Raw genomic sequence first — 275,616 nt, 5'->3', positions numbered from 1 at the left:
ACGACAGTAAACATAATAAACGGTGCACATTTGACCAACTCTAAAACTGCATGGCTAAATTATTACATCATAGTTGTTGAGCCAAAATTTTACTTAAATTATATCACTTTAAAAGAAAAAAGGTAATAGCATGGTTTTTCATTAACAGATTATCATTTACATAAATGTTTCATCGATTGGGGGCATTTTTGCACAAATAAGGAATTATGTTGCCATCCAGAAAAATCATCCTCACTCTATAAACTGTACATAAATATGAACAGTATAATTTTTTAAAACTATTTTATCGATATGATTTTAGGTCTATATATGTACATACACTGTGAAAGTACTGACCAAACCATACAGCCAAGTCCATAGTGCTAAAAATCTACTAAATGAATCACAAGTTTGTAAAAATGGTGAAACAATTCTTTTCTAGCTTTTTCTTAAAAAGCCAGAATGCAGATAGGCAGATTTTGAGCTTTGCTTAATTTTTCCTGATAAAGTTGTTCTTGAGGCAAATGCTACTTTAAAGCTGGCCATACTCTACAATCTTTCACCCAATTTTTCACTGGAATTTCAATTTTATAACTGATCAGAAAGGCGGCATGGTGATGTAGTGGTTATCATTGTCGCCTCACAGCAAGAAGGTTCTGGGTTTGAGCCCAGTGGCCAATGGCAGCCTTTCTGTGTGGAGTTTTCATGTTTTACCCGTGTCTGCATGGTTTTTTTCCAGGTGCTCCAGTTTCCCCCACAGTCCAAAGATATGCAGGTTAGGCTAATTGGTGGCTCTAAATTGACTGTAGGTGTGAATGTGAGTGTGAATGGTTGTTATCTCTATGTGTCAGCCCACTGATGACCTGGCGACTTGTCCAGGGTGTACTCTGCCTCTTACCCATAGTCAGTTGGGATAGGCTCCAGCTTGCCTGCGACCCTGCACAGGATAAGCAGTTACGGATAATGGATGGATAACTGATCAAGGGTGGTGTTGGGTTCACCCAGAAAGAGACCCTGGATTCCTTCGTGAATGCCTTCCCTTCGGGCCCGAAGGAGACAAGGAGACAAGGAGACGAATCGCTCAGAAACGGACAGGAGAACACGTGTGGGTTGTTCACATGCCAGTTTATTCGCTCGCTTCGTCTGAATGAAAACATTTGTGGGAATGTCTTATAGTGTTGCTGTGTTTATGTTTTGTCTTCGTGTGTGTGTGTGTGTCTATGTGTGTGTGTCTATGTAGAAGTGTGTAATGATCTTGAATCAATCATAATAATATAATAACATTTTTGCTGACAATAAGGTACAGATAGATGTTATGTCTGATTCTTCGTGGAATAGTTTGGAATGTATAAACATAGATAATGTTTAATGTTTGCCTACGAAGAAGGTCAAAAAACACTAGTTTGCACAGAAAGGATCGTACTAATTCTTAATAATTAACATGAATAATTCTTAACACATGAATGTGTGGTCAGTCAGTAAATTACATCTTGATTATCTTGATTCCATCAACATAAGTAATTAACAAATAACAATCAGCTCTTAATAATGAATGTTATAAGAGAATAAACATAAAAAAAAAGAACAACTTAACCACAAGTACAATGAGAATATGTCTGAAAGAGAGAGAACAATTAAACCACTAACAGGATTAAACTTATAACTAAATTAGGTTAATGCTCTTAAACTAAAAATCCTTAGAATCATGAGATCTTAATTATAATTATAATGTCATTATGAAACTAATCTAGAACTATGAAACTAACATTAATCACGGAATGTATTCATTAATTACGGGATCTATAAAACTAATATTAATCATTACCATAGTATATTTCAATATATTTCAGTGTATTTCATAGCCTTTATGAAGCCATGACCTAAGATTCAACTGAATGAATAAGCATAATCATGAACTTTAATTCTACTATTTCTGAGTGTGGTATGAGTCGATCTGACACTAAAACAGACCTTCAGACACGTCTCTGTTCAAAAAATACACATTCATAAACAAAATGTTCCCAAACAATGTCCAGCCGGACCTAAGGTCATTTCAAACTAAATCTTAACACAGAATAAGCTAAGAATCACTATTTCACTAAACTTACATATACACCTACATATATCCTGATTTAACCTACTGATTCTGATTCATATTCTGATCATAATCTACATATAATAAATTTTGACCCAACAATCCCCCCCTTTAATACTAATCACAGTATTAACTTTAGATTTTAAGTAAATATGTAAGTAAGTAAGATTATGATTAAGATTAGTGTTACACCCTAGCAGGACGATAATATACATTATTCTCTCTATGCAGAGGTTTGCGGGTAAGACTATAAATCATCTTATGCATTCTGTCCATCAAGCATCTCAGAATGCAAGGTCCCAGAAAAATAAACAAAAGAACAATCACCACTACAGGAATACACATAGAAAAAATAGCAGACCAACTAGACAAATTACCAAACAGTCCAGAAAACCACACCCACCCTGCCGTATCCCCATGTTCATCATGTTCTAATTGTTGAGCAATCTGTCTCATTTGATGTACGGCTGCACCTATTTCACCATCCGGGTTATCATTAGTGGGAATAAAAGTGCAACAGCTGTCTCCAATCATAGCACAAACACCCCCCTTTTCTGCTAACAAAATATCAAGGGCCATACGATTTTGAGTAGTCATTAGACGCAGGGAGGTTAATTCAGTCCTAATACCATCGACAGCTTTAATGGTTTCATTAACAAAGCTGGCCAAGCGATAATGTGTTAATTCTACATTCTTCCATAGATCAGCTACACCAAAATGAGGAAACATTGATGTCCAAAACCTGTGCCACCGAGTAGTAAGATGATGTTCCAGGGGTGGAAAATTATGAATAACATCTCGTTTTGGGCGATGAGCAGAGAGAGGATGGATAGCAGTGATAGCGTTTTTGAGTTGTATGGGAGCGCAAATGCCTGACCACTTGGTGGGAAACGAAACAAGGAGATTACTATTACCGCAGTACCAATACCAGTTTAATGCCAATTTAACACCAGGATAATTATTAGGGTGTGGTGGAACGCAATTAGGATGAGCTCTACATGTATTTTTGATATATCCGATACTGTTGAGTGTACAATCAGTTAGCGGAGGTTTACATCGGCATGAATTTGGGATCCAGCGAGGACATGGAGAGGTGACGGAATTCTGATCATATATCTGCTTACATTGAGACTTAGGAATGTGTCCTAAATAAATATTACTTTTTTGAGAGTAATTCATTCTAAAACAATGAGGGAAAGTGAAATTAGAAGGCATATCTACTTTCAGAGTAGTGAGAATAGAATCTTGTAATATAATGTCGGGGGTATTTGTGCCATGTACTGAAGAAGTCTGGTTTAACTTTGCTACCACAGAAGGGTGAGGAGAGTAATTACAGAAAGGGCCCCAAAATTTAGAAGGTTGGCCTTTTGGCCCCCAAGCATAATATAAAGCTTCAGAGCATAATGGCAAAGGTGGGCGTGTAATAATAGTGGAGGATGGCATCAAATGACATACATAACAACTTTCATTTGTGTGAGCCCGTGCAGTCCAGTTAGCAAATTGCCAGAAGATGTTGTCCCGAGGTCCAGCTCCAGCGGGTAACCCTGCTCCGAGCAATAGGAAAATGGTCACGAAGGCTCGGGCGGGTAACCCTGCCCCGAGCAGAGATGCAGCAGCCACGAAGGCTCGGGCGGGTAACCCTGCCCCGAGCAGAGATGAAGTGATCCTGAAGGCTCGGGCGGGTAGCCCTGCCCCGAGCAGTGATGTCATGAGACCCGCGATGTGGACCATCATGGATTGTAGTGAGGTGGTTCGGTTCCACGGTTCCAAATCTGGACTGGGCGCAAGATCTCTTCCCCCCCTTTGTTCACAACGTCTCACGGGCAGTAACGGATTCTCAGTCAGCCGGGCTGCACAACTCAGTCAGCGTTTGCACACAGGTCAATTCTATAGCACAGAGAAAGGGAGAGAGAAAGAGAGAGAGAGAGAGAGAAAGAGACTAGATAGGGACACAAAAAGCGTTAATAGCAACTGATTGTAACACAACTTTATTATGGAGCCTTCTTCAGTCGGGTGGCGTGAATCCACTGTGGAAAAAGGTCAGTTAAAACAGCAGTACGAGTAATGGCGACTATTTCTGCAGGCTCACTATATCGAGGTTTTCCCAATTGTCCAAATCGTTTAAAAAATTGCACCAGCACCTTATCTCCCACTTGGAAGGGGTGTGTGTTTGCCGATGGTGGAAGTGATATTGTACTATTGACCTTATTACAAATTTCATGCAATTTATCGATAAGGGCTGCAGAATACTCATCCATATGTGTCTTCAAATCAGAGGTACCCAGAGCCGGAGTCCCTTTTCTCCAGGGGACAGGGAACGGTCGCCCAAAAATGATCTCGTAGGGGGAATAGCCGCCGAGACTAGGCTTCGATGTCATGCGAATTTCGGCCAGTGTGGCTGGCAATAGGTCTACCCAATTTCTGGAACCCGTGGTCTGCATAGCCTTAGTTAGTTTGTCTTTCAATGTTCGATTAGTACGCTCTACAATACCAGAAGATTGAGGATGGTATGGAATGTGAAAGCGCCAGTTTAGTGAAAGATACTTACACAGATCTTGTGTGACCTTTGAGGCGAAAGGGGTACCTTTGTCTGAGTCTATGGCATCTGGAACCCCATAACGAGGTATTATTTCTTTTGCCAACGTACGAGTCACTACCTTTGCATTCTCTCTAGAACATGGAAAGGCTTCTACCCATTTAGAAAATTTGTCCACAATCACCAAGAGATATTTAAACGGCCCACAGGGAGGCATGTGTGTGAAGTCAATTTGCCATTCTGAGAATGGAGATGTCGGTATGGGTAAACACTCGTGTTTCGCGACTGCTTTGGAGTGATTGTTCTGTGCGCAGATGAGGCATCTCTCGAGAATTGAATCCACCAAACTGTTTAGATTAGCTATACAGAAAAGTTTGTTCATGTCCCCCTTTACTCCCCTTCGTGCACGGTGTGTTACGCCATGAAATTCACGCACAAGGAAAGGAAGGCAATGTGATGGAAGGCAAAGACGGCCATCTTGGCTGTACCATAGGCCATCAGAGGCGACATAAGCATCTTGTAGCTGCCAAAAGGCAGAATCATTTGGAGAAGCTGAAGCCTGTAAAGAGATAAGGTCTAAATCTGGGATCAAACTACTAGCAAGACAAGATGTATTACATGATGAAGAGTCTAGACCAGGAGACATGACACCAGAAGCAGCAGCAAATTTCGCCATACGATCAGCAAGAGAGTTACCCATGCGTTCAGGGGTGTTTCCCGAGGCATGCGCTTTAGTCTTGACTATAGCGAGTGACCTAGGGAGATGACAAGAATCAATAAGATTTTGTACTAAGGTTGAGTGTGAAATGGGCTTTCCATCTGCTGCGTGGAAGCCCCGTGACTGCCAAATCTTCCCAAAATCATGAGCCACCCCAAAGGCATAACGAGAGTCTGTGTAGATAGTGACGTCCTTGCCCTGAAACAAAATACAGGCACGCATTAGTGCATACAATTCGGCTGCCTGAGCGGAAGAGAACGGGAGAGCATAGGCCTCGTGTACAATGTCAGGCAGGGAACACACAGAATAGCCACAGAGGAAAACATTATCTGAAGGTTTAGAACAAGAGCCATCAACAAAGATTACTTCCCCAGTCTCCAGAGGGCTGGAGGAAAGATCAGGCCTGATACTGGTAGTATGCAAGATTTCAGATAGACAGTCATGATCAGTGTCCTCTAAGGTGTCGTCCTGAGAGTTAAGAAGGCGTGCGAGAGCGTGACCTACAGTATTAGAGGATGCGGTTCGAATTTCGAGATTATCAGTAGAAAGGAGAATGGTTTCATATCCGGAGCGTCGCTGTGCAGTCATATGTTGAGTCTGCAAATTTTGCAATACCTGTTTAACTTGATGTGACGAGTGCAAGATCAGTGGGTGAGACAAAACCAATTTCTCTGCATCTGAAACCATCATAGCACAGGCGGCGACAGCTCTTAGACACGCAGGCAAGCCTTGAGCAACAGTGTCTAATGTTTTAGATAAGAACGCACACGGACGAATCCCCCCTCCATGCTCCTGAGCCAAAACACCAGACGCCGTACCTTGTTGTTCACAGGAGTAGAGATGAAAGGGCTTGGAGTAGTCAGGTAAACCCAGAGCTGGGGCGGAGCAGAGAGCGCTTTTGAGGGAGTGATAAGCGTTAATCATAGTGTCAGTCCAGGTCAAAGGATGTCGCTGTGGGTCTTGAGGAGAGATTGCAGCACGGAGAATCTTGTCATAGGAGGAGCAGTCAGGGATCCATTGTCTGCAGTAATTGATAAGACCCAGAAAAGACATGAGGGCATGCTTAGTGGCAGGGCGTTTCGTGTCTAGAATCGCCTGCACCCAATCAGCTGACAGCTTACGACAACCTTGTGAAAGTTCAAAGCCCAGATACTTAACAGTGTCTTTGCAGAACTGGAGCTTGGTTCTGGAAACCTTGAAACCCTTTTTCGCCAGATGTTGGAGCAGGTGCAATGATGCGGCTTGGCAGATTTCTGGGGACTCAGCGGATATCAGAAGATCATTGGCGTAGGTCAGGATCACAGAGCCCTGGGGGAGGGAGAGGTCACAAAGTGCGTTACGAATTACAGCTGAAAACACAGCTGGAGAATCAATAAAACCTTGTGGTAGGCGTGTCCAAGTATACTGCTTCCGTCTGTGCGTGAACGCAAACAAAGGCTGTGTGTTTTCTCCAACCGGAACGCTGAAAAAAGCAGAGCAGAGATCAATGACGGAGAAACAGCAATGATCAGCAGGAACTTGTGATATTACAGAGGAAACGTCAGGTACAATAGGTGCTACAGGAACAATTAGTTCATTAATCTTACGCAAGTCCTGCGTAAAACGCCAGGTACCGTCTGGCTTGGGCACGGGGTTGACAGGTGTATTATACGGGCTGATACACTCTCTCACCACGCCTTGTTCAAGGAGAGACCGGAGGATGACATCGATCCCTTTGACTTTATCCTCAGAGAGAGGATACTGGTTAACATAAACAGGGAGCAGATGTTTCAGCTTAGCTTCATAAGGAACACAATTAACCAGGCCTACCTCATCCTTCTGTTCAGCCCAAAGAGAGGAGGGAATTTCAGCCAAAGCCGTAGAAGGGTCAGCAGAGGGAATAACAGAGTTTACAGAAGTCATGCAAACAGCAGAGATATTTGGCACAGTCACATGTGAAGAAAGATAAGATAAAGCAGGAGGCAGCGAGTCAGGAGTGCAAATTGTCATCTTGGATCCCTGAAACGAAATGGATAAATGTAACAGGCTCATTAGATCCCGTCCCATTAAGTTAAAAGGACACTGTGACATCAACACAAAAGAGTGATGTTTACGAAGTGCTGGGTCAGCGGGACAGGTTACCAGTAACGGAGGAGTGCAAGGGGAAGGAAAAGGGACCCCATCAATTCCCACAGAGCGAACGGTTTTGTTAGACATCGGACCCTCATATGACTTTCCCACCGAGGACATTGTAGCACCAGTGTCAATTAAGAAAGGGAGCACCTTTCCATCCACAACCAATTCTACAACAGGCAAATCACTAGCTAGATAAGAGTCGAAAGAACAATGTAACATCATGGGGTCACAGCTCTGTAGGCAGCTCTATGCTCGATATGGGCCTACGCTTGCAGTAGGCAAAGCAGGAGAAGGAGGGGGAGGAGAAGGAAAAGACACACCATGCTGAAGATTAGAAGAAGAAGCAGAAGCAGCTCTTTGACGTGCCCTATCCTCATCTATCCGTTTCTTTCTACACTCGCGCTTCCAATGTCCTTCTTTACCACAATAATAGCACAATCTATCACTGGGGAATCCCTTATTCCCCGCCCGTCCTTGTGGATCACCCCAATTCTGTTGTGAGTAACCACTAGCAACGGAAAGACAAGCCACCTGCTTAGTATCCAAAAGATCATCTCCCTCCAAAATTCTAATCTTTTCCCCTAGAGCTCTCACTATCATATTACTCCGGTCACTCAAATGATGTTTCAACACCTTCTGCACATCAGGACGACAATTATTCAGAAATGTCGAAATAAAGAGAGGATTGCTTTGCTGCTGGTTCAGTGGCATATTTCCCAAACAAGTCCATGTCTCGCTAAAGCGTGTCAAAAACTTGGAAGTGAGTTCAGCCTTCTCCTGTTTACAATTAGTAACCTGTGAAAGATCACGGCTAGCCTGTCTTCGTGAGAGCAGATAACGCGTCAATTGTTCCCTTAATTCTCTCATAGCTCTATCAATATCTTTCCAGTAAAACCTCATTACCTGTTTGGTCGTAGTCTGACCGTTTTCTTCCTCTTTAACCTCCGTAACAGCATAATCGTCATTTTCCGGTTTTAGACAAGGGACGGCGGCTAGCAATGCATCTTCATCATATTTATCACCGAGAACAGCATGCATGAGAAGGCGATAATCTGCACCAACCATTTGTTTGTGCCTGCACATTCTTACGAGCATGTCTACGAAATTGACTGGGTTGTTTATCGAAGGCAATAGCTTGATAATGTCTTTTAATTCTGATGCTGAAGGCGGATAGATCTTAAATCCCTTTCCTCTTCGCGCCCACACACAAGCTGTGTTTATTTCATCGTCAGAATCCGTATGAGATTCGTTTGTCTCGTTTCTTCTGCTCATTACAGTTTTCCTTCTAGCGCCTGTGTTATGAGATACGCTAGGAACGTTATCAGCGGGACATGAAGCGTTCGCCGGTGTATCTACAGGAATGTTTGGAATGTTTCTTGTTTCCTCGATCAGCAGAGGAGCAGAGGCTAGGGATCGAAATAAAGCAGGTTGCACCTCTGCATTGCACTTGGGATGTGGTATTGAATTCTTTTGTTCTTTCGTCTCTTTAATTTTCTGAAAATGATCCCAAATTGGCTTCATTCTAATCCACTCTAAATAACCTTTGGTCATGTAATCATAATCCCATTCTGGGTTGCCAAATCCTTCATATATCTGTTTGTGTGCCGAAATTAGATACTCTGGTCTAAAAGTCCCTGCACGAGGATAAATTAACCGAGACTGAAATTGTTTCGTAGACCAATCGGCTAGAAGGTCCAGCCAAGGAGCAGTATAGAATCCCAAATCACATCGATTCATCCAATCCCGTGGAGTGTCTTCAGAATCGGGTCTGAGTACCTCTTTACTACCACAACTACCCCCCATGGCCGCACGAAGGAATCAAAGATTAAAAGCGCGCTCTTCTCGTGACAGTTCTCCCCCTTGAAGTGTCTTCACGAGGCTTACCGTCCCGTAAACAAATTACGAGGTTTACCAGCCCAATCCCGTGGCTCTACTAGCCCCGTCTCGTCCCGTAAACAAGAGTCTAAAATAAATAAAGGTCTAATCTAATCTTCAGTCTACGAGGGTCCTTACGTCCCGTGCCTCCACACGAGGATTACCAACCTGAATTTACGGGTCTCTATTTTTGAAATTACTACCAACCAGGCGGTCAACCAATCAATAACCAATCAAATTATAAATTAAAATTAAATTTACTCACCTGGTTGGCAGTATCCCACTTCTGACACCAAATTGTTGGGTTCACCCAGAAAGAGACCCTGGATTCCTTCGTGAATGCCTTCCCTTCGGGCCCGAAGGAGACAAGGAGACAAGGAGACGAATCGCTCAGAAACGGACAGGAGAACACGTGTGGGTTGTTCACATGCCAGTTTATTCGCTCGCTTCGTCTGAATGAAAACATTTGTGGGAATGTCTTATAGTGTTGCTGTGTTTATGTTTTGTCTTCGTGTGTGTGTGTGTGTCTATGTGTGTGTGTCTATGTAGAAGTGTGTAATGATCTTGAATCAATCATAATAATATAATAACATTTTTGCTGACAATAAGGTACAGATAGATGTTATGTCTGATTCTTCGTGGAATAGTTTGGAATGTATAAACATAGATAATGTTTAATGTTTGCCTACGAAGAAGGTCAAAAAACACTAGTTTGCACAGAAAGGATCGTACTAATTCTTAATAATTAACATGAATAATTCTTAACACATGAATGTGTGGTCAGTCAGTAAATTACATCTTGATTATCTTGATTCCATCAACATAAGTAATTAACAAATAACAATCAGCTCTTAATAATGAATGTTATAAGAGAATAAACATAAAAAAAAGAACAACTTAACCACAAGTACAATGAGAATATGTCTGAAAGAGAGAGAACAATTAAACCACTAACAGGATTAAACTTATAACTAAATTAGGTTAATGCTCTTAAACTAAAAATCCTTAGAATCATGAGATCTTAATTATAATTATAATGTCATTATGAAACTAATCTAGAACTATGAAACTAACATTAATCACGGAATGTATTCATTAATTACGGGATCTATAAAACTAATATTAATCATTACCATAGTATATTTCAATATATTTCAGTGTATTTCATAGCCTTTATGAAGCCATGACCTAAGATTCAACTGAATGAATAAGCATAATCATGAACTTTAATTCTACTATTTCTGAGTGTGGTATGAGTCGATCTGACACTAAAACAGACCTTCAGACACGTCTCTGTTCAAAAAATACACATTCATAAACAAAATGTTCCCAAACAATGTCCAGCCGGACCTAAGGTCATTTCAAACTAAATCTTAACACAGAATAAGCTAAGAATCACTATTTCACTAAACTTACATATACACCTACATATATCCTGATTTAACCTACTGATTCTGATTCATATTCTGATCATAATCTACATATAATAAATTTTGACCCAACAGGTGGGTTTCCCAAAAGCTTCTTAACGCCAAGAGCATCTTAACTAGGAGAGACAGTGTTCATTATGATGCTCGCTCTACCATTTAATGATGATCTTTTTGCTACGATGCTTCTGCGAAACCCACTCCAGAACTACAGAGCTAGGAGGGAAACAACAGAGAAGACACATACAGTGGTGCTTGAAAGTTTGTGAACCCTTTAGAATTTTCTATATTTCTGCATAAATATGACCTAAAACATCATCAGATTTTCACACAAGTCCTAAAAGTAGATAAAGAGAACCCAGTTAAGCAAATGAGACAAAAATATTATACTTAGTCATTTATTTATTGAGGAAAATGATCCAATATTACATATCTGTGAGTGGCAAAAGTAAGTGAACCTTTGCTTTCAGTATCTGGTGTGACCCCCTTGTACAGCAATAACTGCAACTAAACATTTGCGGTAACTGTTGATCAGTCCTGCACACTGGCTTGGAGGAATTTTAGCCCATTCCTCCGTGCAGAACAGCTTCAACTCTGGGATGTTGGTGGGTTTCCTCACATGAACTGCTCGCTTCAGGTCCTTCCACAACATTTCCATTGGATTAAGGTCAGGACTTTGACTTGGCCATTCCAAAACATTAACTTTATTCTTCTTTAACCATTCTTTGGTAGAATGACTTGTGTGCTTAGGGTCGTTGTCTTGCTGCATGACCCACTTTCTCTTGAGATTCAGTTCATGGACAGATGTCCTGACATTTTCCTTTAGAATTCGCTGGTATAATTCAGAATTCATTGTTCCATCAATGATGGCAAGCCATCCTGGCCCTGATGCAGCAAAACAGGCCCAAACCATGATACTACCACCACCATGTTTCACAGTTGGGATAAGGTTCTTATGCTGGAATGCAGTGTTTTCCTTTCTCCAAACATAACGCTTCTCATTTAAACCAAAAAGTTCTATTTTGGTCTCATCCGTCCACAAAACATTTTTCCAATAGCCTTCTGGCTTGTCCACGTGATCTTTAGCAAACTGCAGACGAGCAGCAATGTTCTTTTTGGAGAGCAGGGGCTTTCTCCTTGCAACCCTGCCATGCACACCATTGTTGTTCAGTGTTTTCCTGATGGTGGACTCATGAACATTAACATTAGCCAATGTGAGAGAGGCCTTCAGTTGCTTAGAAGTTACCCTGGGGTCCTTTGTGACCTCTTCGACTATTACACGCCTTGCTCTTGGAGTGATCTTTGTTGGTCGACCACTCCTGGGGAAGGTAACAATGGTCTTGAATTGCCTCCATTTGTACACAATCTGTCTGACTGTGGATTGGTGGAGTCCAAACTCTTTAGAGATGGTTTTGTAACCTTTTCCAGCCTGATGAGCATCAACAACACTTTTTCTGAGCTCCTCAGAAATCTCCTTTGTTTGTGCCATGATACACTTCCACAAACATGTATTGTGAGGATCAGACATTGATAGATCCCTGTTCTTTAAATAAAACAGGGTGCCCACTCACACCTGATTGTCATCCCATTGATTGAAAACACCTGACTCTAATTTCACCTTCAAATGAACTGCTAATCCTAGAGGTTCACATACTTTTGCCACTCACAGATATGTAATATTGGATCATTTTCCTCAATAAATAAATGGCCAAGTATAATATTTTTGTCCCATTTGTTTAACTGGGTTCTCTTTATCTACTTTTAGGACTTTTGTGAAAATCTGATGATGTTTTAGGTCATATTTATGCAAAAATACAGAAAATTTTAAAGGGTTCACAAACTTTCAAGCACCACTGTAAGTGTCCAGTGAAGTTCAGAAATGAGAATGAGAACACTCATTACCCCTTTTCCAACACCTTTTACCACATCTTTGCATGTTATGTTTGTCATATATCCCATTCCCACTCACAGTCAAAACTGTAAATTTTATGTTATTATGCTGTAAAGGTGTCCTGTGGGAATGTGAGTAAAGTATCAATGATGACCATGATGACTGTTTTGTCTTGCGAAGGGGGAGATTGATGATAAATTTGATCACCATATGTGGCCAGGATTTTTGCAGTATTTGCAGAGAAAAGAGTCTACCAGCTGGAAGGGTGCAAGGTATATTGGCATGTGCACAGGTTGACCAGGAGGACTAAATGGATCTCTTGAAGCATGTATGGCCACCAGTATTTTCTTTGTAGAAGTTGGTGGGTGGCGGCACGGTGGTGTAGTGGTTAGCGCTGTCGCCTCACAGCAAGAAGGTCCTGGGTTTGAGCCCTAGGGCCGGCGAGGGCCTTTCTGTGTGGAGTTTGCATGTTCTCCCCATGTCCGCATGGGTTTCCTCCGGGTGCTCTGGTTTCCCCCACAGTCCAAAGACATGCAAGTTAGGTTAACTGGTGACTCTAAATTGACCGTAGGTGTGAATGTGAGTGTGAATGGTTGTCTGTGTCTATGTGTCAGCCCTGTGATGACCTGGCGACTTGTCCAAGGTGTACCCCACCTTTCGCCCGTAGTCAGCTGGGATAGGCTCCAGCTTGCCTGCGACCCTGTAGAAGGATAAAGCGGCTAGAGATAATGAGATGAGATGAGATGAAGTTGGTGGGTTTTGTGAGTGCCAGGGTGATCTGTGGCTGGGGAGGTGTGAACCCATTGTGATTAGGGATGGGAGAAGGCATAAACATTTCCCCACTGGGCACTGTGAAGAGATTCTTGCCTCTGAAATGTCAATCTGCCATTGTCCCAAGTGAGAGTGCCTATGAAGGGGGACTTGGGTAGAATGCACCCTTTCAAGGATTCGTGAAGTGAGGTTGGATACAGAAGGAAAAGGGAGTCACTGTGGCAGCACAATGGTGTAAGTGGTTAGCATGGTTGCCTCATAGCAAGAAGGTTCTGGGTTTGAGCCCAGTGGCTGGCGGGGACCTTTCAGATGGGTTAAATGCAAAGAGGAATTTCACAAGTGTGTGATGAATAAAGTTGTGCTTTCTTTCTTTTGGTGTTCTTGAATCCTGAGCAATATGAGAGGGTGAAATGAAACCTTGTGAAGAACAGTGCCCAGCGTACCTGACAGGAGTTGATTCTCTTCACAAATTTGAGGTACTCAAGTTTTTTGTGGTCAGTATAAATCATAAATAGATGAAGAGCACCATCAACCAGTGATGCCATTGTTCCAGAGCCCGTTAAACTGCTTGGAGCTCCCAGATGCCAATGTAATGGTTTCTTTCAGTCCAGGACAACTTTTTAGAATAAAAAGCCACTGGATGGAGCTTTTCTCGGCTGAGAGAAAATGGCTCCAATACTGGTTTCTGAGGCCTCTACCTCCATAATGAATGACTTGGAGGGGTCAGGGTGCCTTAATATGGGTGCTATGGTAAAGGCTTCTTTGAGTTATGAGAATGCTTAGTCACCTGGGGGACTCCATTATAGCCATTTGGTTCCTTTCTTGAGGAGTGCAGTTTGTGAAGATGCTAAGCTGCCGAAACCCTGGACAAAACATTGATAGGAGTTTGCGAAACCCAAGAAACACTTAAGTTCCTTTTCTGTGGTGAGAACAGGCCAGTTTGTGACTACAGTGACCTCATTCTGATCCTTAAGCACCCTCTTTGGTCCTGATATATCCCAGGAAAGCTACCTTGTGCACATGGAACTTGTATTTTTCTCCTTTTACATAGTGCTGATTTTTGAACAGTCTATACAGTACCTTCTTGACATGCTAGACATGAGTTGTTTTTTTCAGGGGAACAGATCAAGATGTAAGCTATGGTAAACTTCCCCAACATATCCCATAAGACGTCATTAATAAGGTAATGGAAGACTGTTGGCACTGAAGATAGCCCATATGGCATCACCTAATACTCAGTGGCCAGATGGCCAATAATAGGTGGTCAGAGATGGTGCTAAAGACTGCCTTCCACTCATCTTCCTTCTGCATGTGCACAAGATTACAGGCGAGAAATGGGTGAGAAAAAAATGGGCTGGACTCACCATGGTGGAGTGAGACATGGAGAAAGCTCACTCAGGAGTGGACTGTGGAGCCCTGGCAGAGAGATGTGAGGAGTAGTGGGCTACCTGGTGTTCAGGGCTGCTGCAGTAGAATCAAAGCTTCTCCCTTCGATGGCTTTGGTGTTCCACAACAATGAACTTGATCTAGCCAAGCTGCATAGTTTCAATGGCTTGGATTTCCATAACTGGAATGATGGATGCTTGGGTGACTTTTCTGATATTCATCAGGTTGTCGGACATATCAATTTGGGAGTTGAGGGTATGCATTTCGGTAATTTCTCAGGACAAGAAACCATGAAACCAAAAGAATAATCAAAACCAAAATGACAATGTGCCAATATAACTAGACAGTGAGAATTGAGTGTTCTTTTATACCATGAGTGTGACTGTGAAGTGATTACTGCACATACACATGGAAACAATCTGGTGAACGTGTATGTGAGAGAGTATGTGGTGCTTGGGTGTTGTAGCCCTTGTTGGTCATGGTTGTAGGCCACATTGTGTTCTGGTAATTGTAGCTGAATGCCAGTTTTGGCTTTGACATGACCGTGGTCTATGTACCTTTGTGTTCATTCAATTTTCTTTTTATAAATCACGGGAAAGGGTATCTTCTTATTCACAAGAATGAATACATCAACTATTAAAGGCTTTGCTTTTAGAAACTGCACTTAGCAAAGTAAAAATGGATGCTCTCATCCCTGATGTACATCATGTATGCCTAATCATGCATTTCGACATCGTGAGAGAAATAAGTCGTAATCTCAAGAAAACAAATTTTGTTATCTTGAGATCACAAGAAAAATACATGTTGTGATCACAAGAAAAAAAATCTGTGCTGTTATGTTGAGATCACAATTTATATTTCCTCTGATTTCAAGATAACAGTCCAGAAAAAAAGAAATAACTCATGGCCTTTCTACATATTAGAATGAACGCAGCTGCGCTATTGCCAGAGCTGCTGTAAAAGAAAATTAATACACATCTTGATTTGTGAATTTAACTGATATGTGCTTATATGATTGCAATCAACATATCTTTTTTAAAAGAAAAACGTATGAGAATATCATTTTGGTGTGACATCATTGCAAGGGCCACATATACTGTACGTTACTTACAATCAGTCCGTAATCATAATCCATGATTGTTACGGTCACTGCTCTAAAACTAATTTGGCAACAAGCAAAAAGAAACAAACAAACAAAAAAAAACATGTGATCCACATGATAACAAAATGCATGTGTTGAGAATGTGTAAATGTTCCTGTTTGTTTGTGTGTGCAGGGTTATGTGTGAATGTGTATGTTTTGAGGCCGATATCTATCTCTCTCCATGGAATCAAGTTTCAGCCATCAAAGTTTCCTCCTCATTAGGTGATGCCACCGTCATCCACAAGTGCTTCTATGGCTGTGCATATACGTCCATGTATGGCAGTGGTCACATACTAATACACATTTGATATGGAATCATTGTGTTTCTACATTGGCTATGTTTTGTCACTATTGACATTTACTGGGTGGCACGGTGGTGTAGTGATTAGCACTGTCGCCTCACAGCAAGAAGGTCCTAGGTTCAAGCCCAGCAGCCGACAAGGGCCTTTCTGTGTGGAGTTTGCATGCTCTCCCCATGTCTGCGTGGGTTTCCTCTGGATGCTGCGGTTTCCCACACAGTCTAAAGACATGCAGGTTAGGTTAATTGGTGGCTCTAAATTGACTGTAGGTGTGAATGGTTGTTTGTCTCTATGCGTCAGCCCTGCAATGACCTGGTGACTTGTCCAGGGTGTACCCCACCTCTTGCCCGTAGTCAGCTGGGATAGGCTCCAGCTTGCCCGCGACCCTGTACAGGATAAGCGGCTACAGATAATGGATGACCTTTACTGCAATCTACTGGATTTTAAGATGTATGGCATTGTTGAGCTTCTAGCAAGCCAGAAAGCTGGTATCTCACAATGTTAACAAAAGGGAAATTAATTTCACAGATCCACCCCATGACTTGGATTCACTCCAAAATTTAATGGGTTCTTCCTTGGCCCATACTACACCCTTCCACCAAGTTTAATTGAAATTGGGTTGGTAGGTTTTGTGCAATCATGCTTAGAGTCAGACTAACAGACAAACAAACTGAAAACATAATAGAGATAATATTGAATTCATATTTTCAGATCTTTTGAAAAAGGAGCAATTATTCATTACATGTTTATTACCACAGTTTTAAAAATCATAAAACCATTCATTTTGGTTTTCATTTTAGTTGAAAAATTGAATAATGAATGAACACAAAAGTAAATGAACCACTTTTAGATATAATTTAGATAATTACATTTCAGTTAATGATGTTTTCACATCTATTTTAAAATAGCAGTAATAATAGATGTTCTCCCCCTACAATACCAGTGGGCCATGGCCCACAGGTTGAAAACCACTGGTGTAGTGCATCATGGGCAACGATTTCAGCTATTAATGGGACATAGACCATTAGTCATAGTTGAGCTAAAGAAGAAAAAAAAGATGGTCTGTCAGTAATTAGCAGTGATTCTTATAACACATCTGTTTCTCACATCTCATCATTCTATGAATTTTAATAACATACATGCCAGCACTGTTCAAACAGCAAAATTCACACCATTAATGTCCGCATTGATGCATGCAGAATTTCCTAAGCTCCCACAGCCAATTATGTTAGGTTCAATTACCCCAAATAGCTTTGGACACATCTTTTAGTTCATGTATTTTTCTGAAAGCTATCCTTTCATCAACAGCTATTCATCTGTTTGCTGGGGCATCCAGGCATCACCTCTCTTTCTGTTGTCCCTTTCATATCCTTGAAAACAAAATTAGTCCACCATTTGCTACCAAGGTAACTGATGTCCATTCAGGGAGCATGGTCCATCAATGAAAGTACTTTCAGTAAGCTCACTTATATTTTTCCAAACCAGTGTAAAACATTGAATACAGCATGACACTGATTACTTGTATGCATTATATCACAGTGTAGCAGAAAAGCACAATATGAAAGCCATTAATAGTCATTTAAAATGTCAAAAACTGTAAGAGACAACACACCACAATGCTTTTTGACATGAGATGATCCATGTTCTTTTTCATAAAAATGAAGTGTTCTTTTTTTCCCCACAGCTTACACCGATCAGCCAGAACATTAAAACCACTGACAGGTGAAGTGAATAACATTGATTATCTCATTACAGTGGCACCTGTCAAGGGGTGGGATATCTTAGGCAGCAAGAGAACAGTGAGTTATTGAAGCTGATGTGTTAGAAGCAGGAAAAGTGGGCAAGCGTAATGATCTAAGCGACTTTGACAAGGGCCAAATTGTTATGGCTAGATGACTGGGGCTGAGCATCTCCAAAATGGTACATCCTGTGGGGTGTTCCCGGTTTGCAGTGGTTAGTACCTATCAAAAGTGGTCCAAGGAAGGGCAAACGGTGAACCAGAGACAGGGTCATGGGTGTCGAAGGCTCATTGATTTGCATGGGGCACAAAGGCTAGCCCATATGCTCCAATCCCACAGAAGTGTTACTGTAGCACAAAGTGCTGTAAAATGTATACATCCATCCATTATCTGTAATCGCTTATCCTGTTTAGCGTCGCAGGCAAGCTGGAGCCTATCCCAGCTGACTATGGGCGAGAGGCGAGGTACACCCTGGACAAGTCACCAAGTCATTGCAGGGCTGACACATAGACAAACAACCATCACACTCACATTCACACCTACAGTCAATTTAGAGCCACCAATTAGCCTAACCTGCATGTTTTTGGACTGTGGGGGAAATCGGAGCACCCGGAGGAAACCCACACAGACACGGGGAGAACATGCAAACTCCACACAGAAAGGTCCTCATCAGCCACTGGGCTCAAACCCAGGACCTTCTTGCTGTGAGGCAACAGTGCTACAGTACATCACCGTGCCGCCCCCTGTAAAATGTAATGCTTCCTAAAACAGAAAGATGTCAGCATTAATCTTTTCAGCAGTTTGTAGTACTTTTGGTCAGTACTAACCACTGCATACAAATGCACCACAAGATGTGCCATTTTGGAGATGCTCAGACCCAGTCAAAGTTATTCAGATCCTTAAGCCCAGTGCACAAGGAGGATTTTCCATCGCTTGGTCGTGCAACTTTTTGACGCAAGCGAAAAATCACTTTGTGTGCAGATATTTGCAACAGTGATTTTTTTTGTTGCTTGCGACAGATCGCAGGTATCAAACATGCTTGATATTTTGTGACAAAAAATTGCCAATCGATGACTTGTTGCAGAAATATCGCCGCATGTGCTTGTCCTTGCGATAACGAAGCGATCACCTCCAAAGGCTAAGACAATCCCCGCCCATGAAGTAGTCATTTGAGTTCCACGTGACTTGCATCCCCTTTCCCAAATCGCCCACTGGTCGCAGATAACGCACACAGAAGAGGGGAAACTTGCATCCAAAAATCGCAATATGCTTGCGACAGAAAATTGCCCATGTGCGCCAGGCGTTATGCTTGCCCATTTTTCCTGCTTCCAACACATCAACTGACTGTTCTCTTATGTAACAAGTATTGCCAAGCAAAACAAACCTCACCCAGCAGCACTTATTTTATACCTATATCACGGGCGATTGCTCTAAGACAACGAGGGAGGCTCAGCCTCCTCTAAAAATGACGAACATCATGTAGGATGAATTGCGCTAGGCTTATGTTATAGCCGACCTTATAACATTGCTATTTCAGATCCAGAATCATAGAAATATATGTGCTCAACCCAACTACAGTGCAAAATCATTCCGTTATAACTTTCCCCAGTTCGCCTAATGTGTGCGTGAGTTTTTCCCCCTCGTGACAGCGCGATGCAGCCCAGCCTCAGTGGACTTCAATGGCATTTGGGAGCTATGCGCTTGTCAATCTCAAAATGCAAGACGGTTGTTGGACAAATACTGCGAAAATGCCCGCCCACGGAGTCTCACGGACTCCCAGCCTCAGTGGACTTCAATGGCATTTGGGAGCTATGCGCTTGTCAATCTCAAAATGCAAGACGATTATTGGACAAATACTGCAAAAATGCCCGCCCACGGACTCCGAGCCTCACAATGGGAGGGACATGGCAGTTTCTGCGAGGAGACTGGTGATTGGTGAAAGCGGCCGAATATTTTCTTTGATTGACAGCTCGTTTCAACTATAGACAGGCAGCGGTGAATTTCAGTTCAGTCCCATGCGGATTCGCAAGTGCTGTGGTGTATTGTAAGAGATCAGCTTACATTTTGATTTCATTCATTACATACGGTTTCTACCAGCTTTTTTAGTTTGTATATATTTTCATTGTAAATAAAGTGTAAATATAGTGTTGTCAAGTTTGCTATCTTAGTTCCAGAAATTTTTTTATTTGAGTGACTGAACTTGAACTTCAGGGGGCTAGTCAGCTAGCAAGAAAGCTGCGCACGGATGCCAAGCATTGCTGATTTAATTTTGGCGAAGCCATTTGCCAGTCTTCCTTTCGAGGAAAAAATTAAAATTAAAGAGCAGGGTAGACCAACGCCTCAAATTGACTTGATGAAAAAGGTAGGGAATAATACTCGTTCCTTTCAGCTCTCCTGGTACGAGAAAGTGAATTGGCTAACAGCAAGTGACCCACATCAACAACAGTAAATAGGCTACTTTAGTAATATGTCATGGATGGACCAAAAATATAGAATCTATTTAAAATGTTTATGCTGAGTATATTATATTGGAATATATATTTCTCTGGATATGAATTAAACACAGCTACAATTTGGAAAACATTTTTAAACAAAAACACAGCCGAGAACATTTCACACTACAGACCTGGATTAAAAGTGAAGGGTTATCAAAATTGTCAATAAAACATTTCTTAGTCAAAATAAGTAAAATATAGGGAAAGTGTAATTGAATGAAATGTGTGGCACCCAGCTCTATGTTTGGCTCCCCAAGGTCAGTGCTTGTGCCTATTCCAGAACACTCTGCTGTTACTGCTGAGGTTCCTGACAAAGAGCTGCTTTCAATAATGATCAATTTTTAAACAACATGCCACAATTTTAAAATATAAAATGTTAAAATATACCCCCCCAACACCACCATCATGTATATTGGACAGTAGGCTAATGGGCCAAAAGAACCTGTTATTTCACAGTTTGTGACCCTGCCAACAATCAGCCAGATCAGAGGCAAGAGTATGGGCAAAATTGATGTGTTTTTTCTTTTAAAATCTGGAAATATCGTAACTGACCAGCCTCCCCTGTTTGAAAGACTACCAGCCGCCACTGACCTATATGATGATAATGGTAATATTTCTCAGTCATCAGCTGTCAGGTTATAGTCCTATGAAAATCCATGACCTTGAGTTTGACATTTCAAAGTCATTCAAGGTCAAATATCATGGTGCCAAACGAAAGCCCATATGGCACTTCCTATAAGTTGATAACGGTAAATATCTGTCTACCATCAACCGTTTTCAAGTTACAGCCCTCTGAAAACCCGTGGGCTTGAGTTTGACCTTTCAAGGTGCCAAATGAAAGGCGATATGGGCGTTCCTACATGTTCATAATCGTAAACATTTGTCTATCTGTAACCGTTTTTGAGTTATAATAGAAAATGTTATTTTGACCGAAAGGTTGACCTTTCCGGTGACCTTCATCTTGACCCAGTTACCCCCAAAATTTAATCAGGTAATCTACAGACCATTGCCCACCTACCCTGAAAATTTGAAGTTAATTGGTGCAACCGTCCAGATACTAGATTGTTAACAGACACACACAAACAAACAAACAAACCGCATTGATTACAATACCTCGCCCTCCTTACTCTGTCACAGGCGAGGTAATAAGCTGCCTAATATATCCCAACCCCTGGCAGGTGCCATTGTAATGAAATAATCAATGTTACTCAGTTCACCTGTCAGTGGTTTTAATGTTCTGGCTGATCAGTGTATAAGTCTGGGCAATATGACAATATATTAATATCGTGATAAATTCAGTCATAATACATTGTTTGTGAGATACCATAGTACATTGCCAGTATTTTTTATAACGATTACAAACTCTGATTTGGAGCAGCTGATTAGATATTAAAATTAGATATTAAATAATTCTATCAATGAACATAATTTTTTTTTTAGTTTTTAAAAAAGCAAATTAAATATTTTGCTGCTAGTTTGTTAGCACATCTAGCTACATTTCATGTATCATAGAAATGTTGTGATATAATTATTATATCATATTACACAGCTTTAATTGACCGTATAGGGCACTGATGTTCTTGCTACAAATGGTTGTGCAGAAATATGACAAAGTTACAGGAATTTCTTTTTCATTGCAGCAATACCAATCTCAAACCCATGACATTAACAACAATACTTTCTCATTTCCTTTTCTTACAGGTTTTTAAAATGCTAATTGAATGTTAAGTAAAAGAATGACACCTCCGTTCACTGGATAAGAAAATGTCCATGTTGAGGGCAGTAAAAAGTTCACACACTGCGTTACATAAAGGAAGTGTCAAGCTCCTGCTCCCATCCTGTGCTGAGGATAACAGAAGGTTGGGGCCCTTTTGGATAGCTGCTGTGGCCATGAGAGTTGGTTCTGATAGCTGTGTTGCTTTTATGGGAAGAAATCCTCTTGCTGTTGGGTGGAGAATTGCTCCGTGAGGTGTTGACTTCTGGGTGTCGACACATCAGCTCGAGAAATTGCTGTCGAAAGTGGCTGGAGAGAAGGTTGTAGATGATAGGATTGATGGCGGAGCTGAGGTAAAACAACACTCCGGAGAGGATATGCACGTACTCAAAGATGTTGTGCATGTGGTCGGTCCAATTAGTAATGAAACTCCACAAGAGTCTGTCGATATGGAATGGAGCCCAGCAGATAGCAAAAGCCAACACCACAACAGCTGCAGCAAATACCAGAGAAGAACATTAAAATACAAACAACAGGTTAAGATAGGAGAGGAGGTTTGGAAGCAGAAGAGTGTGGATGAAACATATAAATGAGATCTGAATCAAAACTGTGTAACAAAAAAAAAAAAGAATCACAATCATGAGTTGGTGTGGCTAAATAAGGGTTGAACCTAAACTCTACAATTATGTAGCTCTCCAACTGGTTTCTGCGTGACTACAGCTATAGAAGGACAAAAGAATATGCTCTGCTGTCATTTCAAAACCTTTTTTTTTTGCACACCAGGTGTCCATAACAACTCTTCTTGTAGCCCAGGAGGGTGAAATAAGAGTTGGAGAAGTTGTATTTCCGTCTTGACAAAGAAATTGTTCTGAATATGTCAGTTCAGCTAAAGTCTAAACTGTATGAGAATGGTCCATAACCAAAACTAACAAGGACCTACAAAAACAAGGCTTGGCAAATTTCTACTGATCTTCTTCTTCTTCTTCTTTTGGCAGTTCCCGTTAGGGGTCACCACAGCGGATAATGTCCCTCCTTCTCCTCCTGTCCTCCATATCTTTTTCTATAGCACCAGCTGTCCTCCTTCACCGCATCCATAAATCTCATTTTTAGTCTTCCTCTTTTCCATCTCCAGCATTCTTTTCCCAATATACCCTGGATCTCTCCTCTGTACGTGTCCAAACCATCTCACTCTCACCTCTTTCACTTTGTCTCCAAGCCATCCTACATGTCCTGTCCCTCTAATATTCTTGTTTCTAATCCTGTCCAACTTCATCACTCCCAATGAAAATCTCCGTATCTTCAGCTCCGCTACCTCCAGTTCAGCCTCCTGTCTTTTTGTCAGTGCTGCTGTCTCCAAACCGTACAACATCGCTGCTCTTACCCCTGTCTTGTACACTTTCCCTCCCTTTCACTCTTGCTGGTACCTTTCTATCACAAATCACTCCTGACATCCTCCTCTCCTCCATCCATTCCAACCTGCTTGCAGTCTCTTCTTTACTTTTCTTTCTCACTCGCCATTACTTTGTACAGTTGACCGGACCATGGGTGTGCGCTAAGTAAGCACTGAGCTGAAAAGCTATCGTGAAAATAAAAAAAGACTGAATTTTCCATCACTACCCACCTGTCTGTGCTTCAGTGTTCCACCCACTCTCAGGGACATTTTACACTGGTGTCGAAAGTGAACGGCCAGCCGACCTCCTCCAGAGTCAGTGTGCGGAAACACTGTCAATGTTGTCCTGAGTTTCGGCACCAGTGTAAAATGTTCCTGAGAGTGGGTGGAAAACTGAAGCGCAGACAGGCGGGTGGTGATGATAAAGCCTCGCCCAGCCCCGCCCTCCATTCATGAACTAACGCTTGACCACACCCCTGCTGCCACATATCGCTTTTCTGGTTTTGATGGTGTTTGTGTTTTTGGACTGTGAGTAATGTATTACCTCTGATCTCCTGTCTGTGCCTCCCAGCCTGTTTTTTTTTTTTTTTTTTACTCTGCCCTTAGTCTTTGTTTTGGATCTGTTTGCTAGTGTGTTTTCAATAAATTGCTTCCTGAACTTACATCTGTCTACTGCCCTTTTATGTGAAACTATCATGAATATTTTTCTGTAAAAATGTTTTCGCAATTAATCCCACATTATTTAAAAAATTAAAGTAAGTGCTGGATACAAACCCATCTATCTTATGTAAATTACATTACAGCATTTAGTAGACATTCTTATCCAGAGTGACATACAACATACCTAGAGCAGCCTGGGGAACATTTGGGGGCTAGGTGCCTTGCTCAAAGGCACTTTAGCCATTCCTGCTGATCCAAGGAATCAAACCAGCTACCTTTTGGTCTGAAAGCTGTTTCTCTAACCATTAGGCCATGATGATAGACTAGTTGTAAAGATAAAAATGTCATTGTTCAGTGGTCAAGTGCTTGAAATATGTTGCCTTGCACTTACAATTGTTCCCTGTGATGGTACATATACGTACAGACGTGTTACTGTCAAACCATCAAAAATCAGGTCCGTGCATTTCTGTTAAGTATGGGGTTCCGCTCCGCATGCACAAGGCGCGCGCAAGGAGCTCCACTGTGACGGATAAAATTAGTTCAGATGCTTAAAGTCTTTATTTTTCTGTAAAGCTGCTTTGCGAAAAGGTCTGTTGTTAAAAGTTTTATACAAATAAACTGACTTGACTTGAATGTGTGCACGTGTTTGGTCATATTTACAAACAAGCAGGATCTAAGATGGTAGAAATTAGTACATTACATGATGTGTGTAATTGTGATGTTTGTATTTCACCACAGACATTGCTGTTTTGCCTACTTGGATATTTCGTTTAGTAGGATGCTTTGCTTATTAGCAGTTTTGCCGATTAGCAGGTTTAGCCAGTTAGCAGGTTAGGTTTATTAGTATGCTTGCTGTTTAGCACATTACCGGCTACCAGGTAGCTAATACTTCTTTCTTGTTTTATGATGTGTTGTGTTTTTTCTTATTCGGATGGACAATAGACCTAACCCAGAACTACATCGTCGCTTGTTTACTGCAATGCATTATGGGCGATACCTGGGGTCAGCTCTGCCGTATTGTTTACTTTTACCTTTGTTAAACACTGCACTGTTCTGTCTAACCGGTTTTAACCGTGTCTAAAGTGAATTACTGTGTCTCCACAACAAAGAGAACACCTAATTTGAGCTTTTATCAGCTGCCAGTCGAGAAGAAGAGAAGAAAGAAATGGATGAGTTTAATCTGCAATGAAAACCTTCGAACTGAATCAAAATGGACAAGTGTTTGTAGCTTACATTTCTCTGGTGGGAAAAAGACGGATTTAAACTGTGACCCAGTAATATTTCCATGGTCTGTGGCATGGCCTTCAGTTATAGAAGATTATAACAAGCAACACTGTTCATCATCTGAAACTAGCGATATTCCAAAGCCTGTAAAACAAAGAAGCATTCTTCGGCCTTTGCTGAAGCACTCGGCAGCTGAACGAACCTGTGGACGGATAAAACTCCCAAACCACAAAGGGTTCTCTTTCAGGTATGTATAATGTTCAGTGTACCTCACTAGCGGCATTTACTGAAGAAAATGCATTTATAATGAACATGACATGACAGATCAGCGGGTTTCCAAAGGTTTTTTTTTTTGTAATGTTTCCTGATATCAAGTTTTATTTAACTAATCACTCATTTATAAATGTTTTGATGCTGTTCATCTGGGCCCAGGATCACGACGCAATCTTAGACTCAAGTCAACAGTTGATTTTTCATAATAGTATCCCTTACTGCATCTGTAACTTTCATTGTGCTGGATCAAGATTAAGTACAAGGCTAAGATTTCATTAGAACAAAGCTTCTTAGAAAATGGTAAGGAATAACTGAAGATTAAAAGAAACAAATTTAGACTTAAGTCTAAGATTGCTTCGTGATCCAATATACATCCTCAGAAATAAGACATTCTGAGATTTGATGTAGTTGTACAGTGTGTTAGACTTGGTCTAGACTCTTACCTTCTCACCAAGCTGGATTTGGATTCCGATTTTCCTGCTGTAAACCCTTGACATGTTATCCACCTCTTTAAATCACTTTGTCTGATCTGATCTGATCTAATTTCATTGTCTTCCATGACAGAGCACAGCAAAATCGCTCCTCTCACATCCCTCTCGCGTTAAATTAATCTGACATCCGTCATATCACCCAACTACCGACCCCAGCTATCCCCCACAATGCATTGCAGTAAACAAGTGATGTAGTTATGCTTGGGGGCTATTGGTGTAGAGGTATAACAGCTGTACTATTGTTTTGTGTGTAAATTTGTTGGTCCACAGTTAGCTACAGGCGATTGGAGAGTGGCTTTATTTAAATTCTACTCTGCTTCTTTCCCCTTGAAGTTAGTTAGAACATGTGGTTTACACCCCACAGGCTAGTTACCAACCCAGGGTTCTCTCTCCTCTCATTCACTTTCCTGCACCTCAGCTGTAGTGGTAAAGGAGCTGTAGTGTGGTTGCACGTTTATACATGAGTAAACTGAGCTATCCTTTCCTTCCAATGAAAGGTAATCTTCCAGCGTTGGTTATTTCTTCCCTTGTCAGTTATTATCCCCCACCCAAATGAAGTTTGGCGGGGGATATAGAAACGGGTTCCGTCTGTCTGGCTGTCCGTCTGGTCACGTTTTCGTTTCCGGGCCATATCTTTAAAACTACTGAAGATATCTTCATGTATACATATCAAGCAACATGTGAACTGGTGCCTTTTGCTATTTTGGATTTTTGAAAAACAGTATTTTTCAAATTTTTACATAAAAAAATAGATTTTGACTTAGTTTCTAAGAGCAGTGTTCGTTTCCGGAGCATATATCCAAAACTATTCATGATATGGATTTGAAACTTGGTATACATGTTAACAAGGTGATGTAGATGTGCCTTTTCATACTAAGAAATTTGAGAAATTTTAATTTTTCATGTTTCCATGGAAACAATTTCAGACTTAGTTTCTCAGGTTAGTCTTAGGGGTAGGTTTTGTTTCCGGAGCAGAACTTGAAAACTATGAGTGGTATGGTCTTGAAAGTTGGTACATGTGTTGATTAAGTAATATATATGTGCCTTTTGATACTAAGAAATGTGAGAAATTTTCATTTTTAGCTCACCTGGACCAAAGGTCCGGTGGGTTTATGCCATGGGCTGCTGAGGTCAGTGTAAAGTGGTAGGTTTGGTTTCCTCCAGCAGAACTTGAAAAACATGACAAATAATATCTTGAAACTTGGTATATAGTTGGTATATAGGGCAGGGGATATAGATGACTCTGTCTTCTTCTTTTAATCTGATTTGGCTTTCTGATCTCTGAGTGTGTTTGACTGATTGTAATATATTTTGCAGGATGTTTTTATTTATTTATTTATTTATTTATTTGTGTATTAATAAACAGATAAAATCTTTTATTCTTTTAAAATAAATTGGATTCAGTTTTGATGTCCCTGAATATGTGCTTTGAAGCTGAGCATTAAAGTTGCTCATCCAACTCAAAAACACATCTCTAATATGCTCATTTACAACCTACCTGCAACATGAATTGTCCTTATGTTTTTTAGTATAAATACTTAGATGATTATAGAAAATCAGACATGCTGACGAGTCAAGAGATTCTGACTATTTCTCAATAATCACCTTGAGTGACTCAGCAAAATGGCGGCCAATCACTTCATCACCATAAGTGAGGAAGAATTACAAATTATGAAAGAAAATGCTGTTCTTAAAAGCACTAAAGATGCTACGAAGTTTGGTCTAAAACTATTCAAAGGGAAGGTGGAATTGATTTATTTTATCTATTTCAAAATAAAGCATTTTATGTGAGTCGCATAGATAAGTGACACAAGCCTGTGCACATTACATTTGCATGCCGCTTTTGAAGATTGAAATAAATTATATTTTTAAAGACAATTTATTTTATTTTTTTAAATAATCACGTGTATATTTATACTAAAACAATTATCTGCCTCAGGCTCAGTGAATATCAGTGAATAATAACCTCAGCTTTGTCTCGGTGATATAGTTAAATAATATTGGCTGGCGTTGAGTGGTATATCAGATATATTCCATTCAGCTAGCATGATATTGAACTCATCTTTGACTTGTTTAATATCATTCTAGTTGAATAGAATATATCTGATATACCATGAAAAAAGCCAGCCATTATTATTATTATTATTATTATCGCCCGTAGTCAGCTGGGATAGGCTCCAGCTTGCCTGCGACCCTGTAGAACAGGATAAAGCGGCTAGAGATAATGAAATGAATGAAATTAAATGAATTATTATTATTATTATTATTATTATTATTATTATTATTATTATACAGACACATTTAACGCATCTTTCTCTTTCAAAATTCTCTCAAAATCTTCCGTATTTAAAGAAGCAAACCTGGCGGCTATGTTTGTTTACAAATTTTCACAGTCGCTCGCTAGCGTGGAAGTTTTACATGTAATATGTATCACATCAGCGCCGAAGTGTGATGTCTTGTTGTCTTAACAACCATGCAATATCACAAACCATACTTAACACTTATTCTCCATTGGATAGAGTGATGTAATGCATGCAGGATAAGCGATATGCTAACGATATTGCATGCTATCAAACCAAATGAATGAAACCTGCTAGAAGGGAATCGAATACATTTTTATTCCATTGAAAAAGTGTCCTGTATGTATAATAATCACAGATATTCACCTTGCCTTCAGCGAATAATTGTTAAATATTCCTACTGTTTCCTGGAGTGAAATAGTAGTCAGTAGTGGTGTAGTCAGAAATTGTAGGTGATTGTAGTCAGTACTTATTGGGTATTGCTTGGATAGTTTGACCATCGTTCATCCACCCACCCCTCTATCTCAACATTTATTGGACAGTGCATGCTTTGTTTGTCCCACCTGGATACACAGCTTCTCTTTATGATGATTGGTAGATCTCCCATAGTGGGTGGCACCTTGTAATCACTCAGTAAATCAACAGTAAATCTCAAGTGACATCTAAAATTTAAACATATCGGCACAAGTCGGATTTGTTTGTAGCCTGCAGTGGGTGTAATTTGTAAATAGCATAAATAAGCTGGAAGTATAAAATTCTGTTTGATTATTTACATTCATTTCTGAAACGTATTGTTTATAAGTCTCGCTAACTAGATGTCACACATACTTTTTCATCTAGGAGTTTTGCTGATTTTTGAGTTTTTGATAATGTTGACTTGTCCAAAGTAGAAACTGACCAAGGAAACAAAAATAGGTATGCAACTAAAAGCAAAATGTTGACCAGAAACTGTGAAACTATATATCCAAGCAGATGTATACAATACATAATTCCTCATATAAAAAAGTGCGGATGTTTAAAAACATGCAACTGTGACTCACCTAGCATTTTGGTGATTTGTCTTCTGCGTCCACTCTCAACTTGGATCTTCCAGCTTGTGTCTGCACTGCAATTCTTCCCCAGTTTTCTACCTTTCTGCCTCTGCTCCCTGCCCAGCCTTATCCCTATCACTAAGTAGAGCACACTGATCACTGCCATAGGCACAAAGTAGAATAGAATGGTGGTCACCTGGATCACCAAGTTGTAGATCCACTGGGGCTTGAGAAGGTTGCAGGTGGCTGACTCTAGGACCTTCTCAGGTAGATAATAATAACGCAGGCCATGGAGGGAGGTATTGGGGATGGCACAGACCAGAGACACAGCCCAAACCCCTCCAATAACCCTCTGGGCATGTTTGTTGGTGATGGCATATCGAGTCTTGAGTGGGTGGACCACAGCCACATAGCGTTCAATGCTCAGAACCATGACATTGAGCACAGATGCAAAGCAAACTGTCTCAAACAAAAATATTTTGAAACAGCAAATGCTCTCACTAAATGGGAAAGGGTAGTTCTGCCACAGGTCATATATCTCCAGAGGCATTCCAAACAGCAGCACCAGCAAATCAGAGATGGCCAAGCTGAAGAGGTACAGGTTGGTAGGTGTTCTCATCTTTCTGTGCTTACTGATCACAGTGCAGGTGAGAAGGTTCCCCAACACACCAGTGACAAAGATAGGTATGTAAGTCAGTGTCACTGGGAGGAAGAATGGAGACCTCCTTGGCCCAAGGAGTCTGAGCAGGATATCTTCCAGTGTTTGGGGCTGACAAGCTTCACTTCCATTGCCAGTGTGGTTGAAGGATGTGTTGTTGCATGGAGTGAAATCAAATTCAGTTCCATTCAGAAAAGGATCACAAAAGCATTTTATGGACATTCTGAAGTAAGGCATCTAAAGGCAACAATCTGGGAAACAGATCCTTAGTGGTTGCTATAGAATTTGCATTCTGTAGGTTTCGACCTCATGCTCAGTGTGATGGAGACCTATAAAACAGATGATACTTGTCACCATGGTCTGCATATAGTGCATGTATTTAGAAATGTATCTGAAACATTGGCATGAAAAGCAGAGTAAAAGATTACAGCATGAAAGAAAATCTCTGATGTTAGCTCAAATTATTTCGTGAGACACTCTGCAGACACTTTGCAAAAAGGTTTCTATTTTTTTCCATCATGACTTCCAGTTAACATCTCATTATCTCTAGTGCGTTATCCTGTTCTACAGGGTCACAGGCAAGCTGGAGCCTATCCCAGCTGACTACGGGAGAAAGGCAGGGTACACCTTGGACAAATCGCCAGGTCATCACAGGGCTGACACATAGACACAGACAACCATTCACACTCACATTCACACCTACGGTCAATTTAGAGTCACCAGTTAACCTAACCTGCATGTCTTTGGACTGTGGGGGAAACCGGAGCACCCGGAGGAAACCCACGCGGACACGGGCAGAACATGCAAACTCCACACAGAAAGGCCCTCGCCAGCCACGGGGCTCAAACCCGGACCTTCTTGTTGTGAGGTGACCGCGCTAACCACTACACCACCGTGCCGCCCCCAGTTAACATGTCATCATGAATATAAAAATCATACTGATTTTCATATGCGTTATATTGGTCACTATTATACTTCTCAATGTATTTACAAAGTGATAAATAACAACACTGACAATACAATACAATAATCCATCCATCCATTATCTGTAGCCACTTATCTTGGTCTACAGGGTCGCAGGCAAGCTAGAGCCTATCCCAGCTGACTATGGGTGAGAGGCGGGGTACACCCTGGACAAGTCTCCAGGTCATTGCAGGGCTGACACAGAGACAAACAACCATTCACACTCACATTCACACCTGCGGTCAATAGTTTATTTATATCTTGCACAGAAATCAAGTTACACACATAAAAAATAATACATACGAAGGATACAATACTGCCTAGAAATAACTGATAAGCTAATCTAGCTAGGCAGTAAAAATAGATTACTGTTATCAAGAATAAAGCGAGTCACACAGAGGCACAGGTATAAAATACAATATTTGAACAAATCTGAAAAAAACAATAATCAATCAACAATTGACAATTGAATTATACTAGTGCATCTCAAAAAATTAGAATATCATGGAAAACTTTTTTTTTCAGAATTTAATTCAAAAAGGTAAATTTTCATATATTCTATATTCATTACATATAAAGTGAAATATTTCAAGGCTTTTTTTTTTGTTTTAATTTTGATGATTAGGGCTTATTGCTCATGAAAATCAGAAATCCAGTATCTCAAATTATTAGAATATTTCCTATGATCAATAAAAAGAAAAAAGATTTACAATACAGAAATGTCCAGCTTCTGAAAAGTATGTTCATTTATACACTCAGTATTTGGTAGGGGCTCCTTTACCACGAATTACTGCATCAATGTGGCGTGGCATGGAGGCGATCAGCCTGTGGCACTGCTGAAGTGTTATTGAATCCCAGGTTGCTTTGATAGCAGCTTTCAGCTCGTCTGTATTTTTGGGTCAGGTGTTTCTCATCTTCCTCTTGACAATACCCCATAGATTCTCTGTGGGGTTCAGGCCAGGCGAGTTGGCTGGCCAATCAAGCACAGTAATATCATGGTCAGCAAACCATTTGTTAGTAATTTTTGCACTGTGGGAAAGTGCTAAGTCCTGCTGGAAAAGGAAATTGGCATCTCAATAAAGATTGTCAGCAGATGGAAGCATGAAGTACTCTAAAATCTCCTGGTAGATGGCTGCATTGACTTTGGACTTGATAAAACACAGTGGACCAACACCATCAGATAACATGGTACCCTAAATCATCACAGATTGTGGTGACTTCACACTGGACTTCAAACACCTTGGATTCTGTGCCTCTCCACTCTTCCTTCAGACTCTAGGACATTGATTTCTAAATGAAATGCAAAATTTACTTTCATCTGAAAAGAGGACTTTGGACCACTGAGCAACAGTCCAGTTATTTCTCTCCTTAGCCCAGGTAAGATGCTTCTGATGTCTCTGGTTCAGGAGTAGCTTGATATGAGGAACGTGACAGTTGTAGCCCCTTTCCTGAAGACATCTGTGTGTGGTGGCTCTTGATGCACTGACACCAGCCTCAGTCCACTCCTTGTGAAGCTCTCCCAAGTTCTTGAATTGACTTTTCTTGACAGTCCTTTCAAGGCTGTGATCATCCCTGTTGCTTGTGCACCTTTTCCAGCCAGCCTTTTCAGCAATGACCTCCTGTGGCTTACCCTCCATGTGGAGGGTGTCAATAATCGTCTTCTGGAGAACTGTCAAGTCAACAGTCTTCCCCATGATTGTGGTTGTGTGTACTGAACTTCCAAGGGTTCCCCATTTTGCACTTGTGTTAACCCTAACTGTGTCTCAGAATCCTCTTTTCAGATTTGCTATGCTGGAGCAGATTCAGTCACCAGCTACATCACAAGAGATAGCACGCTGGAGGGAAAAAAAGGCCGGTTGTGTCAAACGTAATGGGGTGTGGTATGGTCCTGATACTAGGCCAGGTCATGAGGGAATGCCCTGCCCCTCTAGTTGTTATTTCCCCATGTTTGCTAAGTTGATACATGGGCAGGACCACGTATCAAAAGGGGGAATGATGAGTTATATTGCTAAGTAATGGTTTACAAAGGGGTTTTCAGTTTTTTCCCAAAAATTTTATGAAAAGTGTCCCATCTGTGCTATATACAATAAAAGGAAAGATCAGAGTATGCCTACAGGTGCGCACCGAACACCAGATATGCCATTTGATCATTTGTAGGTGGATTTCATTGAGCTCTTGCCCACTGAGAGGAAAAAGTACTGTCTAGTAATTGTCGATATGTTCTCTAAGTGGGTAGAGGCTTTTTCAACCTCCAAACAAGATGCAGGTGCAGTAACAAAGGCCCTGCTGACTGAAATTATTCCATGTTGGGGCATCCCAAAGAAAATTAGCAGTGATAATGGTACCTCATTTGTTAATTAGGCTTTGAAACAAGTAAGTGAGGTGATAGACTTTGACTTAAGACACCACTGTGCCTATCACCTGGCAAGTGCCAGTGCAATAGATAGAGAAAATGGCACATTGAAGAATAAGCTGGCCGAATACTGTGAAGATACGGGCCTGAATTGGGTGAAGGCCCTCCTTTCATGTTGTTTCATATGAGAATGCGTGTGAGGGGGGAAAAGAAAACAATCTCAGCCCCTTTGAAGTTCTGTTTGGCAGGCCACTCAATACTGGCATGAGCTCAGGGCCTAAAACCACAAACCCAAACTGTATTGTGTGAAGATGAAGTGTGTTATTGTATGGATCTCTTTTTTTTTTTCTCTCGCTAGCACTCACAAGTAGGTGAAGGACGTACGTCCGGTTCACTTCATGAGTTGAAGCCCGGTGATTAGATTGTGGCAAAGGACCTAAGGAGGAAGGGCTGGAGACGACCGTGGTGGTTGGGACCATATCAGGTGCTGCTGACGACGCAAACAGCTGTTAAGGTTGGGGGAAAGAGCCACTTGGATTCAAACGTCACATTGCAAGCGCATACCATTGCCAGGAGGAACAGAGGAGGACAAAGAGGAACCATCGGAGATGAAGGAGAAAGAGAACAGTGAGTAGGTGAGGCTAGTGGAATGTCATAGAGTTTCAGTGAAGTGGGAAGAGTGCAAAAGGGTGTGCCTGCACTCAGAGCACCAAAATACATCAAGAATAGCGAAGTGTCACCCCCGAACAGCACCTATCAGTGTTTCCCTATCTGATGCTGCGATATTGATCGCCCGTCACCTGGTTTTGTAAGTTGCTGGGGCACGTGCCTAATTGTAGTAGGTGTTTTCCTGAGGGCAAAGCACAACCATTAGTAGCTAATATAACTGACATGACACAGGCAAAGACCCAGAAAATCAAGAATGAATTCAGTGGCGATTACAAATCTATTCCTAAGTTTAATCCTATTCCCCATGGTAATAAATGGGGTGACGGCAGTAACTGAATCACTGACTATGTGTCACGGAAACACACCATGCACCTTGGCTGTAGATACTGCAAAGAATTTATCAATTAGTGACTCATGCTGGATATGCCACTCATTGCATTAAAACTGGGCCAAGGTGCCGCTAGATAATGAGACGGCTGGGGAGCTCAACAAGGACAGAACAAAGTGCTGGGTGGGTGAAAGTATGCAATTAGTCCTTTTTATAGGACAACTACTTCGTAATACAAACATGCCTAAGGGTATACATCAAACAGCGGATGGCCTAATGATTGCTCAAGATAACCCATTTCAGAAGAAAATTCACCATATGATGAGAAGATCAACACCCACTAGATATAATGGGCATGTCCTTGCTGACCCCTGAACATCACCTGTAGTGAATGTGGGGTGGTTGCTGTTCCTGGGAGGAGGAACAACAGCAGCATTAAACAAGATCAACGGGCTGGCATGGCAGCTGCTAAGACAACTATTAGAACATCTCCATCATTGCTCATATGCAAGAAGTGGTGATAGCCCCACCGCCCACCGACGATTCCTGGTATTTATTTATACTGTTTTACTCAAGCTCGAAATGAAATATTCTCATATTTTGAGGATCTTTTTGTGTTGTAAGCCATAATTATCAAAATTAAAATAGGAAAATGCCTGAAACATTTGATTTTACAAGTAATGAGTCTAGAATATATTAAATTTTCACTTTCTTAAATAACTGATGGAAATTTTTGAACTTTTTCAAGATATTATAATTGTTTGTGATGCACTGCCTGTCCCAGTGCTTCGGTGTCTCAAGTTACCATAGAAAGCGTACCAAAACGTTGGGACAGTAAAGCATTTAGCCGTTTGTAATGTCGCTATTACTTTTCACAACACTTAATAGATGTATAAGGACTGAAGACAATCAAAGGATGAAAAATTTCAGGTATTATATTGTCTCATTCTTCTTGCAAACAGGTCTTAAGGTGTGCAACAGTACAGAATGAATGAGCTTATTAGGAAAGCCAGCTCTGTCATATGAGTTGGAATTGAGTGAGGCTTACTGGGGGTGATGGCGGAGAGAAGGATGCTAATACAGTGGGGCAAAAAAGTATTTAGTCAGCCACCAATTGTGCAAGTTCTCCTACTTTAAAAGATGAGAGAGGCCTGTAATTTTCATCATAGGTACACTTCAACTATGAGAGACAGAATGGGGGGAAAGAATCCAGGAAATCACATTGTAGGATTTTTAATTAATTAATTGGTAAATTCCTCAGTAAAATAAGTATTTGGTCACCTACAAACAAGCAATATTTCTGGCTCTCACAGACCTGTAACAACTTCTTTAAGAGGTTCCTCTGTCCTCCACTCGTTACCTGTATTAATGGCACCTGTTTGAACTCGTTATCAGTATAAAAGACACCTGTCCACAACCTCAAACAGTCACACTCCAAACTCCACTATGGCCAAGACCAAAGAGCTGTCAAAGGACACCAGAAACAAAATTGTAGACCTGCACCAGGCTGGGAAGACAGAATCTGCAATAGGTAAGCAGCTTGGTGTGAAGAAATCAACTGTGGGAGCAATTATTAGAAAATGGAAGACATACAAGACCGCTGATAATCTCCCTCGATCTGGGGCTCCACGCAAGATCTCACCCCGTGAGGTCAAAATGATCACAAGAACGGTGAGCAAAAATCCCAGAACCACACGGGGGGGACCTAGTGAATGACCTGCAGAGAGCTGGGACCAAAGTAACAAAGGCTACCATCAGTAACACACTACGCCTCCAGGGACTCAAATCCTGCAGTGCCAGACGTGTCCCCCTGCTTAAGCCAGTACATGTCCAGGCCTGTCTGAAGTTTGCTAGAGAGCATTTGGATGATCCAGAAGAGGATTGGGAGAATGTCATTTGGTTAGATGAAACCAAAATAGAACTTTTTGGTAAAAACTCAACTTGCCATGTTTGGAGGAGAAAGAATGCTGAGTTGCATCCAAAGAACACCATACCTACTGTGAAGCATGGGGGTGGAAACATCATGCTTTGGGGCTGTTTTTCTGCAAAGGGACCAGGACGACTGATCCGTGTAAAGGAAAGAATGAATGGGACCATGTATCGTGAGATTTTCAGTGAAAACCTCCTTCCATCAGCAAGGGCATTGAAGATGAAATGTGGCTGGGTCTTTCAGCATGACGATGATCCCAAACACACTGCCCGGGCAACGAAGGAGTGGCTTTGTAAGAAGCATTTCAAGGTCCTGGAGTGGCCTAGCCAGTCTCCAGATCTCAACCCCATAGAAAATCTTTGGAGGGAGTTGAAAGTCCGTGTTGCCCAGCGACAGCCCCAAAACATCACTGCTCTAGAGGAGATCTGCATGGAGGAATGGGCCAAAATACCAGCAGCAGTGTGTGAAAACTTTGTGAAGACTTACAGAATACGTTTGACCTCTGTCATTGCCAACAAAGGGTATATAACAAAGTATTGAGATTAACTTTTGTTATTGACCAAATACTTATTTTCCACCATAATTTGCAAATAAATTCTTTAAAAATCAGACAATGTGACTTTCTGGATTTTTTTTTCCTCATTTTGTTGAGGTATACCTATGATGAAAATTACAGGCCTCTCTCATCTTTTTAAGTGGGAGAACTTGCACAATTGGTGACTGACTAAATACTTTTTTGCTCCACTGTATGCTGGTGAGTATTCTAAACAACAACTCTCATCCTCTTCATGAGGGGATTGTTAAGCTGAAGAGCACCTGCAGTGGCAGACTGAACTCCCCCAACCCCCTAAAATGCTCCAAAATGTCTGCACCATGAATAAGCAATAAATGGGAAGAAAAAGTGCTAAAAACAATGAAAGTTAATACAAAACCAGAAATATGTATGAGGTTTATTGTAAGATAAATAATGAGTATACAAATCAGTGTGTGATTACATGTGGATGGTGAAGTCTCTGTCACAAATGATCTGGGTTCCCCCCCGCGTATTTCATTTGCTCAGGCTTTCGCTGTACATAAATCCAAAATTCAAATCAGCACTCTGTATTTTATGGGCCAATATTAAATACATTTATCAGCGTTTCACTGAATGGTATTGCTGCTCATATGACAATGTTGATAAGTTCCTAGCCCAGAATGTTCACTGTCACCCTTCAGTCTTTGTCTCTATAGCTATTATAATGTTATGTTATAATCTATCATGATTTGTCCCACTCCTGTGGTAAACAGCATAAGGATAAAACAGAATTTTATTTTTTACCGCTTACAATACAGACTATGCAGGGATGGGAATAAGGGCTGCACGGGGCAGGAGGATAACAGCTGTACAGGTGTTTGTGCTGGTGGTAAAAACAAAAGCATTTCCTCAGGGAGTTTTCTGTTCATTCATTTGAAATACCTGCACAAATTAAAACACAAAAAGAAAAATGAAAATGTGTGACAGTTTTACTGACATACATGCCAGTTCACTAATAAAGAGCTGGTCAAATTGAATTTATCATTGCCAGTGAACTCTATGATGCTTTGGCGAATTATCTGTCGTGACAAATTGCGAGCCACATCACTGCCCTGCATACGGTATAAGGATGTACATAGTTCACGTATCATTCGAAGACACTGTGTGACAAGCTGTAAAATAGAAGCTGACAGGGGAAATGAGAGAAACAAACCCATAGTCACTGACTTAATTTAGCAAGTATTTCTGGAAACACGTATTTTTTAGAGTGTGTACCAAGAGGTTACGTTGAAGCAGACATTCATGATGTAACCAATGACCTCTATTGAAAAATGAGTAAGATAACAAAAGAAATGGAATTGGCCTTGAACAGGCATCTGTAAAGGGTCTTGAACTGTACATGCATCCCAGCTTGGGGGCAAGGCAACAGAATTATCATTTTTAGCTCAGAAACATGCATAAGTTCAACCAAATTCCATCCATCCATCCATTATCTGTAGCCGCTTATCCTGTTCTACAGGGTCGCAGGCAAGCTGCAGCCTATCCCAGCTGACTGTGGGCGAGAGGCAGGGTACACCCTGGACAAGTCGCCAGGTCATCGCAGGGCTGACACATAGAGACAAACAACCATTCATACTCACGGTCAATTTAGAGCCACCAATTAGCCTAACCTGCATGTCTTTGGACTGTAGGGGAAGCCAGAGTACCTTGGGGAAACCCACACAGACATGGGGAGAACATGCAAACTCCACACAGAAAGGCCTCCGTCGGCCACTGGGCTCAAACCCAGAACCTTCTTGCTGTGAGGCGATAGTGTTAACCACTACACCACCGTGCCACCCTGAGTTTAAACGTAACTCAGTAAATTGCATAGGAAAATGAATACTTAAGTCTGAGTGAAAAATACTGGGGTGAGTGTGTGTAACCTACTGTAACCTGTCAGTTACTCTAATAATAACTAAAAGTCTCTGTGTGGCTAATAAATGATGCAGAGGAGGTGATTTGATCTGTCAGCATTTATTCTGGAAAACAATGAATGACAGGGCTATCAGCACAGACACTGGGGAAAGCATTCTGGCATCCCTACAACATAATGCAACATAATGCACCAGTGAGCACCCAGCCAAATGGCTACTCAGATAAACACTCGAATTTCATATGGAATTTTACAGTTATTTTTTACATATTTGATCCAATATAAACAGCAGATATGTGTCAAAACATTCTTACATCAAAAAATAAACATTATTGGGATAAACTTTATTGGGAAAAATAAAAAATATACTGTATTAATGAATATTGTCCATGCAGGATTCACGAAGCCAGCTTACCCCTTTCCAGACATCCCAAGAACGATAATATCCACAATTGTGTTACACTAATTAATGCCCCATCAGAAACAATAGTGGAACCATTAATGGAACCCAACAAATTAATATATTTTACAATAGACAAATTTGGGGAAGTTCACAAAAAAAACTTTATTCATATGAAATTATGACACTGCATGGAAGAAGAGTCTGGAGACAGAAATCTTAGTTTCTCGGTCATTAGCCTGTGCTACTTGCTCTCGATAGCACTGGCTTGACTGCTTTACTAGCATTTGCTAACACCACTGATGAACGCTACACTGCCTGGAAGGTTACGTCACTGCTGCGCTGATGGCGCCAACTTGCGTTGGCCTTCGAGGCAATAAATTTTTGTTGCTTCCCACTATAAATCAAAATCTGATTGGTTAATTCATCTGTCACTTCCTACATAAACATACACTGTCATGGCCTTCTGTCCCGGCAATGAAGTCCTAACCAATGAGTGAGCTGGCTCTAAACACTTCTCAGCCTAGAGATAACGAACAAAAAAAATCTCATTGGATAACTCTATTTTAATGTTTTCAGGACAGTAACCCTTTCATTTCTGAAGCAAATTTGATAGAAAATGAAGCCAAATTAGAAGATAATAATTATAATGAAATTAACTATAACATTTGAAATGCTGATATGTTTGGGCCTTCTCTGAAGGTCCTGACAGTTCCCCTCTGGTATGTTCCTGACTTGCATGCCTGTGTGTGCAACAGTATTTACATTACAGCATTTAGCAGATGCTCTTATCCAGAGTAGCATACCCAGAGCAGCCTGGGGAGCAGTTGGGGGTTAAGTGTCTTGCTCAAGGGCACTTCAGCCATTCCTGCTGATCCAAGGAATTGAACTGGCAACCTTTTAGTCCCAAAGCTGCTTCTCTAACCATTAGGCCATAGATTCCTCAGCTAAAAGTTTTTATTAATTTGTTGTTGTTGTTGTTGTAGTAGAACAGGGTTTCCCAAAGTGTGGTGCGCGCACCCCCGGGGGTGCGCAAGATAAAAAATGTAATGGCGATTTTTAACTCTTCTTCTACACCGTAACGGTTCTGCAGTAGTTTGTGGCTTCATTAATTCATTCATTCATTCGCGATGCTCAACTGGTTGAAATCGGCAAAACTAAATGCCGATCGGCAACTAAACATCGGCAAAGACTGGGAGATGTTCAGAAAGATTTGAGGCTGAGACTGTCTTCAATTACCCCAAACATCTGAGAGCTCTGTGCCAAGATGCAGGCCCATCCGTCGCATTAATATTGGTATGTATTTGGCCAAATGGCATTGATCTTGCTAAAAATATATACTGCTACTGAAAATAGGACCTATATAGCCTACTGACCCACCCACCGTCTGTCTGTCTGTCTGTCTGTCTCTCTCTCTCACTGCAGACTGAGCCGCCAGCGCTGCACCTCACAATCAGATGGATCCTCTTCTTTATCTGTTCCTGATATGCTCCTTAATTGTTGTATCTCTTTAAAATGCATATGTTCATAATTATCATTGCTATTTTTACTGTTATTATATGTTAACTTTTTTGCAAATTAAATTCATTCTCAATTCATTTTCATAACCTTGTAATGACAGGGATGTGTTGCTAGTGTTTTAAACACGGATGAAAATCATATATTTTCCCCATATCTGGCTGGTAGACTACATGCCTCGATGTGATCTCCCTTTGTAATGAATTTGCGCATTTACCATGTTACAACGTTTTAAAACTGTTACATTTCAATCAAATTCTATCTAATTCAAATACGAGAGCGCATAATATGTTAATGTGATTCGATGTTCTCATTCAAGCACGACGTGCTGCCTTTGTAAGAAAGCTTTGGTGGTTTTTTTTCACTTTTGTGGTTTCCTGCAGATGTGGTAAACGATGTTTGTTATCATTTAGCATGATTAAAGATGCTGCCTTTATAAGAAAGCGTGTGTTTTTTTGAAACTGGGAAACTGGGGGTGCGTCAACCTGGTTGGAGTATAGAAGGGGGTGCGCGGCCAAAAAAGTTTGGGAACCGCTGTTGTAGAATATAGTAACTTCCATATAATCAAGAAGTTTGTAACTATGTTTGTAATTTTACAATATCAACCCAAAAGGCAATTACTAAGAATTACAATGCAAAATAAACAAAACAGGAAAATTTGCTTCTCTTTCACATATGCCGCTTTTCCACTACAAACGCGGCTGAGTCGGGCTGAGCCGTGCCGTGCTGAGTTGGGCTGAGCCGTGCCGTGCTGAGCGGGGCTGTTGGAGTTGCATTTCGACTACAACCGCGCTGAACCGTGCTGGCTGGAAGTGGGTGGACACATTGGGTGGAGTTAGCGAAAGTGGGTGGACGTCACGTGATGTCGTTAAGCAGCGCAAACAGTGACATCAGTGAGCTTTTAAGCGGTAGTCTCATGACCCGGATAGTAAACAATAAACATGGAGGACATGGAGTCGTTAGTGTTGCTGGTCTTGGTGCTGTGGCTTGTTGTCACCGACAACGCCAACAGATACTGGCAAGAGCGTATAGATGAGGCGATGCGCATAAGGCTTCAGAAATTCTCGTAATTCGTAATTATTCTTCTTCCGGGTTTACGGTGTTTACAGATCCCAGCGTGCTCGCGGGGCGTGTGTGGGAGTGTGAGGACACTCCTCCTCACCAATCAGTGCACAGGGGAGTGTCTGCTCACGCCCCCAGCCTCACTCGGCTCGCTTTGGCTCGCTTCAGCCCCACTCCAAAACGGTGCGAGTTTTAGGGGCTAAGCAGGGCTGAAGCGAGCCGAGTCGTGCTGTTCTTTGGTAGTCGAAACGTGAGCCGTGTCGGGCTGAAGCGAGCTGAAGTGAGCTGAAAAAGGGTAGTGGAAAAGGGCCAATAGATATTATTTCTATTTCTCATTCTCACAGGTATTATTCAGAAGTGTTCTGTTCATGAATGCACTGCGGCTATTTGTGCATCACTGTGCACTTTCTCAGCTTAACATCATCCCTTCCAATGGAATGAGTAACTATTCCTGAATACCTTTCTGGTTATCCCTAACCAAAAAAAAAAAAGAATCTAAATATTTCACCACTACTGTATATAGTGTAAAAAAAAAAACATGGCCTACAGTCAGCTCCAGAATTATTTGGCACCCATGCACAAAGACGGGCAAAAAACTTTATGCATATTTTTGTGTTCAGTTAGATTAATATCATAATGAGAATGAGAGAAATATAACTTTTAATTGAAATTCATTCTAATAAAATATCCCATTGGCACCCCTCCATTTAGTATTTTGTGCCTCCCTCAGTCAAAATAACAGCACTGAGTCTTTTTCTACAGTGCTTGATGAGATTGGAAACACTCCAACCAACTTTGAGTGTTTACTGCCCAGAACCTCATTTTTTAAATCTTTTTTTAAAAAGCACGTTTAAATTTTTTAATTCATTTGACCATAGAGTCTGATTGCACTAAAGGTTCCAGTATCATCTAGCAAATGCTAGGCACTTCATTTGTGATTCGATCCTTAGCAAATCTTTTGCTTCTCTAATGCTAAGGTTGATCCATGAAAACTGTGCCTGGGGCTGCCGTGGCCATTCTGGAAGATTTTGGAAGTGATCCATCGCATAAATTTGGGTGGAGTAAATATGCAAATTAAGCTGCAGTAGCCACAATGGTAGTGACGGAAGATGCCGGTAAACCAATGGCATCAGCGACATATAGTGACGTATGGCCTTATGGCAATGATGGCAGTGTGTACGGTTTTCATGGCTGCAGGACAGCATAGCCACAGCAAGATGAAATAAGCCATGCCCCCTTGGCAAACTTTTTACTTTCTGCAGAATGATGTTCTGTGAACATTTTGAGCTCGATGGTTGCAACGGAATGCTACGGTAACCCCCGGTAGTTAACATATGCCTCACGTTTGCTTCAAGGATATTCAAGGATACTCACGTATGCCTTCACAGTTGCAACAGATGAATTCATCCAGCGCTTGACCCATGGCAATTTTCAACACAAAACTTTCTGAAGCCACACCCTCTTGGTTGTCAAGGTAGCTCACTGGCTCTCACGTATTCTGATGGAAGGGCCCGGAACGCGTGCCGGTTGACTCCCAGAAGGCTCAAAATCGTCTATCATGAAGTGATTCTGGCTGTGTGAGAGCTTAGCTTAACCCTATTCCTCACTGTGCATGAAGGCAAACATGCATCATCTTCCCAGTAGTTTCATTACATATTCAGTTGTTTTAAATGTCTGAAATAACAGTGGATGTGGACATTTTCAAGTATTATGTCCACTGCATGATTATTGAAGCTCAACACACTTTTGTGTCATTTAATTCATGCATTCTCTAGACCTCTTCATGTTGTGTAATAAAGGCTTTGCGAGCATTATCATCTGTCAGAAAAAAAACTTTGTGAATCTCTTCACCATAGACATGGTAATGAGGAGGTATCGCTAGAACAACTAAAAGTCTTTTCTTTCATATGTTAAAGTATGGCGGCACAGTGGTGTAGTATTGCCTTACAGCAAGAAGGTCCTGGGTTTGACAAGGGCCTTTCTGTGTGGAGTTTGCATGCTCTCCCCATGTCTGTGTGGGTTTCCTCCAGGTGCTCCAGTTTCCCCCCACAGTCCAAAGACATGCAAGTTAGGCTAATTGGTGGCTCTAAATTGACCGTAGGTGTGAGTGTGAATTGCTGTTTGTCTCTATGTATCAGCCCTGCGATGACCTGGCGACTTGTCCAAGGTGTACCCTGCCTCTCGCCCATAGTCAGCTGGGATAGGCTCCAACTTGCCTGAGATCTTGCACAGGATAAGCGGCTACAGATAATGGATGGATGTTAAAGTATGCTTTGTGTCATTTACAGGTAGATACAGTCAAGCCGGAAAGTCTGCATACCCCTTTTACCTTCTCCAAGTTTTATTACGTTACAGACTTATTCTACACTAGATTGAGTTCATTTTTTTTTGTCTCAAACAACTACACACAATCACCAACAATTACGAAGTGAAAACAGGTTTTTAGAAAATATGCAATTTTATTTTACTGACAAAAATAGGTTATTTAGGGGTTACATATCTGTACACAGCCTTAGCCTAATATTTGGTTGATGCACCTTTGGCAAAGAAAGAAGCTATGAGCTTGGCACACTTGTTTCTGGACATTTTTGCCCATTCCTCTTGGCATATCCTTGCAAGCTCCATCAGGTTGGATGGGGAGCATCGCTACCCAGGCATTTTCAGCTCCTTCCACAGATGTTCAGTTGGATTAGGTCTGGGCTCTGGCTGGCTGGGCCACTCAAGGACATTCACAGACTTTCTCCAAAGCCACTCCTTTGTTCTCTTGGCTGTGTGCTTCGGGTTGTTGTCATGTTGGAAGGTAAACCTTCAGCCCAGTCTGAAGTCCAGAGCACTCTGGAGCAAGTTTTCTTCAAGGATCTTGGTGTACTTAGCTGCATTCATCTTTCCCTCAGAACTAGTCGCCCCATTCCCACTGCTGAAAAACATCCCCATATCATGATGCTGCCACCGCCATGCTTCACTGTAGGGATGCCATTAGCCAGGTGATGAGAGATGCCTGGTTTCCTCCAGATGTGACACTTGGTATTCAGGCCAAAAAGTTCAATTTTGGTTTCATCAGACCAGAGAATCTTGTTTTTCATGGTTTGAGAGTCCTCTAGGTGCCTTTTGGCAAACTCCAAGCGGGCTGTCATGTGCCTTTTACTTAGGAGTGGCTTCCATCTGGCCACTTTACCATAAAGGCCTGATTTGTGGAGTGCTGCCTGGATGGTTGATCTTCTGAAAGGTTTTCCCATCTCCACAAGGATACGCTACAGCTCTGTCAGAGTGACCCTCGGGTTCCTGCTCACCTCCCTGGCCAAGGCCCATCTTCCCTGATCACTCAGTATGGCCAGGCAGCCAGGTCTAAGAAGATTCTTGGTGGTTCCAAACTTCTTCCATTTACGAATGATGGTGGTCACTGTACTCTTTGGGACCTGTAAAGCTGCAGCAATTTTTCTGTACCCTTCTCCAGATCTATGTATTGACACAATCCTGTTTGAGATGTACAGATAATTCCTTTGACCCCATGGCTTGGAGTTTGCTCTGACATGCACTGTCAACTGTGGGACCTTATATAGGTAGGTGTTGGCAATCCCCAATCATGCCCAATCTATTGAATTTACCACAGGTGGACTCCAATTAAGTTGTAGAAACATCTCAAGCAGTATCAGTGGAAACAAAATGCACCTCAGCTCACTTTTCGGTGTCATATCAAAGGGTGTGCACACTTGTGTACATCTGATTATTTTACATTTTGATTTTTAATAAATTAGCACACATATCTAAAAACCTGCTTTCACTTTGTCATTATGGGCTATTTTGTGTAGAATTTTGCGACAAAAAATGGACTCAATCTATTGTAGAATAAGTCTGTTATGTAATAAAATGGGGGTGGCACCTCACAGCAAGAAGGTCCGGGTTTGAGCCCCATAGCCGGCGAGGGTGTTTCTGTGCGGAGTTTGCATGTTCTCCCCGTGTCCGCATGGGTTTCCTTGGGGTGCTCCGGTTTCCCCTAAAGACATGCAGGTTAGGTTAGCTGGTGACTCTAAAGTGAGTGTGAATGGTTGTCTATGTGTCAGCCCTGTGATGACCTGGTGACTTGTCCAGGGTGTACCCTGCTTTTCGCCTGTAGTCAGCTGGGATAGGCTCCAGCTTGCCTGCGACCCTGTAGAACAGGATAAAGCAGCTAGAGATAATGAGATGTATTTTGCTGTTTTACCGTTTTAATAACTGTACTTGGAGTTTGAGAATGAGGTTAGAGTTTCAGAAAATGGTCCTAAATAAGTGTGTGTTTGGGGTGGGCATGGGGAGGCGTGTTAAAACAAACACATTTCAAGATTTGATGTGCTTTTCTAGGACCAATGTGGTCTTAGGATTAAGTTGTTATGAGAACCCTAAACTGTGTAGATTACAGTGTGCAGTACAAGTTAGGGCAGGATGTGTGAATGGGTTCTGATTGGTGTCACGTCTCAGACAAGAGCAGCTAGCATTTTACACAGTAAAAAAATGATTGGTCATGTAGATTTTAAATAATCCATCCATTATCTGTAGCCGCTTATCCTGCACAGGGTTGCAGGCAAGTTGGAGCCTATCCCAGCTGACTATGGGCAAGAGGCAGAGTACACCCTGGACAAGTCTCCAAATCATCACAGGGCTGACACACAGAGACAAACAACCATTCACACCTATGGTCAATTTAGAGCCACCAATTAGCCTAACCTGCATGTCTTTTGTGACATCCCGAGAGGCTGCGTCTTGGAGGGGCGCTATATTCCACGCAGATGGCTCCAACAACAAGCAGCTATAACTCCATCTGGTGGTGGAGTTGGGAACTTCACCCCTCAGCACACAACACGGCAACACACCTGGGGCCAATGAGGGCCTAATGAGCAAGAGGACTTTGGGAGAGCTCAAAACTCTCAGTGTGAATGTAGAGGAGAGAGGTTCATGGACTCTCTTTGCTGAGTGGATCCTGCTGGGTGAAGTATTCATGGAAATGCTTATCTGAAATACTTACCTGTGTTCTGAATGCCTGCCTCTGGGCTGCCACCGGGCTGAAGACTACGGGGATTGTTGACTGGACTCAAAGTAAGGCAGAAGATTTTGTTTGTTCTGTGAAAAGGACATTGGACTGAAGGAAACCTGCCTATAATTTTGTTATTCTAAAGCCAGAGACCTTGTTTGAGTTTGACTTTTGGGAATCCATCCTCGTTTGAACATTGGAATTTGAGATACCTTTTCTGTTTAATCTCCTGGCGTAACATTAAAAATCTTGATTTATTCTAACCTTTGTGTCCTTGCACTAATTGAAGGGTCCCGCTGAGAGCCAGTCAAGCTCTCGTGATATCACATATGGTGGAGAATGCGGGCACTTCAATCATCAATAATAGTGCATGTACGAGGAGGACACTGAACATTTGATTACTCAATTCTCCCAGTTAGCCATCGTCCCTCCCCATAACAAGATGGAGGAAATTTTGAAGGCCCTTGTTGCAGGCCAGCAAGCCCAAATTCAGGTGAGTGCGGCCCTCCTGGAGGAACAAAGGAAAGCCAACCAACTGAAGGCAGAGGAGTTGCAGCTACAGAAGACGATGGCTGTTCGGAGTTTTGGCCCAATAAAGGCAAGTAACTTTATCTCCAAAATGGGGGCTACAGATGATGTTGAGGCATACTTGCACACCTTTGAAGCCACGGCCACTAGGGAAGGATGGCCCAAGGCACAGTGGGTTGGACTGTTAGCCCCATTTTTAACGGGAGAATCGTTGAACGCTGTCCGAGACCTACCCCCTGACAAGACTACGAACTATAATGCTCTGAAGACTGAGATCGTCAGCAGACATGGGCTCACCAAGTTCGGTATGGCTCAACGCTTCCACAGCTGGATCTTTCAAGCAGACCAGGCTCTCCATGCGCAGATGCACGAACCTTCCAGAATTGCGAGGAGGTGGCTGGAACCTGAGAAAACCACAGCAGCTGCAGTAGTGGAGGCCATTGTCGTGGATCACTACATTCAAGCCCTGCCATCTGAGGTGAAGCGCTTCATCAGCCAATAAGCCCTAACCACAGCTGAACTGACTGTTGAAGCTGTTGAAAAGTACCAGGCCACAACAGAAATGCTCCGTGCTTCCAGGAAGGACCCAAGGACTGTGCCCCCGCTGCCAACAGGGGGAGGCCGCCCCAAAAACCCCAAGGGGTCCAGCCCAGCCACAGCAGGACCTGGCTATGCTCCAGGGGGAGCCAGAAGCCAGCTGGGTCCGGTTAGAATTCCCCGTGATAGTGACACCCGACAATGCTTCTGGTGTGGGGATATGGGACACATGTCTTGGCAGTGTGGGAAACCGGTGGACGAGCCTATTCCCACTGCAGGGTCCTCCATCGCACCATCTGCCCAGCTGTTTGCATCACTCGTCGGGGCTACAGATGGGCCCCCAGATCAACCCCCCCACCTGCCCAGTGACGGTGAATTGCCATGATGTCGAAGCATTGTTAGATTCGGGCAGTCTGACCACTGACAAAGTTCTCCCAGTTTCCTGCGTCCATGGAGACACCAAAGAGTACCCCACCACTGAACTAAAAATGACCACCACCAGGGGGACTATACACACGAGGGTGGGAGTGGTTGATTCCCTCCCTGTTCCTGTTCTGATTGGGCGAGATTGCCCAGCCTTCCACCTGCTGTGGAGAGAGACCCAGCAGAGGCCAGCCTGGGTACCCCGCAGTCAGAGGGGTAAGATCCGTCCTGCAAACACACAGGTGCAACCCGCACAACCACTCATCCCTGTGTTTGCCCTCGCAGGGATGACAGGCACCCAGGCCGACACAGAGATTGGCCCGGACACTGGAGAAGAGAATGTGGCCCCGGAAAGCTCTCCGAGCTCCAGCGAGGAAGACGCCCCAGGCATCGAGGAGCTTCCCCCTCTCACAGGCCAGTATGGTACTGCCCAGTTGCAGGATCCCACGCTTGCAAATGCCTTAAGAAATGTGTAGGTGCTAGAGGGTGTACTGTTAGGGGGTAGAGCAAGCCCTACATACCCCCATTTCGCAGTTATACGTGGCCTACTGTATCAGGTGGTGAAGAAATATGACAAAGTGCATGAACAGCTCCTTGTACCACAGCCCCACCAGGTGACTGTGCTCAATCTGGCACACACACACATCCACTGGGGGCCCACCTAGGTGTTGAGAACACAAAAGAAAGGATCTTACAGCATTTCTTCTGGCCTGGAGTGCACAAGGAAACAGAGAATTACTGTCGTAGTTGCCCAGAATGCTAGAAGGTGGCGCCTAAGCCCCCATATCGTAACCCGCTCATCCCCTTACCAATTATTGAAACTCCTTTTGAGAGGATTGGACTGGATATAGTTGGTCCTTTGCCAAAAAGCTCCAGGGGGCATCAGTACATTCTGGTCATCTTGGACTATGCGACCAGGTACCCTGAGGCCATCCCCCTGAGGAAGGCTACCTCCAGACAAATAGCTAAGGAGCTGTTCCTCCTCTCCACCAGTCTGGGAATTCCAAAGGAAATATTGACAGACCAAGGCAGTCCGTTTATGTCCAGGGTGATGAAAGAACTGTGTGCCCTGTTGAAGATCAAACAATTGCGAACATCTGTCTACCACCCCCAGACAGATGGATTGGTCGAGCATTTTAACAAAACTCTGAAGTCCATGCTGAGGAAGGCAATTGAAGAGGATGGGCGGAACTGGGACCAGCTGCTGCCATACCTGCTGTTTGCAGTGAGAGAGGTACCCCAATCTTCTACTGGCTTTTTGCCTTTTGAACTTTTGCTTTCTTACAGACCCAGAGGGCTGCTGGACATTGCCAAGGAGGCTTGGGAGGAGCAACCCTGCAGACAGCAGACCCTGATCGAGCATGTCGAGGCCATGAAGGAGAGAATGAGGGCCATCTACCCGATAGTGCGTGAACACATGGAGACTGCTCAATGGCAACAGCAGGCCTCCTACAACTGACCTGCCCAGCCAAGAGAGTTTAAGCCGGGGGACAGGGTGCTGGTCCTGGTGCCGATTGTGGAATGTAAGTTCCTGGCAACCTGGCAAGGACTGTATGAGGTCATCAAGCAGGTAGGAGAGGTGAATTATAAGGTGAGACAGCCCGACAAAAGAAAACCTGAGCAGATATATCATGTCAACCTCTTGAAAAAATGGCATGCCAGGGAGGCGTTGTTCAGCTGTTTGCCCCCGACAGAGTCCAAAGAACCCGCCAGAGAGGAGGTTCAGGTGGGGCCAGGCCTATCCCCACATCAGCGGCAGATGACCCTAGAGTTGGTGGACCGTAACCGAGACATCTTCTCTTCACTCCCCGGGCACACAGAGGTGGTCCAACACGAGATCCGCACCGTCCCTGGCCAAACGGTGACCCAGCGTCCATATCATGTGCCAGAGGCTCACAAGGTGGCTATCCAGGAGGAGGTGAGAAAGATGCTAGAGCTAGGAGTCATCGAAGAGTCCAAAAGTGCCTGGGCAAGCCCCATCGTCCTGGTTCCCAAACCAGACGAGTCGGTGAGATTCTGCAGTGATTATCGCAAATTGAATGAGGTGTCAGAGTTTGATTCATACCCTATGCCCCATGTTGATGACTTATAATAATAATAATAATAAGTTAAATGTATATAGCGCCTTTCAAGAAACCCAAGGACGCTTTACAATTATAGACAAAGAAAAAAAATAACAATAAAAAAAATAAATAAATGAATAAATAATAAAAAATAAAAGTAAAAAGTCCACCAAGTAGGGGTCAAGATGTAATTCCAGTGGTGTAGCAGCCATAGTCACACCAAAAGGCGCATGAAAACGAGTCCCACATCTCCAGCACAGCCGCCGTGATGCCGTCAGCCACATCGCTCGAACACCACGCCGTGGATCCACAAAGCGAGCACAGAAGCTCCGCCACGCAGAGCGCTGGTGTGTCCCAAACCGCCTGCACAGCCGCCGCGACGCCACCGAGCAACATCGCTCGGAACATCACGCCAAGCATTAAAGCGCAGAGCGCTGGACAACCATGATGTAAAATGAGCAGTGAGCTCACTGCAGTCCACAGCTGGGAGCGCAGGCATCGCCCACGGCGAACCAAAGCCTGGAGGGAACCAACGCCCAAAACTGGGTCTGGAGCTACACCACAACCCGCGGACAGAACACTCAAACAAACATCAAACTACACAAACACACAAAAAAATAAATAAAATGAAAATTGAAAAAGAAAGAAAATAAAAATAAAAAAAAAAGCTCTGGTGAGAAGCGGCAGCCAGAATACGCATGACATACTCTCATCCGGAAACGGAAATGAAAAAAAAAATCTGTGAGTGGCAAAAGTATGTAGACTTAGTAGACTCCTTAGGACACGCCTGGTTCCTCACCACTCTGGACCTTACAAAAGGCTACTGGCAGGTGCCCCTGACCCCAGCGTCAAAGGAGAAGACAGCCTTTGCCACACCAGAAGGTCTCTACCAATAAACACGGCTCCCATTTGGTCTGCATGGAGCACCGGCCACGTTCCAGCGCTTAATGGATTGGGTCCTTGGTCCCCACAAGAGGTATGCAGCTGCATTTTTAGATGATGTTGTCATTCAAAGTCCAGATTGGGAAAGTCATTTACCCCGTGTACAAGCTGTGCTTGATTCCCTCAGAGATGCAGGACTCACAGCAAACCCGAAAAAATGCAGGCTGGCCTTCAGTGAAACCAATTACCTGGGGTACACCGTTGGCCGGGGACTGGTCAAGCCAAAGGAAGCAAAGCTGCGGGCCATACAGGACTGGCCGCAATCCCTCACAAAGAAACAGGTGAGGTCATTTTTGGGCCTAGCCGGCTACTACCAGCGTTTTATTGCCAATTTTGCCTCCATTGCTGCACCCCTGACAGATCTGACAATGAAACGGCACTCAAGAATGATGAAGTGGAATCCCGCAGCGGAGGCAGCCTTCATCAAGCTGAAGCAGGCCCTCTGTTCCAGTTCGGTTCTGGTGGCACCAGACTTCAAGAGGGAGTTCGTGGTTCAGACAGACGCTTCAGAGGTGGGGCTGGGGGCTGTACTCACTCAAGTGCATGAAGGTGAGGAACATCCCATCCTATACCTAAGCAGAAAACTACTCCCAAGAGAGAAGAACTATTCAACGGTTGAAAAGGAGTGTCTCGCCATTACCTGGGCCCTGGAACCCCTACGATATTACCTCCTGGGCTGGCATTTCATGGTGATCTCTGACCACGCCCCTCTGCAGTGGATGGCCAAGAACAAGGAGACAAACAGTAGGGTTACCAGATGGTTTTTAAGCTTGCAAGCGTTTAACTTTTCTGTTGTCCACAGGGCTGGCAGATGCCATGACAATGCGGATGCCCTGTCCCGGTGAGATGCCCTCTTCGTGACCTTCAGCCCGACAAGGATGTCGGTCCCGGGGGGGGTGACATCCCGAGAGGCTGTGTCTTGGAGGGGCGCTATATTCCATGCAGATGGCTCCAAAAACAAGCAGCTATAACTCCATCTGGTGGTGGAGTCGAGAACTTCACCCCTCAGCACACAACACAGCAACACACCTGGGGCCAATGAGGGCCTAATGAGCAAGAGGACTTTGGGAGAGCTCAAAACTCTCAGTGTGAATGTGGAGGGGAGAGGAGAGAGGTTCATGGACTCTCTTTGCTGAGTGGATCCTGCTGGGCGGAGTATTCATGGAAATGCTTATCTGAAATACTTACCTGTGTTCTGAATGCCTGCCTCTGGGCCGCCACCGGGCTGAAGACTACGGGGATTGTTGACTGGACTCAAAGTAAGGCAGAAGATTTTGTTTGTTCTGTGAAAAGGACATTGGACTGAAGGAAACCTGCCTATAATTTTGTTATTCTAAAGCCAGAGACCTTGTTTGAGTTTGACTTTTGGGAATCCATCCTCGTTTGAACATTGGAATTTGAGATACCTTTTCTGTTTAATCTCCTGGCGTAACATTAAAAATCTTGATTTATTCTAACCTTTGTGTCCTTGCACTAATTGAAGGGTCCCGCTGAGAGCCAGTCAACCTCTTGTGATATCACACTTTGGACTGGGGGGGAGGGAACTGGAGCACCCAGAAAAAACCCACACAGACACAGGGAGAACATGCAAACTCCACACAGAAAGGCCCCCGTCAGCCACTGGGCTTGAATCCAGAACCTTATTGCTATGAGGCAACCATGCTAACCACTACACCACCGTGCCACCCCAATTTAAGCAAGTGTTGCCAGGCGAAACAAACCTCACCTGGTAGCACTTATGATGAATATGAAGGAAGATATTGTGGAAAAAATAGGTACCCTATGGGTACATGTGGCTACTGTCCATCCATCCATTATCTGTAGCTGCTTATCCTGTTCTTCATGGTTGCAAGCAAGCTGGAGCTTATCCCAGCTGACTATGGGCAATAGGCGGGGTACACCCTGGACAAGTCGCCAGGTTGTCGCAAGGCTCATGTGGCTACTACTTATAAATAAAATAGTTTTCTGATCCCATGTCCATACAGTAAATATAACATATATATATATATATTTACTCTATGAGGCAGTAACCACAAAAATGAAGCATAATCCAATAATGAACAATTTAAAAATCACAGAAGTAAAATATTCCAAGTGTCTGTACTTTATATTATTCTACTCTTACCTCTTACAGTTTTCAAAACTGAAACCTCCGAACCAAGGCTGACATACACATGCTGTCGCCATGATCCAAACTCTTATTTCCCGGAAATGGCCCGGCACTAGAGCTCAGTGAAACGCACTTTCCCTCTGTCATAAGCATAAACATGTCTGAAAGCAATTTCTTTAGTCTATCCATTTATTTCGAATGGTGAACTGAATTGTATACACTCACCGGCCATTTTAGTCAGAACACGTGTATGCGCATGTACAGTGTGCGACTGTTAGACTCTTACATTCTTACAATACGATGACGTAGTGGCTAGTGCCTCTATATGAGGCAGTAGCCACAACAAAAATTATTTTGACCTTTTTGGTGACCTTGACTGGATGACTCCCAAAAAGTCAGAGGTTCTATTTGAGACAAATGCCCATCTATCCTGAAAGTTTCATGAAGATTGATCCAGCTGTTTTCCCGTAATATCGTTAGCAAAGAAATAAAGAAACCCGACTGAAAACAATACCTCACCCCCTGGTGGACTCTGTCCTGGGTGAGGTAATAATGTATTACATAAAATATATTCAATATAATTGTGTCCTTGATTTTGTGGCATTTATTTAAGTAAATAGCAAATAAAAATGTTTTGAATAAAATCCACTTATTCGAGTTAAATAAAACATAAGCACTTTGTTTATGTAAGTTTATGTGAGTGAATCCAACCCAACATAATTAGGCAGTTTTTGACTGAAAAGCACTCCCTAAGTGCGCTTTTATCGATGCAGCAGGCTCTCATCTGGCCACAAGACATTTGAAGAGAGTGCAGAAAGTGAGTGCCCCTCTTCTTCTAGATTACTCATCTCATAAATACTTATGTTAGCTGGTTGACTAAGGTAAGGAAACCTATTTTGGTTTCACATAGAAGCGTTTCCTTAAATTATACCATTTTAATGGTTTGTTGAAAATGTATTGTTTTAAGCCCATTGGCTATGGTGTTTTTGCACACACTGCTTAACTTCACTTATATAGTATATAAAGATATGGTTGTAGTAGACCTGAGCTCATGTGGTACAGAATTCCAAAGAGTAGGACCATAATGACTGAAGGAACCATTCCTTACTTTCACATACCCATAATGCCTTGCACCTTGGGGGGGTAACCAAGCTGTGTATTTGTTTACTAAGTTAGATAACCTCAATAATTTCTTTGAATTCACATGAGCAAAAATGACTTTTCCTGATTTAAAGTTTTATCAAATACCTAGAGCGGCATGGTGGTGAAGTGGTTAGCACTGTCGCCTCACAGCAAGAAGGTCCTGGGTTCGAGGCCGGTGAGGGCCTTTCTGTGTGGAGTTTGCATGCTTTCCCCATATCTGCGTGGGTTTCCTCCAAGTGCTCCAGTTTCCCCCAAAGGCATCCAGGTTAGGCTAATTGGTGGCTCTAAATTGACCGTAGGTGTGAGCATGAATGGTTGTCTGTGTCTATGTGTTAGCCCTGTGATGATCTGGCAACTTGTCCAGGGTGTACCCCACCTCTCACCCATAGTCAGCTGGGATAGGCTTCAGCTTGCCTGTGATCCTGTAGGACAGGATAAGCGGCTACAGATGATGGATGGATAGAATACCTAAAAAAGCGTCAAAAAGCGTGGTTAGACAGGATTTGCCGTCAAAACTTTACACCGACAGACAACACACGACTGTGTTCTGCACGCTTCAGTGGTGGAGTAAAGCCTGATGATCCAAGTCACGAAGCCTACAACCCCTCTGTCTTTGTGTTCAGTCATAAAAAGTGCGAAAAACAAGGACAAGTCAAAGAACTGAAAAGGACAACCTTATTGAAGGATCAAATAAACGATGCAATGTAAGTAAGCTTGCATGTGCTTCACATTTTAGTCTTTATGTAAATAGATCAAATGTTTTGACCCTGTAGTCCAAACAGCTTCCTCTAACAGCCCAAATATTGTCATTATCTGGTAGCCTATGAGCTCAAGGAAAATCAGAGTGAAGAAAATCAAAATCAACTTCAATTTTAAAAATAAATTTGACTATTCTGCTGTGTTTACAGTACTTCCTTGACTGAGCGAATTCCTTGCTTGTGTTCTCATGCACGAAGCATTTTGTATTTTCTTACTGCTTTCTCGTCATAACCAGCACCCAGCAAAAACGATTTCATTGTGGATTCTTCTATGAGCAGTGTTGCTCTTTCTCAGCTCTTCAGCCAATCTTTTAACTTCTGCAGGTAAGTAATTGTTGGAACACCCGTGTTGGCAGACAAAGAAGGCTGCTGACGGTCACCGGAAGCAGAGATGTTCAAAGCGTTCAATATGATATTTACAAGCACTTTTTTACCAATTGATTTCTCAAAGTCCACAGAAAAGGCTTTACAGATTTCTTTAAGCTTTGGTTGAGTTAGTTTTGACACTTCTTTGAAGGTTTTAGGGAGATTTAAATTTGAAAGATTACGGTCAGTGTGCGATGCCATGTTGTTTTAGTTTGTGTATATTTTGGTGACACCCCCTCCCCCCCCCCAAGGCGCAAAGCATTATGGGTCATGTGAAAGTAGTCAATAAGCTGATTTAGAATTTATTCTGGATATAGTGAGAAGACATTTGCTGATGATCTAAGAGATCTATCCGGTGTGTAGTCATTGAGCATGTCAGCAACACGAGGAGGAGCTAAGCCATTCATGGATTTCTAAATAATAAAGTATTTTAAAATCAGTTCACTGTGAGCCAGTGAAGAGAAGCCAAAACAAGAGCGATATACTCAAAGCTTTTCGGTTTTAGTTTCGTTAGTTTTGATTAATACTCTGGTTGCAGCCACATAGACCCTTTGTTAAAAAAGTATCGTCGGCGTTAGAAATAAATGGCGTTACTAACGGCGTTACTTTTTTTAGTAACGAGTAATCTAACTAATTACTTTTTAAATCGTTATAACGCCGTTCCCATTACTTACAATAAAATACTATGCGTTACTTTATTAAAGCTGTTTTCATCTGGCACGCTGCTCGTTCAGCCTTTCTTTACTCTGCTTTCGTGTGGGGCGGGGAGACACGAGACAACGGCACAGTAAGCCAATCAGAGTAGATTTGGACAACATACGTAGGTAGGCCACGCCTACTGCACTACTGCACGCTCTTTCAATCGGAAGACACAGCGATGGCGAGCGGTCAGCCCAACACTGCGCTTTCACATTGGAAATACAGCCATTGCTTTTCATTACTTGAAATAAAAGGCAAACATGTCTATGTGCAATGCACATTATGTCGAGGAACAAAGCGTTTGTCCTCGTCAGTGGCCAGTAATTAGTAACATAATTTTAATAACTACAAAAATATATTAAATTTGATAGATGTCTTATCTCGCATTGTCCCACAAAAATATTAATATAGTGTAGATAACGTTACTAATTGGTTCTGTTAACCTTCATCCTACCAAGTGGGGTCCATCTGGACCCCGCACCTATATGTTTGTTTGCCATTTTAAAAATATGTGACATACTGCCTCACCGTTTTATGAATTTGTCAGAATTTATGTCTTAATTAAAACACTAAAGCACCGGAAGATCAGCTTTTTGCATTGTGAAGGTATAATTAATTTGTTACTGGGGTCCAACCGGACCCCAGAGTAAAGTTTATCTGTCTTTCATTTTATAATTGAATAGCACACTGAAAGTTAACTTCTTTCATTTCTTTTATGTTCCATAATGAAACTACCAAGGCATTCCTTCTTGGGGTCCGTGTGGACCCCACTGCTGCAATAAGCACAGGCTGCAAAACAAAAGCCCTAAATTATTTTACAATTACTTTTTTGTTTTAAATTCTGTAAGAAAAGACCTAAGTTGTAATCCAGAATGTTTTACAGCTGCATGAGCTGCAAAAATCATGTATATAATGCCAATTTTTTTTGTGGCGCTATAATTTGCTACATGTATGCTAGTTATTGCAATATTATTGCAATGTTATTGCATTTATAATACATCATTGATATTCAGCCATAGTGGATTTTGTTCTTCAATAAAGTTATGTCTGTTTGCTGCATTGAATTGGTTCTTACTGCATTGATTTCAAGGTATTCCCTCCTGGGGTCCATACGGACCCCGCCTGGTAGTTTGTGTATGTAAAATTGGCTGGTAGGATGAAGGTTAAGTGTGTTCTTTATGCCTTGGGCCCTTTAGTGTATTGCTGTTATTAATACAAGATGTTCTGAACAAAACTTATCTGGTGATTTTGTCTTTATAAGCTTTAATTTTAAAGAAAAGTATTGGGGTTCAAACGGACCCCACATGGTAAGATTAAGGTGTAAAATAGCATGGTAGGATGAGGGTTAAGTGTCCATTTCAGTCATTAAACACATTTAACATTCACTTTTATTATGATTACTACACTAATTGAATTTGATTTTTTTTGAGGGGGAACAAAATGTAATGGAATAATTACTTTCCCTGGTAATTAGTTACTTTTATGACAAAGTAACTCCGTTACTAACTCAGTTACTTTTTGGGAAGTAAAAGTAACTATAACTAATTACTTTTTGAAAGTAACGTGCCCAACACTGGTGATGTGATATACCTACAATATGTTTTTTTCACAATTTATTCTATGACATTGATTACAATTTCATGTCGCAGGGCACTGAGAACTTGGAGGAACTTGAACAGTTCATAGTGGCAATTACTGTGATCACAAAGACCGGAGCATTGACAAGTGACAGCCCAAAGGGCATTGGAATTATTATTGAGGGCGTGGAAGTCATCACAGGGCTTGAAAGTATTGCCAGGGCTTGCTCTATCCTCCTTGGCTTGACCTATGCACTGAATCTCAGTTATCCTAGGCAGCCAAAGGAAGCTACACCTTGAAGGTATTCCAAAAACGTTTCTTGGAATCGGATGCTTCAAAGCTGTCAAATGAGGTCCAGACCCTCAAAACTTCAAGAGCAAACTTCTAGCTTGAAATGAGACTGTGATTGCAGTGCACACTTTTAAGTAGGTCTACATTGTCAGTGCTACACAATGTTCGGTGTTCCCCTGCAGACCTGGAAAATCGCAAATTGTGCCAAAAAAAGTGCCAAGTTTGTAAGTTAGGACTGATTTTGACTCTATCCTATAAATGTCAGTGAAAGGTGTTTCATGGTCTGTTCAAAGATTGAGTATGAAGGCTTTTTTATGTTTATTTCTTTTAATTAAGCAGCTGAAATAGTGAACTAAGATTGATGATATCTTAAGGCTTTTAATAGGCTACATGCACCTCAACTTTGGTTTCCTTAAATGTTCATGGTTTGACAAATTTGTTATCCCAGATAGCTCAAGTTTAAGTGTTGAACTGTGAGGTACAGTTCCTAAAGAGCAAATGACCTGTTTGACATGACAGTGGTAATAATACACAGTTCCAGTTGTATTGAATCACTTTAAAAACTTTAGGTTTTCTTTTTGCTTGATTATTGTTTCCATGCACAAGTTTACACAGGAAGTAGGGGAAGCCATGGCTTAAAGCAGTTTTAGGACCAAAAGGTTGCCAGTTCTATTCCCTGGATCAGCAGGAATGGCTGTAGTGCCCTTAAAACACTCTCAGGTCACCGACCCCCCCCCCCCAGGGGACTTTTAGGACTGTTAGTAAACACACATCTAAAGCTCCGCGAGTTTTTGTGCTAGAAACATTCAAGAAACACCACTAGAAACCTTGAATCTTCTAGTTTTTAAATATATATAAACAAATCTTATGAATTTCAGTACTTCAGCCAGCAGCAGCCTTTTAACGACATACCCATCAGCTATTCACATGTTAATAACTGTCCTGCCGGAATGTTCGCAGCTGGCTACACGATAGACGCGTGGGAGAAGTGGCGGGTCGTGTGCCTGGCGATTCTTTCTGTGGAGGACATTGAAGACATCTACCTATTCGGAACCATGATTACAGGTCTTTTGCTGATTGGATTAGGCATTGCCCTGGTTTATCAAGGAAATCAGAAAACGGTGACAGCTGTCCAAAGCCCCATAAAGCTGCCCAACATGATTGAAGCGGTGGGCAGAGCTGTCGGCACTCAGACTGTGGCTATTCAGAACTTGAACCGCAACATGGATAACATCATGGAGAAGCTTTTGGCTTTGCAAAGGAAATGGATTGATTTGGAGATCAGAATGGACAAACAGAATAGTCGTGTAAAGGAATGCATCTACTCGCCCCAAGTCCAAACAATCCCAATCTTATCTGCTTTCGGCTCCCTCAGACAGCACTGGCCTCAGCCAAGGTCGTTGCTGGAACAACAACTTCCCCTGAAGATCACTGCAGTGGGATGCTCTCGCATTCCTTTCCCCACTTCCTGCGGTCGCCGTTTTTACCCCCAGTGTGACAAGCGGGTGCGCGACCAGCGCCGTCATGGCTGCAGGAACGGACGGCTGCTTGCTTGTGCTGGGTTACCTTTATCTCCCCCCTCCCCCCTTACCCCCACCCCTGATCGCCCCCTCCCCCCCTAAAATCCCGAGTTTTCATGTTGTAAAGTGTACTTGTGTTATTTTGTGCTTATGTGCTGAGGTGTTTTTTTTTTTATGTTCCCACACTGTACTCCTCACAGGAGCATAGTGTGGGGGTTGCTTTTTTCTCCTCCCCTCTCCTCATGTTACTCTGTATTTTTTTTCTTTTCATCCCTGTCTTCCTGTCCTGTCTACTCCCCCTCTGTCAATTGTATGTATGTGTATATGTAAGGATGGGTTGATGGTCAATTTCGCTGGCACTTGTGACTAGTGACAATAAAGGGTTCATTCATTAAGTGCATGGAACATCAGTGTCGTCATTCACTCATTGTGTAGCAAGGGGAGGTGAGAACACGCCCCATTTCACCGGTATAAACAAGTGCACATGTTCACTTGTTTCCATGCCAACTGAGAAACTTTGAGGAATGGCCAATGCAAGGAAGATGTTGCCTGCTGAAGCTTCACTGCTGATCCAGGATCAACTCGCTCTGGAGAGTGAGTCAGATGATGCAATGTCAGATGTATCCAGTGAGGACAGCGATGATGAACGAATGCATTTTGAACTTCGTCTTGATCCCGCTGAGGATATTTTTGATTAGTAAGTAAGCTAATATCTGTCTCACTAGTGGTTGTTGTCATGCTTTTTTGGGTTAGCGTATACGGAGAACTACATTACATTACATGACATTACATTTAGCAGACGCTTTTATCCAAAGCGACTTACAATTGAGAAAAACAATCAAGCTACAGCAAAATACAGAAAATCATAGAGTAAGAAGAAGAGAGTGAAGGTTAGATGGTTAGTGGGTTGTTAGGATAAGAGGTGCTCTTTGAAGAGAAAGAACTAGTTGATTGAAACGTGCTGTTATTTTCGTCAAGTTTTGAAAACATTTTTCTGTTGCCAAACTATATTTCACTGATTTACTGATTACTGATTACTGATTTACAGTAAATAGTTATCTAAGTCAACATGCCCTGCATAGTCGTAGTTTACCTTCATTGCTAACTTTAGATTTATTATAGTCCGTGCGTACGTCTGTGCATAAGATTGTGAAATGTAGCTTTGGCTTTTAGGGCTTCTTTTCTTTGCAGTAACTTTCCAAGCAGAGAGGTGTGGGGGCAGGGAGGTACAGGGGCCAGGGCCAGGGTTTTTGTCTTTGACAAATGGACTGTTGACAGTGACAGGGGGGATTACAGGTGAATTACGCCTCATCTCATCTCATTATCTCTAGCCGCTTTATCCTTCTACAGGGTCGCAGGCAAGCTGGAGCCTATCCCAGCTGACTACGGGCGAAAGGCGGGGTACACCCTGGACAAGTCACCAGGTCATCACAGGGCTGACACATAGACACAGACAACCATTCACACTCACACCTACGTTCAAATTTAGAGTCACCAGTTAACCTAACCTGCATGTCTTTGGACTGTGGGGGAAACCGGAGCACCCGGAGGAAACCCATGCGGACACGGGGAGAACATGCAAACTCCGCACAGAAAGGCCCTCGCCGGCCACGGGGCTCGAACCCGGACCTTCTTGCTGTGAGGCGACAGCGCTAACCACTACACCACCGTGCTGCCCCTGAATTACGCCTACCTCATCAATATTCATTTGAAAGGGTAACTGACTTTGGAGAAAACAAAGGTAGTCTGAAGTTTCTACAATTAGTATTGAAACTACATAACATTTCTGAATGCTGTTCTTACTTTTATGTAGTCAACACCTATGCTTACAAGGTTCAGACTTCAAAAGTCTTGTGCAGATATATTTATAGTGTTTGTTTTTTTCACAAGGTTTGAAGACTCTGAAAATAGTTTTTTGTAAGGTTGTGTTTGCACTTAATTTAAATAAAAACAAATTTCATTACATTCACTTTACTCTCATATTATTATTGCTGAGGGTGTCCAGAATATAACCATGTGTGTCACTTTTGCATGGATGTTTTTAGTTAGATGAAATACTTAAAAATGTCAAGGTTTATCAGACTGCCACAGAGTGTCTGACAGGCCCAGGACCTCAAAGTGTTAAAGTGCATATTCTGGACCAATTTCATTTTTTTTTATATGAAAGTATGTCCCTTTACACACTCATCCAGAAGGGTAATTTTGCACAAGGCCATCTGTCTACAGCAGAAAAAAAATAAAACAACAAAACGCGTCTGGAAAAATCCCAAGGGAGTCTGGAGCCAGAATCATGACGTTACCTGCAGAAGCGCCAGCAGGTTGCATGAGCTTGCGCAGTTTCAGTGCACAGCCTGCGTAGACCAAGCGCTCACATTTCTCTCTCATTGTCCGGTCTTTTGGAAAACGATGAGTACTAATCCCATCATGATTGGTTTTGCTACACCCTCCTATGATACATCTGTTAACCATTTTAATAATTATGTGATAACGTTGAAGAAATTTGCAGAAAACCACTAGGTCATTTTCTCATAAACAAACCAGTGCTGACGTAGGATTCAGAGGGAGGCGTCCCGCAGATGATGTCATGAAAATCAATGTTTGCCAGGAAATTCAAATGCCAAGTTTTTTCAGAGGCGGACCAATTCACCTCAAATGGCTTGATTTCAACTGAATTTTTCTGGTATTGCGCAAGGTAAAAAAATTGCAGAGAATGTAGAATGTTACAGATATTTGACCAAAGTTTAATATAAAATAGGAGAATTACATTGATCTTGCTCCTGAATTTACCCGTGATATGCACTTTAAGAAAGGCACCTAACCCCCAACTGCTCCCCAGGCTACCCTGGGTATGCTGTACTGTATGTCGCTCTGGATAAGAGCGTCTGCAAAATGCCTGTAATGCAATGAAGTGTGTAATTGTACCTGTCTGTGATTTTTAATCTTTTATTTGAGCCCATGTTTTGGCTTTAATGGAATGATTTTATGTATTAATGTCTTTCTTTGCTTGATGTTATTATATAATTTTAATTATTTTATTTCTACATTCAAACAGTCAGGATTTTGAGCATTCTGACAAATAATTAAGGTGATTTTTTTTTTTGTCACTTATGGTGTTTACAGACTTCAAATGGCTATTTTGCAGAATTTTGGCCCCGTTTCTTAAAACTGGACTTTTAGCTGTACTGTTTTAGCTGTACATGACTTTTTAGATCATGTTGGCAGCATTCAAAATAAAGTGAAGAGTTATTCATTAATGCTTGAGCTTGTTATTCCTAAGAAAGAAAGATATAGAGATTTTAGACTGCATTGAATAAATTCTGATAAATGCACTGATTAATGCAGATTATTATTATACAACTATAGGCTATATCATTGATATGGAGATATCAATTAATTTTTATGAGTACTATTTACAAATTTAGAGGTTTCTGTTTTTCATGTGGGCGGCACGGTGGTGTAGTGGTTAGCGCTGTTGCCTCACAGCAAGAAGGTTCTGGGTTCGAGCCCAGTGGCTGACGAGGGCCTTTCTGTGTGGAGTTTGCATGTTCTCCCCATATCTACATGGGTTTCCTCCAGGTGCTCCGGTTTCTCCTACAGTCCAAAGACATGCAGGTTAGGCTAACTGGTGGCTCTAAATTGACCGTAGGTGTGAATGTGAGTGTGAATGGTTGTCTGTGTCTATGTGTCGGCCCTGTGATGACCTGGCGACTTGTCCAGGGTGTACCCCGCCTTTTGCCCGTAGTCAGCTGGGATAGGCTCCAGCTTGCCCGCGACCCTGTAGAAGGATAAAGCGGCTAGAGATAATGAGATGAGATGAGACTTATGGTGTTTACAGACTTCAAATGGCTATTTTGCAGAATTTTGGCCCCGTTTCTTAAAACTGGACTTTTAGCTGTACTGTTTTAGCTGTACATGACTTTTTAGATCATGTTGGCAGCATTCAAAATAAAGTGAAGAGTTATTCATTAATGCTTGAGCTTGTTATTCCTAAGAAAGAAAGATATAGAGATTTTAGACTGCATTGAATAAATTCTGATAAATGCACTGATTAATGCAGATTATTATTATACAACTAGGCTATATCATTGATATGGAGATATCAATTAATTTTTATGAGTACTATTTACAAATTTAGAGGTTTCTGTTTTTCATGTGGGCGGCACGGTGGTGTAGTGGTTAGCACTGTTGCTTCACAGCAAGAAGGTTCTGGGTTCGAGCCCAGTGGCTGACGAGGGCCTTTCTGTGTGGAGTTTGCATGTTCTCCCCGTATCTACGTGGGTTTCCTCCAGGTGCTCCGGTTTCTCCTACAGTCCAAAGACATGCAGGTTAGGCTAACTGGTGGCTCTAAATTGACCATAGGTGTGAATGGTTGTTTGTCTATGTGTCAGCCCTGTGATGACCTGGCGACTTGTCCAGGGTGTACCCCGCCTTTCGCCCATAGTCAGCTGGGATAGGCTCCAGCTTGCCTGCGACCCTGTAGGACAGGATGAGCGGCTACAGATAATGGATAGATGGATGAATTTATATTAACTCAAAACCAAACATAGTTAGACTTGATTAACAATATTGCTTGTAATCTGTTGCCTTAATTTTACTGAGTAGATATAGTGTATATTTTCCTACAGTGTATAAAAACACACTATCTGCCAAACATAGAACAGTGTACCTTTTGGTCATTTGAGATTTTCTGCAGTTGAAAACTAGAGATGTTAGTGATGTTCTTTCTTTTCTGTTTTCAAGAATAAGCAGGAATAAAAGTGTAAATTCATTCTGTTAAAAAAGAGGAAAGAAAGATTTCACTACCATAGAGAAGACAACTCTCAAATGTCAGATACAGAAACAAACCTGACTATTTATAATGAAAAACAAAAAAGCACATCACTAAAGACACAGGAACCAAATCACTACATAGGACATAGTGGACATAGTGTTCTTGATTTCAGAAATGTGCAGTATGTAGATTTATACTGATAGAGTGATACAAGGAACTACCATTATCACAAACATGTCAATAACTTGTCATAAGACTATTTACCTTTACTGTCACATATTATTCTGGTCCAGATGATAGAAAACCACACACCTTTTTCATACAGACCAAAGACACATACCTGATCGGAAATGTTGGTTCAGAAGGGGGGGGGGAAAGGTAAACGTCCTTCTGTAAAAATCCTCCTTCTAGAAAAAAAAATAAAGACGATTAACTTCTTCTGATGATGAACTTTATCTGTAAAGCAGCACAGAACACGATCCCATTATCACACATGAAGTGCAGCGCAAACACAGCTCATGATGATGATGATGATTCTGGACTTGAGCTCTCCTGTCACACGCACAGCTTTCCCTGAGATCCAGACTCACATGCAGCTCAGTTGCTACTTGCGCTCACGCTTCATTCTCAGGTTGCTTTAGTGCTGCTGTTTGGTTTAAAAGCCACTGAGGGCTTAATGAGACAATCTCAAACATTTGTTCATCCCTCCGCTTTGGTGTGGATGATGATAGAATTGTGTTGCATGACGTCTCACTCTTACAGCATCAATTTGTAGATTCTCAAACGTCCACTTTATTCATGAACTACAGACATTTTTTGTTAGCGTGAATAACTAGAGCGGCGGCTACAATTATCGACACCTTAACAATCTTTTGGCCATTGCAAAAGTAGAAAAGACTTTCAATACGTAAATTGTGCATGCATAATTACTCAAACTTCCACTGGAAAAAAAAAAGCATTGATTCCTGATTACTTAGCGTATCAGACCATGTGACACCATTCCACAATTATCAACATCTTTGTCCACAGTTATCGACACCATTCACAATTATCGACATCCATATGATTATTTATTTAAAAAATAATAATCGATATGTGGTATTAAGTTAACAAAACAGTTGTTTTAATTTAAAATTTGTTTTACATAGACTTATCTTTAGTACAAAATATCTTTTATATAAATATATCGATGTCGGTTCTTACGTAAATGAGGAAGTAATTCTAATGTTTGTAAAGAAATGAACTGATAATGTTTAATCTGTGTCAGAAAATCTTTTTGTTCCACTTTCTACCCACTTTCTAAGTATTTTCATAGATCACATTTTGTTAATCATTCGTTGTTGTTGTTGTTGTTGTTGTTGTTTGTATTAATTTCTAGTTTTGTAGTTTACCAATAAATGTCATTTACATCCTCAATCTGGAAAAGAATGAGAAACTGTGTTGCACTGATCACATATAAATTCTACATTTTCAGCCTCGTCTTGAGTTAAGCCAGAAAAGGCGGCTGGATTGGACGCATAAGAAATGTGGTACCAGGCATCTACTTCAACAATGTTACACAAAGATCGATCGATAACAGTTGTAAATGTCACTTAATTCCACAGGGTGTCGATAATGATGGACACCGGTGAAAGTGATCACTATTATCGATGCCTCACGTGACTTCTGAAATGGATGTTTAGATACAAAATGGCAACTGTCAAATGAAAGAGTAAGAAACAAAGTAGCTTTTGACAAAGAGATCATGGAATATCGGTGAAGTTGATAAGTAAAAACATGTCCATGATCTTTCCACCATGTTTACCTGCGATGATAACGTACGGGTTTCGTTCAAATTTCTGATCGTGCTAAAAAAAAAAAAATGTCATCTCAGGTAACGAGCTGTGTCATCAGACGACAAGATCAAAGGATGGGGGGGTCTTCTGGTTGATTAATTAACCAATAATAACTGTTGTAACTGAAACTCACCTTTGCAAAATTGTTCTTTAGTGGTAAATCTGAAAAGGTGTCGATAATTGTAGCTGCCACTCTACAACCCCGATTCCAAAAAAGTTGGGACAAAGTACAAATTGTAAATAAAAACGGAATGCAATAATTTACAAATCTCAAAAACTGACATTGTATTCACAATAGAACATAGACAACATATCAAATGTCGAAAGTGAGACATTTTGAAATTTCATGCCAAATATTGGCTCATTTGAAATTTCATGACAGCAACACATCTCAAAAAAGTTGGGACAGGGGCAATAAGAGGCTGGAAAAGTTAAAGGTACAAAAAAGGAACAGCTGGAGGACCAAATTGCAACTCATTAGGTCAACTGGCAATAGGTCATTAACATGACTGGGTATAAAAAGTGCATCTTGGAGTGGCAGCGGCTCTCAGAAGTAAAGATGGGAAGAGGATCACCAATCCCCCTAATTCTGCGCTGACAAATAGTGGAGCAATATCAGAAAGGAGTTCGACAGTGTAAAATTGCAAAGAGTTTGAACATATCATCATCTACAGTGCATAATATCATCAAAAGATTCAGAGAATCTGGAAGAATCTCTGTGCGTAAGGGTCAAGGCCGGAAAACCATACTGGGTGCCCGTGATCTTCGGGCCCTTAGACGGCACTGCATCACATACAGGCATGCTTCTGTATTGGAAATCACAAAATGGGCTCAGGAATATTTCCAGAGAACATTATCTGTGAACACAATTCACCGTGCCATCCGCCGTTGCCAGCTAAAACTCTATAGTTCAAAGAAAAAGCCATATCTAAACATGATCCAGAAGCGCAGACGTCTTCTCTGGGCCAAGGCTCATTTAAAATGGACTGTGGCAAAGTGGAAAACTGTTCTGTGGTCAGACGAATCAAAATTTGAAGTTCTTTATGGAAATCACGGACGCCGTGTCATTCGGACTAAAGAGGAGAAGGACGACCCAAGTTGTTATCAGTGCTCAGTTCAGAAGCCTGCATCTCTGATGGTATGGGGTTGCATTAGTGCGTGTGGCATGGGCAGGTTACACATCTGGAAAGACACCATCAATGCTGAAAGGTATATCCAGGTTCTAGAGCAACATATGCTCCCATCCAGACGACGTCTCTTTCAGAGAAGACCTTGCATTTTCCAACATGACAATGCCAAACCACATACTGCATCAATTACAGCATCATGGCTGAGTAGAAGAAGGGTCCGGGTACTGAACTGGCCAGCCTGCAGTCCAGATCTTTCACCCATAGAAAACATTTGGTGCATCATAAAACGGAAGATACGACAAAAAAGACCTAAGACAGTTGAGCAACTAGAATCCTACATTAGACAAGAATGGGTTAACATTCCTATCCCTAAACTTGAGCAACTTGTCTCCTCAGGCCCCAGATGTTTACAGACTGTTGTAAAGAGAAAAGGGGATGTCTCACAGTGGTAAACATGGCTTGTCCCAACTTTTTTGAGATGCGGTGTTGTCATGAAATTTAAAATCACCTAATTTTTCTCTTTAAATGATACATTTTCTCAGTTTAAACATTTTATATGTCATCTATGTTCTATTCTGAATAAAATATGGAATTTTGAAACTTCCACATCATTGCATTCTGTTTTTATTTACAATTTGTACTTTGTCCCAACTTTTTTGGAATCAGGGTTGTATAATACATTGTATTATTTTAAAACGTGGCAGATTGAATGAAATCTTTTTGTCTTTACTACCGATTTGTTTAACACACGTGCAACCACTACACGGAATGAACACCTGCATTAGCAATATAAGGTACACCTATATCATATAGGTGCATTTGTGTGTACTCATTGCTCACTTGTGTGTGTGAATGTGGGTTCACTGCTTCAGATGGGTTAAATGCAGAGGACGAATTTCACTGTGCATTTGACAAATAAAGGCTTCTTCTTCTATTTTGTACATTTGTATCATATAGGTGCATATAGTGTTCTGCCTGATGACAGGTCCGGCTCTGACATCCATCAGAGTTTCTAGACCCACGGGGGCGTCGTGGCTCAGGTGGGGGGGCGCCATATCATGAATCCGGGGACCCGGGTTTGATTCCGGCCCGAGGTCATTTCCCGATCCCTCCCCGTCTCTCTCTCCCGCTCATTTCCTGTCCTGTCCTGTCTCTGCACTGTCCTATCCAGTAGGGGTGAAAAAAGCCCAAAAAAAATCTTAAAAAAAAAAAGAGTTTCTAGAGCCACCAATTAGCCTAACCTGCATGTCTTTGGACTGTAGGGGAAACCGGAGCACCCGGAGGAAACCCACACAGACACGGGGAGAACATGCAAACTCCAAACAGAAAGGCCCACATCGGCCACTGGGCTTGAACCCAGAACCTTCTTGCTGTGAGGTGGCAGTGCTAACCACTACACCACCGTGCCGCATTTACAATATATACTAATTATAAAAGATTATAATAACAGGCTACTAGTTGTACTAGTTGTGTAAAACTGCTATTGATTCAGTTACCGACCACTACTGCAGCTCTGAGTGCTGTGCATCAGACTTGCAGTGATATGCTTAGTTTTGAGATGTCAGTCATGTTCATCATTATTGTTTCGGTTACTGGTTGTAGCTTATGAGGATCCGCCCCTTTGAGAGACCTCCCAGTAATTTTTATGGAGAAGCCATGCATCCAATATCCATCTGCCCACACACCCAGTGACTCGCAGAGATGCCAAATACAGCACTGTGCACATGCAATGAAATGCTGTAGAGCAAAGATGCCTTCAAAAGTAATTAAATTAAATGTTTCTACATTTAAAAAATACCATAACAATCAGTAAGCAGTAATGGATGTAAAAAGTTAATGTTTGGTGTGAGATTGCGGCACGGTGGTGTAGTGGTTAGCACTGTCGCTTCACAGCAAGAAGGTCCTGGGTTTGAGCCCCGTGGCCGACGAGGGCCTTTCTGTACGGAGCTTGCATGTTCTCCCCGTGTCCGCGTGGGTTTCCTCCAGGTGCTCCGGTTTCCCCCACAGTCCAAAGACATGCAGGTTAGGCTAACTGGTGGCTCTGAATTGACCGTAGGTGTGAATGTGAGTGTGAATGGTTGTCTGTGTCTATGTGTCAGCCCTGCAATGACCTGGCGACTTGTCCAGGGTGTACCCTGCCTCTTGCCCATAGTCAGCTGGGATAGGCTCCAGCTTGCCTGCGACCCTGTAGAACAGGATAAGCGGCTACAGATAATGGATGGATGGTGTGAGATGACCCTTTGCTTAAAAAAGAAGCAGTCTCAGATACAGTTGGTGCAGTTTTATAAGGAATGAAGCTGTAAGTTTTACTGAGCATCTTACAGAATCAGCCGCATTTCTTCTGGACACTTTGACTGTCACACTTCCTTCTTATTTTTGCAGCAAAACCCAGTAGCCTTCATTATGTTTTTGTCTGAAAAGCAGTCTGTTATGTAATATGCTCCTTTCTTTACTTACATACAAACATCTTTAGCATTTAATTTTTGTGCTGGAAAACTAATGTTTTAAATTGTTTTTGTACTGGTTCCATAATGTAGAATTCATAAAATAAAAGTCTATAACAACGTTTGTACTGAAAAAAAAAAACAATGCCTAAGACTTTTGCACAGTACTATACATCTGGAAGGGACCTGAAATTATGCATTAAAAAGCCTGCTGTGCAATAAGCATTAAAGCTAGACTGACCTTCAGATTTTTCAAGTGTAGGTCATAAAAAGAATTTTCCCTGACACCCAATTATTTTTGTTTAGTGGACCGAAAGCTACTGAATTCAAATCACAGACTTCCAATTTTATTATTATTATTATTTTTAAATCGAACAATTAATGAATTTAGAGCCACATGGCCCTAAATTCTCTGCTATTTTTTTCTGCTTCACGATGACTCAATTCAAGATACTACATCATGCATCATGTGGTGGGCGTTCCCCATTCACGCAATGCATTGTGGGATACAAATCTGAAACAGGAGAGAAAAATGGAGGACGTGAGCGTGTGAATAAAATGTGAAAGACTGACTACAGTAACGGAAAGCGAGAAGAAAAGACGTTATGTTGCAAAGGAAAGGAAATGTAGGACCAAACTAATAAATATCGGTAGTCAGTGAGCACCTCGGTGTGATCAGCTGTTCGTTTAGCAACAGAATGATGGAACGGTCGGTGCACAGTCAAGGTAAACCTGTAGATTGCAGTAATGCAGCACAGTGGATGCCAGCTGCCATAAAAACAAAAAGAAGAAGAAGGTAAACCTGCGCATGCGCACACGGACTTTCTCTGTCTGCTTGACTGCACAAAGCAAGTGATTTCATGCACACTATTTGCTCAGGAATCCCCTCAAATTAAATAACTTCCCAGCCACACAATGGGCTGTTTTTTGTGATGTATTACAGAAATGAACATATATCACAATGACCAAATTTCAGAGGGAACTAAATTTCACCGATTTTATAAAGCTGAAAGTCCGTCTAGCTTTAATAATTTGTCCTAATAAAACACACTGTAGTTAAATCGGCCATAGGATACCAGTGAAGCTGTGTGTCAACAGTTGTATCAAAAAAAGATCTGAAAATAAATTAATCCTGAAAACACATGCATCAACTCCACACAGAGCCGGATTGGGTAATCGGGAGATTCGGGAGGATTCCCGATGGGCCAGGTCATGTCAATCTCAAATTTGGGTCGGTTGGATGGAAAAAATAATTTTGACACTTATCTAATCTTCTTCTTGCATTCATTCTCCATTCATCTGACAGCTCGCAGTAGATTAGATGGGTTCTACCATCTGATGAATTCTCCCCTCCCAAATGTTGAAGTTGGTTGGGCCCATGAGTAGTCATTTTTGGAGCGGTAAAATTAAATATACCAACAGAATAGCGCGAAGTGTCAGTCAGTGGTGATGGAGGGCGGGAAGAGGCCAGGTGGAGCCGAGAAGGCCAGGACAAAAAGAAGAAAGGCACTGGAAGAAGATGCTGCCAGATGTGCGAAATTAACAGACCTGTTTTCCAGAGGACAGACCTCAGTTGCAGCCGGTAAAGAGAGATATGGAAATAATTTTGTAGCCTACTGTCAGTGTAAGGCTATTGCGCAACGTTTGCAATGTCAATTTAACATAGTTTATTTTGTAGAGCCCAATATACACATTAATCACAAATATCCAGTTTCAAGCTCATTCATTCTCATCTCATTATCTCTAGCTGCTTTATCCTGTTCTATAGGGTCGCAGGCAAGCTGGAGCCATCCCAGCTGACTCTGGGCAAGAGGCGGGGTACACCCTGGACAAGTCGCCAGGTCATCACAGGGCTGACACATAGACACAGACAACCATTCACACTCACATTCACACCTACGGTCAATTTAGAGTCACCAGTTAGCCTAACCTGCATGTCTTTGGACTGTGGGGGAAACCAGAGCATCCGGAGGAAACCCACACGGACACGGGGAGAACATGCAAACCCCACACAGAAAGGCCCTCGCCAGCCATGGGGCTCGAACCCAGGACCTTCTTGCTGTGAGGCGACAGCGCTAACCACTACACCACCGTGCCGCCCCCAGTTTCAAGCTGACAATAATAAACATAATTTAAAGGTATAATTTAGTGTGTACTTCACCTCACTGTGTGTTCACTGTGTGCATTTCACTAATTCACGATTGGAATAAATGCAGAGACCAAATTTCCCATTAAATAGCATCTCATTAATGGAATGTTTTTGTAGCGTCAGAGCAGCAAACCCCTTCTGACGCTACTGATGATCCCGAGGAGGCCATGACTACTGAAGGGACAGGTAGAGGATGGTCTAACAGTTATTTATTTAAACTTAGATAGTTATTTGTAATGTAAAAGATAACATAGAGATATGATAAATATATGTTAAATTGTTCAGACATTCAGAAAGATGTCAGCACGATAGCCTAATTTATTTTAACAAATGGAGACAAATAGCCTAAATCACTATCAATTTTACACAATCACAATATAGGCTAAATTGTGGGGGGAAAAAATTCAAGCATGTTACGTTATTCAGCAAAATAGGCTAACCCTTAATGAAATGTTTTTGTAGCCTCAGAGCAGCAGATAAGCCAGTCTGATACTGCTGGCAAACCAAGTAGGCATGGAGAAGCCAGGACTACAGAGGCAACAGGTAGAGAGAATAAAAATCAACTAAAAAAACCTATTTTATGTAAGAAAATGCACACAGAACAGATGTGATAGACAGATTCTAAATAATACCCAGTACCCAGATATTCAGAATGCTGAAAATGCTTTAAAATCAGCCCAATTGAAATAGCTAAACATCTCATCTCATCTCATTATCTCTAGCCGCTTTATCCTGTTCTACAGGGTCGCAGGCAAGCTGGAGCCTATCCCAGCTGACTACGGGCGAAAGGCGGGGTACACCCTGGACAAGTCGCCAGGTCATCACAGGGCTGACACATAGACACAGACAACCATCCACACTCACATTCACACCTACGGTCAATTTAGAGTCACCAGTTAACCTAACCTGCATGTCTTTGGACTGTGGGGGAAACCGGAGCACCCGGAGGAAACCCACGCGGACACGGGGAGAGCATGCAAACTCCGCACAGAAAGGCCCTCGTCGGCCACGGGGCTCAAACCCAGACCTTCTTGCTGTGAGGTGACAACGCTAACCACTACACCACCGTGCCGCCCATAGCTAAACATTGTTTAATCAATAATTATCTCTGTCCATGATCACAGTGTATATGCCCTATATGCTATATAATACAGGTGAGTCAGATGCTGAGAGGGAAGAGTCCAGTGAGACAGCAGCAGTGCAGCAGGAGGTCCCACAGATTCAGGCAGCTGCTAGTGTAGATGAGCCTCTTGGAGGCCTTCATGTACACAGAGAAGGAAATACTCATGTCTATAGATAATGACACCATTATTAATAAAGTTGCAGAAACCAGTGCACTGCTTAGGAGGCTTTTGATGCTGTAGGTAGCCTAATATACATGTAGTCAAGCTACTTAAGAGTTTAGTGTAAATCTAAACAATAACAATAGAGCATTGGGAAGAAAAATGCAATTTTAATTTCAAATTATTTTAATTAGGGCGGCACGGTGGTGTAGTGGTTAGCGCTGTCGCCTCACAGCAAGAATGTTCGGGTTCGAGCCCCGTGGCCGGCGAGGGTTTCCTCCGAGTGCTCCGTTTTCCCCCCACAGTCAAAAGACATGCAGGTTAGGTTAACTGGTGGCTCTAAATTGACCGTAGGTGTGAGTGTGAATGGTTGTCTGTGTGACCTGGTGACTTGTCCAGGATGTACCCCGCCTTTCACCCATAGTCAGCTGGGATAGGCTCCAGCTTGCCTGCGACCCTGTAGAACAGGATAAAGCGGCTAGAGATAATGAGATGAGATGAGATATTGTTTAAGTGAAGTGCTTTCTGTTGACTTACTAACGTATGCCTGAACTATAATCAGTAAAAAGGCATTGTAAGAGCTAGCTGCTGTTTCATTTATTCAAAGTCCTCCTCCATGAAAAAAGTGGGCCAGGTTTGGGCATGAAACTCCCGGGCTGAAAAAGGGGTCCACTCCGGCCCTGACTCCACATGTGAAAAATGCACAAATCGCAATATGCGCATTTCCAAAACTTGTAAAAGTTTGTATGACCTTTCAGGGTGTACAGTTTTTTCTATGCACAGTGTGTTACTCACCCCTAACCCTCCATTAGTCATTTTCTCACCACAGAGCTACTGTTGCCTGGATATTGATGTGTTTAAAAGAGCACTCTGAAACACTGCTACACCTTACACACTCAAGGCAAAAGGGAAAATATATAATTCAAATTTTACATTATGAGATTAAGATTAAAACAAACAAGAATATTCAGCCGATTTATATATTTTTTAAGAATTTCAATTTTACAGTACTAGTTATAATAATTTAAAGGATGTGAGTTTAATCCTCATGTTTAAATGATTACATCAAGACTTTAAGGTCTTGCACAGGCTATGATTGTTTTTCAGTCAGAAAAGGAGAAAGGACTGTGCTGAGCATTAACCTTTAAATTGTAATATATCTGCTCCCCCAGCCTCTGATAGATACGTAGATAGATAGATAGATAGATAGATAGATAGATAGATAGATAGATAGATAGATAGATAGATAGATAGATAAAAAAAATTCCCCACTCATCCCTTCCTTCAGGCGGTCTTTTTTCCCTCAAGCTCAGGTCCTCTACCAGAGGCCTGGGAGTTTGAGGGTCCTGCACAGTATCTTAGCTGTTCCTAAGACTACGCTTTTCTGGACAGAGACCTTGGATGTTGTTCCTGGGATCTGTTGGAGCCACTCTCCCAGTTTGGGGGTCACTGCACCGAGGGCTCCTGTCACAACCGGGACCACTGTTGTCTTCATCTTCCATATCTTTTCTAATTCTTCTTTCAGCCCTTGATACTTCTTGAGCTTCTCAAGTTCCTTTTTCCTGATGTTATTGTCACTTGGTATTGCCACATCTATCACCACAGCCTTGTTCTCCCTTTTGTCCACCACTACCATATCTGGTTGGTTAACCATTACCAGTTTGTCCATCTGTATCTGGAAATCCCATAGGATCTTAGCTTCATCATTTTCAACCACCTTCTGGTAGCTGCTGCTGGATAGCTCAGTTGATAACATCACTGATTTTGTGCATGCTGGTGCAGGAGGTCATGGGTTTGTACTCTGGTTGAGGCAATTTCTGTAGGCAGGCCCCTTAATGCTACCTGCCTACCTCATCAATAACAGACAGACAGCTTGGACATCGCCTGGTCTAACAAGGTCTGTGTCAGGTGTTGAGGAACTGGGGCAACCTCATGAGAAATGGGCTACTGGAGTGAGACACACATGAACAAGTGCTGAGAACACTGGACTGTTGGAATGCTACTATGCAAGTAACCCTAGTCCCAGTGAGGTTACATGTGAAATAAGATATATGTATATAAGCTTTCATTTCCTGATATTTACATCTAGATGCATTCAACAGATCAGAACATGGCACCTTTTGTTTGAACCCACCCATTTTTCAAGTGATCATAAATATTGGAACATGTGCTTGACAGGAGCTTCTTATTGCCCAGTTGTGCCCTGCTAGAATAATTGTTTAAGCATTTCATACAGTGGGGAAAATAAGTATCTGATACACTGCCAATTTTGCAAGTTTTCCCACTTCCAAAGAATGGAGAGGTCTGTAATTTTTATCATAGGTACACTTCAACTGTGAGAGACAGAACCTAAAAAAAATCCAGAAAATCACATTGTATGATTTTTAAATAATTAATTTGCATTTTATTGCATGAAATAACTATTTGATCACCTACCAACCAGCAAGAATTCTGGCTCTCACAGACCTCTTAGGCTACGTTCACACTGCAGGCTGAAGTGACTCAAATCCGATCTTTTCGCCCATATGTGACCTGTATCCGATCTTTTATTGACAATATGAACGACACAGATCCGATTTTTTCAAATCCGACCCAGGCCGTTTGGATATGTGGTCCTAATTCCGATTCCTATCCGCTCTTTTCATATGCGACTTCAGTCTGAACCGCCAGGTCGCATTCATCCGACTTACACGTCATCAACAAGCCACAAACGTCACTATTCTGCACTGAAGTAGGCGGCGGGTCTCTCAAAAAAAGTTACAACAACATGGCGCATAATCACGGGCGCAGATAGAGGGTGGGACGGGTGGGATTCGTCCCACCCAGATTTAAATTCACTTCGTTCGGTCCCCCCCACTTTGCATAAGGCAAACCTCACGGAAAAATCAAAAGACTAATTACCATTCGGTTTATTGAGGTGCTCGGCAGTGTATACATAGTTGCAACAACTCACATAAAACAAAACAAAGACTGATATTCGGTTGGTTGAGCTGCGCAGACTGCACAGGTTGCGAGCTCGAGCTTGGTTGCTATAGTAACCCATAACAAATTTGACAGGCATATCGGGGTTTGGGGTTGGTTTGCTGGCAGCTTTGTCCCCCCCCAGTTTTTTGTCCCCCCCAGTTCAAAAAACGTATCTGCGCCCCTGCGCATGACATCAATGCGAGGGACGCTTCGGGCTGTGAAGGTTCTGAATCTTCTCAATGGAAGGATGCAGAGGTTAGGGAGCTGATTTCCATTTGGGGGGATGCAGCTATTCAAGCTAGATTGGATGGGTCATACCGCAACCGGGCGGTTTTACTTCCGTAAACACTGGCCATGCTCACTGCGTGTGACGTCGTCGTATCCTGCAATGCGCATGCGGAACACTTTTAGGTCGCTTTTCGTTCATGCTGAGGATCACATACAAGTCGCATATATTTGTTAATGTGAACGACCTCACAAAAAAATCGAATTTCACAAAAAAATCGGAATTGAGCATTAAGCCTTGCAGTGTGAACATAGCGTTAGTTTTTCTTTAAGAAGCCCTCCTATTCTCCACTCGTTCCTGTATTAATTGTACCTGTTTGAACTCGTTACCTGTATAAAAGACACCTGTCCACACATTCAATCAATCAGACTCCAACCTCTCCACCATGGGCAAGGCCAAAGAGCTGTCTAAGGACACCAGGGACAAAATTGTACAGCCCTGATTCCAAAGAAGTTGGGACAAAGTACAAATTGTAAATAAAAACAGAATGCAATGATGTGGAAGTTTCAAAATTCCATATTTTATTCAGAATAGAACATAGATGACATATCAACTGTTTAAACTGAGAAAATGTATCATTTAAAGAGAAAAATTAGGTGATTTTCAATTTCATGACAACAACACATCTCAAAAAAGTTGGGACAAGGCCATGTTTACCACTGTGAGACATCCCCTTTTCTCTTTACAGCAGTCTGTAAATGTCTGGGGACTGAGGAGACAAGTTGCTCAAGTTTAGGGATAGGAATGTTAACCCATTCTTGTCTAATGTAGGATTCTAGTTGCTCAACTGTCTTAGGTCTTTTTTGTCATATCTTCCGTTTTATGATGCGCCAAATGTTTTCTATGGGTGAAAGATCTGGACTGCAGGCTGGCCAGTTCAGTACCCGGACCCTTCTTCTACACAGCCATGATGCTGTAATTGATGCAGTATGTGGTTTGGCCTTGTCATGTTGGAAAATGCAAGGTCTTCCCTGAAAGAGACGTCGTCTGGATGGGAGCATATGTTGCTCTAGAACCTGGATATACCTTTCAGCATTGATGGTGTCTTTCCAGATGTGTAAGCTGCCCATGCCACACACACTAATGCAACCCCATACCATCAGAGTTGCAGGCTTCTGAACTGAGCGCTGATAACAACTTGGGTCGTCCTTCTCCTCTTTAGTCCGAATGACACGGCATCCCTGATTTCCATAAAGAACTTCAAATTTTGATTCGTCTGACCACAGAACAGTTTTCCACTTTGCCACAATCCATTTTAAATGAGCCTTGGCCCAGAGAAGACGTCTGCGCTTCTGGATCATGTTTAGATACGTAAATTATTGCATTCCGTTTTTATTTACAATTTGTACTTTGTCCCAACTTTTTTGGAATCGGGGTTGTAGACCTGCATAAGGCTGGGATGGGCTACAGGACAATAGGCAAGCAGCTTGGTGAGAAGGCAACAACTGTTGGTGCAATTATTAGAAAATGGAAGAAACTCCAAGATGACTTTCAATCTCCCTCGGTCTAGGGCTCCATGCAAGATCTCGCCTCGTGGGGTATCAATGATCATGAGAAAGGTGAGGGATCAGCCCAGAACTACATGGGAGGACCTGGTCAATGACCTGAAGAGAGCTGGGACTACAGCCTCAGTCTCATTTAAAATGGACTGTGGCAAAGTGGAAAACTGTTCTGTGGTCAGACGAATCAAAATTTGAAGTTCTTTATGGAAATCAGGGATGCCGTGTCATTCGGACTAAAGAGGAGAAGGACGACCCAAGTTGTTATCAGCGCTCAGTTCAGAAGCCTGCAACTCTGATGGTATGGGGTTGCATTAGTGCGTGTGGCATGGGCAGCTTACACATCTGGAAAGACACCATCAATGCTGAAAGGTATATCCAGGTTCTAGAGCAACATATGCTCCCATCCAGACAACGTCTCTTTCAGGGAAGACCTTGCATTTTCCAACATGACAAGGCCAAACCACATACTGCATCAATTACAGCATCATGGCTGTGTAGAAGAAGGGTCCGGGTACTGAACTGGCCAGCCTGCAGTCCAGATCTTTCACCCATAGAAAACATTTGGCGCATCATAAAACGGAAGATATGACAAAAAAGACCTAAGACAGTTGAGCAACTAGAATCCTACATTAGACAAGAATGGGTTAACATTCCTATCCCTAAACTTGAGCAACTTGTCTCCTCAGTCCCCAGACATTTACAGACTGCTGTAAAGAGAAAAGGGGATGTCTCACAGTGGTAAACATGGCCTTGTCTCAACTTTTTTGAGATGTGTTGTTGTCATGAAATTGAAAATCACCTAATTTTTCTCTTTAAATGATACATTTTCTCAGTTTAAACATTTGATATGTCATCTATGTTCTATTCTGAATAAAATATGGAATTTTGAAACTTCCACATCATTGCATTCTGTTTTTATTTACAATTTGTACTTTGTCCCAACTTTTTTGGAATCAGGGCTGTACAATTTTGTCCCTGGTGTCCTTAGACAGCTCTTTGGCCTTGCCCATGGTGGAGAGGTTGGAGTCTGATTGATTGAATGTGTGGACAGGTGTCTTTTATACAGGTGTCTTTTTATAAATCACTTTAATCATAAAAATTATGATATTAGATTTATTATTAGCGCTTAAAACTATTCCTGTGCCGTTCTTGAGGTCTCAAGGCATTTATAAACGAAAGTGAGGCCATGGCTCTGTGTATATGCTTTAAGTACACTGTAAAATTTGTATAAATTCTAACAAAATAGAGCAATTTTAAAGGGTGTTCATTCAAATTAGTTTGTAAGAAAGGTTACTACTTCTAAACATTTATTACATTCTTACATAATTACATTAAAACGTGATTCTTAAACAGTCAAAGTTGTAATCACCTGGGCAAAGCTATTACATTGGCAATATTTTACTTTTCAGTTGATGTACTTCAGTTCACCAGAAGAGGGCAATGTTTACAGTTGTGTTGAGAGATTGGGCGTTACTGTTAGATGGGAGCACAAAGAAAAATAAGTAGGCAAATACAATGAGTCAATCAAGATTTTTTTTCCTTTAGTAGAAGCAGGAAATCTATAAATATATATATATTTTTTTTTTACTTTGAAACATATTATAATCGGGGCGGCACGGTGGTATAGTGATTAGCACTGTTGCCTCACAGCAAGAAGGTCCTGGGTTCAAGCCCAGTGGCCGATGAGGGCCTTTCTGTGCGGAGTTTGCATGTTCTCCCCGTGTCCGCATGGGTTTCCTCCGGGTGCTCTGGTTTCCCCCACAGTCCAAAGACATGCAGGTTAGGTTAACTGGTGACTCTAAATTGACCGTAGGTGTGAATGTGAGTGTGAATGGTTGTTTGTCTCTGTGTCAGCCCTGCGATGATCTGGTGACTTGTCCAGGGTGTACCCCACCTCTCGCCCATAGTCAGTTGGGGATAGGCTCCAGCTTGCCCGCGACCCTCCACAGGATAAGCGGCTACAGATAATGGATGGATGGATATTATAATCAAATTTGATGAATATATGTTCCAAGACAGGGCCGTTTCTAGCTATTGAAAAGACCAGGGGCTAAGTCAATTTTTCCTGGGGCTTGTATTTTTTTTTTCACAGATTTTATTGCACAGATAGGTTAGAAAGGTTATATTGAACTTTACAAGAAATATTCTCACCTACACACATTCAAAGGTCTTGACATCTTTATTAGTGATTTTACACTGCTCTTTTTAAATATATGTAGTTCATTTCAGTTTCTGTCTCATTATTATTATCATCAACACCCATAATGTTGCAGGAAACTGAAGCATGTGTCAACTGACTTAAATATTACGAGTAAAATAAATCATCAGTTTAATAAAAATATCATTTCTCACTCACATATCTCTCCTTTAGGACCACAAAGACACAAATTCTCAGCTACAGGATTATACTATTCACTGAAATTCACTGATCTGGTTAAACACAAGACTGCACAAATTATGTATAAAGCAAGACATAACCTTCTTCCGGGTGAGGTACAAAATATGTTTATGGAAAGGCAGGGTGGGTATAACCTGAGAGGGGAAATGAATTTTAAGAGAGTAAATGTTAGAACAACTATGAAAAGTATGTGCATAACAGTCTGTGGGGTGCAATTGTGGAATGGTCTGGATAATGAACTCAAAATAGCACCAACATAAAACTGTTTAAAAAATTATATAAAAACGTTACTAAAAATATATGAGAATGAGGACAGGCAGACTATATACTGTAGGTGATGATGAAATTGAGAGTAAGTCTGTGACTGGTCTTCTTGTATTTTGTATATATTTATAGGTAGGTGTATATGGATGTATGGATGGATATGTACTGTATGGATGTATTGTATGTGTGTATATATGCATAACATAAGTATCTGTATATATGATTTGATTTGGTCGATATTATACCATGTTGGTATGTCTTGGTATGTTGGTATGTTTTCTTTTTGTTTGTTGCTTTTGTTTTCTTTTGTATATATAGTTTATTATGGTGGAAAGTGACGTTTGATTAGCGGTGGTATAGAGGGTTAGGATTGGATAAGTTATTACTTCTTCCTAATCCTTTCTGAACATTATTATGTTACTGCCTTGTGGCTACGCTATTCTGTTTGTTTATGACGATGTTTTGATTATTGCATTTTTTATTTAATTTTTTTTATTTTTATATCTTTCTTCTTTATTGTTCAGAATAAAGTAATCAATCAATCAATCAATAGTATAACATTAAAAATCCCAGATGATGTCCCATCTCACAAGACTATGATCATATAAATATGTCTTCCAAGTTTCTCTCACACACATGGCACACACACAGAAATACCATTTTCTCCAATGCATCCAGGCTCAGTTGATTGCAGCAGCTCATTTGTGGTGTCTGGACAACACAAATTTATGTTGGCATTAATATTGCATGGCAAAAAAAAAAAATGTATTCCTATATGTGGCTAATATGCCAAAGGCTGGCTATGGGATGGTCAGCTGGCTGGTTAGGCTACATGTAGCATTAAAACATATGATTAAATTATGTCAGGGCAACTAGAGCAGTGGCTACAATTATCGACACCTTAACGATCTTTTGGTTATTGCAAAAGTAGAGAAGACTTTCAATATGTAAATTGTGCATGAATAATTACTCAGACTTCCACTGGGAAAAAAATGACTTGATTCTCGATTATTTAGCGTATCAGATCACGTGACACCATTCCACAATTATCGACACCTTTGTCCACAGTTATCAACACCGTTCCACAATTATCGACATCCAGATGATTATTTATTGAAAAAATTATCGGTATGTGGTATTAAGGTAACAAAATATAAAATTTGTTTTACGTAGACTTATATTTCGTACAAAATATCTTTTATATAAATATATAAATGTCTGTGCTTACGTAAATGAGGAAGTAATTCTAATGTCTGTAAACAAATGAACTGATAATGTTTAACCTGTGCCAGAAAATCTTTTTGTTTCACTTTCTAAGTATTTTCATAGATCACATTTTGTTAATCATTCGTTGTTGTTTGTATTAAATTCTAGTTTTGTATTTTACCAATAAATGTCAACAGGCAATTGATATTGTAACCACATGAAAATCCAGGTCAAAGGTCGTTTTGATTGTTTTTTTTTTAATTGAGATTTTAAATTTACATCTAGAAATATAAAATGTCTATTGATCTTGTAATATTTGGTAGATATTTACACCAAACTGCAAAAAAAAAATCTGAATGGAATAGAAAAACCTAAATATTTCAAGCATGTAATTTTTTTATATATTAGGAATTTAATTCTGGTCTAATTCTATTTATTGCAATAGGATTCCAAATACTCGATAAACATTCCATTCTGTTATGAATCAGAAGAAAAATATTATAAATCACAGCACTTTTACTTTTTAAAGTACTTCATCTACTTCAACAATGTTACACAAAGATCAATCCATAACAGTTGTAAATGTCACTTAATTCCACAGGGTGTTGATAATGGTGAACACCGATGAAAGTGATCACGTGACTTCTCAAACGCGCGTTTAGATACAAAATGGTGACTGTCAGATGAAAGAGTAAGAAACAAAATAGGTTTCGACAAGGAGATCATGAAATATCGGTGAAGTTGATAAGTAAAAACATGCCCATGATCTTTCCACCATGCTTACCTGCCAACATAATGTTTTCCTCAAATTGCTGATCGTGCTAAAAAAAATTCCATCTCAGGTAACGAGCTGTGTCATCAGACAACAAGATCAAAGGGTGAGGGGGGGGTCTTCTGGTTGATTAATTAACCAATAACTTTTGTAACTGAAACTCACCTTTGTAAAAAAATTTTTCCATTGGTAAATCTGAAAAGGTGTCGATAATTATGGACTGTCGATAATTATAGCCATCGCTCTATTGGTGTCTATGTGAACACAAATTGTTGTTGATTTGTTAAATAAACTTAGTTGGGGCAAATAGACCCCCACTGTAGATATTCATTAAACCACTTGAACTTTAGAGCTCACCTGGCACACGAATCATACAGGCCCTACGCTGTAAATTCAACATAACCAGGCTACACAGAGCGGGTTTTGCGCATCAACATAATTCGACAGGTTACATTGTTGATACATTCTATATATACACCCACGGTCGATGACTTACCATCTGTTTTCATCTTGAAAAATCCAACAATAGTGAATTGTTTCTTTGAAGTCATCTTCCAACCAGTTCTGAATGTTCTTCTTCTTTTGGCAGTTTTGAATGTGCACTGTGCAGCGCTCAGTTATGTCCCCCCTCCCCACTCCATCTTCAGATGCTGCAATTCAAGTTCTGATCTGTTTCAGTCAGTTGTTTTCTATTAATCTCTTATTTTTTTTTAGGACAAAAATACCCGGAGCTAGGCTCAGAATACCCAAGGTGACAGTGGTGCTTGAAAGTTTGTGAACCCTTTATTTTCTATATTTCTGCATAAATGTGACCTAAAACTTCATCAGATTTTCACACAAGTCCTAAAAGTAGATAAAGAGAACACAGTTAAACTAATGAGACAAAAATATTATACTTGGTCATTTATTTATTGAGGAAAATGATCCAATATTACACATCTGTGAGTGGCAAAAGTATGTGAACCTCTAGGATTAGCAGTTAATTTGAGGTAGAAGTTAGAGTCAGGTGTTTTCAATCAATGGGATGACAATCAGGTGTGAGTGGGCACCCTGTTTTATTTAAAGAACAGGGATCTATCAAAGTCTGATCTTCACAACACATGTTTGTAGAAGTGTATCATGGCACGAACAAAGGAGATTTCTGAGGACCTCAGAAAAAGCGTTGTTGATGCTCATCAGGCTGGAAAAGGTTACAAAACTATCTCTAAAGAGTTTGGACTCCACCAATTCACAGTCAGGCAGATTGTGTACAAATGGAGGAAATTCAAGACCATTGTTACCCTCCCCAGGAGTGGTCGACCAACAAAGATCACTCCAAGAGTAAGGCTTGTAATAGTCAGCGAGGTCACAAAGGACCTCAGGGTAACTTCTAAGCAACTGAAGGCCTCTCTCACATTGGCTAATGTTAATGTTCATGAGTCCACCATATCAGGAGACCACTGAACAACAATGGTGTGCATGGTAGGGTTGCAAGGAGAAAGCCACTGCTCTCTAAAAAGAACATTGCTGCTCATCTGCAGTTTGCTAAAGATCACATGGACAAACCAGAAGGCTATTGGAAAAATGTTTTGTGGACAGATGAGAACAAAATAGAACTTTTTGGTTTAAATGAGAAGTGTTATGTTTGGAGAAAGGACAACACTGCATTCCAGCATAAGAACCTTATCCCATCTGTGAAACATGGTGGTGGTAATATCATGGTTTGGGCCTGTTTTGCTGCATCTGAGCCAGGACAGCTTGCCATCATTGATGGAACAATGAATTCTGAATTATACCAGTGAATTCTTAAGGAAAATGTCAGGACATCCGTCCATGAACTGAATCTCAAGAGAAGGTGGCTCATGCAGCAAGACAACAACCCTAAGCACACAAGTCGTTCTACTAAAGAATGGTTAAAGAAGAATAAAGTTAATGTTTTGGAATGGCCAAGTCAAAGTCTGCTTTTAGGACTTGTGTGACAGTCTGATGATGTTTTAAGTCATATTTATGCAGAAATATAAAAAAATTCTAAAGGGTTCACAAACTTTCAAGCACCACTGTATAGCCCCGAGTCATAGGGCCTAACGACACCACTGCTCCAAGATAGTTTATTATGGACAGGATATGCAGCATGGACCATGTTGAGCTCTAATTTTTTCAATAAGTTATATCTGTTATTTTAGAGTTTATTATCTAGGATAATATCTGTGAAGTCCATCCACCCAACCATATAGTCAACAAATTTACTCATTGTTAATTGATGTGACTGCTGAACCTCTGGTGGTATCCATTGCAATTTAATGCAAGGTTAAGTTGTTTTTTAAATGCCTACAGGTTTTTTTTCATACAAATTACTTTACCTACCATACCCATGTGATTATTAATTTAAGGACTGAGTCAATCTGCCATCTCCTGGGATCAGCCACTCACATGAACTTGGAAACAAGAGCAAAAAGTATGCTATTGTCTGGAATGACATTACAGGGGCAATAACTTTTAATAAACTTCAGGCTTAGCATGATGCAGCTGATTGTAAAGCTTACTGACCAATCAGCAGGAAGCAAAACATTCTCAGAAAGAGGCAAAATATTCCCAGTAACAAATATAGCCCTGTCAAACATTAACCAGAGGATGTTCTCAATTCTCTTGACATTTAGAAATTGTATATTCATTTATCTTTAAATCTTGCTTGTGTCATCAATAGGCTGAGATACTTCAGGCTGTTGTGCACATGCAAATGATTTATAATTATTTTTGGCATTTAACAGACACTCTTATCCAGAGCAACATACAACGTACCCAGATCAGCCTGGGGAGCAGTTGGGGGTTAGGTGCCTTACTCAAGGGCACTTCAGCCATTCCTGCTGGTCCAGGGAATCAAACCAGCAACCTTTCAGGCCCAAAGCTGCTTCTCGAACCATTAGGCCATGGCTTCCCCAAAGAAAGATGTTCCTCAAAAAAAGATAAGAAGGGATTTGGAACAATAACATCATATAATGTGTATTTAAAACCCTAAGTGTGGCCTCTGTGTTTTTGTCCCTTTCCCCCAGCTTCCTAAATTGAAGCATCCTGATCAGTAGTTAAGAATAATTGATCAAATGACTGTAGGAATCAACTCTCTATTAAAGTGCTCAGTGCTGTTTTAGATTAGCTTAATAAACCTTTACATTTATTCATTTAATATACTTTATCATCTAAAACAACAAAATTAGATATGCACCGACTGACCAGAAGCAGGTTCAGAATAGTTGTGGGTAAAACAGAGGAGGAAATGAACACAAGCAAATGGCCCCCATCTGGAAATTAAACTTGGAAATAGAATACTATTTCAACAACATAATACAGTGGTGCTTGAAAGTTTGTGGACCCTTTAGAATGTTCTATATTTCTGCATAAATATGACCTAAAACATAATCAGATTTTCACACAAGTCCTAAAAGTAGATAAAGAGAACCCAGTTAAACAAATGAGACAAAAATATTATACTTAGTCATTTATTTATTGAGGAAAATGATCCAATATTACCAGGGGCAGACTTACCATTAGGCAAACCAAGGCGGTTGCCTCGGGCCCCCAAAATTTGGGGGCCCCTAACAGTCAGCCCCGTCACGGTAAACACCAAACAATATATATGTAATCTTAATTTGTCTCTGATATTAAGTAGCCAACGATATAAATGGAAAAACACACCAAAATAGCATCAGAATATCGAATTCATGTGTACTATTTGTCCCAGCACACACACACACCCTGGTTGTTTTACATTGGACTAGTCCATGATCTGACGACGTAGACAGGTGCGCGATAGAAATTCAAACCAAAGCAGAGGGAACTGTAAACAAGATGAAGCGCAGTTATGAGAGTGGTTGCACTAAACGAAAAAAAGGGCACAAAGCAAAAAGAATGCAGCTGCACTTCTGAAACTAACTACATTTTTCAAATCGCCCGAGTCTGCTACAGCCTCAACCTCCGCTGTTGACTGTTGAGGAATGTGTTCATGTGGAGGAGGTAGAAGAGGTGGAAGCTGGGACAGAGGAGACTGTGGTGGATACTGATGACACTGACGAAGAAGACGATGACGATTTGGTGGTCACAACAGTCATTTACCAGCAGCAATCAAGGTGGAGACAATGTCATATTAAGCGATGATCCGGCACTGTGGCCAGCAACGTTGTCAGACTCAGAGAGGTGTTCAATTGTCCAAAAAGGTCCAGTACAAATACGAGGAGTAGATTTTCCCAAAAACAAAGATGAGAGACGATTTACAGTCACGAACTACTACATAAACATGAAGAATGGACAAAAAATACAGAGGACCTGGATGGTGTGTAGTCAGACAAACGACCATGTCGTATGCTTTTGTTGCCGGCTGTTTGGAGTGTTTAACAAGCAGTTCAATGCGGAGGGAACAAATGATTGGAAGAATTTAGCAGCCCAGCTAAAAGACCATAGCCTTGTTTTATTAAAATATGGAGATTGACTCTTAAAATTGGCTATCTCTCTCTACTGTCTCTTCTTCTGTTGTCTGCCTTGTCGCTCTCTCTCTTTCTGGTTTGATCTGAGCAATAAACACTGTCAGAATTTTGGCAAATGCTGGAGTAATCTCAAACCTGTTTCACTGTGGAGCTTATTTGGGGCACATTGTTAGTGGCAGTTTGCTATCTTTTTTTCTGAATTTACAGCAAGGAGATATGGCATGTACCAAGTAGGGATGACCATTATTCTGTGTGTTTCAAGACTGACTTAGGAGGGCCCCATGTCTGTATTTCGCCTAGGGCCCCAAAATGGCTAGAACCGCCCCTGAATATTACATATCTGTGAGTGACAAAAGTATGTGAACCTTTGCTTTCAGTATCTGGTGTGACCCCCTTGTGCAGCAATAACTGCAACTAAACGTTTCCGGTAACTGTTGATCAGTCCTGAACACCGGCTTGGAGGAATTTTAGCCCATTCCTCCATACAGAACAGCTTCAACTCTGGGATGTTGGTGGGTTTCCTCACATGAACTGCTTGCTTCAGGTCCTTCCACAACATTTCGATTGGAGTAAGGTCAGGACTTTGACTTGGCCATTCCAAAACATTAAATTTATTCTTCTTTAACCATTCTTTGGTAGAACAAATTGTGTGCTTAGGGTTGTTGTCTTGCTGCATGACTCACCTTCTCTTGAGATTCAGTTCATGGACAGATGTCCTGACCTTTTCCTTTAGAATTCGCTGGTATAATTCAGAATTCATTGTTCCATCAATGATGGCAAGCCATCCTGGCCCAGATGCAGCAAAACAGGCCCAAACCATGATACTACCACCACCATGTTTCACAGGTGGGATAAGGTTCTTATGCTGGAATGGAATGCAGTGTTTTCTTTTCTCCAAACATAATGCTTCTCATTTAAACCAAAAAGTTCTATTTTAGTCTCATCCGTCCACAAAACATTTTTCCAATAGCTTTCTGGCTTGTCCATGTGATCTTTAGCAAACTGCAGATGAGCAGCAATGTTCTTTTTGGAGAGCAGTGGCTTTCTCCTTGCAACCCTTTCATGCACGCCATTGTTCGATGTTCTCCTGATTGTGGACTCAAGAACATTAACATTAGCCAATGTGAGAGAGGCCTTCAGTTGCTTAGAAGTTACCCTGGGGTCCTTTGTGACCTCTCCAACTATTACACACCTTGCTCTTGGAGTGATCTTTGTTGGTCGACCACTCCTGGGGAGGGTAACAATGGTCTTGAATTTCCTCTATTTGTACACAATCTGTCTGACTGTGAATTGGTGGAGTCCAAACTCTTTAGAGATGGTTTTGTAACCTTTTCCAGCCTGATGAGCATCAACAATGCTTTTTCTGAGTTCCTCAGAAATCTCCTTTGTTCGTGCCATGATACACTTCCACAAACATGTGTTGTGAAGATCAGACTTTGATAGATCCCTGTTCTTTAAATAAAACAGGGTGCCCACTCACACCTGATTGTCATCCCATTGATTGAAAACACCTGACTCTAATTTCACCTTCAAATTAACTGCTAGTCCTAGAGGCTCACATACTTTTGCCACTCACAGGTATGTAATATTGGATCATTTTCCTCAATAAATAAATGACCAAGTATAATATTTTTGTCTCATTTGTTTAACTGGGTTCTTTTTATCTACTTTTAGGACTTGTGTGAAAATCTGATGATGCTTAAGGTCATATTTATGCAGAAATATAGAAAATTCTAAAGGGCTCACAAACTTTCAAGCACCACTGTATGAAAACTCAATCAAAACAGACATGATTAAAAGAATACAAAATTAATGTTTTTTAGACAGACTGATTAATTAATTGATTGAATATATTCTGAACAGATTTGTTCATAAATATCTCATCTCATCTCATTATCTCTAGCCGCTTTATCCTTCTACAGGGTCGCAGGCAAGCTGGAGCCTATCCCAGCTGACTACGGGCGAAAGGCGGGGTACACCCTGGACAAGTTGCCAGGTCATCACAGGGCTGACACATAGACACAGACAACCATTCACACTCATATTCACACCTACGGTCAATTTAGAGTCACCAGTTAACCTAACCTGCATGTCTTTGGACTGTGGGGGAAACCGGAGCACCCGGAGGAAACCCACGCGGACACGGGGAGAACATGCAAACTCCGCACAGAAAGGCCCTCGCCGGCCCCGGGGCTCAAACCCAGGACCTTCTTGCTGTGAGGCGACAGCGCTAACCACTACACCACCGTGCCGCCGAAATCCTTGGTATCATATTTTATATTGCACAGGGAAAGGGTGTGCAATCGATCCTTTTATCTAGTAACCAGACAGCTATTTGACATACACACCTCAATCAAGTGCAGAGAGATGGATTTATGATTTTCTTCCTTCCTGTATGGTTTGCTCACCCTGTCTGTAGTTATCATTTCTCATGTACTCTATATACACAATAAGGTAGAACTCATGATGTCCGGGACTAACTGTATGTGTGCACGCAACATGTCTTTTTATCTCTTTTAAAACCTTTTAAATATATGACTGACATTATTCATAATGCCACACAGCATGACTTCAAAATTAGTGTGTTATTATAGTGTGGTGACAGATTGTAAACGATATCTATGTCAGGATTCTGAGACACAAAAAGGGGAACTAAAAGAATTGGGGATAAACGTCATGAGTTCTACAATGACGTCTGTACTGCTCTGTACTGGGTACAACTTGACTATGAAACTGAGTTGATTGGATGTAACACTCACAAATAAAGATGACAGTATATTCCATGCTGTCACATCTCTACGATGACTTAAGCACACGCTTGTCTAACATTTCAATACGCTGGGTGTAAATGTCAGTGTGGTATGAAATATTAGTCTGCTGAACACTGAGGCTGTTGTGTCATTAAAATATACAGTGTACTTCAGTACAGCTACTCAATGTGGTGACAGTTATGTGTAAACAAAGTTTCCACAGATATCTGAAGTCCTTGATCAGCTGCGCAAGCCACACACTTTTGTGGACAAATGACTACTGCTCAACATGTCCTGTCCTGTCTTACATCCACTACATTTATCATGTTCTGCTAAGCAATAACATCCACCAAAAAGACGTGATCACTCCAGAGTGAATACTGATCACTATAATAATGATCACTGGAATAATGCATGAGTTATTCTGGCAATCAAAGATGTACTCTTAAGTAAGTTTTCATCCAGAGCGAAAGCTCACTAATCAGATCAAGAAAGTTTCATAAACTTAAGACAGCCTGAATCAAGACAATAGTGAATAATAGGAATTTGATCCATTACATTACAGGCATTTAGCAGACACTCTTATCCAGACTGATGTACAACATACCCAGAGCATCCTGGGGAGCAGTTGGGGGTTAGGTGCCTTACCTCAAAGGCAATTCAACCATTCCTGCTGGTCCAGGGAATCAAACTGGCAACCTTTTGGTCCCAAAGCTGCTTTGCTAACTATTAGGTCATGACTTCCCCTATCAACGAAAATGAACACTTTTATTTTCATGTGGTTAAAATCTCACATAACTCACTTTCTGCTACTCAGACTTAGTAATGATTTCTGACCTTTTTGTTATATTATCAATACTTTACGGGCGGCACGGTGGTGTAGTGGTTAGCGCTGTCGCCTCACAGCAAGAAGGTCCTGGGTTCGAGCCCCGGGGCTGGCGAGGGCCTTTCTGTGCGGAGTTTGCATGTTCTCCCCGTGTCCGTGTGGGTTTCCTCCGGGTGCTCCGGTTTCCCCCACAGTCCAAAGACATGCAGGTTAGGTTAACTGGTGACTCTAAATTGACCATAGGTGTGAATGTGAGTGTGAATGGTTGTCTGTGTCTATGTGTCAGCCCTGTGATGACCTGGCGACTTGTCCAGGGTGTACCCCGCCTTTCGCCCGTAGTCAGCTGGGATAGGCTCCAGCTTGCCTGCGACCCTGTAGAAGGATAAAGCGGCTAGAGATAATGAGATGAGATCAATACTTTACATTTGTATGCATTTTCATTCACTGTGAGCCTTTTACTTTTGCTTTTGCTTTTTAGATCATTTTCACTGAATCAGATCTAAATGAACTCCATTTTCTCATTGTCCCAAATGTCTTTTTCTACCTTACCAAAGACCTTTTTTTATTCATGGATGAACATTTGTGTAATGCCATTGACCAGAAATGTAGTCACGACACAAGAGCAGATGGAATGGGGGAAAGCAAAGACAGTACTGGATTTTTTTTTCCAGCCAAATGAGTTAAATCAATGGCATGCGTACTGCTTTTTCATTTTCTTATAAGGCAAGGTTAATGGAGTGGAAGCAGTGCATAAATGTTCCACAGGCTCCGAGTTGATTCAGACTGTTCCTCATTACATGCTGTTGCTGGAGCTTAAATATGCCAGGTATGAGTATTTGGTCACACATGTACAGTATATGCATGTTTACATAAATATGATTGCGACTCAAAGTGGCATGGTGATGCAGTAATTAGCACTGTTGCCTCACAGCAAGAAGGTTCTGGGTTCAAGCCCAGTGGCTGACAGGGGTCTTTCTGTGTGGAGATTGCATTGTTCTCCCCGTGTCTATGTGGATTTCCTCTGGGTGCTCCGATTTACCCCAAAAACATGCAAGTTAGGCTAACTGGATGCTCTAAATTGACTGTAGGTGTGAATGGTTGTTTGTCTCTATGTGTCATCCCTGTGATGACCTGGCAACTTGTCCAGGGTGTACCTTGCCTCTTGCCCATAGTCAGCTGGGATAGACTCCAGTTTGCCTGTGACCTTGTGCAGGATAAGTGGTTATGGACAATGAATGATTGTGATTCATTCAGATTTCCATGGTTAATAATATAGCCACCAAGGCAAAGTCATACTACAACTCTGTATAATTATACTGTCAATAAATATTAAGAAAAAAAAAACTTTGACTACATGAGTTTTTGCTAATTATTTTTTGAATGTGTATTATGTGTACAGTAAAATGCTTGCATATGTTTGTGTAAAAGCCTAACCTTTTACATGAACAGAACAGCAGTAAATAAGCTGAAAATATGCAGAAATATGCAAAAAAAATAATTCCCTCTTTTTGGGAACATGAAAGATTATCTTTTGAATGCAACTAAAATATTGAATTATTAAGGCCTCATTGAATTGAATGGCTCTGTAAACACATTCTCCACAATACCAAAATAAACCTACCCACTATCTACAACTCCAGTTCCAGAAAGTTGGGACATTGTGTAAAATATAAATAAAAACAGAATGTGAAGATTTGCAAATCATGTAAACCTTATATTTAATTGAAAATAGTAGAAAGAAAACATATGAAATGTTGATACTGAGAATTTTTATTGTTTTTTGAAAAATATATGTGCATTTTGAATTTGATATCAGCAACACATTTAAAAAAAAGTTGGAACAAGGGTATGTTTATCACTGTGTTGCATCACCTACTTTTTACAAGACTCCGTAAACATTTGGGAACTGATGAGACCAATTGCTGTAGTTTTGAAAGAGAAATGTTGTCCCATTCTTGCCTGATATACAATTTCAGTTGCTCAACAGTTCGGGGTCTCCTTTGTCGTATTTTGCACTTCATAATGCAACAAATGTTTTAAATGGGAGACAGGTCTGGATTGCAGGCAGGCCAGTTTAGCACCCGGACTCTTTTACTACAGGGCAATGCAGTTTTAATATGTGCAAAAAACAGTTTGGCATTGTCTTGCTGAAAGAAGGAAGGCCTTCCCTGAAAAAGATTTTGTCTGGAGACTGCTCTGAAACCTGTATATATCATTCATCATTAATGATGCCTTCCCAGATGTGCAAGCTACCCATATCATGTGCACTAATGCACCCTCATACCATCACAGATGCTGACTTTTGAGCTTTGCACTGATAACAAGCCGGATGGTCCCTCTCCTCTTTAGCCTGGAGGATGTGGTGTCCATGATTTCTAAAAATAATTTCTACTTTTGATTCATCAGACCTTAGGACAATTTTCCACTTCGCTGCAGTCCACTGTAAAAGAGCTTGGGCCCAGAGAAGGTGGCGGTGTTTCTGGATATTGTTTATATCTGGTTTTAACTTGCATTTTCAGATGCAGTAATGAACTGTTTTCACAGACGATGGTTTTCTGAAGTGTGCTGGAACCCATACAGTGATTTCCACTACAGACACATGTCTACTTTTAATGCAGTACCACCTGAGGGCCTGAAGATCACAGGCATCCAATGGTATTTTTCAGCCTTATCTCTTGCATACAGAGATTTCTCCAGATTCTCTGAATCTTTTAATGATATTATGTACCATAGATGATGTGATCCCCAAATTCTTTGGAATTGTACATTAAGGAACATTATTCTTAAATTGTTGCACTGTTTGCTCATGCAGTCTTTCACAGAGCGGTGAACCCCATCCCATCTTTACTTCTGAGAGACTCCGCCTCTCTGGGATGCTCTTTTTATACCCAGTCATGTTACTGACCTGTTGCCAGTTAACCAAATTAGTTTTTTTAGCATTGCACAACTTTTTCAGTCTTTTGTTGCCCCTGTCCCAGCTTTTCTGAAATGTGTTCCTGACATCAAATTCAAAATGAGCATATATTTTTCAAAAAACAATAAAATTTCTCAGTTTCAACATTTGATATGTTGTCTTTGTACAATTTTCACTGAAATATAGGGTTTCCATGATTTGCAAATCTTCATATTCTGTTTTTGTTTATGTTTTGCACAGTGTCCCAACTTTTTGGAATTGGGGTTGTACTTTCTGTGTTTATGGAAATATCTCTATTTCTTCACTGAAGGAGTCCTGAGATCCTGGCAATCAAACCTCAATTAGACTTTTACAGCTCCCACACATCTTGTTTGAGAGATTAGGTTTTTTTATGATTAGCAATTAAAAAAACACAGATATGGATATGTATTATCACCATGCTTTAGTCATCATCTCTGCACTTGTGTACGTGTCAAGTAGTTACCGTGCACACAATCACATTAAAAAGATCAGGGAGGGACTTGGTTGAAAGTGTGTGATGAATTACAAAGCAGCATTGCATCATTAGATTATAACACAAGGTGTGGTAAAATCAATTCAAACAGTGAGCTGTCTTTCTATTTATGATAGGGCATAAATTATGAGGTGAAAGTTGGGGCCTTGATTATCCTTTTTATTCTTGGTGTGTTATTATAAACTGGGAATCTTTAAAGCATGTGATGAAAATTTTTATTCTACAGCCATACTTTGTACAGGGGACATTATCTCAAATCTGGGTCCATTAAGTTCCCCAGCCAGTTTTGATATAATTTAATAAAAAATAAAAATGTTATAATAAAAAATGTTTGAAAACTCTCAATTTAATATTCTTTAGACATTATAATATGTTCTCTAATTAAAACTCATTCATATATATATATATATATATATATATATATATATATATATATATATATATATATATATACACACACAACCCCGATTCTAAAAAAGTTGGGACAAAGTACAAATAAAAACGGAATGCAATAATTTACAAATCTCAAAAACTGATATTGTATTCACAATAGAACATAGACAACATATCAAATGTCGAAAATGAGACATTTTGAAATTTCATGCCAAATATTGGCTCATTTGAAATTTCATGACAGCAACACATCTCAAAAACATTGGGACAGGGGCAATAAGAGGCTGGAAAAGTTAAAGGTACAAAAAAGGAACAGCTGGAGGACCAAATTGCAACTCATTAGGTCAATTGGCAATAGGTCATTAACATGACTGGGTATAAAAAGAGCATCTTGGAGTGGCAGCAGCTCTCAGAAGTAAAGATGGGAAGAGGATCACCAATCCCCCTAATTCTGCGCCGACAAATAGTGGAGCAATATCAGAAAGGAGTTCGACAGTGTAAAATTGCAAAGAGTTTGAACATATCATCATCTACAGTGCATAATATCATCAAAAGATTCAGAGAATCTGGAAGAATCTCTGTGCGTAAGGGTCAAGGCCGGAAAACCATACTGGGTGCCCGTGATCTTCGGGCCCTTAGACGGCACTGCATCACATACAGGCATGCTTCTGTATTGGAAATCACAAAATGGGCTCAGGAATATTTCCAGAGAACATTATCTGTGAACACAATTCACCGTGCCATCCGCCGTTGCCAGCTAAAACTCTATAGTTCAAAGAAGAAGCCGTATCTAAACATGATCCAGAAGCGCAGACGTCTTCTCTGGGCCAAGGCTCATTTAAAATGGACTGTGGCAAAGTGGAAAACTGTTCTGTGGTCAGACGAATCAAAATTTGAAGTTCTTTATGGAAATCAGGGACACCGTGTCATTCGGACTAAAGAGGAGAAGGACGACCCAAGTTGTTATCAGCGCTCAGTTCAGAAGCCTGCATCTCTGATGGTATGGGGCTGCATTAGTGCGTGTGGCATGGGCAGCTTACACATCTGGAAAGACACCATCAATGCTGAAAGGTATATCCAGGTTCTAGAGCAACATATGCTCCCGTCCAGACAACATCTTTTTCAGGGAACACCTTGCATTTTCCAACATGACAATGCCAAACCACATACTGCATCAATTACAGCATCATGGCTATGTAGAATAAGGGTCCGGGTACTGAACTGGCCAGCCTGCAGGCCAGATCTTTCACCCATAGAAAACATTTGGCGTATCATTAAACGGAAGATACGACAAAAAAGACCTAAGACAGTTGAGCAACTAGAATCCTACATTAGACAAGAATGGGTTAACATTCCTATCCCTAAACTTGAGCAACTTGTCTCCTCAGTCCCCAGACGTTTACAGACTGTTGTAAAGAGAAAAGGGGATGTCTCACAGTGGTAAACATGGCCTTGTCCCAACTTTTTTGAGATATGTTGTTGTCATGAAATTTAAAATCACCTAATTTTTCTCTTTAAATGATACATTTTCTCAGTTTAAACATTTGATATGTCATCTATGTTCTATTCTGAATAAAATATGGAATTTTGAAACTTCCACATCATTGCATTCTGTTTTTATTTACAATTTGTACTTTGTCCCAACTTTTTTGGAATCAGGGTTATATATATATATACACACACGCACACACTATTACATTAATGAGATTTAGCAGACAGTCTTATCCAAAACAACATAACCAGAACAGCCTGGGGAGCAGTAAGGGGTTAGGTGCCAACAGCCTGGAGAGCAGTAAGGGGTTAGGTGCCTTGCTCAAGGGCCATTCCTGCTGGTCCAGGGAGTTGAACCAGCAACATTTTGGTCCCAAAGCTGCTTCTCTAATCATTAGGCTATATATCCATCCATCCATTATCTGTAGCCGCTTATCCTGTTCTACAGGGTCACAGGCAAGCTGGAGCCTATCCCAGCTGACTATGGGTGAGAGGCGGGGTACACCCTAGGCAAGTCACCAGGTCATTGCAGGGCTGACACAGAGATAAACAACCATTCACACTTACGGTCAATTTCGAGCCACCAATTAGCCTAACCTGCATGTCTTTGGACTGTGGGGGGGAAACCAGAGCACCCGGAGGAAATCCACACAGACACAGGGAGAACATGCAAACTCCGCACAGAAAGGCACTTGCCGGCCGCTGGGCTCGAACCCAGGACCTTCTTGCTGTGAGGCGACAGTGCTAACCACTACACTGCCCCTAGGGGGGATATATATATATATATATATATATATATTGTGTGTGTGTGTGTGTATATATATATATATATATATATATATATATATATATATATATATATATATGTGTGTGTGTGTGTGTGTGTGTGTGTATATATATATATATATATATATATATATATATATATATATATATATGCACACACACACACACATATATATATATATATATATATATATATATATATATATATATATATATATATACAGTATATGTGTGCGTGTGTGTGTGTGTCAAAGTCCTTCCCACACCATGCATGGCGCATTTGGCGGCACCAATCTCCATTTTATAGCCCTCGGCCTCTCACCTGTATTACATAGCTAGGGTTACAGTGGGGGCTATTCCTCTGGTAACCACAAGAGTTTGACTCCCCACTTGCATCTTTATTGCAGCTTGCCTTGCCAGATGGTAGTAGGCACCATTTTTATGATGGTCTTTGGTATGACCCGACCGTGAATAGGACTTGCGATCTCGCGATTGAAAGGCGGACACGCTAACCACTAGGCCACTCACATATATATATATATATATATATATATATATATATATAAAAGAATTTTTATTCTTATAAGAATAAAATATTTATTTATATTCTTTTTTATATATATATATATATATATATATGAACCTCTTTTTCATCACATGCACACATCAAGCACAGTGAAATTCATCCTCTGCATTTAACCCATCTGAAGCAGTGAACACACACACACACACACACACACTCTGAGCAGTGGGCAGCCACTCCAGAGCACCCAGGGAGCAGTCAGGGGTCAGATGCCTTGCTCAAGGCCACCCCATGTCTACCTAACTGCATGTCTTTGGATTGTGGGGGAAACCAGAGCACCTGGAGGAAACCCACGCAGATACTGGGAGAACATGTAAACTCCACACAGAAAGGCCCTCGCCGGCCGCTGGGTTCGAACCCAGAACCTTCTTGCTGTGAGGCGACCGTGCTAACCACTACACCACCGTGCCACCATTTTATATATATATATACATATATACCAATCACCAAACCTGTGAACACTTCTATACTTTATGTTGTGTGTATGTTATTGTCTGTGATGTTTGCACTCGCTGCACTCTTGCACTTTATGTTTATTGCATATGTTTGTAATAAATCATAAAAACAAAAAAAATTCTACTTAGTCGGCTAGAAGATATATAAAATGGATAATGTGATAATGAGCCATGTAGTTTTTTGGTTCTCTTTCTCAAGTGTTTTTTGTTGCCCAATTGATTTCAGATGTGATCTCTGTGTGGGTAAGACCAAGGTAAATAAATGAGAGAACATCAGGAAAACATGGAAAACTGTTAAATCATTCAGGGTGACATTTCATCAACAAGCAGCAATACAGCTGTTCTGTGCAAACAATATTTTAAACTGAAAAAGCATACAACTTAAATTGCTAAAAGAGGTTCGGGTCGTCAAAAATCCTGTAAACGCTTCTGATCTTTATATCGTCTAATAGAGTCCAAATGAATGAATGAATAAATGAATGAATGAATGAATGAATGAATAAATGGTAATTAATTGGTGATATCTAGAAGATACACAATTACACATGAAAAACGAACTTATATATGACCATATGTATTTTGAGATATCTCTGATTTGGATGACTGTTTATTTCAAACAGACTCCAGTATTACTATATTACTGTGACGCATATGCAAAGCCTATTTGTTTTATTTTATGCTATAACCCTATCAGAAATGTCTGACACACCTTTTTGATAGGGTTTATGACTGGGACAATACTATCCTTGTCAGTCATTATGCTGTCAGTCATATACTGGGACAATACTATGCTTGTCAGTCATTTTGCTCCTATATTGTTCAGTGAAATGGAAAGTCTATGAGCCTTGTATTTGGTGGGCCTGGATGCATTGATTTATATTCTGATTGCGTACTATGTCTGTTGTGATCTACAGCTTTATTTTTTTTAGTTGTTTCCATGGTGTAGTGACATCAGTGACCTGAATTATGGCAATCTCAAAATTGCCCTGTTTAACAAGCCAACAAATTAGGATTATCAACAAACCACACACACACACACACACATACGATATGTTCAAAAGTATGTGGACACTTGTTTGTGACACCCATATATGCTTTCTAAACATACCATTACAGATTTAGTCCCCCTTTGCTCTTATAATAACTTCTATTCTTCAGGGAAGGCTTTCCACTAGATTTTGGAGAGTGGCTGTGGGGATTGTGGGTGGCATGGTGGTGTAGTGGTTTGCACTGTTGCCTCACAGCAAGAAGGTCCTGGGTTCAAGGCCGGTGAGGGCCTTTCTGTGTGGAGTTTGCATGCTCTCCCCATATCTGCATGGGTTTCCTCCAGGTGCTCTGGTTTCCCCTACAGTCCAAAGACATGCAGGTTAGGCTAATTGGTGGCTCTAAATTGTCCATAGGTGTGAGTGTGAATGGTTGAGAGGAGAAAATCTCTATAATAATCCAGTAGAAGGCAACAGGAAACCACTACTGTAATGTTCCCAAGAGACTTTGATGGCAGAAGCTGTCAGAGTGGCCATGTCACTGTAGTGATGTGCCAAAATGAATGGATGGATATGCACTCTTGAAAGGACCACTGTTCTTAACCATTACATGACAATAAGCGTACCTAACAATCTGTATTTCTCTCGCCATCTCTCTGTCGAGTTACACTTGCAACTCCTGGCATACCATTGACCCCTTCTGCTCTGGACCTACCTGATCCATCCTTTTGCCCTACTTCTGGTTGAAGTTCTCATCATCTCACTCTTGCTGAGGAGGGCCCCATATGGACAGTGTAAAGTTGCACTTCGGAACCATGAAGATGGCATTGGACCGCAATTGATAGTTTTGCTATGATGGCTTAGGACTACAATTTCCCTGATAACTTTAGGACTGCAATTGCTGTGAACAGTCTTGCACTCAAGGCTCCATCAGTGAACAGTTGATAAACTTCATCAAAATAGACTTAATGCTAAAACTATAATGAATTTCTTGGTTACATGATTGCAATTTTGACTATATAGCACACAGTTATCGAAGCAAGTTATTTATAATCACACTATCCAATGTCACCCAGATGAGGATGGGTTCCCTTTTGAGTCTGAGTCTGGTTCCTCTAAAGTTTCTTCCACATGTTGTCTCAGGGAGTTTTTCCTTGGTGTCTGACTTGCTCATTAGGGATAAATGTTTTATATATATATATATATATATATATATATATATATATATATATATATATATATATATATATATATATATCCAGAATTGATATATTTCTGTAAAGCTGCTTTATGACAATGTTCATTGTTAAAAGTGCTATACAAATACAATTTAATTGAATTGAATTTCTTAGAGGCACAATGCATAAAATCATGCAGATATAGATCAAGAACGTCAGGTAATCTTCACAGTAAACATCAGAATGGGGAAAAATGTGTTCTCAGTGACTTTGACCATGGCATGGTTGTTGGTCTCAGATGGGCTAGTTTGAATATTTCAGAAATTGTTGATCTCCTAGTTTTTTCATATACAGTACAACAGTTCTCAAGTACAGAATGGTGTGAGAAAGAAAAAACATCCAATGAGTGGCCAGACCAATTCAGACTGAGAGGAAGGCTATGGTAACTCAAACGAGACCGTCAATGATGGCGTAGCTCACTCCGGCCCTGTCTAGTCCAGAAGGAACAACTTAAAGTGAGCCACCTTGAGCAATAAATGTTGCAAACTACATACACTAATATACAAGGTATATACAAACTATATACACCCTAGAAATACCTACCTATTTGCCAGAAAGAATCCAAAATGGCAAAGAATTAACTGATTAGAAGCGATTTTTGTTGAACTGCTCATTAAGGCTTAATTAGTCCATAACTTCATTAATAATTGTAATTAAGCAAATCTGGGTAGAAGTTATATGCACCCTAGGTACCCCTACTCTCATGCCATAAAGAAGCTGATGAATTAACTGATTAGAAGCAATTTGTGTGGAAACTGCTCATTAGGGCTTAATTACTCCATATCTTCATTATTAATTGCAATTATGCAAATTTGGGTAGAAGCCATATGCACCCCAGGCAGATCTATCTTCCTGCCAAAAAGAATAAAAATCAGTGAAGAATTGAGAGAGAAGAAGCGATTTTTTGTGAAATATGGAGGATGCTGGATGGGTGGCGGACAACATGGCATAAGCTCATCACCTGTTGGCTGGATGAGCTAATAACCACACTTTACAACCATGGTGAGCAGACAAGTATCTGAGAAATGGACAGGGCAGTTGAAGATTGAGAAAACACGTCTTATATCTCGTCCTTTTCCAAACTTTAACTGTCCAATCTTTAACTGTTAGTTTGTTGACTCTGTGCTCATGGTTGTCTCAGATTCCAGGTCCAGACTGCTGTAGACAATCTGCCTCAGGGTTTTGTGCCACAATTGCAAAGTGTGGTTATTTGAATTTCCATTGCTTTTCAGTCAGCTCAAATCAGCATGGCCATTCTCTTCTGACCTCTCTCATAAAGAAGACATTTCTGTGCACAGAACTCACACTCACTGGATTTTTTTTTTCTTTTGCACCATTCCTTGTAAACTGTTTATAGTGAAAACGCCAGGAGATCACCAAACTATTAAGAGGACACTAGAAGGTTGTAAGTTTTGGTAAAAATCAAATGGGGCAAAATGAAAATGGGATTCTGTTTAATCATTTCTTTTTTTACCTTATGTGAAATAGGGTTTGCTGCAGGTGGCATTACTTTTTTCGAGAATTTTTCTTGCGATGTTTTTTTTATGCAGTTACACGTCTGGTTGCTTCTGGCTGAAGGATCTGTTTTATCTTATCTCTTATATTTTATCTTATCTTGTAGTACCATTTATCTTTATTTAATTGTATGTGTTTTACTTGTTATGGTAATGATAGGGTTTTGTTTTTTGTTTTGTTTTTTAATACCTGATAATCTTTCAGGAGCAGTTGAAGCAGGTTTGAAGATTGGTTTTCATACCTACTACCTTCACACAATTCACACATGCTATTACGGTACATACAGCATGCTATTACATGAATTAAACTTTGTATAGAGGTTTTCGATCCACGTGACCGTTGCCATGTCAACAAGTAGATGGCGCCATTTTGGCAGTCACAACAATGGTGACTCCCGCTAGCCCAACATGTCAGAGATTTGTCAAAAAAATATGTATTTTCCCTTTTCACAGCATGCATTGTTTGAATGGTTGCCATGACAACATATGCAAAGATTTCCAACAACATTTTGTGGCAAAAAAAATTCCATAACAGTCTACTTCAACGTGATACCAAATAAAAGTAAATTCATTGCAGTTAGAAAAATAGTGTCCAGGTTGAGAGAGAGTTACATTAATCATATAGAAAAATGCATAATTAATATGTCTAGTATCGAATTCTAGTTTTGTCCATTGCATATTCACATCTAAAAAGTACAACCCACCCAACAACATGGCTCTGCCTCACCTGAGGGCACCGTGTATGTTAAACTTAGACTACACGTAAGCCGCCCAAACACTAGTAAGAAGCCCGGTGCCAGGTAGCCCCATTGATGAGGCCGAGCGGTCCCCGTCTCACGTATATAAAACCACGGATGTATAAAGATAAAACCATCATAGCCTGACTAGTGGGGCTAGGTGCCAGGTAGCCTGAACACCGCCTAACAGGGCTTACGTGTAGGCTAGGTGCTAGGTTACATGTATAATTTGTCATTTATCTCGTATACGATATCTTTAAACTTTTGGAAAAGTTACCTGAGACAAAATGTTCGCCACACAAACGCGTGTGTTCGGTGGGCTGCCAATTCTCTCGCCTGATCGCCGCGATCCACTTTTCGTGACGCTGTCGATCAGCCGGGAACCTATGGAACGTTAATCCAGGTTTATCCCCTCTTCTGTTGTGGCAGCTAACTGCACAACACGTATCAGGCATTCTACGATAAAAGTAAGTGATGAAGAAGATGGATATTACAAGCGTTGTTTGCTGATAAGCGTGGCTTTGTTTGACCTCCAAAATGCCGGCGTAAACAGTATCACGTGACCCTATGACGTCAGGTCGAAAACCTCTATAGTTGACATTTTGTTATTTGTGGATGATCACAGAAAACTGACACTGTGACTGTTTAAGGCAGGGGTGTCCAAACTGATCCATAAAGGGCCGTGTGGCTGCAGGTTTTCATTCCAGCCATGCAGCAGCACACCTGACTTGGCTCATTCAATCAACTGAACTGTCTTCACACAGTCAAATACTTGCAGCCACACCCACCCAAGATTAAAGGGTGGGTGTGTCAGTTGATTGAATAAGCCAAATCAGGTGTGCTGCTGCATGGCTGGAATGAAAACCTGCAGCCACACGGCCCTTTATGGATCAGTTTGGACACCCCTGGTTTAAGGTCTCATGTGTGTATTCATCTGGTATTTTAATGGGCCAAAGTATGTTTTAAATCCTTTCCTGCTCACCGTTGCTGAAGAAGTCATTCTCATTATGATTACATTAACATATTTTGAATAACTTCCTTTCATTTCGTAATGTGTTTCATTTATCTGAGTGTAACAAGTAATGTTACCGCTTATCTATTTTTAGTACACTGTATGATGCTTTTTTTCTTTTTTGCATGGTTGAAGTTATGTTTGTCATTTGATTATGTTTCCAGTACATAATTAATATAGGGCAGCACAGTGGTGTAGTGGTTAGCGCTGTCGCCTCACAGCAAGAAGGTCTGGGTTCGAGCCCCGTGGCCGGCGAGGGCCTTTCTGTATGGAGTTTGCATGTTCTCCCCGTGTCCGCGTGGGTTTCCTCCGAGTGCTCCGGTTTCCCCCACAGTCCAAAGACATGCAGGTTAGGTTAACTGGTGACTCTAAATTGACCGTAGGTGTGAGTGTGAATGGTTGTCTGTGTCTATGTGTCAGCCCTGTGATGACCTGGCGACTTGTCCAGGGTGTACCCCGCCTTTCGCCCGTAGTCAGCTGGGATAGGCTCCAGCTTGCCTGCGACCCTGTAGAACAGGATAAAGCGGCTAGAGATAATGAGATGAGAATGAGATAATTAATATATTCAGGCAGCACTGGGGTATAAAAGGCCCAGGTAGAAGCTAGGCGAGGTTCTGCTTCTTGGAGGTGCCCCTCCCCCCTTTCATGTGTGCTTTCATGGTTGGGGGTATGTGCCAATTCACTGTGCGCTGCATGTTGGATTAAACATCTGTTGATTCAGTTGTTAAAATGGGCTCTTGTGGTTTGTGTTAAGAGGAAGGAAAACAAGAGTAGTTTTTCTGTTTAATTTTTTTCTTTTCGTATGCATTGATGTTAGATCATAGATAAAACTGTAGCCAGAATTTGATAGGAGACTACCTGCAATTTGTTGATGGTGCTTCTATTTTTGTTTCTCCTCTTTGTCTTACTGTAATTTGTGACAAACAGTTGTGTCCAGTTACTATGGAGAAGGAACTGCAGTAGCTGAGGGAGTTGATCACACAACTGACAATAAACACCTTCAGCAAGAGCTGGCAGAGGTGCTTCTGGCCTGGAATGATTGCTGATTAGTGCCTGGAGTATGGACACTGCCAGGTAGCTAAGGGGGCTCAGCCCATGGCCCATAATTTTATGTGTTAGCTATAGAGCTCACAGTTTTGGAGTCTACCCACACAGGGCTAGAAAATGTCCTGGTCTCTGTCTATTTGGCACATCACTGCAGTGACATGGCTGCTCTGACAGCTCCAGCCATCAAAGTTTCTTGGGAAGAATTATAGTAGTGGTTTCCTGTTGCCTTCTACTGGATTATTATAGAGGCTTTTTTCCTCTCAACCATTCACACACACATTCACACCAACTTAGAGTAGCCAGTTAACCTAACCGCATGCCTTTGGATGGTGGGGAAAACAGGAGCAAACCCACACAGATACGGGGAGAACATGCAAGCTCCATACAGAAAGCCCCACATTGGCTACTGGGCTCAAACCCAGAACCTTCTTACTGTGAGGTGACAGGGCTAACCACTACACCACCATACCACCCAAATGTCCTGGTAATGATGGATATTTTCAGTAAATATACCCTGGCTGTCCCCACTCGGGACCAGCGTGCCTCTGCAGTGGCCCAGGTTCTGGTGGTCAAATGGTTTTGTAAATGTGGGGTTCCCAGTCATCTTCATTCGGACCAGGGCTGAAGCTTTGACAGTGCCCTCATCCGGCAACTTTGTGATTTGTATGGGATTGCAAAGTCTCAAACAACTCTTTATCATTCTGCTGGTAATGAACAATGTGAGTGGTTCAATCAGACTATGCTGAAGGGCAAGGTAGGTGCAGAATCCTCCAGTAAAACCCCTAATGAGGGTCCCTCTGAGGAGCACACACAACCCCAAGAACCAGAGGTCTGTAGAGAATGTTTGTGGCTTCCTTTGCTAGAAGGCAAGGCAAGTTTATTTATATAGCACATTTCATACACAGTGGCAGTTCAATGTGTTTTACAGAAGTAAAAGCAAAACAGTAAACAATAGAAAATAAAATTACATCAAATAAATGGGGAAGAAAAATAATAAGAATTAAACAATAGTAGAAAAAAATAATAAAATGAAGTAAAAATTCAGTTAAAAAAACAGCAGAATAAAATAGAATAAAAGTTAAGTAAAGTTTAAAACATGCAGAGACTGTAAAAGTTAAGAAAGTTTAAAACATGTAAAGATGACAATATTAATCAGTTAGCAGAAAGCATCTGAAAACAGCTTGGTCTTTAGTCTAGATTTGAAGCTGCCAACAGCAGGAGCATTTTTGATGTCCTCTGGCAGTTGGTTCCATAGCTGTACTGCATAGTAGCTAAAAGCTGTTTCACCACACTTTGTTTGAACAACAGGTTTTGCCAGTAAATTTTGCTGCTGCGATCTGGTAGATCTGATTGGGTTAGGCCGCTGCAACATATCAGAGAGGTAATTGGGCCCTGTACCATTTAGAGATTTGTACACCAGCAGCAATACTTTAAAGTCAATTCTATAGCTTACTGGAAGCCAGTGAAGAGACCTCAGAATTGGAGTAATGTGCTCTGTTCTTTTTGTTCATGTGAGAACCCTAGCCGCTGCATTTTGAATCACCTGAAGTCGTTTGATGGTCTTTTTTGGCAGGCCTGTGAAAAGGCCATTGCAGTAATCAACCCTACTAGAGATGAAGGCATGTATAAGTTTTTCCAGATCATTTTTTGACACAAGTCCTCTTAGTTTGGAAATGTTTTTTAGGTGATAAAATGCCGTTTTAGTGATTGCTTTCATGTGACTGTCAAAATTTAGCTCGCTGTCAATGAAAACACCAAGATTTTTAACCATATCTTTTGTTTTAATCCCCTAAGTGTCAAGAATAGTGGTAATCCTGAGTCTTTCATCTTTTTTCCCAAATAGAATTACTTCTGTTTTATCTGTGTTCAGCTGAAGAAAATTTTGTGACATCCAGTTGTTGATTTGGTCGATACACTGGTAGAGACATAGAAGTTTCCCAAGCCCCTTGTAGGTCTCAACCAACAGGTTCAGGTGACTTGGCTTCATTTCAGTGACTGCCTTCCAATGAGGTCCGGCAGCAATCACCCAGGCTCCAGTAAACCAAAATGTAATTCTATAATTACATTACATGTAAATATTGCTGTTTACTGTATGCTCTCCTAGGGTCTCTTAACTTCAAGCATTGATTTTATTTTTAAGGTTTACCGCTGGGACCCACTGCAATCATTTCTTCCTGTTTTCTTTTAGTGTGTATGATCCCCTTGTTCATGTTGGATCTAAGGGTTGTAGTTATAGGTATGAATTTTGCATTTCTGTTCTGTGTGCTTCTTGTATGTTTTTCTGTCTTTTTTACTCAGAGTGCAATTGGTACTTGTGGCGATCATTACTGGTTGCTGTATGTGTGCATGCACAGGTGTATGTGGTTTGGGGTTTAAACACTTCTCCCTAATAGCCTGGATCCAAAGCCCTTGTGCTGCTGTTGAACATCCCCCCCCCCCCTTTTGTTCTGTTCCTTCATAAAGGTGGTATCCATGATCCTCTCTAGAGTGAGCATGCTTAATCTTTCATTTTGTTATAGTGATTCCTTGGTAAATATAGTATTGTTTTATTGAAGAAATACATCAGGTTTTTTGTTGTGCGGATGATATGTAAAATAAAAATGGGATACTTTATATAGGAAATCATGTCTCTCTGACTATTAAATATTAACAAGCCTGTGTCCTTTTACTTGTAGGAATTCACAATTCTCTTGGTGAGATACCCAGGGTGGCATGGCTACAATTCATATAATTTTCACACTTCCTTTACTCTTTACCTGATTAGGAATTATCAGTCTTGAGTGCTGCTCAGCGGTGGTGTAGTGGTTAGCACTGTCGCCTCACAGCAAGAAGGTCCTGGGTTTGAGCCCAGCGGCTGGCGAGGGCCTTTCTGTGTGGAGTTTGCATGCTGTCCGTGTGGGTTTCCTCCGGGTGCTCGTTTCCCCCACAGTCCAAAGGCATGCAGGTTAGGCTAATTGGTGGCTCCAAATTGACCATAGATGTGAGTGTGAATGGTTGTCTGTGTCTATGTGTCAGCCCTGCGATGACCTGGCAGCTTGTCCAGGGTGTACCCTGCCTCTTGCCCATAGTCAGCTGGGATAGGCTCCAGCTTGCCTGCAACCCTGTAGGACAGGATAAGCGGCTACAGATAATGGTTGGATGGAGTGCCGCTCAGCTACATGAGCATTTATATTTACATCTTAGCAGTTACATGTATCATTGACATGACAACAGTTACTGACAACCTTGATTATTCTGTTTTTTTTTTTAAATAGGAATAAAATACAGGTGTGGAATTATGTGACGTATATCACTGCTTTGGTGTGTTTTAACTCACATTACTAAATAACTCCACTTCTCTACCAGGGTTATTCATTTAGCTGGCCTAAAAAACTGAGATAAACCCTACCACATATCCATACAAAGGAGGGAGGGAAAAGCATCAGATGAGGTTACTCATTCAAGATTTATGAAATCCCAAAGCAGATTATTTTTATTCATTAACTACTTGGGGGGAAATCCGGGGTGTGAGTGGCTGTAATGTGGTATGATTCAAGGAATGAATCCTTTATAAAGAGGAAGAGAAACAGAGGCAGGACATAACACTGAGGTGAGAACACCTGCAGAACAACTGGGAAAGATCAACAGCTTCTTTCAAATCATTGACATGAAGACCATCATCTCAATCGCTCTTCTCTTGACCGCTCTGTTCCTGGGCTCTGAGGCTGTCCAAGTCCAGGCAAGTGCTACAGTTTTTGATTTCTTTGATCTTATGCCATTATTATCTTGCCTGCTTTTGCTTCTGCTTTTGTGGGTCAGGACTTTATGTAATTGATAAATTTGTCAACTGGCCCAAGTAAATGTAACCACTAATAGTTAACATTGATAGGGTTTCACCTTAACAATCAGTCTAACATGGTTCTTAATGTTCATCTGCAGGATGGAGAATATTTTTTCTCAGCTGAATCTGTGAAGGTCCTTCAGCATCTGTTGGACAGCAGGTCTGCCCCCAAGCAGCAGAATCCTCGCCTAGCCAAGACCAGCTATGGTGCAGTTTGTGGCAACCCAACCCTGCCCCAGGAGTTTGTACGGCTCTGTCATCAAAGTGACTCTGCCCAGGTCTTCTCCAGGCTCGGTAAGCACCTGTCTTATCAGATAACTCATTCAAATAATTTCATAGCATTCCAACATAGACCTAAAGATACAGTTGACTAACTTTTTTTTTTTCTTGCTTCTCTTGTAGCTGAAGTGCCTATGGATGTATGTGACATCTGTGCTTTCCCTGCTTGTACTGGTTGTATGTACTGGTGATATCTTCCTTACTTTGAAGGAATGTATTTTCCCATGCACTCAAGTTCTCAAGTTGCAACAGACTGTTTTAGAACTGTTACCTGTTTAAATGCACATCTCTAATGCCTATTAGTCTGAAAATTTGATCAAACTGTTTTTATTTGTTACAGCTTGTTTATTTATCTGACTGATGTAGAGTAGTTTTATTTTTCTATTTCTGTGTGTCTTGTGGCTGCATATCCTGATATTCATCAATGCCTGAAATACGTATGTGCAGTAAAATGCTTTCACAAATATCATATCTTGGATGAAAAATACAATTATTAACATTAATAAATTGTTGAACTGACTCTTCACTTGATGTGAAATTATTTCTTCACAATCAATGTTGTCTCTTTTATAATGATTGAAATTACAAAATACAATCCCACTGAAGTGTATTCGGGAAAAGAATAATAATAAACGATGCGTAAACACCAATGGGATTGGTGTGACTTGACTTTATCTGTGTACATTCACTGGCTATTTAAATAGGAACACCTATACACCTGCTCTTGCATACAAATTATCCAATCAGCCAGTCATGTTACAGCAGTCCAGTGCAAAATATCATGCTTCACAGTAAACATCAGAATGGGGGAAATGTGATCTAAGTGGTGTGTGTTTTCATGCACAACAGTCTCTAGCATTTACCGAAAATAGAGTGAAAAACAAAACTGTCTAGTGAACAGCAGTTGTGCAGACATGTTGATGAAAGAGATCAGACCAACATCCATGCCACAGTCAAAGTCACTGAACTCATATTTGTCCCCATTTTTAGGTTTGAGGTGAACATTAACGAAAGCTCTTTACATGTATCCACATGATTTTATCCACCGCGCTGCTACTGCTACACATTTTTATTAGCAAAAATTCCAAATGTATCTGAGATGTAGGACAGGATAATAAAGTATGTTATGTGGGTGTCAGAGATGCACAGCAGTTACATAGTAGGGAATCGTTCTTGGTCAGTGGTCGCTTGGTAGAACATCATATATCATCTTCAACTATACTGCTTACGGCAATAGTAGCTCTGTGGTTAAAGATGTTTGCTATTGACGCAAGGACTGTAAGTTCAAATCCTAACACTGCAATACACCAGAGCTGCTGCAAGGTCTGGGACATTGCTAGGAATATTTTTTTTGGGGGGAGGTTGAATTTCTGTCAATGTTGATAGATCAGTTTCTTTAACAGTAAAAAATAATCACCACAAAAAACACAGAATTACCACAGATACACCTTCACAAACGAATGTCTGTCATGACTGGAAATGCTAACACATAAACTTGGCATTCAGTCCACTGAGTAAATTGCAAGGCTACCTTTTTAATTTCTGAGCTACATGCTCCATAAAGTAGGGACGCTTAAGTTTCATCATAGTTCACATGAGATATGGGTAAGCTGAAATACTAAGTACTTAAGGCAAAATGCCTATCTAGCATATTGATTTGTGGCAAGATATTGCCTAATCTATCGCCTAATCTATCAATTAATCTATCGCCTAGGGCAGCACAGTGGTATAGTGGTTAGCACTGTTGCCTCACAGCAAGAAGGTTCTTGGTTTGAGCCCAGTGGCCAGTGGGGGCCTTTCTGTGTGGAGTTTGCATGTTCTCACCGTGTCTGCATGTGTTTCTAGGTGCTCTGGTTTCCCCCCACAGTTTAAAGACATGTGGTTAGGTTAACATGGCCTGAGGTTGGGCTGAAGTGCCCTTGAGCAAGGCACCTAATCCCCAACTGCTCCCTGGGCACTGTAGTATAGCTGCTCTGTGTGTGTGCGTGTGTGCGTGTGTGTGTGTGTGTGTGTGCTCATTGCTCACATATGTGTGTTCACTGCTTCAGATAGGTTAAATGCAGAGGAAACATTTCACTTTGTGCTTACGTTTGTGCTTGAGTGTATGTGTGACAAATAAAGGCTTCTTCTTCTTCTAATCAATATGGAAAATCAACTCTCATTTGTGGTTGTTTACATTGTTAGAAATAGGAGTCCAATAGGGGTCCATTTCTGGACCCCATGGTCCAATCTATACTAATGTACCCCTTAGGGCTCATTATTAGACCTCAAGGTAACTATGTGTACCTTTTTAGGGCCAAAAATGTACATAATGTTCCCAAGCAGGATATAAAGGGTACAAATAAGTACTGCCCCAGTGACAAGCCATTGTACCTCTAAAGGGACAATAATACACTTTATTTTCTGAGAGTGTACCACTGGGGGTGCATAAGCGTACTCTTGGTGCCGGTCCCAAGCCCGGATAAATTGGAGAGGGTTGCGTCAGGAAGGGCATCCGGCGTAAAACTGTGCCAAATCTAACATGCGGAATGAAAAGAGAAATACCATACCGGATCAGTCGGGGCCCAGGTTAACATTATTGTAGTAAGAGGTTTGATTGTGTGTGTGTGTGTGTGTGTGTGTGTGTGTGTGTGTGTGTGTGTGTAGCTATCTTTATTAGTCATAAGGAAGTGAAAGTTATTTTGTTTAAATTTATTTGCTGTTGTATATTGGAAGGACAAGCTGAAACATTGCAGAGAGGAAACTCTACTTTGATATGGATTTAAACCAATTTCTAATTATAGAATATAAAATACACCTTCTACTGACAGACTCTGAAAATTATTTTAATTCATCCTAACCAGATAAAATATAAAAAAATAAAAATTAAAAAAAGCATTCAAAGGTAATACTTGTCAATTCCAACACCAAAGGAAAAACTGAATTTTCATTGATTTCCTCTCAAACAATCTGTTATAACCTTTGATATAATACTATAATGGTATTACAAACTGTTTTTATAATGCAGTATTTTGAATTAGTCATTCTCATGTATATCAGATCAGCCCACTCATGGTTGAGACACAGCCCTTGATGATTTGACACACATTAACCAATCAGTACATGAATCAGTTGAAGATAAGCGCTGTCTTAATGAGCACAAATGTGAAATGCGCTAGTATAACTTCAATAAGTATCTTTAAATGTAATACCTGGATTAACACAATAATGTGGTACATTACAAGTGTCATGTATAGGGCGATAGATGTATGTATGTACTGAATTAGTTTATTAAAAACACGCTGGCAAACAGATCAAAAACACTGGGCAAAAGCAGAGTTCAGAAACAGGCAGAGTTCAGGCAAGGCACAAACAGGCAGCAATGGGAATAACGGCGTTAGAAATAAACGGTGTTACTAACGGCGTTACTTTTTTTAGTAACGAGTAATCTAACTAATTACTTTTTACATCGTTATAACGCCGTTCCCGTTACTTACAATAAAATACTATGCGTTACTTTATTAAAGCTGTTCTCATCTGGCACGCTGCTCGTTCAGCCTTTCTTTACTCTGCTTTAGTGTGGGGCGGGGAGACACGAGACAACAACACAGTAAGCCAATCAGAGTAGATTTGGACAACATACGTAGGTAGGCCACGCCTACTGCACTACTGCGCGCTCTTTCAATCAGAAGACACAGCGATGGCGAGCGGTCAGCCCAACACTGCGCTTTCACATTGGAAATACAGCCATTACTTTTCATTACTTGAAATAAAAGGAAAGAGTGTTTACGTGCAATGCGCATTATGTCGAGGAACAAAGCATTTGTCCTCGTCAGTGGCCAGTAATTAGTAACATAATTTTAATAACTACAAAAATATATTAAATTTGATAGATGTCTTCTCACATTGTCCCACAAAAATATTAATATAGTGTAGATAATGTTACTGATTGGTTCTGTTAAGTGTCCATTTCAGTCATTAAACACATTTAACATTCACTTTATGATTACACTAATTGAATTTGATTGATTTTTTTTTTGGGGGGGGGGGGGTAACAAAATGTAACTGAATAATTACTTTCCCTGGTAATTAGTTACATTTATGACAAAGTAACTCCGTTAGTAACTCAGTTACTTTTTAGGAAAAGTAACTATAACTAATTACTTTTTGAAAGTAACGTGCCCAACACTGCAAACAGGATATCAGAGGTAAGGCAATGTGTGGTCAAGAAAACAAATTCAAAAACCAGAGTAGCACAACAGCAATCAAGGCTTGGTAATGTCAGCCACGGGGTACAGAACATATACTTCACGACGTCTTTGTATACTAAGAGTCCTTATATGCATCCACTGTGATTGTGCTCTAATCAGGAACAGGTGCATGGCAATTAGTTCTAATGAGCTTGAGCATGGCTCTGCACGCGAGTTGCAGTCTGAGGCGTGCAACAAGGAAACAGATTAGGGTCTGTAAGTTTAGTTTTACTTTGTTTTTGATTGAGCTATCCATGCTTTATGCAGTATTTTTATTTAATTTGAACATATTGCTACTGCTATGGATGGCATGGTGGTGTAGTGGTTAGCACTGTTGCCTCACAGCAAGAAGGTTCTGGGTTCAAGCCCAATGGCTGACAGGGGCCTTTCTGTGTGGAGTTTGTATGTTCTCCCTGTGTCTGCATGGGTTTCTTCTGCATGCTCTGGTTTCCCCCATGGTTCAAAGACATGCGGTTAGGTTAATATGGGGCAGCCTTGGGCTGAAGTGCCCTGAGCAAGGCATCTAACCCCCAACTGCTCCCCGGGCACTGCAGCATAGCTGCCCACTGCTCTGGGTATGTGTGTGTTCACTGCTTCAGATGGGTTAAATTCTGAGGATGAGTTTCACTCAAGATCTTGTGCTTGAGTGTGTATGTGACAAATAAAGACGACTTCTTCTTCATAGGTGTGAATGTGTGTGAATGGTTGTTTCCCAAGCCCAGAAATGGGAGGGTTGTGGCAGGAAGGGCATCCGACGTAAAACTACGCTCCAATTAATATGACGTGGTTCAATAGGGTCCACATGGACCATGACCTGGCAACATTGCTGGAGAAGAAGAAGCCAGTGCCATGAAAGACTTAGTATATTAATTCCTCATTCCTCATTTTATTGGTGAACAGCTTCAAAATATATATGTTGTCTTACATGAATCACTTTGTGCAGCTATCAAGCTCACATGAATCACTTTGTGCAGCCATGAAGCTAACATGAATCACTTTGTGTAGCTATGAAGCTAACATGAATCAATTTGTGCAGCTATCAAGCTAACATGAATCACTTTGTGTAGCTATGAAGCTAACATGAATCACTTTGTGCAGCTATCAAGCTCACATGAATCACTTTGTGTAGCTATGAAGCTAACATGAATCACTTTGTGCAGCTATCAAGCTCACATGAATCACTTTGTGTAGCTATGAAGCTAACATGAATCACTTTATGCAGCTTTAAAGCTAATATGAATCACTTTGCGCAGCTATCAAGCTAACATGAATCACTTTGTGCAGGAATAAATGGTTCGGTCCAGTCAGTGTGTCACATCTGCACCAGAGTATGCTCAGCATACAATCATGACCAACACAAACCCCAATTCCCAGTGCTCATCACGAGGCTTCACTTGCTCCAACTCACCTCCTACTGATTGGAACTACACACAAACAAACATACACTTTGAGAAGTAATCACTCAGTCTGTCATTGCCAATTATTTTGATCTGTACTCTGATCCGAGTTGTAACGTTTTGTGAGTTCCTAGTTTCCCGAGTCTGGATCACTATGTTTGTTGTAGTTTGCAGATTGCTTGACCATTGCCTGCTCCTGACCTTGAGTTCTGATCCTACCAGTGTTTGTTGCTTGCAGTTTGCCTGACCAGTCCCTGTCCCTGAACTTGAACTCTGTTTAGGTATATGGATTTGTTTGCTTGGATTGCAGACAGAGCCACACCTGCATCCGTGTTTGCCTCTCTGTCTCTCCGTGGGTGGGTGTGAGATACCTGATACAATGCTAGTGTAGGTTTAATAACTATCCAAAACTGACAGTTGTTTATTTGGATATTATATAAGGAAATTATTACTATTCACCGCATTGTATTTTATATACCATAGTGCTTCATGTTTTATTGCATTCTTAGAAAAATACTTGAATCTAGAATGCTCACGAGTGTTTTGTTTACTGTTTCCCTTCTCAAGGAACTCTAAAAGTTTCTAAGTAAAACCTTACAAATGAGCATTTCTCAAATAGGGACTTTTCCAAGTAAAACCCTTTCAGAAGCTAAGAAATGTTAAATACTGACTAATCTTTTATATGTACTACCATGAAACATGTGCTATTAAATGAATTACACTTCGTATAATTGACATTTTTTTTATTTGTGGATGATCGCTGCCAACTGACGCTGTGGCTGTTTAATATTTCATATGTTGTACAACCCCGATTCCAAAAAAGTTGGGATAAAGTACAAATTGTAAATAAAAACAGAATGCAATGATGTGGAAATTTCAAAATTCCATATTTTATTCAGAATAGAGCATAGATGACATATCAAATGTTTAAACTGAGAAAATGTATCATTTAAAGAGAAAAATTAGGTGATTTTAAATTTCATGACAACAACACATCTCAAAAAAGTTGGGACAAGGCCATGTTTACCACTGTGAGACATCCCCTTTTCTCTTTACAACAGTCTGTAAATGTCTGGGGACTGAGGAGACAAGTTGCTGAAGTTTAAGGATAGGAATGTTAACCCATTCTTGTCTAATGTAGGATTCTAGTTGCTCAACTGTCTTAGGTCTTTTTTGTCGTATCTTCCGTTTTATGATGTGCCAAATGTTTTCTATGGGATAAAGATCTGGACTGCAGGCTGGCCAGTTCAGTACCCGGACCCTTCTTCTACGCAGCCATGATGCTGTAATTGATGCAGTATGTGGTTTGGCATTGTCATGTTGGAAAATGCAAGGTCTTCCCTGAAAGAGACGTCGTCTGGATGGGAGCATATGTTGCTCTAGAACCTGGATATACCTTTCAGCATTGATGGTGTCTTTCCAGATGTGTAAGCTGCCCATGCCACATGCACTAATGCAACCCCATACCATCAGAGATGCAGGCTTCTGAACTGAGCGCTGATAACAACTTGGGTCGTCCTTCTCCTCTTTAGTCCAAATGACACAGCGTCCCTGATTTCCATAAAGAACTTCAAATTTTGATTCGTCTGACCACAGAACAGTTTTCCACTTTGCCACAGTCCATTTTAAATGAGCCTTGGCCCAGAGAAGACGTCTGCGCTTCTGGATCATGTTTAGATATGGCTTTTTCTTTGAACTATAGAGTTTTAACTGGCAACGGCGGATGGCACGGTGAATTGTGTTCACAGATAATGTTCTCTGGAAATATTCCTGAGCCTGAATTAGGGCGATTGGTGATCCTCTTCCCATCTTTACTTCTGAGAGCCGCTGCCACTCCAAGATGCTCTTTTTATACCCAGTCATGTTAATGACCTACTGCCAGTTGACCTAATGAGTTGCAATTTGGTCCTCCAGCTGTTCCTTTTTTGTACCTTTAACTTTTCCAGCCTCTTATTGCCCCTGTCCCAACTTTTTTGAGATGTGTTGCTATCATGAAATTTCAAATGAGCCAATATTTGGCATGAAATTTCAAAATGTCTCACTTTCAACATCTGACATGTTGTCTATGTTCTATTGTGAATACAATATCAGTTTTTGAGATTTGTAAATTATTGCATTCCGTTTTTATTTACAATTTGTACTTTGTCCCAACTTTTTTGGAATCAGGGTTGTATTCTTCTGGTATTTTAATACACTAAAGAATGTTTTACATCCTTTCCTGCTCACCATCACTGAAGGAGCCATTCTCAGTATGATTACACTGACATATTTTTGAATCACTTCCTTTTTGTGTTTTAACTCTTTAACTTACACTGCTGAATAAAGACACTTTTCTGCCAGGGTTATGAATTTAGCTGCACTGGAAACCTGAGACAAAGCCACCCACTGATCCATACAAAAGGGAGAGGGAGAAGTAGAGAGCTTTCACATTAGGTGATGACACAGAATATTTATTAAATCCCTTTTATGACACTGTAATGCAGATTGGGTTTATTTATTAACTACAGGGGGGAAACCTGGCTGTGAGTGGCTGTAATGTTATATGACTCGAGGAATGAATCCTTTATAAAGAGGAAGAGAAGCAGAGGCAAGGCATAACACTGAGGTGAGAACACCTGGAGAACAACTGCAAAAGACCAACAGCTTCTTTCAAATCATTGACATGAAGACCATCATTTCAATCGCTCTTCTCTTGACCGCTCTCTTCCTGGTCTCTGAGGCTGTCGAAGTCCAGGTAAGTGCTACAGTTTTTTTTTTTTATTTCTTTAATCTTCTGCCATCATTGTCTTGCTTGATTAGCATTGCATTTGTGAGTCAGGACTTTATGTATTTATGTGACTTATTAGCATACCATCATGAAATAGTGATTCTCAAATGTAACTGAATGGATTTGCCCTTAATGCTCTATCCATTAACTGAAAGGCTTTCCACGATGTTGCATTTCATCTAGCCGAACTAAATTTAGCCACTAATAGTTAACTCTGACAGGGTTTCATTTTAACAGTCAATCTTATATGGTGCTCAATGTTCATCTGCAGGATGGAGAATATTTCTTCTCAGCTGAATCGGTGAAGATCCTTCAGCGCCTGTTGGACAGCAGCTCTGCCCCCAAGCAGCAGAATCCTCGCCTAGCCAAGACCAGCTATGGTGCAGTTTGTAGCAACCCAACCCTGCCCCAGGAGTTTGTACGGCTCTGTCATCAAAGTGACTCTGCCCAGGTCTTCTCCAGGCTCGGTAAGCACCTGTCTTATCAGATAACTCATTCAAATAATTTCATAGCATTCCAGCATATGGTATGGTTGACTAACTATTTTTTGTCTTGCTTCTCTTGTAGCTGCAGTGCCTATGGATGTGTGTGACATCTGTGCTTTCGCTGCTTGTACTGGTTGCTAGACATCTCTACTTGTGCAGGAATGTAGTTTCCCATGCACTCGAGTTGCAACAGAATGTTTTAGAACTGTTACCTGTTTAACATACAGTAGTCTAAAAATTTGATAAAACTGTTTATTTGTTAGAGCATGTTTATTTATCTGTTTCATGTAGAGTAGTCTTATTTTTCTATTTCTGTGTCTTGTAGTTGTATATTCTTGTGTTCATCAATGCCTTATACATGGATGTGCAGTAAATTGCTTTCAACAGTATCATGTCTTGTGGCAGATTTTGTCGGGGTGAAAAATACAGTTATTAAAAATCAAACAATCTGAAGTGTCTAACTGATTCTTTAATTGATATTAAATTATTTCTTTACAATCCATGTTGTCCATGTAATACTAACTGAAATGACAAAACAAAATCCCACTGAATTTTTTTGGGGAAAAGGAAAAATAATAAATGATGTATAAAATGTTAACCTTGAGACCGGTATAACTTGACTTCATCTGTGTACATTCAACAGCCCCTTAAATAAGAACTCATATACACCTGGTCTTTCATGCAGTTATCCAATCAGCCAGTCATGTTACAGTAGTGCAATGCATAATATCATGCTTCAGTTAATGTTCACAGTACAAGGCCCGTTTCAAGCTATTTGGGGGCCCTAGGCAAAAGGGGGATCTGGGGCCCATAATCACCCCCCCCTCGACGAAAGGCCTTATGGCCACCTACCCACTGAAGACTTAATAAATAAACATCACACATATTGTAATCATTCTTACGATTTTTACTTAATAAATGAACTCTTTATATGATTATAAATAATTATCAAACCCAATTAAACACAAGAATAGACAAAATACACACACACACACACACACACACACACATATATATATATATATATATATATATATATATATATATATATATATATATATATAAATCAAATATGAAAATAAGACAAAGTAATATAAAATGTGCAAATAACACAACACTAAATATTTACAGTATATACACAAGTAGAAATAACTTCAAATGGTGATTAAATGAAAGAATACACAACTAGAATCATGGGCAAAATGTCTAAAACTGCTGCTTGCGGGCTTTGGCTTCAGCAAAGGCAGCCACAATACCCTCCATGTCCAAAGACCTGCGGACATCACATTCAATTGACATCAGTGCCAGTCCGGAGAGCCTCTCTTGGCCCATGGCAGACCTCATATAGTTCTTAATAAGCTTCAGAGCTGAAAAGCTCCTCTCACTTGAGGCAACTGACACAGGAAGTGTAAGAAGTAAACGTAGTAAGCTAGCTACAAAATTTGCTTGTCGACCCGCTTGGTATTAATGAGTGTGTACATTCTCACTTACCAGTGTCTTGTTTTTTTCTGTCTTTCTCTTCCCTTTTCTTCTTTCTCTTCTGGCTCCCTGAGGGGTAATTTCGCTTCATATTTGATTTTGTTTGTTTTTTTTTTGCCGAGGAGCTCTGCAACCACTTGACTGGACGGAGATGGGCATTGAGGGGTTGACAACAGACTGTCATTGCACTTTTTGGCCAAAGCATGTAGGGAGGTGCTGTTGTGCATTAGGGGGCCCCCCCTTGGAACTAGGATATTTCAACAAGTGTCATTAGGTGCTGCGCTGCCGCACTCAAAAAGTTGTCATTGCTATTGAATACATAATCAGTCGTTCAGCAGTGGGGGCCCTTCGAGGGCTGGGGCCCTAGGCAATTGCCAAGTCTGCCTACCTGGTTGCAACGGGTCTGCACAGTACAGATCACAATGTGATTTCGGTGATGGGCATTTTCACACACAATAGTCTCTAGTGTTTGCTCAAAATAGTGTGAAAAACAAAACTGTCCGGTGAACAGCAGTTGTTGAGAGAGGTCAGACCAACAATCCTGCCACAGTCAAAGTCCGTCCATTATCTGTAACTGCTTATCCTGTACAGGGTCGCAGGCAAGTTGGAGCCAATCCCAACTGACTATGGGTAAGAGGCGGGGTACACCTTGAACAAGTCACTAGATCATCGCAGGGCTGACACATAAAAACAAACAACCATTCACACTCACATTTACATCTACGGCCAATTTAGAGAATATTCTTGTGTTCATCAATGCCTTATATATGGATGTGCAGTAAATTGCTTTCAACAGTGTCATGTCTTGTAGCAGATATTGTCAGGGTGAAAAATACAGTTATTAAAATCAAGCAATCTGAAGTATCTAACTGACTCTTCAATTGATCTGAAATGATTTCTTCACAATCCATGTTGTCCGTGTAATAATAATTGAAATTACAAAACAAAATCCCACTGAATTTCATTGGGGAAAAGGAAAAATAATAAATGATGCACTAAAGGTTTATAGTGGGACTGGTATAACTTGATTTCATCTGCACGCATTCAATGGCCAAATAAGTAGAAAGATCTATCCACCAACTCTTTCATGCAATTATGCAATCAGACAGTCATGTTTCAGCAGTGGAATGCATAATATCATGCTTCAGTTAATGTTCACAGTACACATCAGAATGGGGAAAATGTGATTTCCGTGATGGCCATTTTCACACACAACGGGCTCTAGTGTTTACGCAAAATACTTTGAAAAACAAAATTGTCTAGTGACCTGTAGTTGAGAGAGGTCAGACCAACAATCCTGCCACAGCCAAAGTTAAAAATGTTCCCATTTTGATCTTGACTTGAACATTAACTGAAGCTTGTTACCTGTACTTGCATGATTTTATGCATTGCACTGCTGTCACATGATTGGCAAATTAACGTTTTTATTCGCAAAAATTCCATATGTGTCCACAATGTAGGATAGGATAATAAAGTATGTTATGTGGGTGTCAGAGATGCAAAGCCATTCAAAAGTAGGGAACCAATCTTGGTCAGTATCCCCAATCCAGATTGCGGCAACGGTAGATCAGTGGTTTAAGATGTTTGCTTGTGATCAGTGGGCTGTGAGTTCAAATCCCATCACTACAATGTACCAGAGCTGCTGCAGTGTGTGAGATAGTGTTGTAGTACTTGAGACCAGTCTCAAGACCAATTTTTGAAGATCTTGTTTCAGAATCAACCGCATTTTTTACTCAGTCTTACCTTGGTATCAAAAATAGAGGACTCGGGATTTTATTTCAAGTCCAGTCAAGACCACAACTGCAGATATTTCACTAAGTTGCCTATGCATTGTCTGATTTATTTCTTAACATTATTACTGTGACTGGATGTAAAATTCCCTGCTTCAAATGTGACCAACAACGTGACTCCTTGCTCATTTGAAAATTTTCTTCCTGTTAACGGATGTCACCCCTCCCCACCCCCTTCATACACACTGGTCTGGTCCTGGTCTTGACTTGGTCTCGTCCTGCCTTGGTCTTGATTTTGACTTGACCTCAACCCCTCAAAGTCTTGGTCTTGTCTTGGTCTCGATACACTTTGGTCTTGGTCATGACTTGGTCTCGGCTTAGGTGGTCTTCAGAACAACACTAGTGTGAGATTTTCATTTAGAGGTATGATGTACAATGTTATGGAAAACTAAAGCACCACCAAGTTTGGCAAAATCAGGTTAAACAAAATTTTGTGAGGAAAGACCAAGAAAGAAAGAAATCTCTGGAGATGGAATCACAAATAGGCAGAGGTGGGTAGAGTAGCCAAAAATTGTACTCAAGTAAGAGTATTGTTACTTTAGAATAATATTACTCAAGTAAAAGTAAAAAGTAGTCGTCCAATTAATTACTTGAGTAAGAGTAAAAAGTCCTAAGTGAAAAAACTACTCAAGTACTGAGTAACTGCTGAGTAACTTTTGTTTATTGATCAGGATGTCATAACAGGCAGAGATTTCGTATATATTTCACACAAACTGTGTGTGTGTAGTTCTGTGTATTAACAATAACAACGGGGGGGGGGGGGGGGGGGGGGGGGGTCACGTGACGATGGTTGGCTGAAGGCTGTCTTCGCGGAGCTCCCGCTCTGGTCCCGATATTTTTCAGCCTAAAAGCACCTTATAGACCAGTTCACACATATCGCCGCACATGCGCAGGGGTCAAAGGTCGAGGCCTCATCGAAGATGCAAACATGGCGACAAACAAGCCAAACCTTAGCAAATACGCCTTATGGAAGAAGGCAGAATTGCAGAGGCATATGAGAGAACGGGGATTGCCAACTACCATGGGGGTAGAAGAGTTAAGGGCGCTTGCATATGCCACAGATATTTTGAAAATCCAGCCTGTACCGTCCAAGGAAGACAAAGAAAAATCGAGGTATGTGCCCGGTGATACTGCCATGCCCACTGCAGTTTTTGACAGGTCAACGATTCATGGTTATAGTTCTATTGAGGTATTTCACTCACGTGACCAAGTCATGTGATGCTACCATTTTGGACGGCACGGCTCGAATCAGTTTGAATGCGAGGAAGGCGACAAACGAAAAACATAAAAGAAAAAGGAGCGAGATGCAGAAAACACCTTCACTATCCAGCGACGTAGGGCATTTACAGGGCGAGCAGAGGGAGAGGTATTTGCAAAAATTGAGGTTCGCAGGCTTAGAGAACGACGTTTACCTGCTTCCACCAGGATTGTTCACTGATGTACGGAAGTACACGAAGCCCTCGTCTTTACCTGACTTCGGCCCACATGATCTGTGTACCTATGTCGTTAAAAACCCATCGCCATACACAGGTATTGATCTGAAAGCGTATAAGAGTTTGGATGCCTACAAATATTTTGTGTCAGGCTGGGTAACATGCCTACATCAGCGGGTCGTCCCTGGAGCCGGTGGTCGCCATCTTATTACAGCTAAGGTTTGTTCACATTTTCATTTACTTTCGGTCCTCAGGATAAACAAAATGTTATTAAATGTCATTGAAATAGCTTCTTAGTCTGTTGAGACATGGCCCGTTATAAATTTGCTGTTACCAGGCAATGACCAAGAACTGTATTATTAGGGTCGGTGTAGTTGTAGCAGTGTATTAGCAACTAGCTGTTAGCACTAGCTAATGTCAACAACATCGTAGCTAGTATGTTACTGTAGCAATGTTTACGTTCAGTCATTTGGATGACTGTTAAAACCTTTCAGTCTCAAGTTTTTCCTTTACTGGATTTACTAGTTTACTGAGCTAGCGCGCTCGGCCGAGCCGGGAGCCATCGCGCGCTCTCCGGCCGAGCCGGGAGCCATCGCGCGCTCGGCGGCCGAGCCGGGAGCCATCGCGCGCTCTCCGGCCGAGCCGGGAGCCATCGCGCGCTCTCCGGCCGAGCCGGGAGCCATCGCGCGCTCTCCTGCCGAGCCGGGAGCCATCGCGCGCTCTCCTGCCGAGCCGGGAGCCATCGCGCGCTCTCCGGCCGAGCCGGGAGCCATCGCGCGCTCGGCGGCCGAGCCGGGAGCCATCGCGCGCTCGGCGGCCGAGCCGGTAGCCATCGCGCGCTCGGCGGCCGAGCCGGGAGCCATCGCGCGCTCGCTCAGTAAACTAGTAAATCCAGTAAAGGAAAAACTTGAGACTGAAAGGTTTTAACAGTCATCCAAATGACTGAACGTAAATATTGCTACAGTAACATACTAGCTACTGTTGTTGACATTAGCTAGCTTGCCGTCCAAAATGGTGGACACCGGGGCGTCACGTGACCCTGTGACGTCAGGTGAAATACCTCAATATCTGACACGGAGAAATAATATAAGTCGTGCTGCCTACCAGATTACAGCCGTCTGTTTTATTGTATCAGTACTAGTATCATTTGCTATACTCATCAGTCATGTACTTCAGGTACATCTGACCCTCAGCCTGCTGCCTCAACAGCTGACCTTGCTATATCAACTTTGTCCAAACCTGACTCTCCACCGAAAGGCAGGAACAAACCAGCAGCTAAAAAGACCAGGCGAAGAAAGACCCGAAAGGACAGTGGGGACATAACAGAAAATGATGACAATAGCGTAGGATGTGATCAGTGCTATAAGTGGTATCATTGGGGGTGTTAGGGCTTTGATGTTTGCTGTCTGATAATGACTGGTTATGTTCAAATTGCTCAGATTGTTAAATTGTAATGTTACTGGTGAACTTCTCGCATGCAGGTCTTTTGTTAATACTTATCAATAGTTCATCAGAACTTCAGTGTTTTTATACCATTTAGTATTACTTTATCATGTATTAAGCTGTACTAGTAGTGTTAGTGTTTTATGTATTTAACCGTGTATTATATGTAGTAAACTGTAGTAAAAATATTACTTGCAAAATTTTTAATTCATTAAAACAAAAATATAATTGATCAACATCTACTCCTGTTAACCAAAAGGTAGTGGGAATATGTGAAATGCATTATTCTTTGCTTAGTATATTTCATAGTAGACAAGGATGTTTCATTTTTGTGTCCATTTACTTTTCATTTTGTGAAATCTGTGAAATTTAAAAATTAAAATTTAATATAAATTACAAGGCTTCCATCATTTTGGGACTAGTAGTAGTCATTGCTGGTGTAAGAACTACAGTCACAGAAACTTGTCAGATTTTTATTACAACCAACATTTTACATTTTAAGGCACATAAAAATCAAGATAATACTGTTGTATATACAGACAATGATTATCGGCGAGAGTGAAAATCAAGGCGGGTCCATGAACATGAATCTGACAGCTGACAAGGTCGGGATATAAACGAACTTTTGCGTTAAACTGTGTACTTGGATTCACATCATTTTTTCTGTATACACTCACTTAAATGTACACTACAGTCTTCTCGCATCCACTGTTCAAGCAGTCGATGTCCACTGTGGCAATCGACAACACAACAGTGTCCCCACAGCGAGCCTGTAGCCTCCGCCATTGTTGACGTGCTCTACTTCCGCTCGTTTATGAGCCCTTAACCTTTGACCTTTCCCACAACTCCTTGCGCGTTGCCGTGTTTGTGAACTCGTCTATACCAACCTGACGCTACTTTAACGATTTTATAACATGGCAAATAAACCTGGCAGTCAGTCTCAGAGAGAAAGACCGGCTAATTTGAGGCAAACAACCCAGTTGAAGATTACGGATCACCCACTGTGGCCTAGTATGGCGGCTACTTCCTCTCCGGCAGCTAGCAAGACGGAAGCTAGCAGCATGGACATGTCCGAGCTGGTGTGGAAAGTTACTCAAAACACAAGTGAAATTATGGAACAGAAGTTTTCAAAACTAACCGACACTTTGGACAAAATCGCCGGCAGCCTGGAAGGTCAGGCTAAACGCATCACTGAAGCTGAACAGCGGGTCTCCGCCGTGGAGGATCAGGTTGCCACCCTCGAGCTCCGTCTATCACAGGTGGAGGTCAGGCAGGTGACCATGGCCGAGCGGATAGACGACACGGAGAACCGTAGCAGATGTGATAATATACGGATCTTAAATTTGAAGGAAGGCACAGAGGGTGAAAACCCTCTGCAGTTCTTTGAATCCTGGCTACCAAAGTTGCTCGGTTTGTCCGCCGCAAAGGGCCGCATAAAGATGGACCGTGCGCATCGGACCGCCGGACCAAAGAGTGACCGACCCAGACCGGTGATTATCAAACTTCACAACTCCCGGGACAAGACTCGGATCTTAGCTGCTGCAAGAAAGGCAAAAAACCTGGAACATGGGGGTTCGAGCATCTTCATCCATCAGGACCTGTCCAGTGCAGTTCGGCTGAAGTGTCGCTCCTATAATGATGTGGTTCGAAAGCTTATAGACAAGGACATTAGATTCATGATGCGGTTTCCGGCCAGGCTTGTGATACAGCATAACGGGACGGAGCACAGCTTCAGCGACGCAGAGGAGGCTTGTCGTTTTCTGGCTGCGCTTGACTGACCACACTGTCAGTGAGGTATGGATATAAACACGCCATAAGAAATGGTCGTGCCAGCTCTAGACTTACACTTATAGACTTTTTGTAGCGAGAAGCTCTCCATTATGTGGTGTTTTTCTGCCAGGACTTCATTTAGACCAAGCTTAGCTCAGTTGAAAGCTATGGAACTTCTTTATTACAATGTTGGTTTCGTTAAAACTCTGTGATTTGATCTCTGTGCTCCTCTGTTTTTCTTGTTTACATCTTTGGTGGTTGCTTTATCATACACCGAATAGTTAGAGAGTTAATATAATTTTAAGCACATGGCTCCGTGTTTGACAGAGGAGCCGACACTACTGAATTTTGCCCAGATTTGTTCAGGTGCTATCTAATTATATTGTTGCCAAATTGGGATTGGAGCAGGGGTCTTTTTTTTTTTTTTTGGAGGGGGAGGATTTTGTGTTCTTTTTTCTCTCGTGCCCTCTCTATAGTGATGGCCCCCTTTAGCATCACATCCCCTTGTAAGACCCCATGGGTATTAGAGACCTACTGGTCACTTTTGAGTTTGTTTTTCTGTCTTGGGTGGGTTTTGGTTCCTTTTAGTGTGCGGTCGTCGTTTGGGGACGACCTCTTTTTTTCTCATGACAGCTTTATTTTATTTTCTGTTCTTTTCAGTATCTAAGAGCTACAGGTTTTTGTGGACACCAATATTTATGTACATGGGAAATACACCCTTAAGATGAGTGTCACTAAATGTATTACATGGAATGTAAAGGGAATTAATAATGTAGTTAAAAGACGTAAAATTCTCTCATCTCTCAAAAAGGAAGCAGCCCAGATAGCTTTTATACAAGAGACCCACTTAAGTGACCTTGAACATGTGAAATTAAGAAGAGACTGGGTGGGTCAAGTTTTCTATTCTTCTTTTAATTCCAAAAGTAGAGGGGTGGCGATCTTCCTTCATAAAAGGCTGCCTTTTACACTTGAAAAATGTATAAAGGATCACGAAGGAAGATATGTAATAATTTCAGGTTTCTTATATGGGCAAAGGCTTATTCTGGGGTGCATATATTCCCCCAATACATTTGAGGCTTCTTTCTATTCCAAATTGATGGCTGATTTGTCTTCTAGTACATCACCTCTCATAGTCCTGGGCGGGGACCTAAATGCCTGTCTGGAGCCAGAGCTGGACCAGTGTCCCGTGAAATCCACACGTCCATCTAGATTGGCAGTAGCCACCAAGGCGCTATGTTGTGATTTAAATCTATTTGACGCTGGGAGAATATTGAACCCAAAAATGAAGGACTTAACATTTTTTTCCCGTCCACATAACTCATTTTCAAGGATTGATTTTTTTTTTTTACCTCAAGACAAGCATTGGATAGAGTTAGAACATGTAGTATAAAAACTATGGCAATTTCTGATCATTCTCTTGTTGGTCTGGAACTTACACCCCCTTATTATGATCCTGCCGCACGTCACTGGTGGCTCAACCCCTCTTTACTTAGTAATCCCACCTTTGTATCTATGTTAGAAGAACGACTGGCGTTCTTTTTCTCTACAAACGATACACCTGAGGTTTCTGCATCTATATTATGGGAGGCAGCGAAAGCCTATATAAGGGGAGTTATTATATCTTACACCTCAGCTAAAAGGAAAGAAACACTGAGACAACAATTAGAGCTTGAATCCCAAATTTCTGTTTTAGAAAGGGAATTTAAACAGTCCCTCTCTAAATCATCTCGGCTGAAGCTGGATGCAACCCGTTCTGCCCTTGACAACCTTCTTACGCAAAAAGCAGAAACCGCAATTTTTTATGCTAGGCACAGATTATTTGAGTCTGCTAATAAACCAGGGAGACTCCTGGCTCGTCTGGCAAGAGGCAGGGTTGAATCTAATGTCATCCCATCATTGAAAGATGATAAAGGAGTTAAAGTTTTTGAAAATAAACATCTGGTTAATATCATGAAATGTTTTTATCAAAATTTGTACTCTCCAGAAAGCCTGAGTGACACTGGGGACAGGCCAGATTTTTGAACCATATAGATCTCCCAACACTGTCAGCTGAGAGCAGGGACCTTCTTTGCCATCCGATCACTAAAGAGGAGGTTTTTGAAACAATTAAATCTTTACCGAGTGGGAAAGCTCCAGGTCCCGATGGATTCTGCCCAGAATTTTATAAGAAAATGGCCAAGTTGGTGGTGGAGCCACTTACCAGAATGTATACAGAGTCCTTTGAACGTGGCACATTACCGCCAACACTCAATTTGGCCAATATATCGCTTATTTTAAAGAAGGGCAAACCCTCAGACTGCTGCTCATCATATAGGCCAATAAGCCTGATCGGGGTTGACTGTAAATTGTTATCTAAACTCCTTGCCAGGAGACTGGAGGTTCAGCTTCCAGCTCTCATTAAGCCTGATCAGACAGGTTTTATCAGGAACAGGCTTTCACACACTAATGTTAGGCGCCTTCTTAATGTGATTCAATATGCAAACTGTACTCAAGAGAGAATTTTATGTGTAGCTTTAGATGGAGCTAAAGCATTTGATAGAGTGGAATTTGAATATTTGTTTGAAGTTCTTCAGAAGTTTGGACTTGGGCCTGAATTAATTAAGTGGGTTAGGCTGCTCTATAGCGCCCCCATGGCAAGAGTGCTGGTTAATGGCATTGCCTCTGAGGCCTTTCATCTTGGTCGAGGCAGGGCTGCCCCCTGTCCCCTCTGCTCTTTGCTCTGGCCATCGAGCCATTAGCTGAGGCAATAAGGTGTGCAGATAGCATTTTTGGTGTCAGTCTCTGTGGAACTGTGGTGTCAGTCTCTGTGGAACTGTTCATAAACTAGCACTTTATGCAGATGATGTTATTCTCTTTTTGACTCAGCCGGAATCTTCTGTTCCAGCCCTCATCTCCACTATACAATTATTTGGCAAGTTCTCAGGTTATAAAATTAATTTTGACAAATCTGAAGCGCTGCCGTTGGGCGACTTTGGGGATAGGGGTGCAATACCCAATTTTCCCTTTAAATGGTCTGATTCTGGTATTTAGGTGTTAAGATCTCTGCCAACCTAAACAACCTGTGTAAGTTAAATTTTCTCCCTGTTTTGTCTTCAATTAAAAGTGACTTGCTCAGGTGGTTTGACCTCCCCCTCTCCTGGATGGGTAGAGTGAGTTTAATTAAAATGAACGTTCTTCCGAGAATCCTGTACCCTATGCAGATGCTCCCTCTGAAGATAAATAATTCTGTTTTCTCTGATATTGATAAAGCTATTTCGAAATTTATCTGGCATGGGAAGAAACCGCGTCTCAGTTTGAGAGCGCTGCGGCTTCCCAGGGAGAGTGGGGGTCTTTCATTGCCTGACTTTAAACTTTATAATTGGGCATGTCATATGCGTACAGTGTTTGGGTGGCTGAAACATTTTATGGATCCTACACAGGAAACCCACATCGATGCTTGGCACTGCCCCTTGTTGTCTCCACTTAGCCTTGTTGTTAATGAGAAGTCTTTGCTCCCTGTCAAGGTAAAAGACAGTCCCATTATGATGAACACAATTAGAACATGGGAGAGGATTGTTAAGCCCACTCAAAGTAAATGTCCCTCACCGGCTCTTCACCCTATTATTCAGTATAAGGCCTTTCCCCGGGCGGCACGGTGGTGTAGTGGTTAGCGCTGTCGCCTCACAGCAAGAAGGTCCAGGTTCGAGCCCCGTGGCCGGTGAGGGCCTTTCTGTGTGGAGTTTGCATGTTCTCCCCGTGTCCGCGTGGGTTTCCTCCGGGTGCTCCGGTTTCCCCCACAGTCCAAAGACATGCAGGTTAGGTTAACTGGTGACTCTAAATTGACCGTAGGTGTGAATGGTTGTCTGTGTCTATGTGTCAGCCCTGTGATGGCCTGGCGACTTGTCCAGGGTGTACCCCGCCTTTCGCCCGTAGTCAGCTGGGATAGGCTCCAGCTTGCCTGCGACCCTGTAGGACAGGATAAAGCGGCTAGAGATAATGAGATGAGATGAGATGAGATGAGATGAGGCCTTTCCCCCAGGACTTGATACAAATATATTCCAGTGCTGGTATGATCATGGTATTAAAATTGTTGGAGATTTGTTCGAGAGGGATGAACTGTTGTCTTTTGAACAAATAAGGGCCAAATTTGGTGTTCCATCTCAACATTTTTATGGCTATCTCCAGGTCAGACATTTTATTTATAGCCTAGGTCTCACTGAAGCCCAGCCAATATTCTCAGCTATTGACTTACTTTTGTTACAATGTCAACATAACAAGAAAATTATTTCCCATTTTTATAGGAAATTACAGTCCCTCAATCTACCGGTATGTAATATTGATAAAATTAAAGGTTTATGGCACAGGGACTTGGCAACTGAGTTTGGGGAGGAAGCTTGGTCAGATGCAATAGCATCAATAGGCAAGATCTTTTTATGCAATAGACTAACTGAGATCCAGTATAGGATCCTTCAAAGATTACAACGCACGCCCCAGTCCTTGAACTCTTTCAATCCTGAAATTTCTCCCCTGTGTAGTACTGCAAATGCAAGCGGGAGGTTGGGTCTTACATACATTGCATCTGGCGCTGCTCTTTAATATTTAAATTTTGGGAAAAAGTCTCACAGGAAATCAACTTAATTTTTGCTATGAACATACAAATTGATCCTGGTTTGTTTCTACTTAATCTCTCAAGGGAGGGACTCTCTTTGTCAAGTGTCCAGCAAAAACTCCTGTACAAGTTACTTCTTTTAGCTAGGAGATGCATTTTATTTCAGTGGATCAAGCCCAGACCTCCATCTGTTAACCAGTGGTATGGAGAGATATTTAAAATTCTGCCAATGGAGCGTCTGAGCTCAGTTTTAAAGGGGAACGAGAGTTATTTTGATAAGTTGTGGGCTCCCTTCTTGAACCACCTACCGGGTGATGTAGCAGACTTAGTACGTACAGGCCGCTGCAATGTGGATTGGCGCCCCCCCTTGCACCTCTGTATTTCCCTAATGTTCTTTCTCAAGTGTTGATTTTGTTTTATTGATATGGCTGCACAGTTCCTGTTCCATGTATAATGTCTAAACTGTAAATTCTCTTAGAACTTTCCATGAAAGGTCCGTTATAGTATTGCTATTCTTGTTTTATTTCTACCTGTATTTTTTTGTATTTTTTTTATTTTTTATTTATTTTTTTATATATAATTTTTTAATATAATTTTTTAGTTTATTTTTGCCTGTTTTTTCATGTCATTCAGTCTATGTGTTGTTTTTACTTGCTTCTGCTGTCATGTTTGTTCTCTGTTCTGTATGTTTAAAAATTAATAAAATATTGGTTAAAAAAAAAATAACAACAAGAAGCTCAAGGCAGTCTGCACATAAACCATAACAGTGTGTGTGTGTGTGTGTGTGTGTGCATGCTTGCATGTTCACTCTATGAAGTGACTGTTCAGCTTTAACAGCAGCTGGCTCTCAATTTTGCACTGTGAAGCTGTGACCTTTTAGCCGTGAACAGGTGAAAACAATAATAAATTAAATATTAATTAAATCTTTACAAAGTAACATAATAACAAAACAATGGGTAGAGGTTAAAAAGAAAAAGGCAGTCTGCACATAAACCATAACACTCTGTGTGCACGCATGCATGTTCACTCCGTGAAGTGACCATTCAGCTTTAACAGCAGCTGAACATCACACGTAATATCTCCTTGTACGAAAAAGACTGGAAATAATCCTGTAAGATGCGATCAACGATGTTAATCCTTTTATCTCCCAAAAAGTTGTTTACTGGATCCATCTCGCAGAGGAGTTAGCAAGTGGAAGTAACAAGCAGAAAGGTTGCTAACTAGCTGCTAGTGCCCAGCTTGGCTGGGTGGTGGTGGGGATTGCTAGCAAGCGGTCAAGCTAACAAGCTAATGCCCTTCCTTTTGTGAACAAGCACTTGTAGACAAATAATAAAACAAATCTCACAGAAAAAAAACACCTAAAGTCTTCACAAATCCCTCGAATCCACAACAATTACAGTCGCTTGAAAAATGGAGATTTCACAAACGATATGTTACGCGTTTTGTTATTTAGTACGTTTTCACCAGTCTTCCATTCCCAGTTTTTGACCAGAGCCGTGTACAACTGTAACGCTATTGAGGAGCTGACATTAGGCGAGCAACCTTATTTTCATGAGCATTTTTTGGTTTCACATCAATAAAAAGTGATTGTTAGGAAGATTTTTATGTAGTTTTATTTCTTGGTTCTCTGGTGTGTGCGTGTGTGTGTGTGTTATCTTGCCGTCTGAGGCTGCAGTGCATCAATACATTTCCACAAAACAATGTATTTTACAGTTATTTATGATGTTACAACAGGGCTAACGTCTGCCTACGAAGACAGCCAAAAGCACATAGCCTACTTACCGCAATGTGTTTCCTCAAATTCAACGTTGAGTTTTTATAAGCTGAAACGTCCACTGGTTTGGGGAGACACATTGTGACACCGCATAACATAACTATTATTTTTTGTTGTTTGGATAGTGAACATGGTTTGTATGTGTGGCCAGGGGTGTGCCTCTTCAGTTTGATGAGAAACGCTGGCCGCTGTCTCTGCCATTTTTCTTCTGCTTCCGTGCTCTTTTCCACCTGGACTGCTCTTGCCGCTGGAATTTTGTGTGCGGGCGCGCGCGGCCGCTTGGCTCTGTTTGATTGGCGAAACGGAGTTAAACCATAGCTCCTCCCACTATGGCTCTGGCTGCTACATGTGATCGGTGAGATGCTGTCATGTGACAGAGCCTCTGCTGGGGCCTCATGTACAAAGCTTGCGTACGCACAAAAAAGCTACGTACGTCACTTTCTGCGCAAACATTCGTAGGTACAAAGATTGACTTGGCATGGAAAAGTGCGGTACTCTATGCAAACCTCATGGCAAGCGTACGCACATTTCTGGTGCATCTTGGTACTTGGCGACACTTAGAGGCAGAGCAACGCAACTACATTTAGGCCTACTCGGTCAAGAGTCATGACATGGCGATAAGAGGCATCCAAAAATGCATCGGAACATCAGGATGCGTGAATTGAAATGTATGTCAGTCATACGACATTGTCGAGACACATAATGCGAGACTGTTGGGTAAATGCCAACAGATCCATCAACCATCCCTTCCATATTGTAATTACGGGAAATGAGAAACCCCAGCAATATCATTTCGGTATTATTCCCATTGACTATTGGTTAATTAATTAAATTAAAGAATGCACATGCAGGACCATGCATTGCAGCTAGCTTAATAGATCTTCCTCGCGCATTTGCCGCGAGCTGTCAGACTGAAATATTATTAGTTAATGTTGCGTGGGGGTAGCCTTATCACATAATTACCAAGATCAATATATGAAACGATTTCCAAGTGCGTACAAATCAGACACAACCGCGGTGTGTGGCGTGTTACACAATGTGGCGCAGCGGCACGGCGTGCCAATAATGGAGCGAGACCTGCCGGAGGACCCAGACCCTGGGCCTCACAACGAGGTGCCACAGCGACATGGCATACAAACCCGGCAGCGCTTAATAGCCACAATGTGAAAAGGTAAGGACAGACGGGACACGGGACACCATTCATTTTTTAAGATATTCTTTTAATGTGTTATTCAGTTCCTTCAATTCCTCGCGGATTCCCTCGAGGTTGTCGTTAATCGCCTCTATCCCCTTTAAAATTTCCCCCTGCGACTCAAGGACCACGCGCGTCAGCACCCGGCCTGTGGACCCGGCGACAGGGGCAGGCGGTGGAGAAGGGGGGCAGGTGACAGTGACGCTGGATCCGCTCGGCTGGGGGTCCTCTTCCTGCTCGGGTGGGATGGACTGGGGGCCTCCTGTTGTTCCCTGGCACCCTGCTAGAATACATTTGTCATTAAAATCCTATTGTGGAAAATATGTGCACATGTTTTATTTCTGGTTACATGTGGCTAGGAATATTGGGCCTACTAAGAGAGGAAGACATTTCCTCAAATACAGGGTGTCCCCGAAAAAATGTACACATTAGAGCACTAAAGGTGTTTTTTTTGTTTTCAAAACCCATGTAACTCAAATAGACACTCATTGTGGCACAGGCACTGCGGACGATGCGAATCATACCGTTATCTTGGTATAGGCTACATTCACATTCAGTGGCATACAATCAGTGACCGTTGCATGTCTCATAGCATACACTTTGAACATCACTTTAATTGGAGGTGACAGAACAATTAAGTGATGTATGTGAATTCTATTACACTGTGCTAAAGGCAGGGATTAACGCGAATAAATGTTAATGTTAAATGTTAATAATAAATGTTAAATGTTAATTTGATTAACGCGAGATTTCTAACATTTAATTAACATTAACGCGTTAGTAAAAGTTGCCATGTCTTTTACCTAACGCGGGCCTTACTGCAGGTCTATTTATACTAATTAGCATATTCAGTGTGGAATAATTGAGGGAGGAGACGGGGCGGGGAACGGGGCTCATGCATGTGCGCCGAATTCCACGTTGATTGGGATGTACAACAGGAGAGTGCGTGGAAACCTTCGTACGCACTGATTGATACATCCGGATTTTTTTGGTCGTACGCAAATTTCCCGATTTTGACGTGCGCACATATTTAGTGGGAAATCCACGCAGGTCTTTGTACATGAGGCCCCAGGTGCTATAATTTTGAAACTGAAATTATGTCCCATTCTTGTCTGATATACAGTTTCAGTTGCTCAACAGTTTGGGGTCTCCTTTGTCGTATATTGTGTTTCACAATGCACCACATGTTTTCAATGGGAAACAGGTATGAACTGCAGGCAGGCCAGTTTAGCACCAACACTCTTTTACTACAGAGTCATGCAGGTGTCATCATACAGAATGTGGTTTAGCAATTTTTTGTTGTTGTTGTTGTTGTTTACAAATATCTGTCTATTTAAGGTTAAAAGGGGCAATGCTTTTATTGTTCTTGTGTGCATTGTAGTAAGAGGTTTGTGTGTGTGTGTGTGTGTGTGTGTGTGTGTGTGTGTGTGTGTGTGTGTGTGTGTGTGTGTGTGTGTGTGTGTGTAAAGTTATATAAGTACAGTCATAACCTGGCAATGTTACAATCAAGCAAGGGAAAGTTTGTTGTTGTTGTTGTTGTTGTTGTTGTTGTTGTTGTTGTTGTTGAAAAACAATTGTTTGCTGTTGTATATTGGAAGAACAAATTGAAACATTGCAGAGAGAAAACTACTTTGATACAGACTGAAGTCAATTTCAAATTACAGAATATAAAATTCACCTTCTGCTCACAGGGTCTGAAAATTAAAATGTTTTTAAATGATCCTGACCAGTTGAAATGTCAAAAAAAAAAAAAAGACTTAAAAGGCAACATTGATCAATTCCAGCACCAAAGGACAAACTGTGAGACTTCATTAAGATTTTCTCAACAGCCTACGATAGCCTTTGTAAGCATAACGGTATTACAAACATTTTTTATCTTGTTATATTTTGAATTAGTCATTCTCACATATACCAGACCAGCCCACTCAAGTTTGAGATACAGCCCTTAATATCTGACACACATTAAGCAATCAGGACATGAATCAGTTGAAGATAAGCTCTGCCATAATGAGTCCAAATGTTACATACACTAGTATAATTTCAATAAAATAAAATTAATGTAATATCTGGATTACAAAATTATCATTTTGATAGAATTTGATTCTTCATTTTATTGGTGAAACACTTAAATAGTTCAATCCAGTCAGTGCTACTGTAAAGGCAAGGCAAGGCAAGTTTATTTATATAGCACATTTCATACACAATGGCAGTTCAATGTGCTTTACAGAAGCAAAAACAAAAACAGTAAACAATAGAGAAATAAAATTACATAAAATAATTTTATTTTTAATCTAAAACAATTAATTAAAAGAATTAAAATAATTAAAAGAAAATAATAAGAATTAAACAATAGTAGAAATAAAATAATAAAATGCCAAAAAGAAAAAAGGAGAAAAAGAAAAAGAAACCAGCGGAATAAAATAGAATAAAATTAAAGTAAATTTAAAACATACAGAGAAAGTAAAGATTATAAAAAATGTAAAAAATATTAATTATTTAACAGAAAGCCTCTGAGAACAGCTTGGTCTTTAACCTAGATTTAAAGCTGCCAACAGCAGGAGCATTTTTAATGTCCTCTGGCAGTTGGTTCCATAGATGTACTGCATAGTAGCTAAAAGCTGCTTCACCACACTTTGCTTTAACAACTGGTTTTAATAGTAAATTTTTCTGTTGCGATCTGGTAGATCTGATTGGGTTAGGCCGCTGCAACATATCAGAGAGGTAATTGGGCCCTGTACCATTTAGAGATTTATACACCAGCAGTAATACTTAAAATCAGGAACTATCCAAGATTGACAGGTGTTTATGTGGACATTATATAAGGAAATAATTTTTCTATTAAGCACACTATATTGTATATATTATAGTGTTTCATGTTTTATTACACTTTTAGAAAAAATACTTAAATACAGAAATAACTTTTAAAGATTTTTTTTCCTGTTTTCTTTCTTGAGGAACCCTGAAAGTTTCTATGTAAAACTTTACAACCCAGTACGTCTCTGTCAAAGAGGTTTCCAAGTAGAAACCTTTAGGAAGTGAAAAATCCTTAAATACCAGATCATCTTTCAGGAACAGTTGAAGCCTGTATGAAGATTGGGTTTTATACCTACTACATTCACACAACATGCTATAACATGAATTATACTTTGGATCATTAGCATTTTGTTATTTGTGGGTGATTATGGAAAATGACACCATGGATTTTCAAGGATTCACATGGTGTATTCATCTGGTATTTTAATGGATAAAGCATGTTTTACATCCTTTCCTGGATCTTATTAGATACATGTATCAATGCCAGCAAAAGTTGTCACTTACATATGCTGGAAAATTGAGACAACAACCATGGATCCATACAAAAAGGGTGGCTAGGTGAGGTGGGGTGAGACATTTCACATTACATAAAGTAACTAAAGATTTATGAAATCCCTTTTATGACACTGTAACCCAGATTGTGTTTATTCATTAACTACAGGGGAAAAACCTGGCTGTGAGAGGATGTAATGTGGTATGACTAGAGTAATGAATCCTTTATAAAGAGGAAGAGAAGCAGAGGCAGGACATAACACTGAGGTGAGAACACCTGGAGAACAACTGGGAAAGACCATCAGCTTCTTTCAAATCATTGACATGAAGACCATCATTTCAATCGCTCTTCTCTTGACCGCTCTCTTCCTGGGCTCTGAGGCTGTCGAAGTCCAGGCAAGTGCTACAGTTTTTCTCATCTCATCTCATTATCTCTAGCCGCTTTATCCTTCTACAGGGTCGCAGGCAAGCTGGAGCCTATCCCAGCTGACTACAGGCGAAAGGCGGGGTTCACCCTGGACAAGTCGCCAGGTCTTCACAGGGCTGACACATAGACACAGACAACCATTCACACTCACATTTACACCTACGGTCAATTTAGAGTCACCAGTTAACCTAACCTGCATGTCTTTGGACTGTGGGGGAACCCAGAGGAAACCCACGCGGACACGGGGAGAACATGCAAACTCCGCACAGAAAGGCCCTCGCCGGCCACGGGGCTCGAACCCGGACCTTCTTGCTGTGAGGCGACAGCGCTAACCACTACACCACCGTGCCGCCCTGCTACAGTTTTTGATTTCCTTAATCTTCTGCCATCATTATCTTGCCTGACTTTTGAGTCGGGACTTTATGTAATTATGCAATTTTTTAGCATACTGTCATGAAATAGTGATTCTCAAATGTAACTGAATGGGTTTGTCCTTACTGCTCTATCTGTTAACTGAAAGGCTTTCCATGACATCGCATTCAAGAACAACTTTCTAAACATGAACATCTTTTCCTTTAATGGAGGCATTTTTATTCAAATTTAGAAATTTGTTTCCACTAGCCCATGTAGATTTAGCCACTAATAGTTAACTCTGACAGGGTTTCACCTTAACAATCAGTCTAACATGGTTCTTAATGTTCATCTGCAGGATGGAGAATATTTCTTCTCAGCTGAATCGGTGAAGATCCTTCAGCGCCTGTTGGACAGCAGCTCTGTCCCCAGGCAGCAGAATCCTCGCCTCGCCAAGACCAGCTATGGTGCAGTTTGTAGCAACCCAACCCTGCCCCAGGAGTTTATCAGTCTCTGTCGTCAAAGCGACTCTGCCCAGGTCTTCTCCAGGCTCGGTAAGCACCTGTCTTATCAGATAACTCATTCAAATAATTTCATAGCATTCTAGCATAAAGGTATGGTTGACTAACTATTTTTTGTCTTGCTTCTCTTGTAGCTGCAGTGCCTATGGATGTGTGTGACATCTGTGCTTTCGCTGCTTGTACTGGTTGCTAGACATCTTCCCTACTTGTGCAGGAATGTAGTTTCCCATGCACTCGAGTTGCAATAGACTGTTTTAGAACTGTTACCTGTTTAAAAGCACATCTGTAATGCCTACTAGTCTAAAAATTTGATAAAACTGGTATTTTTATTTGTTAGCGCATGCTTATTTATCTGTTTCATGTAGAGTAGTCTTATTTTTCTATTTCTGTGTCTTGTAGTTGCATATTCTTGTGTTCATCAATGCCTTATACATGGATGTGAAGTAAAATGCTTTCAACAGTATCATGTCTTGTGGCAGATTTTGTAAGGGTGAAAAATACAGTTATTAAAAATCAAACAACTGGAAGCATCTCACTGACATCTCAACTTAAATTAAATTATTTCTTCACAATCCATGTCGTCCATGTAATACTAACTGAAACGACAAAACAAAATCCCACTGAATTTTACTGGTTGAAAAGGAAAAATAATAAATGATGTATAAAATGTTAACAATGAGACCAGTATACCGTAACTTGACTTCGTCTGTGTACATTCAACAGCCACTTAAATAAGAACGTATATACACCTGGTCTTTCATGCAGTTATCCAATCAGCCAGTCATGTTGCAGCAGTGCAATGCATAATGTTCACAGTACAGATCACAATGGGGGGGAAATGTGATTTCGGTGATGGCCATTTTCACACACGATAGTCTCTAGTGTTTACTCAAAATAGTGTGAAAAACAAAACTGTCCAGTGAACAGCAGTTGTTGAGAGAGGTCAGACCAACAATCCTGCCACAGTCAAAGTCCATCCATTATCTGTCACCGCTTATCCTATGCAGGATCACGGGCAAGCTGGAGCCTATCCCAGCTGACTATGGGTGAGAGGCAGGGTACACCTTGGACAAGTTGCCAGGTTATCGCAGGGCTAACACAGAGACAAACAACCATTCACACTCACATTCACACCTACGGTCAATTTAGAGCCACCAATTAACCTAACCTGTCTTTGGACTGTGAGGGAAACCCACACAGACACAAGTAGGACATGCAAACTCCACACAGAAAGGCCCCTGTCGGCTGCTGGGCTCAAACCCAGAATGTTCTTGCTTTGAGGTAATAGTGCTAACTACTACACCACCGTGCCGCCCTACGTTGATTCAATAAAATTTTATTTTCATGAAAATTATAAAATAGAATTATTCCATGTAATTTTAAAATGGAAATGAGTCAATTCCGGCCCTGTCCACAAATGTTTTTCTCTGGATTTCACGCACTTCTTGTGAGCGATAATATAAGCAAATTCTAGGCCTAGATGTAACTCGGCCTACCTGAATTGGGCTGTGTTGTGTTTATCAAATGTCCTATTTGGTGGACATACTTGTCTTCCGTGTCTGTTTAAAGCCTGAATTTGAATATTCTCTCACTTTATTGCTTCATTTTGGAATTGATAAAGCAGACTGGGCAGCAGGGTGGTGTAGTGGTTAGCGCTTTCGCCTCACAGCAAGAAGGTCCGGGTTCAAGCCCCGTGGCCAGTGAGGGCCTTTCTGTGCGGAGTTTGCATGTTCTCCCCGTGTCTGCGTGGGTTTCCTCCGGGTGCTCCGGTTTCCTCCACAGTCCAAAGACATGCAGGTTAGGTTAACTGGTGACTCTAAATTGACCGTGAGTGTGAATGGTTGTCTGTGTCTATGTGTCAGCCCTGTGATGACCTGGTGACTTGTCCAGGGTGTACCCCGCCTTTCGCCCATAGTCAGCTGGGATAGGCTCCAGCTTGCCTGCGACCCTGTAGAACAGGATAAAGCGGCTAGAGATAATGAGATGAGATAAAGCAGACCATTATGAAGTTTTGATGTAGCCTTTGTATGATTAAACATCAGGGAGTGGTGTATGAATAAGAATCAGAATCAGAATGCCCTTTATTGTCATTGCATATTAACATGCAACGAAACTTGCTGTCTCTCTTAAAATAAAGGAAAAACTGTACCCCATTCACTCTACTCATCAGCCCATTTACTCACATGCACACACATTAAAAGAAGCTATCAGCTGAATAAGTAATAACTATAAAAATAGAATATAAAATAATTTGAAGTGTACAAAATAAACCAAGAAGGAAAACACCTCAAAAAGTGTTAATATTCATTTTCTTCTATTTCTTTCACCTGCTCCCATTAGGGGTCGCCATAGCAGATCTGTTCCACATATTTGATTTGGCATAAGTTTTTACACCGGATGCCCTTCGTGATACAACCCTCCCCAATCTATCCAGGCTTGGGACTGGCACTAAGTATGCACTGACTTATGAAACCCCAGTGGCTGGGTATTTTTTACCTAATCTGCATTTCTGAACTGTGGGAGAAACCAGAGCACCCAGAAGAAACCCATGCAGACACAGGGAAAACATGCAAACTCCATACAGAAAGGGCCCGTCAGCCATGAGGCTCGAACCCAGAACCTTCTTACTGTGAGGCAACAGTGCTAACCACTACACCACCATGACAGCGCATTAATTAATATTCATTTTATTTTCATGAAATCATGCATACAATTAAGAAATTTTCATGCATCATCACTCAAACCTCTTGCCTCGTACAAACTGTATGTACTAATTTATTATGGTTCTGAAAGAAAAGAAAAATTGGAGGGTGGGGGGGATCCGACCATCCTACACTGATTTTTTTTATTATTTTTATTTTTTAGGTTGTGATAGAGGAAACACTTTTTCCCTTTTTTATTTATTTATTTTTTTGTTGCTAGGCCTTATCCTTCTGCTTTCCACTCTTGTAATACTGTTTATTAATTTAATCCACTTGGCACTTTACAATCATCAGGAAAAATACTGTTTACTTTTTTTTTTACTTATTCTCAGGGTGCGATTTGTCAAAAAACCGGAAGGGGGGATTTTTTTTTTTAATCATGAAACGTCACAAAATTAAGGTAACAATAGGCTAACAGCTCAATAACATCCGATGATATCAAATGAATAACACTAAATGAAAACGAGCACTAAACCAGAGATAGTAAATTCATCTTCCTATCTCGCTGACTAAATACACGAGCACTAACACACAACAAAGTTCGCATTGCTTGTCGCGTTGCTGTGATGTTTCTCTCCCTCCGGATTAAATGGACAGTGACTCGAAAATCACTAAAATACATGAATACTAAATGAACAGTTTGCTCTGATGGCGCAGTTCATGTGGCCATTTCTGCTTTCCTGTCGGTGCGCTATCCGCCGCGTTTCGCCCTTCTTTAATCCACATTTCTGCGAACTTCTCAGCAGGGAAGGAACGCACGTCTGGCCCATTGACAGCGAGGAAAAGAAGGCTGTCAGTGTGGATACATTCATTCTGTTGCGCTCATCAGTAAGGATGTGATTCATGGCGCTAAATCCACGTTCACACTCTGGATATTGTTATTATCTACAATGTATCTATTTGCTGGGGACGTTCGTGAACATCAAAGCTGCCACTTCGGGTCATTTTGAAAGTGAGTGCAATGTAGACCATAGAAAACTGTGTCACAACATGCCTGTCATGTCAACTTTTTTTTTTGGTTTGTTTGTTTTATTGACGGGGTTGTCCCCGAGGATTTTTTTTCAGCAGAGATAAAAACCAGAAGGGGGGATGATCCCCACCATCCCCCCCAGCAAATCGCACCCAGCTTATTCTTATGCTTAGTTTAATATGTGTGCTGAGTTTTAATGTCTAACTTACATTATCTTTATGTTCTGTGCTTTGGTTCTGTCTTCTTTTTCTGGTTCTATGTTCTTATTCTGTAACCATGGTAACAGCTCTTGGGAAACTACAAGTAGAACAGAAAAGGCACATTTTCGCTACGAGTCAGATAATGCTAAATGACACATTAGCTTAGCGCCGAACAGCTAGTTAGTTAGCTAACATTCTGTTAACTGACCACTGAGCTACTAGACTGAACCATTATGGCAAGTCAGAGATCCCCATCAGGCAGGCCTATGAGCTGGAATTCTTCAGTCCCGGGGACTGCAAGACCACCAGTTGGCGTCAGACCTCCACAGACAGCGATCAGAGCGGGAACAGGGATGGTGCCAGGTACTGGACATCCAGGGACCAGGGCTGCCACCCCCGGTGTGTTATCAGCTCAGATTAAAGTGACAGATCGTCCTGTCACTCTGCACGGTCTCAGTGGAATGAAGACTGGCGGGAAAGGACCCCAGAGGCAAATCCTGGATAAGTCCTACTACCTTGGTTTACTCCGGAGTAAAATAAATGAGCTCACAACAGAAAACAGCAAGCTACAGAAAGAGATTGATGTCTTCAAACAGCAGAACTTGGTTTACTGGTCATATGAAAAAAGTGCCAAGAGTCTTGCTGGGGAAATCAAAGATCTACAGGGGCAATTGGCAGACTACAACATCCTGGTTGACAAACTGAACACCAATACAGAAATGGATGAAGTAATGAATGAAATCAGTATTCTGAAAGTACAGAATGACCGAGAAGCCCAAAGAATAGATGCCATATTCACAAAGAGAAGAAAGAAGGAGGACTTGATCCATGCTATAAAGGAAGAGATTGAAAGGGAGAAGGCAGCAGATGATATAGTGAAAAAAATGCCCCCAGAGAAACAAGCCAAGTATGCCGAGAAGAAAGCTGTTAACGAGGAGCTGCTACAGGAACTGGCAGCTCATCAGGATGAGCTGGATGCACTGATGGCAAGGAAGGAAACATTAGAGGCTGAGTTGGAGCACTCTCAGGTCAAGCAAGAAGCCATGGTGCTGTACGAACGGCTACATGAACTGGAGCTGTGCCAAAATGCCCTGCAGGCTGAACACAATAGCATGATCTCTCCACAGGAAGAAAAAGAACATATGCTGAAACAGATGAAAGAAGATAATCAAGAAATTGCCAGCATGGAGTGGCAACTGACTGAAACGCGGGAAAAAATAAACCGCCTCATGGAAGAGTTGCAACAACTTGACATGGACCTGGAGGATGATCAAGGTGAACAAACCCAAAAGTACAAAGAGCTGCAGGTAAAAGAAGAGGAAATTGACACTTACCTGGAGATGTTACCTGGAGTCGAACAGAACTACTTTGTTATGAAAGAATCCATCGCCTCTGAAAGCATAGATAGTGATTACCAGCCCATGAAGGAGAAAGTCATCATGCAGCTGTCTGAATACAATAAGATCCTCATCGATGCTTTGCAGGGCACCAAAAAATGACCACCATTTCCCACGTCCCTTGGCCACTGTGATGGCTCTGCAACTTCATCACTGACTCACTTCCTGTGCAGGACTTCTCTCCTACTGAACATTCCAAAGGCATGGCGCATGTGCCGTAGAGATTAGAAATGGTCCTGGTGGTTTAAAAAAAAATACCCACTCTGTCTTTCCCAGATTTATCTGTGACAGCTCTTTGATGGTGAGTACATCGACAAAGAGGCACAGAGAAAAGTTAAGAGTATGAATCTGAATCAACTATATGGATCTTTATACCGGAATATTTCTATTAATAATTAGTAAATTATCTTTCAGGGTGGTTAGCACTGTCACCTCATAGCACGAAGGTTCTGGGTTCAAGCCCAGCGGCCGACGGGGGGCCTTTCTGTGTGGAGTTTGCATGTTCTCCCCATGTCTGCATGGGTTTCCTCCGGGTGCTCTGGTTTTGCCCACAGTCCAAAGACATGCGGTTAGGTTAACATGGGGCAGCCTTGGGCTGAAGTACCTTGAGCAAGGCACCTAACCCCCAACTGCTCCCCGGACTCTGTAGCATAGCTGCCCACTGCTCTGGGTATGTGTGTGTGTGTGTGTGTGTGTGTTCACTGCTTCAGATGGGTTAAATGCAGAGGACGAATTTCATTGTGCTTGAGTGTGCATGTGACAAATAAAGTAAATAAATGCAGCTATTAACCACTTCCAGTGGGGCGAAAAATAATTTTGTGTGATATTTCTTTTCTTCTTTTCTTCCATTAAATAGAAGAGTTGTGCTAATTAGTTTGTAATCAATTAAATAGTTTTTATTTAATATTTTCAAAAGTTTGCATGCCTCAGAGTAGAGGACCTTCCCAAATAAGGATCCAACACCAAATTAAAATCACCCCCATATTAAAGACGTGATTAAAAAAAAACCTGTGCCCTTAGATATAGTAAACCAGAAGAAACAGAAAAGGAGGGAGGGAGATTATTATAAACTCTAAAGGCCTCCAATTCAAAATCAACATTATGCCTTTATGTGTGTATACGTGTGTGCATATGTGTGCTTTAGTGTCCTTAGGTAACCCCTTATATCATCTTGATTATTATATGTTGAGTGTATATCCCCCTCATCAGATTGTTATTCATTACCTTAAGCCTCTTTCACCAGTAAAGTTTGCAAAAGACACACGAAACATTTCCAACAGATAAAATCTGTTAAATATAAAGATCATATTTCTCAAAAGAAATAAATGGGAATTAAACACAGATACTGTCAAGGGCAAACAATAGGTAGAAAATAAACCTTGGCTAAGGTAAAAAAAAAAAATATGTAAAACTTCTCAAATAAAATGAGAAATATGGGTAATTGATCACTAAAATCCCATTTAAAACGTAATAATTCTGTATTAATCAGAATGTGATCACCTTTACTGAGGGAATTTAACGCTTATATATTAGTTCACTTTGTAAAGATGGTGTATTGAACCAGACTGTACATAGTCTGTGTATTTCACAGTATAACTGGTGACCAATTCCCAAAATTGTGATCAAATATCATCAGTTTTATAAAATCAAAAAGATAACACAAACATGAGCTGTAATATAGAATAATACATACAATGTTTTTTTTTCAAAAATGGAAATAGTGATGTAAAGGCTGTTTCATAAATTGAAAACAATTCATCAATGTTATTTATAATGATATAAACATGCACTGAAGAGATCTAACTGCAGATATTGATGTCGCTCCTAACTGGATCCTATCAGCATTTTCACTTCAAAATCTTTCTCAAAGTAGAAAGATATAGGTCTATTGCCATAAGACAATAATAATAATAATAATAATAATAATAATAATAATAATAATATGTTAAGTTTTACTAACTCAGTTATAATCCTGTTCACACAGAAGTTGAAACTTAAAGAATTAACATCCACATAAACTTGTTTTCCCTGCTTGGAGTCTTGAGTTTCTCTTTACCAGGGCCTCCAGAGGGCACTCTTCACTGAATTCTTCTCTTCGCTGATGATCTGATGCTCTGTCGAGTTCAGCTGAAGCAGAACGCTTTCCCTCCTGCTCTCATCTGGAGATGGCTGCAGATTCTGGAAGTGGTTCTGCAGTTTTCTCTGGCTCTGTGTCTTCACCTCTTCTTTGGACAGGAAGTGGACAACCTCATGGACACTTCTGGGGAAGCCTTGATTGACAGCTGCTGAGCTGGAGGAGAATGCAGACTGCTGCTGCTGTCTCAGGAAGTTGACTGTCATCTCCAGGATATCTGCTTTCTCCAGCTTGGAGTCAGGCTGCTGGTTGAGGAACTCTGGGGAAAGAAGAGACTTCAGCTGCTCAATGCCTCTGTTGATACAATCTCTGCGCATCTTCTCCATCATTGGCTTCCTCGACTGCAAATAACAAAGAAAGAACATTTAGTTGTCTTGAACTATAAAGAGCTATTGAGTATAAAGCAGGTAATTATAAACACTGAAAGGAAGCAGGTTCTTAATTGACCTTGTTGTTCAGAGGGAGGTGATTGTTTGAGATGGTCACTACTGAAGTGATGGTTGGTGCTATGGTAGATCTCTCTGTGTAGAGTGAGTGTGATTTATACTGGCTGCATCTCCTCTATACTCCCAATGAATGTGTGGGTCTTGGGCTTGTTGGAGTTTCTCACAGTTTGGAGCCAATGGGAGAGCTTGGACACACAATGAGGAATGTAGGGCTGCCACATGCTCAGTGTTCTAGCAGAGGACAATGTCCATGTCTCAGGGGAGCAGGAGGAGGGGTGGGGTGATGGAGATGAACTCACTGAACACTGTGTGTATCTGGGAAAGTGGTGACCCTGTAAAGAGAGCAGATCTGCTGCCTGATCAATGTCACTGGCAGAACACATACTCATCATCACTGCTACACATGTGTGAAGCCAGAGCTACTGGAATTCAACAACTGTGCTGGGGGAAGCCATAGCCTAATGGTTAGAGAAGCACTTTTGGGACCAAAAGGTCACTGGTTCAATTCCCTGCACCAGCAGGAATGGCCGAAGTACCCTTGAGCAATGCAACTATCCCAAACTGCTCTGCAGGCTGCTCTAGGTATGTTGTATGTCGCTGTGGATAAGAGTGTCTGCTAAATTCTGTAAATGTGCTATTTATTAATAAAAAAGTCTATATTCTGGGTCAAGATGATCCACCAATACAATCAGCAACTGTATTAATGAAGTTTTTTTCACTACTTTCTGACACATCATCTTTAGGTGATTTATGAACAAATAGTCAACCATCATATTTGTCATAACCACGAGTTGGCCTAGTGGTTAGTGTGTCTGCCTCTCGATTGGGAGATTTCTACTCGCGGTTGGGTCATACCAAAGACCATAATAAAAATGATACCTACTACCGTCTGGCAAGGCATGCTGCAATACAGATGCGAGTGGGGAAGTCAAACTCTCACGGTTACCAGAGGACTGGCCCCCCACTGTAACCCTAGCTGTATAGGTGAGAGGCTGACGGCTATCGCACCCATACGCCTCAAAGAGCTGGTTAGTACTGGGACAGGAGACTGCCTGGGAAGACCAGATTCTGGCATGAGAGGGACTTTGACTTGACTTGATATTCGTCATAATTTCTAAAACACTGTTTCCCTTGTGACTGCATCATTATTCACAGTAGCTATAAGTGTGTATAATTCTATTCCCATGTGTCACTGCATTTACATCTTACTGATGCAGATGCCAATACCATGATTATGTTAATTGTGTCGACAAAACTGTGTGTTAAACTTCACCTTCATATCCATAAGTGTGTCTACTCTCCTGTGTGTACTCAGAATATCCCTGCAGCTGGTGGAGTTTCAGTTGGTTAGACTGTGACTCTTCCTTCTTGAGCTTTCCCAAAGTTTTCAACGACTGGATCAGAAACAATAGAAGTGTGCTGATTCACATGCTAAAGTATCCTTTTAAGCATGCGTCTGAATTTAAGTATCTTGGAATCATTCTTGATGAATGCCTTTCATGGAATTGCCATATCCAGTATATGATATCTAGAGCTGGCAAAAGGTTAGGTATGCTAGGGTGCATTAGGAATAATTTAACATTGCATTGTGCGAATGGCGGCACAGTGGTGTAGTGGTTAGCGCTGTCACCTCATAGCAAGAAGGTCCGGGTTCGAGCCCCAGGGCCAGCGAGGGCCTTTCTGTGCGGAGTTTGCATGTTCTCCCCGTGTCCGCGTGGGTGTGCTCCGGTTTCCCCCACAGTCCAAAGACATGCAGGTTAGGTTAACTGGTGACTCTAAATTGACCGTAGGTGTGAATGTGAGTGTGAATGGTTGTCTGTGTCTATGTGTCAGCCCTGTGATGACCTGGCGACTTGTCCAGGGTGTACCCCGCCTTTTGCCCGTAGTCAGCTGGGATAGGCTCCAGCTTGCCTGCGACCCTGTAGAACAGGATAAAGCAGCTAGAGATAATGAGATGAGATTGTGTGAATATTATTTATATCCTTTATTCGTCCTGTTCTTGAATACTGTGACACTGCATGAGATGCTGTGGTATAGGAAATGCTAAGTCTTTCGAGAGACTCCAGCAGTGTGCTGCAAGGACAGTTACTGGAATAGGCGAGAGTGATAGAGCCTTAGATGTAGATAAGTGGCCTACTCTACAAAGTAGGCGGGATGATCATGTATTCAAACTTGTTAAGAAATGTATTAATGGGAGTTGCCCAAAGCAATATGTTACATTTACCAAGGGTAAGAACTGAGCTGGCCAAGAAATCCTTTTATTATCATGGATGTATTGTTTTTAATAGAGTAAGTTTATACAACCTCGATTCCAAAAAAGTTGGGACAAAGTACAAATTGTAAATAAAAACGGAATGCAATGACGTGGAAGTTACAGAATTCCATATTTTATTCAGAATAGAACATAGATAACATATCAAATGTTTAAACTGAGAAAATGTATCATTTAAAAAGAAAAATTAGGTGATTTTAAATTTCATGACAACAACACATCTCAAAAAAGTTGGGACAAGGCCATGTTTACCACTGTGAGACATCCCCTTTTCTCTTTACAACAGTCTGTAAACGTCTGGGGACTGAGGAGACAAGTTGCTCAAGTTTAGGGATAGGAATGTTAACCCATTCTTGTCTAATGTAGGATTCTAGTTGCTCAACTGTCTTAGGTCTTTTTTGTCATATATTCCGTTTTATGATGCGCCAAATGTTTTCTATGGGTGAAAGATCTGAACTGCAGGCTGCCCAGTTCAGTACCCGAACCCTTCTTCTACGCAGCCATGATGCTGTAATTGATGCAGTATGTGGTTTGGCATTGTCATGTTGGAAAATGCAAGGTCTTCCCTGAAAGAGACGTCGTCTGGACGGGAGCATATGTTGCTCTAGAACCTGGATATACCTTTCAGCATTGATGGTGTCTTTCCAGATGTGTAAACTGCCCATGCCACACACACTAATGCAACCCCATACCATCAGAGATGCAGGCTTCTGAACTGAGTGCTGATAACAACTTGGGTCGTCCTTCTCCTCTTTAGTCCGAATGACACGGTGTCCCTGATTTCCATAAAGAACTTCAAATTTTGATTCGTCTGACCACAGAACAGTTTTCCACTTTGCCACAGTCCATTTTAAATGAGCCTTGGCCCAGAGAAGACGTCTGCGCTTCTGGATTGTGTTTAGATACGGCTTCTTCTTTGAACTATAGAGTTTTAGCTGGCAACAGCGGATGGCACAGTGAATTGTGTTCACAGATAATGTTCTCTGGAAATATTCCTGAGCCCATTTTGAGGTTTCCAATACAGAAGCATGCCTGTATGTGATGCAGTGCCATCTAAGGGCCCGAAGATCACGGGCACCCAGTATGGTTTTCCGGCCTTGACCCTTACGCACAGAGATTCTTCTAGATTCTCTGAATCTTTTGATGATATTATGCACTGTAGATGATGATATGTTCAAACTCTTTGCAATTTTACACTGTCGAACTCCTTTCTGATATTGCTACACTATTTGTCGGCACAGAATTAGGGGGATTGGTGATCCTCTTCCAGTAGGGGTTTGGTGCAGTGTGGATTGGGTGGCAGTCGAAGGCAGGGGCCTCGACGACCTGATCCCTGAACACAGCGGCTGGTTGTTGGGACATGGAATGTCACTTCGCTGGGGGGGAAGGAGCCTGAGCTTGTGCGGGAGGTTGAGAGGTACCGGCTAGAGATAGTTGGGCTCACCTCCACGCACAGCTTGGGCTCTGGAACCCAGCTCCTCGAGAGGGGCTGGACTTTCCACTTCTCTGGAGTCGCCCGTGGTGAGCGGCGGCGGGCTGGTGTGGGCTTCCTTATAGCTCCCCAGCTCAGCCGCCATGTGTTGGAGTTTACCCCAGTGAACGAGAGGGTCGCCTCTCTGCGCCTTCGGATTGGGGAGAGGGCTCTTGCTGTTGTTTGTGCCTACGGGCCAAATAGCAGTATAGAGTATCCGGCCTTCTTGGAGTCCCTGGGAGAGGTACTGAGGGGTGCTCAGACTGGGGACTCCATTGTGCTACTGGGGAACTTCAATGCTCACGTGGGCGATGACAGTGACACCTGGAGGGGCGTGCTTGGGAGGAACGGCCTCCCCGATCTGAACCCGAGTGGTGTTTTGTTATTGGACTTCTGTGCTAGTCACAGTTTGTCCATAACGAACACCATGTTCGAGCATAGGGGTGTCCATAAGTGCACGTGGCACCAGGACACCTTAGGTCGGAGGTCGATGATCGACTTTGTAGTCGTGTCATCTGATCTCCGACCCTATGTCTTGGACACTCGGGTGAAGAGAGGGGCTGAGTTGTCAACTGATCACCACCTGGTGGTGAGTTGGATCCGCTGGTGGAGGAGGAAGCTGGACAGACCTGGCAGGCCCAAACGTATGGTGAGGGTCTGCTGGGAACGTCTGGCCGAGCACTCTGTTGGGGAGGTCTTTAACTCCCACCTCCGGGAGAGCTTTTCCCAGCTTCCGAGGGAGGCGGGGGACATTGAGTCTGAGTGGACCATGTTCTCTACCTCCATTGTGGACGCAGCTGTTCGGAGCTGTGGCCGCAAGGTCTCCGGTGCCTGTCGTGGCGGCAATCCCCGAACCCGGTGGTGGACACCGGAAGTAAGGGATGCCGTCAAGCTGAAGAAGGAGTCGTATCGGGCCATGTTGACCTCCGGGACTCCTGAGGCAGCCGACGGGTATCGGCAGGCCAGGCGTGCTGCAGCTCGGGCAGTTGCGGAGGCAAAAACTCGGAACTGGGAGGAGTTCGGGGAGGCCATGGAGAAGGACTATCGGTCGGCCTCGAAGAAATTCTGGCAAACCGTCCGGCGCCTCAGGAGGGGGAAGCAGTACTCTGCCAACACTGTTTACAGTGCGGGTGGGGAGCTGTTGACCTCGACTGGGGACATTGTCGGGCGGTGGAAGGAATACTTTGAGGATCTCCTCAATCCCACCATCATGTCTTCCACTGAGGAGACTGAGGCTGATGACTCAGAGGTGGACTCGTCCATTACCCAAGCCGAAGTCACTGAGGTGGTTTGCAAGCTCCTCGGTGGCAAGGCACCGGGGGTGGATGAGATCCGCCCTGAGTATCTCAAGTCTCTGGATGTTGTGGGGCTGTCTTGGTTGACACGCCTCTGCAACATCGCGTGGCGGTCGGGGACAGTGCCTCTGGAGTGGCAGACTGGGGTGGTGGTCCCTCTTTTTAAGAAAGGGGACCGGAGAGTGTGCTCCAATTATAGGGGAATCACACTTCTCAGCCTCCCAGGGAAAGTTTACTCCAGGGTACTGGAGAGGAGAATTCGACCAATAGTCAAACCTCGGATCCAGGAGGAACAATGCGGTTTTCGTCCTGGTCGCGGAACACTGGACCAGCTCTATACCCTTCATAGGGTGCTCGAGGGTTCATGGGAGTTTGCCCAACCAGTCCACATGTGCTTTGTGGATCTGGAGAAGGCATTCGACCGTGTCCCCCGTGGTATTCTGTGGGGGGTGCTTCGGGAGTATGGGGTTCGGGGCTCTTTGCTAAGGGCTGTCCGGTCCCTGTACGAACGGAGCAGGAGTCTGGTTCGCATTGCCGGCAGTAAGTCAGACCTGTTCCCAGTGCATGTTGGACTCCGTCAGGGCTGCCCTTTGTCACCGGTTCTGTTCATAATTTTTATGGACAGAATTTCTAGGCGCAGCCAGGGGCCGGAAGGAATCCTGTTTGGGAACCACAGGATTTCATCTCTGCTTTTTGTGGATGATGTTGTCCTGTTGGCTTCTTCAAACCAGGACCTTCAGCATGCACTGGGGCGGTTTGCAGTCGAGTGTGAAGCGGCTGGGATGAGAATCAGCACCTCCAAGTCCGAGGCCATGGTTCTCGACCGGAAAAGGGTGGCTTGCCCTCTCCAGGTTGGTGGAGAAGTCCTGCCTCAAGTGGAGGAGTTTAAGTATCTCGGGATCTTGTTCACGAGTGAGGGAAGGATGGAGCGTGAGATCGACAGGCGGATCGGTGCAGCCTCCGCAGTGATGCGGTCGCTTTACCGGTCCGTCGTGGTGAAGAAGGAGCTGAGCCAAAAGGCGAAGCTCTCAATTTACCGGTCGATCTACGTTCCGACTCTCACCTATGGTCATGAGCTTTGGGTAATGACAGAAAGAACAAGATCGCGGATACAAGCGGCTGAAATGAGTTTCCTTCGCAGGGTGGCTGGGCGCTCCCTTAGAGATAGGGTGAGAAGCACAGTCACTCGGGAGGAGCTCGGAGTAGAGCCGCTGCTCCTCCACATCCAGAGGAACCAGCTGAGGTGGCTCGGGCATCTTTTTCGGATGCCTCCTGGACGCCTCCCTGGGGAGGTGTTCCAGGCATGTCCCCCTGGGAGGAGGCCCCGGGGAAGACCCAGGACACGCTGGAGGGACTATGTCTCTCGGCTGGCCTGGGAACGCCTCGGTGTTCTTCCCGAGGAGCTGGCCAAGGTGTCTGGGGAAAGGGAAGTTTGGGCTTCCATGCTTAGACTGCTGCCTCCGCGACCCGGTCCTGGATAAGCGGAAGAAGACGAGACGAGACGAGACGAGGTGATCCTCTTCCCATCTTTACTTCTGAGAGCCGCTGCCACTCCAAGATGCTCTTTTTATACCCAGTCATGTTAATGACCTATTGCCAATTGACCTAATGAGTTGCAATTTGGTCCTCCAGCTGTTCCTTTTTTGTACCTTTAACTTTTCCAGCCTCTTATTGCCCCTGTCCCAACTTTTTTGAAATGTGTTGCTGTCATGAAATTTCAAATGAGCCAATATTTGGCATGAAATTTCAAAATGTCTCACTTTCGACATTTGATATATTGTCTATGTTCTATTGTGAATACAGTTTTTGAGATTTGTAAATTATTGCATTGGAATCAGGGTTGTAGTTTGTAGTTTATAGTTTGCATTTTATACACTAATATATTTTATTTGTGTAGTTTTTTTGTAACTAATTTGAATATATTGAATATGTACATATTGTGGATATTGTAATTTGATATCGTTCATAACTAGAACAGCGGCTACAATTAACGACACCTTAACAATCTTTTGGCCATTGCAAAAGTAGAAAAGACTTTCAATACATAAATTGTGCAGAAATAGTTACTCAAACTTCCACTGGAAAAAAAATGAGTTGATTCCCAATTACTTAGTGTATCAGATCACGTGACACATGTGACAATTATTGGCACCTTTGTCCACAGTTATCGACACCGTTCCACAATTATCGACACCCAGATGATGATTTATAAAAAAAATTAATTGATATATGGTATTACGTTAACAAAACATAGTTTTCATTATTTTTTTAAAATTACATAGACTTATATTTAGTACAAACTATCATTTATATAAATATATCGATGTCGGTGTTTACTTAAATGAGGAAATAATTCAAATGTTTGTCAACAAATGAACTGATAATGTTTAACCTGTGTCAGAAAATCTTTTTGTTCCACTTTCTACTCACTTTCTAAGTATTTTCATAGATCACATTTTGTTAATCATTCGTTGTTGTTTGTATTAATTTCTAGTTTTGTATTTTACCAATAAATGTCAACAAGCAATTGATATTGTAACTACATGAAAATCCAGGTCAAAGGTCGATTTTTTTATTGAGATTTTAAATTTACATCTAAAAATATAAAATGTCTACTGATATTGTAATATTTGGTACATATTTACAACAAACTGCAAAAAAAAATCTGAATGGAATAGAAAAACCTAAATATATCAAGCATGTACTTTTTTATCTCATTATCTCCAGCCGCTTTATCCTGTTCTACAGGGTCGCAGGCAAGCTGGAGCCTATCCCAGCTGACTACAGGCGAAAGGCGGGTTACACCCTGGACAAGTCGCCAGGTAATCACAGGGCTGACACCCAGACAACCATTCACACTCACACCTACGGTCAATTTAGAGTCACCAGTTAACCTAACCTGCATGCCGGACCTTCTTGCTATGAAGCGACAGCACTAACCACTACACCACCGAGCCACCCTGTACTTTTTTATATGCTAGGAATTTAATTTTGGTCTAATTCTATTTATTGCAATAGGATTCCAAATACTCTAGAAACATTCCATTCTGTTATGAATCAGAAAAAAAATTTATTATAAATCACAGCACTTTTACTTTTTTAAAGTACTTCATCTATTTCAACAATGTTACACAAAGATCGATCCATAACAGTTGTAAATGTCACTTAATTACACAGGGTGTTGATAATGGTGGACACCGGGGAAAGTGATCACTATTATCAAAACATCACGTGACTTCTAAAACGCGCATTTAGATACAAAACAATGACTGTCAAATGAAAGAGTAAGAAACAAAGTAGGTTTTGACAAGGAGATCATGAAATATCGGTGAATTTGATAAGTAAAAACATGTCCATGATCTTTCCACCATGCTTACCTGCGATGATAATATCCGGGTTTTCCTTAACTTGCTGATCGTGCTAAAAAAAAATTCCATCTCAGGTAACGAGCTGTGTCATCAGACAACAAGATCAAAGGGCGAGGGGGTCTTCTGGTTGATTAATTAACCAATAATTAATGTTGTAACTGAACTCACCTTTGTAAAATTGTTTTTTATTGGTAAATCTGAAAAGGTGTCGATAATTATGGACTGTCGATAATTGTAGCTGTCACTCTAGTTTCTGTTTTAGTTTTTATTTATTGTGTGTTGTATATGTGTAACAGGGCTCCTTTTGATAGCACAGGTGTATAACCACTGTTTGGACTACCCTAGGGTGACCATATTTTGATTTGGGAAAACCAGGACACCTTAGTGGGCAGCACAGTGGTGTAGTGGTTAGCGCTGTCGCCTCACAGCAAGAAGGTCCGGGTTCGAGCCCCGTGTCCGACGAGGGCCTTTCTGTGCGGAGTTTGCATGTTCTCCCCGTGTCCGCGTGGGTTTCCTCCGGGTGCTCCGGTTTCCCCCACAGTCCAAAGACATGCAGGTTAGGTTAACTGGTGACTCTAAATTGAGCGTAGGTGTGAATGTGAGTGTGAATGGTTGTCTGTGTCTATGTGTCAGCCCTGTGATGACCTGGCGACTTGTCCAGGGTGTACCCCGCCTTTCGCCCATAGTCAGCTGGGATAGGCTCCAGCTTGCCTGCGACCCTGTAGAACAGGATAAAGCGGCTAGAGATAATGAGATGAGATGAGATGAGATGAGATGAGATGAGGACACCTTAGTGCGGGGGGGGGTAGTAGTAGTGTTAGTAACAATATCAAACTACAAACTTACCTCACTCTGTTAAGGTGTCCCATTCTGTGGTGTTAGTACTGACTAGAGTAATCACTTTGATTGGAAGAAGAAGGGTGGTGTGCAGACCAAATTAATTGAGGTGAAAGATACACCAAATGAGACAGCAACCACCATCGCAAACTACCTAATGGAAACATTGGTAAAAAACTATTTGTCTTCCAAATGCAGAACAAAACACTCATTGGTGCGGGTTGCCCAGTACACATACTGAACAATTGTGTCCATCACGGGGCAGACACACTTGATGTGGACCTTGAAAATATCATTTTTAAAATATACCAGTACTTCCACATTTACACCGTGCGTACTGAGTCCCTCAAAGAGTACTGTGATTTTGTTGACACAGAGTACAGGAGGATGCTTTCACACAGCAAGACAAGGTGGCTCTCTCTGTTCCCAGGCACAGAGAGGATGCTACAGATGTTCCCTGCTTTAAAAGCATTCTTTATGTCTCAGCAAAAGCCACCCATGGTGATCAAGGTGTTTTTTGAAAACCCATTTAGTGAGATATACTTATGGCACATGCACTCACTTAAGAAACATACAAATAAAATGATATTTAAAGTTGGTTTATTAAAAATGCTTTTCATAAAAGTCAACAATAACTCCAATAACAAATGATATTTAAAATGTATTTATTCAAAAATGCTTTACAATTTCTGTAATGAATGAATGACACAATGAAAGAAATAATGTCTCATCTAAACCACATTCACTCATATTAACAATAAAAGTTAACAATAACTCTCAACTCCCAATAACAAACATACTGATACTCAGTTAGCCTCAATTTCAGTAATGAAAGAAATAATGTCTGATCTGTAGGCTATTGGAAAAGATAAATTAACAAATTAGCTAATTAACAAAAATACCTCTTGTATATTAACTTTAAAAATAACTCAAAAATGTAAAAAAACTAACAAAAAATATCAATAGTCTATCTTTAGTTTCCTGCTTAATCCTCATCTTCCTCTTCGTCTGGTTTTTCTTCCTCTTTGTCTGGTTTTTCTTCCTCATCCTCCTTGTTTGCCCATTGATATTTTGCTGTAGAGCTGATCTTTCTCAGCAGTTTTTTGTTGCTCAACAAATAGTATTTGCAAGACATATCTTTGAAATTGTATTGCACAAATAGAATCCCTTTCAATGATTCAACAGAGAGCTGGTTCCTCTCCTTTGTCCACTGGCTCTGCATCAGTGAAAAAACTCTCTCCACATTTGCATTGTGAGAAGGAAGTGCAAAGACAAACTGTGCAATCTTCAGCAGTTCTGAGTAGCATGCAGTATTTTTGGCCTTCTCAAAGTATTTGGTCCACTTCTGGTGCACCTGCAGGCCCATGAACTCATCGTCACTGCAGCTTTCAATGAATTTCTTCAGATTGGCAACCTGGTCAAAACATTTAACATCATCAATTGGCACCCCCTTCTCTCCAAGGTACTTGATGCAGGCCTCCACATCATTCCACTTTGGTGGCTCACTCATGTCCATCCACATGAATGGTGAGAACTCTTCCATGGGAGTCATCCACTTCTCCAGATACTCTAAACATGAACTGTACATGCCGAGCGCATCAGCCATGAACTTGTCACAGCCCCCTTCAAGTCCATCTCTGCGATTTTCGGCCAGCAGTCCCTTAACTTTGAGGGACATGAAATTGTTGTTCTTCCGTTCAAGAAGAATGTTGTGGATGGTGCTCAATATTTTCTTAACCTCCATGATGGAGTTATTCTCCCTTTCCATTTCTTGAATGTGATTGTGGAAGATGGACATGAGTGAGTGCATGTGCCACAAGTATATCTCACTAAATGGGTTTTCAAAAAACGCCTTGATCACCATGGGTGGCTTTTGCTGAGACATAAAGAATGCTTTTAAAGCAGGGAACATCTGTAGCATCCTCTCTGTGCCTGGGAACAGAGAGAGCCACCTTGTCTTGCTGTGTGAAAGCATCCTCCTGTACTCAATGTCAGCAAAATCACAGTACTCTTTGAGGGACTCAGTACGCACGGTGTAAATGTGGAAGTACTGGTATATTTTAAAAATGATATTTTCAAGGTCCACATCAAGTGTGTCTGCCCCGTGATGGACACAATTGTTCAGTATATGTGCTGGGCAACCCACGCCAATCAGTGTTTTGTTTTGCAGCAATCTTTTCAAATTCGCAAATACATTGTTTCCCCCTTCGTCACGCCGGGTTCCACCAAAATTAGTGTTACAATTGTCCCCAGTAAATGCGATGCATTTGGAAGACAAATTGTTCTTTGCCAATGTTTCCATTAGGTAGTTTGCGATGGTGGTTGCTGTCTCATTTGGTGTATCTTTCACTTCAATTAATTTGGTCTGCACACCACCCTCCTTCCAATCAAAGTATTGGATAATTATGGGGAAGATTTTTACTGCACCGTGATTACTCCCGTCAGTACTAACACCACAGAATGGGATATCTTTGAGCACTTCGTGCGCCAATTCGACAGAGTGAGGTGCCAGAACACCGTTAACAATTGCCTCCGTCTTAGTACGGGCACAACTGAACTTTTTGGCCGTGTCAGAATCGGGGAGGGTCTTTTTCAACAATGAACTCGTGCAGTCCATAGACCGATAACTGTTATGATGTTTCACTGTGTGAAATGACCAGGCACCCTCCGCTGCATTCACGGCATCCTCGTTCCCTGGTTTCACAAAGTACTCTGTTATCAACTTTGAGGTACTCTCGCCTCGAACAGCTTTTTTGTGTTTCTCGGTGTCCAGGTGGAATTTTAAATCCCTGGCACCTCCACTGGACACCGAGACATATGTACCTGCTTTGCACACTGTGCACAAAGCTTCCCACTTGTCTCGACCCGGTCTGAAAGCGGGGAACTTCTTTTGTAAGTCGTCTGTAAACGTGCATTTGCGCTTCGGCATGTTGCTGGCGTACTGACAGCCACGCTGTCTTCTGATTATAAAAAGCTGATCGCACTGAAGCGGCTCAGGGATTACGTCACACGCAGCACCGTGCGCAGTGCCCTAGTGCCGGTCAATTTAATGGTCCAATGAAAGGTAATAAAAAACAGGACATTTCCCCACTTTCTAAAAAAAAACCCGGACGCCCCGGACAGGACGTGAAAAACGGACATGTCCGGGGAAAACCGGACGTTTGGTCACCCTAGACTACCCTGTTTTATTTCAATAAAGGTATCTAACTAACTTTTAGAAAAGAACCTCAGGGGCTGTTTGTCATTTTGAGGAAAGACTAAGATTGAGCTGTGATGAAAGACACTTAAATATTGCAGTATCCTAAAAGACATAATAGTCTAACTTCAGGAATTGCTGAACTACAAGATTTATTTTTTAGATGAAGCTTGAAAACGGGTGGCACGGTGGTGTAGTGGTTAGCGCTGTTGCCTCACAGCAAGAAGGTCCGGGTTCGAGCCCCGTGGCCGGCGAGGGCCTTTCTGTGCGGAGTTTGCATGTTCTCCCCGTGTCCGCGTGGGTTTCCTCCGGGTGCTCCAGTTTCCCCCACAGTCCAAAGACATGCAGGTTAGGTTAACTGGTGACTCTAAATTGACCGTGAGTGTGAATGGTTGTCTGTGTCTATATGTCAGCCCTGTGAAGACCTGGCGACTTGTCCAGGGTGTACCCCGCCTTTCGCCCGTAGTCAGCTGGGATAGGCTCCAGCTTGCCTGCGACCCTGTAGAACAGGATAAAGCGGCTAGAGATGATGAGAAGCTTGAAAACTAGTTTTAATGTTTACTCATGTTTTGAGTCCATCATGGACATAGAGACAGTGTTGTTTTTGGCAGCCATTTTTGATTTAGTTTTAGTCTTAGTCTTTTGTACAAAATGCTGATTAGTTTTAGTCACATTTTAGTCAATTCTATCCTTGATAGTTTTGGTCTAGTTTTAGTCGACGAAAACTAAAAGGGTTTTAGTCCAGTTTTAGTCATTCATTTTAGTCAAAAAAATAATTACTTTAAAACATTAAATTAGGCCAATACAGAGATAAGAAATTGTAATCGAGGTTGACAGGTTGTGCCTAACATACTCTCTACATAAACGCTGTCTAGTGTGCATACTCTCTACATAAACGCTGTCTAGTGTGTATTCTCTCTACATAAATGCTGTCTAGTGTGTATACTCTCTACATAAACGCTGTCTAGTGTGTATACTCTCTACATAAACGCTGTCTAGTGTGTATACTCTACATAAACGCTGTCTAGTGTGTATGCTCTCTACATAAACGCTGTCTAGTGTGCATACTCTCTACATAAACGCTGTCTAGTGTGTATTCTCTCTACATAAATGCTGTCTAGTGTGTATACTCTCTACATAAACGCTGTCTAGTGTGTATACTCTCTACATAAACGCTGTCTAGTGTGTATACTCTACATAAACGCTGTCTAGTGTGTATGCTCTCTACATAAACGCTGTCTAGTGTGTATGCTCTCTACATAAACGCTGTCTAGTGTGTATACTCTACATAAAAGCTGTTTAGTGTGTATACTCTCTACATAAACGCTGTCTAGTGTGTATACTCTACATAAACGCTGTCTAGTGTGTATGCTGTCTACATAAACGCTGTCTAGTGTGTATACTCTCTACATAAAGGCTGTCTAGTGTGTATGTTCTCTACATAAATGCTGTCTAGTGTGTATACTCTCTACATAAACACTGTCTAGTGTGTATACTCTCTACATAAACGCTGTTTAGTGTGTATGCACTCTACATAAACGCTATCTAGTGTGCATGCTCTCTACATAAATGCTGTCTAGTGTGCATACTCTCTACATAAACGCTGTCTAGTGTGTATACTCTACATAAACGCTGTCTAGTGTGTATGCTCTCTACATAAACGCTGTCTAGTGTGTATACTCTCTACATAAACGCTGTCTAGTGTGTATACTCTACATAAACGCTGTCTAGTGTGTATACTCTCTACATAAACGCTGTCTAGTGTGCATACTCTCTACATAAACGCTGTCTAGTGTGTATGCTCTCTACATAAACGCTGTCTAGTGTGCATACTCTCTACATAAACGCTGTCTAGTGTGTATTCTCTCTACATAAATGCTGTCTAGTGTGTATACTCTCTACATAAACGCTGTCTAGTGTGTATACTCTCTACATAAACGCTGTCTAGTGTGTATACTCTACATAAACGCTGTCTAGTGTGTATGCTCTCTACATAAACGCTGTCTAGTGTGTATGCTCTCTACATAAACGCTGTCTAGTGTGTATACTCTACATAAAAGCTGTTTAGTGTGTATACTCTCTACATAAACGCTGTCTAGTGTGTATACTCTACATAAACGCTGTCTAGTGTGTATGCTGTCTACATAAACGCTGTCTAGTGTGTATACTCTCTACATAAAGGCTGTCTAGTGTGTATGTTCTCTACATAAATGCTGTCTAGTGTGTATACTCTCTACATAAACACTGTCTAGTGTGTATACTCTCTACATAAACGCTGTTTAGTGTGTATGCACTCTACATAAACGCTATCTAGTGTGCATGCTCTCTACATAAACGCTGTTTAGTGTGTGTACTCCATTGTTCACAGACTCATGTTTCTGCCTCCGTTTAACATGTTGCAATGCGCTGATAGAGCACAAACATGTCATGATGAACCCACAACTAGAAGATGACCACGCTGTCCGTTAATGTAAATATGATGGCTAAACATGCTACTAACGTTAGAGTAGCCAGGTGTGCTGCTGCTCATTTAGACATATTAAGGCACAGCAACAGGTCTGAAAAGCTACATTTCCCCCCATATGTTTCACAGTAACTCAACTATGTGTCAATATATGACAAAGCATTCAGTTGCTGTCCCACCAAAAATCCCTGCAGGACAAGTTTTACTAATGACATGTTAATTGAATTTAAGGTAGCTTAACCAAGCCAACTTTACCATGAAGCTAGCGGTCCCATTCATTTTCGCCAGGTCACGGTGTTTTGGAAAACTTCATAGGGAATTCATCACAGACCAATTGTTGAGTGACATTAACCAAAGCTAGCAAACGTATATATGATCTGTTAACAGGACTTCTTGTAACGTTAACTTACCATCGCAGAAATAGCAGCATGGTGAGCCTTTAGATGCCTCTTGAGGTTGGTTGTATTCTTGCCATGTAGTTTATAGCCACAGCATGTACCTCTGTCTCCCACGACAAGGCATTCCGTTTTATTTTCGGCTGGATTATGTGTAAAGTATGTCCATAAATCATCACGTCTTTTCTGCCCACCAAGCCCTTGTGCTGGCATTGCCGCCGCCATGGTCCATGAACTGTGTGTGGCTGCCCCGGTGTGCACTGTGCCCGGACATGCCTGGTGGTGGGTGTGACCAAACAAGGACAGGATGCAGGTGCATTGCTGATATTTTCAGCATTTGGCAAATAGATTGCACGCACCGTTGGAGGAAACACCATGCATTTTGATAGTCCTATAGCCAACCCACTAACATTTTCATCTCATCTCATCAACGAAAACAACAGATATGTCTCATCATATTTTTGTGATCAAAGAGTTATGTTTAGCTCGTCACTGTCTCGTTTTAGTCATGAAAAAAAGGTGCGTTAATGAAACCATTTCATCATCGTCATCGTTAACGAAAACAACACTGCATAGAGATGAACTTTATTAATCCTTTTTGGAAGAAAGATGAGGGGGACACTAAGATTTCTGTATAAAGTATGACATTAATGTGAGAGCTGCTGTTACAGAAAATTATCAACATCTTCTAACCAATCAGAAGCAAGAATTCAACAGGGCAATGCTACAATACTTATTTATCATCATTTAAAGTTTTAAAAGTTCATGTATATTGATATGCACTTGATTTTGATCTGTTATAAATAATTTCTGGTGGTTGGAGGTTTGTGGATCATGTTTTTGTATCATGTTAAAATGATGTGTCCTTTATTCTGTCACTGATAAGGCTCTATGTGTAACAAATGTATTTGTAACAGTTTCCCTGATGTGAGTGGAGTACAGAAGTACGGCAGGCGGGAGATAGTGTTCACACACACGTTTATTTAAGCTTTTCAGCTTCACTTTGCTCAACTCTAAGACACATGCATGTACACACACACACAAACACACACAGTCGTGTTCTGGTCCCAGGGGCTCTCTTCTCTGCTCTCCCACTCCTTTTATGCTCCACCATCACTGCAACAAACACACACACACATTGACAACAGGTGTAACGACTTGGCCATTCACCTTCCCTGACAAACTGACACTAGATCACACCCCCACTGACACATAACCCCACCGCCCAACTCAGGCCGGGGAGCGGTCCGACCTGCAGCAGACTCCCCCCCACCCACCCATGATGGGACAGGAAGTCTGCCGCCACCATCTGCGCCCCTGGCCTGTGGACCACCTCAAATTTAAATGGGTGGAGGGTGAGATACCAACGGGTGATCTGCGTGTTGGCATCCTTCATGCAGTGGAGCCACTGGAGGGGTGTGTGATCTGAACAGAGGGTCAAAGGGCACCCCAACAGGTAGTATCGAAGGGCGAAGACTGCCCATTTGATGGCCAGACACTCCTTTTTGATAGTGCTGTACTTGCTTTCATGCATCAAGAGCTTGCAGCTGATGTACAGCATGGGACGATCCTCACCCTCCACCTTCTAGGACAAAACATCCCCCAGCCCCCTGTCCGATGCATCCGTCTGTAAAACAAAGGGGAGAGAGAAGTCAAGGGAATGTAAAAGTGGCCCCCCACCCAGTGCAGCTTTTACTTTAGTGAAAGCCTGCTGGCACTGCTCCGTCCACTGGACTGGATCTGGTGCTCCCTTTTTAGTGAGATCAGGGGCATTGATTGGGGGTGTCGTGACTCAGGTGGTTAAGGCGCCATACCATGAATGCGGGCGACCCGGGTTCGATTCCGGCCTGAGGTCATTTCCCGATCCCTTCCCGTCTCTCTCTCTCCTGCTCATTTCCTGTCTCTACACTGTCCTATCCAATAAAGGTGCAAAAAGCCCAAAAAAATATCTTAAAAAAAAAAAAGGGGTCTCGATGAGAGGGTGCAAAGGAGCTTTTGGAGTGGCCACGGAATTTACTAATTGGCATTCACGGCACGTTGCACACCACTGATGGACATCCCCATGAATCCCTGGCCAATAAAACCATTATTTGAGCTTGTGTTTTATCCTGCCCTAAGTGTCCAGTCATGGGATTAAAGTGAGCCGCATGGAATATGAGTTCCCTGTGGCTCTTTGGGATTAACAACTGGGTTATTTGCTCACTGGTTTGAGTTTCCTGCATCACTTGGTACAACCTGTCCTTAATAATAGCAAAATATGGGAAGGCCAGTGTCACGCTTGGCTGAAGAGTTTGACCATCGATTACTCTCACTTGGTCAAACACATGATGCAGAGTCTTGTCTCACGACTACTTTAATGGGAAATCCTCAAGGGAATCCCCGAGAGAGGGAGGAAGGGCACGCTGCTCCTCACTCCTCATATCGCCTTGACGTGGTGCTGACGTAGATGGCTCAGTGACAGCTTCCCCAGTCAATGCCACACTGGGATCTTCCTGTGACGTACTAATGCAGGACCCACCTCTTACTGTGTGTTCCATCAATTCTTTGAACCCTGGCCAATCAGTCCCCAAAATCAGCAAGTGGGTGACACAAGGATTAACCGCCACCTTTATTCTATGCTTTTCTCCCTGAAATAGAATGTGGACAGACACTAATGGGTAGTTGTGAATATCCTCATGCGCATGCAGCACCTTCACCACCTGTCCTCTCCCCAGTGCCTCACCTTGCAACAGGCTTTGGTGGATTGAGGTCTGATTAAGCCGGAATCAACCAATGCATGATATGTATCCCCTTGCACACTTACTGGTATACAATATACTCCAGCCCTATTGGGGGCGGTCTCTGGCATGTCAGGGATCCGGACCACCACTCCCACCTCCATCGTGGAGCACTGACTCTGAAGATGTCCCGGCTCCCTGCAGCTCCAGCACACTGGCCCAGGCTTCCCCTCTGCATCGGTGTTATGGGTGTCACTCACCTGAATGGGAGAAGACACAGACATGAAAGGGAAAAACGGGAGGCCATGACAGGTGTGTCAGGCTGGCTGAGGGGGAGCCAGCCCATGCCTCCATGGTGGGGGAACAGGGCAGGGAAGGGAAGAAGAGAGGAAGGGGGAAGGAGAGGAAAAAGGAGAAGAGGTGGCATGTCCTCCTGCTGTCGGAACCACTGCCAGGTGGGTCTCTGCCAGTTCGATGGCTTGTTCCAGCGACACCAGGCGATGACACTGGACCCACTCCGCTGTTCCTCCCGGAAGTCACGCGATGAACTGCTCCAGTGTCACCAGGTCAATCATTCCCTCGGCGTCGCGGTCATCTCCCCTCAGCCACTGCCGGCAGACATCCCAGGGCTGTTGGCCAAATGCAAACAGCCAGCTGACCTCCGCCAACTTCAGCGTCCGGAAGCACTGACGCTGTTGTTTCGGGGAGTGGCCAACATGCTGTAGGACAGCTCACTTCAAGTCAGTGTATATGAGCCGGCTGTCAGCGGGGAGCTGCAGCGCAGCAAGCTGTGCCTCACCAGTCAACAGCGGAAGTAGGCGCGCTGCTCACTACTCAACCAGCCACCCCCACACTTCAGCTGCTTGCTCAAAGAGCACTAGGAAGGCTTCCGGATCATCATGTGGGTCCATCTTCATAAGGGTGAGGTGGGAAGGGTCTGCTGCGGTAGCGATCAAGGACCCCGCTGACACGAGCAGGTGCCAGAATGCCTGGTGATCTTCCTGCTGGGCCAGCATCAAGGCTTCAAAGCATTGTTCCTGCTCCTTCTGGAGGGTGGTCAGTGCTTGATGCTGGTTCTGATGAGCGGTAGCGAGGGCATGGATGACGTCCTTGAATGGCTAGGACTCCATGGGGCTGGTTCCCTTTGGTACATCCAGGTTACTGTAACGGTTTCCCTGATGTGGGTGGAGTACAGAAGTACAGCAGGTGGGAGATAGTGTTCAAACACATGTTTATTTAAGCTTTTCAGCTTCCCTTGCTCAACTCTAGGATGCACGCTTGTATACACACACACACACACACACACACACACACACACACAGTCATGTTCTGGTCCTGGGGGCTCTCTTCCCTGCTCTCCTACTCCTTTTATGCTCCACCATCACTGCAATAAACACACACACACACACACACACACACTAATTGCCAACAGGTGTAACGACTTGGCTGCTCATCTTCCCTGACCCCACCCTCCATTCACAAACTGATGCTTAGCCACACCCCCGTTGCCACAGTACTTTACGGCTTGACGGTGTTTGCCAACATGAGCAACAAGTGTGTCTGATTTTCCCACACTGAGTCCTTTGTGCTGAGATCAGTGGAATACAAAAGCTTTAATCCTAAATGGATCAGTAGTGATGTTTAGACACTGTTTGTGGTTTTATCTCAAAGGACCTCAACATCGCTCACCATCTGGAGGGCAAGATCCCTATTGGCTGAAAGATGCTATCAAAACATTTCCCTGTATAAATACAAGCATATGTTAGACCTTTAATTGTTTTTGTCATTTTGTGAATTAGAGGTCAGTTTTCAATCAGGAATTCATTAAAAGGCTTTGATAAAATTAAGATATCATGGATGAGAATCTGAAAATTACACTTTTAAATATTTTCTGATTTGTTTTTCCAATAAGAACAGAAAAACATAGTACATTGGACTCTGTAGAACTCAATAGATATACAACACTCACAATTGTAGTAGCATGAGAAAAACAACCATGCTCTGAGAGCACAATATCCCCCGCTAGAAACTATGCCATAACTCTGGTAAAATGGGACTGAACTGAACGAAATTATAATATGCATATTATTGACATACAACAAAGAATCATGTCAAGTTTCATGAAATTCCTTCAAAAATTGTGAGAGGAGTTGATTTCAGAAGGTGAGTACCCTTTCTGGGACAGATGGATGGACAGACGGACAGACAGACATTGCCATGACATAATCTCCCTTCAGACCTTTCACCCAGCAGGGGATAAAAATTGTGAGGGAAGTTGATTTCAGAAAGCAAGGACACCTTGATGAAATTGCCAAAGTACAAGTTTGTTAATAATCAAGGGCATAACTCTGGTAAAAATTTGTCCAAATTAAACGAAATTTCAATATGTGTATAAGTGTCATATAACAAAGCCTTTTGCCAAGTTTGGTGAAATTCCTCCACAAATTGTGTGAGGAGTTGATTTCAGAAGAACATACACCCTCGTGAAATTTAATTGAAAAAATTTAATTGAAAGTTATTTAATCAAGGATCAAAACTCTGGTAAAATTTTCACAAACAAAATTAAATCGCAATATGCATATTAGCGTCATATAACAAAGCCTTTTGCCAAGCTTCGAGAAATTTGTCCAAAAATTGTGAGAGGGGTTGATGTCAGAAGGCAAGCACACCTTCATGAAATTGTGAAAGTACAAGGTTGTTAATCAAGGGCCACAACTCTGGTAAAATACAACCAAATTGAACAAAATTACAATATGCATACTACCGACACATAACAATGCCTTTTGCCAAGTTTGGTCAAATTCCTCCAAAAATTGTGAGAGGAGTTGATTTCAGAAGGAAAGCACACTCTCATGAAGTTGTCAAATTAGAATTTTGTTATTTAAGGGCTGTAACTCTGGTAAAATGTGACTGAATTTAACGAAATTACAATACGCATATTACCGACATATATCAAAGAATCCTGCCAAGTTTGGTCAAATTCCTCCAAAAATTGTGAGAGGAGTTGATTTCAGAAGGAAAACACACTCCTCATGAAGTTGTCAAATTAGAATTTTGTTATTTAAGGGCTGTAACTCTGGTAAAATGTGACTGAATTTAGCGAAATTACAATACGCACATTACCGACATATATCAAAGAATCCTGCCAAGTTTCATGAAATTCCTCCAAAAATTGTGAGAGGAGTTGATTTCAGAAGGTGAGCACCCTTTCCGAGAGGGACAGATGAATGGATGGACAGACGGACATCGCCACGACAAAATCCCCTTTCAGGCCTTTCAGCCAGCGGGGGATAAAAAATGAGAAAAACTAAAATTAAATAATCAGCACCTCATGGTAAACATAAATAGGCTTAATGTTAGCCTGCTTTATTCATTCCGCAACCAGCTTTGATCAGTTTGGATCACTGTCTTGTTGGAACACCCAATTGTGTCCAAGTTTCAACTATCTAGCTGATGACTTGATCTTATGCTGAAGAATTCTGAGGTTCTTCATTATTCCATCCACTTTGTGCAATGTACCAGTTCCACTGATAGCAAAACAGCCCCAGAACATGATGCTACCACCACCATGCTTAACAGCTGGTATAGTGTTCCTCTCTCATGGTCATTGTGCCCAAACAACTCAATCTTTGTCTTCTCTGACCAAAAAAACTTTCCTCCAGAATGCTTTTTCTTTGTCAGTTTGGTCAATTGCAAAGATTGAAGGTGTGGATTTTGGAGCAGTGGCTTCCTTCTTGGACAGCAGCCTTTCAGTCCATGGCAATGTAAAACTTACTTGACTGTAGACAGAGTTCCAGCAGCTTCCAGTTCATGGCAGACCTGTGACTTGGTGGTTCCTGGGTTGATCCTGACCATCCAATTTCCTCTCAGTTGAGGGTGACAGTTTGGATCTTCTTACAGCAAAGTGGCTTGGTAAAGTGGCTCCTCCTCCCAATAACTTGTACTTATGTACAGTTGTTTGAACTGATGATCTTGGAATCTGCAGTTGTTTAGCAATTTATAAATTTACATTTCATGTATGACAGTTTCAATTGTATTCTTGAATTAAATACAATACTATTACAATACTACATCATGATAACATTATGATAAAGATACACTTTGTGTTTGTACGACTGTGTATTCATGATCTGTTTAAATATGTTCACTGATTTAGGATTTAGGGTAAATAGTTGTGATATTCTGGGTATCATTTATTACACCAGACCAAGTCCAGCTGACTGACACATACCAATATGAGGATGACCAGGAAGGAGATGAGGACGTATTCTCAAGAGAGCCCTTCATTCTGCATTTCAGCTTAGATGACAGAAGTAATTATTCACATTCAAGTTAAGTGAATCAATTAAATGAATTTATACAAATTTATTTGTAATGTATACTGAATATAATTTGGAAAGTGATAGTGCAGCAGTTACGTTTCTGGTGCTAGTGACTGATAGGCTGTGTTCAAATCCCAGGACTGCCAATGAGTCCTAAAAAAGAGATTCCTTGCAACTGGCCAATTAAATGTAAAATAATGAAAATGAAAATGGAACTCTGAGGGGGTGGCATGGTGGTGTTGCACTGTGGCCTCACAGCAAGAAGGTTCTAGGTTCTTTCTGTGTAGAGTTTGCATGTTCTCTCTGTGTCTGCGTGGGTTTCCTCTGGGTGCTCCGGTTTCCCACACAGTCGAAAGACATGCAGGTTAGGTTAATTGGTGGCTCTAAAGTGAGTGTGAATGGTTGTTTGTCTCTATGTGTCAGCCCTGCGATGATCTGTCCAGGGTGTATCCCACCTCTCACCCATAGGCTCCAGCTTGCCTGCGACCCTGTACAGGACAATCGGCTACAGATAATGGATGGATGGAATATGAGAACGTTTCAGATATTTAACAGATTATTGTACACTGTAAAAAAAAATCTTGTCAAATTTACAGTGAAAAACTGGCAGCTGTGGTTGCCATTTTTTCACCGTAAAAAATACAGTGACAGTGTATATGGCTTTACAGTAAGGTATATCAACACTTGTAAAAACAACAGTTTGAAAATGTTCAATTTTACAGGTATTCAATGTACAATAATCAGTACATAACTTAATTTTACGGATATTCATTGTACAATAAACAGTGATTCAAAATGATGGTTACAAGCAATGATCTACTAGACAGATATATATTTTTAGAATTTTTTGGGGCTTTTTTCACCTTTATTGGATAGGACAGTGCAGAGACAGGAAATGAGCTGGAAAGAGAGACAGGGAGGGATCAGGAAATGACCTCAGGTCGGAATTGAACCCAGGTCCCCAGATTCATTGTATGACACCTTAGTTGACTGAGCCACAATGGTGGGCATGTTTTTGTTTTTTTAACAGGGCAATGATGTAATTTTAACCATCACATTCTGTTTTAGTCTTACAGTTTGTCTGTGTTTAAAATACAACAATTTGTAAATTATACAAAAAAATATGATCAATTCAACATATTCTTACTGTTAAATTAACAGTGGCATTTGGTTAGGAGTTTTACAGTATATTGATGTAAATTACACACTGCTTCATTGTTTTTGTATTTACAGTTTTTTTATGTCATGATTTTACATAAATTCACTGTTAATTCTACGGACATTTTTTACAGTGTAAGATAAGAAACCTAAAATGGAAATACAACTGTTAAGATGCAAAATTAAACTAATTTTTCAGCCAAAGAAATTTACACAATTCATTTCAGGTCAGTTTTTTTATATACTGCTTTTAACAATGGACAAATTCAGATGTGGATTTAGATTTATCCATAATGAGCAATCCAGAGGTGATAACGGCAAAGGGAAAAAACTCTCTGCAACTACACAAGGGGAAAAAAACTCACAAATTTTCTACATAACCCAAAAGTCTTTGATCAAGTACAAATATTTTTTGTCCTTGGAGTTTAAAGTTTGCCTCATTAGTTTTGCACACGAGCTACAAGGGCTTGTGTAGATAACAACTCATTGACTTATAGATACCAGTTTAACATTTTGCAATCTACATACAGACTGTATCTGCATTTAATCTCTGCCAAACTGTCACTTTCAAGCATTTATCTATATGCTGGAGAAAAAAGCTAATCATACTGGTGGATAAACTAAAGGTAAGCAGATACAGCTGTTGCACAAAAAATAATTCCCCTTATCTGAATAAATTGAAAAGGTTGAGTGGTAAATATTACATATCTTTTTGTCTGAACTAAGACAAGGGAGAAACATTTGATGCAATCACTACATTCTAAAATGACATCAAGAATGTAAAGATCTGCATGAAACATGTCTTATCTTGTGTGTGTGTGTGTGTGTTCACACTGCCTCAAATGGGTTAAATACAGAGAATCCTACTTTCCCCTTGGGGATGAATAGAGTACACACAAAAAATGGCCTACCCTGCCTTTAAAGAAAAAAACCCCGTAATCTTCGAGTTTTAATCAGATTGCTTTTACTCGTTCATTGTTTGCAGTCTTGAAAAAAAAAAGTTCAGTTCAATGTCGAGTGAACTATTTCTGCATATTTTTTCTACTTTTTTGTTTTCAATTAATTACAACCAAATATACAGAAAATTGAATTCTTTCTTGTATAGAAAATAATTATTAAATATTTTTCGTTTATTCCTAGACCAACTAAAGTAATATTTAAAAAAAACTCACATATGCTTTTATGTTTCCATGTAATTCTGTCATTGGTTCGCTCCCTTAATGTGTGCACCTGTTTTGTGTTTAGTCACTAATTTGTTTTTCTATTTGTTTTTCTAGTCTATGAACTATACCAGTTTATTATTTGTTACCTTTTTTTAACCTACGCTTTGGATTATGATATGTTTATTCACTTGTGTCCGCCCTCATTCACCTGCTGTTTGAATTTAGATAGAAAATATATGTATTTATTTATCTTTAGCATGTTGTCTTTTTGTATTTTTGTAGGTCAAATATCATTATTTTATTGTGGGTTTTTTTTTTCTTGTTCATGAACTACGACCCCATGAATTTCCTTATTTAGAGATAAAAGTTGTTGTTTTTTTATTTTTATATCTAATATTTTAACTTTTCAGGTAGATTTTTTTATTACAGGATTAGAGTTTTGTTCCATGTTCATTTTTAACCTTGAAATACAACACTATAAAAAAAAAAAACCACTTCCTACGCTGCTTACGCATGCACAAACTTGCCCAGACTTTCCATGACTCATATTTGTCTATACACTTGTAATTATTGTAAAACCTAATGTAGTATCAAACTTTTTGGTGTAATTAATGTTGTGTGATTATTTCTATTGTTTTATTGATAAAAGCATGACAGCATATGTAAGAAGTCACAACTGTGAGACTGAAGTAATCAGCACACTTCTCTGAGTCATATCTGTTAATAAGTTAGCCTGGAGGTTTACATGATGCATGTGTATCTTTGATACAGTTAGATCGCTGTAATTCATCCACGAGGAAAATAAAGTGGCACAATTTATTGGCACCAGTGAATCAGGAGTTAAGGTTCTATGTCTGTGAAATAAATTTTGTGAGTTCACAGAGAATCACAGCTAGTTGCTTTGACTGGATTCTCTCTCACTTTAAATAAAAGTATCTGCCGAATCCATCCATCTATCCAGCCATCCAGCCATCTGTAGCCGCTTATCTTGTTCTACAGGGTTCCAGGCAAGCTGGAGCCTATCCCAGCTGGTTATGGGCAGGCCTTGGGCCAAGGAACAATTGATTAGATTTTGATGCAAATTAGAACATGTGGCTTGGTAGCGGTATACACCCTACCGAGTGCCCTTTTTGTCTTTCGCATACTTGTCAACTCTCACGACTTTGCTGTGAGACTCACGATTTTTTCCACTGAATCACACGCTCACACTTCCACTATCAAATCTCACAATTTTTCAGAAAAAAATACATAGTATATTCATGGAAAACAAATCATTATCGATGTACCAGTGCGTACAATGTCCGCTATGTAGCCTACACGATATCGTGTTTCCAGATGCCCAAAGAAAGAGCTTTTGAAAGGACGCTCATGATTGGCTGACTGCAGGAAGTCAACCAATGAAATCACATCTTACTTTGTCTTCATCATTTCCACATTACCGGCGGGAAAGACGCACGTGGCAAAAATGAGTGACAGCGATTCTCGTTCAGAGGGCCCTCCAAGTTTTAAAAAACAGGTGCAGCTAAGTATGATACAAAGATTAATTCCAACTGGACCAAAATGTCTCCATGCATTATTGCTGATTCAGAGAGCAAGCACCATTTCCGATGCACTGTTTGCAACAGGAGTTTCAGATGTAAACACCAAGACCTTCAAGATGTTGAACTACGCATGCAGGGAAAGTTTCACAAAGATATTCAAAAAGTGAGCTTGATCGTTGTGGCAGCGGGGGCGTGGTCAAGCGTCGGTCTGTGAATGGAGGGCGGAGTCAGGGAAGGTAAGTGGCAGAATCACTGCACCTGATGTGAGTTAACCTGTGTTTGTGTGTCTTCCCCAGTGACCGCACCCTATAAAAGGAGAGAGAGAGAGCAGAGAAAGGGAGCTCTCTCCCGACCTGAATGCATGTGTGTGCGAGAGTGAATGAGCTGAAAAGCCACCTATAAAGCAGAAAATAAAAAGTTTCTGAGAACTCAGTTCTGGCCTGCCGTGCTTCTGTGCTCCACCCACTTGCTCTGGTTCTACAATCGTGTTTGCAGCACAGCCTTCTGTCAGTGAGAAGGAATATTTTTAGATTTTATCATGTTTGAAAAAAGTTAAACATGCTTTGTTTTCAGAAGCCATTTTTTCATTAATAGTAACAAGAAGGTGAAAACTAAATATTCATCCTAAGGCCACCAATCCCCTCTTAAAGTTGGCAAAATTGTTTTCAGCTGGGGGGCTTCACCCCCTTAGACCCCCCACCAGGGCTTTGCCCTGGACCTGACCTACAGCCCCTGGCCCCTGGCTTTCTCACTTCTTGTTTTATTTTGGGGTTGATATCTATGCTTTAAGAGCAGGAAGAACCACCTACAGCTCAACATGACGAAGACGAAAGAACTGGTGGTTGATCTGAAGAGAATCAGGGCTCCGATGAACCCTGTTAACATCCAAGGGGTCAGTGTGGACATGGTGGAGGAATATAAGTACCTGGGGGTGTACTTGGATAATAAACTGGACTGGTTCAAAAACGTGGGCACGGTATACAAAAAGGGCCAGAGTTGTCTCTATTTTCTGAGATGGCTGAGGTCCTTCAACGTCTGCCGAATGATGCTGCAGATGTTCTATGAGTCTGTGGTGGCCAGTGCCATCCTGTATGCTGTCGTCTGCTGGGGCAGCGGTTTGAGGGTGAAGGACACTAACAGACTCAATAAGATCATCAGGAAAGCCAGCCATGTTGTAGGCGTGGAACTGGACTCTCTGACAGTGGTGTTGGAGAAGAGGACACTGTCCAAAATGAAAACAATCTTAGACTGTCCTTCCCACCCTTTACATGAGGAGCTGATCAGCCACAGGAGCACGTTCAGTAAACGGCTGATTCTTCCACGCTGCACAACTGAGAGACACAGGAAATCATTCCTACCTGTTGCAGTCAAGCTGTACAATGCCACTGTATAACTGTGGTACACTGTCTTTACCATGTATACCGTATCCTTAACTCAGGTGCAATATATAGGAATCATTGTATATAGAATCACTTCATTTTGCTTTTACTTAAGTTATTGAACTTATTTAAATGTATTTTTTTTATTCTTTTTTCAGATGATTTTATCTTCTATTTTTAGACATGTTTACTTCTTCTCTGATTCAGGAGCTTGGTAGCAAATTTGAATTTCCCTCCGGGGATTAATAAAGTAATTCTGATTCTGATTTAGTATGGATTGATATCAATCCATCTATATCCATCCATCCATCCATTATCTGTAGCCGCTTATCCTGTTCTACAGGGTCGCAGGCAAGCTGGAGCCTATCCCAGCTGACTATGGGCGAGAGGCGGGGTACACCCTGGACAAGTTGCCAGGTTATCACAGGGCTGACACAGAGACAAGCAACCATTCACACTCACATTCACACCTACGGTCAATTTAGAACCACCAATTAGCCTAACCTGCATGTCTTTGGACTGTGGGGGAAACTGGAGCACCTGGAGGAAACCCACACAGACCCTGGGAGAACATGCAGACTCCACACAGAAAGGCCCTCGCCAGCTGCTGGGCTCGAACCCAGGACCTTCTTGCTGTGAGGCAACAGTGCTAACCACTACACCACCATACCACCCCGACATTGATATATTTATATCCGGTTTCCCCCACAGTCCAAAGACATGCAGGTTAGGCTAATTGGTGGCTCTAAAGTGAGTGTGAATGGTGTACCCCGCCTCTCGCCCATAGTCAGTTGGGACAGGCTCCAGCTTGTCCGCAACCCTGCACAAAATAAGTGGTTACAGATGATGGATGGAATATTTACTACATTCTATTTTATTCCCTCTCCTTTTTTACCACCCGTCCCCCAACTATCCTTACAACCTGCAGAGCATTGCAATAAGCATTTCACTGCATGTCATACTCTGTATGATTGTGTATGTGACAAATAAAATTTGAATTTGAATTTGATTTTGGCTTGACGTTGGTGAAAAGTTATTGGGTGAGATAGACTTCTCTTATTAGTTACCAACATTAGCTTTGTAGCTCTAGCTAAAGTAGCAAATGTTGGACAATAAACATGTCTTTGGTGACTTACTACATGTAGGGTCAGAGGTCAGTTGTGTCTGGGTGTTTTTTTATTGGTAGGGGTATACTGGTTTACCTCTGTCCGTCCGTTCGTATCTCTGTCCAATCCGAAACACCCTTTTTCTCAGCAACGACAAATCATAGCCACTTGATACTTAGTACCAAACTTCAGCTTGGGGTTCTATGCCATGCATACTATTTTCAGGTCTGTCACACATGGACTTCCTGTTTACCGACTGAATGTATTTACGAAACATATAGGGTGGATTTTGATGCTATTTCAAGAAGCAAAATGCTACAACCCCGATTCCAAAAAAGTTGGGACAAAGTACAAATTGTAAAAAAACCGGAATGCAATAATTTACAAATCTCAAAAACTGATATTGTATTCACAATAGAACATAGACAACATATCAAATGTCGAAAGTGAGACATTTTGAAATTTCATGCCAAATATTGGCTCATTTGAAATTTCATGACAGCAACACATCTCAAAAAAGTTGGGACAGGGGCAATAAGAGGCTGGAAAAGTTTAAGGTACAAAAAAGGAACAGCTGGAGGACCAAACTGCAACTCATTAGGTCAATTGGCAATAGGTCATTAACATGACTGGGTATAAAAAGAGCATCTTGGAGTGGCAGCGGCTCTCAGAAGTAAAGATGGGAAGAGGATCACCAATCCCTCTAATTCTGCGCCAACAAATAGTGGAGGAATATCAGAAAGGAGTTCGACAGTGTAAAATTGCAAAGAGTTTGAACATATCATCATCTACAGTGCATAATATCATCAAAAGATTCAGAGAATCTGGAAGAATCTCTGTGCGTAAGGGTTAAGGCCGGAAAACCATACTGGGTGCCCGTGATCTTCGGGCCCTTACACGGCACTGCATCACATACAGGCATGCTTCTGTATTGGAAATCACAAAATGGGCTCAGGAATATTTCCAGAGAACATTATCTGTGAACACAATTCACCGTGCCATCCGCCGTTGCCAGCTAAAACTCTATAGTTCAAAGAAAAAGCCGTATCTAAACATGATCCAGAAGCGCAGACGTCTTCTCTGGGCCAAGGCTCATTTAAAATGGACTGTGGCAAAGTGGAAAACTGTTCTGTGGTCAGATTAATCAAAATTTGAAGTTCTTTATGGAAATCAGGGACGCCGTGTCATTCGGACTAAAGACAAGAAGGACGACCCGAGTTGTTATCAGCGCTCAGTTCAGAAGCCTGCATCTCTGATGGTATGGGGTTGCATTAGTGCATGTGGCATGGGCAGCTTACACATCTGGAAAGACACCATCAATGCTGAAAGCAGTGGCGGCTGGTAGTCTTTCAAACAGGGGAGGCTGGTCGGTTACGATATTTCCAGATTTTAAAAGAAAAAACATCAATTTTGCCCATACTCTTGCCTCTGATCTGGCTGATTGTTGGCAGCGTCACAAACTGTGAAATAACAGGTTCTTTTGGCCCATTAGCCTACTGTCCAATATACATGATGGTGGTGTTGGGGGGGGTATATTTTAACATTTTATATTTTAAAATTGTGGCATGTTGTTTAAAAATTTATCATTATTGAAAGCAGCTCTTTGTCAGGAACCTCAGCAGTAGAGCTGGGTGCCACACATTTCATTCAATGACACTTTCCCTATATTTTACTTATTTTGACTGAGAAATGTTTTATTGACAATTTTGATAATCCTTCACTTTTAATCCAGGTCTGTAGTGTGAAATGTTCTCGGCTGTGTTTTTGTTTAAAAATGTTTTCCAAATTGTAGCTGTGTTTAATTCATATCCAGAAAAATATATATTCCAATATAATATACTCAGCATAAACATTTTAAATAGATTCTATATTTTTGGTCCATCCATGACATATTACTAAAGTAGCCTATTTACTGTTGTTGATGTGGGTCACTTGCTGTTAGCCAATTCACTTTCTCGTACCAGGAGAGCTGAAAGGAACGAGTATTATTCCCTACCTTTTTCACCAAGTCAATTTGAGGCGTTGGTCTACCCTGCTCTTTAATTTTAATTTTTTCCTCGAAAGGAAGACTGGCAAATGGCTTCACCAAAATTAAATCAGCAATGCTCGGCATCCGTGCGCAGCTTTCTTGCTAGCTGACTAGCCCCCTCAAGTTCAAGTTCAGTCACTCAAATAAATGAAATTTCTGGAACTAAGATACCAAACTTGTCCTCACGGAAACTGCCATGTCCCTCCCATGTGAGGCTGGGAGTCCATGGGCGGGCATTTTCGCAGTATTTGTCCAATAACCGTCTTGCATTTTGAGATTGAAAAGCGCATAGCTCTCAAATGCCATTGAAGTCCACTGAGGCTGGGAGTCTGTGAGACTCTGTGGGCGGGCGTTTTCGCAGTATTTGTCCAATAATCGTCTTGCATTTTGAGATTGAAAAGCGCAGAGCTCCTAAATGCCACTAAAGTCCACTGAGGCTGCGCTGCATCGCGCTGTCGAGGGGGAAAAACTCACGCACACATTAAAGTTATAAGGGAATGATTTCGCACTGTAGTTGGGTTGAGCACATATATTTCTATGATTCTGGATCTGAAATAGCAATGTTATAAGGTCGGCTATAACATAAGCCTAGCGCAATTCATCCTAAACGATGTTCGTCATTTTTAGAGGAGGCTGAGCCTCCCTCATTGTCTTAGAGCAATCGCCCGTGGCTGAAAGGTATATCCAGGTTCTAGAGCAACATATGCTCCCATCCAGACGACGTCTCTTTCAGGGAAGACCTTGCATTTTCCAACATGACAATGCAGAAGAACAATGCAGTGTTTAACAAAGGTAAAAGTAAACAATACAGCAGAGTTGACCCCAGGTATCGCCCATAATGCATTGCGGTAAACTAGCGACGATGTAGTTCTGGGTTAGGTCTATTGTCCATCCGAATAAGAAAAAACATAACACATCATAAAACAAGAAAGAAGTATTAGCTACCTGGTAGCTGGTAATGTGCTAAACAGCAAGCATACTAATAAACCTAACCTGCTAACTGGCTAAACCTGCTAATCAGCAAAACTGCTAATAAGCAAAGCATCCTACTAAACGAAATATCCAAGTAAGCAAAACAGCAATGTCTGTGGTGAAATACAAACATCACAATTACACACATCATGTAATGTACTAATTTCCACCATCTTAGATCCTGCTTGTTTGTAAATATGACCAAACACGTGCACACATTCAAGTCAAGTCAGTTTATTTGTATAAAACTTTTAACAACAGACCTTTTCACAAAGCAGCTTTACAGAAAAATAAAGACTTTAAGCATCTGAACTAATTTTATCCGTCACAGTGGAGCTCCTTGCGCGCGCCTTGTGCATGCGGAGCGGAACCCCATGCTTAACAGAAATGCACAGACCTGATTTTTGATGGTTTGACAGTAACACGTCTGTACGCATATGTACCATCACAGGGAACAATTGTAAGTGCAAGGCAACATATTTCAAGCACTTGACCACTGAACAATGAAATTTTTATCTTTACAACTAGTCTATCATCATGGCCTAATGGTTAGAGAAACAGCTTTCGGACCAAAAGGTAGCTGGTTTGATTCCTTGGATCAGCAGGAATGGCTAAAGTGCCTTTGAGCAAGGCACCTAACCCCCAAATGTTCCCCAGGCTGCTCTAGGTATGTTGTATGTCACTCTGGATAAGAATGTCTACTAAATGCTGTAATGTAATTTACATAAGCTAGATGGGTTTGTATCCAGCACTTACTTTAATTTTTTAAATAATGTGGGATTAATTGCGAAAACATTTTTACAGAAAAATATTCATGATAGTTTCACATAAGAGGGCAGTAGACAGATGTAAGTTCAGGAAGCAATTTATTGAAAACACACTAGCAAACAGATCCAAAACAAAGACTAAGGGCAGAGTAAAAAAAAAAAACAGGCTGGGAGGCACAGACAGGAGATCAGAGGTAATACATTACTCACAGTCCAAAAACACAAACACCATCAAAACCAGAAAAGCGATATGTGGCAGCAGGGGTGTGGTCAAGCGTTAGTTCATGGAGGGCAGGGCTGGGCGAGGTTTTATCATCACCACCCGCCTGTCTGCGCTTCAGTTTTCCACCCACTCTCAGGAACATTTTACACTGGTGCCGAAACTCAGGACAACATTGACAGTGTTTCCGCACACTGACTCTGGAGGAGGTCGGCTGGCCGTTCGCTTTCGGCACCAGTGTAAAATGTCCCTGAGAGTGGGTGGAACACTGAAGCGCAGACAGGCGGGTAGTGATGGAAAATTCAGTCTTTTTTTATTTTCACGATAGCTTTTCAGCTCAGTGCTTACTTAGCGCACACCCATGGTCCAGTCAACTGTACAAAGTAATGGCGAGTGAGAAAGAAAAGTAAAGAAGAGACTGCAAGCAGGTTGGAATGGAAGGAGGAGAGGAGGATGTCAGGAGTGATTTGTGATAGAAGGGTACCAGCAAGAGTGAAAGGGAGGGAAAGTGTACAAGACAGGAGTAAGAGCAGCGATGTTGTACGGTTTGGAGACAGCAGCACTGACAAAAAGACAGGAGGCTGAACTGGAGGTAGCGGAGCTGAAGATACGGAGATTTTCATTGGGAGTGATGAAGTTGGACAGGATTAGAAACAAGAATATTAGAGGGACAGGACATGTAGGATGGCTTGGAGACAAAGTGAAAGAGGTGAGAGTGAGATGGTTTGGACACGTACAGAGGAGAGATCCAGGGTATATTGGGAAAAGAATGCTGGAGATGGAAAAGAGGAAGACTAAAAATGAGATTTATGGATGTGGTGAAGGAGGACAGTTGGTGCTATAGAAAAAGATACGGAGGACAGGAGGATGGTATGGGGTTGCATTAGTGCATGTGGCATGGGCAGCTTACACATCTGGAAAGACACCATCAATGCTGAAAGCAGTGGCGGCTGGTAGTCTTTCAAACAGGGGAGGCTGGTCGGTTACAATATTTCCAGATTTTAAAAGAAAAAACATCAATTTTGCCCATACTCTTGCCTCTGATCTGGCTGATTGTTGGCAGCGTCACAAACTGTGAAATAACAGGTTCTTTTGGCCCATTAGCCTACTGTCCAATATACATGATGGTGGTGTTGGGGGGGAGGGGTATATTTTAACATTTTATATTTTAAAATTGTGGCATGTTGTTTAAAAATTTATCATTATTGAAAGCAGCTCTTTGTCAGGAACCTCAGCAGTAGAGCTGGGTGCCACACATTTCATTCAATGACACTTTCCCTATATTTTACTTATTTTGACTGAGAAATGTTTTATTGACAATTTTGATAATCCTTCACTTTTAATCCAGGTCTGTAGTGTGAAATGTTCTCGGCTGTGTTTTTGTTTAAAAATGTTTTCCAAATTGTAGCTGTGTTTAATTCATATCCAGAAAAATATATATTCCAATATAATATACTCAGCATAAACATTTTAAAAAGATTCTATATTTTTGGTCCATCCATGACATATTACTAAAGTAGCCTATTTACTGTTGTTGATGTGGGTCACTTGCTGTTAGCCAATTCACTTTCTCGTACCAGGAGAGCTGAAAGGAACGAGTATTATTCCCTACCTTTTTCACCAAGTCAATTTGAGGCATTGGTCTACCCTGCTCTTTAATTTTAATTTTTTCCTCGAAAGGAAGACTGGCAAATGGCTTCGCCAAAATTAAATCAGCAATGCTCGGCATCCGTGCGCAGCTTTCTTGCTAGCTGACTAGCCCCCTCAAGTTCAAGTTCAGTCACTCAAATAAACGAAATTTCTGGAACTAAGATAGCAAACTTGTCCTCGCGGAAACTGCCATGTCCCTCCCATGTGAGGCTGGGAGTCCATGGGCGGGCATTTTCGCAGTATTTGTCCAATAACCGTCTTGCATTTTGAGATTGAAAAGCGCATAGCTCCCAAATGCCATTGAAGTCCACTGAGGCTGGGAGTCCGTGAGACTCTGTGGGTGGGCGTTTTCACAGTATTTGTCCAATAATCGTCTTGCATTTTGAGATTGAAAAGCACAGAGCTCCCAAATGCCACTGAAGTCCACTGAGGCTGCGCTGCATCGCGCTGTCGAGGGGGAAAAACTCACACACACATTAAAGTTATAAGGGAATGATTTCGCACTGTAGTTGGGTTGAGCACATATATTTCTATGATTCTGGATCTGAAATAGCAATGTTATAAGGTCGGCTATAACATAAGCCTAGCGCAATTCATCCTACACAATGTTCGTCATTTTTAGAGGAGGCTGAGCCTCCCTCATTGTCTTAGAGCAATTGCCTGTGGCTGAAAGGTATATCCAGGTTCTAGAGCAACATATGCTCCCATCCAGACGACGTCTCTTTCAGGGAAGACCTTGCATTTTCCAACATGACAATGCCAAACCACATACTGCATCAATTACAGCATCATGGCTGCGTAGAAGAAGGGTCCGGGTACTGAACTGGCCAGCCTGCAGTCCAGATCTTTCACCCATAGAAAACATTTGGCGCATCGTAAAACGGAAGATACGACAAAAAAAGACCTAAGACAGTTGAGCAACTAGAATCCTACATTAGACAAGAATGGGTTAACATTCCTATCCCTAAACTTGAGCAACTTGTCTCCTCAGTCCCCAGACGTTTACAGACTGTTGTAAAGAGAAAAGGGGATGTCTCACAGTGGTAAACATGGCCTTGTCCCAACTTTTTGGAGATGTGTTGTTGTCATGAAATTTAAAATCACCTAATTTTTCTCTTTAAATGATACATTTTCTCAGTTTAAACATTTGATATGTCATCTATGTTCTATTGTGAATAAAATATGGAATTTTGAAACTTCCACATCATTGCATTCCGTTTTTATTTACAATTTGTACTTTGTCCCAACTTTTTTGGAATCGGGGTTGTATTTCAAAATGACACTTTACCAGGATGCTATTTGAAATCCCTGGGGAGAACACTGCTCTTTATTTACTTGTTTCAGGGTCAATTATTTGTTGAAATCAACATTCATAATAAGCTTCCTGTTCCTTCAATTGCTTGTATTCTAATATAAGTGAGAGCGGGGGTATACGTCACTGAGCAGTAGCTCACAGTTGATCTTGTTTTTAATTAATTCACCAATACAAGATGTGGTCATGTTGTCACCCGGTCCTTGTTCAATTTTACTGGTGTTAATATGGAATGAGGAAATGAATGCCAAGCCAACACTGATCTACATCTCATCTCATTATCTCTAGCCGCTTTATCCTTCTACAGGGTCGCAGGCAAGCTGGAGCTTATCCCAGCTGACTACGGGCGAAAGGCGGGGTACACCCTGGACAAGTCGCCAGGTCATCACAGGGCTGACACATAGACACAAACAACCATTCACACTCACATTCACACCTACGGTCAATTTAGAGTCACCAGTTAACCTAACCTGCATGTCTTTGGACTGTGGGGGAAACCGGAGCACCCGGAGGAAACCCACGTGGACACGGGGGGAACATGCAAACTCCGCACAGAAAGGCCCTCGCCGGCCACGGGGCTCGAACCCGGACCTTCTTGCTGTGAGGTGACAGCGCTAACCACTACACCACCATGCCGCCTACTGATCTACAATGCACATAAATACCTTCTATCCATAGTGAAGATTTGGACTGTACAACTTCATGAAGCTTCCCATGTTGTTTTGTTTTCTCGGTATGGTTGTTTCCTCAATCTGTTAAGCCTACTATGAAGGCTTGTGGGAGGGAATAGCAATGCTTTCTGTGCTCATGTGTTCATGTTTGGGGCTGGGCCAAGTACATACCAAGCCACACACCCTTGGCTAATCAAAAGGTCTCAGTTGTGCCTTGAAGGTCAGACAGTTTCCTGTGGGTTTTGGCTTTGCTTTCTCGAAGTAAGTGATTTTTTTTTCTTCAGTTTACTTGTGCCCACAATCTTATATGTTTCCATGTTTCTATTGTTTCCGCTTTCAGTCATAACAACCAAGGTGAGCTCATTTTTTAAATAATTTGAATTACCTGAACAGGTTTTGAGTATGTCTGCTATTTGGAACTTAAACATAATACCTTTTCTAGTCGGCATAAAGGAGAGAAATCTGAAGTCTTCAAGGCACTTTAGTTATTTCTCAGCTTATGTTTTAAACCAGTACAAAGGTATAATATGAATATGTAAGTACTGGGATTTTTTTAACCTTTACATATAAGCCTATATAACAGTATTGTGTGAAAGTAATCATGTGAATATTATGGGCCATTAATCAATGGCTCAACCGTGATGCAATTATTCTAGTGAACTGGAGCCTGAAGGCATAAAAGAGCAATGCTTTTAGAGCCCAATTACTCTCGGTATTGTGTACCCACCTTTCTTGTTTTGAGTTTTTCTCCCAAGGCACCATCTGTCACCTGCTAGTGATTACTGAGAGAGGCTTTATAATGTTTACTGGGGAAAAACAGCATTTTCTAACATCCTTGCAATGGAACATAAACGCACAATTTCTAACCTTATGGAAACATTTTTTAAGGAAATAAACTACCAATGTACAAAATTATATATATATATATATATATATATTTCAAGATACAGTACTGTGCAAAAGTCATAGGAAACCCTATTTTTTAGTACGAAATTTGTGATAGATTTTTATTTTATGACTTCTATATTATCAAGTCAGTCCAAAAACAGTTTAGATTTCCAAGTATTAGTTTTCCAGCACAAAATGAAATGTTACAGAAAAAATGCTCGTATGTCAGTAAAGAAAGCAGCATGTTACATAAGAGAGCACTTTTCAGATTATAAAAGAAAATGTAATGAAGGCTACTGGGTTTTGCTGCAAAATGAAGAAGCGAGTGTGACAAAGTGTCCGGAAGAACTGTGGCTGGTTCTGTAAGATGCTCAGTAAAACCTACAGCTCATTTCCTTATAAAACTGCACTCATTGTACCTGAGACTACTATTTTTTTTAAGCAAAAGGTCGTCTTACACCAAATATTGACTTTGTTTCATCTATTACTGTTTATTGCTCTTTATAGTATTTTTTTAAATGTAGAAACATCTTAATTACCTTATTCTTCTTAGCATCTTTGCTCTACAGCATTTCTTTGCATGTGCTAACGGAAAAAGCATAGCTCTATTTAAATATGTTTTTGGAACCTCATAAAGTCTCTACGATCAGTGTCAACATGACACTTCAGAACCGACTGGCATAACTTGCTTTTCTAAGAATGTCTTTTTCCTGACTAGTGAATGTTGAATCATGTTTCATTGTGCTGTATGAGGGAAAACATCTCCTTTGTCACAACAAGTCAGTTGAGAAATCCAAATATCTTCTACATATGTGGAATGTACAGTATCAGTCAAAAGTTTGGACACACCTTCTAATTCAATGGTTTTTCTTTATTTTTATTAATTGCAATACATTTAATGTCAAAGTAATGATGGATGTCATTTCTTTTTACATACTTGAGTGGTTCTTGACATAATATGGATTACTACATTTGTCTTATAGGGCTATTTACTGTTTGGTCTCAAACACATTCAGAAGGCCAGAAACTGTACTAATTAACTTTTGACGTGGCACACCCGTTAAATGAAAAGCATTCCAGGTGACTACCTCATGAAACTGGTTAAGATAATACCAATAGTGAGCAAAGCATCATCAAGGTAAACACTGGCTACCTTGAAGAATCTAAACTGTGAAATGCTCGTCTCGTCTCGTCTTCTTCCGCTTATCCAGGACCGGGTCGCGGAGGCAGCAGTCTAAGCATGGAAGCCCAAACTTCCCTTTCCCCAGACACCTCGGCCAGCTCCTCGGGAAGAACACCGAGGCGTTCCCAGGCCAGCCGAGAGACATAGTCCCTCCAGCGTGTCCTGGGTCTTCCCCGGGGCCTCCTCCCGGGGGGACATGCCTGGAACACCTCCCCAGGGAGGCGTCCAGGAGGCATCCGAAAAAGATGCCCGAGCCACCTCAGCTGGTTCCTCTCGATGTGGAGGAGCAGCGGCTCTACTCCGAGCTCCTCCCAAGTGACTGTGCTTCTCACCCTATCTCTAAGGGAGCGCCCAGCCACCCTGCGAAGGAAACTCATTTCAGCCGCTTGTATCCGCGATCTTGTTCTTTCTGTCATTACCCAAAGCTCATGACCATAGGTGAGAGTCGGAACGTAGATCGACCGGCAAATTGAGAGCTTCGCCTTTTGGCTCAGCTCCTTCTTCACCACGACGGACCGGTAAAGCGACCGCATCACTGCGGAGGCTGCACCGATCCGCCTGTCGATCTCACGCTCCATCCTTCCCTCACTCGTGAACAAGATCCCGAGATACTTAAACTCCTCCACTTGAGGCAGGACTTCTCCACCAACCTGGAGAGGGCAAGCCACCCTTTTCCGGTCGAGAACCATGGCCTCGGACTTGGAGGTGCTGATTCTCATCCCAGCCGCTTCACACTCGACTGCAAACCGCCCCAGTGCATGCTGAAGGTCCTGGTTTGAAGAAGCCAACAGGACAACATCATCCGCAAAAAGCAGAGATGAAATCCTGTGGTTCCCAAACAGGATTCCTTCCGGCCCCTGGCTGCACCTAGAAATTCTGTCCATAAAAATTATGAACAGAACCGGTGACAAAGGGCAGCCCTGACGGAGTCCAACATGCACTGGGAACAGGTCTGACTTACTGCCGGCAATGCGAACCAGACTCCTGCTCCATTCGTACAGGGACCGGACAGCCCTTAGCAAAGAGCCCCGAACCCCATACTCCCGAAGCACCCCCCACAGAATACCACGGGGGACACGGTCGAATGCCTTCTCCAGATCCACAAAGCACATGTGGACTGGTTGGGCAAACTCCCATGAACCCTCGAGCACCCTATGAAGGGTATAGAGCTGGTCCAGTGTTCCGCGACCAGGACGAAAACCGCATTGTTCCTCCTGGATCCGAGGTTCGACTATTGGTCGAATTCTCCTCTCCAGTACCCTGGAGTAAACTTTCCCTGGGAGGCTGAGAAGTGTGATTCCCCTATAATTGGAGCACACTCTCCGGTCCCCTTTCTTAAAAAGAGGGACCACCACCCCAGTCTGCCACTCCAGAGGCACTGTCCCCGACCGCCACGTGATGTTGCAGAGGCGTGTCAACCAAGACAGCCCCACAACATCCAGAGACTTGAGATACTCAGGGCGGATCTCATCCACCCCCGGTGCCTTGCCACCGAGGAGCTTGCAAACCACCTCAGTGACTTCGGCTTGGGTAATGGACGAGTCCACCTCTGAGTCATCAGCCTCAGTCTCCTCAGTGGAAGACATGACGGTGGGATTGAGGAGATCCTCAAAGTATTCCTTCCACCGCCCGACAATGTCCCCAGTCGAGGTCAACAGCTCCCCACCCGCACTGTAAACAGTGTTGGCAGAGTACTGCTTCCCCCTCCTGAGGCGCCGGACGGTTTGCCAGAATTTCTTCGAGGCCGACCGATAGTCCTTCTCCATGGCCTCCCCGAACTCCTCCCAGTTCCGAGTTTTTGCCTCCGCAACTGCCCGAGCTGCAGCACGCCTGGCCTGCCGATACCCGTCGGCTGCCTCAGGAGTCCCGGAGGTCAACATGGCCTGATAGGACTCCTTCTTCAGCTTGACGGCATCCCTTACTTCCGGTGTCCACCACCGGGTTCGGGGATTGCCGCCACAACAGGCACCGGAGACCTTGCGGCCACAGCTCTGAACAGCTGCATCCACAATGGAGGTAGAGAACATGGTCCACTCAGACTCAATGTCCCCCGCCTCCCTCGGAAGCTGGGAAAAGCTCTCCCGGAGGTGGGAGTTAAAGACCTCCCCAACAGAGTGCTCGGCCAGACGTTCCCAGCAGACCCTCACCATACGTTTGGGCCTGCCAGGTCTGTCCAGCTTCCTCCTCCGCCAGCGGATCCAACTCACCACCAGGTGGTGATCAGTTGACAACTCAGCCCCTCTCTTCACCCGAGTGTCCAAGACATAGGGTCGGAGATCAGATGACACGACTACAAAGTCGATCATCGACCTCCGACCTAAGGTGTCCTGGTGCCACGTGCACTTATGGACACCCCTATGCTCGAACATGGTGTTCGTTATGGACAAACTGTGACTAGCACAGAAGTCCAATAACAAAACACCACTCGGGTTCAGATCGGGGAGGCTGTTCCTCCCAACCACGCCCCTCCAGGTGTCACTGTCATCGCCCATGTGAGCATTGAAGTCCCCCAGTAGCACAATGGAGTCCCCAGTCTGAGCACCCCTCAGTACCTCTCCCAGGGACTCCAAGAAGGCCGGATACTCTATACTGCTATTTGGCCCGTAGGCACAAACAACAGCAAGAGCCCTCTCCCCAATCCGAAGGCGCAGAGAGGCGACCCTCTCGTTCACTGGGGTAAACTCCAACACATGGCGGCTGAGCTGGGGAGCTATAAGGAAGCCCACACCAGCCCGCCGCCGCTCACCACGGGCGACTCCAGAGAAGTGGAAAGTCCAGCCCCTCTCGAGGAGCTGGGTTCCAGAGCCCAAGCTGTGCGTGGAGGTGAGCCCGACTATCTCTAGCCGGTACCTCTCAACCTCCCGCACAAGCTCAGGCTCCTTCCCCCCCAGCGAAGTGACATTCCATGTCCCAACAGCCAGCCGCTGTGTCCGGGGATCAGGTCGTCGAGGCCCCTGCCTTCAACTGCCACCCAATCCACACTGCACCAAACCCCTACTGCTACCTCTGTGGGTGGTGAACCCACAGGAGGTCGGGCCCACGTCACCTCTTCGGGCTGAGCCCGGCCGGGCCCCATGGGCAAAGGCCCGGCCACCAAGCGCTCGCATACGAGCCCCAACCCCGGGCCTGGCTCCAGGGTGGGGCCCCGGCTGCGTCCTACCGGGCGACGTCACGGTCCTGGATTTTTTCTCCATAGGGGTTTTTTGGTGAACTGCTCTTGGTCTGGCCTGTCACCTAGGACCTGTCTGCCTTGGGAAACCCTAGCAGGGGCATAATGCCCCCGACAACATAGCTCCTAGGATCATTCAAGCACACAAACCCCTCCACCACAATAAGGTGGCCATTCTAGGAGGGGCTGTGAAATGCTTTTTTTGTTTATCATATAATTCCATTTATGTTCCATATGTTATTTCATAGTTTTGATGTCTTCAATATTGTTCTACAAAGTAGAAAATAGTCAAAATACCATACAGAAAAACCTATGAATGAGTAGGGGTGTACAAACTTTTGACTGGTACTGTACATTCCACATATAATCCTTGTAAATAGAAATTTTAGTCTGCTATTGTGTGATAAAAACATCACGCATTGTATCCAGTTGATGAATTAAGTAATTCAAATTTTATTCCTCAAATCCTGATTCAGATGTGTAGAGCTTTATCTTGTGTAACTGGTTTATAGTGGAAATATAAAATATTACTGATGAAGTACACTGAGGAAATTACAGGCAAATTGCTATTTTCCAATGTTTTCCCTTGTTAATGTAAAGGTTTTAGAAATGAAACATGCACATACAGTAGGTTGTTGCCAAAGACTTTACCTGTGTTTAAATTTACTTTATCTTTGCATTCATATTTGTGTGTATATATAGAGGATATTACATGGTTGTGCGAAGATGTAGTAGATATTTATTTTTGTAATTATATATTTATATAGATATTTATGAAGTGTATATATGGTATATAGTATATATATATATATATATATATATATTTTTTTTTTTTTTTGTAATTATATATTTATATAGATATTTGTGAAGTGTATATATGGAATGTAGTATATATTTATTTTGTAATTAAATATTTATATAGATGTTTAGGAAGTGTGTATATATATATGGTGTGTAGTATATATCTATTTTTGTAATTATATAGATATTCATGAAGTGTATATATGGTATATTTTTTTTAGGTGTATTAATGAAGTTTGGATTTTGGGGTAGTTAAAAAGGGGTGGGAAATTAAAAAAAGTATTGTACTTCTTCCCACTCCTTTTTCAAACAATGTGAGATGTATTGTAATGTCTGAGCTCTTTATGTATTTTATTTATTATTATTTTTTTTGTCACTTTCTCGTGTTCTTTCTTTTGTATGTACAAATAGTTACATTTTTTTATACATGTTCGAAAAATAAAAAAAATATAAGATATGAAGTTTATCTTCGAGTGGTGAATGTATATTTGAGTGAGCGAAGCAAACAAGTGAAAATGTTTTCAACACGAGAAGATAAACCGTGTAATGTTCTTTATATTATATAGACACAGCCACAAAGTTAATTGAAAGAATTTTAATTTTGAACTGGTTCACCATTTTGATAGTCAAATTTGTTGTTTTTGCTGTTACATGTACTCTACAGTTCACAAATAACTATATACTTGACCATGAAAAAGTAATTTAAGATCACAGATGCAGCACTCTCCTATTCATATGTTTGTCATGACTGATATTGGGTGTATTGTCTGTTTACAGTTGCATTTCTGACAGAGCCTATATCAGTATTTATAATTTTCTGCAGAGCATGTATACACCAGTATTTTAAAATACATGTATATAATTTATATCACTTTTTATTTGATATTTCCTTTCTGTTTTCATCTAAATACACAAACAACAAATTCAAGGGCATTAAAAATGGAAGATTTGGGATTGAAAAAAGAGAATGATGCACAAAGATGACACAAGATGACAAGATGACATTTCGCATGTTTGCAGTGATTGAATTAATGAAACTATTTACCAAGTTGCAGAGCTGTGCTACCTGTGCTTCATTTCCATTCAGGGTCTTAAAGATATGATACTTTTTGTGGGGTATGTAATTGAATCTGCCATATTTCTGTAAATATTCTATCTAGAGAGCTCCTATTATATAAGTGACCAAGTAATCTGGTTTATAATAAGACCAGGTAGTGATAGGAGATGAATACATTTGTTTTCTAGTATTTTTAGGGCCTTAAACCCCACTGGCAAGTGCATTTTTCTTAATTTTTAGCACTTTTAGGAAGTACCTATGGCCAGCATTTTCTAGATAGATGGCTCTATGTTTTCCTACCAGATTAGCAACATGTAGAGAGTTAATTTACCAAATTTCAAATCTCTGTGTAGCCTAGAAGCTGAGAAAAAATGCATTTAAAATCCCAAAAATCCCTGGCGAGGATTTAGGGAGTACATTCTAGTCTAATATAGTAATTTTTCAAAGTGGCATAAATAAAAAAAAACCTCTGGGTCTAGAAAGCTGAAATTTCAAAAACTAATTTAGATTTACATATATTTTCATCAGTAACTTCCACCATTAAAATAAAAATATTGCTTCAACCAATTTTCTATATAATGGGTCTTTTTGGCTTGGACTTACCCAGACAAATTCACAAACAAAAAGTACCCAAATTTATCAAAACAGTTCATTGATTTCCTTGCAAGTCACATATCAAGATTTATGCCACGGTTTTGAATCTGCATGTCCCAGATGTAGCTCATATGAAAAATACGAGTGGTGTATTTCCCAATAAAACGTTCGTTTCCATATAATATATGTAAAGTATACTCTGATCATGGCTGTAGGCTGAATGTCACCTTGGTCAGAGTTAAAATTAAGATTAACACTAGTTGAGGCTCCACCAACTTTGTTGGAGGAGGTTATGTTTTCGCCTCTGTTTGTTTGTCTGTTCCCAACGTAACTCAAAAAGTAGTGAACGGATTTTGATTAAATTTGGTGTACAGCTTTAGTATTATCCTAGATTCAAGTGATTTGATTTTTATGTTGATAATATGTTGCTTAGTGGAGGTATGCACGCTAACAAGTGCCCTTCTAGTTGAAACTGTTTGTCTGCCCATAATAGCCAAGTGTGTTTTCTTCCTTAAACCCTTCTGAGACCATAGTGCTGTTAAAAAAAAAGCACTTACATGTGTTAGCTTGCCAACATGTTAACCTGATACACACTGACTGCATTCTTCAGAATGTTTTGTTGTTTTAGTTTATAAAAGTCACATTTCTCCAATTTATTTATGTTTAAACATGATACATTTACTGTAGTTTCACATGATGGAGAAGGTGCCTTTTGTACATACACACACACACATATATATATATATATACACACACACACACACCTCAAATACATTTCACCACAGTGAAATTCATTTCTTTGCATGTCCTAGCTTGTTACGAAGTTGGGGTCAGACCCATGATACAGCAGCCAAGAGGGTTAAGGGCTTGAACCCCTGACCTTGTGTTCAGGAACCTAGAGACTTATCCACTGAGCCACCAGTGCTCCTAGTTTATTTATTTCCACGTGTTTTTCATGATTCATTTATTTTCACACCTGATTTTTTTAACGTCATTTATTTATGTGATTTTATTATTTTCACATTGGAATTTTCCATGTAATTCAATTAATTATGCATGATTTGTTTATTTTTGGATTATTTATTTATTACAAATGATATTTCACGTTATTTTTTTTACACGAGTCACTTATTTACATGATTTTCACATTATTTTTTACACATAATTCATTTATTTTCACTTCTGAATTTTCCACATAATTAATTGATTTATATATATGATTTGTTTGGGGGCGGCACGGTGGTGTAGTGGTTAGCGCTGTCGCCTCACAGCAAGAAGGTCCTGGGTTCGAACCCCGGGTCCGGCGAGGGCCTTTCTGTGTGGAGTTTGCATGTTGTCCGCGTGGGTTTCCTCCGGGTGCTCCGGTTTCCCCCACAGTCCAAAGACATGCAGGTTAGGTTAACTGGTGACTCTAAATTGACCGTAGGTGTGAGTGTGAATGGTTGTCTGTGTCTATGTGTCAGCCCTGTGATGACCTGGCGACTTGTCCAGGGTGTACCCCGCCTTTTGCCTGTAGTCAGCTGGGATAGGCTCCGGCTTGCCTGCGACCCTGTAGAAGGATAAAGCGGCTAGAGATAATGAGATGAGATGATTTGTTTGTTTGTTTCCCCATTAGATGTTTTTACATGTGATTTTCCACAGCATTCATTTATTTACACACAATTTATTTTCACGTGATATCATTTACACAGGGCGGCATGGTGGTGTAGTGGTTAGCGCTGTCGCCTCACAGCAAGAAGGTCCTGGGTTCGAGCCCCGGGGCCGGCGAGGGCCTTTCTGTGTGGAGTTTGCATGTTCTCCCCGTGTCCGCGTGGGTTTCCTCCGGGTGCTCCGGTTTCCCCCATAGTCCAAAGACATGCAGGTTAGGTTAACTGGTGACTCTAAATTGACCGTAGGTGTGAATGTGAGTGTGAATGGTTGTCTGTGTCTATATGTCAGCCCTGTGATGACCTGGCGACTTGTCCAGGGTGTACCCTGCCTTTCGCCCGTAGTCAGCTGGGATAGGCTCCAGCTTGCCTGCGACCCTGTAGAAGGATAAAGCGGCTAGAGATAATGAGATGAGAATGAGATCATTTACACAAGATTTATGATTTATTTTCATGTGATTCTTTTAGCCCTTGATTCGTTTCATATCTCACATGCTATTTGATTACATGGTACACTTTCACATGTAATCAATTATTACTCATGTCATCACATGTGAAATGTACAGTACGTGCTAGTCTATATGTAAGGGTACACTGAAAATAAATAAAGCCTTGAATCAAAGGAATTTATTAAAGCGAATTATCTAAACATTCCAGTTTTTAAAAAGGAAGAAAGATAAGACCTGATGACGCTCCGACCCTTCTCTGTTGTTTTTTCCCAAAACCACAAGCAGCAGGTGTTACCTGAGTCATGAGCTGGTTTGCTGTTTGCTGATACTCAGGAAAGAAACTGAATATTCATTCAGACACCAAAACTGTCATGGAAATATGAATAATTAAATCAATCCTGTTTTAAAATTACTTGGCGTCTTTCTCTACCAAGTTTAAAAATCCAGACAGTAGTCTGAAGGACAGGACCTGCTAAATTATTCACCAATGTATTATCTCATCTCATCTCATTATCTCTAGCCGCTTTATCCTGTTCTACAGGGTCGCAGGCAAGCTGGAGACTATCCCAGCTGACTACGGGCAAAAGGCGGGGTACACCCTGGACAAGTCGCCAGGTCATCACAGGGCCCAATGTATTATATCTGACTTTATTTATATATTTATTATTATAAATATAAATGTATTATAGGTAAATGAATAAACAATGGATTAATTGATGGAAAAGCTTCATTTATTTACACTTCTGTGGCATTTTTCATTTCTGTGTTGAAGGTGTTGGAGTCAGGCATAAGGACAAGAAAATACAGAAATAAATACCAGAATAAAAGAATATATAAAATAATGCAAATATTTATAATTTACATTTACATTTTTAAAAAATTATTTCAGGAATAAGTGCAGGCACCAGTAAATAAAGGGGGGGGGGGGGGGGGGGGGGGGTTTAAAATGGATGCTTTAATAATTACATTACCATCCCAGGTTACTTTGTTCCATGGTTATAAATTGTGCCTCTTCTTTTAGATATAAATTTAGCACAATGTTTTGACAAAATAATGTTTCTTGAGCTTGCAGTGAAATGAAACTTGCTAAAATTGATGTGCAGTTGTGAAACCACCAAAGTGCTTTTTGGGCATCTTTTTAAATCATGCAAACACTGCAAAATATAAACTATATGCTTACTTCTAAAATGTATTTATATTTATTTGTCAATCAGGAATCATGAAGATCGCCGTTTTCAACGTTCAGAAATTTGGAAAGAAAAAACTGTCAGACCCTGCCGTCATCAAAACACTTATCGAGGTTTGCGATATTAACACACAGTATCACGTGTTGTCTATGTCTATATTGAAAAGAACATCTGAGAAGCTACTTTTCCCAAACATCACACAGCCTGTAAAATTTTTGCATGGTGTTTCTTGTTTCAGATAGTGTCACGCTATGACATAGTTGTCATCCTGGAGGTGGTGGACGCCAGCGGGAAAGCAGTAGACACATTTCTAAAAGAACTAAATGAGTAAGCTAGGATTTAAAAAAGCTAATCTTTCATAGATACGTAGTTAACATTGTTCTTAAATGGAGTGTTGGAGATGAAAGGAACCTTCTTTTGGTAGGACAAACCCACACCACCACTACAGCATGAAGGTCAGTGTACGTCTGGGGAGGACCAAGTACAAGGAGCAGTTTATGTTCCTTTACAGGTAAACATGTATACACTATATAAACACTAGACCGCAAGTTGGTCTCATGGTTAGCATGTCTGCCTATTGATCGGGAAATCGCAAGATCTACTTGCAGTTGGGTCATCCCAAAGAGCATCAAAAAATGGCACCTACTGCCATCTGGTGAGATTAGTTGTTGTTTTTGTTTGTTTGTTTGTTTGTTTGTTTGTTTATTAAGCCCTTAGCTCCCTAGGAGCATAGGCCACCAACAAGAGCTTTCTATCTAGTTTTCTTCTGTGCCATTTTCTCTAGTGTTGACCATGAATAGCCCCGGCTTTCATTTCATCTTCAATGCCTCTCCGCCAAGTGTTTTTAGGACGACCTCTTTTCCTTGTTCCTTGTGGGTTCCATTTTAAAGCTTGCTTACTGATGTTCTTTGGTGACTTCCTGAATGTATGTCCTATCCAGCTCCACTTCTTCTTCTGGATTTGAATCTCTACTGGTTGTTGGTTGGTTAATTCCCATAGTTCTTCATTCTTCATTTTATCTGACCATCTAACATTTATTATTCTCCTCAGACAATAATTAAGGAATGTTTGAATTTTCCTAAGCATAGCTTTGGTAGTTCTCCAACTCTCTGCTCCATACAAGAGGATGGATTTAACATTCGAGTCAAAAATCTTTAACTTAGTAATCTTAGATAGCACCTTTGACGCCCAGATGTTCCCCAGATTGTTGAAGACTATTCTGGCTTTGTTAATCCTTGTTTTAACATCCTCATCCATTCCTCCATCTACACTTACCACACTTCCAAGATACACAAAGGAGTTCACTTCTTCCACAGTGTTGCCCATCATTGTTATTGGCCATCTGTCCTTCAATTTACCTTCATCAATTGAGGTATTTCACCTGACGTCACAGGGTCACGTGACGCCCCGGTGTCCACCATTTTGAACGTCAAGCTAGCTAATGTCAACAACAGTAGCTAGTATGTTACTGTAGCAATGTTTACGTTCAGTCATTTGGATGACTGTTAAAACCTTTCAGTCTCAAGTTTTTCCTTTACTGGATTTACTAGTTTACTGAGCTAGCGCGCTCAGGCAAGCTGGGAGCTAGCGCGCGCCGGCCGCCGGCAGGGGATAGCCCTGTTTAACTCCAGTTGCAACAGAAAAACTTTCCATTAGCTTATCTAAGTGAATGACTTTACATGTCATATGATTGTATGAATCGAATACCATCTGGTGAGGCATGCTACAATACAGATGTAAGTAGAGGGTCAAACTCTTGTGGTTACCAGAGGACTGTCACCCCACTGTAACCCTAGCTATTTAACAGGCAAGATGGCAATAAAAGTGGAGATTGGTGCCGCCCAATGCACCTTAAAGGCCCAGTTAGTACTGGGAATGGCTGTCTGTCTCTCTGTTCACCTGTGATAGACTGGTGACCTGTCCAGAGTGTACCCTGCCTCTCACCCATTGTCAGCTAGGATTGGCTCCAGCACACCTGTAATGGTAAGCAGTGTTACAACTGAAAAAAAAAAGTTGTAAAACGATTTTTTTTTATTCATTACATTACATTTCAGGCATTTAGCCGACGCGCTTATGCAGAGCAATGTACAACGTACCCAGAGCAGTCTGGGGAGCAGTTGGGGGTTAGGTGCCTTGCTCAAGGGCACTTCAGCCATTCCTGCTGGTCCAGGGAATCAAACTGGCAACCTTTTGGTCCCAAAGCTGCTTCTCTAACCTTTAGGCTATGGCTTCCCAGTATTCAGTACATATTTTTGGTATAGGAACAAATTAAGTAATTATTTTTACAGAAACAAAATCTTACAGTCTTTGAACTTGACTTGAACTTCTTAGCAATTGTAAAAGTCTGTAAATTCAAGTTGAGGTTGTGTTTTCATTAATAGGGATGCTGTGGTGAAAGTGATTGACACTTATCAGTATGAGGACAATCAGCCTGGAGACAAGGATGCCTTTGATAGAGAACCTTATGTCCTGCGTTTCTCTTGTCTTAACACAGGTAGGAATTAATCTAAGGCTGTGTTAAAGGGGTGTGTGTGTGTGTGTGTGTGTGTGTGTGTTACATACCTAATATGAATGCTAGGTTTATATTTGTTTTTGTTATTATTCTGGGTTTCCTGAAATCAACACAGGGTCAAAATGATACACACACCCACTTAAATTATTAATTCAGTGGTGTTGAAAGTTCCAAAATGTCTTTTAACTTGTCAAGGCTTCTTAACTTCCTGTTAGTGAAGATGACTGACTACAGATGGTAGCTTTTCTGTGTCAACATAAAAAGGGTTTGTTTGACTCAATGGCCAACACACAGTACAATACACAATATAACACGGAGTACACTGTCCAAGGAACTCAGTGCGGATCTGAGAAACAGGCTCATAGATTTACACAATTCAGGATGTCTCTCTGAGCCATTTCTAAACAACTGCAGATTCCAATATCATCAGTTCAAACAATTGTATTCAAGTACAGGTTATTGGGAGGTGTAGCCACTTTGCTGAAAAAAGTCCCAAACTGTCACCCTCAGCTAAGAGGAAATTGGATGGTCAGGATCAACCCAGGAACCACCAAGTCACAGGTCTGCCATGAACTGGAAGCTGCTGGAACTCTGTCTACAGTCAAGCAAGTTTTACATTGCCATGGACTGAAAGGCTGCTGTCCAAGAAGGAAGCCCCTGCTCCAAAATCCACACCTTTGACTTTGGTCATCTTTGCAGGTGACCAAATGGACAAAGAAAAAGTCTTCTGGAGGAAAGTTTTATGGTCAGATGAGACAAAGATTGAGTTGTTTGGGCACAATGACCATGACAGAGGAACACTATACCAGCTGTTAAGCATGGTGGTGGTAGCATCATTTTCTGGGGCTGTTTTGCTGCCAGTGCAACTGGTACATTGCACAAAGTGGGTGGAATAATGAAGAACCTCAGAATTCTTCAGCATAACATCAAGTCATCAGCTAGATGGTTGAAACTTGAACACAATTGGGTGTTCCAACAGGACAACGATGCATCAAAGCTGGTTGTGAAATGAATAAAGCAGGCTAACATTAATGCTACCCATACACTAGAAGACTTTGAAAAGACTAAAGTTTGACACCATCTCACACCTAAAGACAATGTGTCATTAGTCACAGAGTTATGCTGGCTTTACACCAAACGAATTTTCAAGAGATTATCTATGATTTTGCAAAGACTGTGGAGCTTGCAGTGTCACTATCTGCATGAGCCAAGATGAAACATGGTTAACTTTATTGGAACGTCAAGAGGAGAAAAAATTGACATAAGACAGCTATCCTGTCCACCTTATACCAAACGATTGAGGTGATGGCAGAGCGCCATAACTTTTGAGTTTAATGAGCGAACAGTACAATATTGCAGTGAGATATTTCCACCAAAACTGATGAATAATATTGACACGCCAGTAAACATTTCATTGTTGCATTTTAAGAAAATTTTACAGGAAGTCAGGGTTCCTGTGTAGTCTTAAAGCATCCTCTGTGTGACATCACTGGTAGTGGAACATAAACAGTGACCAGGTTTTACAATTAACTCAAAAAAAAACCCAGCAAGTTTCTTTTCTCATCATTTTTAAGCAACATTCAATGCCATACTAATGAGAAATCCAGTGTAGAAGTGGTAAAGATGTCAGTGCCAATGCTGGCCTTGAAGTCCTAGAAGGCAACGTACTTATGGGACGCAGTCACTCTTAGGGACAGCAGAGACTCGGCTTGGGTTAGTTAGCTAATATGATATGATGAGCACGATGAAGCTGATGGTGGTGTTAAGTTCATTAATTAATGAAAGTTGAAGCTTTGGAAGCTGATCTGTTTGATCAGTGTACCAGTGAACATCACATTTTGCAGTAACAATGATTAATGTGCAACTTGTTAAGGGTGGATTTTCCATTTATATACTGAGAAATTGGATTGCATCATTATTAGCCTTTTATCAAACATTTCATGTTGATAGTTGTCTTTTGAAAAGTCAGAAATCTTTATATTCACAAGCATTTAACATTAGATCAAGCTTTCCAGGGAAATACCTGGAAAAATTAGAGGAAGAAAAATTTACCAAAATAATTACATGATACAACCAAAACTTTGTGGACAGCTGACCATCATAGCCATATTTCAGCCAATGGTAGCATTATAGTTTCCCTTCAGCAGAAATAAGAGGCCCAAACATGTTCCAGCATGACAATGCCCCTGTGCATAAAGCAAAGTCCAGGAAGACATGGTTGGTATAGAAGATCTCAAGTGACCTGCACTGAGCCTTGATCTTGACCCTACTGAATACCTTTGGGATGAACTGGAATGCCAACTGCACCCACCCTCCTCACAACATTAATGTTCCACCTGACTAAGGCTCTTGTGGCTGAATGAGTACAAATCCCCACAGTTAAATTCCAAAATCTAGTGAAAAGCCTTCCTAGAAGAATGTCCATGGTTTTGTAATGGGTAAATATGGGTGTGATGGTCAGGTCAGTTTTGCAGATACTTTTGAAGAAGAAGAAGAAGAAGAAGAAGAAGCCTTTATTTATCACACATACACCAAGCACAGACTCAAACTTGGCCATATAGTATATTCATGCAACGCATGAGTGAAACAGCCAAAATGAACTTGTTTAAAGGACACACACCTTGTGAACCTGCCATAAGATTTTTAAGATTTTTAAGATCACATACTTAAGATTTCTATTAATAATAACGTTTAAAAATGGCAAAGCAAGGAATAAAACACAATGCACTGTGTTTTGCTTTGGGATCTGCACCTTTAATGGAACACATTAGTATTCAATGGGTCAGCTGATTCCAGTTAGTTAGCACTAGGCTTTAACTTATAATATTTGCTTGAAAAATTGTGGTTACCTGATTTCTGTTGATCCGATTACTGTGGTGATGGTGGTGGTGTATAAACATGGTTCAAATCATGATTTGAATATGTGATATGATTGTATTTTACTGTTATATCTCATGTACCATGTGATTCTAAACAGTGACTCGGTCCTTATACATGACAATTTCCTTAATTTTAAAAGCTTGTGTTTTGTGTGTGTGTGTGTGTGTGTGTGTGTGTAAGTGGTGAAGGACCTGGTCATTGTTCCTGTCCACACAAAGCCTGATGACTCGGAAAAAGAGGTGGATGAGCTGTTTGATGTAGTCCAGACTGTGAAGGACAAATGGGAAACTAATGTAAGACAAAGTCAATTGTAATGAGCAAATGATTCTGAATGTATACATATTTACTACTACTACTAATAATAATAATAATAATAATTAGGGGCGGCACGGTGGTGTAGTGGTTAGTGCTGTCGCCTCACAGCAAGAAGGTCCTGGGTTTGAGCCCCGGGGCCGGCGAGGGCCTTTCTGTGCGGAGTTTGCATGTTCTCCCCGTGTCCGCGTGGGTTTCCTCCGGGTGCTCCGGTTTCCCCCACAGTCCAAAGACATGCAGGTTAGGTTAACTGGTGACTTATAATATTTGCTTGAAAAATTGTGGTTACCTGATTTCTGTTGATCCGATTACTGTGGTGATGGTGGTGGTGTATAAACATGTGAATGTGAGTGTGAATGGTTGTCTGTGTCTATGTGTCAGCCCTGTGATGACCTGGTGACTTGTCCAGGGTGTACCCTGCCTTTCGCCCATAGTCAGCTGGGATAGGCTCCAGCTTGCCTGCGACCCTGTAGAAGGATAAAGCGGCTAGAGATAATGAGATGAGATGAGATAATAATTAGATTTGCATTTCTTGAAGGAAATACTCATGTTTGCAGTGCCAAAAAAGAATAAAGACTAGAAAGTTTAAATTATATTTAATGTAGGCAGAGAGAGAGAGATTTTCCTTACTCAAAGTATTTTCCTATGTATAATATAAAATGAAATTGATTGATTGATTGATTGATTGATTGATTGATATCCAAAAACCAACCAAGTACATAAGACTATACAGGCATACAAATAGGGCAATGCATTAATATATTAAATAAAAAACAATATGAGGTGGTAATCCCAACTTATTAAAGAGAGAGAGAATACAGAGTGTAGAGAGAAAGAAATATAGATAGAGATAGGTGATCAAAACAAACATGAGGAGAAAAATAAAATAAGTGAGTGAAAGACAAAGAAATTACTGTAAAAGGATGGAAAAGTTAAATTTGAAGATGCAAAGATAAAAATGAAAGAAAGGGAAAAAGTGGCAGGCAAGCAGATAGAGAGAGAGAGAGAGAGAGAGCTGTAGAGACTGCAGCAGTGACAGTTGACAGTAATAGAATATTCATGACAAAGATTCCACCATTCATTTCATCTCATCTCATTATCTCTAGCCGCTTTATCCTGTTCTACAGGGTCGCAGGCAAGCTGGAGCCTATCCCAGCTGACTACGGGTGAAAGGCGGGGTACACCCTGGATAAGTCCCCAGGTCATCACAGGGCTGACACATAGACACAGACAACCATTCACACTCACATTCACACCTACGGTCAATTTAGAGTCACCAGTTAACCTAAGCTGCATGTCTTTGGACTGTGGGGGAAACCGGAGCACCCGGAGGAAACCCACGCGGACACGGGGAGAACATGCAAATTCCACACAGAAAGGCCCTCGCCGGCCATGGGGCTCGAACCCGGACCTTCTTGCTGTGAGGTGACAGCGCTAACCACTACACCACCGTGCCGCCCTCCCTTCATTTCAATTGGACATTTTTAAGTTTTTCTTTAATGTGTTAAAAATTGTAAAAAAAAAAAAAAGTGTAGAGAAACGAAAAAAGCATCACAATAAGTGTCATTTACAAAACCTACGCAACAAACTTTGAACAAATTTTCTCCATTAAACGTTCTTCAGAAATTATTCACAGAAAGAGTTTGAAGAAAAATAAGGAATAACAATAAGCTGAGAAAAAAACATTTAATGCTTTGAATTGCAAGCACTATAATAATATAAAATAAATATAAGCTAATCAAGTGGAATCTATAGAAGTGAATTAAATTAAAATTAAGTAATTATGAAATAATTAATAATTATAAAAAAGGAGGCATGCAACTTTAAAAGGTTCACTCTTCCCAGAATCCAGTTTGTTGTTTTTGTTTTGAAAGCATGTGACTGCTGTTCTGCTAGCTCTCTGTGAAGCAAAACTTCTGCAAATTCACTGTTAGTGATCTCTTCGAAACCCATCTCAAACTATTTTTTCATCTATGTGTTATCGATGGAGGTTTTGAATAAAATATGCTTGATATTTTATTTCCTTCGCGACTGATCTTGAGATGGCTGAGGCCGGTTCTGGTCCATTACAATGGAATAACCAGACAAAAACAGAATGAATTGGTCTAAAATTTTAATTATTCTATCCACATTCACTGGATATGAGCAATCGCGTGCTCTGATTGGCCACTCTACTACTAGGCTATCAGCTCATATACCGTGAGTAGAGAAAAACAAAATGGCGGTGTGTGTTGCTGAACCAACCGAGGACAAAATAAAAACTTGACTCAAAAAGTATGAAGCTTAAGTTTTTTGATAAAATGTGTTTTCATTGATCAACTATTGATGTAAATCTTGTCAAATTTGAATATTTTACTATACATGTATGCAATTTGTCATGTGTCTGCTAAGCAGAAATGATTTTGTCGGATGTTTTGTATAAAGTTTTTATTTATCAAATTTGCAAATTCGATAAATTCGATAAACTCGGCGCTACGCACCTCATCAGCTATCAGCTGATGTACGACTCGATTTCATGGAATAATTAAAAATATATCTACTTTGACAAAATATCTTCAATTTCATGTTAGAATTTATGATGTATAGCTTAGGATTGTTGCGGATTGTTTTTCAAACAGTAGAATATCCATGGATGAGAAAATGGCAACTCACTGCTTGGCATAGAGGCTTCTGGGAAGGGTGAGCCGGCCCCTTTAATGCTGTTTTTGATCACAGTTCATCATCTTCAAAATAATAAAGAAGCATCTGCATCAAACAAGAGTATTTAATTAAACCTTTCCATGTTTAAATGTTACCTTATATTAAGGGTTGTCAATGGAAAGTAAAAAATAACTATACTACATGATTTATGGACAAGACATAAGAATTGTTTATATTGTTATATGCAGAATATCATGATCTTGGGTGACTTCAATGCGGATGGCAGTTATGTGTCGAAAAAAGAGATGAAGAAACTCCGTATCTACACTGATAAAAACTTCCACTGGCTGATTACGGATAGACAGGACACCACCACGAGCACAAAGAATGACCACACTTATGACAGGTTTGTCCAGATTTGATTGATTTATAGTGATGCAGAAATATACTGTACATTACAGAGATAATGAATAAATCTGAGTCTTGTGTGTGCTATTAGAAATCGTGTTATGATCACTTCAGATTAATTAACAAATCAGTTGTTATTATCAGGTTTTCACTATATTGTCCTGGAACGTTTTTGCCCTCTTTGAAGTTTGATTTTTTTTTTTTTACCCATGACTTCCATATACAGTACATATCCAGGTTATGCATCACTGGATTATATTCAGTTAATTTACCAAATTAAGTAGGGCATTGAATTCTAGATAGTTGAAAATCGGAAAAATATTCACCTGTCCAGTTTCAGTGAGCTTGTGTCCAGTGTCGTCCCAGATTCATGTTTTTGGCTGGTAGGAGTGGAACTCATTGTGTTCTTCTGCCGTTGTAGTCCATCCACCACAAGGTTTAACATGTTGTGCTTTTGAGATGTTTTTATGCTCATCACAGTTGTCTCATCTCATTATCTCTAGCCGCTTTATCCTGTTCTACAGGGTCACAGGCAAGCTGGAGCCTATCCCAGCTGACTACGGGCGAAAGGCGGGGTACACCCTGGACAAGTCGCCAGGTCATCACAGGGCTGACACATAGACACAGACAACCATTCACACCTACAGTCAATGTAGAGTCACCAGTTAACCTAACCTGCATGTCTTTGGACTGTGGGGGAAACCAGAGCACCCGGAGGAAACCCACACAGAGAGAACATGCAAACTCCATACAGAAAGGCCCTCGCCGGCCATGGGGCTCGAACCCAGACCTTCTTTCTGTGAGGCGACAGCACTAACCACTAATGAGATTCCTTAGGAAAACAATAGGGCCTTGCACCTCAGTGCAGCATCCTCCAGTGGACATCGGAAGCCATGCACCTCTGCTGATTGGGCCCTAAATAACACTGGTGTGTCAAGCCCCTATGTGTGACTCATAAGTGTATGATATAAATGCATTCCTGGAGTTGTCCTTGTCCTTTTTCTATACATTGAATTCAATTTGCATTTATCTATGTCATGCTATAATCAGGAAGACATTTATGCATCTCTATTTCCACTAGGATAGTGGTGTATGGACAGACAATGCTTAATGCTGTTGTGCCGGGCTCTGCCAAATCATTTAACTTCCAGCAGGAATATGGACTGACTGAAGCTGATGTAAGCACAGTTACTTTTATTCTGTGGCTTTGAAAGTAATTTATTTATACATCGTATTCCTTTTAGGTCCCATTTCATCAGATACCTGTAATAAGTATGGAGTGCAATCCATCTGTTGCTATGCACAATTTGACAGCCTCCCTTCCAGCCCATCTATCAATGGTAAAGGACCACCATAGGAAAGGATTATTGATATCTAGGTCATGGGCTAAAGGATGTAGGATCGAAGAGGCACTGATGTCATGGTGTCTGGTCAGGGGGTTCTGGATTTTTTCTATCTTTAATCAAGAGCATGGAGTTTCAATTTGAGAGCAGTGTTTATTCATTTCACATTCAGATTCTGTAATGTGCCCTGCAATAACCTGGTGACTTGTCCAGGGTGTACCAGGGATAGGCTCCAGCTTGCCTGCAACCCTGTAGAACAGGATAAGTGGTTACAGATGGTAGATGGATGGATTCTGTAATGTTTTCCCTCAAAACCTGTCATCTTTCTCAAATAGCCTAATACTGCTCTCAAATTGAAAAGCTACCATCATGATTAAAGTTGGGGGGGCTGGCTCCATGGGTTGGCCCTAATTCTATTTGATAAGGTGGAGGCGGCTGACAAACCGCACAAAAGATGGGTTACAGTCAGTAATTGTACACATACAAAGTGACTTATAATGAAAGAGACAATGACATGTGAGAGGTATTTGCTCAAAGAATCTTTAACTGCTATAATTTGTTTGATTCTATCCACATTCACTGGATATGAGCAATCCTGCGCTCTGACTGGCTACTCTACGACTAGGCTATCAGCTCATATACCATGAGTAGAGAAAAACAAAATGGCGGCGCATGTTGCTGAACCAACCGAGGACAAAATAAAAACTCTACTCGAAAACAAAACCCCAAAAAATACAAAAAAAAGCAACAAAATATGGAATGAAAGTATTTGATGGTAAGAACATATCTTTTTTCAAGAATTATCGCATTTTTCACAAATTGCTACAGTTTGTTTACAGTCTAAGCGGAAATTATTTTTGTCAGAAGTTTTGTATAAAGTTTTTATCAAATTTGCAAAAAATAACAAAATGCTTGGTTTCTCAAAATCCAGTGAATGTGGATAGAATAAAACAGTTATTCCACTCAATCTCGTCGTACATGGCTTATAGCCAACTTGGCGCTACGTGCCTCGTCAACTATTAGCTCATGTACGACTCGATTTTGTGGAATAACTGTTAATTATATGCATATTGAGAATATGGGAAAGCTAAGAATATGTAAATCAGTGCATTGAATAAAATTGACTTAATTGGGATTACATATCATGAATCTACACACAATAATACTGAAGCTTAAAAAAAAAAAGTTAACCCACTTTCTGTTCACCAGTGGGCTCCATTCAATTGGACCATGGTTGAGGAATTTTGCTAAAAAGAATGGGCATTTGAAAAATAAAATAAAATCAGGATCCAGATGTACAAAGATGGAGACATACAGTACCAGTCAATCATTTGGCCACACCAACTAATAAGTGGTACCACCGGCTAGTGGCCCTAGTGGTAGCGTGTCCGTCTCTCGATCGGGAGTTCTATTCACAGTCGGGTCATACCAAAGACCATCATAAAAATGGTACCTACTACCATCTGGCAAGGCACGCTGCAATACAGATGCGAGTGGGGAGTTAAACTCTCGTGGTTACCAGAGGACTAGCCCTCCACTGTAACCCTAACTATGTAATAGGCGAGAGGCCGAGGGCTGTGGAAATGGAGATCGGCACCGCCCGATGCGCCACATGGTGTGGGAAGGACTTTAACTTAACTTAAAAACTAATAAGAATTTCTGTATTTTGAATACATCAAAACTATGAGATAATGTATGGAACATATATGGAATTATGTGGTAAACAAAAAAGTGTTAAAAAACAATGTTTCACATTTTAGATTCTTCAAAGTAGCCTTGATGACACTTTGCACACTATCGCCATTATCTTAACCAACTTCTTGAGGTAGTCACCTGGAATGCTTTTCAATTAACAGCCGTGCTTCGTCAAAAGTTAATTAGTAGAATTTCTTGTCTTCTTAACGCATTTAAGATCAAACAATAAACAAATGCAGTAAACAGCCCTATTCCACAACTGTAGTAATCCATATTACGTCAAGAACCGCTCAACTAAGAGAAACAACATCCATCATTAAGACATGAAGTATTTTAATTAATAAAAATAAAGAAAAAACAATTGATTTAGAAGGTGTGTCCAAACCTTTCACTGGTCCTGTAGATACCTGCTCTAGAGACTTACATCTGTAGTTGCAGCCAAAGGTGATTCTAGCAAGCATTGACGCTAATGGTCAAACAAATTCTTTTCTTTTTTGGCTTGGTTTGTCACAATAACCAAATATCCATTGCACATCCCAATTTTAGACATATTGTGTGGATTAAATGGCAAAAACCCCAGTTAAGTCAATTTCATTCCTAGGTTTGACAAAATGTGTATAGAGCACTTCTTGAAGGAATGGATAATTATGAATTCACATATCTCTATCATTTCAATAGCAATTTAGTCATTACATTATGGTCTTCTTGAGCCCTTAAGCAAGGCCACTCATCTCCAGCTGCACTTAACATTATACAGTACCACAAATGTATCCTCAGGCAATAATGAACGTTTTTACAGGCACTTAAAGTGAGCGATCACTATCCAGTGGAGGTGGAACTGAAACACCAGGAGTAGTCAAAGTAAGCAGCATAATTCTTTATTTTGTACATCCCCATCACCAACTGTAATCTAATACATGAGTCACTTCAAACTTCTTTATATATAATAAAAAAAAAAAAAATACTCTTGCTTTAGGCTCTGCCACATGGAGGAAATAGATGACGGCAGGAGAAAGAAAACACTGGCTGAGGACCTGGAAAAAGGAACCAGTTTTCTGATGATAAACGCATGGCTGAAATGCTTGAAATTAAAAAGTACTTTTTAAAATCTGAGAGCTTACATGTTTGTTTTGCATCTCTATTTATGCAATAAACAGAGTGTGAATCCAGACAAAATGCGTACAAAACTTTATTTACGTGTTTTTCCTCTTATCCTCTCAGGAGGGTATTAAAAAAAAAAAAAAAAGCTAGTTTGTGTACATTTGCATTTGTGGCCCCAGAGCAGAATCGAACAGCGTTTTGACAGAACAGTTCCCAAATGCAGGAAACTTAACACATTTCAGTTCATTTCTTCCCAGACTTCTTCAATCCACCACCACCTGTGAAGGGAAAAGCAGAAAAGAAGATAGGACGATTAACTGTTGGCAAAACAATGTGACTCATTCACTTTCATTGCTCAAGAAATGTGCAATGTTCACGACTGAGGCAGCACACTGTTCTGTACTGCCATCTAGAGGCCAATCCGTTTCATTAAATATGTAACTACAGCTGGGCACATGATATTTATACATGATATACACTACTGTTCAAAAGTTTGGGGTCACCCAGACAATTTTGTGTTTTCCATGAAAAGCCACACTTTTTTTAACCACCATAAGTTATAAAATGAATAGAAAATGTAGTCAAGACATTTTTCTGGCCATTTTGAGCATTTAATTGACCCCACAAATGTGATGCTCCAGAAACTCAATCTGCTCAAAGGAAGGTCAGTTTTATAGCTTCTCTAAAGAGCTCAACTGTTTTCAGCTGTGCTAACATGATTGTACAAGGGTTTTCTAATCATCCATTAGCCTTCTGAGGCAATGAGCAAACACATTGTACCATTAGAACACTGGAGTGAGAGTTGCTGGAAATGGGCCTCTATACACCTATGGAGATATTGCACCAAAAACCAGACATTTGCAGCTAGAATAGTCATTTACCACATTAGCAATGTATAGAGTGCATTTCTGATTAGTTTAAAGTGATCTTCATTGAAAAGAACAGTGCTTTTCTTTCAAAAATAAGGACATTTCAAAGTGACCCCAAACTTTTGAATGGTAGTGTAAATATCAACATTCTTTTCTGAGAGTATTTCAGGTATTTCCATTCGCTGATACAGAAAGCTTTTGTTTTTGTACCAGGAATTTCATTTTTACTTGCCAAATAAAGTAAATGACCAGGTTGCGGTCTTAGAGCGAGCAGGAAATTCAGCCGCTTGTGTTGGACTCCTAACATTTTACCACAGATATGCGCTCCAATATTTGATTTTTAAGTGACAAGCAAGAAGGAATTAACAACTGCATCGCTGTTACAAAGTCCTTTGGTTCATGCCCATTAACACTGTAATAAGACAATCAATATCCAAAGGCAGTCTCCTTTATCACAAATTTATTACAATTTAATTTGCACAACTGTTCTCCAGGTTGGCAGCAGTCCTGTACAAGTGTCATGAAGCCGTGCAGGATACAGTGGTGCTTGAAAGTTTGTGAACCCTTTAGAATTTTCTATATTTCTGCATAAATATGACCTAAAACATCATCAGATTTTCACACAAGTCCTAAAAGTAGATAAAGAGAACCCAGTTAAACAAACAAGACGCAAATATTATACTTGGTCATTTATTGAGGAAAATGATCCAATATTACATATCTGTGAGTGGCAAAAGTATGTGAACCTCTAGGACTAGCAGTTAATTTGAAGGTGAAATTAGAGTCAGGTGTTTTCAATCAATGGGATGACAATCAGGTGTGAGTGGGCACCCTGTTTTATTTAAAGAACAGGGGTCTATCAAAGTCTGATCTTCACAACACACGTTTGTAGAAGTGTATCATGGCACGAACAAAGGAGATTTCTGAGGACCTCAGAAAAAGCATTGTTGATCCTCATCAGGCTGGAAAAGGTTACAAAACCATCTCTAATGAGTTTGGACTCCACCAATCCACAGTCAGACAGATTGTGTACAAATGGAGGAAATTCAAGACCATTGTTACCCTCCCCAGGAGTGGTCGACCAACAAAGATCACTCCAAGAGCAAGGCATATAATAGTCAGCGAGGTCACAAAGGACCCCAGGGTAACTTCTAAGCAACCGAAGGCCTCTCTCACATTGGCTAATGTTCATGAGTCCACCATCAGGAGAACACTGAACAACAATGGTGTGCATGGCAGGGTTGCAAGGAGAAAGCCATTGCTCTCCAAAAAGAACATTGCTGCTCGTCTGCAGTTTGCTAAAGATCACATGAGCAAGCCAGAAGGCTATTGGAAAAATGTTTTGTGGACGGATGAGACCAAAATAGAACGTTTTACTTTAAATGAGAAGCGTTACGTTTGGAGAAAGGAAAACACTGCATTCCAGCATAAGAACCTTATCCCATCTGTGAAACATGGTGGTGGTAGTATCATGGTTTGGGCCTGTTTTGCTGCATCTTGGCCAGGACGGCTTGCCATCATTGATGGAACAACGAATTCTGAATTATACCAATGAATTCTAAAGGAAAATGTCAGGACATCTGTCCATGAACTGAATCTCAAGAGAAGGTGGGTCATGCAGCAAGACAACGACCCTAAGCACACAAGTCGTTCTACCAAAGAATGGTTAAAGAAGAATAAAGTTAATGTTTTGGAATGGCCAAGTCAAAGTCCTGACCTTAATCCAATCAAAATGTTGTGGAAGGACCTGAAGCGAGCAGTTCATGTGAGGAAACCCACCAACATCCCAGAGTTGAAGCTGTTCTGTACGGAGGAATGGGCTAAAATTCCTCCAAGCCGGTCTGCAGGACTGATCAACAGTTACCAGAAATGTTTAGCTGCAGTTATTGCTGCACAAGGGGTCACACCAGATACTGAAAGCAAAGGTTCACATACTTTTGCCACTCACAGATATGTAATATTGGATCATTTTCCTCAATAAATAAATGACCAAGTATTGTCTCATTTGTTTAACTGGGTTCTCTTTATCTACTTTTAGGACTTATGTGAAAATCTGATGTTTTAGGTCATATTTATACAGAAATATAGAAAATTCTAAAGGGTTCACAAACTTTCAAGCACCACTGTAATTACACCACCACACCAGGCCGATTAAGACGGGATGCAATTGCTCAAAAGCTTGGCACTTATTGGGTCATTATGTGTAGGTCACAAGCACGTGCTCATTGTTTACACTCTGGCTTCCCGCAGTGTCTACACTGGGGTTGGATTTCTAGAAAAGATGACTTATGATAATGATCAACACATTAGTCACTGTGACGACCGCGAGTAATTTTCTCATCACTGATGGATTATGTTCGTCAATGACGAGCGTCAGCAAGAACCCTGTCAGTGGTTCAGAAGCAGTTAAAATTGGTTCAAATCACTATGTGGTGTTTCCGTGCGCGTAGTATCGAGTGCTTTAGTTTTACGAACATTTCACTGATACAAATGAAACAAACTTGCCTCCTCTATTCCATGTGAACATATTTTTTCAAAGTCAGGGGAGAGTGTTAAAAAGAAAAGGAACAGATTGGGCCCCAAGACTGTTGAACAAATACTTCTCATATCATCTCTAGCCGCTTTATCCTGTTCTACAGGGTCGCAGGCAAGCTGGAGCCTATCCCAGCTGACTACGGGCGAAAGGCGGGGTACACCCTGGACAGGTCGCCAGGTCATCACAGGGCTGACACATAGACACAGACAACCATTCACACTCACATTCACACCTACGGTCAATTTAGAGTCACCAGTTAACCTAACCTGCATGTCTTTGGACTGTGGGGGAAACCGGAGCACCCGGAGGAAACCCATGCGGACACGGGGAGAACATGCAAACTCCACACAGAAAGGCCCTCACCGGCCACGGGGCTCGAACCCGGACCTTCTTGCTGTGAGGCGACAGTGCTAACCACTACACCACCATGCCGCCCACTGAACAAATACTTATTAAATAAAAAATCTTTAAACTCCATGTCCTACTGTCAAACAAGCATGTTGAGCCATCAGTCACAAAAGCAAAATATAGCCTGTGTGTTAAATCAGTCATGTATGTTATGTGAACAGCAATAAAATAATTTTAAAAACATACATTGACTTCTGCTATTAATTTTTTTTTATCATTAGGGGTCGCTAGCATGCACTGTGTGAAACAAAGTACTGAGTAACCTTTTTTTTCCCCTCATTTGGATTTGAAGCTTCATTACCTCCACCGCTACCCGCTATCGCTTTTATTATAGCAGCTATTAAAAAGTCATAAACTGACTGTTATAAAGCAATGACACTCTAGACTCCTTCCATAAACCTTATGTTAAATAAGCATGTTATTAAAACACAACCACATCAACAATTACGCTTTTCCTTTGTTATTTAACAATTTTTTTCCAATCAGTTTAGTCTTAGGCTCCTGTTATTTCTATTCTATTCAGACTCTGCTATTTCTTGAACCCAACCACTTATAGGTGTGAGGACATCTTTCCTGGTAACATAGTCTCCTATTCACACACAACCCTCTTGATTACTTTGAAAGATTTGTACCGTGTGGTTCACATTTGGCTTGTGTTCAGAAGCGACCCCTTTCCGACAAGTTACTATTAGATATAAATAAAACCCCAAGTACAGGTGGCTCCTGGTTGAATTTTTTTTTCCTCACTAGAGTGGCAGCTACAATTATCGACACCTTAATGATCTTTTGGCCATTGCAAAAGTAGAAAAGACTTTCAATACGTAAATTGTGCATGAACAGTTACTCAAACTTCCACAGGGGGGGGTTGATTCCTGATTACTTAGCGTATCAGATCACGTGACATCATTCCACAAGTACTGACACCTTTGTCCTAGCCTAGGAAATCCCATGCTGCTTTGCACAATCGTTCCGATCTGAAAAGACAGCATGGAAACTATGGTCTAAAGGCTCGCCTGAGTTAGGGAGCCAATCAGAGAGTGGGGAGGGGTGGAAAGACGGTGACGCGTACTACTCGACAAACGGAAGCTTGTAGTTTATTTGGGACTGTTTACGGATCACATTTAACATGGCGGCGAGCGATACGAACCAAACTTTCGATCAAGCTTTAGACACTGTTCTGAATAGTTTAGAGCGAAAGTTTGTTTTAAAAAAAGAACAGCGTTTGGCGTTTCAGTCTTTCTTCGCCTCTTCGTCGCTCTAACTACGTCACCGGGTACAACTGCCATGATTGGCCATGGGCTACGTATACGCCAAATGATAGACATTCGCAACGTCCAATAAACGGCCGTTGACAATCGTAAACCACACCTCCCCTACGAGAAATTCAGTAGGCGGATTCCAGACCATATTTCACTTGTGATATGGTCTGGTGTTAACCAGACTACCTTTGTCCAGTTATCGACACCCAAATAATCATTTATTTAAAAATTAAAATAAAATAGGTATGTGGTATTAAGGTAACAAAACAGTTTTTATTTAAAATTTGTTTTACATAAACTTATTTAGTACAAAATATCTTTTATATAAATATATCAATGTCGGTGCTGACGGAAACGAGGAAGTAATTCTAATGTTTGTTAACAAAAGAACTGAATGTTTAACCTGCGTCAGAAAATCTTTGTTTCACTTTCTAACCATTTTCATAGATCATATTTTGTTAATCATTCATTGTTGTTTGTATTCATTTGTAGTTTACCAATAAATGTCAACAGGCAATCGACACTGTAACCACATGAAAATCCAGGTCAAAGGTCGCACGTCATTCCTCGAACTAAAATATAAAATGTCTACTGATATTCTTTTTTTTTTTTTAAGATTTTGGGGGGGGGGGCTTTTTTCACCTTTATTGGATAGGACAGTGTAGAGACTAGGCTTGGGCGGTATCCATTTTTTTCATACCCCGGTATATTCCTGACTAAATACCCCGGTATGCCGGTATTTTACGTTTTTTGTGGTGTTGTGGTTTTTATATATATATATATATATATATATATATATATATATATATATATATATATATATACACACACACACACACACACACACACACACACACACTATTGTAGGCTTTATTTCGTATCTTCACATTCTGTAGTAATGTTTCTTTGTTATTCTATTTTTTTGTTATCTATTCTGTTTTAGATATTCTGTATTTGACATTTATAAAACAAACAGTTGAAATGTTTAAAGACATTTATTTAAACTGCCAGGATGACATGTTTTTGAACTCTGTGCCAAGCAATCAAGTAGGCCTATATTAATGTTGGAAATAAAAACACACATTAATAAAAATAAGAAGTGCAAACGCCAACAAAGCCAGCAGAAAACAAAACATTGCGTGTGAGTTCAAATCACATCTTTTTGTAAATCAAAAGAAAATAATTTGCCTAATTCAAGCAATAACAGGTAGCTTTTTTCCACTCAAACAGGCAAATAGGCTATACAAGTAATGCAATAAAGCTATTTCGGGCTGCTAGTAGGCTGTGCCCATTTAGAAGAAAATTAGGAATGCACTAAAAGCCTCTTTATGCAAAGCAAACGGGTTAGCATCCTTAGCTGAGTGATTGGAGAGAACTCGAAACATAATGCAATTCAGTGCAATAGCCAATCCAAGGCAGAAACAATGAACAGAAGCCATACATGGGGCCCCATGCTCCCAATAGCCTAAATGAAAATAATTCGCTAACTTAAATTTACATTTCTGGTAGTGGTAGGCCACAAGCAATTCTTAATTTCTATCAAACATTCTTTGCCAAGAACACCAGCATATTTACTTTATCTGGCTTCAGTTGGCAACGCTGTGGTGTGTGACCATATTTCCTGCTGTACTGAATACGCACTCAGATGCAGCGCTTGTCGCGCATATGCAGAGGTATTTGTGGGCAACTTTTGACATCATTGGCAAACGTGTTTCATTCAGTTTCCACCATTCAAACGGGTTTTCTTCAGCATGGATTGTGTCCTCTTGCGCATATACTGACAGTTCTGCCTGTGCACGCTCCGCTCGGCTCACCTTTATCATTCGGCAGAAAGCTAAAATGCTCCCAGACAACGGCTGAGACATGGGCCTTTTTGACTAATTCCGCACCGCCATCATTTGCAGTCGCCATCCTCACGCGCTGACTGGGCCTTACATGTATGTCTGGGCCAACTGTCGCTGCTGCTTGTTGACCAAAGATTCTAGAATCTTTGCTGTTGACCCGCAAACTGCCATCTAGTGGCGTGCGTGCGCTGTACCAGAGACGGTTGTACTATAATAAAATGACATTACAGTCGTTTCGAGTAAGTTGGATAAAAATACAAATATTTATTTTTGACGGTATTAAAAATATATCGCCGGTATTTTGTCGTACCGCGGTACACGATATTTTCACCATACCGCCCAAGCCTAGTAGAGACAGGACAGGAAATGAACGGGAGAGAGAGACGGGGAGGGATCGGGAAATGACCTTGGGTCGGAATCGAACCCGGGTCCCCGGATTTATGGCATGGCGCCCTAGCCACCCGAGCCATGACGCCCCCAACTGATATCCTAATATAGTGGTAGATTTTTACAACAAACTGCAAAAGAATATTTTCTGAATGGAATAGATAAAATCTGAATATTTCAAGCATGCAATTTTTTATATATTAGGAATTTACAGCGCCCTCCACAATTATTGGCACCCCTGGTTAAGATGCGTTAAAAGCCTTGAAATAAATTCAATTTTTATTGCAGAAGCATAATCTCACACTGAAAATTGTAGAAAAATGTAATCCTTAACTCAAGTGAATTAAAAAATAATAAAATCCCTGACTAAAAAATAATTTTTCATAAAAAAAAAAAAAAAAAAAAAAAAATCACCTGTTCCACAATTATTGGCACCCATAACAATTCCTAGAAAATAAATGTAATTGAAGCATTTCTGTCATTTCTACTGTAGTTTATAAAGTTGATCAAAGTATCCAGGAACCTTTAATTAGTAATTCATCACATCCTGTTTCCCTGGGGTATAAATATGATGCGACACAGAGGCCTATTTCTCTTATCCACTCTTCAACACAGGAAAAACAAGAGAACACACCATTCAAGTAAGGCAGATGTGTGTCGACCTTCATGAGTCAGGCAATGGCTACAAGAAAATAGCCGCTCACCTACACCTGCCCATATCTACAGTCAGAGGAATCATCGAGAAGTTTAAAACAACTGGAACAGTGGCAAACAAGCCTGGACGAGGATGCAAGTTTATCTTGCCACCACGCGCAGTGAGGAGGATGGTAAGAGAAGTAAAAAGTTCTCCAAAGCTTACTGTTAGAGAATTGCATCAAAGAGTAGCATCTTGGGGTCACAAAGTCTCCATAACAACCATCAGGCGCTATGTACATGCAAACAAGCTGTTTGGGAGGCATGCACAGAAAAAGCCTTTTCTCACTTACAAGCATAGTAAACGTCTGGAGTTCGCCAAGCGGTACTGGGACTTCAACTGGGACCGTGTGCTTTGGTCAGATGAGACTAAGATGGAGCTTTTTGGCAACAAACACTCTAATACATCACAAAAGATGAGTATGCGGAAAAGCACCTCATGCCCACTGTGAAGTATGGGGGAGGATCGGTGATGCTGTGGGCCGGTTTCTCTTCCAAAGGCCCCGGGAACCTTGTTAGGTTGCATGGCATCATGAACTCTTTGAAATACCAGGACATTTTAAATCAAAATCTGGTGGCCTCTGCCCGAAAGCTGAAGATGGGTTGTCACTGGGTCTTTCAGCAAGATAATGACCCTAAACATGTGGCCAAATCTACACAAAAATGGTTCACCAGACACAAAATCAAGCTCCTCCCATGGCCATCTCAGTCCCCACACCTCAACCCAATTGAAAACCTGTGGGGTGAGCTGAAGAGGAGAGTGCATAGGAGAGGACCAAGGACTCTGGATGATTTAGAGAGATATGGTTAGTTTTTTTCTTTTTTTATCAGACATCTAGTTTTTAGGTTTGTTTACCTGACATGTTTCGACGTACGACTGTCGTCTTCCTCAGAGTGTCACCGGATGTTGTTGGTGACCCATCTTTTATCAGCTGATGTTTCCGAAGGCGTGGCCTTCCTGTCTGGTTTGACAGGTCGGTCATGCCTTCTACTGTCTGTTCGTCCCCTGCAAGATGGCACTCCAGGTATGGGAGAGCATGTATGCTCCCTCATCCCGGTTGATGGTCCTCGGACTTCGCTTACGGATCTCCATGGCCTCCCTGATCCAGCGCTGATGTTTGTTATCTTCTGTGCGGATGACTCTGGCATTCCCCCAGTCCATAATACGATTTTTTCCCTTTTGCAGTGATCTGTTATAGCTGACTTATAATTTTCCTGTTGTGCCTTTTCTTTTATTGTTCTGGTTTGTCTTGTAGCTGTCTCCTTTTCACACTCTTTCTTATGTTCATTTTTCCTTGTGTTGAAACTCCTTCCTGTCTCCCCGATGTAAGTTTTATTGCATAATTGGCATGGAATCTCATATATGGTGTTGCACCTGTTGTCCGGATGTATTCTGTCTTTGGGATGAACCAGGATCTGACGGAGTGTTGTGTGTGGTTTGACAGGTGTGTTAATGTTGTGTTTCCTCATTGCTCTTTGAATGCGTTCCGTTATTCCCCTGATGTATGGTAATGTCACTACTCCCCTGTGTTCTTGTTTGTTGGTTTGTTTCGGAAACATCAGCTGATAAAAGATGCGTCACCAACAACATCCGGTGACACTCTGAGGAAGACGTTTCGACGTACGACTCATGTCAGGTAAACAAACCTAAAAACTAGATGTCTGACAAAAAAAGAAAAAACTAACCATATTTAATATATGACATAATGAACATAATCGAAAGATTTAGAGAGATTGTGCAAAGAGGAATGGTCGAAGATCCCTCTCTCTGTGTTCTCCCATCTTGTGAAATGTTACAGGAGAAGATTAAGTGCTGTCTTGTTGGCAAAAGGGAGTTGTACAAAGTATTAACATCAGGGGTGCCAATAATTGTGGCACACGTGATTTCATGTAAAAGAATCATTTCTTAATGTGGAATTTTTTTCCCCACTGAATAAATGCACTTGAATTAAAGGTTGGATTTTTCTCTTTTTTTTTTGCACTGTTGTCCTACATTATTTTAAAAAAATGAAATTAGAAGCCTAAGAAAATATCTTAACGAGGGGTGCCAATAATTGTGGAGGGCGCTGTAATTCTGGTCTAATTCTAGTTATCACAATCGGATTTAAAATACTCTAAGCATTCCATTCCGTTATGAATCAGAAAAAAATTATTATAAAATCACAGCACTTTTATTTTTTAAGTACTTCATCTACTTCAACAAATGTTACACAAAGATCGATCCATAACAGTTGTAAATGTCACTTTTAATTCCACAGGGTGTTGATAATGGTGGACACTATTATAATATGATAATGGTGGACACTATGATAAAGTGATCACTATTATCCAAGGACGCGTTATCCTAATTGGCTTCATGGGCAGCTGCCCAGGGCCTCGGCCACTAGGGGGCCTCAGAGGTAGCGAGATCGGAAAATATGAAACGATATTTTCAGAAGTTTTGATCATATTGATAACATTTTTGATGTATTTCGCCACCCGTAAGGAAGCCCACCTTGTCCCGTCGCATAAATCACCTGTCATTGTCAATATGATCACTGTCCACCATGTCTTCACACGCTACGCCAGCTTGAGTTCAATGATTTAATTTAGGGTTGTTTTACAATCAGGGTACAAAGTTTGTCACGGGGTCCAAAATTCAAATTGATTCAAATTGGTTCTTGTACCAGTTTTTAAGTGAAGGACAAGTTAAAGAACAGATTTCAGGTAATTTTTTGACATGTGTGTATGGTAGTTTTGTGTAATCTGCTATAAGATAAAGATTAAGTGTAGCTTTAAAGGGGAACAGAGGGCAATATATAGAGTAAATATAACAATAAAACACACATTGACGAACCTTATTCAAGACTTAGAAAAGTTTTTTGTTCTAAGGTTGGAAAGTTATAGTGTTTTGAAAGTAGCTCGAGCAAACTATTTCCGCAGTTTGAACAGCCCGACATGATATTAATTTTATCCAATCAGAATGCACGTTCATTTTCTCTGCGTAACACTCATGACGTATGTATGTGCCCAGTTGTGTTGGCTCATTGAGGTTGGGTATAGCACGTGTGAAATACCTGTTTCTGCCTCTTGCAACGATTTCGCAAGTCCACGGGTGGCGCCCATCTCATTGCAGCAAATAAATTCTGCTGGACTCGTGAGCAACTCCACGTTACATTTTCCGCACGAGCACCACGCCGTGTCACCTGCACGCAGACGCTCTGCCCCACGCTTGCCATGCCCATGGTCAGCATCAGTCTCATCCTCGCCGTCATCCGAGCTTTCTTCTCTTATTTTTATCACCGGAGTCGAGAGTACCTCTCCTAGGTTCAAACTGGTACCCTTCTAAGCCATAGCCTGCTTGCAGTGTGTCTTGCGGGATCTCTTCGTATGATTCGACAGAGCTGTCGCTTTCACTTGATGCGCCCGATGCCATGATTACACGCTTATCTCCTCTATTTCGGAGAGTTCCGCTAGTGCAGTGGGTAGCGCTGACGTCACAGTCTTTTAAAAATGGCGACTCTTGTGCGGTTTAGCTTATAAAGTATTATATTTACAATTACCAAGATATTTCGTTGTTTTCTAGTATATAAATTTGATAGAATACTTAAAAATAAGTTACTTCGTCACATCAGCAACTGTATACATTATATTTGGTACCCCTTTAAGCAGGGCTGGGAGAAACAAATGAAGTGATTCTCGGCGAGGACATTTTTTTTTTTTGATAATTCAGAATCCACTACTTCCATAGTGCTTTTAAATATAAGGCTGTAAGCTTTGTGTTAGTTGTCTCTAATATTTATGTCCCAATATCTTGACCACATTTTAGGATGAAAATAATCATTTTAGATATGTTATTTTATATTGAAAAATTAACTGTCTCAGAGAGGACTTTTTTTGACACAATTACATACTAATTTGATCAAAATAGTCTGAAAACTTACTGGCATTCAACATTAAAACTTAACTATGTTTCCAATGATATGGAACCAAATATTTGTTTTATGGTATAAAGAATGATTTAAGTGCATACCTTTTGGAGCTACCTGTGGTCAAAAAAGCACTTTTTCTAAATGACACGAGTAATTTTGCTAAATATGACATATATTGCCATACATTCACCAAAAATAACGTTATCATCAAAAAATTTTTTTGCATGGTAAATAGAGCTATCACAGGGCTACAATAAACAACCAAGTTTATTCAGTCAAGCCTTTTGATATTGAAGTGTTAAATGTGATTTTTAGCTTGCCTACCCTGATTGTAAAACAACCCTTAATGACTTCGTTTTCCAGAAAAATAGGAAAGTGCCCTTGTAAGTTGACCCATGGCTGTCAAACTGAATGCGCAAAGCTGTTTGGGACATTACGTGTGTGAAAGGATGAAATGTTTCACATAGCCTAACATTTTGAGATTTATTTCTGAGAAGCAAGATATTTTTCTTTCTTCGTTATTGCTCTGTTTTCACAAGTTAAAAGTCGCCTGGATTCCAAAATGAAAACGAACGGTTATATACCAAATGAATGTTCTTGTTCTGAATACTAAAGAAACTGTTGTAGGCCTAGGTTATGTTCTTGACATGTTGTTCATTGACTCACTCATTCAAAGGCTTCTTGAGGCTAAACTTTAGTTACCCAGACTTGTTAACCGTGATGTCTGATGGATTTTTCCACCATGCAATTGCTTATTTCACCATTGCTTTTTCTCGATTAAATAGGTGATGATGGATAAAGTTTTATCGTTCAATAGTATTTAATTGTGCCACTGTCATTATTTAAGTTTCTGTGTCTAGTTAGACAGGCACGTCTGAGGGGGTGAATTTGCTGAGCGCAGTTGACAACAGGCGGGGGTGGGGCCTCGGGGGGGTGTCTGCCCAGGGCCTCGGCAAGGGTTAACGCGGCCCTGCTATTATCAACGTCTCACATGACTTCTCAAACGCACGTTTAGATACAAAACAGCGACTGTCAAATGAAAGCGTAAGAAACAAAGTAGGTTTCGACAAGGAGATCATGAAACATCGGTGAATTTGAGAAGTAAAAACATGCCCATGATCTTTCCACCATGCTCACCTGCATATTAGCAAACCAAGCTAAATATACGAGCCGTGTACATTATGCACTGACCACAGGCACCAACAATTGCTGCTACATCTTTCCATGGTTTATTTTATTTCAAAATGTATTTTAGACACAGTACTGTGCAAAAGTCTTAGACACATACTGTAGAGCAAAGATACCTTCAAAAATAAAATGTTGCGACATTTAAAAAAATATATTATAAAAGAGTAGTAAACGGTAATAAATGAAAAAGTAACTGATGCGACGATCTTTTGCTTCATTTAAAATAAATAAATAAATAAATAAATAAAAATTGTAGTCTCAAGTACAAAGAGCAGTTTAATAAGGAAGTAACAGTTCTTCTGGAGACGTCATCAAATTTGATTCTTAACTTTGCAGCAAAACCCAACAACCTTCATACATATACGAAGATAAGTCAAAAAGTTCTAAGACAGATGTTATAATTTCAAAAGAATTCAAAAAAAGGAATACAGAGAAGGAATTGTCCGATGGAAACCTCGCTTGCAGAAGTGTTTAGACTGAAATGGAGGATACGTCGAGAAATAGCTGTGTTATTTTCATAAGAAGATTTTTTTTTATGTCTTAGGACTTTTTGACATACCTTCGTATATATACACACACAAAAAATTTTTTTTTTTGGACAGACAAGTGTTTTACTGGAAAATACACCACTCATTTTTCCTATGAGCTACATCCGGGACATGGAGAACCAAAACCGTGACGTAAATCTCATTATTTTTTTCACAGTGCGATTTCCATCAAATCCTGCGCTCTGATTGGCTGGGGAGCGGGTCCGTATCCTATGACACGTACCCCAGTTACGGACCTCTGGCGACTCGCTCGTTCACAACAACAAACATAGTAGAATTTTTTGTCAACATTTCTCTTTTTTTTTAAATAAGATTTATTTATAAGATTATCAAAAATCTTATAAATTTTTGCCAGCATTTCTCAGGAGAATGTAATTAATTTTACAGCATGGATAGCGATAACGACAGTCTTCACAGCGAAAGCGAGTTTAACTACCCTGAGGAAGACAAAATAAAAGAAAACATTTCAGGAGAAAGCTAAAAACCTCTAACTTGCTAACACCGAGCAAAAACATGGCTGAATCCTGAATGACTCCTATTTGTATAAATAGGGGACTACATAGGCGACAAAATGTAGTTTTTTTCCTGCCATGGAAGTGCACTTGTATACCGAGGAGGAAGCAATTTGCATTACAGCCGTGAACAAGGATTCAAAATGGCGTCTCGGCTTTCCCTTTCGGGCGCTCTCGTTTTCTGTTAGAATTTGGTAAAGAAAAAAATATATATATTATTTACCAGCTTAAGGTCGGTCCGTATGGTGAAATACCGTGACCTCGGTCAGTACTTTCAAGACCTCGGTCACGGTATTTCATGATATGGACCTCCCAGCTGGTAAATAACACGTATACATATATGTCACTCGTGAGATGAACAATCAATGAATTGCTTTGATAAATTTAGGTACTTTGTGAATGCATCTATACAATAAAAAGATCACCACACCCATTTCCCCATATTTCACGCCGATGACGTCACTCCCAATGTTTTCCTGCTGACTAGATACGCGTTGTCAAAATGGCGAACCGGTTCAAAATTAAAATTCTTTTGATTAACTTGCGCATTTTTCGTGGATGTGTCCATATAATAAAAAGAACATTACAGAATGGCCCAAACATATGACGTTTATCTTCTCGTGCTGAAAAATATAGCACTCATTTGCTTCGCTCAGACACGAAATATACATTCACCACTTGAAAAACTCTCTCATATACGAATGTGTGTCTGAAAAGTGCTCTCTTAGGGCGTATTCACACCTACGTTGTTTGGTCCGGACCAAACGACCCAAATTTCCCTTGGTCCGGACCTTTTGGGTTGGTCTGAATACAAACCACCGAACTCTGGTCCGGACCAAATAAGCGGACCGAGACCGAGCTGCAAGGTCGGACTTGGTCCGGACCAAAAGAACTCTGGTGCGGATCTTTTGGAGGTGTGAAAGCAGACCGGACCTAATCCGACAGTTTTGCTTTTTTGTACCTCGGGAGCTTCCGTCGTTTGTCGAGCATTATGGGAAACAGAGTCTTGACACTCCACCGCAAAGCGCAAAGACTGTTTCGGTTATCAAGGGTCGTTCAGTCACCAGTGGTAGGCGAGTACAAAAAATGAGTAGGGGGCAAACGTGGGCCGAGGAAGAAACGCGTACCCTTGTGGATATCTGGGCAGATGTCCACATATCTGAGCTTTTGGAGAGAACACACAAAAATGCCGACGTGTTTGCTGTATTCAGTGAGAAAATGAAGGAGAAGGGGTTCATGCGCTTCCCAGAACAATGTCGGCTAAAAGTGAAGAAACTCCGTCAGACCTACATTAAAATCAGGGACATTCATTCAAAAAGTTGCGGTACTAGCGACGCAAAAAAGAAATTCATCTATTGTGTGAAGAGCCAGAACTGTCACAACATGATGTGCGCTCATCAGCGCTATCCTCCGTAGCCGCCTTGCCCTTTGTCGTCGTCGTTGATAAATTACTTGTACAACAGCATAGTAATCGCACAATTGTGAAAACAGTAAAAACTGGAAAAAACATATAGCTTTGATGACATTAAAAAGAATAACAGCACGGAAAGCCTCCATGACTACTTTTGAACTTAACGCTTTGTGCGCGTGTCGTCTCTGACCAATAACTGAACGACCTCAGGGCGCGTGGCTTTGTTGACAGTAGGGCTGTGCAATGTCCCCTTAATTGGCATCGACGATGTTTACAGTGCAAACATCGTGATGGACGATCATATCGTGGGCGGGGGGGGAGGGGGGATTTTAATACCACGTTATTAAATATATTATTATTATTATTATTATTATTATTATTAAAAGTATTAGATACTCATCCGAGGCTTTGGCACGTAAAGAAAAAAAAAGCGCTAGGTGATGTGGAATATTTGGCCTTGATAACGGATATGTGGTCCAGCTGCAACATGATGCCATATATGTCAGCTACCGTACATTATGTGGACCGAGAGTGGGCAATGCAGTCCAAATGCCTGCAGACGAGTTTCATGCCAGAGACACATTCAGCGGACAATTTAGAAGACGCATTGCGCGAGACACTTGCCGAATGGAAAATAGAGGAGAAAAAGATCGCCTGTATAACAACGGGGCGAATATTGTCACAGCCATCAGGCAATTGAAATGGCCGTGGTTAAGTTGTTTTGGGCACAATTTGAACCTGGCCATAACCAACTCGCTTGCGCAACAGAGGGCCAGTACAGACCGAGCGTTTGGAGTTTGCCGAGCAGTCAACACTGCGTTTGCGCACAGCTGGCTTCGGAGAAATGAGCTGCGCAAAGCGCAGGTGGAAATGAACCTCCCCGAGCACTCACTGATCATGGCAAGATATTAATCTGCTCTAACAATGAAAGACTAGTATTCAAACTATGAGAAGAAACTACACTTAAGCTATTACTCATTGTTTATTTACACCATATCAATTGAAGATGCGTTTCGGCCTTTAGTGCGCACTTGAACGCGCTAATTTTTCCAATTTATTAATGTTTGAATTATTGCACCAGCTTTTAAAATCATGATTTAATATTGTTTTTTTTTTTACTGTCTTTACACTTGTCAGAATCACCTTCATTCTTCCATTTGGTTTGGCATTATGGCTTAGAGTGGACCATTTTGTGTCTGAAAGTAGGCCTATTTACCAGATTAAAGTTATTTGACTTCTGCCGAAGTCTGCGCTTCACTGCCGTTTGATAAGGTGCAATATTTCCCGACTGAAGTCGTTAATAGTGGCTATTTGTTTGAACAACATGACAAATTTTACATTAAAAGTACAGTGTAGGCTAAAAAATGAAGTCAAAATTTATTATTAGTAGCATACTGTATTTGTGTAACCACATATGTTCACTAGCACGTCCCTGCACCATAGCCTACGTGAACAAGCGGTAATAGGATATTACTTTATAATGATTTATATAATTATGTATTTATAATATGTTATATATTTATATATTAAACAAAACTAACTAATTAAACTAACAAAAAACTAACTTTTTAGGTTAAATAGGCCCAGATGATACCGTATATGCATGTTTATGACAGGAGGGGGCGTGGTATCACGATGGTGGCTCTCCATCGTGATGGATGACCACCATCGTCGATGGACGATGGCATCGTCTATCGGCACAGCCCTAGTTGACAGATTTTGGTCCGCTTACTAAAATGTACAGTTTGAAAGCGAACCGCACCAAAATGAAAAAAAAAAATTTGGTTCGGACCAAAGCAAGTGAACTATCGAACTATCCTGGTCTGAATACACCCTTACATAATATCCTGCTTTCTTTACTGATATACAAACATTTTTCTGTTGCATTTAAATTCTGTGCTGGAAAACTAGTGATTGGGACTCTAAAATGTTTTTGTACTGACTGGATGATACAGAAGTCTTAAAAACCTATAACAGTTTTTTTTTTTTTAAATGCCTAAGACTTTTGCACAGTACTGTACACACTTAATGGGAAATTGTATACAACAGGATAAGATGAAACCATGGTTTTAAGGGTTTTTTTTTTGTATCTTTGTGTGAAAGAGTAAACTGGAACTAATTGCAGTTAGGAACTAAATCTGAGTGGGGAACTGTAGAAATGTCGGCCCAGATGGATTGATCTGAGGAATCGTTTATGACTATGTCAGTTTACTATTCCGTACCCAATTTGCATAGAACTGAGAAAACTCACAATTCGTTGTATTCAGTCATGTGACTTTTGCTTGCGAGTTTATTTCCGCTGAATTAAATGGTGGTCAGGCAAACCAATTCGGCTGCCGTTATGCAAAGAACTCGTGAAACTATCGCCGACTATTTTCGCAACTTGGAGGCCAATGCACGGTCAAGATATCTTCAGAAAGTTGCTCTTTGCGATGGGATAGATCCTTACACATTAACAAAGAAGGACTTTTTCCTACGAGATGGAAAATTGTCCATCCGTCGAGTTCCCCGACATCTCAAACTACCTGGTGCTGCAGACATCGTTCTGCAGGACAAACAGATGAAAACCTGGAACAGCATGGAGGCCTACAACTTTTTATATGCGGCTGGGTTAAAGATCTGGGGATCAGGACACTACAAGATAAATCCTGTATCGTTTATATCCAGGCAAGTAGAAATTTTTGAGCTTTTTGTTCCCGCCTTTGTGATGGCTGCTAGGACGCTACAAGTTTCGGGTGTAAACAAGTATCGGGTGTAAACAAACGACAGCCGCTCGATTCTCAATCCTCCCTGCTCTTCTCTTCCAGGTAAAGAATTCAGAAAGATCCTCAGAAACGCCAAAACAACAGAAAATGATGAAAATTGTCATTTGTGAATCCAAATTAAATAAATCAGAGGAATTTACAAACTTTTCCTGATCACTCCAAACGCAAACGTTCTTCGACTTGGCTCCCTTTGACCGCAGTGAAAGGTTCAAGAGCCACCTTTCTCGTCGTCTTTTGGTAAAATCCTTTGCTCTTTCACCCCTTTATCACTTCACAGGGAACCCGAAAGAAACTTTTATCAGTTTCACTGTTCATTCGATTCGAGCAACCCAAAACAAGGCAAGCATCGGGCATTTTAACGACTAGCGAGGCACTCCAGTGATAGTAACGCTTTGCAAACAGTGAGCGTAGCTAACCCAAGAAGTCAAATGACACTCGCAAACAGCAACCAGCTGCTTTTTTGCTTGCTAGTGTGAACATAAGATTACAAATCAAACAAACAAAACATTCTCGTACCTAAGGGTCCTTTTCCTGCTGCTTTGGCTTTCATCGCTTCCAAGGCTTTCTGCTCCTCCTTCTGCTTCTGCTTGTAGGCAATGTCATCCTGTGTGTCAAAGTGGGACACAAACATCACCCATTGTTCTCCACGGGCCCTTTAAAAGTGGCACACCGCCACGTTATAATTCTGGCCCGTCACCCTTACCATGGCCAAAAAATAATTATTTAATTAAAAAAATTTTTAAAAACCCACGTAACTTCATCAGTATACACCTAATAAATCATAAAAGTATTCGCTTTATTCTAACTTCAACTATTTAACGCGCAGAAGACCGTTAAACGAATGCATACGGGGCTACCTGAAGTGGCCACGCAATTGCAATAGCAAACCATCCGGCCGGCTGCGTACAGATTGTGACCCAGAGCTCTGCAGATTGAGGTCTATCCCTGCGTTACACTACACCGCACCACATTACACTATACTGACACATAGTAATGCTGGAAGCTCCAAGCTGCAGCTAAATAACTTTGTGGGTGCACACACAGGTTGTTTGTAGTGTTATTGTGCAACGGTTACGCTTATCTATCGTCTTTTCTGACCATACACAGTTACAGTCATCATATAACAGCACACACACGAGTTAAGTTCAGATCTTTTATTTTACGTATCTGTGATTGTGTAGGCGAGAGCTGCATTTTCCTGCTGCTTCACTGTGGTTGTTTACTGCAGGACTTCCAGGTTCCTAGGTCAAAGGACCCGAACTACAGAGACCGGGGTGGCTTTGTCGTGCCAGTCTCGGGCACGCGCACCAGCTTGTGCATGGATTGTAGTGGTTTCATCCAAGTAACCTTAATTTAAAAGTAACATTGAGAACCGGGGGCGGCACGGTGGTGTAGTGGTTAGCGCTGTCGCCTCACAGCAAGAAGGTCCTGGGTTCGAGCCCCGGGGCCGGCGAGGGCCTTTCTGTGTGGAGTTTGCATGTTCTCCCCGTGTCCGCGTGGGTTTCCTCCGGGTGCTCCGGTTTCCCCCACAGTCCAAAGACATGCAGGTTAGGTTAACTGGTGACTCTAAATTGACCGTAGGTGGGTCATTCCGTGCCAACTCACCTAAGGGTCCCCACATCACCGTCTCAGATTTTGCTCAAAAAATTCTATAATCAAGAATCATATGTTTGTACCACACATGCAAAATATTAGCTCCCAATTCATTGTAGTTTTGGAACTACTGGCCTTTGAAATTTTGATGTCAAAATACCACATGACGAAATGGCTCTTTCCCCAAATTCAGAGACCCATAACTTTTTATTGCAGCTATCTAGACAGTTGTGTGTGCAGATTCTTACTGAATGATACCCACTCTTTTCAAATCTGTTGTCAGAAAGCCTCTGAAGGACATACGTTTTGCATAATGGGAAGCCAAAAATGACGTTTTGGCCAAAATCACATAAAATTCATTAAAACTCTAGGGGGCATAGTAGAAATATGAAGCTAGTTAGATTTTTTTCCTCACTACATAGTATTTGTAGGGTTGTTATCTGTTCACAGAAACATATTTTGCCATGAAATTTCAATTCCTGAATTTACAAAAAAAATTTTAACATCTTACGTCCTTTCCGAGGGGGCTAAAATAGGGCATTTTCGCCATCTTATTTGTTAATGTGGCTAGGGGTTTAGGATCTTCAAATTTTTTGTGAAGATGCTCTCATATAAGATGTAACTACTCCCTGATTTTTTTTAACAAACGCCCCTTGCTTCATATTTTAATAATTTTTTTTGTACATGGACAGTTTCATCATTTTTCACTTTTTTCCACATTCAGAACTCTGTAACTCTAAATTGGAAGATTCCTACTAGCAGCTATTTCAGATTTACATACACTGACACACAAATTTTCATATTTTAGTAGTTGTATGCCCAAGAAATTCATATTTTTCTTTCTATTGGGACCTAAAAACAGCTATTTGGCCAAAAATGACAAAAACGCTGGGCAGCTTTTAATAAACAAGGGAATAATAAAGGGGTGTTTTGCACACAAATTAAGGCTTATAAGAACCTAATCTAGGCATACACATTTCCTGAACAACTTTTTCTGTATTGTATATTATTTTTTGCAATTAGAAAATTTTAGGTATAATTGCAATTTTTGTTGAATATCCTTGGAAAATATAGAAAAATAACAACAAAATTCTGGAGTAGTATTTTTTATATACTTCAAGGTTGTGTAAGCACAAAACATTTAGCAATGAGGTTTTATTTACATATTAACACATTCAATGATCCATGATCATGATGTTGAAAAACATCACAAGATTTGTACATAATTTAAAGTCAAATATGGGCATCCGTGATAATGGGTAATTCATTCACAGGCAGTACAGTTTCATGTGATGTGCTAAGACACTCATAAACTGTCATCTTGCACCATCAGAATGACTTCAACTTGGAGGCTGAGTGGCATTTTTTTGCCACCAGCCACGGAAAAAGTCCGTGTGACGGTATTGGGGGCACAGTGAAACGACTTGTTGCAAGGGCTAGTTTGCAAGCAGCTGACCATAACCAAATTCTCACAGCTGAAGCAATGTATAAATGGGCTGACCAGAATATCATGGGAATCAAGTTTTTCTTTGTCTCTGCAGAAGAAATTCTTCACAATGCTGTGGCATACAAGTTGGAACAGCGTTTCAAAAATGTTTCAACCTTTCCTGGAACAAGATCTCATCACAGCTTCTGCCCAATTGCACCCACTCAGCTGGAGATGAGAAGGGTTTCTTCTGATGTGGTACCATCATCGGTAGTGGACATAGGACCTGAAACCACACCAGTTTTACAGTCCCAGTTACAGGCCCCAAGCCAAATGTCCCAATCTGCACCAAATATGTACCAGCCAGGCAAATATATTGCCTGTGTTTATGACAGAAAATGGTACATTGGAAATATTGTCACCAGAAATGAAGAAGAAAATGATGTGTATGTCAATTTCATGAGACAAGGACGAGGCAACACATTCTCATGGCCACCACAAAGCAGGAAAGATGAATGTTGGGTGCCTTTGCTTCATGTCCTTTGTGTGGTAGAGGCCCCAAACATAAAAAGTGGGGGACGCCATTACCAACTAACAGAGGATGACTTCAAACTTGTGAAAGACTTAAGTTTTAACTTATGTACTACTAGATGACAGTTTATGAGTGTCTTAGCACATCACATGAAACTGTACTGCCTGTGAATGAATTACCCATTATCACGGATGCCCATATTTGACTTTAAATTATGTACAAATCTTGTGATGTTTTTCAACATCATGATCATGGATCATTGAATGTGTTAATATGTAAATAAAACCTCATTGCTAAATGTTTTGTGCTTACACAACCTTGAAGTATATAAAAAATACTACTCCAGAATTTTGTTGTTATTTTTCTATATTTTCCAAGGATATTCAACAAAAATTGCAATTATACCTAAAATTTTCTAATTGCAAAAAATAATATACAATACAGAAAAAGTTGTTCAGGAAATGTGTATGCCTAGATTAGGTTCTTATAAGCCTTAATTTGTGTGCAAAACACCCCTTTATTATTCCCTTGTTTATTAAAAGCTGCCCAGCGTTTTTGTCATTTTTGGCCAAATAGCTGTTTTTAGGTCCCAATAGAAAGAAAAATATGAATTTCTTGGGCATACAACTACTAAAATATGAAAATTTGTGTGTCAGTGTATGTAAATCTGAAATAGCTGCTAGTAGGAATCTTCCAATTTAGAGTTACAGAGTTCTGAATGTGGAAAAAAGTGAAAAATGATGAAACTGTCCATGTACACAAAAAATTAAAATATGAAGCAAGGGGCGTTTGTTAAAAAAAATCAGGGAGTAGTTACATCTTATATGAGAGCATCTTCACAAAAAACTAGAAGATCCTAAACCCCTAGCCACATTAACAAATAAGATGGCGAAAATGCCCTATTTTAGCCCCCTCGGAAAGGACGTAAGATGTTAAAAAAAATTTTAAAAATTCAGGAATATAATTTTCATCGCAAAATATGTTTCTGTGAACAGATAACAACCCTACAATTACTATGTAATGAGGAAAAAAATCTAACTAGTTTCATATTTCTACTAGGCCCCTTTGAGTTTTAATGAATTTTAAGCGATTTTGGCCAAAATGCCATTTTTGGCTTCCTATTATGCAAAAAGTATGTCCTTCAGAGGCTTTCTGGCAACAGATTTGAAAAGAGTGGGTATCATTCAGTAAGAATCTGCACACACAACTTTCTAGATAGCTGCAATAAAAAGTTATGGGTCTCTGAAGTTGGGGAAAGAGCCAATTTCGACATGTGGTGTTTTGACATCAATATTTCAAAGGCCTGCAGTTCCAAAACTACAACATAATTGGGGGCTAATATTTTGCATGTGTGGTACAAACATATGATTCTTGATTAGAGAATTTTTTGAGTAAAATCTGAGACGGTGATGTGGGGGAGTTCCTGAAATTTAGGTGAGTTGGCACGGAATGACCCAGGTGTGAATGTGAGTGTGAATGGTTGTCTGTGTCTATGTGTCAGCCCTGTGATGACCTGGCGACTTGTCCAGGGTGTACCCCGCCTTTCGCCTGTAGTCAGCTGGGATAGGCTCCAGCTTGCCTGCGACCCTGTAGAACAGGATAAAGCGGCTACAGATAATGAGATGAGATGAGACATTGAGAACCAGTATTTCCCATTTCCGTTTCCGGTTGAGAGTACGTCATGCGCATTCTGGCTGCCACTTCTCACTGGAGCTTTTTTTTTTTTTTATTATTTTCTCTCCTTTTTTATTTTTACTTTGTGTGTGTGTTTGTGTAGTTTGATGTTTATTTGAGTGTTTTGTCTGCCGGTGGTGGTGTAGCTCCAGACCCAGTTTTGGGCGTTGGTTCCCTCCAGGCCTTGGTTCGCTGTGGGTGAGGCCTGCGCTCCCAGCTATGGACTGCAGTGAGCTCGTTGCTCAATTTACATCGTGGTTGTCCAGCGCTCTGTGCTTTAGTGCTTGGCGTGATGTTCCGAGCGATGTTGCTCGGTGGCATCGCAGCGGCTGTGCAGGCGGTTTGGGACATACCAGCGGTCTGCGAGGCAGTGCTTCTGTGCTCGCTTTGTGAATCCATGGCGTGGTGTTCGAGCGATGTTGCTGGCGGCGTCACGGTGGCTGTGCGGGACTTGTTTTCGTGTGCCTTTTGGTGGGACTGTGGCTGCTACACCACTGGAATGACATCCTGACCCCTATTTGGTGGACTTTTTTTTCTGTCTATAATTGTAAAGCGACCTTGGGTTTTGAGAAAGGCGCTATATAAATTGAACCTATTATTATTAATTATGTGTATTGTACAAAATGTACACTACCGTTCAAAAGTTTGGGGTCACCCAGACAATTTTGTGTTTTCCATGAAAAGCCACACTTTTATTTACCACCATAAGTTGTAAAATGAATAGAAAATATAGTCAAGACATTTTTCTGGCCATTGAGCATTTAATCAACCCCACAAATGTGATGCTCCAGAAACTCAGCCCATGTTTACATTAGACCGTATCAGCGGATCATCAGATTAACGTTTTTAAAACGATTTGAGTGCACACAGCAACACCAATACACGGATACGCTCGGCTCCGCAGGCATCCTGCGCTCCAAATCACTCCGCCCTGAACAGCGAGTGCCCTCTGGAGGGTGCGCACTCCGGCCTTGCGCAGCTCACAGAGCGCGCGAGTGAAGTGAACAAGCTGTGATTCGGGACTGAGCCGCTGTGTGTGTGATCCCAGCGCACATCACTTACCACTTGCAAGTGGAAGGATGGCAAGCCTAAAGACAATCATAACTACACAATGGGCAGTATTTGCATCAGTATTTGCAGTATTTTCATACTTTTATACTCTTTAATGAAAGGTGATACAAGGCGGAAGTCCGCACCGTTTTTCAGCAGTCGCGTCACATGACCAACGCCAGCGAATCAGGAAGGTGGATGTCACAGTGACGTTGTCCAATGACGACGCCAGCTAGAGCTCAGCACAGCGTATCCGCGTATTCTCAATGTTTACACAGCACCGGAGCTGACACGATCTGGATTGAATACGTGGACCCTGGCGGATTCCCGTTTCCCGGCGTTTCCAGGCGGTTTAATGTAAACGGACAGTGCATCCGCGAAGAAAACGAGACAGATACGGTCTAATGTAAACTTGGCCTCAATCTGCTCAAAGGAAGGTCAGTTTTATAGCTTCTCTAAAGAGCTAAACTGTTTTCAGCTGTGCTAACATGATTGTACAAGGGTTTTCTAATCATCCATTAGCCTTCTGAGGCAATGAGCAAACACATTGTACCATTAGAACACTGGAGTGATAGTTGCTGGAAATGGGCCTCAATGGAGCACTTGCATGTGACGTCACAGCCGATCCAGATTGTGACAGATGCCATCTTGTCTGTCAAACGCCATATTTCCGCCTTCTACTTCTACTTCTGGTTCTACTTCTACCTTTTCTTCTGGAAAACCCTACTATATACAATTCTACTACAACGGCTGCAGCTACAAGCTCTCCCTACCTGTGCACGTTTTTTGTGTGTATTTTTGCGTGTTGTTCATCTGTACCGGACTTCAATATCCACTACAACCATATGGACTTACTGGACATTGGTTTCCAGCAGAAAATGACAGTTTGTAGCGATTTCCATCGCATGCACAACATTCCGGACGAGATAGCGAGACCAGCAGGGTCTCCGTGGATTGTTATCGGAAGCAAAGTGAAGGAGGCGGCGTCGGGAGAGGAAGCAAAAGCGAGGCTGCAGAGCCGGCCTGTTGACTAAGCTCAGAAAACAGCCACTCAAATCTCCACTGCTAAGCCTCTACCTCTCCAACGCCAGATCCATGGTAAACAAGACGGACGATTTGGAATTACAGCTGGAATTACCTTATTCTATTCTATAATCGGCTGGTCAGTGCTATACTCAATACTTAAGTGACTTACCCGTACAATGAGGATTATTTTCTTGTTTACAAGATGCCACATCTGAGTCGCTGACAAATCCTGACTTTCTGTAAAGATAACTGTCCAGAGATTTATAAGCACGCAGTGCTTCACCACTGAACAGCGAGGGAAAGTTGATGAGGTAATTATACACGTCTGGGTATTCCACCTCTGGCAGTTCAAAATCCACTGACACGGTTGTGAAAACTACGTCCGCTAAGCCATAAGGGTCACTAATCTGTAGATCGTTTATTTTAGACATACATCTAGTTATCTGTTCATTAGAAAAATGAGCCGTGTAGTCTGTCGGTTGAAATTGATCCATTTTGTACACGAATGCAGCAGTATTCAGCGGTGTTTTTTACCGACAAGATGGTGGCTGTGTACTTTCCGGTGCACCAAAAACCAGACATTTGCAGCTAGAATAGTCATTTACCACATTAGCAATGTATAGAGTGTATTTCTGATTAGTTTAAAGTGATCTTCATTGAAAAGAACAGTGCTTTTCTTTCAAAAATAAGCACATTTCAAAGTGACCCCAAACTTTTGAACGGTAGTGTATGTATTTATTGTAATTGGGTATTTTGTTTATGAATTATAGAGATTATTGGCATGCACTTAGACCTGAAATTGTTATGTAAATGTATGGTTTATGCAATGTTGGGAATATAAAGTAAATGGTAATATCTTCCAGTGGGTGGGGACAGGCCACTATATCTAGCCCTCTGAAGGGAGGTGGATTAGTTGGGTCATGGGCACTGACTTATGTAGTAGTCCTGTAATCAGGCGGTGCAAACATAGTGCAATACAGTATTCTGTTCTGTAGACAAAGGTTTTTTTGTTTTTTAATAATTACTTGAACTTTTATTTTATTATTAGAATTTATTTTGTGTTAAGTTTATGCTGCTACTTTGGGAAACCAGACCCAATAAAACATCTTGCATTAAAAGTTCTATCTTTGGCTGTTGCCCATCCGATGATATGTACAGTAAGAATGTGTTAATTTTTTGTAAAATGATTTTAGCAATGACCTGGCGACTTGTCCAGGGTGTACCCCGCCTTTCGCCCGTAGTCAGCTGGGATAGGCTCCAGCTTGCCTGCGACCCTGTAGAAGGATAAAGCGGCTAGAGATAATGAGATGAGATTTTAGCAATGATTCAGCATTTCCTATCCATTTATTGGCCAGTTTCACTGTCAAAAAAGCCCAAAGTCTGTCAGCTTCAACGGCCCCCCACCGGGGCTCTGCCCTGGACCCTACCACCACCTTTTATTTTTGAAAAGTGGAGAATCCTGTCACCACAGGTCAAACCTGCTCCATTTTATCATCCGTCATTTGGTTTACAGCCTCAACTCTTTTTTTTTTTTTTTCTGACGAGCTCAGTTGCGATTCAGACATAAACTCACCTCGTCCAGCTCCTTGGCTTGTTTCTTAGGAGCCTTGAGGGGTTTCTTCTTACCTCCTGCATGGGCAAACACACAAACAGTCGCACTGTCAGTAAAGCGTGCAGTGTTTCACTGATTAAAGGAGAAAGAATTATGATCTGAAAGGACACAGAGGATTAAACCAGTTGCTGTAGGTTAATCTACTGAAAGACATAAATCACTGGCTAATGTCTGGAATTAAGGACAGGCTGTTCAGGTACAGGACATGTCCATGTTGCAGTGTCATCCTCTCTTTAATCATTAAAATATAATACATAATATATTATAATGTATAAATATCATATATAAAATTTATACATTTCATATATATATATATATATATATATATATATATATATAAATAAATATATAATATTTTATATATTACAATTTTTTATATATAAAAAAATTATATAATAAAATAGTTTAATTTATATATAAAAAACAGTTCATTATCCAACTGTTGCAAGGCTGAATCACAAAATGCTTCCTATTAGATAAATAGTGCACTATATAGGGTGCATAAAGCATTATTTTTAAACCCTACGAAGTGCACTCAGAAAGGGAGCACTGATAAATTGGCATTCAATCATTACCTTTTAGATTACATTATACGCTTTATAAAGCTTTTAAAAAAAACAACTAGCTAGCTGAACAAAAGAAACAACTAATTTTAACAGTGTTTAATAAAACATCCGCTAAATTAATCCTCAGTTAATAAAATAAACTGATAGCTCGCATGGCTACATTACAGTTAACATTAGTGCAACGTTTTAGTCATTAAATATTTGAACAGAGCGATAAATTCTCTAACTCGATAACCGAACATGTCCACTCCGATACCTTACTTTACCTAATTCAAATATGATAATATAGATATTAAATATTTACCGTCTCTTCCAGACATTTTGGATATATTAGCTAGAAGCGTGAGCGTGAAAACCGAAGCACTAGTTCAGAACGGCGGTTCTTTTCTCCACCCGTATTACGAGTTAAAAAAAAAAAAATCCCGCCTACTCTGCAACAATTGGCTTGTCGTCACTGAGCCTGGACAGCTCATAGGCTCGCCAGAGAGAAGCCAGTTGGCCGCCATCTTACCACTCTCATCGCGGACCAGAACTGTCATTTTGACTACTGGAAGCTACACAAAATTGGACAAGTTACACTATCGTTCAAAAGTTTGGGGTCACCCAGACAATTTAGTGTTTTCCATGAAAAGTCACACTTTTATTTACCACCATAAGTTATAAAATGTATAGAAAATATAGTCAAGACATTTTTCTGGCCATTTTGAGCATTTAATTGACCCCACAAATGTGATGCTCCAGAAACTCAATCTGCTCAAAGGAAGGTCAGTTTTATAGCTTCTCTAAAGAGCGAAACTGTTTTCAGCTGTGCTAACATGATTGTACAAGGGTTTTCTAATCATCCATTAGCCTTCTGAGGCAATGAGCAAACACATTGTACCATTAGAACACTGGAGTGAGAGTTGCTGGAAATGGGCCTCTATACACCTATGGAGATATTGCACCAAAAACCAGACATTTGCAGCTAGAATAGTCATTTACCACATTAGCAATGTATAGAGTGCATTTCTGATTAGTTTAAAGTGATCTTCATTGAAAAGAACAGTGCTTTTCTTTCAAAAATAAGGACATTTCAAAGTGACCCCAAACTTTTGAACTGTAGTGTAGTTATGTAGTTGGTGAGAACAATTAGAAGAAAAATGCCTACATGTGCAGCAGTGAACTGTACAAATCGTCAGGTCAAAGGTTGTGGACGGACATTTCACCTGTGCGTATTGATCGCTCGTGCGTGATCATTTTTACATGTGTGCGCAGCACTATTTGCATGAACCCCCTATAAGAAGAGCAAATAAATAAATGACTAAAATCTGTCTCATCGTCTTGTCTGTTTTTGTTGAAAATCTGACATTGATATCTGGGATGAACACCGTGACTGTGTCAGATTTTCAATGGAAATGTCCCAGACTAGATCAAAGCCAGTATGTGTGTGTGTGTGTCTTCTTTTCTTTGGCTCTTGACGGTCTTAGCAGCTGCTTGTGGATGCACGACAAGCACATTCATGACTGATTCTGCCAATGTTGGATAGGCATTGACAATTGCATTTGCGGCAGGGGAAGATCGGTCCATCGGGCGTGGAGGATGATGACGCTCTGTCTTTTCTGCGCTGTCGCTTTGCCTCGTGATCATTGTGCTGCTGTCTCTCGTATGCTGAGGCTCCCTTGTGGATTGCTGCTCTCCATCTGCTTCTGTTGGTGGCTATTTTCTCCCAAGTGTCGGAGTTTATCTGAAGGTTCTTCATGCTATCTTCGCAGACATCCTTGATGTCGTTCGCCTCCAGCCAGAGCGCCAAACAGGAGCTGCTTGGGGATGCGGGAGTCCTCCATCCACCTGACGTGACCCAGCCACCTCATCTGCCTTTTGCTCAGGATGGTTGCAATGGTGTGGTGTGTGTATATATATATATATATATATATATATATATATATATATATATATATATGGAAAAAAGGTACACTGTATCAGAGAAAAACTGAAATAATCTCCGTAAAAATAATTATAGTAGCAAAAAAGAGGGTGGCATGGTGGTGTAGTGGTTAGCGCTGTCGCCTCACAGCAAGAAGGTCCGGGTTCGAGCCCCGTGGCTGGTGAGGGCCTTTCTGTGCGGAGTTTACATGTTCTCCCCGTGTCCACGTGGGTTTCCTCCGGGTGCTCCGGTTTCCCCCACAGTCCAAAGACATGCAGGTTAGGTTAACTGGTGACTCTAAATTGACCGTAGGTGTGAATGTGAGTGTGAATGGTTGTCTGTGTCTATGTGTCAGCCCTGTGATGACCTGGCGACTTGTCCAGGGTGTACCCCGCCTTTCGCCCGTAGTCAGCTGGGATAGGCTCCAGCTTGCCCAAGACCCTGTAGAACAGGATAAAGCGGCTAGAGATAATGAGATGAGATGAGATGAGATGAGTAAAAAAGAGCCATTAAAAAAAAGAGATCAGAGACTGAACTGGAAAAGGACAAAAAAAAACAATAATAGTGAAGGGGAGCGCTATAAAGATATGTAAGGAATATGGGTAAAGTTGAGAAAATAAGAGAAGGTAATGAAAGGGGGAAAAGTCAGGAGATACTTTTCTTGGGGCAAATTTGATTTGATACCACGGTTTAACACATAAGCCAAATACACGTGATGGGAGTGGTAAGATGGCGTGGTAGTACACGGAATACGGGTGGGAGGCGAAATAGTGCCTGAGGACCCCCATGTGATGCTGTGGTTCAGCCCGGATGTAGTAGTCTTAAAATGTGCCTGAAGTAAAATTTCTCTCTTAAGTACGATAGCATGACTTTTGCATTGCATTTTTAATCCATTATTTACTCTCAGTTTTAATAGACGGAATAAAAGCCAATATCTGGTATGGTATATTAGTATATAGTGTACTTAGATGAGTAAATCTGGACCTAATTATCTAAGTAGCTATATAATGTTTTAGATGCTAAGTGAAGTATTGAAAATGACATACGTATGAGTGTCATTGAATAGTTTTAAATATGTTTGAATGGAATAACATGCCTGTATAGCATTGGGTGTCATGTCATATAAGTTGGATGGTCATATTGGCAGCTATGTTAAATTGTATGTTGTTTCTGCTTTATAAACTGGTTGGTCTGGTTTTATAGGTGCGTACAGAAACAATAAGGCTATGAAGAGTAAATCTGTTCCTTCTTACACCAGGTTCCAGGTTTGATATGTGCGCTCTGTGAATGAAAGTTCAATGAGCTACAAAGGAAGTTGGGTTCTACAAAGGAGAACTGGTACTTGCTTCTACCTCCTCCACATCTCCGGCAGAACCCAGTACAATGCTTTCTCGATCACCAGAACCTTCTGTTCTCAGAAAAGTCCACCAGACAAACCTGTGGCCGCTCAGGAGCAGATATCGGCTGCCTTGAAGAACGTGACCAAGCTTGGGAAACAGTGGGGACGGAATAGTGTGAAAACTGCGACAGCTACTGTCAATTACTGGTGGGAAAAGTATGAAGAGTTTGTTGGCCTTAATGAGGTTCGAGATGCTCAGTCCAAGGTTACTGAGGTAAAGTTTTTATTTATTTATTGTTCTCACTAATAAGCTCTAACGTCAACAATTCTGACAGTGGATGTCTTGATGGTTGGAAATTAGGCTGAGAAGGCTTTCATGGTGGCCAGGGGAATGGTTCATGAGGCTCATGTGAGTTTGGAGGCTCTTCAGATGAGGCTTAAGGAGGTTAGAGATCGTCTGGATAGAGTGTCAAGAGAGGAGGCACATTATTTGGAATTGGCAACACTGGAACACAAGTTACTTCAGGTGGGATGAGAATCAAAGTTTCTAGGTGTTAATGAAGTTAGGTGATAAATACGTTTAGTACTCATTAATTCTTCTTTTATACCAACAGGAAGAACGGCGCCTCAAAACGGCTTACGAAAATGCAGAGGAAGGAGAGCGGGAAAAATTTGCCCTTTTCTCCGCTGGCGTGCGCGAGAGTCATGAGAAGGAGCGGGCACGGGCCGAACGTACCAAGAACTGGTCCATCGTTGGCTCAGTACTGGGTGCCATTATTGGTGTCATGGGGTCCACTTATATCAACAGGGTGCGCCTTCAGGAGCTGAAAAGCTTGCTCCTGGAGGCTCAGAAGGGACCAGCGAGCCTACAAGAAGCTATTAAAGTCCAAGCCAGTTCTCACAAGAGCCAGCAAGAGGAGCTCCGAGGCCTGATCGACACGCTTAGGTTAGCCATTACGAATCGAACAGATGCAAAACGTATATCTGTTCCCATAGCAGCTCAACCTGCAGTACCACCTTCAAAACCCAGCATGTCAGAAGAAGCCATTAAAGAGATGCTTCTGCATAGCCAGAGAGCTCAGTTAGTTGTGGAAGATATCAAGCCACAGATGGAGCAGATCAGACAGAATTTAGGGAAGATGATGACTGAGTTTCAGGCCGTGAAGAAATCCATCTCAGATCGTCCTACGGAAAAACCTTTCATTCAGATGAAAGATGCTCCACTTTTAGTGTGTGAAACAGAGAGCATTATCCAAGGCCTGGACCAGACTGAGAAAAGACTGGGGTCTCAGATTAACAAGTCTACTCTGTACAACACTATTCTGACTTACACAGCATTTGCCTTATCCCTGCCAGTGCTGTATATCATCTTTAAAGCTACATGATGAAATCCTCTAGACTGTAGCATGGACTTGGGGGACCATCATTTGTGAGACCTCAGATGTTAAAGAGTATTGTAGCAGCTGTATCATGGACCCGTGCACTGATTAGTAAAGAATTAAAACCATGAACCTGAATTTTGTGGTGTTGTGTTTCTTGTAATCTACAGGCTTCTCATATGGCTTGGCAATAAGAAATGGTATTAATACTGTGATCACTGACATCGCGATATGGTTTTCTTCAAGTATCATCATTACTGTGGTAAAACTGTTTACATTTTCAAATATCTATTTTTTAATCTATCCCGATTATTTTTACTGTAGATATCGTAATGTATTTTACCTTCAGAAGTGCAAGTGTGCTCTGGAGCGCTGCTAGAAATCAAGAGAAGTGGCGCCACATCACTCAAACACGGTTCGCCTCAAGTCCAGATCGGGTTCGGCAGTGACGACGACGACGATCGTAATATCTATATGTACATTCAAGCACTATGGTATAATGTTTTGTCATATGGGTGATTCCACAATTAGGGTGCCATTTAGCATTGCATTTGTAATTCTAAAAAAATTAACTAGGGCAACATTTAAAAAAAAAATACAGACTTTACATCCACATTTATGACATTGGGACATTAAGGGCATTGTAATGGATTCATGGATTAAGACCTCACCAGTCAATATCAATGAAAATAAAGGACAAAAAAAGAGACGGAGCTCATGATCATCTTCCTATGATCTTTCGAAACTATAGACTTCCTGTTGAATGTGACTTGTGTGAAATATTATTTCATAGGGGTGAATGTTTTCAGGGTTGAGGGAATGTTGTCTGACACAATATGTACATCTTTCATAACTTGGAATGAGTGGCTCTTGGAAAAGGATGCTGTAAGCATGAGATGTGAAATAGACAAGCATAATAATGGAAAAATAAATAGAGGATATTACACGGTTACGCAAAGATCTCATCTCATCTCATTATCTCTAGTCGCTTTATCCTTCTACAGGGTCGCAGGCAAGCTGGAGCCTATCCCAGCTGACTACGGGCGAAAGGCGGGGTACACCCTGGACAAGTCGCCAGGTCATCACAGGGCTGACACATAGACACAGACAACCATTCACACTCACACCTACGGTCAATTTAGAGTCACCAGTTAACCTAACCTGCATGTCTTTGGACTGTGGGGGAAACCGGAGTACCCGGAGGAAACCCACGCGGACACAGGGAGAACATGCAAACTCCACACAGAAAGGCCCTCGCCGGCCCCGGGGCTCGAACCCGGACCTTCTTGCTATGAGGCGACAGCGCTAACCACTACACCACCGTGCCGCCCATTTACGCAAAGATACAAAGTTTATTTTCGAGTGGTGAACATATTGATGACTGAAGTGAACTAATGACAGTATTTTCAACACGAGAAGGTAAACTTCATATCTTTACGCCACTGTATAATGTTCTTTTAGATTATATAGACACGTCCACAAAAAACAATACGCAAGTTAATCAAAAGTATTTTACCTTTGAGCCGGTTTACTGTTTTGACAACACGCATCTAGTCAACGGGGAAAACACTGGGAGTGACGTCATCGGAGTGAAATATCAGGATTTATTATACATACGGGCCACTTTTTCCATGGAATAAAAACATGTATTCTGTTCCCTTCTAGTGGGTTTATTGATGGCATGCAATATTATCATATCGCTTATCCTCCATGTATTACGCCACTATCCCCAGTGGAGGATGAGCGTGCAATATTGTTACTATATTGCAGGTTGTCTTGACAACCTGACATCACACTTCGGCGCTCATGCAAAGATCCAATGACAAAACTTTTCTGCTGCGCATGCACACAATCATTTATTTGTTGGCCAGGAAAGAGAGAAGACGGGGTTAATTCAGTGTGCGGATTAAGCACTAAATGAATAAACTGAAACGAAAGATGCGCTGAACACCCGAAAGGCTACTAAAACTTCATTAGATATTCTCCATGCATATTTACAAGAGAAAAACATACCAACAGACATCGAAAAACTGGAAAAGAGACACGTCGGAGATGTAAAACTTCCACGCTAGCAGGTGACTGTGACAGTTTGTACACAAACATGGCAGTGAGGTTTGCTTCACTAAAAAAAAAAGATGCAATAAACACCTGAAAGGTTACCAAAACTTCACTGGATATTCTTCACACATATTTACAAGAGAAAAACATACCAACAGACACTGAAAAACTGGAAAAGAGAGCAATAGCGGAAATAATGTCAAAGTTCTACTTGGAAGTGAGGAAAAGTGACGGAGACTTTTACAAGAGGACTTCACTCGTGGACTTCACTCAGCAAAGCCCTTTTGTTTTGAACAACTGCAATGTAACAGTTAACTCCGACCAAAAGTAGCCGTGAACTTGCACTGTCAACCTGGATCTAGTTTGTATACAAGTTGGGTTGTTGTTCAGGCTTTTTGGACTTGTACCATTTTTATTGTTAGAACTTTGTACATTGAATTGACAGAACATTGAATTACATTTGATCAGAATCAGTGTTCAATATCGGTAAGTTACCCCCCGTTCTTAACTTTTTGTAAAATCTATAATTGTTCCATCGAATGTGTATGTATAATAATAATAATAATATTGGCTGGGGGTGGCGTAGTGGTTAGCGCTGTCGCCTCACAGCAAGACGGTCCGGTTTCGAGCCCCATGGCTGGCGAGGGCCTTTCTGTGTGGAGTTTGCATGTTCTCCCCGTGTCCGCGTGGGTTTCCTCCGGGTGCTCTGGTTTCCCCCACAGTCCAAAGACATGCAGGTTAGGTTAACTGGTGACTCTAAATTGACCGTAGGTGTGAATGTGAGTGTGAATGGTTGTCTGTGTCTATGTGTCAGCCCTGTGATGACCTGGCGACTTGTCCAGGGTGTACCCCGCCTTTCGCCCGTAGTCAGCTATAGGCTCCAGCTTGCCTGTGACCCTGTAGAACAGGATAAAGCGGCTAGAGATAATGAGATGAATGAATATTGGCTGGTTTTTTTCATGGTATATCAGATATATTCCATTCAGCCAGCATGATATTGAACGAGATGAAGACGAGTAGCTGAATGGAATATATCTGATATACCACGAAAAAAGCCAGCCAATATTATTTAAATATGTGACTCAGATCCGTGATGTATTTTGTATGAAAAACGTGAGTTTTTCAACACAAGAAGATAAACTTCATATCTTCAAGCCAACGTCTGATTTTCTTTTTATTATATAGACACATTCACAAACAAAAAGTACCCAAATTTATCAAAACAATCCATCGATTTCCTCACGAATGAGACAGAGATTTATGTTACGGTTTTGGTTCTCCATGTCCCAGATGTAGCTCGTATTAAAAATATGAGCGGTGCATTTCCCAGTAAAACACTCATGTCCATAAATGTATAATACTGTATCAGTGAGATATAAATGCCATCCAAAGCTACAGTATTTACAATGCCTTTATACAAATTTGAAATGCAGCATTAATTCATTCTGAATTGGAATATAACACATCTTTATGAAAAACTGTAAACTGTACTTCTTGTACCATAGTACTGCAGCATGCTTTCACTGTCTTCCTTACAGTATACAGACCTGTGTATGGAAGTATATTTTTGTCACTTGGAAAAAAAAATGAAGTCACACATCTAGTATGTCATAATAATGAGAATAAATCTCATTAATTAGTAATTAAGTAGTCAATAATTATGACTTTGTATCTCATGTCAGATACTATGTCATCTTCCTGTATCCTGTATCTCCACTGGAGAAAAGGGTCATTAGTCTTTTGGTGTTTTCCATCCATCCGTCCCTGTTGTGTGCTTGCCTGGCTACTTCATTCCATGAATTCCAACCTAGATATTTTCTTTCCTTCTCGATGATACCTCTTGATGTCTCTTCTGGTCTTCCTTGTTTGTATTTCCTGTCTGGTGTCCATCTAAGAGCTATTGAAGGGTTCTTGTTGTTTCTGTCGTTATGGCCGATCCATTTCCACCTTCTTTGTCTTATGATCTGGCTTATATTCAGTGTGTTAGCTCTTTCTCTAAGCTCAGAATATCTTGAGAATTATCCTTAAACATTTATTTTGGAAGCTATCTAATATGTTCTCATCTCTTTTCGTTACTTTCCAAGTCCCAGAGCAATAAAGTCATACTGATTTTACACAAGTATTATATATTCTGAGCTTTGTTTCCAGACTATATGCTGAGCTTCTCCAAACCTTCCTCAGTGTTCTGAAGGCAATCCTGGCTTTAATAATTCTAGTTTTTATTTCATTGTCGGCACCTCCTCTATTTTTATTGATTGAAGCACCAAGATATGTAAATTCCATCCATCCATTATCTCTAGCCGCTTTATCCTGTCCTACAGAGTCGCAGGTAAGCTGGAGCCTATCCCAGCTGACTACGGGCGAAAGGCGGGGTACACCCTGGACAAGTCACCAGGTCATCACAGGGCTGACACATAGACACAGACAACCATTCACACTCATATTCGCACCTATGGTCAATTTAGAGCCACCAGTTAACCTAACCTGCATGTCTTTGGACTGTGGGGGAAACCGGAGCACCCGGAGGAAACCCACGCGGACACGGGGAGAACATGCAAACGCCACACAGAAAGGCCCTCGCCGGCCACGGGGCTCGAACCCAGGACCTTCTTGCTGTGAGGCGACAGTGCTAACCACTACACCACCGTGCCGCCCAGATATGTAAATTGACGACTTCAATTTGTTCGTCATTATTTGATTGTGTACGTGAATCTCATAGATTTAGTCTTCTTGATGTTGATCTTTAATCCGGTTTGATAGCTATGTTTATGCAGGTTGTTGATTTTATCTTGCATATTGGAGAAACGAGGTGGCACGGTGGTGTAGTGGTTACGGTAGCATTGTCGCCTCACAGCAAGAAGGTTCTGGGTTCAAGCCCAGTGGCTGACATGGGGCCTTTCTGTGTGGAGTTTGCATGTTCTCCCCGTGTCTGCGTGGGTTTCCTCCGAGTGTTCCGATTTCCCCCACAGTCCAAAGACGTGCAGGTTAGGCTAACTGGTGGCAATAAATTGACCGCAGGTGTGAATGCGAGTATGAATTGTTGTTTGTCTCTATGTGTCAGCCCTGCGATGACCCAGCGACTTGTTTACAGTCAGCTGGGATAGGCTCCAGTTTACCCATGACCCTGCACAGGATAAGCGGTTACAGATAATGGATAAACGGTTACGGAAATCGGATAAACGGCTTGAAAAGAGTAAAGTATCGTCTAGGTCTTCAAGGGCATTTTGCATTTCCCATCTTATTCCATGTCTGTTAGTGTTTGTGGTTTGCAACATGATCCAGTTGATGACTAATATGAACAACATCCTGGCCATTACACATCCTTGTTTGACACCTGATTTTACTTATTACAGTATGTCATAATGACAGACGTGGACAAAGTACCCAACTTCATTACTTAAGTAAAAGTACAGATCCCACTGGTCAAATGTTACTCAGATACAAGTGAAAGTTGTCCAGTCAAATTTTTACTTAAGTTACAGTACTGAAGTACTTGCTTGTAAAAGTACGTTTTCTGTCAACGCATCATTGTATTATTGCCACAATGCTTACAAAACATAATGCTGTTAACAAAGACAGAAATGTGAATTCACAAAATGAACGCATGCTGTGCCATCATGGTGGTTTAACGTTAAGCTAGCTAGTCAGTGAAGCTTCACCTGACATGCTAGCAAACTCTTTTCAAACTCAAAATCATACTGGGTAGCTAACGCTACTAGATGAATAAGTTAACGTTATTCATGTTAGCGTAACTCCGTTTTTACATGCTAACTAACAGTGTCCAAGTTAACTAGCTATGTGTTAACGTTAGCCGTGGACAAGGCGATGGAAACTTGGCAGGAAAATCCATAGAAAGTCATTTGATTAACTAGGCTGCATAGTTATTGCAACGTTACTGCTAGCTCTAAAAGCACAGACAACTTCATTGCAAGCTTTCTCTTGGAATAAAATGTTTTATATACCTCAATATGCTTCCGCAGGTTGGACAGCAAGTTTTTGTAGGCTGTCATGTGGTTCATTTTCGGCAAACAAAGCACACATTTATAATGAAATGAATCTTTAATCCTTTCAGAAAACTGAAACATGGGTTCTAGGTAAAGCCATGGGTGCATGCATTCTCCAGAAGAACCGCCTCCTTGCATTCTGCCATCAACTCATCATGTTAAATAATGCTGCGGAGAAACCATTGAACTTGATTTTATCCAGTCTATGGACGTGACGTGACCACTAGTGATTACTGATCGTCTGTCTCAGTGTCGCCTGGGAAAAAAAACAATCACGTTTTAGAAAAGAAAAGAAAAAATACATCCACTTTCAAAGCTGCTTCATCGTAACAAGTAACAAGGACCTTGATAGAAATGTAGTGGAGTGAAAAGTACGATATTTGCCTTTCAAATGTAGTGAAGTTAAAGTCATAAGTTTCCAAAAAAAAAATACTCAAGTAAAGAACAGATACTCAAAAAGTGTACTTAAGTACAGTACTCAAGTAAATGTACTTTGTTACTGTCCACCTCTGATCAGGGGCGTCACTAGGCCTTTTTTACTGGGGCATGTGCCCCAGTAAAAATCAGCTGTGCCCCAGTAAGAAAATGTTGAAAGATTTTCGTAACAAACTAGTTTCTTTGGCAGATCATTTATCTACTGTAAGTTGTAGGACAGAGTGTGTTTCAAACTTCTATCGCCTCTTCTTTCTAACTAATTTTCTGATTGGTCTGGGAGATTCTCACTGTAAACATAGCGTGCGTGCGGCGTGCCATGAGTCCATTTAGCCTACTGGAGAGATGAGTCTACTCTTTGGATGAGTCAGAGAACGGGCTCTGGATGAGTTAAGGTAGCGCGAAGTTTTTGCAACAAAACTAAGCAAACCATATTCTAACAAACCTATTAAACTACATCGAATTAAATGATATTAAATTACTTTTCCAGATGGATATCAGACAGTTCTTCTCACGAAGCAGAGACAGGGGCAGGGAAATGGTGACAGATGAGGAGGAGGGTGAGAGAGGTAAGATTAAGGCTGTAGGCTATGTGCTAGTCAGTCATAACTAACCAGCTAAGTTCGTGAATCGTGAGAGTTGAGGTTGCATAATAGAAAACTTGAATCAAATACATAACAAAATTAGTTAGGTTATTCAGCTGTTTAGCTATTCCATGAAATGTTTGGCAGGTTTACTGCGTATGAAAGACAATAGAGTATGTTTAAATAAACATCTTAATGCATTCTTGAACAGACTCTCCCGTTTTAACTTTACCAGTAGATGTATATCAGGAACGTTAAGGTGCATTGTGTGTGTGTGTGGGGGGGGGGGGCAGGGGGGGCATTTTGTGTGTGTGGGGGGGGTGCAGGGGGGGCATTTTGTGTGGGGGGGGTGCAGGGGGGCATTTTGTGTGGGGGGGTGCAGGGGGGGCATTTTGTGGGGGGGGGTGCAGGGGGGCATTTTGTGTGGGGGGGTGCAGGGGGGGCATTTTGTGTGGGGGGGTGTAGGGGGGCATTTTCTATGTGTGTGGGGGGGTGCAGGGGGGCATTTTGTGTGGGGGGGTGCAGGGGGGGCATTTTGTGTGGGGGGGTGCAGGGGGGGCATTTTGTGGGGGGGTGCAGGGGGGCATTTTGTGTGTGTGTCGGGGGGCAGTGCCCCAGTAAAGCTTAATTCCTAGTGACGCCCCTGCCTCTGCTTAATGATGACTTGCTGTTTGGGAACATTTTGAAAATTCTGGCTTAATATCTCATTATTATGGGATAAAAAGTCATTATTATAAAAACTTTCTAATACTTCATTACTATGAGATAACAAGTCATAATTATTAGATACTAAGCCATTATTATGAGAAAATGATTTTGTTATAAGAGATATTAAGCCATTATTATGATAAAATGATTTTGTTATAAGAGATATTAAGTCATTATTATGATAAAATGATTTTGTTATAAGAGATATTAAGTCATTATGATGAGGCCATTATCATGGCGGCTGAAACGCGATTATCAAGTGAGCTCGCGACGTCATAAGCACGCGGACCAATCAGCAACCAGACAAGCTCGCACTTCTTCCATATTCATGAGTTTTCGCGGGCTTTTTGGTCACGTGGCTTTTTCGCGCGAAAACTTTGCCTCACTGAGGGGGGAAAAAAAAAACAACACACTGAAGTGAAGAGTTGAGCAGCACGCGGTGTAAATGGCGGTGAGTGAAAATTATTGGCATGAGTGTGTATATTGACTAAATAATATAAAATTAGGCAGAACTGGAGACGCCTGTAAGGGTAGAGAAAGTGTTATTTGAGATATTTTCAGCTAGTTTCGGTGTTGAAGTGTGTGGCCTGCTTTCCTCATGTTGTGAAGGTGATGCTTTGTGTTGAACTGGAGAGAGAGAGAGAGAGAGAGAGAAACATTTACATATTTTGAGTAATAAAACGCTTTATTTAAAATGTATTCAGTTTCCGTGTGTTTCTCATGTGGAGGTGTTTGTTGGTGTTTGGGAAGCAGTGAGAATCGATGCCTTTGTTAGGATTTTGTGAGGCATGCTAACTAGCATAACTAAGCTGACCTTCTTACCTAAATCTAACTTCTAATTGCACGACTGTAGAAAGCTGACTCTATATTGGTCTTATATACTGGTAGTATTAATCCGGATGTGTAGTTCGACATGGCCTTGATTTATTGTTAAGCTAATGTAGTTTTATATTATCCATAATAATATATCTGCACACTTTGTGGAGTGTGTTTTTGTATTGCGTTAAAAATGTGTCCAATAAAACTTCTGTATGCCATGCTTCATTACTGAATCATAACTCGCACTGCTCGGTTCCTTAAACGGTGTTCGTTCTAAGGAATTGATTCAGAAATGAATCGTTATTGTTTGCATGATGCTGCATTTTATTTGTCCCAGCTTTCAGAGACCTGCGTAATTAGATCCCTTGTGTAAAAATCGAGTCTAACACGCAGCATTTCTGACTAACTAACCCCATTCGATTACTTAAACGTGTTCGTTATAAGGAATCGATTTAGAAGTGAATCGTTATTGTTTGCATGGTGCTGCATTTTATTTCTACCAACTTTCAGAGACGTGTATTCACTTTGTGTATTACTCTATTGGGGTAAAAATTGAGTCTAACTTTACATTAAATCTCTATACGACACATATTATTGTACGACTCGCTGTCTTTGTTTCGTTTAAACGTGTTCATTCTAAGGAGTCGATTCAGAAGTGAATCGTTATTGTTTGCATGATGCTGCATTTTATTTGTCCCAGCTTTCAGAGACCTGCATAATTAGATCCCTTGTGGATTAATGTACTGGGGTAAAAATCGAGTCTTAACACACTCACTCTGTTCGATTCATTTAAACGTGTTCATTCTAAGGAATCGATTCTGAAGTGAATCGTTATTGTTTGCATGATGCTGCATTTTATTTCTACCAACGTTCAGAGACGTGTATTCACTTTGTGCATTAATCTATTGGGATAAAATTGAGCCTAACTTTATATCAAATCTCTATACGCCACACTATTATTATATGACTCGCTGTCTTTGATTCGTTTAATGGTGTTCCTTCTGAGGAATCGATTCAGAAGTGAATCGCCATTATTTGCACGTTGCAAAATTTTATTTCTACCAACTTTCAGAGACGTGTATTCAGGCACTTTGTGTATTAATCTATTGGGGTAAAAATTGAGTAACTTTACATTAAATCTCGATACGCAACACATTATTCTATGACTCGCTGTCTTTGATTCGTTTAAACGTGTTCATTCTAAGGAATCGATTCAGAAGTGAATCGTTATTGTTTGCATGATGCTGCATTTTATTTGTCCCAGCTTTCAGAGACCTGCATAATTGGATCCCTTGTGGATTAATGTACTGGGGTAAAAATCGAGTCTAACACACCATTACTGAATAACTCACCCTGTTCGATTCCTTAAACGTGTTCATTCTAAGGAATTGATTCAGAAGTGAATCGTTATTGTTTGTATTATGCTAAATCTTATTTCTACCAACTGTCAGAGACGTATTCAGACATCTTGTATATTAATCTGTTAGAGTAAAAATTTAGTCTAACTTTACAGCAAATCTCTATACGCCACATATTTTATGCCTTGCTGTCTTTGATTCATTTAAACGTGTTCGTTCGAAGGAATCGACTCTGAAGTGAATTATTATTGTTTGCATGATGCTGCAGTTTATTTGTCCCCGCTTTCACGCAGACATTCTTGTTTAGACACCTTGTGTGTTACTGTATTGGGTTAAAAAATCTACCCTAACATTACATAAGATGTCTGTATGCCTCACTTCATTACTGAATCATAATTTGCACTACTTGATTCCTTTAAACGTGTTCGCCCTAAGGAATCGATTCAGTAAAGTGAATCCTCTGTTCTTTATCATGATGCTAAATAACAAGCTTTCATGTCAACATGTCTCAGTACAGTAAAATCACAACAGAATGTTGTGTTAAACATGAATATCAGAACAGTCCCATTATGAAAACAAGGATTTATCCATCCATCCATTATCTGTAGCTGCTTATCCTGTTCTACAGGGTCGCAGGTAAGCTGGAGCCTATCCCAGCTGACTATGGACTAAGTCCCTGAAAGTGGATGAGGTTTAAAAACAAACATTAATAAAGTCGATTTGGATCCCATGCATTCTGTTGATGGAGAGTTAAAGAAAAAGGTCTACATTTCTGATAAGTGGACAATGTATTATTGCATGCATTTGAGTATTATTCATAAAATACACCAGGGGGTCTGGAGGATTTATTTTACAGCTAAAGGGGTCCCTGGCCGCAGAAGGTTTGAGGACCCTGATCTAATTGACTATAGACATTAGTGAAGTTTCTCATAAAGCTGAGCTGCTTGAAGTGATGTACTTTGGCATCCTTTTCTGTTTCCTTCCCCCAGGATTCCTCAGAGTCTCTCAACATGGCCACAAGCCCGAGTCGTGGCTCACGGCGTGGCGATTTGACCTCCAGCCCAGGCCGAGACCTGCCCCCTTTCGAAGACGAGTCTGAGGGACTGTTGGGGGATAATGGGCCTGAAGATGAGGAGGAAGATGGAGAGGAGCTGTTCGGGAACCAGATGGAGGGGTAACAAATGTTTTTGCTTTGGCATGCGTGATTTGGTGTTTACTGCACACACGTGGGAAAAAACAATTATTGTCGTTATCATTTCATGTTGCTATATATCTATACGTGTTATATTATCTATAGCGTATTCCTATTATGCAATGTACTGCATTAGATTTTTTTTTTTTTTTGGCATTTCTTAGAAATTGTGCTAACAAGACTATAAATGGACATTTTGACACTTATTATCTGCAGGGACTACCGTCCTATTGCTGAGCTGGATCGCTATGAGGCTGAAGGTCTGGATGATGAAGATCTGAGTGAACTGTCTCCTGGAGCTCGTGCTCGTGCCGAGGCAGCCATGAATGAGAGGGACAGAAGAATGGGCGTGGGCCGTATGCCAAGGGGACTGCTCTATGGTAAGTTGTGTGTCTGGCATAGATATGGTGTGTATGTAAGTGGTTTTTGTAATATGTAGCGCACACACTTTATTCCTAGTACAGTGCGTCATCTCTATGTACGAATGCAAGTGCTGTTTGGTCGGTTTATACTTGAGACTTATGTCCTCAGCACAACATGCATATGATCTCATTGTAAACGTTTATATTTTCTTCATTCAGACAGCGAAGATGAGGATGATGAACGGCCATCGAAGAGGCGACGGCGCCTGGCGGAGCGTGCCGCAGAAGGAGCTGGTGCTGAAGGTGAGGATGAGGAGATGATTGAGAGTATTGAGAACCTGGAGGATATGAAGGGTCACTCAGTGCGGGAGTGGGTATCCATGGCTGCACCACGCTTGGAGATCTACCACCGCTTCAAGAACTTTCTGCGCACACATGTGGATGAGCATGGCCACAACGTATTCAAGGAGAGGATCAGCGACATGTGCAAAGGTAAATTATTGTGGGTTTTGTCAGATGATGGCAGTTAAGGTTTTGTTTATCACAAGGTTGAACAGGAAGCTCTCACCCTCCCTTGGTGGTAGCTGTTGTGATAACCTTTAAGTCAACCATATGACAATTTAACACGCCGTGTATTGTCTTTGAAAGATGAGCAGTGTAGTTTAATTTTTAGGAAATTGGGTGTTGGGGTTCTTGGGTGAAATTAAGCTGTTTCGTTTATGTACCGTTTTTAAATTTTTTTTTGTTTGTTTACTTCTAGAAAACAAAGAGAGCTTGTTGGTGAACTATGAAGAGTTGGCCTCCAGAGAGCACGTACTGGCTTATTTTCTCCCTGAGGCACCTGCTGAGATGCTGAAGATCTTTGATGAAGCTGCGAAAGAGGTGGTGCTGGCCATGTACCCCAAATATGATCGTATAGCCCATGAGATCCATGTGCGTATTGGCAACCTGCCTCTCGTGGAGGAGCTGCGTTCACTCAGGTACAGATTCATACAAGTACAATAGTAGCTGTGTGTCTCTCAAAGTCATCCTAAATGGTGTAAAACCTTTTTTTTGGGGGGGGGGGTCATTTGAGTGTACAGACTGGTCAAAACTGTTTTTGTGGCCAAATTCTCTGAGGAAGGTGAGATTTACAGCAGAAAATCTGAGTTGTTGTTATGCAGATGTGTTCTAGGGTTGGATCCTTTCTAATTTGAATATTCATTGAGTCATTTCATAACGAGGGGAAAAGTGTAGGAGGTTGCATGATCTTTTTCTCTGTTTTATGAATTCTGTAATCTAAAAGACTGGACAAAAAAAAAGTAGAGGCATGGTCTAAGTTCAAACACCTTTTTAAAGCTTTGTCCTTTAATATGACATGATATACAAGTTGGATAACTTTTTTTCTTTTTCTTTTCTCTGTTTTGTTTGTAGGCAGCTGCATCTGAACCAGTTGATCCGCACCAGTGGAGTGGTAACCAGCTGTACAGGAGTGCTGCCCCAGCTCGGCATGGTCAAATACAATTGTAACAAGTGTAATTTCATCCTGGGCCCCTTTTTCCAATCACAGAACCAGGAAGTGAAGCCAGGCTCCTGTCCAGAATGTCAGTCTCTTGGGCCGTTTGAAATCAATATGGAGCAGGTATGTACTTAAACTGCAGATCACGGGTAAATTCAGGAGCAATATCAATGTAATTCTTCTATTTTATATTAAACTTTGGTCAAATATCTGTCACATTTTACGTAATTTTTTTACCTTGCGCAATACCAGAAAAATTCAGTTGAATTTGAGGCAAATTGGTCTGCCTCTGAAAAAAAACTTGGCATTTGGATTTCCCGGTAAACATTGATTTTCGTGACGTTGCTTGCGGGACGCCTCCTTCTGAATCCTACGTCAGTGCTGGTTTGTTTATGAGAAAACGACCTGGTGGTTTTCTGCAAATTTCTTCAACGTTATCACGTAATTATTAAAATGGTTAACAGATGTACCGTAGGAGGGTGTAGCAACACCAATCTTGATGGGATTAGTACTCATCGTTTCCCAAAAGACCGGACAATGAGAGAGAAAATGGGAGCGCTTGGTCTACACAGGCTGCGCACTGAAACCGTGCAAAGCTCACGCAGCCTGCTGGCGCTTCCGCAGGTGACGTCACGAATCTGGCTCCAGACTCCCTTGGGATTTTTCCAGATGCGTCTTGTTTTATTTTTTTCTGCTGTAGACAGATGGCCTTGTGCAAAATTACCCTTCTGGATGAGTGTGTAAAGGGACATACTTTCATATAAAAAAAAACAAAACGAAATTGATCCAGGATGTGCACTTTAAGGTTTTAAATGATGAGTGTCCTTGCTGTAAATTTTTGTGGAGTTGGAGTCGATCATTCCCAACTGAATTCGAGTCACCATATATGTAGGATATTCAAGCACTGGGTTAAGTGAGCATTCTTTCCACAGACGGTATATCAGAACTACCAGCGCATCACCATCCAGGAGAGTCCTGGCAAAGTAGCGGCTGGCCGTCTGCCCCGGTCCAAGGACGCTATCCTTTTGGCTGACCTGGTTGACAGCTGCAAGCCTGGAGATGAAATTGTGAGTCCAGCAGTCTTTGTGGTGATTTTGTTTGAAATGAGTAGTATTGCATTGAAGTGTCTCTATAGTGAAAGTACTATAGGAACCTCCAGTGAGGTTGAGCATTTCCTTGGTAACCGGCATGTTTTAAAAAAAAAAAAGTGATATATCCAGCTCTAGAATATAATATGGAAAGAATATTTTGAAAATGTCAAGATGTGAATTTGTTGGGATTTGTTTGTTAGGAACTAACGGGCATCTACCATAACAACTATGATGGCTCGCTAAACATGGCCAACGGCTTTCCTGTTTTTGCCACTGTCATCCTGGCCAATCACATAGTGCGGAAAGATGAGCGGGTGGCCGTGACCGAGCTCACAGATGAGGACGTGAAGGCCATTGTGGCCCTGTCAAAGGACGAGCGCATCGGAGAGAGGGTGAGCACACAGAATATGAATTAAAATGTCATGCTAGCCTGACTGGTCTGCTTTGTTTTCTGCACTGGATAATGGATCAGGTCAGTGAAGGTTCTTCGGTCCTGCTCTTAACTGGGTTATTTTTATTTCTACAGATATTTGCCAGCATTGGACCCTCCATCTATGGCCACGAAGATATCAAGAGAGGTCTGGCTCTTGCGCTGTTTGGTGGCGAGTCGAAGAATCCAGGTGAGTTAGTTATCGCGGTTTTTTTTTTTTTTTTTTGGATTTCAGATACCAGACCTAATTTAGCTCACATTATTCAGAAGTTCTGTCACCCAAACAGATTTTATCATATGCCGAGAGGTCCTTTTGTAGGGAAATGAGTGTGTTTTATAACGGATGCTTACGTAAAATTTTGCTGGTGCGCCTTCAAGCATGTCAGTATATAATTTTCTACTGTGCAAAACCGAGGCCTACATGTAGGGTTCCAGTTTATATATACAATACCAGGCAAAAGTCTGGACACGTTCAATAATTTTTTTTTCTTAAAGTAATAAGATTATTTCTCTTTACTTAGTTGAGCAGCTCTTGATAATATATGGATTACTACAGTGTTGTAAGTTTGTTTGTTTGTTTTTTTTCTTTCCTTTTTTTCATCTTTCCACTTAAATTGCTTTCGTCTACAGGAGGGAAGCATAAAGTACGTGGCGACATCAATGTACTGATGTGTGGAGATCCTGGCACAGCCAAGTCCCAATTCCTGAAGTACGTGGAGAAGGTTGCGAGCCGGGCGGTGTTCACGACGGGACAGGGTGCCTCGGCTGTTGGTCTCACAGCCTACGTTCAGAGACACCCAGTCACCCGTGAGTGGACATTAGAAGCTGGGGCTCTGGTCCTGGCAGATCGAGGAGTCTGTCTTATTGATGAGTTCGATAAGGTGAGACCCTTAAGTGGACCTTTTTCTGTAGGAGTCTTGATTTCTGTATTGTATTGAAAAGTTCAGGCAGTCTTTTTTTTTTTTTTCTAAATAGTCTTAAGAGGAGTACTGTTAGGAGTAAGCGTTGGTTAGGATTTCTGCGATGTTGTAATTGGCACTGATGAAACATGCACCCTCAGTCTTCTGGTTTCATAAAGATGAGGGGATTTATAATATACAGAGCTCAAAAACTTGCCGGGTTGAAATGGATTGTGGTCGATCAATTTACGGTGATAGAACTGTCATGCTTTATGTTTGAGATATTCATCCTCACTAAGAGAGGATGCTTATAACATGTTTAACCCCAGTGGGAGTGTGGTTGGTTGTGGTGGTGTTTTTTTTTTAATAAAGTTTTTCAGTGAGTAGGCCATGATCTTTCTGCTGTCATTTTATCAAAGTATAATTTTCTCACTGCACTGTTTGCTTGTTACACAGATGAATGATCAAGATCGCACTAGTATCCATGAAGCGATGGAGCAGCAGAGTATCTCGATCTCCAAAGCTGGCATTGTCACATCCCTGCAGGCCCGCTGCACTGTAATCGCTGCTGCTAACCCAATCGGTACGTACCAGTTTTATACAAGAAGTGAGGGTTCTCACTAATCCGGTTAAACTTTATCTCCTATAGTTAGGACATCTTCCAGGCTTTCAAAAAATTAAAAGTATGTGCATTTTAGATTGAGCTGCTGAAAGCCTGGGGAGAACAAACAAAACTTTTTTTTTTTTAATTCTTTCAGGTAAGTGGAAAATAAACAACACTGGAAAGCCTGTGGGGAAAATTATTGAACCATTGTCTGTTCTAATAATACCATTGCATGTAAAACCATTTAGATAAAGTATTTGTGCCAGATCGAGGGCAATTCGTTTATATCATTTGCGCAGAAGTTTGTAAGCCAAGCTAAACTTCTGACATTGGCTGTAGTTTAAAGTGCATATTCTGGACCAACTTCATTTATTTATATATATATATATATATGAGAAAGTATGTCCCTTTACACACTCATCCAGAAGGGTAATTTTGCACAAGGCCATCTGTATACAGCAGAAAATAATAAAGCACGTCTGGAAAAATCCCAAGGGAGTCTGGAGCCAGATTTGTGACATCACCTGCGGAAGCGCCAGCAGGCTGCGCGAGCTTTGCACGGTTTCAGTGCACAGCCTGTGTAGACCAAGCGCTCCCATTTCTCTCTCATTGTCCGGTCTTTTGGAAAACGATGAGTACTAATCCCATCAAGATTGGTGTTGCTACACCCTCCTACGGTACATCTGTTAACCATTTTAATAATTACGTGATAACGTTGAAGAAATTTGCAGAAAACCACCAGGTCGTTTTCTCATAAACAAACCAGCGCTGATGTAGGATTCAGAAGGAGGTGTCACGCAGATGACGTCACGAAAATCAATGTTTGCCGGGAAATTCAAATGCCAAGTTTTTTCAGAGGCGGACCAATTCGCCTCAAATGGCTCGATTTCAACTGAATTTTTCTGGTATTGTGCAAGGTAAAAAAAAAAAAAAATTGCAGAGAATGCAGAATGTTACAGATATTTGACCAAAGTTTAATATAAAATAGGAGAATTTCATTGATCTTGCTCCTGAATTTACCCATGATATGCATTTTAATATGAGAAATTAAAAATGCACGCCATTTTTCATATAAACAATCCTGTCAGTGATGTCTGGTCTCTTAATTTTTTATTTATTTATTTTTTTTCTTTAGTTTGTGTGTGTGTGTGTGTTTTATCTCCATCATGCTATACGTAAGCCCTGTTTATGTTCTCTTTTCCTTTAAGGTGGCCGATACGACCCATCACTCACGTTTTCTGAGAACGTGGACCTGACGGAGCCCATCGTATCTCGTTTTGACATCTTGTGTGTCGTAAGAGACACAGTGGATCCTGTGCAGGTGAGGCAGTCAATACAAGTTTTTGTTCCTACTGTAGCCCCTGGAATATTGTTCCTAATGTAGCCCCCAATCCTTTTTTCTCTAAAGGACGAGATGCTTGCACGCTTCGTAGTGAGCAGCCATATTAAGCATCACCCCAGCAATAAGGAAGGAGGGGTGGCCAGCCTGGAGGAAATGGTGCTGCCCAACTCCTCGGATGTGCCGCCTATTCCTCAGGAGCTGCTCAGGAAGTACATCATCTATGCCAAGGAGCGCGTGCACCCCAAACTGAACCAGATGGACCAGGACAAGGTGGCGCGCATCTACAGCGACCTTCGCAAGGAATCCATGGTTAGAGGAATGATTTTGTTCTGCTGGGATTCTGTTCAAAATGACCGATCTGTGGCGTTAACAGTAGAACTGTGACCTTTGATCTGCTGTGGTTCATAGAGTTTTGTCCTTCTCCTTGATAGGCTACGGGCAGCATCCCGATTACAGTGCGTCACATTGAATCGATGATCCGGATGGCAGAGGCTCATGCACGTATGCACCTCCGTGACTACGTACAGGAAGATGATGTCAACATGGCTATACGTGTCATGCTGGAGAGCTTTATTGACACACAGAAGTTCAGCGTGATGAGGAGCATGAGAAAGGTGCACAGATTTCTTCAGTTAGCACTTGTCTTAGCTGATGTCTGTCTGTTTTATAAATTTTTTTTTATTTTTTTTTAAACTATAAACCCAAATCAAGACTTTGTTTTATGGACTGTATTTGCATTTGCAGCAGTAATGCTTCAGGTTGTGTATGCTGTAGTTAGCATTCAACTAATGCAGTGCCTGTGTCTAAAATCACTCCCTATATAGTGGACTACAGTGGTGCTTGAAAGTTTGTGAAGCCTTTAGAATTTTCTATATTTCTGCATAATTATGACCTAAAACATCAGATTTTCACACAAATCCTAAAAGTAGATAGAGAACCCAGTTAAACAAATGAGACAAAAATATTATACTTGGTAATTTATTTATTGAGGAAAATGATTCAGTATTTCATATCTGTGAGTGGCAAAAGTATGTGAACCTTTGCTTTCAGTATCTGGTGTGAGCCCCTTGTGCAGCAATAACTGCAGCTAAACGTTTCCGGTAACTTGATCAGTCCTGCACACTGGCTTGGAGGAATTTTAGCCCATTCCTCCATACAGAACAGCTTCAACTCTGGGATGTTGGTGGGTTTTCTCACATGAACTGCTCGCTTCAGGTCCTTCCACAACATTTCGATTGGATTAAGGTCAGGACTCTGACTTGGCCATTCCAAAACATTAACTTTATTCTTCTTTCACCATTCTTTGGTAGAATGACTTATGTGCTTAGGGTCGTTGTCTTGCTGCATGACCCACCTTCTCTTGAGATTCAGTTCATGGACAGATGTCCTGACATTTTCCTTTAGAACTTGCTGGTATAATTCAGAATTCGTTGTTCCATCAATGATGGCAAGACGTCCTGGCCCAGATGCAGCAAAACAGGCCTAAACCATGATACTACCACCACCATGTTTCACAGATGGGATAAGGTTCTTATGCTGGAATGCAGTGTTTTCCTTTCTCCAAACATAACGCTTCTCGTTTAAAGTAAAAAGTTCTATTTTGGTCTCATCCGTCCACAAAACATTTTTCCAATAGCCTTCTGGCTTGTCCACATGATCTTTAGCAAACTGCAGATGAGCAGCAGTGTTCTTTTTAGAGAGCAGTGGCTTTCTCCTTGCAACCCTGCCATGCACACTATTGTTGTTCAGTGTTCTCCTGATGGTGGACTCATGAACATTAGCCAATGTGAGAGAGGCCTTCAGTTGCTTAGAAGTTACCCTGGGGTCCTTTGTGACCTTGCCGACTATTACACGCCTTGCTCTTGGAGCAATCTTTGGTGGTCGACCACTCCTGGGGAGGGTAACAATGGACTTGAATTTCCTCCATTTGTACACAATCTGTCTGACTGTGGATTGGTGGAGTCCAAACTCTTTAAAGATGGTTTTGTAACCTTTTCCAGCCTGATGAGCATCAACAACGCTTTTTCTGAGGTCCTCAGAAATCTCCTTTGTTCGTGCCATGATACACTTCCACAAACATGTTCTTTAAATAAAACAGGGTGCCCACTCACACCTGATTGTCATCCCATTGATTGAAAACACCTGACTCTAATTTCACCTTCAAATGAACTGCTAATCCTAGAGGTTCACATACTTTTGCCACTCACAGATATGTAATATTGGATCATTTTCCTTAAATAAATGACCAAGTATAATATTTTTGTCTCATTTGTTTAACTGGGTTCTCTTTATCTACTTTAAGGACTTGTGTGAAAATCTGATGATGTTTTAGGTCATGTTTATGCAGAAATATAGAAAATTCTAAAGGGTTCACAGAATTTCAAGCGCCACTGTATATAGTGAGTTCACCATTTTGTAGTGCTGTCCAAAAGTATAGTGAAAATTATTACACCCTGTATAATGCAAAGTATCCCACAATGCATCATGAAAAGTAGCGTGCAACCGGTGGTCACTATACCATCATGCATTGGGGTGAACGGATGGAGGGAGAAACACAAATGGGCATTTCAAATACAATTAATCGAAAAGGGCTAAAATAGAATAAGAGAAAATGCAAGACTAAAAGTTTCAGTGCAGAGTGAGGAATTAATCAAAAGCCTCAAATTTGACTTAATAAAAGGCAGCAGCAAAGAAGGGGGAGGAGAGAGATGGTCTGCTTTCATGTGCATTGGTTTGCTGGTTAAACTAACTGCTTAAATCCCCCCCCCCCAAAAAAAATCAGACTTCAGTTGCCGGTGGGAACAAAACCTCAGCTTAGATTTTAATGAGAAGTGACTTTTGATGCTGTGAGTAACCTTGAGCCGCAAACATGTCCGAGAAGAAGCACTTGCATATGTATGCTGATGTTTGTCAGGTCAGCACTCTTGGTTTTAAATGCATATCAATACATTGCCTGTGGGCTTTTTCACCTGTTCAGTGCTGGCATGGTCGATAAAAGCAGCTTGGCATTAGAGGTTCAACAAATAAACCACAGGTTGCCCAAAATGCTTTAAGGTACTTGAATATTCTTTTTGTGTACTGCAAAAGAGAGCAGTAGCCATTTTAGATCACTGACTGAATAATTAAAATATCGACTTTGTGCCTAGTCACTCAGTTCTTTAACTCTTAAAAAAAAAAAGCAATACTTGTCGTAAGCCCAGGTTATTAGTTTACTGATGCCACTGTCCTCCCTCCTCCACCCAAATCGCAATCTTTCCTTCCTTTTATTTGTTTTGGGTTGTACTGACTGGTATCTGTTCTCCACCAGACATTTGCACGCTACCTGGCTTTCAGGAGAGACAACAACGAGCTCCTGCTGTTTATCCTGAAACAACTGGTGACCGAGCAGGTGTCCTACCAGCGCAACCGCTACGGAGTGCAGCAGGACGTCATCGAGATCCCAGAGAAGGACCTGGTAGACAAGGTAGCTGACTGGATGATGCGTTTTCCTGCCATAGGTCATGTATTGAATGAATGAATGAATAATATGGGGCTGTTAGTGTTACGGTGTGATGTTTTGGAAATCTTCACATGCTAGAAGGGAATAATTGGACATTGACTTTTGTGTCAATGACAAACAAATCAATCATTGGCCAGTGTATTGGTTGCAAGATGAGGTGTATGATCTTTGTATTACATGTAACAGATTCAAGTACTGTTTGTCAAAGCAGGCTTTGTAATTTGGAAGCTTGTAATTCTCACAGTAGTGCATTGCACCACTGAAGTGTATTATGGTTAAATGTATTGAGCAATGGAAAACTTGCTTTGCAAAGTCAACAAGGAGTTGGATTTTTAATCCCCCGTTGGTCGAAAGCCCCAAAGGGGGATTGTGTCGTGGCAATGTCCATCCGTCCTAGGAAAGGGTACTTACCTTCTGAAAGCAACTCCTCTCAGTTTTTGGAAGAATTTCACGAAACTTAATAAGAGGCTTTATGTCGTTAGTATGCATATTGCAATTTTGTTAAATTCGGTCACATTTTACCAGAGTTACGGCCCTTGATTAACAAGATTATTCCCTGCTGGTTGAAAGGCCTGAAGGGGGATTGTGTCATGGCGATGTCCGTCCCATCCATCCTAGGAAAGGGTACTCGCCTTCTGAAATCGACTCCTCTCAGTTTTTGGAAGAATTTCACGAAACTCGACGAGGCATTGTTATATGTCGGTAATATGCATATTGTAACTTCATTAAATTTGGTCACATTTTACCAGAGTTACAGCCCTTGATTAACAAGATTATGATCCCCTACTGGCTGAAAGGCCCGAGGGGGGATTGTGTCATGGCAATGTCCATCCATCCGTCCCAGGAAAGGGTACTCACCTTCTGAAATCAACTCCTCTCACAGTTATTGGAAGAATTTCACGAAACTTGATAAGAGGCTTTGTCGTTAGTATGCATATTGTAATTTTGTTAAATTAGGTCACATTTTACCAGAGTTACGGCCCTTGATTAACAAGATTATTCCCTGCTGGCTGAAAGGCCCGAAGGGGGATTGTGTCATGGCGATGTCTGTCCGTCCGTCCATCCTAGGAAAGGGTACTCACCTTCTGAAATCAACTCCTCTCACAGTTTTTGGAAGAATTTCACTAATCTCGACAAGAGGCATTATGTCGGTAGTATGCATATTGTAATTTTGTTAAATTCAGTCACATTTTACCAGAGTTGCAGCCCTTGATTAACAAGATTATTATCCCCTACTGGCTGAAAGGCCCGAAGGGGGATTATGTCATGTCGATGTCAATCCATCTGTCCTGGGAAGGGTACTTGCATTCTGAAATCAACTCTGTTTGTGGAAGAATTTCACAAAACTCGACAGGAGGCATTGTTGTATGTCAGTAGTACGCGTATTGCAATTTCCTTCAATTCAGTTACCAGAGTTACAGCCCTTGATTACCAAACTTGTACTTTGACAATTTCATGAGGGTGTATTAAGCACTTAAAGTTGCCAGTGGGGGATATTGTGCTGTCCAAGCACTCTTATTTATCTTTAGACTTTTGTACACTGAAAATTTGGTACCTATGCTGATTATCGTTTAAGGTACATTTTATTCATATTGCACTAATATGTGAAGTTATCTTTAAGTGATTAATTTCCCTGCTCTACTTTATAGGCACGACAGATCAACATCCACAGCTTGTCTGCGTTTTATGACAGTGACTTGTTCGTCTCCAACAAGTTCTCCCATGATGCAAAAAAGAAGCTGATTATGCAGCAGTTCTAAGCTGTGCGCTGCATATGGATTGTATTTGAATATCTTCTGGACGTGTAAATATGTTCCTGTGTCAATACTTCGTGTAGAAACGGATGAGTTCTGATATGGACAGAGTCATTTCTTCATTCAGAGAAGTGCCACACTGATTGAGGTCATGTTTGCGTTGTCTTGTTGTAAGACAGGTGGTTTGAAAATTATTTTTTTTTTCCTATTGTCAAATGCAGAAATGTTCTGGATGTGTAGAACTGGATATTGTGAAAAGATGTGTGCCATGTTCTAAAATAAACTGTCAAATAAAATGTTCACTGACCCTCAAATTATGAACTTGGAGAAAATTGTGCTGATTTGCTGTTACAGAATGTAAATTTATAGCCTAGCGTGTACCACTTGAATTTTTGCAGATTCCTGTGCTAGAACATTTTGCTCTTGCTTTCACAAGAGATCATGTTTGGGTAAAAATCTAGATAATTCAAGTGTTGGTGCATTTCATGAAGAGTCAACCTGCTTCTGTATGATGGAAATGCTGTTCCCAAGTTTGCACGCACATCAACACACGCACACATTGTTGAAGGATTACAATCTGCTCACTAACGGCCATCGAGATCTCCAGATTGTGTGAAAGCCTGGGATTGTGTGCAGCTGAAAAAATATAGCAGGAGTAGTCCACGGTCACCTGACAAACTGCAAAAAAAAAGTCACTGAACTACAGACGGTGTTTTCCCAAGTTATTTTGGATTCAGACTTCAGTCTGCAAGTAGACGAACTCCGATTTCGCATAAAGTGAGGAGTTTAAGACCGATTAGTTGCTGCAAAAGGTCACAATCTGTAGGTGTACATGGGGAATACAAAAGGAACCCCTGTAGAAAACCAAGCACATTTTAATTAAATATATACATGGCCTGCATAATGAATGTTACTGATGATGCATTTATGCAAAGTTTTTGAAAGAATTACAGGTTTAGTGTTGGTATTGCAAATGATCCAGGACATGTCTCAACTGTGATTCTAATTGAGACAATTCACACACGCAGGGATCAGCAAAAACGGATAAGGGTCCGTCTCAGAAACTGGTCACTCATTTGGGACATTATGGTCAAAAAATTAATTTTCTAATTTTACTTTTTTTTTTGCATTTACCGAACACTCAATGTTTCTTTTGTCATGTTCATTCATTCTCATTCTCATTATCTCTAGCCGCTTTATCCTTCTACAGGGTCGCAGGCAAGCTGGAGCCTATCCCAGCTGACTACGGGCGAAAGGCGGGGTACACCCTGGACAAGTCGCCAGGTCATCACAGGGCTGACACAAAGACACAGACAACCATTCACACTCACATTCACACCTACAGTCAACTTTAGAGCCACCAATTAGCCTAACCTGCATGTCTTTGGACTGTGGGGGAAACTGGAGCACCCGGAGGAAACCCACACAGACACGGGGAGAACATGCAAACTCCACACAGAAAGGCCCTCGCTGGCCGCTGGGCTCGAATCCAGAACCTTCTTGCTGTGAAGCGACAGTGCTAACCACTACACCACCGTGCCGACCAACATGATCTACATTCTTCACAAAAACCTGCAGTTTTAACAGGGGTGTGTAGACTTTTTAAAATATCCACAGTAGCAGTTAGGAATTTGTACCTTCACCAACTTTGTTGGAGGAGGTTATGTTTTTGACTCCGTTTGTTTGTTCCCTACAAAGTAGTGAACAGAATTTGATGAAATTTGGAGGAAAGGTGGGCTGTGAGCCAAGGAACAGCTGATTAGATTTTGAAGCAAATCCAGGTATGTATGCAGATGATGCAATTTGTTTGTTCCCAATGTAACTCAAAAAGTAATGAACGGATTTTGATTAAATTTGGTGTACGGCTTTAGTATTACCCAAGGTTCAAATGATTTGATAATAATAATATATGGCTTGACCGACATATATGCTCTACTGAATGCCATCCATCCATCCATCCATTATCTGTAGCCGCTTATCCTGTTCTACAGGGTCGCAGGCAAGCTGGAGCCTATCCCAGCTGACTATGAATGAGAGGCAGGGTACACCCTGGACAAGTCGCCAGGTCATCACAGGGCTGACGCAGAGACAAACAACCATTCACACTCACATTCACACCTACAGTCAACTTTAGAGCCACCAATTAGCCTAACCTGCATGTCTTTGGACTGTGGGGGAAACCGGAGTACCCGGAGGAAACCCACACAGACACGGGGAGAACATGCAAACTCCACACAGAAAGGCCCTCGCTGGCCGCTGGGCTCGAACCCAGAACCTTCTTGCTGTGAAGCGACAGTGCTAACCACTACACCACCGTGCCGACCAACATGATCTACATTCTTCACAAAAACCTGCAGTTTTAACAGGGGTGTGTAGACTTTTTAAAATATCCACAGTAACTAGCAGTTAGGAATTTGTACCTTCACCAACTTTGTTGGAGGAGGTTATGTTTTTGACTCCGTTTGTTTGTTCCCTACAAAGTAGTGAACAGAATTTGATGAAATTTGGAGGAAAGGTGGGCCGTGAGCCAAGGAACAGCTGATTAGATTTTGAAGCAAATCTAGGTATGTATGCAGATGATGCAATTTGTTTGTTTGTTCCAGACTTTGATTAAATTTGGTGTACGGCTTTAGTATTACCCAAGGTTCAAATGATTTGATAATAATAATATATGGCTTGGGCGGCACGGTGGTGTAGTGGTTAGCGCTGTCGCCTCACAGCAAGAAGGTCCGGGTTCGAGCCCCGTGGCCAGTGAGGTCCTTTCTGTGTGGAGTTTGCATGTTCTCCCCGTGTCCACGTGGGTTTCCTCTGGGTGCTCCAGTTTCCCCCACAGTCCAAAGACATGCAGAATTTCCAAGTGACTGGTGACTCTAAATTGACCGTAGGTGTGAATGTGAATGGTTGTCTGTGTCTATGTGTCAGCCCTGTGATGACCTGGCGGCTTGTCCAGGGTGTACCCCGCCTTTTGCCCATAGTCAGCTGGGATAGGCTCCAGCTTGCCTGCGACCCTGTAGAACAGGATAAAGCGGCTAGAGATAATGAGAGAGAAAGAGAATATATGGCTTGATGGAGGTATACACTCTACTGAGTGCCATCCATCCATCCATCCATTATCTGTAGCCGCTTATCCTGTTCTACAGGGTCGCAGGCAAGCTGGAGCCTATCCCAGCTGACTATGCCCATGTTTACATTAGACCGTATCAGCAGATCATCAGATTAACGTTTTTAAAACGATTAGTGTGCACACAGCAACACCAATACACGATTTGCGTGCACACAGCAACACCAATACACGGATACGCTCGGCTCCGCAGGCATCCTGCGCTCCAAATCACTCTGCCCTGAACAGCGAGTGCCCTCTGGAGGGTGCACACTCCGGCCCTGCGCAGCTCACAGAGCATGCGAGTGAAGTGCACAAGCTGTGATTCGGGACTGAGCCGCTGTGCGTGTGATCCCAGCGCATATCACTTACCACTTGCAAGTGGAAGGATGGCAAGCCTAAAGACAATCATAACTACACAATGGGCAGTATTTGCATCAGTATTTGCAGTATTTTCATACTTTTATACTCTTTAATGAAAGGTGATACAAGGCGGAAGTCCGCGCCGTTTTTCAGCAGTCGCGTCACATGACCAACGCCAGCGAATCAGGAAGGTGGATGTCACAGTGACGTTGTCCAATGACGACGCCAGCTAGAGCTCAGCACAGCGTATCCGCGTATCTCAATGTTTACACAGCACCGGAGCTGACACGATCTGGATTGAATACGTGGACCCTGGCGGATTCCCGTTTCCCGGCGTTTCCAGGCGGTTTAATGTAAACGGACAGTGCATCCGCGAAGAAAACGAGACAGATACGGTCTAATGTAAACTTGGCCTATGAGCAAGAGGCGGGGTACACCCTGGACAAGTTGCCAGGTCATCGCAGGGCTGACACAAAGACAAACAACCATTCACACTCACATTCACACCTACGGTCAATTTAGAGCCACCACTTAGCCTAACCTGCATGTCTTTGGACTGTGGGGGAAACCGGAGCACCCGGAGGAAACCCACGCGGACACGGGGAGAACATGCAAACTCTACACAGAAAGGCCCTTGCCGGCCGCTGGGCTCGAACCCAGGACCTTCTTGCTGTGAGGTGACAGTGCTAACCACTACACCACCATGCCACCCCTTACTGGTTGCCCTTCCAGTTAAATAGTGCAATGCGGACTCGTGAAGCTAAGTCAATACTGATGAACATGCTGATTCACTTCATTGAATCGATTCTTTCGAACAAAGCGGTTTGAACGGCTGAACCGAATGCCACTTTTGAATCGACTTGATTCATTTGATTCATGACTCAGATTAGTTTTTTTTTACTAACTTTAATACTAACGTTATAATCGTGTGTGCGTTAATAATCAGGTTTAATCACGAATAACATACCATATATGCTTATTATCTTTCTATTAATCAACGATCTACAATTAAAGGACATTAAGACGTTGGGGAAAAATATAAATATCAATGAAAAAATTATATATCGCAAAACTGTCGGTTCATGAATCGCGAGTCGATTCTTTTGACTCGAGTTGTTCGAATCTTTGGCTCTACGCATGCTGGCTTCTCACAACATTAGAGTGTCGGAGGAGGGGCGGGGCGAAGCATCCAGAATACGCTCTAAAGCTCAGTGAAAGCAGCTGCAAGCTCTGAAGTCATCTTGAATTTCCACTGATGTGAAAATGCGAGTCTTTTTGGGCTGAGTGTGAAATCTTTGCATGGTCATGCTTTCGCACATCGAGGTCACTGAGACAGAAAACAGCTCTGAGATGCTGCAGATGCTCCTTTAATCTTTCATTCTGCTCCTTCAGATGCACAGCATGACATGTCCTTCAGTGCTGTGCTTTTAGTGCATTAGGATAGTACCAAAGCACAGCTGAGTATCCTCTCAAAGGATTTCTTTCTAAATCTAGCACTGATTGTGCATCTGATTGTGTTGAATCTGCAACCATGCCTGCTCCTCCTCTTCATCACCTCATCATAGGTAAGATCATGGATTTTTTTCCCCCCTTCCTCTTCTTAATAATACTCTCATGGCTGTTATAAGTTCTTCTTAATTTGGTTGGGCTTATAGAGGACAGATCATTATGCTTGCCTGATATGTTTCCTAATATGAATTTGTTTTTATGTGCCACCAAAATGCAGGATATGGATCTGTGCATTTCTTAGTTTCCATAAATATCCAAATCAGTATCATAAATGTGCCTTCCATGGGAAGAAATTATGATATATGTCTTTTTTACAGTGAATCTGTTTACAATGAATTTATTCACATGGATGATCATTCATTCATTTATCCTACACTCTTAGAAATAAATACTACCAAACCATAGCTTTCCTTCTGTCTGGGTTGGTACCATCACTGGTGCATCTTTTGTAACTTTTCTAATATGTATCTTTTACCTGGAATGGAGTTCATTAGTCCATATGTTTTCTCTGCCGCTTATCCATTATGGGTCGTGGCGGAGTTGGAGCCAATCCCAGCTGACTTTGGGTGAGAGGTGGGTTACACCCTGAACAGGTCTCCAGTCTATTGCAGGGCTAACATGAAAATGAACAACCATTCACACTCACGGGCAATTTAGAGTAGCCAGTTGACCACATGTCTTTGGACTGTGCGAGAAAACCAGACCACACAGAGGAAACCTATAAAGACATGAGGAGAACATGGAAACTCCACACTGAAAGGCCCTGATTGAACCCGGACCCTGCTTGCTGTGAGGCGACAGTGCTAACCACTGCACCACCGTGCCGCCCTGTGGATATTGTGTACATTTAAAATAATTTAAGGTATAGAAATGGACTGTGGTGTTTTTTTTTTGAGTAAATCTTTAAACAAGCATATGACACACCTTTCTTGGTAAAATATACCATATATAGGCTGACTAAATGTACAATAGTTATACCCTTGAGGATGCCACTCAAGTGGGTGCAGATAAATATGCTTTTTGTCAGAGTGTTTAATAAAAAAAAAAAGTGGAGTTGCAAACTTGTTCCTGTTATTTATGTTCAGGTAAAGTCCATCATCTTGGCACCCCTTGAGTGCACCTTCCAGTGACAAAGTACAGTTTAGTACATTTTTTTGAAAGTGTTTGAGATTATTACTCTGGGGTGGGGGAAAAAAAAGGCTCAGATTTGTTTTCATGGCCAAAGGCTTGGCTGTCATTAATCACAGACTGCATTGGTCAAAGGCCATGCTGTGCTTTGCCTGCTATGGCCACCACTCCAACCCAACGATCAGACTGTTGGCAAAACACAAAACTGAAGCGTCTGACATATCTGTCTTTCTGTCCGTGTGCAATGCTTTGCTGCATATCTTATCTTCACCTGGATATGAGTCATCTTTATACTGTTCACCAGCAGGAAAAGCAGACTATATGTTGGTATTTTTAAAAATATACTGTATATTTTCACATAATCGACATATGTATTGGAGTGTAATTGTGAATAATATTTGGCAGATCTACCCAGCAAGAAAACCCAGACAAACCTTTCTGTGGCTCACTACCAAAAGGTGCAAGCCATCCCATAGCCTTGCCGACTACTTTGTTCATTCATTAATGTTTATGGCCACTGCAGAAAGCTCATAGCCTGAACCAGAGGCTATAAATCTCCATCCTCCACCTACACACTGCTGCAAAGTCAGCCTGAGATCATGGTGCAGGCAGACAACCAATTCAGGTCAGCTGCTATCAGCATTTTTGTGTAGTGACAAAGTAATTTGGGTCCAAAATGGGAGACATCCAGCAGTATATAGGGTTAAGTGAGTGGTAACTTATTTGGGATTGAGAATGGATAAGTGTCTTAACCTTGAAGTGAGGACTCTTGTTTTTTTTTTTTTGACAGATTGTTAAGTGATTAACTGTATTTGTCAAAAAGGCTAAGGCTTGCAAAATGGAATGTGTCATGGGATGTTCTCTAGTCTGAAGATACTGATTCGTAAATGACCGATTATGCAAAAATGAGTTTTTTTTTTTAAAATAGTTTCCTACTAACCCAACACCCTTAGAAATAAGGGCATTAAACTGGACCTTTCCATGTAGCTGGGTTGGTACCCTTACCTTTATGTAGCTTTCACCTGGAACCATGGATTAGTGTACATTTAAAAAAAATATATCTAAATTAGAGTAATGCTTTAAAGGTATACTCCTATGCTCTTGTATAGGTAAAAGATGGGTGGTACTTTGGTGCACTTGTTAGTGCTGTCGCCTTGCAGCAAGAAGGTTCTGGGTTTGAGCCCAATGGCTAGCGGGGGCCTTTCAGTGTGGAGTTTGCATGTTCTCCCCGTATCTGCGTGGGTTTCCTCTGGGTGCTCCGGTTTCGTCCAAAGACATACGGTTAGGTTAACTGGCTACTCTAAATTGCCCAGAAAGGAACTGGCCACCCTACTGCTGCAATTCTTTTTTTTAAAGATATTTTTTTGGGCTTTTTGCACCTTTATTGGATAGGACAGTGTAGAGACAGGAAATGAGCGGGAGAGAGAGACGGGAAGGGATCGGGAAATGACCTCGGGCCGGAATCGAACCCGGGTCGCCCGCATTCATGGTATGGCGCCTTAACCACCTGAGCCACGACGCCCCCCTACTGCTGCAATTCTGGCCAAGTCAACCAAACATGGTTTGCCTCAAGCCTGGATTGGGTTCAGCAGTGATAACGATTATTATTATTATTATTATTATTATTATTATTTATTTTTTATTATTTAATAATAATAATAATAATAATAATAATAATAAAAACGATGATGAAGTAAAAGATAAACAGAAGGTACAAAAGGTCTGCCAACCCAGTGACCAGGAATGATAGAGTTTAGTGACCTTATATCTGAGAGGGAATCATAGTGTGAAGCCAAAATGTATTTCAAAGTCAAATGACATTGCAAGCTAGTATTGATGTGTTTTTTAAATGAAAGATTGCTGAATTATCATCCACGTTACAATATCAGACTTTGGGAGATGGGACCTAGTTGTAGTCAGGACAACAGTTATTTCTAGAAATGTTACCACACTTGGCTACTCCAATTTATTTTTAGCACAAAACCTAAGAAGCAAACATTGGACACCAAATATGTCTTAGCTGATCAACTATTGAGAGAAAATTTGTATAAATATTTTTCACCAAAATATTAAAGCAATACGGCCTTTCGACTTCATAAAATTGGTGAAGTTTAGTTTAGCTGGGAAGGTATTTAATTTGAGGGGATTCCTGAGCAAATAATGTGCATGAAATTGCTCGCTTCATGCAGTCAAGCAGACAGAGGAAGTCTGGTGTGTGCATGCACAGGTTTACCTGCTGCTGCTTCTTTTGGGTTTTACGGCAGCTGGTATCCACAGTGCTGCATTACTGCCATCTACAGGTTTACCTTGACCATGCACTGACAGTTACATCATTCTGTCACTAAACGAACAGCTGATCACACCGAGGTGCTCGCTGACCACCGATATTTATTAGTTTGGTCCTGCATTTCCTTTCCTTCGCAACATGACGTCTTTTCTTCTCACTTTCTGTTACTGTAGTCAGTCTTTCACGTTTCATTCGCACACTCGCGTCCTCCATATTTCTCTCCTGTTTCAAATTTGTATCCCACAATGTCTTGCGCGAACAGGGAAAGCCCACCACGTGATGCATGACATACTGTAGTATCTTGAATTGGGTCATGGTGAAGCAAGAAAAAATAGCAGAGAATTTATGGCCATGTGGCCCTAAATTCATTAATTGTTCTATTTAAAAAAAAAAACTCATAAAATTGGAAGTCTGTGATTCAAATTCAGTAGCTTTCGGTCCACTAAACAAAAATAATTGGGTGTAAGGGAATTTATTTTATTTTTTTATGACCTACACTTAAAATCTGAAAGGCAGTCTAGCTTTAATTGCATTATTTTACTTAGCCAACCATCAAAAAACAACCTGATGATATGCCTAAAGTGGTTGCTCAGTGGTTAAGGCTCTGTACTCCTGATTGGAAGGTTGTGAAAGCAAAACCTTAGCCCTTCAACCGCTTCTTGACTCCTTCACCTTATTTGTTAATGTACCGGTAAATGTAAATTATATCATGCTACTTTCAATGTTGTCAGTATAAGCTGCTTAGTATAATATACCGTACTAATAATATAGTATAACTATACAGACAGTATAAAGATGTGTCACATATTCAGAATGCACATTTGACCTAATTCAAAAGCATATCTTCACCCTTGATGCATGAGTGCTTTGTAAAATTGTCTCAGCTGTCTTTCAGAAGAAACAGGTGGAGAGCAGACATGTTGTGTCTGGTATGAAACTAAAGCCACCGTCTAAAAGACTCCACTGCATGTGCCGCTTTCATTCATGCAAACATAGTTAGGGATTACAAAAAGAAAGGGTGCTAGTGCAAGCTTCTTTATAGAAAATCCCCAAATCTAGGATCTTGGAATCAGGATTAAGCTTAATCCTGTGTTAAACATTTGATGGAAAATCAGCAGCTTGTGGGCCAAGGATCGGTTTAATCTGGTTCTGAGAACTTGGCGTTCATCAAATCCAGATTAAATCAAACTGATTTACTTTTTTCTATTTAGTATTAAGACTGCTGTCAAGCAAACGCTTTATTATGTGAGTCAGTCAATAATAATTGCATGCAGTTCATCATGCAATTATTGAATAAATAATCATTTATTGATCTTCACGTAACTACATTGATGGTCCATAAATAATGATGGGCTTTATTTGTGTGAGAGACAGATTAAGGTTGAAAGGATGTTTTTTTTTTTTCCACAATAGTTTCAGTATTATGATGATAAAATTCTCCTTCCAGTTTAAGATTAATTTTAACAAGTAATCCTAAAAAATCATTTAGATAAAATTCTTCCTTTTGGCATTTATGTATTCAAATGACCTCAAAGAGCTTGATTATGCATACAACTTCCTATTCCCCAGACACTGCAATCCCAGTACAGGTGGTTTCCCATCTTGGAGAAGCTTTGAAATGTAGAAGAGCTGAGATTTTTCAGACTATCAGAAAACCTACAAGCTCTGGAAGATTATACACAAGGACGTTGTTAGTAAACTTCATTGGGAGTAAAAGATAGAGCCTAAAAATTGTTTCGAAACTGGGTGTGGTAGCAGGTAAAATCATGCCCAAAAGATAATATATTTTTTAATATCCTGGGGTGGGTTATACCAAAGTAGATTCATCAATCTAAAAAGCAAATAGTAAATATATTCATTTTGGGGTCAGTTGTTAGTTTTTAATTCCTGTTTGACTTTAAAATAGCGTAATAACTCATCTCATTATCTCTAGCCGCTTTATCCTGTTCTACAGGGTCGCAGGCAAGCTGGAGCCTATCCCAGCTGACTACGGGCGAAAGGCGGGGTACACCCTGGACAGGTCGCCAGGTCATCACAGGGCTGACACATAGACACAGACAACCATTCACACTCACATTCACACCTACGGTCAATTTAGAGTCACCAGTTAACCTAACCTGCATGTCTTTGGACTGTGGGAGAAACCGGAGCACCCGGAGGAAACCCACGCAGACACGGGGAGAACATGCAAACTCCACACAGAAAGGCCCTCACCGGCCACGGGGCTCGAACCCGGACCTTCTTGCTGTGAGGCGACAGCGCTAACCACTACACCACCGTGCCGCCCAGCGTAATAACTATTCTTTCAAAATCTTTTTCTTTTTTACTGAAATATATCTAATATATGCAATTTACTGTAAGTACAATCCATCTAGAGCGGCACAGTGGTGTAGTGGTTAGCGCTGTCGCCTCACAGCAAGAAGGTCCGGGTTTGAGCCCCGTGGCTGACGAGGGCCTTTCTGTGCGGAGTTTGCATGTTCTGCCTGTGTCCGCGTGGGTTTCCTCCGGGTGCTCTGGTTTCCCCCACAGTCCAAAGACATGCAGGCTAGGTTAACTGGTGACTCTCTAAATTGACCGTAGGTGTGAATGTGAGTGTGAATGGTTGTCTGTGTCTCTATGTCAGCCCTGTGATGACCTGGCGACTTGTCCATGGTGTACCCCACCTTTTGCCTGTAGTCAGCTGAGATAGGCTCCAGCTTGCCTGCGACCCTGTAGAACAGGATAAAGCGGCTAGAGATAATGAGATGAGATGAGACAATACATCTAGTTAAATATTTGATCCATCTCAGTTACGAGGTATCAAAATCAATCTACTTCTAACGTTTTAATTGGAGTTTAAATTAATCTGAATTCATTGTAAAATTAAGGTCCGCATTAAACCATGGCTTAAATAAAAACCTGATTATTGTAAAAACAAATTTAAAGCTTGGTGCAGTGGGATATGCATTGCATAGTTACTGGTTAACAATAAGGTCAGTAAAAGATCATAAATTAAGATAAACCAAGACTGTCTTCAGAGTAGAATGGAAAAGAGGAAGGATTCATTTTGAGAACCTCAGGAGTAAGTTAAAATTTTGAAAAATATTGCAAGCTATTGGTGATTAAAAAAAAAATCACGTACCTATAATCCTTGTAAAATTCTGAGGTATCAGCCAGATTTTTCAACTCCATGCCTTCGAAAGTACAAGAAGGTACATATTTCTCTAATTTCATCAATTAACTTTAGTAAATCAATAAAATTGATTTAGCACTGGTTATATTTTATTTTGCTCTCTAAATAAAGTGAAATGGGTCTCAAGCCATAATACAATAAAAAGCACTGAAAAGGAATGTCTCAGATCTCTTTACTGCAGCACGGTTGTATCGTCTTACTGGTTACTCAGCAACTCTAGATACTGTACAAGCCTCTATGCTTAGTCTCCAGAGTGCTACCTACACATTGCTGCAAAGTCAGACAGACACTGTGGTGCAGACATATAACCTATCGAGGTCAGGGGAAATCAGCATTTATTTTCACATTTATGTAGAGCCCAACAACACAGACATGATAGAAAAGCAAAAGGACTTAAAACTGAGATTTTACAGCTCTGAAATCCCTGATTTGTTAGCAAACAAGGTCCAGACAGATCATGAGTTGTTGTTTGAAAACTAGGGCAGGATATGGGCAAGTAAGACGTGTTATGATGCCGAAGAGCAAAGTATAAATTTAAAAATATATCATGAAATCAGATAAAAATGGAACGGCGAAAGAAACAGTGTATGCACAAGTATATTGTATTAAAAGTCTGGTTTGGAAAGAAGAACTATCCTGTAAGCCAAAAATTAAAGTTGTATATGCTGTCACCTTAACAATCTGACCATATTTGAAGATAGTTCATGTACATATCACAACCCCAAATCAGAAAAAAATTGGCACAGTGTGGAAAATACAAATAAAAAAAAAAAGCAGAAAAAATAAACTTTGACTTGTATTTCATTGCAGACAGGATGAACCCAAGATATTACATGTCTTGTCTGTTCAACTTCATTTCATTTGTTAATATACATCCATTCCTGCGTTTCAGGCCTGCAACACATTCCAAAACAAGTTGAGATGGGGGCAATTTAGGGCTATTAATGAAGTAAAACAGTTAAATAATGATGTGGTTTGGAACAGGTGATCTCAACAGGTGATTTTGTACAAAATCAGTATCTAGGAAAGACCTAGTCTATGAGGCGCAAAGATAGGCTGAGGATCTCCAGTTTGTTAACAAATGCATGAGAAAATTATTGAAATGTTTTAAAAACGATGTTCCTCAAAGAAAGATATGAAGGGATTTGGATATTTCACTGTCTGCAGTGCATATTATTAAACAATTCAAGGAATCTAGAGGAATTTTGGTGGTACAGAAGGTTCTGGGTTCGAGCCCAGTGGCCGACGGGGGCCTTTCTGTGTGAAGTTTGCATGTTCTCCCCATGTCTGCGTGGGTTTCCTGTGGGTGCTCTGGTTTCCCCCATAGTCCAAAGACATGCTGGTCAAGTTAATTGGTGGCTCTGTGTGTCAGCCCTGTGATGATCTGGCAACTTGTCCAGGGTGTACCCCGTCTCTTGCCCATAGTCAGTTGGGATAGACTTCAGCTTGCCCGCGACCCTGCACAGGATAAGCAGTTACGAATAGTGGATGGAGGAATTTCAGTGCATAAAGAGCAAGAATGCAAGCTTAAGCTGAACATTGTCGATCCTTCAGGCGGCACTGGATCAAGAACCGTCATTCATCTATAGCTGATATAACCACATGGGCTTGGGATTACTTTGGCAAACCTTTGTCAAGCACTAAAATACAGAGGTGCATCCCCAAATGCCAGATAAAACTTTACTGTGCCAAAAGGAAGCCTTATGTTAACTGTGTCCAGAAGTACCATCGACTTGTCTGGGCTTGAAGGCATCTGGGATAGACCATTACACAGTATCTATTGTGGTCAGACAAATCAGTATTCCAGGTTGTTTTTGGAAGGAATGTACCATCCAGACTGTTACCAGCAACAAGTCCAAAAGCCAGGGTCTCTCATGGTATGAGACTGTATCACTGCCCTTGGCAAAGGTAATTTACACTTCTGTGATGTCAGCATTAATGCAGAAAAGTACATTGGGATTTTGGAGCAACATAGTCTGCCTTCAAAGTGACACACTTTCCAGGGATATTTCAACAAGACAATGCAAAACCACATTCTGCACACATTACAAAGGCATGGCTGTGGCAGAAGAGGGCGTCTATCCCCTCTGTCCCCAGTAGAGAATGTGTGGTGAATTTTGAAACAAAAAATATGACAAGGGGGGGGCGTCGTGGCTCAGGTGGATAAGGCGCCATACCATAAATCCTGGGACCCGGGTTCGATTCCGACCCGAGGTCATTTCCCGATCGATGTCTCTCTCTCCTGCTCATTTCCTGTCTCTGCACTGTCCTATCCAATAAAGGTGAAAAAAGCCCAAAAGATATCTTTAAAAAAAATAAAAATATGACAAGGACAACCCTTTATTGTTGCACACCTTAAGCCCTATTTGCAGGAAGAATGGGACAAAATAACACCTGAAATACTTCATCACTTGGTGTCTTTAGTCCCTAAATCTTTAGTCCCTAAATATCTTTTAAGTGTTGTGAGAAGAAATGATGCTTTACTGTCCCAACTTTTTTAAAAATGTGTTTCAAGAATCAAAATTGAAATAAGCATTTATTTTGAAAAAACAAACAAAACAATAAAATTCAAGACGTAAAACATCAAATATTGTTCTGTTGTATTGTTTTGAGTGCAGTGCAGGTCAAAGATTTTTACAAATTGTTTTCAGTTTTAATTTCAATTTCAACATACCGTCCCAACTTTTTCTGATTTGGGGTTGTATATGGGGGAAATTTAACTCTTTAATTTAGAAATTAAAGACCTCATAATGAATACCAGTGGTGTCCTAAAATGGCATCTAAAGTGACAACTGAAACACTGGTGGCATGGTGGTGTAGTGGTTAGTACTGTCGCCTCACAGCAAGAAGGTCCTGGGTTCAAGCCCAGCGGCCGATGAGGGCCTTTCTGTGTGGAGTTTGCATGTTCTTCCCATGTCTGCGTGGGTTTCCTCCGGGTTCTTCGGTTTCCCCCACAGTCCAAAGACATGCAGGTTAGGCTAATTGGTGGCTCTAAATTGACCATAGGTGTGAATGTGAATGGTGGTTTGTCTCTGTGTCAGCTCTGCGATGACCTGGTGACTTGTCCAGGGTGTACCCCACTTCTCGCCCATAGTCAGCTGAGATAGGCTCCAGCTTGCCTGTGACCCTGTACAGGATAAGTGGCTACAGACAATGAATGGATGGATGGACTTAAACACTAGTGCAAGAGTTTACAAGTCACAAGGTATAAATGTAAATACAGGATGGGAAACAGCACATTTCAAAGATGAACCCAGAAACACAATTTAGAACTGACTACAACAATCTGAAGCTAAACTTTGGAACTGACTTGGAAACAGGTACAGATTAGAACTTAAAGGGCTTAAAGGAACAGTCCACCGTACTTCCATAATGAAATATGTTCTTCTCTGAATT

At 41.3% G+C, this 275,616-nt stretch overlaps 9 protein-coding genes and 1 pseudogene across 11 annotated transcripts; 7 read left to right on the top strand and 3 right to left on the bottom strand.

Moving 5' to 3' along the window:
* Nucleotides 1–22,199: 22,199 nt before the first annotated feature.
* Nucleotides 22,200–30,432, bottom strand: nmur3 (neuromedin U receptor 3). Its single transcript, XM_060910935.1, has 2 exons — nucleotides 29,562–30,432; nucleotides 22,200–22,676 (listed from the first exon to the last, which is right to left on the bottom strand). Exons 1-2 carry the CDS (start codon nucleotides 30,430–30,432, stop codon nucleotides 22,273–22,275), a joined length of 1,275 nt encoding a protein of 424 aa, XP_060766918.1. The 3' UTR covers nucleotides 22,200–22,272.
* A 77,740-nt stretch (nucleotides 30,433–108,172) lies between these two features.
* LOC132873951 (guanylin-like) lies at nucleotides 108,173–108,816 on the top strand. The gene is made up of 3 exons (XM_060909775.1): nucleotides 108,173–108,244; nucleotides 108,445–108,640; nucleotides 108,749–108,816. The coding sequence occupies exons 1-3, from the start codon at nucleotides 108,173–108,175 to the stop codon at nucleotides 108,814–108,816; spliced, it is 336 nt and encodes a 111-aa protein (XP_060765758.1).
* An 8,097-nt stretch (nucleotides 108,817–116,913) lies between these two features.
* Nucleotides 116,914–117,644, top strand: LOC132874185 (guanylin-like). Its single transcript, XM_060910168.1, has 3 exons — nucleotides 116,914–116,985; nucleotides 117,290–117,485; nucleotides 117,586–117,644. Exons 1-3 carry the CDS (start codon nucleotides 116,914–116,916, stop codon nucleotides 117,642–117,644), a joined length of 327 nt encoding a protein of 108 aa, XP_060766151.1.
* Nucleotides 117,645–136,602: 18,958 nt separating this feature from the next.
* LOC132874169 (guanylin-like) lies at nucleotides 136,603–137,770 on the top strand. Its single transcript, XM_060910140.1, has 3 exons — nucleotides 136,603–136,674; nucleotides 137,415–137,610; nucleotides 137,712–137,770. Exons 1-3 carry the CDS (start codon nucleotides 136,603–136,605, stop codon nucleotides 137,768–137,770), a joined length of 327 nt encoding a protein of 108 aa, XP_060766123.1.
* Nucleotides 137,771–141,682: 3,912 nt separating this feature from the next.
* LOC132873950 (intraflagellar transport protein 74 homolog) lies at nucleotides 141,683–142,948 on the top strand. Its single transcript, XM_060909773.1, has one exon. It carries the CDS (start codon nucleotides 141,683–141,685, stop codon nucleotides 142,946–142,948), a length of 1,266 nt encoding a protein of 421 aa, XP_060765756.1.
* A 1,950-nt stretch (nucleotides 142,949–144,898) lies between these two features.
* On the bottom strand, nucleotides 144,899–145,677 carry LOC132874012 (transcription factor HES-5-like; annotated as a pseudogene).
* A 36,216-nt stretch (nucleotides 145,678–181,893) lies between these two features.
* dnase1l4.1 (deoxyribonuclease 1 like 4, tandem duplicate 1) lies at nucleotides 181,894–205,671 on the top strand. 2 transcript variants are annotated; one of them, XM_060910743.1, is made up of 10 exons: nucleotides 181,894–181,992; nucleotides 192,733–192,818; nucleotides 192,944–193,032; nucleotides 193,130–193,216; nucleotides 195,087–195,199; nucleotides 198,278–198,390; nucleotides 201,298–201,455; nucleotides 202,539–202,635; nucleotides 205,295–205,356; nucleotides 205,472–205,671. In XM_060910743.1, exons 2-9 carry the CDS (start codon nucleotides 192,738–192,740, stop codon nucleotides 205,349–205,351), a joined length of 795 nt encoding a protein of 264 aa, XP_060766726.1. In that variant the 5' UTR covers nucleotides 181,894–181,992; nucleotides 192,733–192,737; the 3' UTR covers nucleotides 205,352–205,356; nucleotides 205,472–205,671. The 2 variants fall into 2 exon arrangements, with proteins under 2 accessions (XP_060766726.1, XP_060766727.1); XM_060910744.1 differs by lacking the exon at nucleotides 181,894–181,992 and adding an exon at nucleotides 182,067–182,085.
* On the bottom strand, nucleotides 205,358–233,816 carry tma7 (translation machinery associated 7 homolog). The gene is made up of 4 exons (XM_060910746.1): nucleotides 233,711–233,816; nucleotides 232,802–232,857; nucleotides 224,444–224,531; nucleotides 205,358–205,874 (listed from the first exon to the last, which is right to left on the bottom strand). Exons 1-4 carry the CDS (start codon nucleotides 233,724–233,726, stop codon nucleotides 205,840–205,842), a joined length of 195 nt encoding a protein of 64 aa, XP_060766729.1. The 5' UTR covers nucleotides 233,727–233,816; the 3' UTR covers nucleotides 205,358–205,839.
* A 2,336-nt stretch (nucleotides 233,817–236,152) lies between these two features.
* On the top strand, nucleotides 236,153–238,165 carry ccdc51 (coiled-coil domain containing 51). Of its 2 annotated transcripts, none has more exons than XM_060910827.1 (4): nucleotides 236,153–236,247; nucleotides 236,568–236,922; nucleotides 237,010–237,174; nucleotides 237,263–238,165. In XM_060910827.1, the coding sequence occupies exons 2-4, from the start codon at nucleotides 236,608–236,610 to the stop codon at nucleotides 238,031–238,033; spliced, it is 1,251 nt and encodes a 416-aa protein (XP_060766810.1). In that variant the 5' UTR covers nucleotides 236,153–236,247; nucleotides 236,568–236,607; the 3' UTR covers nucleotides 238,034–238,165. The 2 variants fall into 2 exon arrangements, with proteins under 2 accessions (XP_060766810.1, XP_060766811.1); XM_060910828.1 differs by having other exon boundaries at nucleotides 236,513–236,922.
* Nucleotides 238,166–246,182: 8,017 nt separating this feature from the next.
* Nucleotides 246,183–260,978, top strand: mcm2 (minichromosome maintenance complex component 2). Its single transcript, XM_060909865.1, has 16 exons — nucleotides 246,183–246,264; nucleotides 248,980–249,164; nucleotides 249,399–249,562; nucleotides 249,764–250,036; nucleotides 250,305–250,524; nucleotides 250,958–251,165; nucleotides 251,975–252,109; nucleotides 252,334–252,525; nucleotides 252,660–252,753; nucleotides 253,194–253,444; nucleotides 253,919–254,045; nucleotides 255,275–255,387; nucleotides 255,475–255,717; nucleotides 255,840–256,022; nucleotides 258,716–258,871; nucleotides 260,557–260,978. The coding sequence occupies exons 1-16, from the start codon at nucleotides 246,259–246,261 to the stop codon at nucleotides 260,665–260,667; spliced, it is 2,661 nt and encodes an 886-aa protein (XP_060765848.1). The 5' UTR covers nucleotides 246,183–246,258; the 3' UTR covers nucleotides 260,668–260,978.
* Nucleotides 260,979–275,616: the final 14,638 nt, after the last annotated feature.

Source organism: Neoarius graeffei, chromosome 26 (assembly GCF_027579695.1).
Source record: "Neoarius graeffei isolate fNeoGra1 chromosome 26, fNeoGra1.pri, whole genome shotgun sequence".
NCBI classification, from domain to species: domain Eukaryota; kingdom Metazoa; phylum Chordata; class Actinopteri; order Siluriformes; family Ariidae; genus Neoarius; species Neoarius graeffei.
Note: the sequence above shows the minus strand (reverse complement) of the source record. Positions and strands in the feature narration are given on the sequence as shown.

Coding starts and splice junctions, on each gene's coding strand:
- ccdc51 (XM_060910827.1), top strand. CDS start 236,608: ATGAGCTACAAAGGAAGTTGGGTTCTACAAAGGAGAACTGGTACTTGC. Junction 236,923..237,009: donor CTCAGTCCAAGGTTACTGAG/GTAAAGTTTTTA, acceptor GTTGGAAATTAG/GCTGAGAAGGCTTTCATGGT. Junction 237,175..237,262: donor TGGAACACAAGTTACTTCAG/GTGGGATGAGAA, acceptor TTATACCAACAG/GAAGAACGGCGCCTCAAAAC.
- tma7 (XM_060910746.1), bottom strand. Junction 224,532..232,801: donor AAGCCAAGGAGCTGGACGAG/GTGAGTTTATGT, acceptor TTTGACACACAG/GATGACATTGCCTACAAGCA. Junction 205,875..224,443: donor AGCAGGAAAAGGACCCTTAG/GTACGAGAATGT, acceptor TTCCCTTCACAG/GTGGTGGTGGATTGAAGAAG.
- nmur3 (XM_060910935.1), bottom strand. CDS start 30,432: ATGTCCATAAAATGCTTTTGTGATCCTTTTCTGAATGGAACTGAATTT. Junction 22,677..29,561: donor ACAAATCACCAAAATGCTAG/GTGAGTCACAGT, acceptor TATTTGCTGCAG/CTGTTGTGGTGTTGGCTTTT.
- LOC132873951 (XM_060909775.1), top strand. CDS start 108,173: ATGAAGACCATCATCTCAATCGCTCTTCTCTTGACCGCTCTGTTCCTG. Junction 108,245..108,444: donor CTGAGGCTGTCCAAGTCCAG/GCAAGTGCTACA, acceptor GTTCATCTGCAG/GATGGAGAATATTTTTTCTC. Junction 108,641..108,748: donor CCAGGTCTTCTCCAGGCTCG/GTAAGCACCTGT, acceptor CTTCTCTTGTAG/CTGAAGTGCCTATGGATGTA.
- mcm2 (XM_060909865.1), top strand. Junction 249,165..249,398: donor TTCGGGAACCAGATGGAGGG/GTAACAAATGTT, acceptor TATTATCTGCAG/GGACTACCGTCCTATTGCTG. Junction 255,718..255,839: donor ACCTTCGCAAGGAATCCATG/GTTAGAGGAATG, acceptor TCTCCTTGATAG/GCTACGGGCAGCATCCCGAT.
- LOC132873950 (XM_060909773.1), top strand. CDS start 141,683: ATGGCAAGTCAGAGATCCCCATCAGGCAGGCCTATGAGCTGGAATTCT.
- LOC132874169 (XM_060910140.1), top strand. CDS start 136,603: ATGAAGACCATCATTTCAATCGCTCTTCTCTTGACCGCTCTCTTCCTG. Junction 136,675..137,414: donor CTGAGGCTGTCGAAGTCCAG/GCAAGTGCTACA, acceptor GTTCATCTGCAG/GATGGAGAATATTTCTTCTC. Junction 137,611..137,711: donor CCAGGTCTTCTCCAGGCTCG/GTAAGCACCTGT, acceptor CTTCTCTTGTAG/CTGCAGTGCCTATGGATGTG.
- dnase1l4.1 (XM_060910743.1), top strand. CDS start 192,738: ATGAAGATCGCCGTTTTCAACGTTCAGAAATTTGGAAAGAAAAAACTG. Junction 192,819..192,943: donor TCATCAAAACACTTATCGAG/GTTTGCGATATT, acceptor TTCTTGTTTCAG/ATAGTGTCACGCTATGACAT. Junction 193,217..195,086: donor CAGTTTATGTTCCTTTACAG/GTAAACATGTAT, acceptor TTTCATTAATAG/GGATGCTGTGGTGAAAGTGA.
- LOC132874185 (XM_060910168.1), top strand. CDS start 116,914: ATGAAGACCATCATTTCAATCGCTCTTCTCTTGACCGCTCTCTTCCTG. Junction 116,986..117,289: donor CTGAGGCTGTCGAAGTCCAG/GTAAGTGCTACA, acceptor GTTCATCTGCAG/GATGGAGAATATTTCTTCTC. Junction 117,486..117,585: donor CCAGGTCTTCTCCAGGCTCG/GTAAGCACCTGT, acceptor CTTCTCTTGTAG/CTGCAGTGCCTATGGATGTG.